Source organism: Myotis myotis, unplaced genomic scaffold (genome assembly GCF_014108235.1).
Source record: "Myotis myotis isolate mMyoMyo1 unplaced genomic scaffold, mMyoMyo1.p scaffold_m19_p_2, whole genome shotgun sequence".
Lineage (NCBI taxonomy): Eukaryota > Metazoa > Chordata > Mammalia > Chiroptera > Vespertilionidae > Myotis > Myotis myotis.
Window position 1 is genome coordinate 131,880,388 of NW_023416324.1, and position 288,358 is coordinate 132,168,745.

Genomic DNA, 288,358 nt, shown 5'->3' on the forward strand with positions numbered 1-288,358 from the left:
TAATGCTCTCCAGTTCCATCCATGACGTTGCAAATGGTAAGAGTTCCTTCCTTTTTAGAGCAGCATAGTATTCCATCGTGTAGATGTACCACAGTTTTCTAACCCATTCATCTACTGATGGGCACTTAGGCTGTTTCCAGATCTTAGCTATGGTGAATTGTGCTGCTATGAACATAGGGGTGCATATATCCTTTCTGATTTTTGTTTCTGGTTTCTTGGGATATATTCCTAGAAGTGGGATCACAGGGTCAAATGGGAGTTCCATTTGTAGTTTTTTAAGGAAACTCCATACTGTCTTCCATGGTGGCTGCACCAGTCTGCATTCCCACCAGCAGTGCACAAGTGTTCCTTTTTCTCCACGTCCTCTCCAGCACTTGCTGTTTGTTGATTTGTTGATGATAGCCATTCTGACAGGTGTGAGATGGTACCTCATTGTTGTTTTGATTTGCATCTCTCGGATGATTAGTGACTTTGAGCATGTTTTCATATGTCTCTTGGCTTTCTGAATGTCCTCTTTTGAAAGGTGTCTATTTAGGTCCTTTGCCCATTTTTTGATTGGATTGTTTATCTTCCTTTTGTTAAGTTGTATGAGTTGCCTATAAATTTTGGAGATTAGGCCCTTATCAGATATGACATTGGCATGTTTTCCCACACAGTGGGTTTTCTCATTGTTTTGTTGATAGTTTCTTTTGCTGTGCAGAAGCTTTTTATTTTGATGTAGTCCCATTTGTTCATTTTCTCTTTAGTTTCAAGTGCCCTAGGAGCTGTATCAGTGAAGAAATTGCTTCGGCATATGTCTGAGATTTTGTTGCCTTTGGATTCTTCTAGAATTTTTATGGTTTCCTGTCGTACATTTAAGTCCTTTATCCATTTTGAGTTTATTTTTGTGTATGGTGTAAGTTGGTGGTCTAGTTTCATTTTCTTGCATATATCCGTCCAATTTTCCCAAAACCATTTATTGAAGAGACTATCTTGGCTCCATTGTATGTTCTTGCCTCCTTTGTCAAATATTAATTGAGCATATTGGTTCGGGCCGATTTCTGGGCTCTCTATTCTATTCCATTGATCTATATGCCTATTCTTGTGCCAGTACCAGGCAGTTTTGAGAACAGTGGCTTTGTAATACAACTTGATATCTGGTATTGAGATCCCACCTACTTTGGTCTTTTTCAGGATTGCTGCAGCTATTCGGGGTCTTTTTTTATTCCAGATGAATTTTTGGAGAGTTCGTTCTAGATCTCTGAAGTATGCCGTTGGTATTTTAATGGGAAGTGCATTGAATTTATAGATTTCTTTGGGTAGTATGGACATTTTAATGATGTTGATTCTACCAATCCAAGAACACAGTATGTTCTTCCATCTGTTTATGTCTTCCTCTATATCTTTTTTCAACGTCCTGTAGTTTTCTGAGTAGAGGTCTTTTACCTCTTTAGTTAAGTTTATTCCTAGGTAGCTTAATTTTTTTGGTGCGATGGTAAACGGGATTGTTTTTATAATCTCTCTTTCTGAAAGTTCACAATTGGTGTATAGAAATGCCTCAGATTTCTTGGGGTTAATTTTGTATCCTGCTACATTGCCAAATTCACGTATTAAGTCTAGTAGCTTTTTGATGGAGTCTCTAGGGTTTTGTATGTATAATATCATGTCGTCTGCAAATAAGGACAGTTTTACTTCCTCTTTTCCAATTTGGATGCCTTTTATTTCTTCTTCTTGCCGAATTGCAATGGCTAACACTTCCAGTACTATGTTGAACAGGAGTGGTGAGAGGGGGCATCCCTGTCTTGTTCCTCTTCTTAGGGGAAATGGTGTTAGTTTTTGTCCATTGAGTATGATGTTGGCTGTGGGCCTGTCATATATGGCTTTTATTATGTTGAGGTATGATCCTTCTACTCCCGCCTTACTGAGAGTTTTTATCACAAATGGGTGTTGAATTTTGTCAAATGCTTTTTCTGCATCAATTGATATGACCATGTGGTTTTTTTCTTTCAATTTGTTTATGTGATGTATCACGTTTATTGATTTGTGGATATTGTACCATCCTTGCATCCCTGGGATAAATCCTACTTGGTCATGGTGTATGATCTTCCTGATGTACTGCTGGATCCGATTTGCTAAGATTTTGTTGAGGATTTTGGCATCTATGTTCATGAGGGATATTGGCCTGTAATTCTCTTTCATTGTGTTGTCTTTACCTGGTTTTGGTATTAGGGTGATGCTGGCTTCATAGAATGAGCTTGGAAGTGTTCCTTCCTCTTGAATTTTTTGTAGTAGTCTGAGGAGGATAGGTTTTAGTTCTTCCTTGAATGTTTGGTAAAACTCCCCTGTGAAGCCCTCTGGTCCTGGGCTTTTGTTTGATGGAAGCTTTTTGATGACTGCTTCAATTTCTTCCATAGTAATTGGCCTGTTGAGATTTTTAGATTCTTCCTGATTGAGTTTTGGAATGTTGTATTTTTCTAGGAATTTGTCCATTTCCTCCAGGTTGTCTAGTTTGTTGGAGTAGAGCTGTCCATAGTATTTTTTAACAATCATTTGTATTTCTGTGGGGTCTGTTGTTATTTCACCTCTATCGTTTCTGATTTTGTTTATTTGGGTCCTCTCTCTTTGCTTCTTGGTGAGTCTGGCTAGAGGTTTGTCAATCTTGTTTATCCTTTCAAAGAACCAGCTCTTGGTTTCATTGATTTTCTGTATTGTTTTTTTGGTCTCTATGTCATTTATTTCTGCTCTAATCTTTATTATCTCCTTCCTTCTGCTCACTCTGGGGTTTTCTTGTTGCTCTCTTTCTAATTCTTTGAGTTGTAGAGTTAGATGATTTACTACCATTTTTTCTTGTTTTTTGAGATAGGCCTGTAGAGCTATAAACTTCCCTCTCAGGACTGCTTTCATTGTGTCCCATAGGTTTTGGATTGTTGTGTTTTCATTGTCATTAATTTCCAGGATGTTTCGAATTTCTTCTTTGATTTCATTGGTAACCCAATCAATATTTAATAGCATGCTATTCAGCTTCCAGGTGTTTGAGTATTTTGGGTTGTTTTTATTGTAGTTTATTTCTAATATTATGCCATCGTGGTCTGCTAAGATGGTTTTTATGATTTCAATCTTCTTGAATTTGGGGATACTTTGCTTGTGACCCAATATATGGTCTATTTTTGAATATGTGTTATGAGCATTTGAGTAGAATGTATATTCCCTGGCTTTGGGGTGAAGTGTTCTGAAGATGTCTATTAAGTCCATCTGATCTAGTGAGTCATTTAGGATTGCTGTATCTTTGCTGATTGTTTGTCTAGAGGGCTTATCCAGTGTTGTCAGTGGTGTATTAAAGTCCACTACTATGATTGTATTGTTGTCGATCTCTCCTTTGATATCTTCCAGGAGTTTTTTTATGAATTTGGGTGCTCCTGCATTGGGTGCATATATGTTTACCAGGGTTATATCTTCTTGTTGTATTGACCCCTTTAGTATTATGAAGTGGCCTTCCTTATCTCTTGTTATGGCCTTCACTTTGAGGTCTATTTTGTCCGATATAAGTATTGCTACCCCAGCTTTCTTTTCCTTTCCATTTGCCTGAAAGATATTTTTCCATCCTTTCACTTTCAGTCTGTGTGAGTCCCTTCTAATGAGGTGGGTTTCTTGTAGACAGCAGATGTATGGGTCATGTTTTTTTATCCATTCAGCCATTCGATGTCTTTTGATTGGAGCATTTAGTCCGTTTACGTTTAAAGTTATTATTGAAAGGTACTTGTTTGTAGCCATTTCTGTTTTTGTGTGGCTGTTTTCTTTCTGAGCTTTTTATTTCTTATTTTTATACCAGTCCCTTTAGCATTCCTTGCATTGCTGGCTTGGTGGTGATAAACTCCTTTAGCCTTTTTTTGTCTGTGAAGCTTCTTATTTCCCCTTCAAGTTTGAATGATAGCCTTGCTGGATAGAGTATTCTTGGATTCAGTCCTTTGCTTTGCATCACTTTGTAAATTTCTGTCCATTCTTTTCTGGCCTGATGTGTTTCTGTTGAGAAATCATTTGACAATCTAATGGGAGATCCCTTGTATGTAACTTTCCGTCTCTCTCTTGCAGCCTGTAAGATTCTCTCTTTGTTTTGAACATTTGCCATGGTAATTATGATGTGTCTTGGTGTGGGTCTTTTCGGGTTCACCTTGTTTGGGACTCTCTGGGCTTGTGTGACTTTTTTCTTCCCCACCTCAGGGAAGTTTTCTGATATTATTTCTTCTAATAGGTTTTCTAATCCTTGTTCATCCTTCTGTTGTTCTGGTACCCCTATTATTCGTATGTTGTTTCGTTTCATGTTGTCCCAAAGCTCCCTTAGGCTCTCCTCCTGTCTTTTCATTTTTTTCTCCAATTGCAGTACATTTTGGGTGTGTTTTGCTTCCTTGTCTTCTAATTCACTAATTCGGTCCTCCGCTTCTCCTAGTCTACTGTCGATACTTTCAATGGAGTTTTTCATTGCAGCTATATCACTCTTCATTTCTTCTTGGGTCTTACTTAAGTTGTTGATTTTTTCATCTGTTTCTTCTAGCTTCTTCCATATGTTATCGATTTTTTCATCTGTTTCTTCTTGCTTCTTGCAGAGGTTGTCGATTTTTTCTTCCATCCGGTTTATGCACTCTATGACCCTTATTCTGAATTCTTTTTCTGTCATGTTGCATGCCTCTGTATTACTTAGCTGCTTTTCTGGAGAGTCCTCCTTCTCTTTCCTTTGGGGGTTTCTTTGTCTACCCATGTTTGATCTCACTGACATATCTAGACATTGAGTCGTTCAGTGGTTGCTCCCTTGGTGGCAGTGACTCCTTGGTCTGTGGTTGCTCTTCGGGCGGTTGCGGTAGCAGCTGCTCTTCAGTTGGCAGCAGCTCCTCTGGTGGGTGCTGTTCATAGCTGTGGTGGCTCTTCTGGCTGGTGGGGCGAGGTTTCACGTACAGCTGCTGTTCCTCAGCAGAGGGTGTGGTGCTCAGGAGGTTGCTGTTGCTTGGATCTGCTGCGTTGATTTAAAGGCACAAAATACAACACAACAAGGCACCACGTACCAGGCACTATACACAAATATATTCACGATATTAATAACCCCAAATAAAGGTGACCACCTGAATTAAGAGAATTAGGGGATAAGGAAGAAGGAAGAGAAAAAGATAAAAGAGAAAAAAGAAAAGAAAAGTAGGGACCAAAAAAAGGAGTGCAAAAATGAAATTGGGAAAAAGGAGGGGGGAAAATAAAAGCGAGAAAAGAACAGAAAAGAGAAAAAAAAGAGCGAAAAGAGAGAATGAAGTGGAAGAGGGGAAGAGACTTTTTTATATGAGGAGAATACTCCTATAGAACAGCCATTAATCCCAACAAATTCCAGCAACAGCTCCCTGGAGATGAATGCAAACTAGAAACAACCAATAATATAACGATGAAAATAGAATGGAGAACACTAATCCCAAAATAAAATAAAGAGAAAATAAAATGGCACTTTAAAAAAAATGGTAAAATGGTAGCAGTAATAATACTGGTTAAAAATAAGAAGGTAGTAATTAAAAGGGTAAAATCAGGTGATGGAAAAAAGAAGAAAAAAAAAGAAGAAGAAGAAAAGAAAAAAAAGAAGAAAAAAAAAAGAAAAAAAAATTGGTTTCTTAGTTAAAAGGTGAAAAAAGAAAAAAAAAAATTGCAGTAGTGAAGGTCCTTCAGTTCTTCTATTCTTCAGTGTGGCTCGCCTAAGACCTGCCAGGTATTCAGGAGAGTGTTGAGTTTCCCTGCGATACACTGTTCCTCTGTGTTGTAAACCACAGTCCTTATTTTAAAGCAAGCCGCATTTGTTTCCCAGACTGCCTTATTTTGTGTTTAGCAAAGAGTCAGTTTGTGGGTCAGCCTCTGGGTGGCAGTGTTCTGGGGTTGGCCTCTGAGGCTATAGGGCCTCTCTGTCCAGTGGAAGTTCACCTACCAGAGCTGGCTGCGTAATAGTTAGTTACTGGCGCTGTGTTGTTGCTGGGATTGAAAATCCCTCTATAGGCCAGACCCTGTTAACTCCCAGGGACTGATCAGGTTATTTTAATCCTTGATCTCATACAGGGTGGAATCTGGGTGTGGCTGTGCTCCTTGCCTGGGGGCTGGGGGGAGGAGTCTTACTCTCCGGAGAGAATGGCTGCCCCAGTCCTGGGCTCAGGGGTGTCTCAGCACTCAATTCGCTGCCACCTCTCCTGGCCCCCCTTCTCTCTTCAGTCTCTCCCCAGATTCCACTCCTCCGCACCCTCTCCCTCTCTTGAGCACAGGTGAGTGTCTGTATCCAAAATGTCCCATGAACAGGATTCAGTAAAAACAAACAAACAAACGCCGGCCGCGGAAACGGGAAAGGCTTGGTTTCTGTAAGCTTCTTCTCTTACCGGGACTTCATGGTCTGGTCAGCTCTTCAGGCTGCCCCCTTTAGGCTCAGTCCTCTGTGATTACAGAACCCAGCTCTCAATTCCCCCGGCGGTGCCAGGAATCCCATCCCGCGGTTCTCCTTTCCCCTGTCAGGGGCTGTGCCTGTCCCAAGGGACGCGGCTGTCTGCCATGCGGTCTCCCTCCGACTCTCCCATTTTTGCTAATTTTTTTGCGCAAATGGCAACGTTCAGTAAAATTACGATAACTTTAGTTTTACATTTTTTTTCAATGAAACTTTTTGTGATTTACTATAAAATGTATACTGAATTATTTTTCTTAAATTTTAAACAGACAAATACTGGAATTGTGTGAAGGGATAACTCTACACAGTTGAATAGATTACCGTTATACCTGGAAGTACATACATAATTCACCATTGTATGTGTTAGAGACCCAAATTTTCTCCTTTGGAATTCGTATATCTGCATGTTAGCATCCCTTTAGAGCAATAAAAAAGTATTAAAAAAAAGTATACATTACCCGCATTCTACCACTAGTCTATAAAAAACGTATTAATACGTGTCACGCACTCTACTACCAGTCAACATAAAACGTATAAATACGTTTCCCGCATACAATGTGTTAAATATGTTGTTACATGCAATAAACACCAATTATTCAAGAAAAATGATCTTACATATAATAATACATGCAATATACATTAATATTTCAAGAATAAAAGAATTTTAAGTATAATAATATTACCAAAACTGTACTAACATAGTATGATATCACAAAAGTTATAGGAAATGTAAAAAATCTGCAAATAACAGGATTACTTCTATTATATTCTAGAATACTTTCCCCCTCTGGCTCTATTTTTGTTCATCAGTTTATGTTGTTCACTAGAGGCCCGATGCATGAAATTCGAGCAAGGGGCTCTGCCCTCGCAGCCACAGCACCTGCCTCAGCCCTCACAGCCCCGGCTCATCTGGAAGGTCGTCCGGAAGGATGTCCAGAAGATCGTTATGTTCAGCTTTCCAGTCTAATTAGCATATTATGCTTTTATTATTATATTCGTGCACTGGTGGGGTCCCTCTGAGTGGCCTGTAGGGATTGGGCTGAAACCCACAGTCCAACACTGCCTGCAGCTCCTACCTGCTGCTCCCACTCATCCGGGCCCCACTGTGCCTGCTGCAGGCTCATGCCCGGTTAGTCCTGATCAGGAGAGGCTCGCACTGCAACAACAGTGCTCGCCAACCATGAGCCCTGCGTCTGGCACCTTCCCAAGGGGAGTTGCCTGGTGGATCAGACTGAAACTGGCTCTCTGACATCCCCCGAGGGGTCCCGAATAGAGAGTGGGCGCAGTCCAGGCTGAGGGACCCCACCGGTGCATGATTGGGCTGGGGAGGGACCGCGGGAGGGCTTCAGGGTGTGTCTGGCCCATCTCGCTCAGTCCTGATGGGCCAGACCCCAGCAGCAAGCTAACATACCAGTCAGAGCATCTGCCCCCTGGTAGTCAGTGAACGTCATAGCAAGCGATTGAGCAGCTTTAGCATATCATTAGCATCTTACGCTTTGATTGGTTGTTTGGTTGTTCTGCCGTTTGGTCCATTTGCATATTACCCTTTTATTATATAGGATTATATTCCACAAATGAGTGAGATCATATATTTATCTTTCTCTGACTGACTTGTTTCACTTAGCATGCTGCATTTAAAGTCTGTTTTGTCAGATATGAGTATTGCTACTCCCGTGTTTTTTTTTCTTTTCTATTTGCATGAAAAATTTTTTCCATCCCTTCACTTTCATCCTGTGTGTATCTTTTGTTTTTAGGTGGGTCTCTTGTAGACAGCAGATGGTTGGGTCATGTTTTTGTACCCATTCAGCTACCCTACACCTTTTGATTGGAGCATTTAATCCATTTACATTTAGGGTTATTATTGAGAGACTGGAGGCCCAATTCACAAAATTCATGCAAGAGCCTTGGCCCTGGTCCCCACCCACCGCTGCTGCAGCCAGGGGCCTCTGCTGCCTCTGCCTCAACCCCTGCCCGCTGTGGCTTTGTCCAGAAGGAAGGATGTCTGGTCTAATTAGCATATTATGCTTTTATTATTATAGATACTTATTTATAGCATTTTATTCTGTATGGTAGGTTTCTCTCTCTGTGTCTTCTTCTCAGCAATCCCTTACAGCATTCCCTTTAGCATTTCTTGTAATGCTGGCTTGGAGGAGATGAACTCCTTTAGCCTTTTTTTGTCTGGGAAGCTGTTTATTTGACCATCTATTTTGAATAATAGTCTTGCTGGATATATTAATCTTGGTCTCAGATCCTTGCTTTCCATTACCTTGAGTACTTCATGCCATTCCCTTCTGGCCTGTAGAGTTTCTGATGAGAAATCAGGTGTCAGCCTTATGGGGGCTCCTTTGTAGGTAACAGTTTTCTTTTCTCTTGCTGCCTTTAAGATTCTCCCTTTGTCTTTAATTTTTGGCATTTTAATTATGATGTGTCTGGGTGTGGGTCTATTTGGGTTCTTCTTGTTCGGGGTTCTCTGTGCCTCCTGAACTTGTGTGACTTTTTCCTTGACCAGGTTAGGGAAGTTTTCTACCATTATTTCTTCAAACACCTTCTCTGTTACCTTCTCCCTTTTTGCCTCTTCTGGAGTGTGTAAACCTGTTATTCTAATATTGTTACGTTTCACATTGTCCCACAGCTCCCTTAAGTTGTCCTCCTGTTTTTTAATTGTTTTTTTTTCTTTTTGGTTCTCTAATTGGGTGATATTTTCAACTCTGTCTTCTAATTCACTGGTTCGATCCTCAGCTTCCCCGAATCTGCTGTGTATTCCTTCCAATGTGTTCTTTATTTGTGTTATGTCATTCTTTATCTCAAACTGTTCTTTTTTCATAGTTACTATATCTTTTCTCATACTGTAGAGCATTTTCAACATCATTACTCTGAACTCTGTTTCAGATAAATTTCTTATCTCTGCTTCATTTATCTCTTCTTCTGGAAAATTCTCTAGTTCTTTCATTTGTGAGTTGTTTCTTTGTTTCCTCATTTTGGTTGTCTGTTTGGGTTTGTGATTATGTATTAGGTAGATTCTCTAATGTAAGGATTTAAAGAGATAACACATATAAACCAATTAGTGTGTATCAAATAGTAGTACTTAAGACATATTTACTATTACCACTCCTAGTATTTCTGACCAAATGAATATATCAATTGATTCCCTATGTGTGTGAGCTAAATTTGATAGGCCGATCATATTTCAAAGAGTCTCTTCCAGTCTAGCTTTCTATGGTTCTGTGGTTGGCAGTTAGACAGACATGAGCTGAGCAAGGAAGCTGGGCCAGGTACAGAAGGTCACCAGGGTAGAAAGCCCTGGGTGCTAGCAAAGCACAATTGTAGAGTGGGACCTCTACCCCGGGGTGATATTTCCTGCCCTAGCATATTACTGGTCATATGGTTTGGACTCCCTGACCTTTTCTCCCTCTATATAACATCTAGGCCTCAGTTGTATTTCAGCTCCAGGCTCAGAAATGTAGGAACACCAAACAAGTAATCCCACAACTCACCTCAGGACAAGCAGCATTGGGTAAAGACCCCCTACCCTGGTACTGACCAATCAATCAGTGGAGACCTAGACCCTAAAAGGACACACCTAGAAAACTACTAAATATTTTATTGAAATCTTCCCCTAGGACCTCCCCTAAAATCTCCACCCTTAAAACTTTTAGAACAGAGTACTCTTCTGAGAGCATACGGGTGACTTTCCCTTACCCTACCCCTACTTCTAGACAGTCACCTTTACCTTCCTCACTTCTAAGCTCCAAAGGACTTTCCTTTACCGCTATAACTTGTTTCCTAAGCCCATTTCTTCTAGAAATTACTTCTTCTACCTCTGTGGTTTTCCAAATAAATATTCTTTTAGAGTTTGAGTCCGGGTTCTGAATTATTTCCTAGCCAGGACCCAAGTACCAAGATTACTGAACCCAGGTTCAGTCTGATCCCATCAGCCTGACACCTGGTGCCCTTCCTCCCTCCCACAGTATTAAGGTTCTTGGACTCTAAGGTTGTGTGGCAAGATTCGGGAGAACCCATCCAGGACCGCCTTGCAGACCCAGACCAGTGCTCAGTACCAGCAGGGGCCCATTGTGCCCACTGGCTCCTTGCTTTGCATCAGGTGGACTTGGGTGAGTTTTTTCTTGGAATTCCCAACCTCCTTGTTTTAAGGTAAAAGGCTGGCTTTCTTTAAACTGTTTATAAGATCCTATAAGTAAAGCTAAAGGTTAAGGGTTGAGAAACACTAGGCTAAACTTAAGAACAGATAAGAACAGATAACTAAGGACCGGGTTGTGGGGGGGACGTGGCGGGGAAGAATGGTTGCTTTTTAACTTTGGCTTTTCAGTTGGAGTTGCTTTCTGAGTGTGTGAACAAAATCTTTTGCTGGATAAATGAGAACCTAAATTCATGTAGCTTCCAAGGTAAGGGACACCTGGCAGTTTCTAATCTTCCAGAGAGCAACAGGGTTTGCCTCAGGGCCTGAGGTGCTAGCTCTGTCTGACCAGTGATATGTTAGGGGAGGAAATGTCACCCTGGGGACAAGGTCTTATCCTACAATTGTGCTTTGCTAGGTTCCTAGGGCTTTCTGCCCTGCTCTGCTCACATCACATCTGTCTAACTGCCTACCACAGTTCTATGAGCCAACTGGATGAGGTTGAGGCTAGTCAGTTTTTTTGTTTTGTTTTGTTTAATCCTCACCCAAGGATATTTTCCCATTGCTGTTTTTCTTTTTTTCTTTTTAACAGAGTGGAAGGGAGGTGGGAGGGAGCAGAGAGAAAGAAACATCTATGTGAGAGAGAGACATCAATTGGTTGCTACCTGCGCAAGGCCTGGTGGGCTGGGAATCAAGCCTGCAATTGAGGTATGTAGCCTTGACTGGGAATCAAACCCAAGACCCTTTGGTAGACTCATGGGCCGACATTCTAACCACTGAACAAACACAGCCAAATAACCGTTTTTATAAGAACAAAAGAATTATAGATTTTTTTTACATTTCCCTCCTTTAAATTCTCTTCTTTTTTGCTGTCTGATTCAACCATGTCAGTCTATTCACCACTTTATTTTTAACCCCAAATTATTAAATTATAAATATACTAGAGGCCCGGTGCACAAAAATTTGTGCACTCGGGGGGGAGAGAGGGTCCCTCAGCCTGGCCTGTGCCCTCTCGCAGTCTGGGACCCCTTGGGAGATAACAACCTGCTGGCTTAGGCCTGCTCCCGGGTGGCAGAGGGCAGGCCCAATCCCTAGGTGCAGCCTCTGGTTGGGCTCAGAGCAGGGCTGATTGGGGAGTTGGGGCACTGCCCCCTGTCATGCACAGAGCAGGGCGGATCGGGAGGTTGCGATGCCACCCTCAGTCATGCTCAGGGTAGGGCTGATTGGGGGGTTGGGGCACCGTCCCGTCACACTCAAGGCAGGGTCGATGGGGAGGTTGTGACACCACCCCGTCACGCACAGAGCAAGGCCAATCAGGGGTTGGGGAGCTCCCCCCTGTCACTCACAGAGTAGGGCCGATAGGGGAGTTGGGGCACCGCCCCCTGTCACACACAGAGCAGGGCCGATCAGGGGGTTGGGCACCGCAGCCTGTCACACACAGAGCCGCAGGGCAATCAGGGGGTTGGGGAGCTCCCCCCTATCAGGCACAGAGCAGGGCTGATCAGGGGGTTGGGGCGCCTTCCCCTGTCATGAACAGAACAGGGCAGATAGGGAGGTTGTGGCCCCGCCCCCTGTCACACACAGAGCTGCAGGGTGATCTGGGGGTTTGGGCGCTGCCCCCTGTCACGCTGATCCCAGTGCTGGGAGGCCTCGCGTCTCCGCTGATCCCGGTGCTGGGAGGCATATTACCCTTTTTCTATATAGGATAGAGGCCTGGTGCACGGGTGGGGGCCAGCTGGTTTGCCCTGAAGGGTGTCCTGGATCAGGGTGGGGGTCCCGCTTGGGTGCCTGGCCAACCTGGATGAGGGGATGATGGCTATTTGCAGCTGGTCACACCCCCTTCAGGGTGGGGGTCCCCACTGGGGTGCCTGGCCAGTCTGGGTGAGGGGCTGAGGGCTGTTTTCAGGCTGGTGGGTGACTGAAGCTCCCAACCACTCCTTTTTTTCTTTCTTTTTTTATTCTGGGCCAGCTTTAGCTCTGAGGCTTGGCTCCAGCTCTGAGGCCTCTGCTGCTGAAAGCAGGCATCTGGTTTGTTTGGGTTCTATAATCAAAATACTGTTTCAACTCCAGCTCTGAGACCCTGGCAGGCTGAAAGCAGGTTTCTGGGGTTTTGTTTAGCTTCTATATTTGTAACAATGTTTCAAACTGCAAGCTCAGAGGCCGGCAGCGGCAGGCAGGGAAGGTTGGCTTCCTCCTCACTGAAGCAAGCAAGCCTCATGTTCGCTTCAAGCTGCCTGGCTGCCGGCCGCCATCTTGGCTGGCAGTTAATTTGCATATTGCCCTGATTAGCCAATGGGAAGGGTAGCGGAGGTATGGCTAATTACCATGTTTCTCTTTTATTAGATAGGATTCTAATCCCTGTGAATTTGTTTGGTGTGCTAGCAATCATATCATTAAACAAAATAACCTCTAAGTACTATGTTTATTTATTAAATGCACTTAGGCCACGGGTCTTTCTCATCTTGTGAGAAAGAATTAAGAGTAGAATATCAATTTTGAGATCCCAAAATTTCACAAGAAGGGAAAACCTCCAAAATTGTGATTCAACAGCATTCATAACAAATCACTTCCAATATAGACATTAAAGAAAAAAGGCTATAAAGAAAGGAAATGTTAGAGAAACAGAGAAGTGAATTACTGAAAGAAGAATTTTACTCTTCCAAAGACTTCAGCTGAAAGTAAATGGACTCTCTGTGCTGGTTAACCAGAAGGCACGCTGCAAAGGAAGGTAGCACAGATTTTTGATGATCTTCTTCACAAGGAGCAGGAAACCAATATCAGAATTGCTACTGACTGAATGACTGTATCTTCAGCATGTTTTGTGGTTATACATTACCTACAATGTTGATAACCTTAAATAGAGTAGTAGTTACAATTGTAATCTAATCTTTGATTGTAATAAAGTGTGCATGTGTTTAGGGTTTTTTTCCATTTAAATATTGTACTGTTGAGAATTATACTGTAGTTTGGCTTTTAGTATTAGCAAATCAAAGCTATATTAGCCCTTGTGTCTAGGCAGCCCATTAGACTTTTTAAAAAATCTTTATTGTTGAAAGTATTACATGTTACCTTTTTCCCCCAGTGACCACTTATAGCCTGCTCCCCTCCTCCACCTCCCCCCCCCCCCCCCACAGCCCACTCCAGGCCTTCACTGCTCTATTGTTTGTGTCCATGGGTTATGGATATATACATACAAGTTCTTTGCTTGATTTCTTCCTACCCGCCCATTCTTACCTTCCCTCTGAGATTCAACAGTCTGTTCCATGCTTCTGTGTCTCTGGATCTATTTTGTTCATCAGTTTATTTTATTCATTAGATTCCACATTTGAGTGAGATCATGTGATACTTGTCTTTCTCTGACTGGCTTATCCCACTTAGCGGCAGGTCCCTCCATGCTGTCTCAAAGGACAAGAGATCCTTCCTTTTTACTGCTACAGAGTATTCCGTGATATAAATGTACCACTGCTTTATATATATATATATATATATATATTTTATTGGTTTTCCACAGAGAGGAAGGGAGAGAGACAGAGAGTCAGAAACATCGATGAGAGAGAAACATCGATCAGCCGCCTCCTGCACATCCCCCACCGGGGATATGCCCGCAACTCATGTACATGCCCTTGACCGGAATCGCACCTGGGACCTCTCAGTCCGTAGGCCGACTCTCTATCCACTGAGCCAAATCGGTTTTGGCAACCACTGCTTTTTTATCCACTCGTCTACTGATGGGCACTTGGGCTGTTTCCAAATCTTAGATATTGTAAACAGTGCTGCTATGAATATAGGGGTGCATACATTCTTTCTGATTGGTGTTTTGGGTTTCTTAGAATATATTCCTAGAAGTGGGGTCAAATGGCAGTTTCTGTATTTAATTTTTTGAGGGAACTCCATACTGTTTTCCATAATGGCGGCACCAGTCTGCATTCCACCAGCAGTGTACTAGGGTTCTCTTTTCTCCACATCCTCCCAGTTCTTGTCATTTGTTGATTTGTTGATAGCCATACTAACACGTATGAAGTGATACCTCATTGTCATTTTAATTTGCATCTCTCTGATGATCAGTGAATTTGAGCATTTTTCCATGTTTCTTGGCCATCTGTATGTCCCTTTGGAAAAGTGTCTACTTAGGTCATTTGCCCATTTTTTGATTGGATTGTTTGTCTTCCCTTTGTTAAGTTGTATGAGTTCCTTATATATTTTGGATATTAACCCTTTGTCAGATGTATTATTGCCAAATATGTTCTCCCATACAGTAGGTTCCCTTTTCGTTTTGTTGATGGTTTCTTTTGATGTGGTTTTTGTTTCGATGTAGTCCCATTTGTTTATTTTCTCCTAGTTTCCTTTGCCTTAGGAGATGTATCTGTAAACATATTGCTATGAGAGATGTCTGAGATTTCTCTATCTATGGTTTCTTCTACGATTTTTATGGTTTCATGACTTACATTTAAATCTTTAATCCATTTTGAGTTTATTCTTGTGTGTGGTATAAGTTGGTGGTCTAGCTTCATTTTTTTGCATGTATCTGTCCAATTTTCCCAACCCCATTTATTTTAATTTGCATCTCTCTGATGATCAGTGACTTTGAATAGACTGTCTTGACTCTATTGTATGCTCTTGCTCCTTTGTCAAATATTAATTGAGTGTAATGGCTTGGGTCAATTTCCTGGGTCTCTGCTCTATTCCATTGATCTATATGCCTGTTCTTGTGCCGATACCAGGCTGTTTTGATTACAGTGGCTTTGAAGTGTAACTTGATGTCTGGTATTGTGATCCGTCCAACTTTGTTTTTCTTTCTCAGGATTGCTGCAGCTATTCGGAGTCTTTTTTGGTTCCATATATGTTTTTGGAGTATTTGTTCTAGATTTGTGAAATATGCTGTTGATATTTTAATAGGGATTGCATTGAATGCCCACTGGATGTTGACTCTCTATTTTTTAATTTGTATTTTACTGTCCTAGATCCATATTCTACCACCAGCACACATCATCCTTCTCACTACAACCAGATCATAGAGAAATGCTTGCTAAAAAATAAATGACAAAATTAATAAATAAATAATAAATGACAGCTAGTTTTTGATAGGTGCGTATTACACAGTAGTGATAGATACTGTTACGAGTCTGTCCTCTAAGGAACTTACTGTCTAGTTCAGTGGTCGGAAAACCACAGCTCGCAAGCCACATGTGGCTCTTTGGCCCCTTGAGTGTGGCTCTTCCACAAAATACCACGTGTGGGTGCACACATACAGTGCGATTGAAACTTCGTGGCCCATGCGCAGAAGTCGGTTTTTGGCCTGGGCGAGTCTATTTTGAAGAAGTGATGTTAGAAGAAGTGGGGGGTGTCCGTGGCCGGGCGATGGGAGACACAGCGCAGGCGGGCCGCGGGATATGCAGCCCGGGGGGTGGGGGGTGGGCGTGCGATTCATGCACAAGTTGAGGATGGGAGAGTTGGAAGGGGTCGACCTCAGCGAACGTACCTCAATCAGAATGGGGGTGTTTTTAGCAAAGACCAGCTTAGGAATACCCTAATTAAGTTAATAACAATGTACCTACCTATATAGTTTAAGTTTAAAAAATTTGGCTCTCAAAAGAAATTTCAATCGTTGTACTGTTGATATTTGGCTCTGCTGACTAATGAGTTTGCCGACCACTGGTCTAGTTTGAGGTATGATTAATGCTTATTTGTATTAAAGCACCAAGGACAATACAAAGAGTGTGTTATGGCCTAGGTTGATTTGGCTTAGTGGATAGAGCATCAGCCGGTGGACTGAAGAGTCCCAGGTTTGATACTGGTCAAGGGCACATGACCAGATTGTGGGCTCGATCTCCAGTAGGGGGTGTGTAGGAGGTAGCCAATCAATGATTCTCTCTCATCATTGATGTTTCTATCCCTCTCTCACTCTCCCTTCCTCTTTGAAATCAATAAAAATATATTTAAAAAACAAACAAATAAAAAGAAACAAAGAGTGTGTTATTATTATTATTCTAGTGTGCTATAGAACGAGGAAAAGTTAGGGCTGGCTTGGTATTTAAATTAGCTTTTAAAAATTATATGTTTTCATTGATTTTTTTTTTAAGAGAGAGAGGAAGGGAGAGGTAGAGAGAAGGAGATAGAAACAACAGTGAGAGAGAAATGTAGATCAACTGCCTCCTGCACTCCCCACCTGTACTGGGGGTCAAGCCCAAAACCTGGGCAATGGGATTTGAACCAGCGACCTATTGGTGCATGGTATGATGCTCAACCAACTGAGCCACACTGGCTGGGCTGAATTAACTTACTTTTGAAAGGGCAAGGTTCAGGGAATTTGTTTTGTTTGTGTGTGTGTGTATGTATATGTTTGTTTTTTGTTAATCCTCATCTGAGGATACTTTTCCATTAATTTTTTTAAAGAGAAGGAAAGACAGAGAGAAACATCAATGTGAGAGAAACACATGGATTGGTTTCTCATGTAGATCAGCTAAATGTAGATCAGCTGCCTCCTGCAACCAAGGTACGTGCCCTTGACTGGAATTGAACCAGGAACCCTTTGGTCCACAGACTGATGTTCTATCCACTGAGCAAAACCGGCTAGGGTAGACTTTGTTTATTTTTTATATGGTGATCCTGGTGTTTCACTTGATTTTAAACATATGATTTATAGTTATTTGTTTTTGTGTATTTGTTAATTATCTGGAGAACAATCTGACCTCTTGTGTTTCACATTTCACCTAAGTCACAAATAAAGGTGATGTTCTAAAAAAAAAAATATGTATATGACAGCAAAATTTTAAAAAACTTTTTAATACCACAAATGTGTATTACAGTGACAGCAATTCTAGCCAGTGCTGAAAAATTATGTATCCTGCCTATATTGTAACATCAAACTTTGAAAAATTATATACAGAAAATTTTCAGACTAAAATTAAATAACACATCTTTGGATAAAATTTTTGGATTTTTAATTTATCTCAGAATTAAAAATCTGAGATGGTGATATCTGGCTTTAGCTCAATATCAATAAAAACCTGGTCAATTTTATTTGGCCAAAATTTGGGTTTGATATGGTTCTAAATCTGCAACTAAATCCTATCAAATATGTAACTACTAATCTAATCCCATTCCCAGTCCTAATTTTAAAACCATTCCCAGTTTTAATTCTAGCCCCATTCCCTTACCCAGTTTTATATTTCTTCATATAATCTTACTAGAGGCCTGGTGCACAAAAATTTGTGCACTGGCAGGGGAGGGGGATGGGGGTGTCCCTCATCCCCACTTGTGCCCTCTCACAGTCTGGGACCCCTTGGGAGATAACCACTGCTGGTTTAGGCCCGTTCCCCTGGTGGCAGATGGCAGGCCCGATCCCTTGGTGCCTGCCCTGCCACCCCGGGTCGCGCACACGGCAGGGCCAATCTGGGGGTTGGGGATAGCTGCTGCCCTGCCCGGATGCCCCAGATCAGGTCAAACAAGACGCTCGCTGCCCCGGGTCGCAGATAGCAGGCCCGGATGGCGGCAGGACAGGTGGGATGGCACTGTCCCGCCCCACCACCCTGGGTCGCAAATAGCAGGCCCAGATGGCGGTGGGGCAGGCGGGATGGCACTGTCCCACCCTGCCTGCAGTATGCAAATTAGCCGCCATCTTTGTTGGAGGTTAATTTGCATATCACGATGATTAGCCTATGGGAGGCGTAGCGAAGGTACGGTCAATAACTATGTTTGTCTATTATTAGATAGGATGCTAATATATGGTCTAGTTTATTTATTATATTTATTACTGTCCTCTCATCCTTCCCACTACTAGATGTAGATCTTTGAGGATAGATTTTTTTTTTTGATAGAAATTTTTTTAAATGTTTTGTTCACAACTATATTCCTAGTGCCCAGAACAATGATTGGAACATAAATGTTCAACTAAATTCAATTTAATGGTGCAACTCTGGGAATATTTATGCCAAAATATCTACAAAGATCATTTCTAATGGATCATTTTTGTTTTGCTGATTTATATAGAATGGGGCAAAAGTAGGCTTACAGTTGTGAGTATGCAAAACACAGTTTATTCTTGTATTATTATTTAATTATTGTATTATTTTCCATATGAACAATGGTACATTTTATTTTTCTACAATAATCTTTTAATATTTACTGGTGAAAACAAACAACCAGGCTAAAGTGTTTAAGCCATAGGAAATAAGGATTAGTCTTGTTTTTTGTTTGTTTGTTTGTTTGTTTTCTATATGTTTGTTTGTGTGATTTTTGTGGTTTTATTTTAAGAATGTTACCTTGTGAAATGTTTACAAAATGAATCAAAGATGGGAAAGATTAGAAAGTAACATTTAGACAACAAATAAATGTTGTCAAGGATATGGAGAAAAGGGAACCCTTGTACACATTTGGTGGGAATGTAAATTGGTGAAGCCATATGGAAGACAGTATAGAGGTTCCCTGAAGAATTAAAATAGAATATGTATATATACTATATGTTTATAGTAGCATAAAATACTATATAAGTACTAAAATAGAGCTATATATACAGAACTACTATATGTATAGTACATATAGAAGTACTATATAGTCCAACAATCCCACTTGAGGTATAGAACCAAAGGAAATAAAATCACTATCGCAAAGAGATATCTGTGCTTCCACGTTCATCATATTTACAATAGCCAAGATATGAAAACCACCTAGGTATTCATCTATGGATGAATGAATAAGCCAATGTTATATATAAATATACTATGAATTATATATGTATCATATATAAGTATATTAAATATATATAATAGAATATTATTAAGCCTTACCCCGCTCCAAAAGAAAGAAAGAAAAACTGCTATTTGTGACAATATGGATGAAACTGGAGGGTAATATGCTAGTGAAATAAGCCAAACAGAGAAAGACAAATATTGCATGGTATCATTTATGTGGAATTAAAAAAAAAAATTTAAACCAAAACAGAGTAGAATGGTGGTTGCCAGAGGCTGAGGGATATGGGAAAGGGGGAGAGGTTGGCAAAACATATACATTTTCAATTGTAAGATGAATAAGTTCTCTTCCCATAAGCGGCCTGAGGTGACCTCTGAAAATGGTTTGCTATTCACTGAACCCAGGAAACCCCACAAAATCATGCAAAACAAGAGGTTCAAATTTTTGTGTTCTCTTAAAGAACCCTCGTGAAACTGCCCAGGCCATGAAGGGTATGCCGATCTGTAAAGCCACCAAGTATCTAGAGGATGTCATTTTACAGAAGCAATGTGTGCCATTCTGTCATTACAATGGTGGAGTTTGTCGGTGTGGTCAAGCCAAACAGTAGGCTGGACACAGGGTCGGTGGCCCCAAAAGAGTGCTTAATTACTAGTACTGCTGGACATGCTTAAAATTGCAGAGAGTAATGCTGAACTTAAAGGTTTAGATGTAGATTCTCTAGTCATTAAGCATATCCAGGTGAACAAAGCTCCTAAGACAGTGATGGCGAACCTTTTGAGCTCAGCGTGTCAGCATTTTGAAAAACCCTAATTTAACTCTGGTGCCGTGTCACATATAGAAATTTTTTGATATTTGAAACCATAGTAAAACAAAGACTTATATTTTTGATATTTATTTTATATATTTAAATGCCATTTAACAAAGAAAAATCAACCAAAAAAAATGAATTCGCGTGTCACAGGTTCGCCATCACTGTCCTAAGACATAGCACAGAGCGCATATGGGAGCTCTCCCTCCCACACTGAGGTGGTCCTCACTGAAAAAGATCAGATGGTTCCTAAACCAGAAGAGAAGATTGCACAGAAGAAAATGATACAACAGATGAAACAAAAACTTATGGCATGGGAGTAAATTGAGCATAAAATAAATGCTAATAAAAGTAAAAAACAAAAGAAAGATGACTAACTTCTAAGGATCTAATGTACAGCATGATGAGTATACTTATTTATACTGTATTGGAATATGCTAAAAGAATAGCTCTCTAATGTTCTTACTGAAAAAAAAGTGTTTATGTATTAATTAACTCAATTATGAGAATCATTCCTCAATGTATATATACATCATATCATTGTATTATACACTTTAAATGTATTATGATTTTGTTTATCAGCTGTACCTCAGTGAAGATGGAAAAAATAACAGAAACCAAATAATATCTAGGATTCTATTTCAACAATCTCTGGGAGATGAAATGAGATTCTTGACTAGAATGATGGCAGTAAGACTGTTTTCATCATTCAAAATGAAATGGATTATAATGTGATAAAACAGCAACAAAATTACAGTGGCTTAAGATAAGTGTTTATTTTTTCCCAATATATATTTTTATTGATTTCAAAGAAGAAGAGAGACGGAGACAGAGATAGAAACATCAATGATGAGAGAAAATCACTGATCAGCTGCCTCCTGTGTCCCACACTGGGGACCAAGCATGCAACCCGTGCATGTGCCCTTGACTGAAAATGAACCCAGGACCCTTCAGTCCCAGGCCCGTGCTCTATCCATGAGCCAAAACAGCTACGGCAAGTGTTTATTTCTTGCTCGTGGAAAGTCCACTGTAGGACTTTCCAAGCAGCTGCCCTCCATGTGTTGGCTCAGTATTCCATGCTGTTTTGATTTTATATTACTTCAAAGTTAACATAGGCTTCCACAATTAACATTGCAAGGGGAGAGAGAACATAGTGATTGTACATAAGCTTTTAAATGTTTTCACCAAGAAGTGACACAACTACTACCACACACATTTTACTGGAGGAAACAAATCCATGACTTTGAGAAGGTGGGGATAACTATTTCATGTGCTTGTGAGGAAAAGAGAACTAGAAATAGTGAGCACACTTATGCTTACCAAATCACTTACTATATTGAAAGCTAATAGTCAACTTAACTGGATGAAACTGGAGGGTAATATGCTAGTGACTGACAGACTGTATGTTGGCACTACAAATGTTTGTTACTGGATCACTATCAGAACTAGGAAAGCCATGAAGTAGAACTGGTTGAGAATATTTTTGGAAACAGGGTGTTGAGTATAGATCCAAATGCTCAAGTAACATCACATAATAAGGCCCTCAGGCACAAAAGTAATCACTGGATTCTCTAAGAGAACGTTTTCTTTAAAGGAAAGCAGAGAGTCTTAACCTGTGTGGCTCAGTGGGTTGAGCATCATTCCATGCACTGAGAGGTCACTGGTTCTATTCCCAGTCAGGACACATGTCTAGGTTGTGGGCTGGATCCCCAGTAGGCAGCTGATTGATGGTGCTCTCTTATGGATGCTTTTTTTCTCCCTCTCCCTCTCCCTTCCTCTCTCTCTCTCTAAAATCAATGAAAACATATTTTTTTTAAAAAGAAACAAAACAGAGGGATATGGTTGGATCTTGAGAATACACATAGGAAGCTGGAGAAGGAATGACCAGTGAGATGAGAAGAGAACCAGAATAGTGCATAATTGTGAAAAGATGAGGGAGGAAAGAGCTTTAGATGAGTTAACTGTATTAAAAGTATTAACTAATGTGAAAGAAAATGAGAACTGATTTGGTAAGGAAGACATAAATTATATAAAAATATGTTTTGAGTAGCTAGATGGGACAGAAGCCAAATCACAGTAAATTGATTAAAACAATTGAACAGCAAAATATAGTGCTTTGGGGTTTGTGAACCATTCGTTTAAGAAGTTGGGTTGTGAAATTAAAGAGTTAGAAGAACAGTAGTAACCTAGGTCATAGTTAAGGAGGAATTGTAGCCTTATCTTGCTCTGCTCTCTCACCCCCATCCCACCCTGGCAACTGTAGCCTAAGATCTAGGGGGAAAAATGAGGAGGAATATATTTAAAATGTTGGAGGAAGAAGAAATACTTGAAGGATGAGGATTTCAGAAAAGTGGAAAATTATGTTTTTCAAAGTCCCAGGAAAGTGGTTAACCTTGGAAAAGAGGAACTATAGATATCTTGAGTTATTAGAAATTAAGAAGAAACAGGAATAACAGAGAAGGAAGAAAATGTGTGGAAGGTGTCATTCAACTTTCTTCATTAGTACTGTATTCTAGAGGTATTTTAGTATATGGCAGAACAGTCTGGGCAGAGGCAGCACCTCTTACTGATGAGGAAGGGCAGGTTAAATTAGGGTAATCAGTAAAGGTCATACATCTATGAGTAATCGAAAAGGAAGTTGATGTTATGAAGGTAGGAGAGTGAGAATCTATCTCTCTATATAAGAGGCTAAGTGACTATCCAACCATCCGACCGGCTGGCCGGTGGGTATGATGCACACTGACCATCAGGGGGCAGACACTCAACGCAGGAGCTGCCAAGCTGCTGTACTTGGCAGCGGTGGTTCTCCGGTGATGCACCCCGAACCAGAGAGGAGGGAGCTCTCACACTCCGGGACACCTCGGGGGTTGTCGGAGAGCTGGTTCTGACCTAATCCCTGCAGGCCAGGCCGAGGGACCCCACCTGCTGGAGGGACCCCGCTCACTCTGCAGACACCCTTCCAGCCGCAGCACCACCCCAGGTGCAGCAGCCCGGGAGGGACCATGGGAGGTTGGCTCCAGGGTGTGTCTGGCCCATCTCGCCCAGTCCTGCCCTGCCAGCCACCTTCTAATGAATTTCCTTTCAATGTGCAGGAATCCGTGCACAGGGTCACTAGTGGTGAATAAGATCCTAGCTGTTTGAAAAGAGGTACGAGGATATGTGCCATTAATGTTTCTGAGACAGGTAACACCAACTTCAAAATCTGCTCTCATTTGTTACAAATAGCACTTGAGCTTTATTTCTCTCATTTCATCATCGTAGCAACCTTGCAAAGGAGGCATTATTATTCTCCTTTTATAGTTGGGGTACTTTGTTTCAGAGATAGTAAACTGTAAGTAATGTATATGAGTTTGAATTAGGATTACATAGTAAAGACAGAGAATAATTTAAAAACTCTTAATTCCAAACCACTATTTTCCCCTGGATACACTGGGTTTCCCAGGGCCCTCTCTCCTTTTACCAGGATTTGAAAATATATTAGTAGAAACTGAATGCATACACAGGCCCTTATACATTATGCATGATTTTTTCCTATAGGAATGCACTTGCCATTTCTTTTTCCAAGAATATTAAAAAAATATATCACATATCTCTTTAAATAATACAAAACAGGTTGCAAAAGAGCCAGTAGATCACCAACTCCATCTTTCAGAAACCAAATAGCTAGCAATCTATGTATCTAAAATACCTGGAAAGAACATACATCAAAATGTATGTTCTTTGGGTAGTGACATCTTATTTTCTAAATCTTATTCCTTTTTTAGTGGTTTTTATTTTTTTTTACATTTTCTACAATAAACATATATTTATTTAGTAATCGTACCACCCCACACAATAAATATACAATTCCATTTCACATTTATGTAACAAACAGCAATAACATTATACAAATGAACATGTCACTCTCATCTGAACTGTTGATATAATTAGGAAATGAGTTTTTCCCCTTGTCTTCGTAATAATTCCCCCAATGTGTTGTTTCTATAGTTGTGCAGAGCCTGCTATAATCCCAGTGGATCACTATCCCTGGTGCATAAAACAAAACAAAACACGCACAAGACCTGAGATCTTTGGATCTCAGCTGTGACTGGAGACAGAGGAGCAGCAGCACCCTCGGCGGTAACACACTTCTGCATGGATGTACAGGTAAACCTCGCCTGAGATTTGTCCGGGATCTTCCGATCATCGCTGGACGCTCCCGTTGCCTAGTAACGAGAATCATCTCCCCGGGACAACACCGCCTTCTTCTAGACCCCTCCCCCTTCTTCCTCCCACCTCTTGGGCAGAAACGGGGGGGCGGGAGGGGAGGAGAGCCGGGTCCTCCAGCCACTCAGAGGCCCCCGCCGCCGGCCCGCGAACGATGATTGGAGGGGCGTATGGGCGGTGCTTGGAAGGGCCCGCCACGCCGGGGAGGGACATCAGCGCGTCGACGCGGGGGTTTTCTCCGGTCGGCCCGCTACCCAGCTCGGGTCTGTGGATCTGCGCCTCTTCCTCCGCCGCCCCGGCCGGGAGCGCAGTCGTCGGCTCGCGGGCCGGCGCGATCGTACCGGCTTCTGCTCGGACTGACCGCCGCCCTCACCCCCCCCCCGCGCGCCCTCTCCTGCGAGGCTCACCGCGCCGAGGCTTTTCGTAGCGAAGGCGGTTCGGGACGCGGCCCGGGGCCACCAGGGGCCCATCCCCGCTCCAGGCTCGGATGGGAGGCGGAGGGAGGAGCCTGGGATGCTGAGGCTGATGGCCAATTGCTGCAGCTGGTTCAAGCGGCGGCAGGAGCCCGTCAGGTAGGCTGGGCCGCTGGCCCGCGCCTTCCCGGGGACCGGGGGCCGGGGCCGCCGCGCGCCGCGCCGAGCAGTTGGGCGGGGAGCCGCCCCCTCTCGGGGCCGGGCGAGCCGGTCCCAGGCCGCGGGGATGCTTTCGCTCCCGGTTTGATTGGTCCCCGGAGGGAAGGACGGAAGGATGCCGCCTTCTCGTCGAGCTGCGTTTAAGGCTTCAGCAAGAGCGCTTGTTGTTATAATTTAAATGGGTTCAAAACACTAAGAGTTGTGGATTTTGTACACGTGTGCATTAATCCTCTGAAGTTTTTGTAATGAGGATTTTCTTTTTTTAAGTAGAGAAGCATGGGATATTGTTTTCATAACATTCACACACCCCTTTCCAACAGTCACACACGTTTCGTTTGAGGACGTGGGCTTGAAATCTGGCTCCACTACTTCATAATTACAGTGTATGACTTTACAGGCTTTTGGCCCCACCTTCCTCATATATTTAATGAGGGGTGATAACATCTGTGCCTCAGGAGTGTTGTATTAAATGCGAGTAACTGATGGAAAGGGTTTTCTTAACTGTGGGGTCGCCTCAATTTTCATATGAAATCTAGTTAATCCTTTTCATTGAAAGAGTCTAATTCTTAACTTTTTATTTTGAAATTCCAGATATATGAGTATTCATTGCCCGATACTAGATATTCATTCATCCACTTCTCAACAAGTATTTGTTGAGAAAATATTATGTGCCAGAGGCACTGTACTAGGAAGGAGTCAGTGAAAATGATGTTTTTTTTTTTTTTTAATTGAGGGGCTCAACCTATAAAGAAAGCTTAAGTTTGTTACTCTTTATAAAAAATAACGACTTCTTACAGTTCTACTTTGGAATTAGGCCAAGGGTAAATTGTAGTAAATTTTTTTTTTAAACTTTTAAAAAAATATATATTTTATTGATTTTTTACAGAGAGGAAGGGAGAGGGATAGAGAGTTAGAAACGTCGGTGAGAGAGAAACACCAATCAGCTGCCTCCTGCACACCCCCTACAGAGGATGTGCCCGCAACCAAGGTACATGCCCTTGACCGGAATCGAACCTGGGACCCTTGAGTCCTCAGGCCGACGCTCTATCTACTGAGCCAAACTGGTCAGGGCTTGTGTTTTTTTTTTTTATTGCTTAAAGTATTACAAAGAGTATTACATATGTCTCCTTTTTTTTTCCCCGCCCTTGACAATCCCCTGGCCTCCCCTACCCCCCAATGTCTTATGTCCATTGGTTATGCTTATATGCATGCATACAGGTCCTTCGTTTGATCTCTTACCCTCCCCTCTTGCCCCCCAACCCTCCCCGGCCTTCCTGCTGTAGTTTGACAGTCTGTTGGAGGCAGCTCTGCCTCTGTATCTATTTTTGTTCATAAGTTTATAATGGTCTTTATTATCCAGAAATGAGTGAGATCATGTGATATTTTTCCTTCATTGACTGGCTTATTTCACTTAGCATAATGCTCTCCAGTTCCATCCATGCCGTTGCAAATGGTAAGAGTTCCTTTTTTTTTATAGCAGCATAGTATTCCATCGTGTAGATGTACCACAATTTTCTAATCCATTCATCTACAGATGGGCACTTAGGCTGTTTCCAGATCTTAGCTATGGTGAACTGTGCTGCTATGAACATAGGGTTTAACCTCCAACATTTATAGGGAACTCATACAACTCAACAAAAGGAAGATAAACAATCAAAAAATGCGCAAAGGACCTAAATAGACACCTTTTAAAAGAGGACATTCAGAAAGCCAAAAGACATATGAGAACATGCTCAAAGTTGCTAATCATGCGAGAGCTGCAAATCAAAACAACAACGAGGTACCATCTCACACCTGTCAGAATGGCTATCATCAACAATTCAACAAACGACAAGTGCTGGAGAGGATGTGGAGAAAAAGGAACACTTGTGCACTGCTGGTGGGAATGCAGACTGGTGCAGCCACTATGGAAGACAGTATGGAGTTTCCTCAAAAAACTAAAAATGGAACTCCCATTTGACCCTGTGATCCCACTTCTAGGAATATATCCCAAGAAACCAGAAACACCAGTCAGAAAGGATATGTGTGTTTTTTTTAATTAACATTTCAAGCATAGTGTTTGCAGTAAGGATGAGCTATCCTTTAAAGAGTAAATCTGAAAAGCTATACTTGTATATTATAAGGAAAAAGTGTATGTCTACATTTGGAAAAGAAATGTGCTCAAAACAAAACTTTTAAAATTATTCCCTTTTAATTGGATTTGAATGTTTTAAATATAAGTAATATGATTGATAGAGTCAAAGATGTGTTTGGGTGTATAGATTTCTTCTAATCATCTTATGTGCTGATAACAGAATCTCTACTGAGATTTGAGGATCACTCATAATAAATGGTCTCTTCTTCTTTTTTTTTTCTCCCTATTTCTGCTTTTTTTAAAATGTATTTTGTTTTTAGAAGAGGGCACAATACCATGTCTTCTTTTAACTAAGACACCCAAAAAGCTTGCACTCCAAAGGAGTTTTCAGTTTAATTCATCATTCTTTGTGTTTGCTTTTCTTAGCAGGTATAGTGTAACATCGGGGTTAATTGTTTAAAGAAAAGATAGAGTTCAGTGAAAGGAGAATGTATCTTTGTCTAAGTAGCATCTAGATCTGTGTTGTCCAGTAGAGTAGTGACTTGCTGCATGTGGCAGTTGAGCATTTGAAATGTGGCTAGTCCTAATACAGATGCAGAAGTATATAATATAATACAAAGTGGATTTAGAAGATTTATTATTCAAAAAGTAAAATAAGTAAATATCTTATGTCTTTTTTTTTCAGTGTGATTACATGTTGAAATAACTTTTGCATGTACAGGATTAAATGAATTATAGTAAAATGATTGCACCTTTTATTTTCACTTTTAAAATGCAGTTACTAGGAAATTTAAACTTACATATATGGTTTACAGCAGGGGTCCTCAAACTACGGCCCGCAGGCCACATGCAAGTACAAATATTGTATTTGTTCCGGTTTTGTTTTTTTACTTCAAAATAAGATATGTGTACTGTGCATAGGAATTTGTTCATAGGTTTTTTTTAAACTATAGTCCGGCCCTCCAACGGTCTGAGGGACAGTGAACAGGCCCCCTATTTAAAAAGTTTGAGGACCCCTGGTTTACAGTGTAATTCTATGGGAACTCCCTGATCTACATGGCCTAATGTAGAGGCATAGGTAAATACTAGTATCTCTCATTGTTGGATAGAGTTAACACCCAAAGGAATTAAAAACAAGTTAGATTACACCCATCTTTTAAGTATCATTGTTCAATGCCTACTTCCTAGTAGTGCCTAAATAAATATTTGCAAAATATTGTATGTATTTTGATCACTCCTTAGCAATAATCATCCTAATGTAAATAATATTGGCATATGTAGTTGCAGTTACTGGAATAAATGAGAGGTGAGCAAACTGATTTAAAGTATATATCAAATTTTTGCTTTTATGAGCTACTGTTTTGTGTTTTGAAGGTTTTTTGCTATGCTGCTCCTTATTGCGTTTTCTTTTCATGTTCATATTTTATGGAGCTGTGTTTACAGATGTGAGATGTATGAGAAGATGATGTTTATTAATACATTATGTTTTGAGGTTACTTTGCTGACTTACCTAATATATCCAGCACTTTTTGGGTTTACCCACCTGTCCTCACTTAGCTGCTTTCCCAGGGAGACATTATTGTAGAAAACTACAATAATCAGGGATTAGATGCAGTATTCGGAACCCGTGATAAGGACAAGGTAGGAGTCAGAGATCAATTGTTAAGACAGCAGTCTAGGTCAGGAGTGAGGACCAGGATGCCAGATAATTCAGGGACAATAGGCATGCTATTGTTAACCAACAGTCAGAATCTGAACTAGGCTTTCAATCTATGTAAATTAGTTTTGAATAGACTAATAGCTAGACCCATAGTTATATAAGTGTCGTGCTCCTATAGAAGCAGTGCAATATAGTGTTGGGTTTTTATTTTTATTTATTTTTTAAAATATGTTTTTATTGATTTTTAGAGAGAGATAGAAACATTGATGAGAGAGAAACATCATCGATCAGCTGCCTCCTGCATGCCCCATACTGGTGATCGAGCCCGCAAGCTGAGCATGTGCCTTGACTGGGAATCAAACTGGTGACCTTGGTTAATGGGTTGATGCTCAACCACTGAGTCACAACAGCCACGCAGTGTGGGTTTTTAAAAAAATAACTTTTATTTTGAGACCACAATATAGTGGTCAAAGCTAAGAAATTAACTTTGATACAATAATGCCCTTTTTTTAATCAGAGATCTATTCCAGGATTCCATATTGTTTTGCCATGTCTCTTTAGTCTCCCTCAATCTGTAGTAGTTCCTCAGTCTTTCCTTGTCTTTTATAACCTTGAGACTTTGAAGAGTATTTGTTAGTTGTTTTGTAGAACCCCACTTCAATGTGTTTGGTGTTGTGATTTGGTAAAGGTGTTGTTGCATTAGTTGGGCAGAGGGATACCACAAAGGTGAGGTATCCTTCTCAGTATATTACATCCAGGAGTGTGTGATGTTGATATGTCTTGTTACTGGTGATGTTAACCTAGTCCTAGATCACTTGGAATGGTGGTGTCAGCCCAGTTTCTCAGTATAGTGTTTTGAGTAAAACAGATTCAAGTTTGAATCCTAGGAGTTTTGGCCATTTTTTTTATGTGTCAAGTGTGGATAATTTCTGTCATGCAGCATTTTGAGAAAGAAAATTTACCCAAGTACTTATTGCTTTGCACGTAGTATTTACTCAGTAAATATCACCTATGATCCTAGGAGACAAGTGCTAATTAGTAAATTACCCTCCTCGATTCATTTTATACTTATCATTTTCTATGTTAGTGGAGGAAGGGTCCATTTTCTTTTCCCAGGCTAATTCTTATGCCTGTGCTCTTTATTTCATTTCTTCCCACTTCCTGGTGAACTTCAGTTGTTCAGCATTTGGCTAGAGATCAGTGATAGGACTTCTGGGATGCAAGAATCAATCTAAACTTTTATCCCAAAATTGATTATTCAATTTTATTATCCAAACTAAATAAGTCTTTCTGTTTTTCCCTCAGAGCTTCGCTTCTATTTCTTCTTTAGTACATGAACATGTTCAAGCTCCTCTTACTGTGGTTGTAGAACAGGAAGAGTTTGTTCAGTCGGCTCTAGCAAAGCCAAACACTAGACCTTGAGAATTGCAGTGGAGAAAGGCCAATTTATTGATGAATGGCACCATCCAGGAGAATGGGAAGCGAATGCTCAGAAGCTGGAACTCCTCTGTGGCGTGTAGGTTACAGATTATATAGGGCAAAATCTCAAGACATGGTGGATTAGGGGTTTTGGTTGAGCTGGGAGTTGATTGGTTGGAGGTGGAGTAAGGGTAGTGAATCATCTCTTCAGGTCGTGAGGACAGCTCTGCGGTCTTTTCCAGTGTCTCTCTGTCTGGTCTCATGGGAAAATAGCCAGTGGTGGTTCCACCTTAGGGCTCAGGAACTGACACCTAACTTGGGTCAAGATGTTGTGGTTAGCCCGTCAGAGGTCTAGATGTTGTGACCATTTGTCAGGTCTAGGCTACAGTCTTCCCCCTTGGGGTTGCTGATTATGTGGGGGAAAGCCTGGGTCTCTGAGGGGTATATATAGAGATAGATATGATTTCTAGAACTAGGATTTAAAACTAAATTTAATTAAAGTCATAAAGGAGCTTCCTTACCTAAAAAAAACAAAGCAAACTAAATGTTTCTTTTTGCTGCTGTAGCAAATTATATTAACTTAGTGATTTCAAGCAGCACAAATTTATTACCCCATAGTTTTGACTCCAGAAGCCTAAAATTGGTCAGCAGAGTTGCATACCTTCTGGAGGGTCTATGAGAGAATCTTTTTTTCTTTGTCTTTTCCACCAAAGGAAGAGGCTGTCTGCTATTTGGCCCATGCCCCTCCCTCTATCTTCAAAGCCAACAGCATAGCATGTTCTCCTCTGATCTTCTGTCTCTCCCTTATAAGGAATCTTGTGATTTCCTGGATACTCAAAGATATACTCCTCCTCCAAGAACCTTAATCATTTTGGCAAAATTCTTTTGCCATGTATGGTAACATATTCACAAGTTCCAGGGATTAGGATGTGGACATCTTTGGGGAACCATTATTCTGTGTCTACCATATTAAATAACCCTCTTTCCCTGCAGTCACTAACTACCCTTTCTCCTTCCCTTCACCCCAAACTCAACAGTTGGCAATGGCTTACAGGCACTTTCTCAACCAGCTCCCTCCCCTCTCATATATTCCTTAACATCTTTCATTAGAAGACTTCTGCCTAGACCAAGCATGTCACACTCGAGGGCCACAATGAATATTTTTGCAGCCCAGCCAATATAACGGTATGTACGAAATCTATAATAATAAAAGTGTAATATGCAAATCCACTGAACGGCTGAACAGCAGAACGACTGTCTGGATGACCTTCCAGACAAAGCCAGGGATACAAGGGCGGGCGAGGCAGCCGGGGCTCTGAAGGCCTACTCTTGCACGAATTTCGTGCATTGGGCCTCTAGTCTATATATATAAAAGCCTAATATGCAAAGTGTCCCCTTGGGAGTTCAATTGCTCACTATGATGTGCGCTGACCACCAGGGGGCAGCGTGGAATGAAGGGAGGCCCCGGCTGGCAGCCGCTAGGGACCCTACCCATGCATGAATTTCGTGCACTGGGCCTCTAGTGTTTTAATAAAAATTTTGTAACTTAACTTTTACAATATCCTTTATACATAATCCTATCTAATAATAGACAACCATGGTAATTAACCGTACCTCCAAAACACTTCCCATTGGCTAATCAGGGCGATATGCAAATTAACTGCCAATCAAGATGGCGGCCAGCAGCCAGGCAGCTGAAGTGAACAGGAGGCTTGCTTGCTCCAGTGAAGGAGGAAGCCAAGGTTCCCTGCTTGCCGCTGCTGGGCTCTGAGCTTGCACTCTAAGCAACTATGTTGCAATTATAGAAGCTAAACAAACCCCATGCTATCAGCCAGCTGGCCGAGCTGGAGTTGCAACAGTGTTTCAATTATAGAAGCCAAACAAACCCAGATACCTGCTTTCAGCAGCTGAGGTCTCAGAGCCGGAGCTGAGCCTCAGAGCTAAAGCTAGCTCTCAGCTCCAGTGACAGACATAGAAGGTAAATAAATCTCAGAATAAAAAAAATAAATAAAAAAAGGAGAGGTTGGGAGCTTCAGTCACCCGCCAGCCTGAAAACGGCCCTCAGCCCCTCACCCAGACTGGCCAGGCACCCCAGTGGGGACCCCCACCCTGAAGGGGGTGTGACCAGCTGCAAACAGCCATCATCCCCTCATCCAGGCTGGCCAGGCACCCAAGCGCGACCCCCACCCTGATCCAGGACACCCTTCAGGGCAAACCAGCCGGCCCCCACCCGTGCACCAGGCCTCTATCCTATATAGTAAAAGGGTAATATGCCTCCCAGCACCGGGATCAGCAGAGCAGCGAGGCCTCCCAGCACTGGGATCAGCGGAGCCACGAGGCCTCACTGCCCCGGCGTCAAGCGGAGCCGCGAGGCCTCCCAGCACTGGCATCAGCGGAGCCACAAGGCCTCCTGGCCCCTGGAGCAGTGTGACAGGGGCAGCGCCCAAACCCCCTGATCGCCCTGTTGCTCTGTGTGTGACAGGGGGTGGGGCCACAACCTCCCTATCCGCCCTTCTCTGTTCATGACAGGGGAAGATGCCCCAACCCCCTGATCGGCCCTGCTCTGTGCCTGATAGGGGGGAGCTCCCCAACCCCCTGATCGGCCCTGCTCTGTGTGTGACAGGGTGTGGCGCTCCAACCCCCCCATGGGCCCTGCTCTGTGTGTGACGGGGTGGAGCCGCAACCTCCCCTTCGGCCTTGCCCTGAGTGTGACGGGGGGAGTGCCCCAACCCCCTGATCGGCCCTACTCTGTGCGTGACACGGGGGAGCTCCCCAACCCCCTGATCGGCCCTGCTCTGTGCGTGACAGGGGGCAGCGCCCCAACCCCCTAATCAGCCCTGCTCTGTGCATGACAGGGGGTGGCACCGCAACCTCCCCATCGACCCTGCCTTGAGTGTGACAGGGGGCGGCGCCCCAACCCCCCAATCGGCCCTATCCTGAGTGTGACTGGGGATGACATCGCAACCTCCTGATCCGCCCTGCTCTGTGCATGACAGGGGGCGGCACCCGAACTCCCCAATCGGCCCTGCTCTGAGCCCGACCAGGGGCTGCATCTAGGGATTGGGCCTGCCCTGTACCACCTGGGAGCGGGCCTAAGCCAGCAGATCGTTATCTCCCAAGGGGTCCCAGACTGTGAGAGGGCACAAGTGGGGCTGAGGGACACCCCTGCCCCCCGCCAGTGCACAAATTTTTGTGCACCGGGCCTCTAGTTATTAATAACAAACTATGTTTGCTAATAACTGATTACTGCAATCGTGTTGCATTCATTTCCCTTATGTGCAGGCGCACCACTTCTCTTCACTAATACTAGCAGTGAATATTTTAGCAGCCAATTGGCAAGTCATTAGTCTTGTACTGACTTGTTTGGTGTGCACAATAGGAAATATTTCGCTTTTTGAGAACAAGAAAAATAGGTTTATTTGCATTATGCTTATTAATTTGTGTAGTTATTCAGTGTCTGGTAAGTTAATATTCAAGAAAAAATATCAGTTTTTATTAAAATGTTCCATTATTTTATGTTAATGATTACTCGTTTATTTCAGCCCTTTGTATTCAGCATGTCTCTATCAAAATAAACCTATTTTTCTATGAAATTGAAGCTTTTGTTTTTTTGCAACCCACATAAACTTAAACCTTATATATTTGGCCCATGTTAGCCTTTGAGTTTGACATGCTTGACATAGACCCTTCAATTCAGTTGTTTGTACTATATTAGATGCAGCCTGGTTATTATATCCAATGAATTATTTTCAATCTCTTGGCATCATCTATACTAATAAAAGGGTAAAATGCTAATTAGACCGGTTCGACCAGCCATCTTCGGGACATCTGACTTCCTTCCGGACAAAGCCGTGATGGTGGAGGCCAAGTCAGAGGCAGTTAGGAGTGATCAAGCCGGTGGAGGCGAGACCAGGTTGGCAGGGGAGAGCAATTGGGGGTGTGATCAGGCTGGCAGGGGAGGGCAGTTGGGGGAGAGATCAGGTTGGCAGGGGAGGGCAGTTGGGAGCAAGATCAGCCAGCAGGGGAGGGTGGTTAGGGGCAACCAGGCAGGCAGAGGCAGCTGGGGGCAAGACCAGGTTGGCAGGGGAGAGCAATTGGGGGTGAGATCAGGCAGGCAGGCAGAGGCAGTTAGGGGCAATCAGGCAGGCAGGTGAGCGGTTAAGAGCCAGCGGTCCCAGATTGCGAGAGGGATGTCCGACTGCAGGGATTGGGCCTAAATTGGCAGTCGTACATCCCCTAAGGGGTCCCTGGCAGCAGGTGCTAGCACTGGGCGGGATCGCTGTGTGCGGGAGCAAAGAATTTTTAGTAATCACCAGAGGCTTGCCCTGATGACAGCCACCAGCGCCCCATCTTGGTCTGGTGCCCCTGCTCACCTACTCCACCATCCCACCACGGCTGATGCCCGCCACGTTCCACATTCTGCCGCCTGCTGCTGACACCTGCCATGTTCTGCGCCCCTCCTGGTGGTCAGTCCATGTCATAGCGACCGGTTGTTTGGTTATTCCACAGTTCAGTATATTTGCATATTAGGGTGTCTATATGTATATGTATATGTATATGTATATGTATATGTATATGTATATGTATATGTATATATTCATATTCCAAAGGTTAAAGCAAAGAGAGAATCTTAAAAGCAGCAAGAGAAAAGCAGTTAGTTACCTATAAGGGAGTGCCCATCTGACTGTCAGCTGATTTCTCAACAGAAACTTTGCAAGCCAGAAGGGAGTGGAAAGAAATATTCAAAGTGATCAATAGCAAGAACCTACAGCCACTCTACCCAGCAAAGCTATAATTTAGAATTGAAGGTGAGATATAGAGCTTCACAGACAAGAAAAAACTAAAGGAGTTCATCAACACTAAATCAGTATTACATGAAATATTGAAGGGTATTCTTCAGGAAGAAGAGGAAAATAAGGAGAAGAAAAAACATGAACAATAAAATGGCAATAAATACATATCCATCAATGATTTAATCTAAAAATCAAAATAAATAAGGAATCTAGTGAACAAAATAAACTGATGAATAAAATAGATCCAAAGGCATGGAAACATGGAACAGACTGATGAATCTCAGAGGGCAGGGGGTGTGGGGGAGAAGAAGTTAACCAAAGAACATATGTACATATGCATTAACTATGAACACAAAAATTAGGAAGACCTGGGGCAGGGTGGGAACTTGCTGGAAGTGGGTATTACATTTGTAATACTCTCAACAATAAGTATTTAAATTTAAAAAACACAACTCCTTTTTTAAAATTCTCTGATTTTTCCCCCTGAATTTTTAAATCTTTGCTTTTCTGCCTTTTTCCTTTTCTGTGTCTACTTGCCAGTTAGCCTTTCTTCATCTGACTCCCAAGATTGCCCCAGGGTTTGTCTTCAACTATTTCTTCTACATATTCTCTCTTTGTGGTCAATCTCACCTAATATTGGGACTTCATCTACCACCTCAACATTCACTCCCAAGTACAAGTTTCCAGCACAAAGACTCATCTACCACTTGAAGACATACATATCCAGTTCACAGAACCCTCAATCCCACCACATCCAAATTGCGCTTAAGTCTCTGATTTCCATGACAAATTGCTTGTGCCTTTCTGTTACCCAAATCAGAGGCCAAGAGTAATCCTGGACACCCTTTTGTTTTATTCTCTTAAATCATCAAAATCCTTTGATTTCTACCTGTTTTTTTAACCACTTAATTATCTTGCACTCTTTTCAGCTTTGCCATACTCAATGCTCTATCCATTATTCCATTCTCTCCCAGATTTTTTTTTAAATATATTTTTTATTGATTTCAGATAGGAAGGGAGAGGGAGAGAGAGAAACATCAATGATGAGAGAGAATCATTGATTGGCTGCCTCCTTGCACACCCCACACTGGGGATCAAGCCTTCAGCCAGGGCATGTGCCCTGACCAGGAATTGAATTGTGACCTCCTGGTTCATAGGTTGATGCTCAACCACTGAGCTACGCCTGCTGGGCTCGCCCATTTCTTTGACAGACTTTCCATTATCCCCTTTTGATTAATCCTCCACACTGCTGTCAGTGGTCTTTTGTAGTATACAATGGATTTTAAGTCTTCAAAATCTTTCCTAATTGCCTTACGAATAGCATCTAATCTTATTACTTACAAGTTATTCATGATTTGTCCTGAACTGGCTAAGTCAGGGGTCCTCAAACTACGGCCCGCGGGCCACATGCAAATACAAATATTGTATTTGTTCCTGTTTTGTTTTTTTACTTCAAAATAAGATATGTGTAGTGTGCATAGGAATTTGTTCATAGTTTTTTTTTAAACTATAGTCTGGCCCTCCAACGGTCTGAGGGACAGTGAACTGGCCCCCTGTTTAAAAAGTTTGAGGACCCCTGGGCTAACTGGACTCTTCATAAGCCATTCTTTCTCCTGTTGTCATGCCAAATTTGGGATACTTAAGTTCTCTAGTTCCTCCTTTCCTCCAAATGCCTTTTCTTCTTTGGCTCTTCCTTATCATGCTTCAAATCTGAGCTGGGAGATTATTTTTTTCAGGAAACTGTCTTTGAATTCCAGCTACATTCTTCACACTTTCATTGTATTTGCCTAGCACCTTGTATTTGTCTCTAATAATTTAATCATTTATTGTAGTGAAATGTTTAATCTTTTCACTAGTTCTCCAAGATATCTTGTAGACAGGAACTATTGTTATTTTTCAAACATTTAAAAATAATTTATGTTTATTGCTATTTAAAAATGTATGTTTATTGGAGAACATTGAAGGCTCAGTTAAGCTAAAAGCGATATATTTAAGTTACCCATTAGCTCATGCCTCTAGAGATTACCATTTTTAGTATTTTAAGTGCAGAATTTCTTACAGACATGTAAATTTTAAAACAACAATGAAGTAATAGTGCTGTTTCATAGCTTTTTACTTTTTTATTTTTGCTTTAATGTATAATTCACATCTTTTTGCATCCTTACGTATTTTTTCCAACATAGTTTTTAATAGCAGCAGAGTAGTGTGTTGCATACATTCATTAAAATGTGTTTAATCATTCCTATCCTATCTAATAATAGACAAACATGGTAATTGACCATACCTTTGCTACGCCTCCCATTGGCTAATCAGCGAGATATGCAAATTAACTGCCAACAATGATGACGGTTAATTTGCATACGTAGGTGCGAAGCAGTGGAGTGAAGACTGAAGGCGGCTCTGGCCGGTGCAGCGAAGACTGAAGGCGGCTCTGGCCGGAGCGAAGGCCTGGGTCCCAGGTGCCGGAGGAAAACCGGTGCCAGCAGCCAGGGGAAGGGAAGGCCTATTGCGCGAATCTTTTCGTGCAACAGGCCTCTAGTTATTATATATTTAGAATGTTTAAAATATTTCACTATTTACCAACAATGCTTTGGGGAACATTTTTATATAAATATCTTTGAAAATTCCAGATCAAATAATATGAAAAAGTTTAAGGCATTTTATATATATTGTCAAATTGCTCTTCAGAAAAGCTTTTTTTTTAAAAAAAACTAATTTCTACTCCTACTAGCAGTGTTTAAGAGTGCCTTTTTTCCCCTTAAAAAGTAGGAGTTGTTTTGTTAAAGGAAAACACTATTTAGTTTTAGTTTTTTCTTTTTTAAAAAAATGTATATTTTTATTGATTTCAGAGAGGAATGGAGAGGGAGAGAGAGATAGAAATATCAGTGATGAAAGAGAATCATCAATCAGCTGCCTTTTTCGGGTCCCCTACTGGGGACCGAGCCTGCAACCTGGGCATGTGCCCTGATCCAGAATCGAAATGTGACCTCCAGGTTCATAGGTTGAAGCTCAACCACTGAGCCACGCCGGCTGGGCAGTTTTTATTTTCATGTCTACTGGTAAGATTAAACATTTTTCCTTGGACATTTGTATTGTCTGGGGAATTTCCTAATGATTCTCGTTGATGTTTTTCTATTTGGGCAGCTGCATTCATTTTCTTATTGAATTTTCTTAAAAAAAGATTTTGTTTATTACAGGAACTGTTTCTCTGTAGTATATGTTGAATATATTTTTCTTCTATTATGGTTTTAAATTTTTTGGTGGTTTTTGTGACTCACACAATTTTAAAATATTTTATTCAAATATATCATTCTTTCAGTGTAAAATTAGGAAGTTCATTACTACTCCAAGATTATATTCACTTATACTTTCTTCTAGTACACTTATGTTTTAACTTTTAACATTTAGATCTCTATTCAGATTTATTTTGTGTATCGGGAGCAGTCTTCATCTTGGGCTCAACACAAGGTCTGTTAAACCATGCTGCTCAGTAAATATCTGGGCCAGTAAATATCTGTAAGCAGGTCTTCATCCTTACATATTATCACCTACCTACTCTGAACTCCTATTTTTATATTAAGTAGCATCTAGTTGATGAAATAGTGCATATAAAGTAGGATAGAATATTCAACAGTTGAAAGATGATCTTCAAGATTTTTATCAGGAATTGGTAGCAGGATTTTGGGAGGGATTTAATTTTACCTGGGTCTTGAAGAAATCTGTGCGCCCTAAGCTTACTATGAGCATGATTTCAGGAATGGTCCCCTTATGAGAAGCAGAAAATTTAAGTGAATTCACAGTAATTTAAGTGAAAGAATGTTTACAGCAAGAATTTTATGTAATACTAGAGGCCCAGTGCATGAAACTTGTGCAAGGGGCTCAGCCCTCGCAGCCCTGGCATCGTCTGGACAATTGTCCGGACGGTTGTTCTGCTGTTTGGTCTAATTAGCATATTAGCTCTTTATTATATAGGATTATAATGTAAAAATAATAAGAGTATTTTTACCATCATTTAAACAAAAAGAGAAATATAGTAAGTACTCATGTGCTTATCACCCAAGTTTTAAGAATATTTACCTTTGCTCATGACATGTCATTTTTTTTTTCCTAAAGAAAAGGCAATAAATCCTTGAAGTTCCCTGCACTATATGCATCTCCTACCATTCCTCCCCACAGTTACTCACTCTCTGGACTTACTAGTTACTTGTCCACCTGTGTTTTTTGATGTCATATTTCAGACAAGCAAAGCTTTCCTTCAAATTTCTAAGTAAATTGCTGTTCACTGTGACCAAGTCTGAAGGAAGAGCCTCAGATGTCACAGTAAACAGTGTGCATTGACCAGTGTGGTGTCTGGGAAACATACAGTGTCATCCTTGCTGTGAATTTTTTTTCAGTGGGGGAACAGTTAGCACTCTAATAGCCATCTTTCTTGTTGTAAATAAATATAACTGTAAATCAATGCCATTTCTAGAAATAGCAAAGTTCCTAATTTTTTAAATTAAGCTGTACATACGGATTAGCAGGGATTATCTGATGTGTTGTATGCAGAACTGGAATATCCTACATTTCTTTTTATCCCCCTACAGCTTCTTGTTTATTCAGGGTAAGAATTTTAGAATTGCAGGGTATGTTAGGACCTAGAGATATCCTGATTCTATCCCTTTATATTTTAGAAATCAACTAACTGACACTAAAAATTTCACTTGACCAAGATTTAAAAGCATATGATCCCAAGTTTGATCCTCTTACTACTTATTAGTACTCCATGAGTTCAGATAGTGTTTTTGGTGTGCTATTGTCCTGGGCTGTACTATCTGAATTAAAATCTCAGAAAGTCATACACTTACACAATAAAATCACATCATAATTTTTTTCATTGTGTCATTTTCTTTGTGGTAGGGTTTTTTTTTGTTTTTTCTTCATTCTCTTAACTATCTGTTATAAAACAGTGTTTCCAAATCCCTTTCCATGTATGTGTTTATTACTTGTAAATTTAGAACCTGCTCCATATAGTTTTAAATAGACATCAGTTTTGATGTCTCAAATTTTGTTTTTTAATGAAATATTTTATTTTGATTTGTATAATATTTTTTAGAAATAGCTTTTATGTAATGACCTCCTTTGAAGTATTGTCTTCCTTAGAGTTGTAGATGTTCAAATGATTGCAGTAATGTCATTCAGAAAATATTCAAATTCAAGTGTTTTCTGAGTCTTAGTTAAAACTCCAATATTATGTTGCTTATATTTCTGGTATGCTACGTTGTACATTTTTATATAAAAAGAGACCATGAGATAAAATATATAAAACAGGCCTTTACTCTCTTAATCTCTACTTTCCTTTTTTTTACTGGAAGTTATTTCAGTTTTAAAAATGTTTTTAACTGTTAATTGAAATAAACACTATTAATTATTACCCCGAAACCATGAGCATGTAAACTTTTTCAGAAAACCTTAGTTGGTTTGATGTTAGAAGATATCTGATTTTAATTACATTCTTTAATACTGAACTTTTACCTTGAGGTAAAGAGTTTTATAAATTGTATATGTACCTTTTTGCTTAATGTTATATACTTTAATTTTGCTTAATTTTTACTCAGCAAATGGGGGAATGACATGGTATATTTATGTTTTTTCATTCAGTAAGGATGCCTCACACATTTGATCCTGGGGCTACAGAGTTGATGAAGAGATATTTTAGTAGAGGAGACTGTATGATAAGTTGCACGACAAAGTTAGGACCTATTTATTGTGGTCGCACAGATGGTCAGGAAGGACTGGGAGAATTCCTGGTCTTATAGGCCTGCTGGGGAGTGGCAGAAGAAGAGTCTACAGAGTTTGGTCTTGATTCTGTTTAAGGACTTTAAGCAGAAAAATACTATGACTTGATTTTCATCAACATCATGGGTAGCTTTTATTAACAGCATGCAATTTATGACTTTAGTTAATTTACCTATAACTAGGTAATATACCTATTACGTCCAGAAACTAGGTTATGATTCTGATAGGCCTAAATGTGGGGGAAAAATTATAAATTATCTTGATGGAAATGAGGCAGACTACCTGAATACCTGATGTACTAGTATATCTATGTGTATATCTAATCTAATAAAAGAGAAACATGCAAATTGACCGCACCTCCTCTACGCCCCAAGCCACGCCCACCAGCCAGTCAGAGCGACTATATACAAATTAACCCAACCAAGATGGCGGCCGGCAGCCACAGAGCTGGAGCAAGCAAGGAGACTTGGTTGCCCGAATGATGGAGGAAGCCAAGCTTCCCACCTGCCCTGGCCGGCTGTGACCTCCGCTAAAGGCAACAAAGTTTCAATTATAGAAGATAAATAAATCCCAGATACCTGCTTTCAGCCAGCCTCCACTGGGAGCTTGGGTGGCTGGGGGCCGTGGCCAGCCTGCAAACAGCCATCAGCCCCTCACCCAGGATGGCCACACCCTCATGGGGTGAGGGTTCCCGCTGGGGGGCTTGGGCAGCTTGCAAACAGCCATCAGCCCCTCACCCAGGCTGGCCAGGCACCCCAGCAGGGACCCCCACACTGAAGGGGCTGTGGCCAGCCTGCAAACAGCCATCAGCCACTTGCCCAGGCTGGCCAGGCACCCCAGCAGGACCCCCCTCCCTGAAGGGGGTGTGGCCAGCCTGAAAATGGCCCTCAGCCCCTCACTCAGGCTGGCCAGGCACTCCAGTGGGGACCCCCACCCTGAAGGGGGTGTGGCCAGTCTGAAAATGGCCCTCAGCCCCTCACCCAGGCTGGCCAGGCACCCCAGCAGGACCCTCACCCTGATCTGGGACACCCTTCAGGGCAAACCAGCCAGCCCTCACCCATGCACCAGGCCTCTATCCTATATAATAAAAGGATAATATGCAAATTGACCCTAACAGCAGAACGACTGGGAATGACTGGTCACTATGACACACACTAACCACCAGGGGGCAGATGCTCAATGCAGGAGCTGCCCCCTGGTGGTCCGTGAGCTCCCACAGGGGGAGCTCTGCTCAGCCACAAGCCAGGCTGACAGCTGACAGCACAGCGGTGGTGGTGGGATCCTCTCCCGCCTCCTCAGCAGTGCTAAGGATGTCCGACTGCAGCTTAGCCCTGCTCCCCGCTGGCAAGTGGACATCCCCCAAAGGCTCCCGGGCTGCCAGAGGGATGTCTGACTGCCAGTTGAGGCCCAGTCCCCGGGGAGCGTGCCTAAGCCAGCAGGTGGACATCCCCTTAGGGGTCCCAGACTGCGAGAGGGCACAGGCTGGGCTGAGGGACCCCCCAAGTGCACAAATTTTTGTGTACTGGGCCTCTAGTATATATATGAATATGAGTAAATCTTATGGTTCAAGTTATCAAAATGGTTCAAGTTATCCTTTAAAATAATAATAATTATTGTTTTTACAAACCATTGTATTTAAACTTCACATGGAAACTGCTGTTGATTAACTTCTTATTATCACTGGAACTGATACTGGATCTGTTGAGCTGGAATTCTTCCCAGGGTCGTGTCTCATGGAATCGAGGAATGAAGCCATAGACCAGAGGAGTTCAAGCAAGGCAGGAGTTTATTACAGGCAAACACAGACTCCCCACTCAGGGAGGGAACCCAAATGGTTTGCCACCAAAGCATTCTGCTCTTCTCCTTATATCTGCTAAAGGTCCGCTCTTTGTCTATCTGTGCTGCTCTGTGATTTGTTCCTGGCCTTTTTACAATATTTTATTTTGCACTTGCAAGAAAAACATCCTGTGTTTCTGCTATCCTGTTTTTTCTGCAAAACATTTTGTAGTTTTAGCTAGCTCCATGATTTCTCCTTCTTCCACTCCTTACACTGTTTACCTAATTCTGCTTTAACTCATTTCATAACCTTGGGTAACTTGTACCTCTTCCACTTGCAGGGACAATATGAAGATAAATGACAGGGTAAAATAGCTTTGGACTGTCAAGACATGCTATATAAATTCAAAGCATTGGTTATTGCAGGGTTTGGGAAAAACCGAAAGCATTTATTTCTGAGGCACTTAATTTGGAACAACTACTAAAAACAACTACTAAAACATACATTTTACAAAACTTTGCACTCTTTGATAGTGTTCATTTTTTACCTTCTGGAAACTGCTCGTGCTGCCATGTCTTTGGTCTGCTCATTTCTTTCTCATCACAATTTTAAGCATTTCTTCAAAGATTCTCAGAGTTCCATGTTCCCCTGTCCACGGCGCCTCTTTCTCCTGTGCTCTCTCTGGCTCTTTTGTCATAGTTTCAACTACCACGGATATGTCTCATAAACCCAGTCCAAATATCTCCTCCAGCTTCAGACTTCAGTGTCAGACAAGTACCACTCTTAACATGTGCAAAACTGAACCCCTTAATCCTCCTCCTTACCTGGTCCCTGCCCATCTCTCTGGTCTCATCTCGTGGACTCCCTGTCTTGAATTTGATACTGTAATAAGAGTAGCTGTTGGTTGAGCACTTACTATGTGCCACAAGCACTATGCACCTTACTTGCATTGTCTTATTTAATTTTGGATTGGATATTGTTATTATCCTCATTTTACTGATGAAATGCTGAGAAATTAAATAATGTGTCCCAGGCTTGGAAGTGGCAAATCTAGGATTTGAACACAGATCTTACACCAGGTTTATGGCTATATATGAGTGCCTACAATCCCTTTTATGTTACTTACTATACAAATGTAATGCATGTCTTACAATACCAGAGTTCTTTCCATATCAGCCTTTATAGTTTGGTTATATAATTAAACATCAGGAATAACTGTACTGAGTGAATTGGTCACTTCCAACTTCTGTAAAGGTTAGATTATTTACTATTTGAGGATACTGGATATATATATATGTACATATATATATGTACATATAAATATATGTAATTTATTACATATATAAATATATAAATATAAATTACATATATATATATATAAATATATGTAATTTATTTATTTATTTATTTCAGAGGGAAAGGGAGATAGAAATATCAGTGATGAGAGAGAATCATTGATTGGCTGCCTCCTGCATGCCCCCCACTGGGGATTGAGCCCACAACCTGGGCATGTGCCTTGACCAGGAATTGAAATGTGACTTCTTGGTTCATAGGTCGATGCTCAACCACTGAGCGACATGGGCCAGGCAATATTGATTTCTTAAGTAGCAGATGTCAAGTTCCCTTTAGACTCAATACATGGTTGTACTGACTTGTGATTATGTATGAGTCTTAACGAGTATGTTCTCCTTTTGTTTAAGGCTGCTGTACTGAAGTGTGTTCTTAACTCCTGGGTTCAGCAACTCAACACGCTGCCAATTCGCACCTCCTTGATGTGGTGTCTCCTTAGACAGTGTTCTCAGTCTGGAATCGCTTCCTCCTTTTTTCTGCTTTCACATTCCCATTGCTTGGCAGACTCCTCCAGTTTAAGAACATAGCTGAGGCATCACTTTGTGAAAGAAGCTTCCCTGATTTTTTTTATGTTTCTAGGCTGGATAAAGTCCCCTTGCTCTGTTTTCCTTTACCATCTTGTGTATAGCGATGAGCTTTTTAAACTGTTATCATGTCACAATCTACCAATATTTGTTTACATTTTAGTCACTCTCAGAGGATGAGCACTCTGGCATAGGGAATATGTCTCAGGCATTTTTGTGTCCACAGTGTTTAGTGTCTGATGTACTTTTTCATAAATTACTGTCTGACTAAATGACTAAATGATTGATTTATTAGTAGGCAACTTTTCTAAATACTGTAAATCTAAGAACACTGTATGTTACTTTTTTTCAATTGAAGGACTAATGTATTTGATCAATAATCACAAGATTAACAGGCATAGACAATCTTTCTTCTTATTGTTGGTCATAGACCACCACAGCCAAACTGTTTCCAGTCAGTGATAATTTACTATATTTTAAAAAACTATAGTGGCATGTACGTTTTAATATGTATTAGATTGTAACATCTTCATTATATAAAGAGTTAAATAGAATTTTGAGTGTTAGGTAAATGTTAACCTTGTAAACTCATTCTATTATGAATGTACAAATTTAATGTTTTGTTAGGAATGTCGGAATTCACAGTGTGATTTTTATTTGTACTGCTAATGTTATAATTATTCATTAAGGCTTTAATTACCCCAAATATTTAATTAAATCCATGTTTTCAAGTATATGGCTTAATGATCTTCAAAATTAACTAATTTGCAAGGTTAGTCAAAGTAAATAGAAATCCAGAGAGAGGCTTATTTTGTGCTCGTCTCAGCATGATTACAATATTCCAAGTGATTTTCATGTTTGAAGAATTCTTTTTATTTGAATCTAATATCCTGTTTAAAAATTATATGAATACTAGAGGCCCAGTGCACAAATTTTTGTGCACTCGGGGGTGTCCCTCAGCCCGGCCTATGCCTTCTTGCAGTCTGGGACCCCTCGGAGGATGTCCACCTGCTGGATTAGGCCCGCTCCCTGGGGAATTGGGCCTAAGCTGGAAGTCAGACATCACTCTGGCAGCCCGGGAGCCCTTGGGGGATGTCCACTTGCCAGTGGGGAGCAGGCCTAAGCTGCAGTCGGACATCCTTAGCGCTGCTGAGGAGGCGGGAGAGGCTTCCACCACCACCCCACCGCTGTGCTGGCAGCCATCAGCCTGGCTTGTGGCTGAGCAGAGCTCCCCCTGTGGGAGCTCACGGACCACCAGGGGGCAGCTCCTGTATTGAGCATCTGCCCTCTGGTGGTTAGTGTGTGTCATAGTGACCAGTCATTCCCAGTCATTCTGCTGTTAGGGTCAGTTTGCGTATTACCCTTTTATTATATAGGATAGAGGCCTGGTGCACGGGTGGGGGCCAGCTGGTTTGCCCTGAAGGGTGTCCCGAATCAGGGTGGGGACCCCACTGGGGTGCCTGGCCAGCCTGGGTGAGGGGCTGATGGGTGTTTGCAGGCTGGTCACACACCCCTTTCAGGGTGGGGGTCCCCACTGGGGTGCCTGGCCAGTCTGGGTGAGGGGCTGAGGGCCGTTTTCAGGCTGGCCAAGCCCCCGCCAGCAACGGAAGCTCCCAGCCTCTCGTTTTTTTCATTTTTTTTATTCTGGGATTTGGTTACCTTCTATAATTGAAACTTTGTTGCCTTGAGAGGAGCTCAGAGCTGGCCAGGGCAGGCAGGAGGGAAGCCTCCTGCTCGCTTCAGCTCCGTGGCCACAGCTGGCTGAAAGCATGTATCTGGGGTTTATTTGCCTTCTATAATTGAAACTTTGTTGCTTTGAGTGGAACTCAGAGTCACCTTGGCAAGCAGGAAGCTTGGCTTCCTCCATCATTGGGGCAATGAAGCCTCCAGCTCACTCCAGCTCCGTGGCTGCTGGCTGCCATCTTGGTTGGGTTAATTTGCATATAGTCACTCTGATTGGCTGGTGGGCGTGGCTTAAGGTGTAGCAAAGGTACGGTCAATTTGCATGTTTGTCTTTTATTAGTGTAGATATGCATAACCCATGGACATAGACAATCAACAATTGTGTGATGAAGGCCTGAGAGCGGGGCGGGAGTAGGATAAAGGGGGTCAACGGGGTGGGGGGGGGGCAGGGGAAGAGGGACATCTGTAATACCTTCAACAATGAAGATACATTTTAAAAAATATATTTTGATTTCAGAGAGGAAGGAAGAGGGAGAGAGAGAACTATCAATGATGAGAGAGAAGCATTGATTGGCTGCCTCTTGCACACCCCCTACTGGGGATATGCCCGCAACTAAGGTACATGCCCTTGACTGGAATTGAACCTGGGACCCTTCAGTCCTTATGCCGATGCTCTATCCACTGAGCCAAACCGGCTAGGGCAAGATACATTTTTAAATAATGAAAACATTTAAGGTAAAAGCTAACATTTTTGGTAGCTAGCTTTAAGAACAATGTGTAATAGTAATAATTTGGAATATTTTTACAAAAATATTTTCAGAGAGTGAGGAAGAGGGAGGGAGGGAGAGAAAGATCTTGATGTGTGAGAGAAACATGTATTAGCTGCCTCCTGCATGTCCCCCCTGGGGACTGAGTCTGCAACTTAGGCATGTGTCCTGTCCAGGAATTGAACCATTGATCTTTTTGGTACATGGGATGACACTCAACCAACTAAGCCACACCAGCCAGGGCTGGAAGTTTTTTAAAAAACTGAAATATTAACAAGGATGGAGTTGGGTAGGTGGACATTAGATGCTACCCATTTAAGAGAATGAGGGGCCATTTTCCTTAGAAAGTAATTTAAGATGTTTTACTTTGTCTTATAAGGGATTTGAAAGGTTTTATGATGTTTCTAGGAACTGCTGACCCAGCTGCTGCATATTTGTAGTGTGGTCTTCCTTGACTTCCAGAATAGGCACAGTTGCCTGTTATCTCTTCCTGTGGCTGCCTGTGCTTTCCCTCGACAACAGTCATCACGCATAATTACCTCTCCATCGCCTATTTTCTTGCTAGGCTCTATGGTTTATGAGGGCTGGGGATTGTGGATGTTTATTTGCTATTTTATAATAGGTGCTTAATCAATATTTATAGAATAAGTGGTGCAAACAAGCAGTGAATGGTGATTTGTTCCCAAAAGTAATTTTTTTGGCTCATGGTGATGTTAGTAGTACTGTAGATCTTGAACTGAATTATAAATTAGTAAAGAACAATTGAATTAACTTTAATATAATTTTAGTCTAATTCATTGTATATGTAGTGTCTTGAATTTTCTAAAATATTGCTTAAAATGCTACATTATTTACCTTTTTTAGTATAGTCATTTACTATATTTTGTTTAGGAAAGTATTTTGCATTTAAATCTCATTCCTTAGTATTTAGTAGTTACAACTTCTTCAAACAAAATAATAAATTATACTCTAAATACCTCACAGCTTTCTCAAGAAATAAACTGATATTTTTCAAAATTGATAATGCAGGTAAAATTTTCACATGGATAGTAGTACCTACATACTATCTCAGCTCCTTAAATTCATAATCTGCTGTTGATCTCTTTGGCTTTCTCTCTGATCCCGGTGATGGCTGACTGGGCATGTTGTATGGGGATGCTGCTAGTTGTGGCTTGCTTTGTTCTTTCACTGACTCAAGCATAGACATCCTTCCAGTTATTCCCCATCGCGGGTAGGGATGATTGAAACATTTGGAAAAGACTAAGGCTTCAGGATAACAAAGGAAATTAACATGGAGAGTACATTAATTTCACTCACAAAAGCCGAAGTCCTCACCATAGTGTATAAGGTCCTGCATGATCTTGCCTTTGATGTGTTTCTGATCTGCCCTTCCCTGCCCCTTTCTCACTGTTGTTGTTGTTTTTTTTTTTAACCCACATTGGAGAATATGCTTTTATTGATTTTAGAGAGAGGAAGGGAGAGAGAAAGAGAGGAGAGAGAGCGAGAGAGAGAAACAAACATCAATTGGTTGCCTTCCATATGGGCCCTGACTAGAGATGGAACCTGCAACATGGATATGTGCCCTCATCGAGAATTGAACCTGCCACCTTTTAGTGCACCGGGTGACTCTCTAACCAACTAAGCCATCGGGCCAGGGCTCTCACTGAGTTCTACCACAGTGGCTTCCTTGCTGATACTGGAACATGCCAGCATGTCCCCACTTCAGTGCCTTTGGTCCAGCTGTTCTCTTTTGCCCCAGATGACTAACTCCCTCCTTCAAGGCCTTGCTCAGGCTTTACCTTTTCAATCAGACCCACCCTGGTCACCCTATATAAAACTGCAGCCCACCTCCTATCCCCACTACTGCTCCCTTTATCCTGCTCCGTTCTTTTTCCTATAGTACTTAGTCACTTTCCAACATACTATATAACTCATAATTTACTTATTTTATTTTTTGTTAATCCTCACCTGAGGATACTTTTTCCATTAATTTTCAGAGAGTGGAAGGGAGGGAGGAACAGAGAGAGAGAGAAAGAGAAACATCGATGTGAGAGCAACACATTGACTGGTTGCCTCCCATAGCCTTGTGCTTTTTTTTTTTTTTTTACTATATTTGTATTGATTTCTGAGAGGAAGGGAGAGGGAGAGAGAGAGAAACATAAATGATGAGAATCATTGATTGGCTGCCTCTGGCATCTTCCTCCCCCCCCCCCCACCCCCCCGGGATCAAGTCCGCAAACCGGGCATGTGCCCTTGACCAGAATCGAACCCAGAACCCTTCAGTCCACAGGCCAACACTCTATCCATTGAGCCAAACTGGCTAGGGTGCCTTGTGGTTTTAACCCAGCAGCTAGCTGTGTTATGCTGTGCCTTTCTCTCTGTATTCTCAAATCCATGCTGTTAATGGACAGTCTCATCTCATATTGTGTAGTAGTGTAGCCTAGAACAGAAATGAGTTTTAGTGGTGGACTGAATTGTCATGTTAATAGGACCAGTATAATAGGTTTGTTCCTTTGTACCTGTCCCAGGTTAAAGAATTTTCTAGGATTTAGGTGAATTAATTTGGTTTTGGTTCTTGTTAAACCTATTCATTGTCTTACGTCTTCCAACTCTGGGCTTATGACTTTTCAGCTGTAAAATTGAACTAGACTGTATTTTTTTTCTGATTCTGTGAAGTTTAGCTATATCACCAGATACATTTTAAGCTTTGTAATTGTAGTGCTCTTTGAAAATATGTTAGCACTTAATAATCATGTGACTATACTATATGTAAGATGTGTACTTGGTAAGGTGCTACATATTTCTAAAAACAGAGTTTAGCACACAAGTAGTGCCTAGAATATAACAATAATTCTTTTCTTATGTAATTACATAAGAAAAACAGATTTCTGATAATCCTTAGAATTCAATTAACTAGAACATTTCATCTTTAGTCATGATATATAACTCAAGTCAGAATCCATCTCCCTCCCTCCATTTTTCTCTTTTCTTTTCCTTATTTTTTCTCTATCCTTTGGGTTTCTATTGTACAATCCACCCCCCCCCCTTTTTTTTTCTTAGAGAATGAAAGGATAATAATTTAAAGGTATTCTTCATGAATTTTGCTTTTTAGTCTACATTTACTCATCATTTTACCCTTAATATCTAGCTGATTGTCTTGTATAGCAGATCCTCCTAAATGTTGCTTGGATGAATGTATTTGCTTTTATTTTTTCTAGTATTGAATTAACTCAAAGTAATTTTAAAATTTTTGTTCTTTTAAGAAAGGTGACTCTTGTGATGGTGGGACTTGATAATGCTGGTAAAACGGCAACGGCAAAAGGAATCCAAGGAGGTAAGCAGGAAATATTTATTACTAAATTATTCCGATTTATTTATCTATTTACATTCTCTATTACATATTCCTTGAGTACAGGTAGTGTGCACTCCGTTATTTTATATTCTCACTGTACTATGGCTAATGTGGTGAATAGACTCCGCCTTCATAATACCAGCCTGTTTTCATGTTTCATATTTGAATAAATGCAAAGATGCAGAGGCTCCTTGAGGTCTTTTATCAGCTAATAGGGATTACATTGGTCTTCTAGCCCATAGGAAGGAAAAGTAAAGAAGCTACATGCCCCTGTTTTTAAGGATACCCACCTTCTACTTATACCTTCTTGGCCAGAATTTAGTCACAAGGCTACACTAAATGAAAGGGAGGTAGAAATATCATTAGCCAGCACAACTGTCTGCATCTTTTGATGTTTTCAATAGGATATGTAAGTTTTAGAATTATTTTGAAGACTAGGGTCCCATTGCATGAATTTGTGCACCTTGAAAGGAACTGTGGGCCGCCAGGCTGCGGTGGGCACAGGGGTGGGTCTTGGCCCATCCTCTGCACCCTCGCCTGGCCCCTCCTGCCGTGGCCTCTGGTCCCCTGTCTGCCCGCAGCCCTACTCCCGCTGCTGCCGCTCCCACGTGCTGACCGTGCCGGCTCTGCTCGCACCCACTGATGGCGCACAGTGATTGGTGTTGGTGCCAGCAGTGGGTGTGAGCGGGGCCGGCCCTGTCAGTGGGTGCGAGCGGTGGCTGCTGCCCCAGTCGCCCCTGAGGAGCAGGGGGAGGTGGAGAGGTCCTGAGGAGCACTTGGGGCCGGCAGTTGCCGCTCGCACCTGCTGACAACACTGAGCGATCGGGGCCGGCACCAGCAGCGGGTATGAGCAGCGGCTCTGGCAGCGGGTGCAAGCAAGGCTGGCACCAGCAGTAGGTGTGGGTGCCGGGCAGAACTGCAGTGTGTGGGAGCAAAGAATATTTAGTAACAGTCAGAGACTCGCCCCGATGACAGCGACCAGTGCCCCGCCTTGGTCTGACGCCCCTGCTCACCTGATCCACCATCCCGCTATGGCCAATGCCTGCCATGTTCCACACTCTGCCATCTGCTGCCGACGCTCACCATGTTCTGCACATGCTCCTCCTAGTGGTCAGCACACATCATAGCAACCGGTTCGGTCTATTTGCATATTAGGGTTTTATATATAGATAGGACCTCTGTATTGTTAAAGGGTTTTATGCCATTTATATTATAACTTATTGGATGTATTTATTTAGTCTTAATTCAGCGCTTTGTATTACAACCTATATATATAAAAGGCTAATATGCAAACTCAAGAGTTCGACCAGGAGTTCGATTGCTCACTATGAGATGTGCTGACCACCAGGGGTTGGTGGGGTGCTGAGGGAGTGAGGGAAGGAGGAGGCGGGGAGGCAAGGAGGTGGGGAGGCGGGGAACCTGATGGGCCCTGATCACCACCCAGGCCTAGGGACCCTACCCATGCATGGATTTCATGCACTGGGCCTCTAGTATAGAAATAACTGTGCTAGGGAGTTTTTTGTGTACCTAGGAGATATAGCACCAGCCAGGTGTCTGAAGGGAATGAAGTGGGAGAAAACCTAACATATATTTGTTTCTGAAAATGGATGTTTCAAGAAGATACCATGTATACAGACAGTCAGGGAGCTTTTATTTATGCAAGTTTATAAAAGAAAATTAACATTTTGCAAAGCTTGCTATTGGAGAAAAATACTTTGTCACCCCAAATTTTACTATGTGATATTAGATGTAAATGGCATATTGTCTGTGGATTCTTCTAAAGCAGCGGTTCTCAACCTGTGGGTCGCGACCCCTTTGGGAGTCAAACGACCCTTTCACAGGGGTCGCCTAAGACCATCAGAAAACACATATATAATTACATATTGTTTTTGTGATTAATCACTATGCTTTAATTATGTTCAATTTGTAACAATGAAATTGAGGGTTACCACAACATGAGGCACTGTATTAAAAGGTTGTGGCATTAGGAAGGTTGAGAACCACTGTTCTAAAGCTATGGTACCTTCATGCTATCTCCTAGATATTATAGAGCACTCGCTGTCATCATCTAAACCAGGCTTGGCAAACTTCTGCGGAGCCAGATAGTAAATCTTTTAGCCTTTGAGGATCATATGCTCTCCTCCAACCATACAATTCTAACATACTAGTATGAAAGCCATCCATACACAGTGTGTAAACAAATGAGCATGATCATGTTCTAATGAAACTTTATTTGGTGTGTTATGAAATTTTCTTTTTTTGCAATTATTTTAAGATGTAAAACACATTCTTAGCCTGAGAACTCAAAAACTGCAGTCATAAGAGCAGAAAATGAGAGAGGATTTACACATTCTTTGCAGTAGGCGCTCAATGAAAAAGTCAATGGCAGGCATTTGGTGCCTTTGGAAAATTAGAGATAAAATTACACAGGCTCCTATATTTCAGAATCAAAGATTCTTGCAGCAAAATCTGTGATGATCAACACCTGTTAAAAACAAACAAATAAACGAAAAGTTGGCAAGCTGTAGCTGGTTGGCTCAGTTGGGGTGTCATCCCATGCACCAGGTTGGGACATGTGCCGGAGGAAACCTATTGGTGTCAGTCCCACATCCATGTTTCTCTCTCCCTCCTCCTCCTCCCCCCTTTTCCTCCTCTTTCCTTTCCCCTCTCCTTTCCCCTCTCCTTTCCCCTCTCCTTTCCCCTCTCCCTCTAAAATCAGTAAAAGCATATCCTCAGATGAGGATTAAAAAAAACAGCAGCATTGGTGAGTCAGATTTGGCTTTCCAGTCATGACTCCTTTATCTAAACATCTTCCCTTCTATTCTTTCAAAGTCTTAACATTGAAGGGAACAGATTCTAGGAATCTGCTCATCAGATCATCTAATTTGTTATGTGTACCTAGAGTATCCTCTTTCCATTAGACAAGGGGTAGGGAACTTCAGGCCTGCGGACCATATAAGGCCCACAAAATCGTTTGGTCTGGCCCTTCCAAGGCATTAGCTGTGAGTTAATTAAATGTTTGATCAAATGCTGGCTAATTTTTTTTTAATATATTTTATTGATTTTTTACAGAGAGGAAGGGAGAGGGATAGAGAGTTAGAAATATCGATGAGAGAGAAACATTGATCAGCTGCCTCCTGCACACTCCCCACTGGGGATGTGCCCGCAACCAAGGTATATGCCCTTGACCGGAATCGAACCTGGGACCCTTGAGTCCGCAGGCTGACGCTCTATCCACTGAGCCAAATCGGTTAGGGCTGCTGGCTAATTTTTAAGTTGATAATTTTGTAAGGCCCACAAATGGTGTTATAAATAGCTAAATGGCCCGTGGCAGAAAAAAGGTTTCCTCCCCTGTGGACCTTCCTCTTCTGATTTCCACCTTCATGTACCCATTAGTTTCTTTATCAGAGTTAGAAAATGTTCAAGGTGTCCAGTGAACACATAGTCAAAACTACCTTTAACTTTGGCTCTGATTTTGTTCTTCACTTCATATTTACTCTTCAGCACACTCCAGAGACTAATTTTTTTCTTTTTTAAAGATTCCAGTTATATAGAAGTACTTTAACTTTTTCAAATGAGCCTTTAAGATAGAATAGCTACTTACCTCTGTTATCATGAGTAGAACTATTTCCTCTGTTTTGGTCTACTCTTACCTTTACTAAACTTGCTTGAATCACTACTTAATTGCCTTTTTGTTTATGTATCTCTCCACCTCTCCAAACTGTAAATTCCCAAAGGATAGTTTTATTTGTTTTACAGTTTAGGTCACATCTTAAGTGTTGCAGCCAATATTCTTAAAACATTTTACTCATGACTTCTCTTCCGCTTATTTCTGGCTCTTCTCTGTTTGTTTCTTTGTTTTTGATATTTGCTTGTTTCTTTTGAGATATATCTCCTTCCTCTTTAACTGTATTGCCATTGTCTAAATCCAGACCTACAGTGTCTTTCATCTATAGCATTACTATAGCCTCCTAAACTAAGAGTACTTTCCCTATCTTGAGCTTAATTTCTCTCTTTTTTTAAAAAAGTCTTCATTGTTGAAAGTATTACATATGTCCCCTTTTTCCTCCCATTGACCCCTTCCAGACCGCCCTCCACCCCAGGCCTTCACCACCCTATTGTCTGTGTCCATGGGTTATGCATCAACTTCTCTTCTTCAGGGGTGTCAAAATGTTTGTATTAATTGGGTATAGATGTGGTTGTTCTAACAGAGACCTAAAATACCAGTGACTTTAAAAATAGAAGTGTATTTCTCTCTCATAACAATGCAGCCAAAAGCAGTCTATGGCTGGTATAGTAGCTTCATGGTGTTAGGGACTCAAGTTCCCTCTCTTGTTTGCCATTACAAGTATTCTCTCTTGCCTATGTGGTCCACGGTGGCTCATGACCCTAATGCATTTCAACTGGAAGGAAGAGATAAAGGGCAAGGGGAGGCCATCCTCCTTTCCTTTAAGTGCGGGATCAGAGGACACCACCTGCCGTTGACTGGAATCAGTGGTGTTCTGGGTCTGGCTCCTGCTTATTGCCTCTTACCAGTTAAGAAGAGCCAAATGTGCACATTTCTTTTCCAACTCTGTGTTCAGGTATCTCATGTTGGTAGTTTGAAATTGTCCGTAGTGGGAGTATTTTCACCATGGACATGGTAAACACTACCTATCAGAGTTCCACTGACCCAATTAAACGTCTAACAATATGCCACCAGCACACTACCTAGAACCTGCTCTCTCAGCCACACCTGACTGCTGTAGAGACTAGGGCCTGCAGTCTTTATCCTAAAAAGCCATGTGCTCAGATAAAATAATCCAGGATTCTCTATCCAATGCTGTTTCCTAAAATTTCCTAAACAACTATCGGTATTTTGGGTGGGAAAATTGTTTGTGTAAATTGGTCCCTACGATTGTTGGATATTAATACATATTCATTATATTATAGTTATTTGTTTATATATGTTTCCTCCTATTTTTCTTATGTAATAGCGTTTTAAGATCAGAAAATTGGGCCTTATTAATCTTTAGATATCTAGTACCTTACACAGTGCATAGCACATAACAGATGTTTAATAAATAGTTATTGATTATGTATTTTCATTTTATCTTAGACTCTATAGATTTGTTTTCTGAACACATACTGTATGAAATCCTCAGGGTTGGGAACCATATGTTTTTTTTATCCCTGATTCTTGTATGATGCCAATATATAATAGGCCCTCAATAAATGATTATAAGCATGGGTGGGTGGGTAAATATATGGAAGGAAAAAGAAGAATAGACATAAAGATAGCAGCTTCAGCTATCTTAGCAGTCTGGTGTTATGGATTGAGCCACTATATGCTTTGTGCTGAATGCTAAGACTACAGAGATAGGTCCCAGGTATTAGGAAGGTATAGACTATTGTGAAAACCAGCAAGAAGAAATTTTATGATGCTGAAAGTAGGAAGGAATTGTCAGAGAAAGATTTAGGGGAAGATTGTAACCTGAATATTTAGTCTAGAATCTTGAAACACAGAATCATGCATAGGGACCAGAGGAAAGAATAGAGAAGAAGGGTAGGACATTCGGCGTATCAAAATAAGCAGGCTTTTAAAGTCCTGTGTTTGAACTGGGGGTGGGGCTGGCCAGGGAGTGGTCAATGGGGGAAAAAGGAGACATATGTAATACTATATGTAATACTTTTAAAAATAAAGAATTAAAAAAAAAATAAAGTCCTGTATTTGAGTTCTGGCTCTGCCTACCATGTGACCTTGAAAAAATTACTTAATCTTGATTGGGTTCCTGCAAATGTGGCCATCATTTTATCTGTGTTTACATTGGTTTCCTGTCTAGAATGTTCTTCTCCCTTTTTTGTTATAATTTTGTAGCTTTTCAGACTTCATTTCCTTTCCTTTCTGAAGCCTTTCTAGACCATAACTCACCCCTCTTTTTATCCCTTTCCCCTTGAATGCCCTCTGTTTTAGTTTGGGCTGCTGTAATAGAATGCCATAAACAATGCTCACTGTCTTATTAGTTGGATTGCTATAACAGAATGCCATAGACTGTGGCTTCAGAAACAGTTATTTCTCACGATTCCCGGCACTGGAAGTCTGCAATCATGGTGCCAGCATGGTCGGATTCCTGGTGTTTCCCTCTTCCTGGTTTACGGACAACCATCTTCTCATTGTGTCCTCAGGTGGAAGAAGGAAAGAAGGGAACAAGCTCTCTGTGTCCTTCAGAAGGACACTAGTCTCATCATGGGTGCTTCACCCTCATGACTTCACCTAAACCTAATTACCTCCCAAAGGTCCACCTTCAGATAGCATCACATTTGGGGTGGGGTTTAACATAGAGTTTTGTGGGGACACAGACATGCAGTCCATAACCCCTTCACAGTCTAATGTATTGGTTCTTATGCTAAAATCGTGCTAATATGCTGTCTCTGTATTGAACTGTGTATTCTTGGAGGATAGCAACCCTATCTGATTTACCTGTACATCCTGCTGCCTAACAAATCCTGGTACAGTAGGTGCTCTGTACATTTTAGTTCCCTTGTCCCTACTCCAGCATAGTTACTTGTTCTCACTGATAATGCCCTGAGGATAGCTCTCAAATCCTACTCAGAGACCAGCTGCCTATTTTAACTGTGGAAAGCAGTTCTGGCCTGGACTAGATTTCACATTTTTAAATGTCTAGTGTAATCCTGTTTTTAGAATATCTGGCTGCTTATACTGCTTCTAAACTTGCCTTTTTTTCCTTCTAAATAAGGAAGTCTTACAAAAAATGTGACCTGTAACTTCTTTAGGAAGCTGTGTAAAGTGCCCTAGAGTGCTTAGTGGAAGTCTGTCTATCAGTCACACCTAAGCTTAGCAGCAGAAGCCTTTCAAAGTTATCTTTGTAATGCACATGCTGAGGGGGCGGGGTAAGACCCTTTAAACCAGGGTTATTCATTAGAGCTTTCTGCAATGAGGGGTATGTTCTAGATTGGCTGTATCCAGTAAGGTGGGCAACTAGCCACATATGGTTTTTGAGCACTTGAAATGTAGCTAATACAGCTGAGGAACTGAATTTTTTATTTTATTTTATTTTATTTTATTGGTTTAAAATTAAAAAGCCCCATGTAATTTTCAGCCCTGCAACTATAAACAAAGCCTAATAGAATAATATTGGTTGTGGATTCCAGTGGTGGAGAGAGAATGGAAGAAACAGACATAAAGTTTAAACTTTTCTCCATAACAATTGAGACACAGGTCCTATTACTCTTTCATAATCTGTCTTTTTATTTTCATTTCTCTTTGAAAAGTGGCTATCACTCGTATTTCCAGTCAATTCTGGAGACTTTTGCAAAGATGAATCTTAATAAATCACACTCTAGTTACCTTAGTTATATTATTGGTCTGCTCAAATATCTTCTGTGGCTCACAATTCTCTCTCTTCAGAATTCTCTTCAGTCTGCATTAACAATCTTAAGGGTTTGCTCCAACCACAGTGTTCAACTTGTCCATACTTCTTGCCTTTACCATTTCTGTTACTTAGATCACTTTTCTGTCTAAATCCTTCCTGGCTTTAAGGTTTAAATCCCAGCTTCTAGTTTGTCTTTCTTGAACCTTAGTGATCTTTTAAATCTCTTAATGTCATTACCAATCCTTAGTAGTTATAATCATATACTTCTAGTACCATCTTGGTCATATACAGAAGTAAAAAAATTCAATTATAAATTTACAAGAACATCCAAAACATGTAGAAATAATGAAATCTACTTTTTATATTGATAAGCTGCCCTCACAAGTCTTATTAATTCTAAGTATAGCTTGAATTCAGTTAATTAAAAAAGAGTGGTCCTTAGCTTCTGCCATTCTTTGGTTCTTTTAAACTGTTCTCTAAATGTTCAGATTTAAAAAAAATAACTGTGTAGATGTTGTTATGGTTCCTGGAGCTGTCTGTGGTGTTGAAAGATTGAAATTTTTATTGTTTGTAACTCGGAGAGTAAATATCTTAAAGGCAAAAATTCATTTATTCATTCATTCTACAGATACTTATTAAGTACTTGTTATACAGTAGGGATGATTCTAGGAGCTAGGTATATATTAATAAAAGCAAATGAATAAAGACAGACAGAAACTCTTATCTGCATGGAGAGTGAATTCTAGTTGGGTATTTTATATTATCCACCCTTCCCCCAGACCAGTATGCTTAGATGTAATGCTCATTGTGTAAGGAAATAATAAACATTCTATTCCAACATTCCATTCCATTGTACGTTATTTAAGTTGTGAAGTTAAATTGTTATTAATTTAAAGTCTAAAGATTTTTTATTTCATATCATTCAAAACAGAATATCCTGAAGACGTAGCTCCTACTGTTGGATTTTCCAAAATTGACCTTAGACAAGGGAAGTTTGAAATCACCATCTTTGACTTGGGAGGTGGAAAAAGAATTCGGGGAATCTGGAAGAATTACTATGCTGAGTCCTATGGGGTAATATTTGTCGTGGATTCCAGTGATGAAGAGAGAATGGAAGAGACAAAAGAGACAATGTCAGAAGTGCTAAGACATCCTAGGATATCGGGAAAGCCTATATTGGTGTAAGTAATGTTAGTGTCATTGCAAATGTACCTGCAGCAGCATTAGCCAATAAAGAAATTTACCTAAGTTAGAAAATACTGAATAAGCTGAAATAGTCACACCCTAGTATAATAAAATGTTTTTTAGTTACCTGGGAGCTCTTAATCTACTGAGGCCTTGTTATAATGCTATCCATAGGGATTAAGGGTTGAGGCTATGTTATGAAAAAGCCTTATAATTATAGCTCCTGAGTATTCAAAGATAAATTCTTTGTGTTATTTGATAATTTACTTTTATCAAATTTTACATTTTGAAATGGTTTATTCACAGAGTTCCAGAAAGTTTTTCAAATTTTTCCTTCTTTAATAACTAATTTGCCTTTGTCCTTTTTTTCTTGAAGAATATTCTTGTTTCAAAGTTATTTAAATGGTTTATTCTTCTTATGCCACCTTGATTTCTCAACTTTCCTTCTATATTTCAAAATTAAACATTTGATCTGTCACTTAGTCATGTGCTTATATCATTTTGTCCAGCTGCCTAAATTTTTTAAAAAAGCTGACAAGACTTTTGCATTATTTGTTCTCATAGCATTTCTGCATAGTAAACACTAGAGGGTGCCATAACTCCAAGACATAGTAAAGTAGTTTAAATTGCTCTTATATTTGAAGTTGAATGTGTGCCCTTCCCTTCTTGTGCATTTGCCCTCATTCTTGTTCATTACTAACGATTAAAAAAACCAGACAAACGTGGTTAAATGAGAAATTGTGAGCATGGTTTCTCAGTGTCCTCAACCACAAATGAATATCTTGAAATAAGACAATTTGGAAGCTCTAATTACAAAAAGTGAAACTTTATTGCATCATTTACTGGTAAAGCTTATATTGTTTAATTTTTATACATTTAATTAATTAGAGATATTATTTTATTAATACGATCCTCACCTTTTTGAATCTACAGAAAACTTTAATAGATATATATAAGAAGAATGAACTTTATTGAACCCCATAGGCTAAATTCGTCTCTACAAATGTTTAAGCGGAAAATCAGAAACTTCTAAAGTAGAAAATAGTAATGACTGATATTCATTTGTAAAGTAATTTCATGTGATTGTTTAAATCTAATAGTTATTTAATTTATTCTTTCATGCATTATTCATTTATGCATATGTTAATTCAACAAATATTTATTGAGTATTGATTATGTGCTAGTAGTGTTCTGGTGCTGCCGACACGTTTGGGAACAAAAACAATAAAAATCCATGTATGACTTTAGGAACTTAGATTCTAGGGGGTGAAACACTGAATAAAATAAATAAATTATGTCACATATTAGGTGATAAGTGCATTGAAAACAAAGCAGGTAAAACAATATTGGGAATCCTGTGGTGGTGGTGGTGACAGGGACACATCCTATCTAATAATAGACAAATAGGGTAATTAACCGTACCTCTGACACACTTCCCATTGGCTAATCAGGGCGATATGCAAATTAACTGCCAACCAAGATGGCGGCTAATTTGCATACTGCAGGCAGGGAGGGCCAGCTTGAGCTGCCATCCAGCCCCAACACCAGCCAGGACCCCTGTGTGAGGCCCTGGGTGGGCGGGGTCCTCCGCAGCTGCAGTGTTCAGACCCAGGCCCCCAGCCTGCCCTGGGCTTCACTCAAGGAGGGGCTGGGGGCCTGGGGTTTACTAAACTTTACTGGAGCTGCTCCCCACACCCCCAGCCCCTGCCCCAGAACCACACTGCCCGCAGCAAGGCGCCAGGCAGCGTCCTGACAGGTGGGTGGCAGGAGAGCTGAGTAGAGCGGGGGCTGCAGGGAGCCACGGAAGGGCTGGGCCGCGGGAGCCAAGCTCCCGGGGGTCTGAGGAGAGCCTGAAGGTAGAGGAACCTTTGGCAAAGTGGCTGCCAGGAGCCCGGCCATGGGGTCTGCAGGCACGTGCACAGGTCTCCGCCTGATGGGGGATCCTGGGCAAGCGCCATGGCTTCGGGGAAGCGGCTGGCCAGGAAGCGCAGCCCAAGGGGCGCAGAGCGGCGCCAAGATGGGGTGCACTGGGGGGGGGAGGCTCAGGCCTGGGCAGGGTGCTGGCAGGGGGATATGTGCCTCGCCTGGGGAGAGTGAGGTTCTGTATTGGCCCCAATAGGTGGGAAATAAGAGGCGATGACTGCAGGCATGGAAGGACACCCGGGTGGAGGGATGCAGACTTGCAGCCCTGAGGCAGGGGTGGAGGGGCGGCGCCACCTCAGTGGAGGAGCGCCGCACTGCTGGGTACCCCACTGCGGCTTGGTGAAGCTCCTGGCGCTGACCGGGCCTCCCCGCGGCCTGCACTCCTGCTCCCGCCTTGGCCCCAAAACAAGCCTGCGCCCGCCCCGCCCCCAGTTCTCTCCCCACCCCATGGGGGTGCACACCACCTGCTCCCCAGAGGGGGGGCAGTAAAGAATGGGGTGGGGGCGGGGGAGAGGAAAGAATGTGGAGCATCCATGATGAAGAGGTGCTGGAGAATGAGGCTTGGAAGCCTCCTGGGGAGGTTCGTTCTGTTTGCCCTGTGGCTCTCCCTTAGGAAAGGTGGAGAGCATGGCTGTGAGGGCTCCCTGCGCCAGGAGTCCAGTTCCATAGCCAACTGGAATTGGCCTCAGTTTCCTGATCTGTAAAATGGATTAAGCCTGTCCCAGTGCCTTCACTGAGCTTTGAGGGCCAATTGAGATACTATATAAAGAAAATGAGGGAAGACATGAAAAAGAAAAGGAAGGGCAGGCAACACAAAAGAAAGATTGGAAGGAACCTGTAAACCTATTGTCACTTAAATAGGGAATAGCGTCAACAGTATTGTAATGATGGTATGAAGCCAGGTGGATACTGGAAATATCAGGGAACACTTTGTAAAGTATATGATTGTCTAACCACTATTCTGTAACTAATAAACCTGAAACTAATACAAAATAATATTGAATGTAAAGAAATGAAAATAGGAGTGAAATTTTTCTAAATTTCAAAGTTTAAATAAAGGCTGTAAAGGAAGGAAGGGGGAGAATAAAAATAGTGTTTTTCATTTTACCACTTTATTGTCTTTTCAGTATATGAAAAAGGCAGTTGTCTTTATATGGTGCTTTTATGCTTTTCTAAGTCATTATCTCATTTGATGTTCAGGGCAATTTAAAGACAAGATAATTATTCCCTCCACTATTCAAAGAAAGGAAATCTTGGTGCCTGGCCCCAATGATTCAATCGTCAATCCCTTATTTTAAAGCTGGGTTAGTGAAATTTTTCTGTGAAGGGTCATATTTATACTAATAAAAGCTTTGGGGTTGATCTGGCCAGCAGGGGAGGGCAGTTGGGGATGATCAGGCCGGCAGGGTAGAGTAGTTAGGCATCAATCAGACCGGCAGGGGAGCTGTTAGGGGGTGGTGAGGCTGGCAGGCTGAAGCAGTTAGGGGCAATCAGGCAGGCACGGAGGTGAGTGGTTAGGAGACAGCGGTCCAGGATTGTGAAAGGGATGTCCAACTGCTGGGATAGGCCCGATCCTGGCAGTCAGACATCCCGGGATCAGGCCTAAACCAGCAATCGACATCCCCCAAAGGGTCTGAGATTGGAGAGGGTGCAGGCTGGGCTGAGGGACACCCTCCTCCCGTGCACAAATTTCATGCACTGGGCCACTAGTTATTCTTATAATCAGGATAAACATAGTAGATGTTATTGAGAGTATGACACTTGAGATGAAAGCCAGTCACACAGATGGAAGTGGAAAAGTCCCTAGGCAGGAGCATGCAATTCATAAGTGACTACAGTGATTACTGAGTAATCAAATGACTGCCGGCAATTCCATCACCTCTCTCAGCTGTGAATTTCTAGACTAGAAAGAGAAGACCCACAGCTAGGGTGATTGCTTCACCATTCCAATTTTATAGTCAATGAGATCTCACAAAGACATGAAAATTAATTATAGGTGGTATAACGTGTTATGAAATATGGTTTGCCATTTGGTTTGACCAATTTTTCTCAAGGGAGTTTTACAACCATAGGATTTTTATTAAGAAGGTAAACTGCTTTCGAAATGAATGTGCTTCAAAAATATACAGAATGTACAAAAAAGTATATTTTTAATAAATATAAAAGATTCAGGGGAGGAGTTGTTTTTTTTTAAATGATTGACTTACCATGCAGAGCGAACCACTTCTATTTTGATGAATTCCTGTGCATATTTTTGTAAAAATATAATGTATGCAGTGACCACACAATATATACAATTTTGTATCCTATTCTTTCTTATGTTTATATTCCTCTTGACTATCTCCCCAAGCCCCATATTTGAGAGTTCTCCTGCTACTTCTTCCTCTTGATGTTACTGACTGAATATTATTCATATCCCTCCTACTTTCAATTCCCTTTGTTGTTACCGTCTTTCATCCCTTCATCACTTCCTCCATGTCACTGAGAGCAGTGGCTTCCTAACAAGTTTCTCTCCCTGCCAGCAGACTCGCCTGTTCTCCAATCTCCTCTGTGTTTCTAGCAGGAGCTCTTTTATTTGATGTTTTTAAAATTATAAAGCCGGTGCATGCTTTAGATTCTTTAACAAGTGATATAAAGCAAGTGATATAAGGAACATGAGCTTTCTTTTTTAAAATGCAAATTTGATCATTTTGCCACTCCTCTGCTTACAGACCTTCAGGTTGCCTGATTCATAGGGTCATGCAGCTTGTAAATTCCGCTTTTTAACTGATATAACTCTAGCACCTAATAGTTGTAGCCTTGGAAGGTGTGGTGGATAATAAGTGGGAAGGGCCTCCAGCTGAATCCGACTAAGCTCAGTGCTAAGGGCTGGTAGGTTATGGAGAAGTATGGGGAGGGCACCTGACTTAGGAGGCAGTCTACAGTGCTCCTTGTTGCACACAGCTGCTTCCTTTCTGCCCACAGACATTTGGACCTCTCAACTGCAAAATCCAATTACAGCATTTGATTTCTTCTGTTCACCCCTTGTCTGAGCCTACACTAGTTTACTAGTAGGTCCCACAAAGCCTCTTAGAGCTCACTTAAACACCTAGATAATTTTCTTTTCCCACCCTGTTATGAGCACATAGAGAACAACCACAGACCTCAAGAAGAGCCAGTCATTCAACAGAAGAAAAATAAACCTGAAGAATGAGAATCTTGTCTATAATCATAAAATTACAAATCGATAGAGCCAGATTCCTTCATATTGTGGGAAGCAGGGTAGATGACCACAGAGGCCCTGGACAATCTACCTCTGCCTACCTTGCTCATGCACATGAATCTGACAGCAATTGTCATTGCAAATGAAGCCTCAGCCAAATTTCACTTTATGTCATAGGCTTGAGGGTTCTCCTGAAAGATCAAAATCATACAATATCACTAGGCTTCTGCGTTTTATTAGCCCTGAAGTTCTGTTCCGCAGATAGTGGTTGAATACCTCTTCTATAATAAAAGCAGCTGTAAAGTGTTGTAATTATGCATTTGTATTCCACCATATATAGTAACATGAACCATATTGTAGTTATCCCAAGAATCCATTTCAGTAAAAAGGTAAAAGTGATTTGTATTCCTTCTAAAGAGAGCAGAAATAGATGCCATGCAAACATTCTGTTCTGTAATTAACCTGTTTATTTTCCGAGAAAGTCTTTTTCTCTCATGTTTATATAGAGATGAACTTTAGCCTATATTCTGATTTATTATGGTGTGAATTATGTTATATACCCTCGTGCCTATTTATAACTTAATTTTAAACCTAAAACTTGGTTATCTTGACATAAAGAAAACATTTCCAAGAAAAAGTAAATAACTTTTGCAATTTTAAAAAGTACTAAAATCAAGCAGTAATTCCAAATTTGAAGCTCAACATCCACCATAAAAAGTTTCCATTTGTTAATGATCCATGGAAAGAACTGAGCTGGGAGCTATTTTAAACATCTCGGCCTATTGAATTTTCAGAAGCCCAAGGTTACACTGATGTTATAAGAAGGCACGTGCTCTTTCTACATCTCCTCTCTCTTGTGTAGTCTTGAAAGTAAGCCTCTGAGAAACAGTAAATTACCCTCCCTTTTTATGGCCGAATCTCCTAATATTTATTATTGGAATAACGCTGGAGATCCAGTTAAAATTTCCTCCCAGGATAATAACAATTCTACCTGTGTTAGCACATTTGAACTCTTGGAATGGCGCCACTGTCTCATTACATACTGCCTGCTTTTCTGTGGAGTCATATGACCTAACTTAAGTTTTGGCCAAATCTCACAAATTGGATGCTTTACAACAAAAGTGATGAATATAGAGGGATTTCACTAGGGAAGAAAACATAATATCTCTGACATGCTCTTACTAAATATTATGAACATTTCAATAAAAAAAGACTTTTTTTCCAACATTTAAAATTCATTTATTAAATCCCCTTGTTCTCATTCAGGAGATATCAGAAGGGCCTGGGTACTTGTTCTGGAAGCAGATGGATGACACAGCATCAATATCTAAAAAAGAGATTTTTGATTTAGAGGTCTGTGCACCTGGGTGGCCTACCGGACCCTGTGAAGTCACATACACAATTCTAAGTGCATGGACATTTTTCTTGGGAGCAGAATGTAGCTCTCATCAAACACTGAAAGGAGTTTATGACCAAAAAGCTTAAAAACTATGAGAGTGAGCTTCCATATTAGATGACACAGTAACTAAACTTTTATTATTACCTTTTCCAATATGGGATTTTCATCTCTGACCTTTATATGCCTACTTGACTCACCTTCTTTCTAGATAATATTAACAGGCAAATATTACTTTGCAAGTTTTGGGTTTTTTTTAAAAAAAAAATCATATTCTTTATCCTATGTATCCAGAAGAAGTTAACTAGGTTATGATTTTACTAATACTCTCATTAGTACTTTTACTAAGTTAGACCTTTAAATAATAACTAGAAGGACCTGGGTCCTTTATAGAGTGCTGGAGACCCAGAGGTATGCAAGTATGGATTACCTATGTCACTGATTCACTTCACCCTCAGATCTAGTGTTGAGTCCCCTAATTTTACTATTGTTACCATCTGAAACCCCTACTCACTAGATTTATAGGGTCCATTGACTTAAGATTTCTCTTATTTCAGTGAAACTTTACCAAGCTTTCATGTTCATAAATCTTATTTATGCTGTTGATTCACCTCCACACTTTTTTGCTGAGGGCTTCCTTTGTCTCTTAGGGCATCCAACTTCACTCTGGCAGCTGTAGTTCACACCAAAGCTTCTCAGTTCCTTGATGTCCTAGGTAATTTATGCACAAGCAACCTGCATAGGTGCCCATCCTTCCCCACCCACATCCCAACACATTCTATTTAAAGACAAAATAACAAAGAAAAGCTTGTTCGTAGGGTTGTTAGGCAGCAAGATGTTGTTCAGTGAATGCCTGCTTCAATATCAGACCAGGCCCCTAAACTTGAGAGGGTAGGGCCAGGAATACATCTGTTTTTCTTTCACATGTTTTCCCCAGATAATTCAGGTACACAGCAAAAACTGAGAACTCCTGGGATATGGGGAAGTGTGGGCTTTGGAGTCAGTCCTTTGATAGCTTACTTAATCTTTCTGAGCTTCTGTGTCTTCACTTGTAAATAAGGTTTTTAATGCCTGTGTCGTCATGCAAATTCCAAATACTGTGCTTAAAGCTCGTAGTGCAGTATTTTATTAGTGTTCTATAAATGTGATAGTGGATATGAATAATTACTATTGATGATATGTTGTGTCCAAATGGAGTTGAATTAGGAGATCCAGTTTGGCACTGTCTCATCATATGAATTTAGGCAACATGAAGCTTTTGATTAGAGGAGACAGTAGAGTTTAGTGGGTAAGAATATGAGCCCAAGTACTCATAATATTTTTATTTTTAATATGGCATACTTTCAGAACTAGTAGTTTACTAATATTTTGTGCCTCCAATGATTAAGAATTTTTTTCCATTAAGGTATTGATTTGAAGGAAAAATTACTATTAGTGCCTATTAAATATGTGAATAAAATATACAAAATGTTCAGCAACTAATTAGTTAAATATCATGTTATTTTTGTTGCTTAAGTTAGGATGATATTATGGTTTTAAAATATAGCAAAGTTGTATGTGATTACATTGCTGTGAAAATTTCTGTGCTGAAGTCTTGCTTTGAAATGCGAAGTATAGCTATAAGTGCTGTTAGAAAATTATTATTTTATAAATCCATCTGGATATAATTATGCTAATGAACATTACATAGTACTTAATATTCTCTGTTTTCATGATAAAAAAATTAGGAACAGTTGTTAACAAATATGGGTAAGGCACTAGATAAAAGGATAGAGCACAGCTTTGGAAGGGGCAGAAGAAATATGTCTGCTACCTCTCATTACCTGGAGAGTTCATCATCAGTTCTACATTTTTCTTTATTATAATGTTCCTGAAACATTTGAAGCTGGCATATGTGAAACATCTTTTTCTTCAGTAATAGTTGATAATTGACAGAGTGGAAAGCTCTTCAATTTCTTTATATTTTATAAATTAAAAATTATAGTGTTAGGAGGTATGTGTATGTATATTTCTGTTCTCTCTTAATCCCACTGTGCTTTCAGTTAATAATTTTGCCTCATGCTTCCTTGAGGAAATAGAAACTGTCATTTATAAGAATTCTCAGTTCCCACACCAAATTTGCTCAACTATCCGGTTTCATTCCTAGTCCTCTCCTTTCTTCCTGTAATATGGAAGAATTATTTCTGCTCCTATCCTAGGCCAGCTTCTCCATTGGTACTCCAGATCCCACCCCTCTCTACTCCTCCATGTTCTCTCTTCCCTTTGTTATTTCAGGACTTTCTCTCTGGATTATTCCCAATAGCAGAATGTGCTCTCATGTTTCTTAGCTTTAATTATTACAGAGTCCTGACTCCACATCCCTCCCCAGCTCTTGACTCCTTTTTATAGTCGTCTATTCAAACTTCTGGAAAGAATTGTCTGTAGTGGCCATTGTAGTTCTTCATATCATATTCTTTCCTCAATATACTCCACTTGTGCTTCCATCCCCAAAATTGCTTGAAACTGCCCTTGTTGGATTCAGCAAAATATCCCCATGTTACCAAATCCCCTGTCACTTTGCCATTCTTGTTTATCACTTGGCCAAACTATAAAATTGACAGTTTCCTCAACTTGGTTCCTCTTAAACACACTTCTTTTGCATTTTGTAGCACATTTCTTGGTTTCTACATTATTGATGGTTTCTTCTCAGTAACTCCTTTTATGCTTTAAATACCCCAGGCTCCTTTCTGGGCCTCCAGTATTTTATATACTTTTTAGATGACTTCATCCTAAAGTCAGCTGATCTTAAATACCATTTATTTGCTCAAATAACCCAAATCTATACTTTCAGCCCTGACATTTCCCAAGAGTTGCTACTGATTTAACTACTATCTTAGAAACCTCCACTTGGACATTGTATTATCATCACAGATTCCCTTGTTCAAACCTTCATTTCTGTCTTTTCCCATCTCAATAAATGGCAATATCATCTAATCAGTACCCTGTAGTTTCTACCTCTTAAATCTATCACAGTTTAGTCTATTTTTTTTTTTTAAATCACCACTGTATAGTATATAGTAGTTAATAGCTGATTCTGGAATCATACTGCCTGAGTTCAAATCCTGATTCTCCACATACAGTTTCTGTGACTTGGGACAGGTCACTTAACCTCACTGTATATCTCAGTGTTCTTGTTGGTAAACTTGTGAAATTATTAGAACTATGCTGGAACATAGCAAGTACTTTATTCATCTTGAGTATGAGTACTGCTTCTACCACCATCACCACCTCCATTCCCATCCTAGTATAAGCCTCTATCATCTCTTATGAGGACTACTTCATTAACCTTCCAATTGTTTTCTATACCTATATTCCTATTTTCCACTCACCTCCCCCAAATCCATTCTAACCCACTCTGCATTCAATAGAATGACTTTTCTCAGATATAGATTATATAACATTCCCAGGCCAAAAAAATAATCTGCGGGCTTTTCATTGATTATACGTGCTGTAATTTTCAGACTTATGTGACTCTTAACTGTAGCCCCTGCTGATCTTTCTTAACTTCATTGTTCCCTTACTGCTCTTTTAGCCACTGTGATATAGCTGTACTATTCATTTTTCTTTGACCAGAGTAAATTACCCTCCTCAGGGTCTTTCTACTGTTTGTATCCTATGCCTGGAAGATACCCTCCCTTGTCCTCATCATTGAGATTTTCACTTAATATTACCTTTCTTACCGCCCAACCCAAAGATGCCACTCTGGTAGTGATAGTCTCTAACTCACCATACTCTTATTTTAAGTTTACCAAGACAGCATGATCTGATATTTGTATTTGTTTGTTATCTGTTTTCTCCACTAGAGTGTGAATTACAGATTTCTATGCCTTTGTGAGTTCCAGTTATATCCCTAGCCCCTAGTGTAGTGTCTGGCTTTACAAAAAAGTGATGGAGAAACTTTTGAGAATACCTTTATTTTTTACTTCATTTCCCAACCTTCCTGCTCTGTATGTTACACGGTGTCCCGAATGAACCCAAGTTCAGGGAAACAGTGCCTTAATTGCCTTCGTAGGCTTTAAACTAGATTCAGCTCCTAGTTACCAACTAGAGTCTTCATCAAGTACATGGCTGGATTTTATCAAGATTTAGTTGACCACTGAATTATCTGCAATATCTGAACATAAAAGATTTGATACAGCTGCCGTTAAATTTGCTTGAATATAGTATCCTTTGAGGTCTTATTTTATACAATTCTTACCTACAAAAATATTCTCAAATGAACAAAAAGAATGTTTAACTAGTTGTCACTTACTGACGTTCATCTCCTAAAGACATTGGAAATTACAAAAACATATGGTAGAGATTGATACCTGATTAGAAACAAGATCATTCACCTCACTTTCAACAGCTAAGCATAATGTTTTTAGTTTAGTAAATGAAGACGTTTTATGTCACTGGCTTTGGAAGTGTATGCAGTTCTAGTGGGTAAGGACCAAAGGAGGAAATTATAACAATAATAAGAAAGTATGTGAATGAATCTGTGAAATGAAGAAAAACAAGATACTGAAATACAGGGCATCCTTCATTCTAAAGCTGAAGAGTTTTCTAAAACAGGTTCTTTATTTTGAGCCACAGCATGGACAACACCAACAACACAGTGCCCTGCAAAGATTTCTTTTTTTATATTTCACAGCTAGGCCAAATTTCTCTTTAGTAGTGTTAACATACTCTTTTGTACCATTCACTGTCATTTCAATATTGTTGATGCTTTCTCCTTGTTCTTCTACTAAAAGAGATATATGAATGAAAAGCTCCCTTAAATCCTTCATTTGATTCTCCAAATTAACAAGTTCCTTGTGTCTCTGTTCTATCTCTGAGAGTTGTGCTTTAGTGATATTGATTTCTGTAAGCAAGCTTTCATTGAAAACTTCCCATTTTCCTTGATGAAGCATATCATTTATTTCTTCTTCGGGCACTTGCTTTCCAGCAACTTCAAGCTGACGGAAAATAAATGTCTTGCACTTCTCTTGTTTTGCTGCTATTGTGTCATTGTATATCAGCATGGTTTGCTGAAAGTGGTGGAACATTGCGGCATGCTGAGATTTAAGTATCCTTGTGACCACTGATGATGGACCAGTTTCAGCCTCTGATTTTTTTGCTTCTTTTACCAAATCATCCAAACCTCTCTTGATGTGTTCTGCTTGGATTTTAATCTCTTTTGTAATGCCCGACTCTCTCTTAAGGAGACTAAATCTTCTCATTGAAGCCAACAGACTTTTCTGTTGCTGCCCAAATTTTTGAACATCGTCTGTCAAACTGTCAATACTCTCCTGAAGTTTTTGGATCTCATGTAGGTGTCTCTCGGCTACAGGCTCTCTTTCATAAATAACAGCTTGCTGCAGAATCCTTCCTTGTTCCTCTGCTTCTGTAGTTGACACATGCCTGTCTCTAGAGAGTTCGAGTTCCTTTGTTCTTTGCTTTAGTTCTTGAAGTCGATCCTTCATCTTCCCTTTATTCCTAGGAAGCAAAAGTGGTTGAGTTGAACAAAGAAAAGGTGGGCATTTCCCCATGGATCAGTTGGCTTCACAAAGCTATATCTATCTCCCAGAGAAATCCTCCTAGTTTTCTGAAAAGAGGTTAAAAAATTAGAAAAATCAGTAAGAATTTCCTCATAAGCATCAATAAAATAGTGATGTAAAATAATGTCTAAATTACTTTGCATGATTGTGGGGCTACTATGAGTCTATTCAGTCGTGTGAAGTAGCGGAGAAAGTAGTGACAGAGCTATACAACTGCCCCCAAATAATTTTAAATAAGTTCTTTTTTATTGATTTTTAGTGAGAGAGAAAGGGAGAGGAAGAGAGATAGAAACATAGATCAGCTGCCTCCTGCACACCCTCTATTGGGGATGAGCTTGCAATTGGGGCATGTGCCCTGACTGGGAATAGAACTGGTGACCTCTTGATGCTTGCATTGATGCTCAGCCACTGAGCCACACTGGCTGGGCTGCCCCAAAATAATATTTTGTGTCATGATGCTGTCACATAATAATAGATTTTTTTTTTTTTTGATATGGGAAGATATGTCCTAGAATGGAAGATTTTACTTGACCGTATCTTTAACTTTTAAAGTGGAAAGGGCACCTGGATGTGCCCTTATTACTAAAGCTACTGTTCTGGGTTAATTTGGTCCATGTACTCATTTTGCTAAATATACTTGATTTAATTAAACCAGTATAGTGACAGGGAAGATTTCATATGAGAGCTTTAAGCAATATAGATAATGTTAAATTTATCTTAAAATAACTGAGGCTTCCAGAGTAATGCACTATTTGATATAGTTTTGTTCTCTTATCCATTGCATACATATGGAAACCCAGTCTTGGTCTGATTTTGCTGATTTCTCAATTGTAGCATTATTCTGCAAAGATATCCAGACTGTCTTAGTACAAAATTTACATTAAGAAAATTTTTACAAACATGAGAATATCCTATCTAATAAAAGAGAAACATGGTAATTAGCGTACAACCGCTATCCTTCCCATTGGCTAATCAGCGAGATATGCAAATTAACTGCCAGCCAAGATGGCAGCCGGCAGCCAGGCAGCTGGAAGCGAACATGAGGCTTGCTTGCTTCAGTGACGGAGGACTCCAACGTTCCCCACCTGCCTTGCCGGCCTCTGAGCCTGCAGTTTGAAACATTGTAACAAATATAGAAGCTAAACAAAACCCCAGAAACCTGCTTTCAGCTGGCCGGGATCTCAGAGCTGGAGTTATACATTGTTTTGATTATAGAACCCAAACAAATCAGATACCTGCTTTCAGCAGCAGAGGCCTCAGAGCTGGAGCCAGAGCTAAAGCTGACCTAGAATAAAAAAAAAAAGAAAAAAAGGAGCAGTTGGGAGCTTCAGTCACCCGCCAGCCTGAAAACAGCCCTCAGCCCCTCACCCAGACTGGCCAGGCACCCCAGTGGGGACCCCCAACCTGAAGGGTGTGTGACCAGCTGCAAACAGCCATCATCCCCTAATCCAGGCTGGCTAGGCACCCCAGTGGGGACCCCCACCCTGCAGGGTGTGTAACCAGCTGCAAACAGCCATCATCCCCTCATCCAGGCTGGCCAGGCACCCCAGTGGGGACCCCCACCCTGATCTAGGACACCCTTCAGGGCAAACCAGCCAGCCCCACCCATGCACCAGGCCTCTATCCTATATAGTAAAAGGGTAATATGCCTCCCAGCACCGGGATCAGTGGAGCTGAGAGGCCTCCCCGCAACGGGATCAGCGTGACAGGGGGCAGCGCCCAAACCCCCTGATCGCCCTGCGGCTCTGTTTGTGACAGGGGGTGGGGCCACAACCTCCCTATCTGCCCTGCTCTGTTCGTAACAGGGGAAGGCGCCCCAACCCCCTGATTGGCCCTGCTCTGTGTGTGACAGGGTGCAGCGCCCCAACACCCCACCACGGGCCCTGCTCTGTGTGTGACAGGGTAGAGCCATAACCTCCCCATCGGCCGTGCCCTGAGTATGAGAGTAGCAGCACCCCAACCCCATGATCGGCCCTGCTCTGTGGGTGATAGAGGGTGGCGCCCCAACCCCCCCCCCCCATGGGCCCTGCTCTGTGTGTGATGGGGTAGAGCCATAACCTCCCCATCGGCCCTGCCCTGAGTGTGACAGTGGCGGCGCCCCAACCCCCTGATCCGCCCTGCTCTGTGTGTGACAGGGGGCGGTGCCCCAACTCCCCTATCGGCCCTACTCTGTGAGTGACAGGGGGGAGCTCCTCAACCCCCTGATGGGCCCTGCTCTGTGCATGACAGGGGGGAGCTCCCCAACCCCCTGATGGGCCCTGCTCTGTGCATGACAGGGTACGGAGCCCCAACCCCCCTGATGGGCCCTGCTCTGTGCGTGACGGGGTGGTGCCGCAACCTCTCCATCGACCCTGCCTTGAATGTGACAGGGGGCGGTGCCCCAACCCCCAATTTGGCCCTACCCTGAGCGTGACTGAGGGTGGCATTGCAACCTCCCAATCCGCCCTGCTCTGTGCATGACAGGGGGCAGCGCCCCAACTCCCCAATCAGCCCTTCTCTGAGCCCGACCAGGGGCTGCACCTAGGGATTGGGCCTGCCCGTTGCCACCCAGGAGCAGGCCTAAGCCAGCAGGGCGTTATCTCCCGAGGGGTCCCAGACTGCGAGAGGGCACCGGCCAGGTTGACGGACCCCCCCTTCCCCCCCGAGTGCACAAATTTTTGTGCACCGGGCCTCTAGTCCTATATAATAAAAGCCTAATATGCTAAGTGTCCAGTTGTCCGTTTGGCTGTTCAACCAATCAACGCATAATATGCTAATGATATGCTAAGGCAGCTCAACTGCTTGCTATGACATGCCATGACCACCAGGGGGCAGACAGTCGACCAGTTGACATGATGTGCACTGACCACCAGGGGGCAGACGCTCCTACTGGTAGGTTAGCCTGCTGCTGGGGTCTGGCCGATCGGGACTGAGCAAGATGGGCAAGACGGGCAAGACAAGCCCTGGAGCCCTCCCACGGCTCTTTCCCGGTTGTCCAACCTCCCGCATCCTTCCCTGGCCCCGATTGTGCACCGATTGTGCACTGGTGGGGTCCCTCTGCCTGGCCTGCACCCTCTTGCAATCCGGGACCCCTTGGGGAATGTCAGAGAGCCAGTCCTGGCCTGATGACAGAATGACCGGTCGCTATGACATGCACTGACCACCAGGGGACAGATGCTCAAAGCAGGAGCTGCCCCCTGGTGGTCAGTGCGCTCCCACAGGGGGAGTGCCACTCAGCCAGAACCGCTGAGCCTGGCTCACGACTGGCGAGCACAGCGGCGGTGGCGGGAGCCTCTCCTGCCTCCGTGGGCAGTCGGACATCCCTCGAGGGCTCCCAGACTGCAAATTTCGTGCAGGGCCTCTAGTATTAATATAAATTATTATTTTAGGGGCACTGATAATATTGACATTGTGTTGGTAGTTATCCATAGGATTAAGTTGATGTGCATAATTTATATGTAATGATATATATCTATATCTATATCTATATCTAGAGATATATCTGAAATGAAGTGAATAAAAAGCAATCTTTGTTAATAAAATATTTAATTTTTATAGAGCATCTTGACTTTAGAAAGGCATTTAATAATACCTTTCATCATATTTTTGCAGCTAAGAAGAAGCTGTTAAGGGAGCTACAAATAGCTCTTTGAACTACACATTGAATTAATATCAATCACAAGAAAAGAACTCTAATGTTATGCTGTTATGCTATGGGACTCAGTTTTAATATATTTATGCAAATATTTTTTAAATATATTTTTTATTGCTTTCAGAGAGGAAGGGAGAGGGAGAGAGAGATAGAAACATCAATGATGAGAGAGAATCATTGATTGGCTGCCTGCTGTACACTCCCTACTAGGGACTGAGCCTGCAACCTGAGCATGTGCCCTTGATGGGAATTGAACCTGAGACCCTTCAGTCTGTAGGATGACACTCTATCCACTGAGCCAAACTGGCTGGGGCTATTTATGCAAATATTTTATCAGTGATTTAGATGTTCTTATAAAGGCATGCTTATCAAATATGTTGATGGCGCAGAATTTGGAGGGGTCTTTATTATGTGGAAGTACAGAGTTGGGATTCAAAGATTAAAATAACATGGAACACTATACTAAAAGTTACAACAATGTGTTTAATCAGGGTAGATATAAAATGTTCACCAGTTGTTTAGAAAACAAATTCACATCTACAAAATGGAAGGCCCTTGCATTCATAGCAGGGCTTATGAAATTACTGGAGATTTTAGTTAGATAGAAGCTTTCTATCAGAACTATCAGAATAGTCATTTTGCTCTCATGAGTAATAGTGCTAAGAAAGGTATTTGTTCCACTGACTCTGTTAGTCAAAGCAAATGGGAGAGGGATTGTGTTAAGTTCTGAATGTGGTATTTTGTGACGAAAATTCATAAATTAGAAATTTCCAAACTGTCATGGAAAGGATGAGATTGGAAGACCATACGTAATATATGGAGAATTATTCAAAGGAATGGAAATATTTGTCCTGCAAAAGAGAGGATATGGGCAATATCTACAATTGTTTTCTAAAATGTGTAAGACTGGATATGTAAAAGGAATTCGACTTACTTGGCCTAACTCCAAAGGTGGAAATTATATGGAGAGAGGTTTGATCTGGTATAAAGAAGACTCTTCACGCAAGCAGAACTGTCCTGAGTTGGAATGAACTGCTTCATGAGATAATAAGCTTGTCATCACTGGAGATGTTCAAGATGTTCTTCAATGATGACCCAGTTGAGGATGTAGAAACGATGCCTGCATTGCATAAAAAGTTAAACCAATGTCCTGATAATATTCCTTTGTTTTTAAAGGACTGACATTTTAACAATTAATTACTATGGCTTACTATATGCAAAGTTTTAAGTGCTGTATTGTATTTTCAATAATACCTGTCCTTGAATAATTTACTATCCAAGGGGAGATGGACAATATACAATTAAAAATGAAACTATCACATTGATGTTTCTCTCTCTCTGTCACTTCCCCTCCAAACAAAATAATCCAGTCAGAGAAAGACAAATATCATGATCTCACTCATATATGGAATCTAATGAACAAAATAAACTGATGAACAAAATAGATCCAGAGACATAGAAGCATGGAACAAGCTATTGAATCTCAGAGGGAAGGCAGGGGTGGAATTAACCAAAGGACTTATATGTACACATGCATAACCCATGGACACAGACAATAGTGTGGTGAAGGCCTGGGGCAGGCCGGGCGGACAGGGAGTCGGGGCAGGCTAGAAGAGGTTAAAGGGGAAAAAAGGGAACATCTGTAATACATTCAACAATAAAAATAAATTTTAAAAAATAACTGTAAAAGAAAAAATAGAAAATAAATTTCTTGAAACCGTTAAAAGAAATGAAACTACACCACCAACTTACACCATACACAAGAATAAGCTCAAAATAGATAAATGACTTAAATGCAAATCGTGAAGCCATAAAAAATCCTGGAAGAAAACATAGGCAATAAAATCTCAGACATCTCTCATAGCAGAATTTTCACTGATACATCTCCTAGGCCAATGGTCGGCAAACTCATTAGTCAACAGAGCCAAATATCAACAGTACAATGATTGAAATTTCTTTTGAGAGCCAGTTTTTTAAACTTAAACTATATAGGTAGGTACATTGTTATTAACTTAATTAGGGTACTCCTAAGGCTTAGGAAGAGCCACACTCAAGGGGCCAAAGAGCCGCATGTGGCTCGCGTGCCGCAGTTTGCTAACCATGGTCCTAGGCCAAGAGAAATAAAGGACAAAATAAACAAATGGGACTACATCTAACTAAAAAACTTCTGCACAGCAAAAGAAACCATCATCAAAATGAAAAGGGATCCCACTATGAGAGAACATATTTGCTAATGATATATCTGGTAAGGGATTAATTTCCAAAATATATAATGCAACTCAACAAAAGGACAATCCAATAAAAAATGGGCAAAGGAGCCCTAACCGGTTTGGCTCAGTGGATAGAGCAAAGGCCTTTGGAAAGAAGGGTCCCAGGTTTGATTCCGGTCAAGGGCATGTACCTCAGTTGCAGGCACATCCCCAGTAGAGGGTGTACAGGAGGCAGCTGATTGATGTTTCTCTCTCGTCGATGTTTCTAGCTCTCTATCCCTCTCCCTTCCTCTCTGTAAAAAATCAATAAAATATAATTTTTTAAAAATGGGCAAAGGACCTGAATAGACACTTCTCCACATAGGACAGACAGATGGCAAATAGACATAAAAAAATGCTTAATTTCACTAATCATCGGAGAGATGAAAATTAAAAATCACAATGAGGTATTGCCTCATGCCTGCCAGAATGGCTACCATCAGTCACCAAACAACAAGTGCTGGTGAGGATGTGGAGAAAAGGGAACCCTAGTACACTGCTGGTGGGAATGCAGGCTGGTGCAACCATTAAGGAAAACAGGATGGAGTTTCCTCAAAATATTAAAAATGGAACTGTGTTTTGACCCAGTGATCCTACTTCTGGGAATATATCTTAAGCATCCAGATACACCAATCAGAAAGAATATATACATTCCTGTATTCGTAGCAGCATTATTTATATAGCTAAGATCTGAAAATAGCCAAAATGCCCATCAGCAGATGAATGGATTAAAAAACTGTGGCACATCTACACAATGGGATACTATGTTGCTGTAATAAAGAAAGGACTCTTACAATTTGCAACAGTATGGATGGGCGTGGAGAGCATTATGCTAAGCAAAATAAGCCAGTTGTAGAAAGATCCAGAGACATGGAAGCATCGAATACCATCAAACCTCAGAAGGAAGCAGGGGAGGGGACAGGAGGGGTAGGAGATCAACCGAAGGACTTGTATGCATGCATAGAAGCATAACCAATGGACACAGACACTAGGGGGTGAGGGCCTGTGCTGGGAGGCCGGAGTGGGCTGGGAGAGGTCAATAGGGGAAAAAGGAAACATATGTAAAACTTTCAACAATTAAAGAATTTTTTAAAAAAGCTGTGGTACATTTACACAATGGACAACTATGCAGGTGTAAAAAAGAAGGGTCTGTTACCCTTTGAGACAGTATGGATGGACCTGGAGATTATGCTAAGCAAAATAAGCCAGTCAGAGAAAGATAAATGCCACATGAACTCACTTATATGTGGAATCTAATGAACAAAATAAACTAACGAACAAAATAGGTCCAGAGACATGGAAGCATGGAACAGATTGACAGATCTCAGAGGGAAGGGTGGGGGCTTTAAGAGATTAACCAAATAATTTATATGCATATATGCATAACCCATGGACACAGACAATAGTCTGTGAAGGCCTGTGGTGGAGTGGGGGCTGGGTGGGAGGGAGTAAGGGGGGGGCGTGGAGGACATCTGTAAGACAGTCAACAATAAAAAGATAAATTTAAAAAATTAAAAAATTTAAAATATATTTTAAAAAAGTGTTTTTTAAGATATCATGTCACTTTTGAAATAGCCATAGCTTTTCCTTTTTTAAATTGTTGCTTTTTAAATTTTTTTATTTTTCCTGCCACCATTTATCCTCTCTATGCCCTCTTCTACCTCCACCCATCCCCTCCCCTCTTGCAATCACCACACTATTGTCCTTATCCATGAGTTCTCTCTTTTTATTTTTTATTTGTTCAATCTTCCATCCCCCACCCACACCCACATCCAGCTGTTTGCCTGCTTTCTATGAGTCTGTCTCTATTTTGCTTGGTAGTTCAGTTTGTTCAATAAATTCCACATATGAGTGAAATCATGTGGTACTTACAAGTGTCTTTCTCTGACTGGCTTATTTCAATTAACATAATGTTCTCCAGGTTCAGACATAATGTTACAAAGGGTAAATTTTCTTCCTTTTTATGGCAGAGTAGTAATCCATTGAGTAAACGTACCACAGTTTTTTTTTATCTACTCATCTACTGATGGACACTTGGGCTACTTCCAAATCTTGTCTATTGTAAATGACATTGCAATGAACATAGGGGTACTACATATATTCTTTCAAATTAGTGTAAGTGGAATCGTTGACAGTTTTTGTTTGTTTGTTTGTTTTTGGTTAAGTCCATACTGCTTTTCATGTGGCTGCACCAATCTGCATCAAAGGAAACCATGAACAAAATGAAAAGACAACCCACTGAATGGTAGAACATATTTGCCAATGATAGATCTGATAAGGGGTTAATATCCAAAATTTATAAAGAACTTATAAAACTCAACACGCACAAAAAAAACCCAATCCAATTTAAAAAATAGGCAAAAGACCTGAAATAGATACCTCTCCAAAGAGGACGTATGGATGGCCAATAGACATATCAAAAGCTGCTCAAGGTCACTAATCAGAAAAATGTAAATTAAAACTATAATGAGGAATCAGCTCATACCTGTCAGAATGGCTATCATCAATAAATCAGTAAACAACAAGTGTTGGTGAGGATGTGGAGAAAAGGGAACCCTGGTGTACTATTGGTGGGAATACAAATTGTCTCCCTTTTTTAAAAATATTTTTTTATTGATTTCAGAGAGGAAGGGAGAGGGAGAGAAACATCAATGATGAGAGAGAATCATTGATTGGCTGCCTCCTGCACGCCCCCTAGTGGGAATCGAGCTCGCAACCTGGGCATGTGCCCTTGACCGGAATCGAACCTGGGACCCTTCAGTCCACAGGCTGACGCTCTATCCACTGAGCCAAACCAGCAAGGGCCAAATTGTCTCTTTTTAAATGCTTTTCGTTTTCATCAAGTTATTACATATACACAGCTTAAGAAGTCAAATCGTTTCAATGCTTATAACGATATATAGCCAACCTCTGCCTGCCCCATAACACCTCATTTTCAGTTCCCAGTTCCCAAAGGGAGTCATTGTCAGGTCCATAGATACAAGTTGCTTTTAAACTCCCTATTTCTTGGTCATCTGCTTATGTAGGTATCCCTGCTTTTTTAGATTTAAAAATTATTCTGAATATCTGTTGTGAAAGATGTGGACTTAACCTTTTTTTATACCCCATCATCTCCTCAATTTTTACCTCAATATAGTTATATCACAGTTTTGGGTTAATCAGTGTTCTGCATTTATAACCAAATATCATACACATTAGAGTCACCTAAGGTACTATATACTTTCTTTCTCAAATAAGTTTTTTGTTTGTTTCTAGGCCATTTCTGTGGCTAGAGCTAAGAGATTTACACTTTTTATTTTAGGAAAGCTTTTCATTGACGTACTTTCACATACACAGAAAGTGCCTAAAACAAAATGTGTAATTTGATGATTTTTCACAAAGTGAACATACCCATATAATCATCACAATGATCAAGAACCATTTAACTTTTTAATTTTTCTTGAAATTATTAATTACCTGTTTTTCAGTTGCTTCACTTTCTACATATACATCACTAATTCCTTCCAAAACTCTTAAGTTGAGCTGAAAATATCCTCTTAATACATTTACTAGTAAATATAGTAGGTATTGTGTTTTTTCCTTTCATTGTAGTATTTCATCTTTTGAGACTTCTTCCCCAGATCCCTCTATCTTGACCTGATTTACCACATAGCTGTTGTGTGGGAATTTTTTTTTTCTCCTTTCTAGTATGTCTCCTGCCATATACTTCCTTTTAAAATGTAAATGTGCTAACAACTTCTATTTTTGAAAATATTTTATTCTATTTTTACACCTGAATGATATGTTTCCTGTGGATATCATTCTTACTTAAAAATAATACATTCCTTTAGCATTTTGAAAATTTTGCTGTTTTTCTCTAACTTCTTTTGTTGCCCTTGAGAAATCTGCCATCTGATTCCTGATATTTTGTGTAAAATCTGAGATTTAAAAAAAAAAAATTTCCTTTCATGAAACTTTTGTCCTTTTCTCTTTATTTCTGGTGTTCTAAAATTTCACAATAAGAAGCCCAGGGCATGTCCTTATGCAGAATTTGCTAGACACTTAGTAGCTTTCTCAATCTGAAAATTCATGTGTTTAGGATTTTCTTGGGGGGCACAGATCTTAATTTTTTAAAGAACTTCAGCTTCTCCATTTTCTTTGTATACTTTTTCTTTGAAGTTCCCCTTATTTGGATGGTGACTTCCTTAACTACCTTAAATATTTCTAGTGTCTGCAGGGTAAAGTTTCTTGTCAGAGGCCACACAACTAAAAAGTGGCAGAGCCTACATTCAGATATAAATCTGCCTGACTTTTTCTTTTTTCCTAATCCATAGTGATGGATTATCCTAGTGAAACATACAAATGAAGTTGATCTGTATCAAATATTCTTATAAACTAGAAGCCCAGTGTGCGAAATCATACGGCCCTGGCCACCCACATGCAACTCGCAGTGCACGCAGCCCTGCCCACCTGTGTGTGCCTCGCCGAACGTGAAGCCTCCTGGTGATCGGTCTTTGGTCGTTACAGTGTCACAACCTCTGGGTTTTTATTATGAAGATAGTATGTTTAAAAGGAAAAAATTCTTATAGAAGGTAATATAGCATATCAGATCCAAAATAATTATGTTGTTTGCAGCTTTATTAGGATCTTTAATCAGACCAAACTAAACACTTTACAGTTGAGAAAAGGAAAAGGAATTAGTACTGATCTCATAGACCTAGGTCACAGGAAGTCTCTAAGAAATTTTTGAATTCTATCCTTGACATCATGTAGAAACTGTGATTGTTATAATTTCTTCTGCCTTAGCTCATAGTCATAGACTGAGATAACATAGATGGAAGTGAAGTATACTTCATTACTATTTACATACAGAGATTTCTGTTTCCTATTCTTTTTAAAAAATATATTTGTACTAGAGGCCTGGTGCACGAAAATTCGTGCACTCTGGGGGAATCCTTCAGCCCGACCTGCACCCTCTCGCAGTCTGGGATCCCTCGGGGATGTCCACCTGCTGGCTTAGGCCTATTCCCCAGGGGATCGGGCCTAAGCTGGAAGTCAGACATCCCTCTGGCAGCCCGGGAGCCCTCAGGGGATGTCTGACTGACAGCTTAGGCCCACTCTCTGCGGGGAGTGGCCCTAAGCCGCAGACAGACATCCTTAGCTCTGAGGAGGAGGTGGGAGAGGCTCCTGCCACCACCACTGCACTTGCAGCCATCAGCTCGGCTTGTGGCTGAGCAGAGCTCCCCCTGTGGGAGTGCATTGACCACCAGCGGGCAGCTTTTGCATTGAGTGCCCTCTGGTGGTCAGAGCACATCATAGTGACTGGTTGTTCCTGGTCGTTCTGCTGTTAGGGTCAATTTGCATATTACCCGTATATAGGATTGATTTCAGAGAGGAAGGGAGAGGGAGAGAGAGATAGAAACGTCTATGATGAGAGAGAATCATTGATTGCTTCCTCCTGCACATCCCACACTGGGGATCAAGTGCCCTGATCAGGAATCAAACTGTGACCTCCTGGTTCATAGGTCAACACTCAACCATTGGGCCATACTAGCCGAGCCTGTTTCCTACACTTGTACTAACCTGGAACTATGAATTCTTATAGCTTCAAAGTATATAGCAGATATGCTGTTTGTGCACTGTTGTTGTTTTTTAAATGGTCTTGTGATACTGATAATATGGGAAAAAGAAAAGAGTAACAGTATTGGAGACTCCAATGAGCTATGAGGGGGATGTAAACAAAACATTCTGATTTTTTATTTATGAGAATCAACTTCTATCTAAGATGTTTATATAACTGCTAAGAAGCATCTAGCAACCTTTCAATTTCTCAAAAACTACAAGGTCTCCAACTTTCTCTTTGGTAGTATGACTTAGAACAAATCCTGAAACAACCCGCTGTAACATTTTTATGGCTGGATAGGTCTTCCTTTTTTAAAAAAATTAGAAATAAGTGACCAATTCCATCAAAAGCCTATTTTTCCAAAGCATCATAGATTAAATTTTTTGCTTTTAAGAACTAAAATATTTCAAATTGATATTGTAGCACAGTATACCTTTACAAAATACTTCAGGAAGGTGAATGTTACTGTCACTGATTGTGGAAACCAAGATTTTTGACTCTGACCCTTGTAAAGGTTGTCTTTCCCTGGGTTCCTGTCTATGGAAGAACAGTTTCCTGAAAGAGTACCTACCATACTTTCATATTTGAATAAAAGTTACTTTGAGGAACTCTTCAAAATATATTGATATGTATTTTGTATTCATTAATCTTAATAATTTGACTAGGAAAAAAACCAAGTAAATATGCTGAATCTTTTTTTTATATGAATCTCTATATGTTACTGATACTATAGGAAAAACATTTCCTTTTAGGGCTTTATATCATGGCATGCATAATATAGTGATGTTTATATAAAATTAACTATAAAGTTTATATACTGTGTTCATCTTGGTTTATGGGTCCCATGTCTTCATTTATTTCCTTTGAATAGTTAAAGGGTATTTATGTTAAAGTTCCTTTACATTATTAGGTTATTTTGATCTCTGAGGAATAAATATCTTTGTTGTAGTCATGAACTGTTTCTCTTGGTGGTGGACAAGTGGACTTAGTGAAGCTTGTCAGTAGTTTATCTTCAGTGGGGAATTATATTATACAAGAATGCCTGCAGTGCCCTGCATGTGGATACAGTCTTATCCAATTTTGGAGCCCCATGGAGTAACCCAGGCAGTATAAATATGGGCCTAATTTTATAGCCTGAGTGGATCCCTCACTTCTTGTTGTAATCCTGGACAAGCCAACAGAGATTTTTCTATCTCTGTATATAGACTGTGTTCTATTTTTTCTGGTTGATGCTTCATCTAGGAAGCTCAGTTTTAGTTCCCTATTATGCAAAAAAACCTAAAACTCAGCTTTTAGTAGCTCATGGAGTTGCTTTAATTGCTGTTCTCTGCTTTGGTTATGATTATGTTCCCTCCTTATCTCTGGTAGTTGGAAATTTCTTTACTTCAAATATGATATGTAGTTTTAAAATTTGTCTTTTCTTTTCTCAAGATCATATCAAACACTTCTGTATGTAGAAGAGGGAAGAATTTCTGTTCTGTTCATCTCGACTGAAGGTCATAATGATTATCTTTGTTGTTGTTGTTAATCCTTACCCAAGGATATTTTTGCATTGATTTTTAGGGAGAGTGGAATAGAGAGGGAAAGACAGAAAGAAACATCGATGAGACATTAATTGGTTGCCTCCTGCATAAGCCCCGACCAGGGCTGGGGCCAGGGAGGAAACTGCAACCAAGGTACATGCCCTTGAGCAGAATTGAACCCAGATCCTTTGATCCGCAGGCTGATGCTCCACCCACTGAGCCAAACTGTCCAGAGCCATAATGATTCTCTTTACAGAGCTAACAATTCAGAATGTTCCTCAAATCCTTGTTCATTTCTGCAGAAATCGACTTAATGTAGGTACTCAAGTGCACTTAACATGCTGTATGCAAATTGTACTTTCTAGTAGTTACATACTTATAACTACATGTATAACTATTTGCAATTTAATTGCTTAATTTAAAATATATCTTTATAAAATAGAATATTAGGCAAAGTGAGACATGTAATCATATTAGAATTTAAAAGGTAGAAGAGACAAAGTTTATGAACATAAAATATTAAGCTCACAGTTATCATTTAATTGCTTAGGCTAGGTGAAATAGATGAGACTACCATTTTACACAATCTTTACTATACCTTAAATTTATTTTCTTAATGTTGGAAGAGTTCTATTCAAATATGAATCATATTTCAGCATGTTTAACTTAATACATTACTGTTTTGAATTCTACTGTCAATAATTGACTATATTTTTTAGGTTAAACATATTTGCAAAAAGAAAGAATATTAATTTTTAAACATGCTAATCAACTTTGACAGTTTGTTTTGGGAAATAGAAAAGTAAACTTATATGACTCAACTAAAAGTTTCTCCACCCTAATGCAGACAGAGAACATTTCCAGGAATAGGAATATAAATGAAAATTATCTAGTGCTTTAAGAAATATACCCTGGGATAGATACATTATAGATTTATAGATTTTTAAAGGTATTTTCTTTTTATAGTTACTATATTGATTAAATAAAATATTTCAAGACATGTAATCAGAACCAGTTGTTACCTAACATAAAATGGGGCATTTTATTTTATGTTTGGCTTCTGTGAATGAAACCCGCTTGCAGAATTTCCCTAGTTCCAGGTGAAAGGAGCTGATGTTATTGGGATGGTCACCACTTTGGCTACTTAAATGGGGAAAGGAACAACTTATTGCAAGTTGTAAATAATTTCTCAGAGTTTGAATTACATGATGTTTTTGTAATGCAGTCCTTCAGAGCCTTTTTATTTTACTTTTTATTTAGTTTAAGTAAGTTAATTGTTAACTGACTTGTTTAAATATTAAGACTCTTACCTGATGAAAGTATGCTGTACATACATACTTTGGTAACAATTATAAAATAACTTTGAAGAAATATAAGAAAATAAAGTGTGTTTTGGTTAAGCCTCTCTATATATATTGCTTTATTTTGAAAGTGTTAGACATCATATATATGTAGCAATTAAATGATTCTGAATTAAAAATGTAAAACTGTCAAATCAAGTATAATATATTAAGTTTTACAATTACATACTTTTCATATACTAGCTAAAACATTTTAAAAGTTAATACTTTGATATTTCACAGTGGTCCTTTTACAAGATTATGTTCTAATTTCCTCAGATTAACTTTACAATATTCTGGGAAACAACAATGAATAAATTAATTAAGACCTTCTACAAAATTATGTTAACTTTTTAAAGGTTATACATTTGTGTCAAATTTAGGCATAAGCTTCTTTTCAGAATTCAATGGTAAGTGTTCTGTAAAGCAAGCACAGTATGACTAATTTATAACCAGTCTATAAAAGAAAGAATTTTAAGTTTGTTTTTATAGGATCCGAATTTCCATTGTTTCCAAAATGAGAAGCTCCTTTTTAAAGGACTTAAAAGAAGAAGTTGATTTTTACTATGGTCGTCTATTTCTGAGACCTCTAAACCAAGATCAATTTATTAGCAATATATATGAGCAGATCAGCTGCTGGTAGCCTGGTCCAAATCTGAACAAAACAAGTGATTTTAATTATCTATTGAGCTATTTTTAAATGCCACAAATTTCAGCTACGGGTGTCTCACATTAAAAAACACAGAAAAGAGTGGTTTATTACCTTTGTCTTGTTCCTTTTGTTGCTTTTCCACCTGCGGTGTTGGAGTCCTGCCTGTGAGAGGAAAACCTATCATCCGTAACGTTTTGATCAAATTATTTGTCTCTATCTTATAGTTCACAGGCAATTTCTGTACATTTTCATATCATTAACTTAATTGAAAGCCAAATTATGAAGCCAAATAAGTTAGAGATAAAGTTGTCCTTTTGCTGAGAAGAACAAATTGCTTACTTCACACCTGGAGAATCCGGTTCTGCCAGTTAACCGCCCATTCTTTAGATTAAAGGAAGATCATTTTCATTGGAGCGGGTTGGTAACAGGAAGTCCTTGTTAAACTGCCTACATAGAGTATTTGGCACCGGCTCTGTAATTCCATTTCTATATTACATATAAAATGCATTAGTTAATAAAAAGGGGGTTGTAATTAAACAAAGGTTTCTTTGGGTTTTTTTAGGTATCAAAACTTGCTAAAATATACAGAATTCAGAATAAATAGGAATGGAAAGAAGCGTGGTGTAAAAGCTTTTTGTTCCATTTACTTTAAAATGATTGAATTCTATTCTATTTTAGGAAATCCCAAGGGCTTCACTCATAAAATCATTGGTTTTCAGAATGACAACTGCCAGAAAAGAACTTCTGTCTTTAAACCTTCCACCCCACTTTTCTTGTTATTGTACCTGGTATTTTTATTTTAAAATAAGTTTCCTCCAGAGTTTTCAATATAGAAAAACTAAAGTTGGGCCACAATGTTATGCAGTTTATTTTATCAATATAGCAATTCAAAATTAATTTTTACCAGAGTGAAACATTTATTTGAAAAATTAGAAATGAAATGTCTCTAACATGAGTAAATTTCCTTAACGTCCCTTTTTTTCTGCATGATTTTTGTGATTTGAGGGTAAGAGGAGGGACACTGGTATAATTTCTATCAAAGTGACAATTGCCTTTATTCTTTGATTTAGTATCCCTACTTCCTGGAATCTGTTCCCAGAATAAGAAATAACTCGTTCCCACAGTTATTCTTCACAGCACTCCTTGTGGAAACAAAACACTGGAAACAACCCAAAAGTTCCTTCCGAGTGGGCCTGGATGAATAACCGATAAAACAGCCTACGAGCATTTTGCTCATTTATAAAGACTGTAATAATATAGAAAATGTCTTTACATTACTTCAGGGTACTTTTAAGATTTCCTGTTTAAAAAAAACAGAAGGTGATACACAAGAGTATATATAACATTCTAGTTTTGGGGAAAGAAAGGGAGTGTGGAGACACACATACACAAACATCTCCCAATCAGTCTATAGCAGTGAATATCTGTAGGACCCAAATTGTGACCTTTATCATTTTCCACAAACACATGTTTATATTTTCAAAAAGAAATAATGGGGGGGGTGATGGTGAACTAAAAAGGAATGAAAAGGGTTACTTATAGGAGAATGGATGGAATAGAAAGAAGAAAAGGGACCGAGTTGGGTAATACTTTTGGTTGTACTTCTTTTATAATTTTGACTTTGGAACCACATAAATGTTTTAAAAATTCAATCTTAAAATAAAAAATAAAACTAAAAAGCAAAAGCAGCCTGAAAAAGCGAACCTAGCTATATATCTAGATGGTGTCGTAACCAGAGAGGGATTATTTAATTAATTTCAAAGTCAGTATTTTGACTGTGCCTTTCTTGTGGAATATATTTTAGAGGCAAGAATAATCACGAAGAGATTTTAACCTACATTTAGTAATCTTATTTTTAATAATATTGGCATTGTTATCGGAGAAATGTGTGGATAGTCTTTCTCCATAGTGGGAGTGGGGTTCTTGGAGTGCTGCTGCTGGAATAAGCATTTCCGGAGGCACTCACAGGAGGATGAGATGTGGTAGAAAGCTTTATTTGCGTGGAATTATACCCCTCTGTTTCCAAAGTCCCATTTCCCTTAATCCAGTCCTGGATAATGTGCAGCTGAGGATTTAGTAGAGCTAGAAGCAAAGCCAGTGGCCAGAGTTTCTGTTCCATGTTGGAGCTGGGTCTGGTTTTGCATGAGGCTAGTTGCAGTCCAATAGTCCACTGTGTGTGTGGTCCACCTGGCCATGGACCATGTGGGCAAATGCAGGAGCATGAGAGTCCTGCAAGCCAGGAGCAGGAACCAAGAAGCAAGAGAGCAAACTCCTTTGCTTAGGAGTTTAGATATCTCAAATCTTCCTATACTTGCAGTGGTCACACTGGCCACTGACCTGTCCCCAGGTGTGACTGACAGGCAAGTAAGTCCCTTCCCTATTTACCCAGACTTTATTGGGCATGCCTCTAGTATTTGGCCTTTCCTTTGCCCCTTTCCAGTTACTCATAAGAGTATATTACAACTAGTTAATAACAACGATATTGTTATTCTTGTGTTGAAATTTATATATATTGTAGGACTAGAGGCCCGGTGCATGAAATTCATGCACAGGAGCCGGTCCCCTCAGCCCAGCCTGCACCCTCTCCAATCCGGGATCCTTCGGGGGATGTCTGACTGCTGGTTTAGGCCTGATCCCGGGGATCCGGCTTAAACCGGCAGTCGGACATCCCTCTTAGAATCCTGGACCACTGGCTCCTAATTGCTCACCTGCCTGCCTGCCTGGTTGCCCCTAACTGCCCCTGCCGCTGTCCTGGTCACCCCAACTGCCCCCCCTCCACTAGCCTAGTCCCTCACTGCCCCCCCTGCCAGCCAGGTTGCCCCCAACTGCCCCCTCATGCTGGCTTGGTCACTCCTAACTGCCCCCCTATTGGCCTGGTCACCCCCAACTGCCCCCCTCTGCTGGCCTGGTTGCCCCTAATTGCCCCTGCTGCCGGCCTGGTTTCCCCTAATTGCCCCTGCTGCCAGCCTGGTTGCCCCTCACTGCCCCCCCTGCCAGCCTAATCACCCCCAACTGACCCCTTGCTGGCCTGGTCACCCTCAACTGAACCCTCCCCCTGCCAGCCTGGTCACCTCTTACTGCCCCCCTGCTGGCCTGGTCACCCCCCTCTGCCAGCCTGACTGCCCCTAACTGCCCCCCCTGCTGGCCTGGTTGCTCCCAACTACCCCCCTCTGCCAGTCTGGTTGCCCCTAACTTCCCCCCCTGCTGGCCTGGTTGCCCCCTACTGCCCCCCCTGCTGGCCTGGTCACCCCCAACTGTCCCCACTTCTGGCCTGGCTGCCCCTCACGGCCCCCCAATGACCTGGTCGCCCCATGCAGCCTGCTTGCTCAGTTGTTTGGTTGTCCCTCACTAACCCCTCTGCCGGCCTGGTCATAGGCAGCCATCTTGTGAGGGTGTGATGGTCAATTTGCATATTACTGCTTTATTATATAGGATAAAGCAAGTAGTCAATGTCAGCGTTATTAAGAACTATAGTTTTCAGCATAAGAAAAAAGTGATACAATTTAAGAAGTTAAGTAGAATGTGGTAATATTTGATTAAAAATGGGAAAATTAATATTGGCTCATGATTTAAATTTTTCTTTCTTAAAAAAACTACACCCCTCCCCTCAGTTTTGTCCACTGAAAAGGTCTAGGAAACAATGGCAAGTCAATAGCAATAAAAGTTCATAGCACCCAGATTGTGGTCTTTAAAATATCAGTCCTCACTGAAAGGAACAAGGGCTCCTTAGGAAGATGGATGATTCCAGGTATGAAATATTGTTTCTTACAAAAAAGCAAGAAGATATCAAAGACTCTGGAAGTTGTACAGGAAGAACACAGAAGCCAACACCATGGGGACTCTCACTGACCAAATTGTGTAATTTTGAGCCTCAAAAATAACCCCCCTCCCACCACTCAATCTTCAGTATGGGCAGTGTGAGAGGCAGCTGATCAATGTTTCGCTCTCACATCAGTGTTTCTTCTTCTCTCCCTCCCGTTTCATCTCTTTCTCAAAATATCAATGAAAAAAATCTTTAAAAAGTAACTACAATAGAGTGAAACATGTATTTTAAAAATCTATTTCATAATTGTGTGCCCCACAAACCAAAGAAAGCAACTTGATCACGTTTGGAAGTTGATAGAGCATCAGTTTATTATTATGAAAATTAGGAAATGAAGCCAAAGGATCACAGGTTTACCTCGACTTTTCTCTAAATTGCATTTAAGTAAGAGTAAGCAGGTAGTTGATGAAAGCTTACTTTTTAGCAAAAATTCGGCCAGTAAATGCAAAAGGAATATAGAAATAGAAAAGTCATATTTTATAAGCTCTTACAAAATAATGGAATTTAGCAAAGGTCATCAGTGGATACTAAATTCATTAGATGGAACTATTTTGGCTGAATCAGGCTGACTTCAGCTGAATCCAGTGATCCATCTTACATCACTAAATGGTACAACCAGAGGCCTTCAAAGTAACCAGCACCATGTGGATAATTTTTAAAATATATATATATATATATATATATATATATATATATATATGGTTGATTTCAAAGAGGAAGGAAGAGGGAGAGAGAGGTAGAAACATCAATGATGAGAGAGAATCATTGATCGGTTGCCTCCTCCACAACCCCAGCCAGCAAACCAGGCATGTGCCCTGACTGGGAATTGAACCTTGACCTCCTGGTTCATAGGTTGACGTTCAACCACTGAGCCATGCCAGCCGGGCCATGTGGATAATTTTTAAAAATAGGTGATAAGGGTTCATTAGATTTATTGTTCTATATAATCATTAAATAATATATTTTCACCTGAAATACCTATCAAACCCTAACCTAGACAGCGTGTTATTAAACTGTTTGACCTCTGCCATCTGATAGCAAATTGTGTTATTTTGTGATAACTCTTTTTTTTTTTTAAGAACTTGTTTTGGTCTGGCTGGCATGGCTCAGTGGTTGATTGTCAACCTATGAACCAGGAGGTCACAGTTTGATTTCCAGTAAGGGCACATGCTCGGGTTGCAGGCTCGATCCCCTGTTTGGGAAGAGCAGGATGCAGCGGATCAGTGATTCTCTCTCATCATTGATGTTTCTCTTTCTCCCTTCCTCTCTGAAATCAATAATAATAATAAATTATATATATATACATATATGTATATGTATATATATATAAAGAACTTTTGATGTTTTTCACTTTGTTGTTTCCCAGTTTGTTTCTAATTGAATATAATGTTCTTTATGTGCAGTGCTATGCAAAGTAAATGAGACAGAAGTGGCTCCACCTCTCCAGTAAATTGCATGATTTATGTGGGCACATTCACACACTGGAAATACAGATGAGCTCAAATATTACAAGCTCAGAATGAACATTTGAGTATTTAAAACAAGACTATTTCGTATTTTCAGAAGATAAGGACATAAGATAAGCGTATTTGCATCATGGTGCATTATTTTAAGACGATAAAGACATAATGTGAAAATTAGAATTGACCGCTGAGGGGTACGAAACTAGTCTCTTTCTATCTCGTTGGCCTATTGACGTATTGCTTGTTTTCTTAACCTACCTGACTTCTCTCTCTTAGGTCAATTCTCACGAACTTATTTTAGGAAAAAATGGTGAAATAGATTCTGTAGTACTCTCTTAAACCAGTATATTCTGTAGTCAATAGGTTTAAAACTTTGGGATGAGAACATGGTGAAAGTATTTTTGAGTGGCTGTCTGATTATACATTTGCTATAAAAACACTTTATTTAATAATCTCTATAGGTTGGCAAATAAACAAGACAAGGAAGGGGCTTTAGGAGAAGCTGATGTGATTGAATGTCTGTCTCTGGAAAAAATGGTCAATGAACACAAGTGCCTATGTCAGATAGTAAGTGTTGGGGTTTGTTTTCCTTTTTTCCCTGTGAAATATGTTCAGTAGAACTTAGTTTTTGTAAAGGTGAAAGGCAATTAGGTGGCATACAGCTAACAAAATAATGTGTTAGTGTTTTAAAAGAACTTTTTTTTTTTTTTTACCCAGGAAATCACATTCTCACTGTTTTGTTGCTATTATTTTATATTGTAATATTTGTTTTCTACGTAGTTGTTATTGACTTCCATAAACTGTCTTTTGAGATTTCAAAGACTCTAGATTTGCTTTTTGTTTAAGATATTGCTGACAGGACTTGTAAGCTATACAAACACGTCTTGCTATAATTCTTAAAAAATATATTTTTATTGATTTCAGAGAGGAAGGGAGAGGGAGAGAGAAGAAACATCAATGATGAGAGAGAATTACTGATTGGCTGCCTCCTGCTTGCCTGCTGTTGGGGATTGAGCCCACAACATGGGCATGTGTCCTGACCGGGAATCAACGAACCGTGACCACCTGACTCACAGGTTGATGCTCAACCACTGAGCCATGCCAGCCAGGCAAATTTTGTAAATGGTAAAGAAAACATATAAATATCAAATTTAAACATATGAGAGGTTTGCAATGAGTTTTGAAAAATCTTATCAGGAGAGTTATATAATCTTAAGAAAGATGGGCAGAAGATTTAAGTATTAATTCTGGCTTCAGAAGATGGACATTAAGACTGTCAATCTTAAAAGATGTTTACTGCTATAAATTCCTTAAGGACTGGAAGTTTGATTTTGTCTTCCAGTGAGTTTGTTTTAATTGGCACTGTTGACTTCCTGTGTTATAGTATCTCTCATAGCTTACAGATATTGTACTTGAAATATTTCAGCTCCTATGTACTAATGCTAGTGGTCATTGCAGTGGTATGTTTTGTGAGTTAAATAAGCAGGTGCTTTATATCATTAATTTAATGGGTTAATTTTAATTTACCAATAATTACACTTAATGGTTTTTGAGTAGATTTTTGTGGAGAACTTTTAGTTTTACTGTTTAAGCCAAATAAATTGGTGTTTTTCAGGAACCTTGTTCAGCAATCTTGGGATCTGGAAAGAAAATTGACAAGTCCATTAAAAAAGGCCTTTATTGGCTGCTAGATATCATTGCAAGAGACTTTGATGCCTTAAATGAACGCATCCAAAAGGACACAACAGAGCAACGTGCTCTTGAGGAACAAGAGAAACGAGAAAGGGCTGAACGAGTGCGAAAATTACGAGAGGAAAGGTAAGTAGATTAATTTTGTACCACCGTGCATTTAAAACATAAAAAAGAAAACAAACAATAAAACCACCACAATTTTAGGAATAATTTATTAGTTCTGTCTATTCAGTTTCTTTTTTGTATCTGAAGGAAGACACTATACAAATTTTCTGTTTTTATGGATCTTTCTCTACACAAGTTTGGGTGACAGGATTCTACTTTTCCTGGTGGTATTATGGTAGTTAAATTTATTCCTTATGTGTTTATTATTTCTAAGAGATTTAAAATTTCTATCTCTTATGAGTACCTTTATTGCAGTGGTTTTCGATCAGTATGCTGATTTTGCTTCCCAGAGGTCATTTGGCAGTGTCTAGAGACATTTTTACTTGTCACAGCTGGGGATAAGGTGGAGTGCTACTGGCATCTAGTGGGTAGAGGCCAGGAAGCTGCTCAACAGCTAGTGCTGCACAGGACAGTCCCCTACAACAGAGAATTATTGAGTCCACTGTCCATTATTGAGAAATGCTTCTCTGGTCTCAGCAAAGACAGAAGGCAAGCTGATAGTGGATCAATCAACTGAAACAAAATCTGATCTTCAACACTAGTTTTCTCACAAAATAAACTAAATTATACTGTCTCAGGTTTTTTAAATATATTTTTCAAATTTTTTTCAAAGGGACCTTTCAAACTAAATTTAGTGAACTTTGAATTAAAAAACAATGATTTCATAAATTCTGCCACAGAATCATCAGTACAGGAGCTGCCCCCTGGTGGTCAGTGCACTCCCACAGGGGGAGCTCTGCTCAGCCACAAGCCAGGCTGCCGGCTGCCAACACAGTGGTGGTGGCGGGAGTCTCTCCCGCCTCCTCAGCAGCGCTAAGGATGTCCGACTGCGGCTTAGGCCTGCTCCCCGCTGGCAAGTGGACATCCCCCGAGGGCTCCTGGGCTGCCAAAGGGATGTCTGACTGCCAGCTTAGGCCCAATTCCCCAGGGAGCGGGCCTAAGCCAGCAGGTGGACATCCCCCGAGGGGTCTCAGACTGCAAGAGGGCACAGGCCAGGCTGAGGGACAAATTTTTATGCACTGGGCCTCTAGTTTCTAATAATCTTAATGCTGTGAAAAAGTACTCATATTTGATTAAAAGTTAAATTTAGTACTTTATCCCACGATTTCTCTTTCTTTTCTCAACTAGATAGTTGCATAATAGGGAAGGGGAGAAATCAAAAGATATTTAAGTGAGCTCTTGCAAGATCTAAAGTTGTCTCCCATCTAACTAAGAAATATTGGCCTTCCATGTCCTCTAACATACTTGCAACCTAGTAGACATGAACCCACTAAACTGCCCTTGGTGGTGCCTTGGTGAGGTATTCTCTTACTCTGAAAGGACATCCTCTGATTACAGGTATCTTTCATTTAATTTATAGGTAGGACTTAAAGGAAAGAAATACTTGTAGCGATAACTCCCCATCGCCAAGTGCTCAATAATATGAGCAGATCATTAATCTAGGATCTCTCTTGATACTGATATGAGGTTTTAGTTCATGTGAGAAATTTGGTATTCTATCCTACTGTACATTTTCATGATATAAAGCTCAGTAAACCAATCGTTCATGTAAGTCTACCTTTTGTATACTTATAAAAATAAAATATATGGCCATACTTTTCTGAAGACTCCTTTGCTTTTTTTTCCATTAAGAAAACAAACAAAGAGAACAAAAAATAATGAGTTGGATAAAAGAAATCTGATATTAGTCATTTCCCCCGTCTCACACCCCCTCTCCAAGTTCTTACCTTTTCCATAAAGATGTTCTAGGTCATGTGATGGCAGGCTTTTCTAATACCCATTCCCCTTTCCTCCTTTCTCCCAGCCATGCTACGTGTGGTCTAAGACCTCTCCCGTTGAGCACAGTCTCCATAATTAAAAGTAAATTGGCATTTAGAGAGGAGTTATTAAAAAAAACAACCTTTTTACTTCATTAAATCCAATCTAATAGATTCAGATATTTTTGAAAAACTGTAAAAAAAATTATTCTTGGTATCTGAAAATAGTATTATAATGCTAAATACCTGAAACTGCTTACTAATAAATTAGTAATATTAATAACATTTACTGTCCTATAAGTATGTTCATATACAGTGTGCTTTCACATATATTGCTTTAGCTGAAACAACCCTATGAAGTAGATATTTTTATCCACATGGGAAAACTGTCATTCAAAGATCCAGGTACATGTCCAAGGTCAAAGAGGTCATAAATTTCAGCCCTCTAAATCTTGGCTTGCTAGGTTCAGAATGAAAGGATAGATCTTTCCATCAGAGGACATAATTAATAAACGTCATAGTAATGAACATTCACATTGCTGTACTATACCTGCAGCCCAGTTGCAGATCTACACTAGTTACCAGCTAATTGTTTTATAACTTAATTACTCTTCATGTATGGGGTAATATTAACTAAAAGTCACAGAGATAGTAAATGTTTCAGTAGTAACAAGTATGGAATTACTTAATATAAGTGATATAGTGCAACTTATCTTTATGGCCTCTTCTATTATGCAAAGCAGCAGTCATTACCTAGTTCATATATGATAAGTAATTTGACACAGCCCTTCAGAAGAGGGTTAACAAGAGGACTCATTTATCTGTTAACATCAATGAAGAGGACAGCATTGGTTTGGGATGGTAATTAATAAATTGCTAAATACAATAAATAGCACATAGGATAATTAATGTGCACTGTTGACATTAAGAAATCAGTCTTAGGGAATGTTATTTTTGTCATTTCTGTCTTTTAAAAATTCAAATGAATAATCTTTACACAGGGGTAGAGGCCTGTAAACTGCATAAGGATTTCTGAAAATCAGTAATTTAAAGCCATATCCAGATGTTTAAATTACTAAATTTAATAGACTTAAACCTATTGCAAGTGTTCTTAAACATGGCTCAGCATTTTCTCAGGAATTACAATTTTTTCCCTCAAACAATAGAGAACAGAGAGAGCGAGAGCAGGCTGACCTCGATGGAACCAGTGGTCTGGCTGAGGTGGATCCAGAGCCAATTATTGTGAATCCTTTCCAGCCGATAGCAACTGTAATCGTTGAGGTATGGATAGTGGCACATGTGATTTTTATATCGTAAGTTTTAAAGTTGGCAGGGAATTGAGAAAGCAGGTAGGGAGGTAGAAATAACTGTTTTATCAGAGACCAATTATTTCTAAAAAAATTAAGTGGGAGAGACAGGTTAAGGTTTGCTGCTTTTTCATCCTCTTCAAATTTATCTTTGGATCTAGTATAAACAGGAAAGGTGACTTCAGAATTAACTGAGAATGAAAATGAAGATTAAATGTAGCAACTGTAATAGTTACTGTTCTGATAAATCGTTTTTTTGGCATTTATTTCAGATAATAGTAATATATTTACTCTTATTTATATTGTCTCTTTGTCCCTGTATTGCTGTTACTGTCATCTCTTTACAGTAATGTTTAGATGCATAAATGAATTTCTACTTGTTTACCCAGGATACTTAAGAGTGTTTGAAATGATCATAAATTCTATATGTAAATATGATTTATTTTTATTTTAATTATGAGAAATTTTACCAAAATTAATTTGTAGATTATAATCATGAAGAAGTTAAGTGTGTGTGTGTGTGTGTGTGTGTGTGTGTATGTCTGTATTTGTGTCTTTGTTTTCATTTTCGACAGAGACTTTGTGTTAGACCTACTTTATTTAATTGCCCTGCTTCAGCAGCCAGGCCTCCTCAGAGGCAGAGCTTCCTCAACTTCCCCTCCACTCACCAGAGCTTAATGTGGCAGTTGGTTTGTTGGTCCCACTGCCTGCATGTTCTCCATTCCTCTTCCCCTGTCACTGCCTCCTTCCACGCAGGTGCTCATCTGGAAAGGTGGATGATTGTTTCTTCCTGGGGCTGCTGCTGAGGAGGGAGGCAGCTCCACAGGTAAGAAGATGATTGGATAATTTTGGTATTGCTTTATTTTGCAAATTAATTGACAATATGAACTATTTGTACTTAAGTTGCTTAGGTACCAGAAGGTTAATGGTACTTAGTTTTTTTTATTAATCCCGTTGCATTTAACTGTGTGCTTTTCTAAGTACAGTAAAGTTGTCTTAATAACTTAAGCTCTCCTTTTGTCTCCATCCTATTAAATATTATTTTTGTCAAGTTGTCTTTTATGCTCTTTAAAAATATTGATGAAGAAGAGAGAAATCAAGTTTGACTTTTAACTTTGAAACATTTATTGTGTGTGTAATAAAGCTCACCTTGTAAATGATGACCAATTTTATAATACCACTAGAGGCCCAATGCACGAAATTCATGCAAGGGGCTCGGCCCTGACAGCTGCAGTGGCTTGCCTCAGCCCTCCCAGCCACTGATTCGTCCGGAAGGTCATCCAGAAGGTCGTTCGGTCTAATTACCATATTACGCTTTTATTGTTATACATCAGTGGTTCTCAACCTTCTGGCCCTTTAAATATAGTTCCTCATGTTGTGACCCAACTATAAAATTATTTTCGTTGTTACTTCATAACTGTAATGTTGCTACTGTTATGAATCATAATGTAAACATCTGATATGCAGGATGGTCTTAGGCGATCCCTGTGAAAGGGTCGTTCGACCACCAAAGGGGTCGCAACCCACAGGTTGAGAACCGCTGTTATACATGGTTACTTAGAAACGGCCTTAGTACTTCTACCGACATTGTATTTTTCACTGATTAAAGATGTAAACAATATCTTATATTGAAAATCCCTGAATTAATTAGTGGCATGGGGAACGTGCACTTACTATGCTGTTAAGCTACAATAATTTTAAGAAGATGATCAGTAAATATATGAAACAAATGAAAACCAATTACTTGTAGTCTATTTTATACCAAGTGTATTTTCTTTTTTTCCCCCCCACACAATTTCAAAATGTGGCATTTTAGAGAAGCACCTCACATTCCTTTTATTTTTATTTTTTTTTACCACAAATAATACAACTGGTGAGGTATTGGTTCTAGAACAGAGAGATTAATGGAACATTGATAAACATTCAATAATCATAATTATGACTGACCCATTTTGTATAAGATAAAGGTGACATTTCAAATGTGGAAGAAGAGGATATTGAGACCACTGAATAATCATTTTGAAAAATGTAAAATTAGTAACACTGTATATACCAAATTAAACCCCAGAAGACTTAAAGGTATTTTTAAAAAGTAAGCCTTAAAAATACTAGCACATAATATAAACATTTGTATATATGTGGAGGAGGAAAAACTTTCAAAGCAGGACAATCAAACCACAAGTCAAGAAATAAAAATAGATAGATCTTATTATATTCAATTTTTTTAGGAGCTTTTCTACAAATTTACAGGCAATGACCAAACCCTAATGAAAAATATTTGAGACACATAGGACAAAAAAAAAAACCCTTAAAAATTACTATGAAAATAATGATAATCAAATAGAAAAGTGGATATTGGGTTACCATGGGTAATTCCATAAAGAAAAAGAAATATGGCAATAACAGTATTTAATAGTTCACCTTCAAAGTGATAAACAGTATTGAAATCAGTATGTTAATCCCACACTAAGGTAAAAACATTACTAACATTTATTAGTTTCAACCTTTTGCCTAGAATGTAAATTGACTTCAGTTTTTCTGAAGTGAAATTTGTAGTGTGTCACATTTTAAAAAATGTGCTTACCCATTACCAACAATTCTAGTGTTAGGAATTTATTCTAAATAACTAATTCAATAGTTGTGTTTTTTGAATAGTGAAAATTGAAAGTAACCTCTTAGCTCATTGATTATGAATTGGTAAAATAAGTTATGGTATAACCATTCAAAATGATAATGTAATTGGTGAAAGTAATCATAGCTAACATATATGTCAATTACATAGCTAACATTTTATGAGGTGTCAGGCACTATTCTAAGAAAAATATATATATTCTTAATTTAAAACTTTAGTTCTTTTTTGTTTAAAAACAAATAATAAATATGTATATATTAAGAGAAATAATCTATCACATTTGTGTATGTTTGTGGGTGGTGTATGTCTGTACGTGTGCGGTTAGGCAAAGAGAAACATCTCTTAGTGATTATACACCAACTAGTGGTCATCTCTAGATTATGGAATTACTGGTAGTAGTTGTTTCATTCCTTTATACAATCTTTTTTCTGAATGTTTGGCAATTAGTATGTTTCAGTGATGTTTTTAACAAATAGTTTTTAATGGAAATATCACAGTTCCCTGAAGGTACAGAAAGCTCTTGGATTACTTCATTTTTCCCTTAAAATTATCTTAGATACAACTGTTATATTAAAGATGATATATTTCATTTTTGTTAGAATGAAAAAAAACTTGAAAGAGAGAAAAAGAGGCAAAATGTGGAGAAAGACTGTGATGCTTGCCCCCTGAGAAATAAAATGGAGCGTGAGCAAATGGAAACACAGAGCCAGATCAGTGACAGTAGCCAGAAAAGCAATGAGTTTGCAACCATAGAAAATTATAATGAAGCATTAACACAGCAGTTGGAGAATGAAGAGACAGACCAGCCATCATCAGAATCAGGTAAATCTGGTTATTAAATAAAAAAGATATACATATATAACTTAATTATACTTCTTTCACCTGCCATTATTTTCACACAAAAATTTTTTTTTTATCTGCAAATGCAGTATTTATCATGGTTTTCTCATGGTTTTTACTCATTAGTTAGTTTGCTAACTTATGTTTTTATTTATGATGTCTTAAAATGTACTCTTTTGTAACTTGAATTTCAGCAGAAATTTTTAATTTTACTTTCATAAATTTGGAATATAGCATAGCTCAGGAATCCTTGGAATGTATTAAATACCTTTAAGCCTTTTTGAAGTTTTTCTTGTTTCTTTTTAAGACTGATAATGCTATAATCAGCCTCACTTTATTTATTGACATGCTATTTCTGTAGGATGCAAACATAATTAGTTGAACATTCTAAAAGTCTTATCACATAGTCATTTTCCTCTTATTTTAATATCAAAAAATTTCAATTCATAATTATTTTTCTTTTTCTCAGTAGTTATGTAATTTAACACGAAATTCATGTCTTTTGGTATCATAAAGACACAGCCTATGTCTGGAATCAGACAACCTGGGGTAGAACCCTGACTTTTCCATCTACTAGACCAGTGGTCAGCAAACTCATTAGTCAACAGAGCCAAATATCAACAGTACAACGATTGAAATTTCTTTTGAGAGCCAAATTTTTTAAACTTAAACTATGTAGGTAGGTACAATGTTATTAACTTAATTAGGGTACTCCTAAGGCTTAGGAAGAGCCACACTCAAGGGGCCAAAGAGCCGCATGTGGCTCGCGAGCCACAGTTTGCCGACCACGGTACTAGACACATGCTATGTTATATGATGTTCTTCAATCTTCCTCATCTCTCAAATGGAAATAAGCATCATTTTTAGAGGGATTTTAAGGATTACTTATAGTAAGAATAACTCTACAATGTTCGAGCATGGGCCTGACACATGGGAGCTACCTAATTAATTAGTTCCTTGCCATTCCTCGTTAGCGGTATGGTTCCATTATATATGAGAATTTTTATGTAGTTTCAAAAAGTTTATAAAAATAAGATTTCAATCTTGAGGTATAGATTAGCTAACATGGATATTTTGCTATATAGCAATAATTAGATTTGAAAGTTATACTTTTTGTAAGTTTGCAAGTATTATAAAAGTAAATATATTACTCATAATTCTGAGGTTCTTGAATATTTTCAGTTGAAATTTCTCATGAAAAATTATTTTTTAAAGTGTCTATAGACGGTTATGGCATTTAAAATCATACATCTTGTCTGTGGCTGTGCTGAGACCCCACCTCGGATCATGTGGTCTATCTTGCATACTCTTTCATGACCCAAACTGCTGTCCATCCTAAAGTACCGTATCATTATGGAGGCTCTCGTTCCTTTCTTCTAGCTCTAAAGCTTGCAGCTCTAATTATAGAAAGATGTCTTTGTTTCTATCTGGAGTCAATGTGTCAAATTACACTAACTGATTTAGAAAATATGTTTCTAAATATTGTTGTATTTCTCATTGCTTTGTAGGTTTTGTAGATGTTGACTACAAAATGTATACACACACTTTGAGTAGTTATAAAGGCAGTGTTTATTAAAATACATTTCATTTTCAAAATTGAGCTATCAGCTGTTACAGTGTGTATACATTTTAAAAAGTAATTTCTTAAGTAATAGATAATTCCCATGTTAGAAAATATATAGTATATAAAGTAAGTTTGGGATTGTCAATGAAAATATTTCGGTAACTTTAATGTTTGTTTATTTAACGACTATGCCATCTTGACTTACATTGTTAAAGTCTACATGTTAACAGCATACACGTCCTTAAAATGTAATTACACTGTAATTATTTTTTTTCAAAGAACAAAAGTTCAGTTCTGCAAAGTCTAATGTGGGTTTTGATTATATATATATTTGGGCATACCTTATTTGGGGGTTATTTTAATGGGTAATGTGTTTAGGTTTGATTGGGGTCTTTTTCACATTTCAAAGAATTATTTTGGACTATTTATACCTAGAATATATTATATGAACTTTCTTTGTATTCCGAATAACTTCTTTTAGAACTTAGAATACAGGCTTTTGTTATTTGTATCATATTCATTAATTATTTAATAAGGAAACATTAATAGCTTAATTTTTAGTAAAAGCAAGTTCATATTTCATTACTAGTAATAATTTCAAGGTTGAATTGAAGGTATATTTCTATGGTAATAATATCAATATTCTAGTTTTGTTCTTAATTTTTATTATAGAAGTTTAATTTTCCCAATTCCATGTTTCAATTCTGTAGATAACAGTAAAAAGAAAACTAAGAAACTAAGAATAAAAAGAAGTCACCGTGTAGAACCTGTGAATACAGATGACTCTGCTCCTAAGAGCCCAGTACCACCCCCGCCGCCCCCTCCTGGTGAGTAATTTAATATCGATACTGAATTTATAAATACTGCTTTAAACAATGAAGAAAAAGGAAGAAATTGTGTAGTTTTTATTCAGTATATTCATTATCTTGTAAATTTGTGAAAAGTTAGAGTTCTTTGCTCTCTTTTGTTCATATTTTATCAACATAAGTTACCTATTGCTTTTTTAACAATAAAAAATGTAAAGTTTTGTAAAAAAAATAAGTAAAAATTAATTAAAAAATCTTACGCAGGCACTTCCTAGAATGGATTCAATCTAATTTAAAATATCAGTGCACAGATGCTAAAAGGAATTTAAGCTTATTGAATGGATGGCTAATATGAGCTTTTAAAAAATTGCATCTTTCATCCTGAAAGTAAACACTTGAAACCAACATATGTGAATTTTTCAATTATATTTTCAATTTACATACTGACCTTCTAAGTTTGTTATGAGAATTAAATGGAATACTGCAGGTAAAGTCCTGGGACTTATTAGCTGCATAATATTTGTAATTTTTCAGCACTAGACACAGAACCTCATATACTATAGGTGCTTAATAAATATCTAAACATATATGTTTATAGTGTCCTTTTAGCTCAGCCAGAAGGCTTTATATGGTAACATTTTCCTTTGAGAATTATTTGAAGACTCATTTCTAGTATTCCATTTAATAAGTAAACATTTCTTATAGCTTCTGGTAGCGGTTACAACAATAGCCTAAGGTTATTTATGGTAGTAGTGAAGATGATTATATTTTTAACTGAAGGCAAATAAAAATTTAAAGCAAATGTTATCAGCCTACAATGATATTTTAAAATAGAAGTAATTTAAAATGGGATTATGGCTATTCAGTACTGTGTCATTCAGTATATATGAATTGACATTAAATGTTACATACATTCCTGTCTAGGGAGGGATCCTCTCAACCAACCTAAAGATACATTATTTAACAGTGTTTTAAATGTTTTTCTTTTTCTTTAGTTGGCTGGGGAACCCCCAAAGTCACTAGACTTCCAAAACTTGAGCCTCTTGGTGAAACACGTCATAATGGTAATGCAAAAGGATCAGTTTTCAAATATCTGTACATATTACATTCACTTTTCTTTACCTCATTACTTCAGCAAACTTTTATTTTTGGAAGCCTTTCAAATCCACAACCATCCTTTTTCATTATACATCTTCTTTTTCTATTTAATTTTTTTATTCTTAATGCCCCTTTGCCTCTAAGTAATTTGAATTGATGTTTACCTTAGAATACAGAGATAAAAATGTTTATCCATTATTTATTTATGTAAATAGTAATGGATAGGGAAAAGCTTTACAGCAATTTAAATTAAATAGACATTAAAATTATAGTGCTTACAAACTGCATTGTCTTATATGTATGTACTCAGTATACTGAATGATGTCATATAATTGTTCTTCCTCTGCTTCTAATAAGACACCAACCTGCTGAATATTAAAATGAAGTAAAAAGATCAACACAGTTGTAGAATCAGACTAATCAAAGTATACCAAATAAACTTCAGCTAACTAGAAAGTTACGAGGGCTTTATTGCCTCAAGAAAGTAATTTTCTTTAGATGAAATTGACATAAGGTATAATCTAGCCAGCATATGGCATTAGAACTCCACAACTGGAAAACTAGAGAAAGGGCCTTTGGGAGTAAAGGACTGCCTTGTACCAGGCAGAATTTCTGATTTTAGACCATCAGCCCAAATTCTTTCAAAGATACATTTCTGGAATGCAAAAAGGATAATATATGTATATTATAGCTCAATAGATTTCTCCATCAATAACATCCAATTTGCTTTTTTATTTGTATTTATGCTTTTATTTTTTTATTTTTTTTATTAAGTTATTACATATGTGTCCTCATACCCACGATACCCCCTATCCTCCCCCCCCCCACTCATGCCCTCACCCCCCTGTTGTCTGTGTCCATTAGTTAGGCCTATATGCTTGCATATAAGTCCTTTGGTTGATCTCTCTCCCTTACTCCCACTCTCTTCTACATTCCCTATGAGGTTTGATGGTCTGATTGATGCTTCTCTGTCTCTGGATCTGTTTTTGTTCATCAGTTTATGTTGTTCATTATATTCCACAAATGAGTGAGATCATGTGGTATTTATCTTTCTCTGACTGGCTTATTTCACTTAGCATAATGCTCTCCAGTTCCATCCATTCTGCTGCAAATTGTAAGAACTCCTTCTTTTTTACCGCAGCATAGTATTCCATTGTGTAGATGCACCACAGTTTTTTAATCCACTCATCTGCTGATGGGCACTTAGGCTGTTTCCAAATCTTAGCTATGGTATATTGTGCTGCTATGAACATAAGGGTGTATATATATCCTTTCTAATTGGTGTTTCTAGTTTCTTTTTTTTTTTTTTATGGAATTCAAACTTTATTTGTAGGTAGTAGAGAACCAGTGAAAAAATTTTGAGTATCTTATTTTTTTAAGTATCTCATTATTTATTTTAAAGTAGTAACTCCATTCCTAATGTAGAGACAGTGCTAGCAAAATGGAATTTTTATTTTTACGTTCTTTTTTTTTAATTTTGTTTTATTGCTTAAAGTATTACAAAGAGTATTACATATGTCTCCTTTTTTTACCCCCTTGACCTTCCCCTGTCCTCCCCTACCCCCCAGTGTCTTGTGTCCATTGGTTATGCTTATATGCATGCATACAAGTCCTTCGGTTGATCTCTTACCCTCCCCCTGCAACCCTCCCCGGCCTTCCTGCTGTAGTTTGACAGTCTGTTCCATGCTGCTCTGCCTCTGTATTTTTGCTCATCAGTTTATAATGGTCTTTATTATCCATAAATGAGTAAGATCATGTGGTATTTTTCTTTCATTGACTGGCTTATTTCACTTAGCATAATGCTCTCCAGTTCCATCCATGCTGTTGCAAATGGTAAGAATTCCTTCTTTTTTACAGCAGCGTAGTATTCCAATGTGTAGATGTATCACAGTTTTCTAATCCATTCATCTGCTGATGGGCACTTAGGCTGTTTCCAAATCTTAGCTATGGTAAATTGTGCTGCTATGAACATAGGGGTGCATATATCCTTTCTGATTGGTGTTTCTGGTTTCTTGGGATATATTCCTAGAAGTGGGATCACTGGGTCAAATGGGAGTTCCATTTTTAGTTTTTTGAGGAAACTCCATTCTGTTCTCCACAGTGGCTGTACCAGTCTGCATTCCCACCAGCAGTGCACGAGTGTTCCTTTTTCTCTGCAACCTCGTCAGCACTTGTCATTTGTTGATTTGTTGATGATAGCCATTCTGACAGGTGTGAGATGATACCTCATTGTCATTTTGATTTGCATCTCTCAGATGATTAGTGACTTTGAACATGTTTTCATATGTCTTTTGGCCTTTCTTCTGTCTTCTTTTGAAAAGTATCTATTTAGGTCTTTTGCCTATTTTTTGATTGGGTTGTTTATCTTCCTCTTGTTAAGTTGTATGAGTTCCCTGTAAATGTTGGAGATTAAACCCTTATCGGTGATAACATTTGCAAATATGTTCTCCCATGCAGTGGGGCTTCTTGTTGTTTTGTTGATGGTTTCCTTTGCTGTGCAAAAGCTGTTTATTTGATGTAGTCCCATTTGCTTATTTTCTCTTTAGTTTCCATTGTCCTAGGAACAGTATCAGTGAAGAAATTGCTTCGGCATGTGTCTAAGATTTTGCTGCCTATGGATTCCTCTAGTATTTTCATGGTTTCCCATCTTATGTTTAAGTCCTTTATCCATTTTGAGTTTATTTTTGTGTATGGTGTAAGTTGGTGGTCTAGTTTCATTTTTTTGCATGTATCTGTCCAATTTTCCCAACACCATTTATTGAAGAGGCTGTCTTGACTCCATTGTATGTTCATGCAATTTGCTTTTTGATGACTCTGTTTACCTAATCTAGAGTTTGGTTTCCTACAGAGACCCATCTATTAGAAAAAAAAAAAAGTCAGAATTGTAATCTTTAAAAAAGCTTTATTTTACTATATAATTTGAAATTGTATAAAATACTTTTATTCAAAGAGTATATAAATATAAATGTGCTCTTTGCTTTCTTTTTAGAATACTATAGGTCAGTAATGAAATATTTCTTTAAAATATTTATTTTCATTTCTAAAAACAGAAAAGTTTGGCCCTGGCCAGTAGCACAGTTGGTTAGAGCATGATCCTGATGTGCTAAATTTATGGGTTCAATCTCCTGTCAGGGCACATACAAGAAGTAACCAATGAATACATAAAGAAGTGGAACAACAAATTGATGTTTCTCTTTCACTCTCTCTCAAAATCAATAAAATAAATAAATACAGACAGAAAAGTTTGTCCTTAGGCTATATCAGAATTACAGTGAAATCACATCTGTTTGGTTGACTGACTTTACATCACAATGCTTTTATTGACTATGATAGGTTAGTTCCTATTTTATTATACTCTGAAATTATGTAAATTAAAATATGTTCTAATGTGAATGTGTAATTGGAAACAAAAATATAATGTATACATTAGGTACAACTTTTTATTAAATGAAGTAGAGATTAATTTATAATCCAGAGTTAAGAATTTACTCTATGGTTGTCTTTTAAATTTATTCAAGTTTTCTTTGAGTTTGATTGTGATTTTCTCCCATTGCTTCATCTGTCAAGTCAGATCTCTTTTTATTTTTTAAGGTATTAGTTGGCAAATGATGAATTGTGTCCGAAATATTTATTTACCATAACTGTTTGGTATTTTTATTATTCCTCCTCTACATAGATTTTTATGGGAAGCCACTGCCTCCGCTGGCGGTGCGACAGAGACCAAACGGTGATGCTCATGACATGATCTCATAACCAAGTTGCATGGATGAGCTGCCTTAATATCAGCAAGATGACCTAGAAGACCTTCTTTCTCAAAAAAGAAAAACCCTGTACATTGATGGCTGGGGCAAGATTACCATAGCAATTCAGCAAGGAGATTGATAACCAAAGATCTCACTGATCTGATAATTACTTATTCATGTTGTTCATGGTTTAATAAAAAAAAAAGGAAGCAAAAAGACCAGCAGATGGGATGAGCATTATGTATCAAATTAGCAGGAGTTAGTATTGACTCTGGTTTATACATCCCCACTCTTGGGCATATTCCTGAAGGAAAACCTTTCAGAAAAAGCCAGTGGACTTTGCACACTTTCATTACTATTTGTTTAATAGTCTTTATTTCTGTACCGTAAACCTTTTTTGTAAGATACATGTGCATGGAAGAGGAACTCTTGGGAATTTATAACCTAAATTTTTAACTTTTTATATTTTTCTAAAACTTTTGTTTAAGAATTTTATTACTATGATATTGACAGTATACTTTTCTATAGATGCTTTGTTTAAATTGTATCTGGAAAATAGAGTTGGTATACTGGACAAACATTAACTATACAAACGATATATTTATATGTTTTGAGGTATGTTTTATAATAGTATTGTTCTTGAAGTATACATACTAATTTGACCTAATTTTAAAATAATACTTTTTAAAAATAGATTCTCAGATCTCTATTCTAACAAATTATATTACTTGAAAGCACTACCCAAGCAGAAAGTTCAATTTTTTGTTGTTGTTTTCTTTGATGATGATCCTAATAAAAGAGACTTGAAAAATGAAATAAAAAGGTTATGTGAGATATTATTAAAAGTCCCAATAAGCCCCTCTTTAAAAGGTAAAACCCTTCAGAGATCATTTCTCCTTGTCACTCCTTTGTCTATCAGCAGCTACAATGACTCGTAGGTTATTGTAATTCTTTAGTGCCTTGAAATTAAAGGCAAAAAGACCGAAAAGCTATTGAAGTTTCAGAAACTTGTGTTTCATAACAGGGATATACTTGGGTACTAAAGCAAGAATGAAGAAACAATTCCAAAATAATTTTTATAAATAATTCCAAAATAATTTCTCATTTTAAAATAATAGCATTTCTCTTGCACAGAAGAATGGCATCTATAGGATTCTTTATTTGTCTGGCTTTTAGATGTATGTTTTGAAGAGTAGATTCATAATGTTGCATTTAATTGAAAGCACATATTTCTGTCACGGTAAAAATACTACAAACGGTATGATTCCTATATAACCTTGTCAAAATTGGTTAACTTGGTAACTTGTACTGACAATAATATGAGAAGTATGTTGAAGGCAGTTTAGTGTGATTATTTGAAAGTTTTACTTGAGAGCATCACCATTTATTTGCATTTTAAACTTCCTGAACTTTCATTAATCAGGTCACTTATTACTCGAGTCAGCTTTTTTGAGTTTTGTACATGGAACCCACCTAGCATTCTACTTCAGACATAAAATTCGTAACAACCTAAATGTGATAGGCAGCTGAAATGTAAGGAAAATCAACACAAGGAGACAGATATAAATTTTGAACTGGATTTTAGAGAAAAAACTCATTTGTATATCTTTTTGGTTTCTTTTGTAACATTTACATTTCTTCATTTAAAAAAAAAACTAAACTCATACTTTTGCCATCTTTTTAAAATTCATCTAATTTGAGAATAAATGTTTTTTTTTAAATTTGTGGTTACTGTACTATACAATAATCACTGAGCCCATTTAATTAAAATAATTTTGAAATTAAATAATGAAGCAGAATTCATGTTTTATATATCTCAAAAATTAATTTGTATTCTTAAAGGATTCTAAAAATACTTTAAAAGAAGTTTTGTAAATCCAGGTGGCTTTTAACAGTTAAATGTCTATTTTGTTATATGCTGCATTTTTATTAACATATCATAAATTATGGCAATTTCAACAATAAACATAATTTATATTAGTATGCTGTTTTTTCTTATCATTTGATAAATTTAAATTATTTCTTTGAGATAATAAAATAATAGAAAGCTTTTAAAATATAATTGTTGAAAGACATTTTAGTCAATAGATTAAAATAATTTTTTGCTATTTTACATGGAAAAAATTTGCAAAAGGTTTCATATATGTGGGAAATAATTTAAAGACAGTTAAAAATCATCTTATGATTCTCTATGATTTGATGTCTGTCATTTGTTAAGTTAAAGCTACTGACCAAAAGATATGTTTTTACTTATATGAAAAATAATTCTATATGCCTTTATATGTAAAATGCATAAATAACATGTACAATCCTATATAATAAAACCCTAATAAGCAAATTGACTGAATGGCAGAACGGCTGTCGGAATGATCAGTCACTATGACTTGCACTGACCACCAGGGGGCAGATGCTCAACACAGGAGCTGCCCCCTGGTGGTCAGTGTGCTCCCACAGGGGGAGCACCGCTCAGCCAGAAGCCAGGCTCACGGCTGGAGAGCTCAGTGGCAGGGGCAGGAGCCTCTCCCGCCTCTGCTGCAGGTGAGAGGTAAGGAGCGAGGGGTCCCGGACTGCAAGAGCCCCAGACTGCGAGAGGGCACAGGCTCGGCTGAGGGACACCCCCCACTCCAGTGCAGGAATTTCATACGCCAGGCCTCTAGTATTGTGTATAATTGATTTCAATTATAAAACGGTATGGAAACAACATTAGAGAGAAGTGTTGCAAAATGCTAATAGTATCTGTTTTAGAGTTATTGGTTGTGTTTTTTCCTCAAATTTTCAAACTAATTTTTATAATTTTGCTTACTTTTATAATAGGAAAGAAAATTTGAAATTTTTATGCAAGTTTAAAATTAAATACTCGTTGAAGTGTCATATGAAGGACTATATAGAATTCACTTAATATGTAAAACTTCCTGTCAGTAACTCAGAGACATTCAACTGTAGAATATGCCAGTCAGTATATTTGCAGTTGATTTCTTACTAAGTGTTCTTTTACTAAGACAATATTTTAGTTTACTTGGTTCTATATGCCAAGCTATTTATATTATTCAATTTCTCCCATTCCACACTAAAGAAACCAATGCTTCCAGGTAGCAAAAATTTATCAAAACTGAAACTGAAGCTGTAACTTATAAATTGCAATACCTTTTGCTATAAGTTTTTCTATAAGAGGAGTTTATGTTGCAAATCAAATTCTGTTAATAATGACTATTTAATTTACCAAGAAATAGAGTCCAAAAAAAGAAAAAATATATATAGTCCAGCTCATCCAAAGAACAAAAAATTCAGATATTTCAAAATGCATATTAAAATGTATAAATTCACAAAATAGTGATAATCCTATAGCTTTGTGGAAACAGAAGACTAAAAGCCCTCTTTTGAGAAAAAAAATAGGAAATCATAAATGAATTTCCTTTAATAAGGGGATTAGCTTATAATTAAAGGAAAATCAGGACAAAAATCATTTGCATGTTTAGAACCTGAGTTGTAAATTTCTTCTGTGTGCTGATGAGGAAACAGAATATGTGAGTTAGGGAATGAACCAGTGGTCTTCAAATTTTATAATAATGCATCCCTTTCAGTAGCATTTTGAGTAGACCGGGTGACTTAAATAACTGCAATTTATTTTCTCATAATTCTGAAGTCTGAAATGCCAGGTCAAGGCGTAGGGATGGTTTCTTCTGGAACCTCTCTTCCTTGGCTCACAGATGGCCGCCCCCCTGTGTCTTCACATGGCCTTGTCTCTGAGTAGGTTCTCCCCTCGTGTCCAAATTTCCTCTTTTTATAAGGACTCTAGTCAGATCCACCCTAACGACCCCCTTTTAACTTAATCGACTCTGGAAAGACACTTTTCCAAATATGTCACATCCTGAGGGACTGGGAGTTAAGGGCTTCAACATACGAATTTTGAGGGGATACGTTTCAGCCCGTAATCGTTATATGCGGTGGTCTATTGCATTTCATACATATATCCCCCAAAACATTTTTTAAAGATTAGATAAAATTAAAATACAAGTTATTACATTTACTTCCCACTCTCAGTGGGTTGTCTGCTGGGATTTGTACACATGGCGTTGGAAGCCTAAATTGAGAGCCTCAGCTAACTAGCTGCTCACCTGAAGTCCAAGTCCAAGTGCCTGTAACTAGCGTGGTTCTCCTGCTTTGATGGCAGGTGTCTCCTGTGTTTTTCTGCCATCTTAATGTTCTTTTTAAAAAAAATATTTTTATTTGTTTCAGAGAGGAAGGAAGAGGGAGAGAGAGAGATAGAAACATCCATGATGAGAGAGAATCATGGATCGGCTGCCTCCTGCAAGTTCCCCACTGGGGATCGAGCTCACAACCCGGGCATGTGCCCTGAACCGGAATCGAACCTGGGACCTTTCAGTTCTCAGGCTGACGCTCTATCCACTGAGCCAAACCGGCCAGGCTTAATGTTCTCTTAATGTCAGATTGTTTTATTATAAAGTCTATCTTTACTTTTTGACACATAAACCTCTATATAAACATGAAGTTTTTGGAGAGATGTCTTATGTAAATATGAATATCCATAAACAGTATAGGAGAGAGTCTATGATGTATACTTATTCTGAAACATTTCTTAGATAAATGACTTAACAATAAAATTGCTTAAGATTGTAAAAAAATACTTTTCTGCTTAGTAGTAACTTATTAAGATGCTGTATTCTAGAAAGTGAATATGCTTTGTAGTTTAAGCATATTCACAGTGCTCATTTCACTTCTTAATACCATATATTTTTTCACGACCAAATCTAAATTTATATTTAGATTCCTGGAGAACTTGTTTAAATAAATAAATTAAGTTTCAAATCACATTAGTGGTAATAACATTTACCTGTTTACATGGTCCTAAGATTTGCACCTATAGCCTACACACCTACACTGATACTTTGAGTGTCAGGGTCTCAAAATCATGATGCTCATTAAATACCAGGGATCACATTAAGCACTGGTTTTCTCTGTTAGGCTGCTGATTGCTGTTACAAGGGAGCAGCTGAAAAGTAGCATTTAAAGAACAAACTGCAGCCCCTCACCTGAGAGCCGGTAACACCGCCCCTAGCACAGGGGAGGGGGCCGGTGTGTGGGTCGTTCTGAACTTCAGGCATTTGGTATCAGAACGTGATAATCATAAAAATCATGATAGTGAAAATAATGCACAGCAGCAGCTAACATTCGAGCGTTCACTGACTCCTAGCCTTTGCGCTAAACGCTCTACTTGTTTATTTTAATCAATTCGATCATGTAACCCTCATTAAAAGAAAAAGATTACCCCATGGGCCATCTCTAGGAAATGTGACATTTCTCTTTCACCTTATCCATCCTTTTATCCTGAGTTCTGCGTATCTGGGCTAAAGGAGACGAAATGAGATTTGGTAGATTGATTCGGCAACTAGCTTCGCCTCTGAGAACATTTAAAAACAATTTTTACGGAGCCCCAAGAGCACAAAAAATGCCGGCTCAGCGCGCGGCCGGAGTTCTAAGGCGGGTCCGCCCAGGGGCCCCGCCCAGGGGCCCCGGCCACGCCCCCAGGGGTAGGCTCCGCCTCCTCCAGCCGCGGATGGAAGGAACTCCGCGAGTGCCTCTCGCGGGACCTACACCACTTTGGCGAGATTTCGATAACGCTGGCAAAGCAGTATCTCGCGAGAAGGTGAAAGTACGTCTAGGAAGGGAATTCCGGCGAAACGCCGAAGCCGGGCGCTTTTGGTTCCCTGGTGCTTTAGATGTCGGACGGTGGAGACCTCTTGTTTGGCATCGCCTGGCGGGATGATGTTGGCCCGGGTGAGGGTCGGGCCGGACGCTTATGGAAGGGCCTGGGCGGGGCCGGAGGGCGCTGGGACTCGGGAACTGGGGGGATCCCCGGGTTTCTCTGGTTTCACTGTCCAGAAGGCTAGCTCGTGAGCGCTGCCCGTGGTGTTCGTCCAAGACGCACCTCCGCCGCAGGTAACCTGTGCACCCCGCGCGCGGGCTGCAGGACCTGCGCCGTCGGCTGAGCTGGATGGCGGCTCCTCGGGGGCGGGCGCCCTCCGGCCCGCTCAGCCTGGGAGCGCCGAGAGTGCCGGTTCCTTAGTCGTCCCTCCGTAAGCCTTTCCTGGACGCGTAAATGAAACAGAATTGCAAGGAAGTCTCCGAGGAAACCAGTGACTTTTCTTCTAAATGAACTTTATTTCGGAATAACTACATTTACCAAAAAGTTCCAAAGATAATACAGACTTCCCATATGCGTTTCACCCAGTCCCCCCTAATGTTAACATCTAAAATGATTACCTCCGTTGGCTTCCTGCGTTCACAGCGCTAGACTCTGCTTTTGCCATTGCTGTACATCGGAGCCATAGTCGACTGGAGAGACACTTTTTAAAAGCAGTAGGCCGAGCACGGTAGTACAGTTTGCTCGTGTGTGAGGTACTGCTCCCAGTGCAAGAACTGGTAATTATCTGAAGTGCCCTTAAGAAAAAAGACTGCTAATCTGGAAGTTCAGTAAATTTGTAGTATCAAAGGTGTGTCAGCAACTTTTTCTTATCATCATAGCTGACAGCAAAACCAGAGGGGAAGCTTGCCAAACAGCTCTGCAAAGTGGTCCTGGACCATTTTGACACACAGTATTCCAGAGAACTTGGAGAGGCCTGGAGCGCAGCAAGGTTGGTCAAATTCACTCTGAATTATTCAGTTCTTTGCCAGAGAGTAAGAAAGGAGCCGTCGAGGGGAGGGGAGGGCGCTGTGAGGGTTGAAAGAGCGGGGTCTAACCTTGGCGCGATGCCTCCCGAGGCTGCAGAAGGGAAGAGCCAGGAGGAGGAGGAGAAGTCATAGGGACACAGGCAGGGAGGTAGAAGCTGCAGTGACAGCAAACACAAGTTGTTACGCCCTTGCCTTCAACAGTTGCTTTGATCTTTGACACAGGCATGCCCACCAATTTGACAAAATTAGCTATACTGTAACAGAAATCCCTTTTAAGCTTTTGAGGATGTTTGACCTGTTTCTGAAATCCAGAAGATAATACAGCACATCTTTAAAGCCAGCACTGCTTTATCTTCGTTAAAGTTGTTATTTTTTGTTTTTTTTGGCAATCTTATTTCTTCCCTCCGTATGGCAGCGATGTTTTGAACACACACGGGAGCTTGCGCACACATATAAGACACAGATTCCTTAAATGTATCATAGAAAACAGGTAAGCATTGAACCCCTAGAAGTAAGTGAGGGAAGTCTGATGTGTGTGTTTAGTGAGTTTTTCCTTTTTCGGAATGTTACTCTCTGGGCTCTTCACACTGAGCCCTTCGCTTACTGTGCCCTGTGGGATGCAAAGAGCAAGACAGTCCCTGTGTTCACTGCGCTTTTAGTCTGTGGTCGCGGGGGGGAGGGGCATGGTTGAAGCTATGTAAACCTCTAAGTCCGTAAGTGTCCTGATAGAAATAGGCAGAGTACCTGGGCTTATCTGACGGTGCCAGCAAAGGCCTGAGGAGCAGTCAGGTCTTGTGACTTATATACAGCAGGTCCTTGGGTTACGTCGGAGATCCATTCCTAAGGCGCAACGTAATGCGATTTTCGCCGTAAGTCGGAACCCACCTACATACGCACCTGCGTCACTCACATGGAGCACATACGCAGCAGTAATGAGTGAAACCGTAAAAAAAATTTAAAAGAAAGATAATTCCTGACCTTTACTTGTGGTAAATAAATAATAAAAAGCATAAAGCACGTATGTACATACGTCAAAATGATGGAACTTTTTTTATATAAATAAATGGGAGATGGCGACGTAACCACGAAACGACGTACGTCGAGTCCGACATAATCCGAGGACTGTCTGTAGTTACCTTGGCAAAAGGAGCCAGACATTTTAGACGGAGGGAAGAGAGCATTGCTTGTGAAGTTAGGGACAAAAACCTGGTGCATTCTGCTCAGGGAAGAAAAGTGACGCAGCTATAGATAATATCTGGAACTTGATCAGATGGCTGTCTTAGTCATCTCTTCTTGGGTCAACTCAATAGCAGTTCCTTCTATACAAAGGAAGTTTAAAGCACTTTTTAAAACAAAGAGATTCAGTCTGAGGTGATTGTGAGATAATTTTAGGACAAATTAAGCAGGTTTTATAACTTGTAAATACTGTGATATGAAAATGTACTTTATTTTTGTGCTTTTTATTTCAAAACTAGTTTTTAAAATAGGTATTTTCTGTCATAGAGAATAAATGAGCAAGAATGGATAGTGAAGTGAACAGTAAATTCATGAGGTTTTCAGTATGCAATGTATTGAACCAAGTAACCAAACTCCTGTTGCATGCTTATTACGTGCTGCCCAACACTAACTGTGATCCTCAGAATGAACTTAGGAGCTTTGTTTCCCATTTTTCAGCCTGAGGAAACTGGATGGAATTTAAGTAACTTTCCTAAGTTCATCCACCTAGTAAGTGGCAGAGCTGAGATTTGTGTCCAGGCTCTGACTCAGGAACTCCCACTGCCAACTTCTATTCTGTATGCTTCTCATACCTGTGATGTAATTATACATACATGGATGGTTTTTTAAAAACCACAGGTTTCAGGAGGTATATTGTCTGCAGACTTTATAGTAATCTGGCTGCCCATACCCTGTAATGAGTTATTTTTGTATTTAATATGCTCAGACAAATTTATAAAGTATTACTTGACCCTAAACAAAATGAGCAGTGAACCTCAAATCCATTTAATTAGCTGTGCCTTCTGCTTCATCTACCTTTTTGTTGGGTTTTCATGGTAATTTAAGTTTTGCATAACCATGTGCTAAATTTGCCATAGGCAAAATAAAGGCTTTCTCAGTTTAGAAAGTAGTCTGAGCATGAAAAATAGCATGGGGGAAGAAAAAAATATTTCTGTTTTTTGATGGTTTATTTGCAAGACATAATGTTGTGTACAATCTAGTTTGCAGTCTACATCCAGGAAAAGGCGAGGGTATTTTAGTCCTACCTAGAAAGTAATTTGCTCAGTATTTTCAGTTTCCTGTGGTAGAGGAGAAGATTTAGTATTTATTTTAATTTTATTGTTTTGTAATGAACACTCTTGCACAGTCACCTTCTGAGCAACTCTATCAGTTGGAGTTTACCCTGGTTCTGTTTTTGCTCTACCTGTTGCCTGCATGTTCTCCTTCAGTGAGGCCCCTCATGGCATGTCTATAAACTTCCCTCACTATGCCGTCATTTCAAGCTATCCAGTCCTTCCCAGGCTTCAGTCCGATACTTCTAGGTGTTTTCTGGTAACTTTATTTAGTTCTATGCCAAGCAAACTCAAAAGCATATTATTATTTTTCCTTTCCAATTCTATTTTGTATTTGCTACTTGCATACTTTATCTCAGCTGAAGGCAACCCATCCATCTAGTTTCCTCTCTTTTCCACACCTTCACTGCCTTTGCAGTAAAGAATGACCTTTACTCAAAAACAGGTCTGGCATTTTCCCTCAGGTCCTTAGAGGTGGTCTCAGTCCTTGCCATACCCTGCCTAAGAGTGTCTGTTTTCCTGGGGGCTTAAGTCACACAGTAAAGTCTAACAATATGATTTATGGTGAGGGCTCTGGGCCACAACATCAGCTTGGCCTGTGACCTTTGATCTCCAACCTCTTGAGGGGCCAGCGATCGGCCACATAAGGCTGTCTATCATTTTTGTATGGCTGAGGCAAAATAAAATGTAGACACTGAGCCTCCATAGTTGGCAGTACTCCTATGTGAATTATCACACATTGTGGCAAGGAAGTTATCCTTACTCATGTTTCACTGGAGAGGACACCTGGAAGCTTCATGCTTTGAAATTTTCTGCCCTCTGCATCATGCATCTCTTACCTTGACTGATTTTAATCCATATCTTTTTGCTGTTATAAACCATAACCATAAGCGTGAGTATAACAGTGAGTTCTGTGTGTCCTCCTAGCTAATAAGTAAACCTGAAAGTGGTCATGGGGACCCTGATCCTATAGTTGGTGTCAGAGCTTAGGGTGGTCTTGGATATTCCCCTAGGCACTACCACATACCACTGCCCTGCCCCCATCCAAGTCTAAATGCCCACCAAATACTTTTGTTCTACCTGAGAAATTTCTTAATTTAGATCTCACTTTGTCTCTGCTGTTACTGCTTACTTAGGTCTTCATCATTTCTTACCTGGCATATTACAACAGCCCCCAGCATCGTCTGCCACTTGTAGTATTCATTTGCTTGCTTATTTTAGCAAGTACTACATGCCAAGCAATATCCTAATCACTTTATAAATAGTAATATAATCCTTTGTACAAAATTCTGAGGTAGTTATTATTATTTTCATTTTACAGATAGGAAAGCTGAGGCACACAGAGCTTAAGTAACTTGCCCAATGATATACAGCTCACATTTGGAAGAGCTTTGGGAGCTGTTTCTTAATGGCCCATACTCCATTGTGTCACTACTAGAGTACAGCCTCCTTTGCTCCTCTGCTGTTTGCATTGTTAAGACTAAATATTTATCATGACTAGACAGAGTCCTTTATCCTTTAGGTCCTTTTCCCTCTGCCAGGAATGAGCTCCCTTCTTCCTCTGTACAGTGGTTAAAGTGTGGGTTCAAATTTCACTTCTGCATATTACAGCATATGACTTAGCTAAGAGACTTAACATCTCTGTGCCTCACCATTCTTCTCTGTAAAATGGGAAAAAATAGTACCTATTTCATATAGTTATTTGGGAAGGTAAAATGAAATATATATCTACACTAATAAAAGACAAACATGCAAATTGACCATACCTTTGCTACACCTTGAGCCACGCCCACCAGCCAATCAGAGCAGCTATATGCAAATTAACCCAACCAGATGGCGAACGGCAGCCACAGACCTGGAGTAAGCAGGAGGCTTGGTTGCCCCAATGATGGAGGAAGCCAAGCTTTCCGCCTGCCGCGGCCCGGCTCTGAGCTCCACTCAAAGCAACAAAGTTTTAATTATAGAAGGTAAATAAACCCCCAGATACCTGCTTTCAGCCAGCAGTGGCCACAGAGCTGGAGCGAGCTAGAGTGGGTTGCCCCTGGCGATGGAGAAAGCCAAGCTTCCCTCCCACCTGCCCTGGCCGTCTCTGAGCTCCTCTCAAGGCTACAAAGTTTCAATTATAGAAGGTAAATAAATCCCAGAATAAAAAAGGAAAAAAGGAGAGGCTGAGAGCTTCCGTCGCCGGGGGGATTTCCAGCCTGAAAACGGCCCTCAGCCCCTCACCCAGACTGGCCAGGCACCCCAGTGGGGACTCCCCACCCTAAAGGGGTTGTGGCCAGCCTGAAAACAGCCATCAGCCCCTCACTCAGGCTAGCCAAACCTCCATGGGGTGAGGGTCCCTACTGGGAGGGGGGCTTGACCAGCCTGCAAACAGCCATCAGCCCCTCACCCAGGCTGGCCAGGCACCCCAGTGGGGACCCCCACCCTGAAGGGGGTGTGACGCTACAAACAGCCATCAGCCCCTCACCCAGGCTGGCCAGTCATCCCAGTGGGGACCCCCATCCTGAAGGGGGTGTGGCCAGCCTGCAAACACCCATCAGCCCCTCACCCAGGCTGGCCAGGCACCCCAGCAGGACCCCCACCCTGATCCGGGACACCCTTAGGGCAAACCAGCCGGTCACCACCAGTGCACCAGGCCTCTATCCTATATAATAAAAGGGTAATATGCAAATTGACCCTAACAGCAGAACAACTAGGAATGACTGGTCACTATGACACACACTGACCACCAGGGGGCAGACGCTCAATGCAGGAGCTGCCCCTTGGTGGTCAGTGCACTCTCACAGGGGGGAGCTCTGCTCAGCCACAAGCCAGGCTGACTGCTGTCAGTACAGCGGTGGTGGTGGGAGCCTCTCCCGCCTCTTCAGCAGCGCTAAGGATGTCTGACTGCAGCTTAGGCCTGCTCCCAGCTGGCAAGTGGACATCCCCAGAGGGCTGCTAGGCTGCCAGAGGGATGTCTGACTGCCAGCTTGGGTCCGGTCCCTCAGGGAGTGGGCCCAAGCCAGCAGGTGGACATCCTCTGAGGGGTCCCAGACTGCAAGAGGGCATAGGCCGGGCTGAGGGATCCCCCTGAGTGCACAAATTTTTGTGCACCGGGCCTCTAGTATATATGTGTATGTATGTGTGTATGTATGTGTATATCTATCCTATCTAATAAAAGAGAAACATGCAAATTGACCATAACCCCGACACCCTTCCCATTGGCTAATCAGCAGGATATGCAAATTAACTTCCAACCAAGATGGCGGCCGGCAGCCACGCAGCTGAAGCAAACAGGAGGCTTGCTTGCTCCAGTGATGGAAGAAGCCAACATTCCCAGCCTGCTGCTGCCGGCCTCTGAGCTGCATTCTAAGAAACAGTGTTGTAATTATAGAAGCTAAACAAGCTCCAGAGACCTGCTTTCAGCCAGCTTCGGCCTCAGAGCTTAGAGCTACAGTGATGGCAACAGATTTTCAATTATAGAATACAAACCAACCTAGAAACCTGCTTTCAGCCAGGTTCGGCCTCAGAGCTTAGAGCTGCTGTAATGGCAACAGAGTTTCAATTACAGAAGCCAAACAGACCCAGAAACCTGCTTTCAGTCCTCAGAGCTGGAGCCGGCTCTCAGCTCCAGTGACAGCTATCGAAGGTAAATAAATCCCAGGATAAAAAAAAAAGAAAAAAAGGAGAGGCTGGGAGTTTAAGTTGCCCTCCAGCCTGAAAACGGCTCTCAGGCCATCAACCCGTCATCCAGGCTGGCCAGGCACCCAAGTGGGACCCCCACCCTGATCTGGGACACTTTCAGGGCAAACCAGCCGGCCCCACCCGTGCACCAGGCCTCTATCCTATACTACAGGCAGGGCGGGACAGCGTGAGCTGCCATCCGGGCCCCATGTGCAGCCCTGGGCAGCGGGGCATAAGCTCCGCCCCCAGCCAGGACCCCTGTGTGCCACCTGAGCCCCCAGCCGGGACCCCCATGCCGCCTAAGCCCCGCACTGCTAAGTCCCGCCCCCAGCTGGGACCCTATGACTATTGGAGAGCAGGAAAGTGCCTCTGGGCCCTGGGTCGCTGTGGTGATCCGGCCATCGGTGTTATGCCCAGATTTCAAGATCCCCCAAGACAGACCACTAGGGAGCCGAGTCCGATGCAAAAGCATAGAGTCTTTTATTCAAGCCCGGGACTTGGTCCCCCCCTCCCCCTGCCTCCATTACTGGATGCAAGAGAGAGCCCCAAGTCCCAAGGGAACAAAGAATTTATAGGGCTTGGGGTTGGGGCGTGGTGGCACACTCTGACCACTGATTTGGCTGATTCCGGTTGGTTGAGTGAGGGCCAGGGGCTGGTGACGCAAGGGCAGGGTGCAGCTAGGGTCTGGTTACACAAAGACAGGGGGGTGGCTAGCATACTCTTGGCCTTGGGCTAGTTTCCCCCGCTTTCCCATTGGCTGAGATAAGGGCAGGCTGAGTCACTGATACATTCTGCGGCTTTTTCTTGGAAGAGGGGTTAAGGACACAGCTATCAGGCCTGTTCTGTCCTTTCATCGGTAAGTAAAAAAGTGCGGCCTGTAGGCAGCCCCCAGCTGCGCCTGATCCGGGAGCAGGAAAGAAAGCCTGGCCTGAGGGCAGCCCCCAGCTGGGCCTGATCCGGGAGCAGGAAAGCAAGCCTGGCCTGCGGGCAGCCCCAAACTTTGCCTGCTCTCCAGTTGCCATGGTGATCCGGGAGCAGGAAAGCAAGCCTGGCCTGAGGGCAGCCCCAAGCTGGACCTGATCCGGGAGCAGGAAAGCAAGCCTGGCCTGCAGGCAGCCCCAAACTTTCCCTGCTCCCGGGTCGCCATGGTGATCCGGGAGCAGGAAAGCAAGCCTGGCCTGTGGGCAGCCCCAAGCTGGGCCTGCTCCCTGGTTGCCATGGAGACCTGGGAGTGGGAAAGCCCGGGCTGTGGGCAGTCCCCAGCTGGGCCTGCTCCCTGGTTGCCATGGCGATCCGGGAACAGGAAAGCCCGGCTTGCAAGCAGCACCCCCATCCTGGCCACAGCTCAAGGGAGAGTACAACATGCAGTGGAGGCCAGGAGCCTGAGAGGTTAACACAGAGGGGCTCCTGCTCCAAGCCTCCATGGTGTGGTGGGGGGCAGGCCCCCAGCAGACACACACACACACACACACACACACACGGGACGCCTGCTCTGAGCCTCCGCTGCCAGACTGTGGCCATCAGTAGGACATCCACTGAGGGCTCCCGGACTGTGAGAGGGGCAGGATGGACTGAGGGAACCCCACCCCTCAGTGCACGAATTTCGTGCACCAGGCCTCTAGTATATATATAAAATTCTAAGCCATATATATATATGGCTTAGAATAGTATTTGACATATGATATACCCTTGATATATGTTAGTGTTCTTTTTATTATTGTTACTGTGATTATAACCAGTTCTCCATCAAGCTGTCTCATATACCCTTGGCAAAATTACTTGTGCCCTTTGTGTTTCCATTGCAATTTATTGACACAACTGTTGTAGTTCTTTCAAGATTGAATTGTCATAATTTAGTAACTTGCTGTCTCTTCCCTGCCAAGGGAGGGTCTTTAAGAACCAATACCTTAAGATTTGGGCAGGTCATCTACTTTTTCACAATTTAGGCAGTGTTTTTTATATACCAGGCATTTTGCTAAGCACTGGGGATACAATGATGGATTATATATTCTGCCCTCAAATATATATGAGGGGAGGATTAATTGAAAATGTTACAAACTTTCGGAATTTTGTGGGCACTTTGTAGAAAGCTTCGGGGGTGGGGCAGGGAAACCTCTGTTAAGCCTGGCCTGTCTGTAAATATTTTTATTTGGATACTGTCTTCACTAACCCAGCATTCACATAGTTCACATTTAGAGGGGAAACTATTATATAACCAGATTGCATTACCAGAATCTGAAGGGGGAGGTAGTTGGGGGAAGCAGAAATGACTAGCGGCTTGGTTTCTGTTTTGTCCTTATGTTGGCTCTATGTACATTTTCAACATTAATCCGTGCAAATCTCTGGGAGATAGTAACTTTCAGCCCCTCTTAGTCAGAGGTTAGAAAAATTGCCAGGTGTCTCAGTTTATGGCCCGTCAAGACCTGTGACTCGAAAGTCTCTGCCTTTTCTTCTACCTAATGTACTGCTGTGAGAGGTCTGTAGTCCAGTCTTGGGAGTATACCCACCTTTTCCTCACAGATGCGACTCCTTGTGTGCAGTGTTTTCACGCTTGCCACCAGAAACAAACCTTCACTCAGGACTTCTTATCTGAGGTGCTGTGGTAACAAATATGGACATAGATTGCCCTTGTATGAGAGACAAGGAGGAAACAGTGCCAAGAAAGAGTAGAAGGAAATTCTCATCATTAGAATTTTTGAAGAATAAAAATGAAATGGCGGGAAAACATACTTAGGTGTACTTGTTATTCTTCATTTCTAAACCAGACTTTAAAAGTGAGGGAATAAGCGCCCTCTCGTGGAAACAAAAGGAATTTTTTGAAAAATTGTTTTTCTTTTTAAATTTAAAATGTATTTTTTAATTAAATAAAAATATGAAATTATGATTTTATTTAACCTTTTACTCTTAGAATTAACATTTTGGTACAGTTTTAGAAAGCAGCCAAAGTTCTACAAATGCTGGGTACATTTTTGCTGAATTTCAGGTTTATTTCCATCTCAGTTATATTTTTATAAGATTACTCCTAACAATATATATTTAATATATCTTTAAAATGTATCCAATCAATTTCTTTGTGGGTAAAATTTGGCATAGATATTTTGTGGCATACCTACATTTTTGACAAGACATATAGGTTTTTCTTTAAGAAACTCTCAATAGTTATGTTTTAGGTTTTATGACCTTGAACATTTCTTACATATGTATCATTCATTACAGTTTACAAAACCTGCTGTTTTAACAGTTTACCTACTTTATGTCAGTTGATCCTTACAATAGTTCTGTGACTTAGACAAAGCATGGCTAGTTCTGAATTCCATGAACATATTCCTGTTTCTTTTTTAACTTGCTCTTTAAATGGCCAGATGCAGTGCATTCAGGTGGCTATTGAGAGTATGAAATTCCAAAGAAGTTGTCAGGGCGCCATGCAAGATCATTGATCAAGTGGCATAGTGAGAGCAACACCGATGGACAGTGAGGCATGCAACCAGGGTTTCAATCAGTCTTGGTCTTTTCATCACCTGGATGAAGACACTGGACCTATCACCAGACTTTTCTGGGTCTCAATAAATCATATCTGAAAATGAGTTGGAAGGGAAGAGATGAAATCATCTCCAATTTCCCCTCTAGTTCAGATTTCTGAGATTTGATTTGAACTTGAAAGTAAATGAATAAGAATAAACACAACCGTTAGAGGAACCTTCTAGAAGATTTTCATGAAGCATGAAGATTGTAAGACCTTGTGACACCTGTGAAGTGCATTTGGACTTGTCATACTAGGCATTCTGCAAATGCAACATCTCTTCATAGGAAATGTCCCGAAACCCAGTTTCATATCAACATTGGCCCTTTTTGATATATGTGACCTGAAGTGTACTTTGATAAGGCAGTTGTATCATTTAAGTGAACTGCTTCTATTAGGAATTTTTTATTTTCCTTAATTATAATAAATAATGTTTTCTTCTAACAACTTTTTTTTTTTCTTTCCTAGTTCCCATTGACCCCCTCCTCCCTACACCCACCCCTCCCAAGCCTTCATCACACTACTGTCTGTGTCCATGGGCTCTGCATATATGCATACAATTTCCCCGTTAATCTCTCTCCTCCCAGACCCCCATAGAAACTCATCAGTCTGATTCATGGTTCTATGTCTCTGGATCTATTTTGTTCATCAGTTTATTTTGTTCATTAGATTCCACATATGAGTGAGATAATGTGGTACTTATCTTTCTCTGACTGGCTTATTTCGCCTAACATAATATTCTCCAGGTCTATCCATGCTGCTGCAGATGGTAAGAGTTCCTTCTTTTACTACTGCATAGTATTCCATTGTGTCTTCTTAAAATTTTTTACTGATTTTAGAGAAAGGAAGGGAGAGAGGGAGAAACATCGATTGGTTGCCTCCTGTACAAGCCCGGACCAGGGACTGAACCAGCAACCTGGGTATGTACCCTGATGGGGTGTACAGGACAATGCTCCAACCAATGGAGCCACACCAGCCAGGGCAGGGATTTCTTTTTTTAACCATGAAAATTGAATTGGTTTTGTAATCTAGAGGGTGATACCAATTGTGCTTAGCAATTTTTAGATAAAACATTCTAGATAAAATGTTCTCATATAGGAAGCTACAATGGATAATAGAAGAGTAAAAGAATAAAGTCACAGAAAAATTGAATGAAAATCATGTTATTAAATGACAAACATTGTGCAAATAATACACTATGCAATTTTTTTAAGGAATATGTAGGCCCAATCAAATTATAACAGTCAACTTTCATACCCTCAACTGCCACATAATTTTTCAGAAAATTACTCTGCTGTCTATGTGCCTAAGGGGTAATATTCTTTCCCAGCCTGTCCTTATATAATTGTCTTTCTCCTTCTTTACAAAGATCAACTCTTCTGCATTGCATTCCTCTGAGTGTCAGAACCTCTACAGGCCAGTCTACTGGAATGTCATTGTAAGGGTTTAGAAACTAAGTGACTTATGACTAAAGTTCTTTGACCGGTCAGGTAGGTTCCCTCTCAGCTAACAGGTCATTTAAAATATTTTTAAAGACCTTTTTAAAAATAATTTATTTTTATTGATTTCAGAGAGGAAGGGAGAGGGAGAGAGAGATAGAAACACCAGTGATGAGACAGAATCATTGATTGGCTACCTCCTGCACGCCCCCTACTGGGGATCGAGCCCGCAACCCAGGCATGTGCCCTTGGCTGGAATCGAACCTGGGACCCTTCAGTCCACAGGCCGACACTATCCACTGAGCCAAACCGGCTAGGGTTAAAATATTTTTGATGATAATAAGTTATTTGGGAATATAACTTGGAAAAAATTTCAACAAAAGGGAGACATTGCTATAACAAATGTATTTAATTCTCACCCACTTATTTAAGTGAGGCTCTTTCTCGGCCCTTATAAAATCACAAAATAGAGCTAAAGTTGATGTTGAATATCTGAATCATAGCACCAGGTATATTTATCCCTGGATATATGAAAAAACAAACACTAATTTCATTAAGAGATCGTTTTCTATCAGTCTTTCCTTTTTATGTTGAATAATTATCAAATTTGTGATGTTATTTTGATAACTAGTGTTAATAATTATATTTATAACTGAATCCAGAAGTTACCATTTTAACATTTAGAGATTTAAGGCCACAGTGAAAGCAAATTTAGTATATACATATGTGTGTGTGTGTGTATGTGTGTGTGTCAAAGAAGTATAGGATAGTAAAAAAAGATAAAAAGCACAGTAATATTTTAGGATAAAGTTATATAGGAAAATAGAATGTAAGTAAAAGAGAAAAAGGAACAGTGTAAAATTTTCATCTGTTCAAGAATAGTCCATGAAGTTTAAATGGACAATAATGGGTTTCAAAATCACTCTGATATTTAGGTTCTATGGGATACACTTGAAAAAGTAATATAACATTTTAAATGTCAGTTTTTTTACAGTATACTAGAAATCACATTCTTGAACATATGAAGATTTTGATGTCAACTGAAAATGTACCAGAGGGTACATCGTTGTTATTACAATGATATCAGTGAATATCCTAGCAAAATAGTTGGCAGCCACTGACGTTTTGGGTCCCAGTTCTGCTGGCTACTGGTGTACTTGAACTTCTGGCTTTGGAGATCAGTAAGTGTGTGGAGCAGCTTCACTCTCCTCCTCGTGGATCTTGGGAGGAGGCCTGGAGTATGGCACCTGGCCAGCGTTGTCTTGACTCTTCTAATGTGCACTCACTCTGCTATCTGTTGGATTGCTAGCCCACCCATCAGAGCTTTAGACTTGAGTAGCCTCTTTCCTGCCAGCCCCAGGTTGTTATCCCACCAGTTCAAGCACTGGAGGGTGTGTGCCTGTCTGAATTGGGGGGAGGGGAGTTCACCTGCAGGGAGTGGGTGGGGGTGTGTGTGTGAAGGGGTAGCTGAGACCCACATTAATACGCCAGTTTGCTTTCTCAGGGCTAGGAAGCACCAACCTGAGCAGCCTGAGCAATATTTTCACTGAGTTGGTCCTGTTGCAGCATGTGTCAAGTTCTTCCCTTTTCTTAGAGACAATAGCAGGAAGGTGGGGCCACAGGCACTAGGTCAGTGATGGCGAACCTATGACACGCGTGTCAGAGGTGACACACGAACTCATTTTTTTTGGTTGATTTTTCTTTGTTAAATGGCATTTAAATATATAAAATAAATATCAAAAATATAAGTCTTTGTTTTACTGTGGCTGCAAATATCAAAAAATTTCTATATGTGACATGGCACCAGAGTTAAGTTAGGGTTTTTCAAAATGCTGACACGCCGAGCTCAAAAGGTTCACCATCACTGCACTAGGTGAAGGTTAGAGTAAAAGTTCTCTGTTCCTTTCTGTTGTGTACATTAGTGCTACAGTACCAGAGTCTCACACCCTGTTAAGTTTTGAAGCCAGCCAGATTTTGAATTAGGTACTTTTTAATAGCAATGTGTCCTTGGGTAAGATGTCTAATTTCTAAAAGCTTCAGTTACCTAACCACAGTTGTGATGGTTAAATGAGGTAAGCATGCAGAATGCACATTGTAATCATCTGACCAGTAATTTTAATTATCCTATATAATAAAAGAGAAACATGCAAATTAACCATCCTTCTGCTACGCTCATGCCCACAAGCCAGTCTGGAGTGAGTATGCAGATTAACTCAACTAAGATGGCGGTGGCCACAGAGCAGGAGGCTTGGGTTGCCCCCGGCAATGGAGGAAGCCAAGCTTCCCACCTGCCCTGGCCAGCCCTGAGCTCCGCTCAAGGCTACAAAGTTTTAATTATAGAAGGTAAATCCCAGAAAAAAAAGAAAAAAAGGAGAGGCTGGGCGCTTAGGTCGCCGGGGGGCGTGGCCAACCTGGAAAGGGCCATCAGCCCCTCACCCAGGCTGGCCAGGCACCCCAGTGGGACCCCCACCATGATCTGGGACAACCTGTGCACCAGGCCTCTATCCTATATAATAAAAGGGTAATACGCAAACTGACCCTAACAGCAGAACGACTGGGAATGACTGGTCACTATGACACACACTGACCACCAGGGGCAGATGCTCAATGCAGGAGCTGCCCCCTGGTGGTCAGTGTGCTCCCACAGGGGGAGCTCTGCTCAGCCACAAGCCAGGCTGACGGCTGCCAGCACAGCGGTGGTGGCGGGAGCCTCTCAGTAAGGATGTCTGACTGCAGCTTAAGCCTGCTCCCCGCTGGTAAGTGGACATCCCCCGAGGGCTCCCGGGCTGCCAGAGTGATGTCTGACTGCCAGCTTGAATCGGGCCTAAACCAGCAGGTGGACATCCCCGGAAGGGTCCCAGACTGCGAGAGGGCACAGGCGGGGCTGAGGGACTCCCCTGAGTGCACAAATTTTTGTGCACCGGGCCTCTAGTTATTAATATAATCTGGGTGAGGTGGATTGGGTAGGTAGAAAGCCTTCCCTGAAGAAATAAAGCCTGAATTGCCCTCCAGTAGAGAGTAGGAGAGCCAGCCAGGCTACAAGTGGGTGAAAGAGGAGAGTTCATTCTAGGCAGAGGGAACACTTTATATTGAACCTGGTAAAGATTGAAGAAAACTTGGTACAGGAAATTCTAGAACTTCAGTAGGGCTGGGTGTGAGTTAGGAGGGATCAGAAAATGTATTTGTTCTAAGTAGGGCTTTATTTTGATGGTGTTGTTAAAGAATGAGAGATACTTTCAGAAGATTCTTGCCTTCCTCTGCCATAAGCACTTGTTCTTGAGTCTAACAGGCTTCCCCCCTAAACTCTTCGAGTGACTTCCCATCACTTATAACATACAGTTTTAAAACTTTATCATATTATATTTCACCCATATAATTGTCTCTCACAAGTCACAATGGACTGCTTTTAATTCCCAAAATGCACTCACTGTCCTTCGTAACCTCGTGCCTGGACATGTGCCGCTGCCTTCACCCTGGAATTTCCTTTCTCACTGCGTCCTATGGCAAATTCCTCCTCATCCTTCAAGATAGTGGATGATGTACAAAAATCGGTTGTGTTCCTAAGCTAACAGTTCTTTTATACAATAAGGCTAAAAGGAACTGTGTGAGATTAATAACCTTTACTAAGGGATCTGGAAGAAAGGTGAATAAATACTGTGGTTAGGTTTGGAAGTACTGAATACAATAAAGGTGTTAATTCTCCCCAAATTTAGTGTATTTAATATAATTCTAATCAAAGTTACTATCTAGCTGCACAGATGTTTTATAATTATTTTAAACTTACTACCTGATTCTAAAGTTCATCTGAAAGAATAAACATAAAGTAGATTTGGAAATTATGAAAAAAAAAAAAAGAACGGAGATTTGCCCCGTCAGATATTAACCAATTGGAAGTTTTCTACCCTTATCAGTTAAGGGTGGACACGTGATGTAAGCCAAGCCACTCCAATCTGTATTAATTACGTTTCTAGTCATTATTTCCCTGTTACTACATGACTCAGAACCTTGGGTAGATTTTTACCGTTTGCAGAGTTAAGATCAGGATGGACTGACATAAGATTTACGTTAGTGGCATTCACGGATTTCCCTTTGAGGCTCATTTTAATGCAGTGGTCTCCAGAGTGGTCTTGTGATTGCAGTATCAGTATCCTATGAGACCCAACTAGAAATACAAATTCTCAGGCCCCACATACTACCTACTGGATCAGAAACTCTGGCATTAGCGCCCAGCAGTCTTTTACGGACACTGGATGCATGCTAAAGTTTGTGAAGCACATTATTAAAGAAAGGGTTTGTCATCCTCTAGAATGCTGAAACAGATGCACGGGGCTCATATGATGCACCATCATAATAAAAAGGAGAAAGCAGACTTACAAATAAGCTCCTGATGGAAATTCACGTGGCACACTTCAAGTCACAGGTGTTACATTTCAATTCAGCCATTCCTCACATGGACACCTCCAGGGTGAGCAGCAGCTGGAATTTATTTAATTGACGATGGTTAATGAGGCTGCCAAATAACTCAGCTAGAAAGGTCAGCTCATAGATCAATTAAATATTTCCTGGTGTATCATCTGCCAGTTGATGAGAACCTGTGATTGTCAAGAGACCTAACTGTTGGACTAAATAAAACATTAGGAAGTTAAATTTGCTGCGGGAAGGAGTGAGAGCCTGCACCATCCATAAGAGATTTTTCAGCCATCCACTGATCACTTCATTAACTCTGTTACTGTACAGTTCACTGTAGTTAGCTTTCCATACTCTTATCTTCATAAGGAAAATTTTAACACATAATTTAAACATCCTTTAATGATAGTAATTTTCCTTCTGATATTAATAGTCTCAGGTTTTAAATTTTGTCTCTAAGAAAAACACTTCCTTGTGCAAAGAATGATTGACTAGAATCTATTTTGATGGATTTAGAGATATGTAAAGGCAGTCCATGGTTTTTTGTGTGTTTTTTTTGGCAAGATATTCTGCAGGGAGGGACTAAGCTGAGGCAAGTGAGGCATTCCTCAACATTGCAGAATTTTAAGGGCACCTAACATTTATTTATCTATAATCAACATAAATAATATTTTAATGGCCAAAATTGATATAAAAAGCAAAGATGAACAAAATGTCGAAGATTGAAATAAAGACAGGATTATAAGTGCTGGGTAGAGTCATATCGGAGCCTGAGTCAAAAGGAAAGTCAGTAATCTTGGCTCTGAAAATCTCAGGTAAGTAAAATGTAAAACTAGGACCACAGTTCCTAGATTAGTAATATAAAATTGTATTAGTGTTTATAATAATATTCTTTTGTTTTTGTATTTCTAGGGATATACTAACATCTCCGTCATGCTGGCAACATGCTGTTCTTCTTAACCGATTCAATTACCCTTTTGAACTGGAAAAGGATTTACATTTCAAGGGCTATCACACACTCTTTCAAGGATCTTTACCCTATTATCCTAAATCATTGAAGTGTTATCTTAGCAGAATTCCCCACCGGATACCTTCAGAAAGACACCAAATTGGAAACCTAAAAAAATACTATCTCCTGAATGCTGCCTCTCTCCTCCCAGTACTGGCTCTTGAATTAAGGGACGGAGAGAAGGTTCTGGACCTGTGTGCTGCTCCTGGAGGCAAATCAATCGCTCTGCTGCAGTGTGCTTGTCCAGGTAGTGTGCTTTTCTTTCAGTTATCAACCACTTTTCAGTGTCCATCTGTACCAGGTGCTTTTAAAATATCTGGGGGAGAAACGTAAGATTGAGTTTGCAGACTTTGAAAGCATGAAACCAGGACAATATGGAGAGAATGGAAATTTTAGCTGAGGAAATCAGTGTAAATAATATTTTCCCCCAATTACTTAATTCTAGCAGGTAATTGGGAACAAAATTACATTTTGGGAATGAAAATCTATCAGATAATATGCATTCTGATAGACCAATAACAAAGATTTTTAAAATTTTATTACATTCATACTTAAGAGTCGTATTGACTTCCTTGTAATACTACTATGAAGTAGAAATATATACATTTAGGATCATTTTTTTATATCATTGGACCATAAGGTTCGATGGCAGTTCTGTCCAGTCCTATATAATAAAAGCCCAGGGACCAAATGGTAGAACCATCAGAACGACCGGTCAACCAGTCGGGCAGACGATCAACGCCGGAGCTGCCCCCTGGTGGTCAGTGCAGTACCACAGCTGACCGGGATGAGCAGCTGCTCCTGCTGCGAACCCCGGGCCGACAGGAACCTGGGCTGTGATCATCGTCTTCTTACCCCAGGCTCCTCCTTGCTCCCTGATGCCTCCTCCAGACACCCACAGGCTGTGCAGTGCTGCCGCCAGGCTCACAGTGCTGACCCTGGAAGCTGGGAGGTGGGTTTGTGGCTGCCCCGGGACTGAGAGCTACTCCGCCGCCTCTCAGTGCTATTGTCCTGGGGCCTGGCCTCGATCGGGTCCCCTGGAGAGGCAAGTGCTCTGGCTCCATGGAAGATTCCAGACCAGGGAGCAGCCGCTCAGATGGCGGGTCCACAGCCACTCAGCTGACCAGGATGAGCGCTCCCACAGAGGGCCAGTCCCTGCAGGCCACACCCCCACCAGTGCACAAATCCCATCTCCAGGCCTCTAGTAGAAATATAAAGTGACATCTATCTATCTATCTATCTATCTATCTATCTATCTATCTATCTATATCCTATCTAATAAAAGAGAAACATGGTAATTAGCGTACGACCGCTACCCTTCCCATTGGCTAATCAGGGCAATATGCAAATTAACTGCCAGCCAAGATGGTGGCCGGCAGCCCGGCAGCTGGAAGCGAACATGAGGCTTGCTTGCTTCAGTGACGGAGGAAACCAACGTTCCCCGCCTGCCTTGCCGGCCTCTGAGCCTGCAGTTTGAAACATTGTAATAAATATAGAAGCTAAACAAAAGCCCAGAAACCTGCTTTCAGCAGCCGGGATCTCAGAGCTGGAGTTATACATTGTTTTGATTATAGAACCCAAACAAATTAGATACCTGCTTTCAGCAGCAGAGGCCTTAGAGCTGGAGCCAGAGCTAAAGCTGGCCCAGAATAAAAACAAAAAGAAAAAAAGGAGCAGTTGGGAGCTTCAGTCACCCGCCAGCCTGAAAACAGCCCTCAGCCCCTCACCAGACTGGCCAGGCACCCCAGTGGGGACCCCCACCCTGAAGGGTGTGTGACCAGCTGCAAACAGCCATCATCCCCTCATCCAGGCTGGCCAGGCACCCCAGTGGGGACCCCCACCCTGGTCCAGGACACCCTTCAGGGCAAACTGGCCAGCCCCACCCATGCACCAGGCCTCTATCCTATATAGTAAAAGGGTAATATGCCTCCCAGCACTGGGATCAGCGGAGCCGAGAGGCCTCCTGGCACCGGGATCAGCGTGACAGGGGGCAGCGCCCAAACCCCCTGATCGCCCTGTGGCTCTGTGTGTGACAGGGGGCGGGGCCACAACCTCCCTATCTGCCCTGCTCTGTTTGTGACGGGGGAAGGCGCCCCAACCTCCTGATCAGCCCTGCTCTGTGCCTGATAGGGGGAGCTCCCCAACCCCCTGATCGCCCTGCGGCTCTGTGTGTGACAGGGTGCGGCGCCCCAACCCCCTGATTGGCCCTGCTCTGTGTGTGACAGGGTGTGGCGCCCCAACTCCCCCCTCCCCCTCCCACAGGCCCTGCTCTGTGTGTGATAGGGTAAAGCCATAACCTCCCCATCGGCCCTGCCCTGAGTGTGAGAGTGGCGGCCCCCCAACCCCCTGATCGGCCCTGCTCTGTGGGTGATAGAGGGCGGCGCCCCCAGCCCCCCCACGGGCCCTGCTCTGTGTGTGATGGGGTAGAGCCATAACCTCCCCATCGGCCCTGCCCTGAGTGTGAGAGTGGCGGCGCCCCAATCCCCTGATCGGCCCTGCTCTGTGGGTGATAGAGGGCGGCGCCCCAACCCCCTGATCGGTCCTGCTCTGTGTATGACAGGGGGCGGTGCCCCAACTCCCCTATCAGCCCTACTCTGTGAGTGACAGGGGGGAGCTCCTCAACCTCCTGATGGGCCCTGCTCTGTGAGTGACAGCGGGTGGCGCCACAACCTCCCCATCGACCCTGCCTTGAGTGTGACGGGGCGGTGCCCCAACCCCCCAATCGGCCCTACCCTGAGCGTGACTGAGGGTGGCATCGCAACCTCCTGATCCGCCCTGCTCTGTGCATGACAGGGGTCGGCGCCCCAACTCCCTAATCAGCCCTGCTCTGAGCCCGACCAGGGGCTGCACCTAGGGATTGGGCCTGCCCTCTGCCACCCGGGAGCAGGCCTAAGCCAGCAGGTCGTTATCTCCCAAGGGGTCCCAGACTGCGAGAGGGCACAGGCCGGGCTGAGGGACCCCCCTCCCCCCCGAGTGCACAAATTTTTGTGCACCGGGCCTCTAGTATATATATAAAACCCTACTATGCAGATAGACCGAACAGCAGAACAACCGAACAACCGGTTGCTATGATGTGCACTGACCAACATGGGGCGTGCGTGGAACATGGCAGACATCGGCAGCAGGTGGCAGAGTGTGAAACATGGCGGGCGTCGGCTACGGTGGGATGGTGGAGCAGGTGACCATGGCAGGGGGAGCCTCTGGTGGTTACTGAAAATTCTTTGCACCCGTGTGCCGCGGTCCTGCCCAGCGCTCGCACCTGTTGCCAGCTCCGGCCCCGCTCGCACCCACTGCCGGTGCTGGAGCCGGTCCCAATCGCTCCACACCATCAGCGGGTATGAGCGGCGGCTTCTGGTTCTGATTGCTCCTGTTTTCTTCTCCACCTCCCTCTGCTTCTGAGGGGTGATTGGGGCAGCAGCTGCCGCTCGCACCTGCTGACATTACTGGCCCTGCTCGCACCCGCTGCTGGCGCCGGCCCCAATCACTCTTCGCTGTCAGCGGGTGCGAGTGGGGCCAGTGCCATCAGTGTGTAGGAGTGGAGGCGGGAGAGGGGCTGCTGGCAGACAGGGGACCAAGGGATGTGGCGGGTGGGGCTGGGCGGGGGCATGGAGGATGGGCCGAGACCTGCCCCTGTGCCCACCTTATCCTCAAGGCCCACAGTTCCTTTAAAGGTGCACTAATTCATGCACTGGGCCCCTAGTTTACATATAATTTAAAACTTGAGTATTCTTTTTGAGGGCTAAACAAATAGTTTTATGTTTTTTCCCAGTTAATAATTGTGAGAAACGCTCACTTTTGCAAATTCAAATAATGGACTCAAAGACAGAGGAATGGCGAAAACAAGACTTTTAATGCGGTCTTGCAAGATCAGTTGTCTGGTTGAACAGGCACACACTTGGAGCGGTGATCACAGGCTTTTTATTCCTAGTGTGTGAGAGTCCCTCCCCCAGTTCCTCATTGGTTGAGTACTATGGGGTTAACAGTTTTCTCCATACATTGCCTAGGTCTATTGTCTCCCATTGGATTATTTAAAAATAAATGAGTTGAGGCCTTTTCTAGTTATCTCCACCTCCCTTTGTTTAGCTGTGGCAAGTCTTCTTTGAAAATGTGCTACTGGTCACATATACAGTTTTTTGTTCTTATACCCTCTCCCCTCCTCCCTACATCCTTTTTGTTCTGGGAAACTTCAGTAACCAACTGGCCACATGCTGTTAGTTTTCTCTAAAAGTGGTCCATGCTGAAGATGGATCACAGAGGCCTATTTCCTACAATAATCAAATTAACAAAGACAGATTAACAGGAGAAAAGGTCCGAAGTTTATTACAGATGTACATGCCAGGGGTTGTCATGAAATATGACCCCAATACATTGGGCTGTTGAAGTTTATATGTCTTTGTGGACAAAGGAGAAAGGGGGTAGGAGTCTGAGATCTCACAGCTAGTTGAGGAAGAGCAGAACAAGCTTCGTCAGTGCATTTTAAAAAATACATTTTTATTGATTTCAGAAAGAAAGGGAGAGGAATAGAGAGATAGAAACATCAATGATGAGACAGAATCATTGATTGGCTGCCTCCTGCACACCCCATACTGGGGATCGAACCTGCAATGAGGGCATGTGCCTTGACTGGGAATGGAACTGTGACTCCTGGTTCATAGGTTGTTTCTCAACCACTGAGCCATGCTGACCAGGCTGTAGGCACATTCTTACTAGGCAACCCAGAATCGGTGGGACTCAAGGAGTAATCTAGTTACCAGGCCCCCGCTTGGAGCCCTCCTATCCATCATACTTAATTCAAATTAGGGCAAGATGAGTAAGCTAAGATTTCTTTCCTACAGCAAGTCTTTCCATCTGAATTTTATGCACAGGAAAAGGGGAGAATCAAGTTGTTATTGTGCTGGGGGTGGAGTCCTTACAGTATCTTAAGAAAAAGAATTTTCTGAGATTCGCACAGGAGGATAAGTGATTTTCATTTGTATAGACTTTCATCTCTGTGTTTCAAACATCCCATTTCCCTTAATCCAGTCCTGGAAGAAGTGTAGTTGGGGATTTGGTAGAGCTAAAGAGAAAGCCAGTGTGCAGAGTTTCCATTCCATATTGCAGCTGGGTCCAGTTCAGCATCAGGCTAGTTGCAGTTCATTAGTCCATTGTGTGTGGGATCCACATGGCCGTGGGCCCCAAAGGAGAATGCCAGGAAGCAGGAGCCAGAGCCCTGCAAGCCAGGAATCAGCCAAGAGGAACCAAGAGAGCAAACTCCTTTGCTTTGGGGATTAAATATCCCAAATTTTGAGCTTTTGCTGTGGCCATGCCCATTCTGGCCAATGACCTGTTCCCAGGTATGATTGACAGACAAATACCTTCCCTATTTCACCCATACTTTACTGGGCATGCGTCTATTCTCCCCTTGTCCAGTCCCTTCCCCCAGCAATCTGTGGGGGATAGACTGGTGATTCCTTGGGGAGTGTTAAACTGCAGCTCCCTGGCAAATCTGCACAAATGGCACACCTATAATATTTGGCCTTTCTTTTGCTCCTTTCCTGTTATTAATAACTAGGTTGATTACAACGGTACCAAAATGTCCTTTCTGAATACTAAAGTCAGTATCCCAAAAGTCAGCTCTAGGGTTGCAAAACTTTGGTCCCTTTCATCTCATTAAAAAGGTAGAAAGAAACAGATGAAGTTAATTTTTATAATACATTGTAATCCAGTACATCCAAAATTTCATTTCAACATGAAATTAGAATAAAAATTTTAATGAGATATTTTGCATTCTTATTTTCTTAGAAAATTTCCAAAATTAGTGTGTATTTTATACTTACAGCTCATTTCATTTGAACCAGCCCACAAGTGGGACAATGCAATTCTAAAAGATTTAAAGTTCTTTTGAAGTGAATTGTCATTTACCATTATTCCTAGTACAAAAATGATGAAATGTATATAATGTATATTTTCATAAATATTTGTTAAAAGTAATTAGTCAACATTCATCATCATTTTTTTTAATGAGACCATGGGACTTAAAAAAATTACTTATAGCTAGATGAGATGGGGTTTAGCATTAATTCTATCTCTTTTGTTTGTTTGATGGTTTTGTTTTTATAAGTGCAAATGCTATTGTTCACATAGGTAAGAAGATGGAAGTAGTGGGAACTGTGTTATATAGTAGGTTGACTAGTTTTTTAAGTTCCTGAATTATAACCCACATCACACAGTTATCTTTCATCAAGCTTTATTTTAATTATCAGCTAGGTGAGCACTCTCTAGGTTCCCTTTTTATTTTGTTGAAGGCAAAGTATTGGAACCATCTCAGTTACAAAAGGCTGTGACTGTCACCTCATTCACTTTCTCAGCCAAGGCTCCAATGTGTTGAACTTTGGTGCTTTGGAGGTTTCTACGCCCTGGCACAGTTTTCAGTAATAAGCTTCTGGATGGGTAGGAAGTTGGCTCCCCATATGTAAAGTTGGTGAAGGTGCCCTGACTCAAGCCTTCTCCTCCTTTAGGAAGTTGATCTGAAAATTGATTCTTACGAAACTGTCCACGCCCATATACAGTGGGGCCTTGACTTACGAGTTTAATTCGTTCCGTGACGGAGCTCGTAACTCAAATTACTCGTATGTCAAATCAGTTTTCACCATTACAATGAATTGAAATGCCATTAATCCGTTTCGGACATCCAAAAAACACCGCAATTGTTTTGTTAAATGTTTTTAAATAAGAAAAATGTATTTAAAAATAATGAATACTGTATAAAAACACAATACTGAACAATAGAATGTAGTGCAATAAACTTGTTTTATTAAGTTTAATGTACAGCATTTACCTTGGAGATCAAACGACTTAAAGATGCTGATGGAGTTGGAGGAGAAAGGCTGAACTGAATAACTGAATCTTATTTGCTGATTTTTGCCCTTTTCGCCACGCTTTCATCACTTTTATCTACAGGAGTTTTCGATAAAAACCTGTCCAATGAGCTCTGTTCCATCCTCCCTTTCAGAATATTTCTGAAATGAGTTAGGCAAGTGTCATTAAATAGCTCCATCACACGCCCAGTTGCAATTTTTTCTGGGTGTTTCTTTTGAATAAAGTCTGAAAGTTTCTCCCACATTCCCAACATTTCCTTTATCTCACTTACAGAGATAACTTCCTCCTCCTCCTCCTCCGTGTCATCTATTTCCTGCAAAACCTCCGTGTGCTGCTGCGTCTGTAGCTCCTTTAGCTCCTGCGCTGTCAGTTCCTCGGAGTGCTCCTCGATGAGCTCGTTGATGTCACCTTCCTTTATATCCGCCGCTGCCTCACCATCTCTGACAGCGGAGTGAGTGCCGGTCCTCTTTTTAAAGTTTCGAACCAGCCCCGACTGGCTTTAAACGGCTCGCCCGATGCCTCGTCCATTGAAGTGCCTGGGGTCTGCTGCAGCAAATCAGTGTAAATAGCTCGTGCCTTCTCGCAGATTAGAGCCTTCGTCACGGTATCTCCTGCGAGCTGCTTCTCTGTTAACCACACCATTACCAGCTTCTCCATATTTTCACGGATAGATGTCCGCTGTTTAGAAATTATTTTAACGCCCTTGGCTGGAGTTGTAGCCTGTGTCGACTCCTTCTGCTTCAGTATGGTGCAGATCGTAGAAGTGCTACGCTCGTACTGCTTCGCCAAGTCGATTACATGCACACCTTGGTCATGTTTTTCAATAATTTCTTTCTTTAATTCAGTGCACATCATCCGCTTCTTCTCAGCACTGTCCTTCGCACTTACTTTCTTCAGATCCATGGTTGAAAAAACGAAGTTTTGCAAAATAACTGCAATCACAAATGCGAGCACAACACTGATGCTTCAACTAAGAGCTAACCGCTTAAAGTGAACGAGTGAGACACGTGATGCTGGGCTGATGTTGTGGCGTTCACTGTGACGTTTGCTGCGCCAACTAGCGGTGGGGTATCTGAAGCTGGCTCGTAACCCGAATTTTAGCTTGCAACTCAAAGCAAAAAATCGGCCGAGAGACGGCTTATATCTCGAAAAACTCGTTAGTCGGGACACTCGTAAGTCAAGGCCCCACTGTATCCCTTAGAACATTGTGTGTATCCCCGGGCCATGCGTATCCCAGTTTGAAGACTGCTCATTTATATCTCCATTTGAGAGCATTCCCTGTTGAAACAGATTACATTTTTATGAGAACCAGGAATCCAGTTGTACTAAGCTTTGGTACAAATATATAGTTAACAGTATATTTAAGAGCAAACATCCTGTGTGTTTCAGAATGGTGATTAAAACTCTGATATTACAGCTTGCTGTATTTTTATGTAAGAAATAACAAAAGATTATTTTGTAATAATTTAAGCTGAAGTTTTATGGAATCGTGTCATAAGGAGTACTGGGCTTTACTTTCACTCTGTACTCTTTGACAGTATTCTTATTTTGGCTGTTATATCAGTTTTGAAAATAGAATTTTTAGTATTGCAAAAGGTGGAAAAGAAATGTCAATTTTTGGTATCATTTTAAAGAGAGGGTGTTTTAATCTTAAATTATCTTTATTAGTAGGCTGTAAATATTTTACATGCTTATGGTAGGGAAGATGATTTGAAGGTGATTGAGGAATCCTAAGACAAATTAATATATTCTAGGACTTTGAAGTGGAGAAGAATCTTCTGTTCTTACATCAAGGGTAATGAACTACAGGCAGTGGTCCAAGTAAAGTAGCTTTTCATCTAAGTAGGACTAATGATAATGGTTTACTAAGAAGTACAGATGTCTTCATGCTGATGCTCAAAGCCCAAATTAGGTTAGCTACAGTGCTTGAATTTGGAATGCAGAAGCAATGCTAATCAAAGCTTTTATAAGCAAAATTTAAAGTGATGGCTTGGCTAAATGTGCACTTATACACCAAATTTCTTTGCATCACTGCTGAACTTTATTCTGGGCCAAGAGGCTTACAACTTTGAAGGATTAAATAGCTCATATTTGAGGTTGGTTAAAAAAAATTATTCTACTTCTCTGTTGGTCTAGCTACTCCCACTTGTAAGCACAGTGACAGACTATCCATTGGTTTTGTTGTTGTTGTTGTTGTTGTTGTTTGTTTGTTTTGGTCAACACAGTCTGTGATAAGTCCTGGTGTTTATAGAAAAAGAGCAAACAGTTCAGATTCAAAATAGGAAAACAATAATATATGAAGAATGACTTACCTTGGCAGAGTGGCTTGATCAGTTTCATGCTGTATCTCTCCAGGCATGAAATTCTCTTTGTTGTTAGTGATACATTTTTGACATCAGGTTAATCTTTGGTGATAGAGAAGATTAAAAAGATTCCTTTCTTTACTGTGAATTGCTCTTGGCTTCCTTCATACCCTATAGGTCAGTGATGGCGAACCTTTTGAGCTCGGCGTGCCAGCATTTTGAAAAACCCTAACTTAACTCTGGTGCCGTGTCACATATAGAAATTCTTTGATATTTGCAACTATAGTAAAACAAAGATTTATATTTTTCATATTTATTTTATATATTTAAATGCCATTTAACAAAGAAAAATCAACCAAAAAAATGAGTTCGCGTGTCACCTCTGACATGTGTGTCATAGGTTCGCCAACACTGCTATAGGTGCTATTTCTCCCCTTTTCTCCTACTAACTCCTTTCCGTTCTTCAGGTTTTTACTCAAGAATCCACTTCCCTAAATTCCCTGCATTAGTTGCATCTTCTTTGTGGGATAATAAAAATAAAAAACAACTTGGAACACTCAGTATGTGCCAAGGACTAAATTAACCACATTGCATAAATCTGTGTTTTTCAAACATTTTTAGTAGTCTCTGCTTCCAGCATTTTAGATTGAATTTCTTTATAAACATCTTTCTGAAGTCCTAGGGCTCTGAGGAACACAGTACATATGATCTCATTTAATGCTGCAACTCATTATTTGGGCATTGTCCCCATTTTAAACAAAACAAAAAGAAGTTGCCTAAATTGCCCTAGGTGAGTGGCAAGTTTTCACTAAAATATTAGCTGTTGCTTCTGTTCTACATTCTCTCAGTGTTACTCAGCTGCTGTCTTGTCCAACATCCTCCATTAGCCAGCTCCTGGAAGTTTACCTTTGTGTCTGTAACAACTAGCACTGTTCCCGGTCCATAACAGGTGATTAATAAACCAGAACCTTAGGGTATTTATACTCTCAAATGTATTTTAAAATTCATTATTACCATTTTGTATTTCTGTGTAAATTTGTTACATTGTTTCCAGATAGCTTTTTCAGCATGTTTACTATATGGACAGTATCATTATTACAATTTTTTCATAGAAAAGGACATATAAAACAATCATATTAGGAAATACCATACTGTTTTCCACAGTGGTTACTCCAGTCTGTATTCTCACAAATAGTGCATGAGAGTTCCCTTTTCTCCACATCCTTGCCAAAACTTGTTGTTTGTTAATTTTATTGGTGATAGCCATTCTGACAGGTGTGAGGTGATATCTCATTGTGGTTTTAATTTGCATTTTTCTGATGATTAGTGATGTTGAGCATCTTTTCATATGTCTATTGGCCATCTGTATGTCTTCGTTGGAGAAGTGTCTACTCAGGTCCTTTGCCAATATTTTAATTGGATTGTTTGGGGATTTTTGGTGTTGAGTTTTAAAAGTTATTTATAAGTTTGAATATTAATCCCTTATCAAAAGTATCAGGAATTATGTTCTCTCATTCTGTGGGTTATATTTTCATTTTGTTGATGTCCATTGCTGTGCAAAGACTTTTTAGTTTGATTTAGTCCATTTTGTTTATTTTTCTTTTGTTTCCCTTGCCCAAGGAGATACATCAGAAAAAATATTGCTATGAGAGATGTCTGAAGTTTTACTGCCTATATTTTCTTGTAGGATTTTTATGGTTTCAAGTCTAATATTAACTTTTTTAATCCATTTTGAGTTTATTCTTGTATATCATTTAAAAAGGTGATCTATTTTCATTTTTTTGCATGTATCTGTTCAGTTTTCCCAACACCATTTTTTGAATGAACTATCTTTACCCCATTGTATGTTCTGGCCTCCTTTGTCAAATATTAATCCCAGGGATCGGGCCTAAACCGGCAGTAGGACATCCCTCTCACAATCCTGGACCGCTGGCTCCTAATCGTTCACCTGCCTGCCTGCCTGGTCACCCCTAACTGCCCTCCCCTGCAGTCCTGATCCCCCCCCAACTGCCCTCCCCTGCTGGCCTGGTCACCCCTAACTGCCCTCCTCTGCAGGCCTGGTCCCCCCAACTGCCCTCTCCTGCTGGCCCGATTGCCCACAACTGCCCTCCCCTGCAGGCCATCTTGTGGTGACCATCTTGGACCACATGGGGGCTGCCATCTTGTGCGAGGGTGTGACGATCAAATTGCATATTACACATTTATTATACAGGATGTCACCCCAATAAATTCAACTAGACAAACAAAGAAATAATCACATTATGACTTATGGCTCCAAGGAATAATTAGAACAAAAAATAAGCAGAATTATTTTTTTTCTAAATTATGTGTACCAAAATAAATTAATGAGTGAAACTTTTTTTTAAGTTCCTTTTCATGGACCAAAGGCTGGCATATATAAATGCCTTAATGACTCTTTCAGGAATTTGTTAAATTCACCTCTCCCCTTCTACTTAGATGAAAGCATCAATATTTTGTTTAGTTTTTGACAATCTCAGCATGAAATTTATCTCAGTGTAATAAGACTTAATATTTATATGAAACCTGGGTTGTGATGCCGTATAGTGCATATTTTTAAAAGTTTAACCAACCTAAGACTATTTAAAATTAAATTCTCTAAGCAAAACAGTAATTTATGATAAAATTAGATTTCAACTGGGAGCTGTTTTAAAGCACTGAATTGAGAATCCTTACTAACACTATAATTTAATGAAAAACTACCTGATTTTCAGTTGTAGTAAATATTCTATTATGTTTAAGTATTTTTATTATAATGGCATGTTTCAAATAAACTCAACCACATTTAGTGAGTACATATTTTGTGAAAGGCATTGGATGGTAGGTGTAGAGCAGTGAGGGATATAGAAATTACTAAGACTTCTGTTTCCTGAGATATGGCAGACTAGGTACCATAACCAACCCTCCTGCTGAAAACAATCAAAAAGGGTAGGTAGGGTATAATATTAAAGAATGACATTATTATTAAATGTATTAATCATTTCCAAATACTCAATGGCCAAAATCTAAGAGATAGGAGGAACCTAGAAGGTACATTGAGCATTGAAGGTGGCTTTTGACTTTCTTGAGTGCATTTACTTAATCTTAAAAAACTTACATGTTGATTATTACTTCATGAAAATGCAGGAATAGAAGACAAAGCCAGAAACTGCCCAAGTAGAACATCTACTAGATTAAGTTACATAAAAGTGCTGTTCTCTCTATGTCAGGTAAACTAGGAAGAAATTGTCCTTTCCAAGGGACTGTTCAACTTTGGTGGTGGGAGAGGGCGGGAAATACCCTCTGAAATTTTGGAACCACAATTAAGGCAATGTACACCATTATAGTGAAGTCACAGAACACTGAAACTGCAAAGATCTTAATTGAAGCCAGGGAGGACATTTTACCTGCAATGGAACAACAGTTAGACTGAGAGTTGACCTTGAGAGTAACAACGGAAACCCCACATTCAGAGGAATGATGATTTCAATGGGCTAAGAAAAGATGACTGTGATTCCTGAAGTATAGTCACCTAAAAATCTTGGAGGAGCAAAAGTGAAATCCCCCCCCCCCCCCCTTTTTAAGACAAAAAGAAAGAGATAAGAGTTTGCCACCAACAATTCTGAAGGATATGCTTCAGGAAAAACAAAAACTCTATCCTAGTTGAAAGATAGAAGATACCAAAAAATAAAGATTTTTCCACCTGGGAAAATCTAACAGGCATTGGCTATAGAAGCCAATGATAATGTTTTGTGCAGTTAAAAATGTAAGCCAAATAAAACCCACATATATAATAACAGTGGCATCTAATTGGGTAAGGATTCTTACAAGATTCTTGTAAGAATCTTTTAGGAAGACTTGTAAAACTTTACTTAATTTAGACTTTTCTTTTACATATCCATGTTAAAACCTTAAGGGTTACTATTAAAAGACTAGAAATAGACTATGAAATCTGTAAACCATAAAATGGAGAAATAGAATTGAAGATAATTAAGACATGTTTGTTTGTTTTTTCCCTTTGCTGCTCTTGGTACCTACTAAGCAGTGGCGGAGACAGGGAGTAACTTCGGGGGCTCTCTTTGCCCCAGTTTATGAACCACACAGATTTGCTTGGCTTGGTGTTTCTTCCCACCCCTCACCTCAAAGCTTGAGTTGCTTTGATTTATTTCCAGACTGGAGGAACCTAGCCAAGGCTTATGGCCTTCCTGCAGGTGTCTGCTGCCAATGCTACCACTGCCACTAACCGAGGAGCCTCTGGAAGGGGGCCAGCTGACAAGCAGAGATGACCACGCCTGAGTGCTTGCAATACCTCGCCTTGGCACTCTCTGGCTTCCTTAGCATTTGCCTGGAAGGGCCAGGTAACACAGACCCGCTGTGTGTGGGAGTTACCAACACTTGGAATGAACATTAACCAAGGAAAGGCGGGAGACAGGAAGAAACTAGCAGATTGTTCTTTGTCTTTTCTTCCAAGGCTCAGTAATTCCAGACATATCCTGAGAGACTGAGCTAAGCTGTAGCCAGCTTGGTTACAGACCTTCTTACATTAGTGCTCCCTCCTTGAATGACTTACTTCCTTTTTTTCTCTCACTCATGCTTTCCTGGGATTGCACCCTTTTGATAACATAAACATTTGTCTTAAGCTGTGTTCTAGTGATGCCAGGCTAAGACACAACTTTGAGACACCTCTCCATAAGCTTCATTAGCAAATCCTCCAGAAACCATTCAAAATAAACATGAAAACTAAATAATAAAAATATCCTACCGGTGCATATGCAGCTCTAAGTTGATTTTCTACCTCTTCCTCCCTTTAACAAAATTGATGCCATCTCCTGAGCTATTGCCATATAGAAATTTGGAGTCCTGGTAGTAGAAAAGATAAGCAATACACTTGAACACCTCTCATCTGAGATAAAAATATGGTAAGTTCTATAGTAGAGGCACAAAATATGTTTGAGAAACGGACTAGTCAGCCAGGTTTGATGGAGTACAGAGTATGTTGGTGAATAGTGAGAGGTTAAAATGGAAAGGTTGTCTTGAGGTTTCAATATTACAGACCTTGAATTGAAGGCTAGGTACCTGAATTTTATTTAGTTGATGATGGGAAGTCAATTAAAAGTTTTTTAACAATAGAGTGACAATCAGAAGAAGACAACACATGTTATAAATATATAGAGATGTATATACATATACACACGTTTGTACATACATGTATGTATTTGAGACAAGGGTTTACAAAAATGTATCCCCCTCTGCATTAGAGTTTCAACTTCAATTAGTTCTCTTACTTTGCTTCCCTGGTAACCTGGCAGAGATTTTCACTATGTTTCTAGGCAGCATTGCTTCTGATAAAAATGACCAGATTGGTAAAATGCATGTGCACTGGGAGAAAGAATAAATAAACCTTAAGTGCAGTGATTCTTAACTTAGCATGTCCCTTGTGGGGGCCCTGGAAGCTATGCCTGTGGAGTTGTTAGACGAGGTATGGGCACCTGTGGGATGTGGGGCTTTTAAGCCAGGACAGCTCCACCTGCCCAATGTGAGTCTCATCCTGAATGGACCATCAGAAGGCCTTCCATGAAAGAGCAGTGTCTCACCCTGCCCTCTTGGTAAGCTGGTTCCTGTCCTGTGTAGGTTGGTGACAAATGTGATCTGCTTGAATGTTTAGTTAAATCAGATGAAAATCAAATGGTGAAAAGACCACTTTAAATAAGATCAAAATTATAAAAGTGATATGACTGACCATAAGAATATTGTGAAATATATATTAAAAAAGATACTTCAAATGAATTCAGAAGACAATTTAGGAAACATTTACAAATCAGATGGAAGATAAAGGGTTAATAACTATAATATATGTCTTGTTAATGAGAAAAATATAAATAATACAATAGAAAAAAGGGGGGGGGGCAAAGGCTAAGAATAGGCACTTGACAGAAAAGCAAAACCAAATGGTGAATAGACAAATGGAAAGATGCTCAGTTGTTAAGAGGTCAAGGATTACACCACAACATCGCATCCCATGTCAGGCTAATAACACTTCTTGTGGGAATTTGGTGGAGGGCCATGGTAGTAGTATTTACTAAAATTAATAATTTCCCTACTCAAACCTATCCATTCCTCTGGTACTACCACCTAATAGTAAAACCACATTATGAAAATAAACAAGGATGTTTATTGAATGTTGTTATTACTGACAACAATGTGAATGCCCAATAGTTGGTAATAGTTGAATAAAGGATGGAGTGGTTGGGCAGTTGGTGGAAGGGGTAGATGAAGAATGACATGAAAAAAATGATACCACAAAAGATAATCCTATTTGTGTAAATTTTTGTGCTGGTATATGTATAAAGAGATACAGTATGCTTATTTATCAAAATATTAAATGGCAGTTATCTGAAGACAAAGTTTCAGGTAATTTTTAATGTGTTTTCTTCATACTTTTATGAATTTTTTAAAAAAATACTTGTATTTAAATATATATTATATAATTATATTACACATAACTTATAGCACAATGAAAATATATATATTCAAATAAAGGAAAATCAAAACATGGACTTTATTAGGGAGAGAGGCATTTGCTAAGTGCCTTCTGTAAAGTAGTTTTCCCTTATCCACATTTTCTCTCTCTGTGGTTTCAGTTGCCCAAGGTTAACCATGATCTCAGAATATTAAATGGAAAATTCAAGAAATCAGCAGGGAGTTCTAAATTGTGCTCCATTCTGAGTAGCATAATGAAATCTTGCACTGCCCTGCTCCATCCTGCCCCAGATGTGAATCATCCCTTTGTTTGGCTTAACCATGCTCTCTCTCTACCCCACCCACTGAAGTCTCACAGCTCATAACGTGGGCCCATCTCTTTCTAACCAGAGTGATAATTGCATTTTACATGCTTTTCCCACATACCACACATCTTCCTTTATTTAGCATGAAGCTGTTCTGTCCTGGAAGGAGCTCTGTATATGTAATAGAATATGTCATTTACTCTTAACAGCTTTAAGGGAGAATTGAGGTGTTTGTTGTATATTACAGGTTTTTACTTCCAAAATTAAGTTTGAATGAGTAAATATTGAGAGTTCCTGAGAAGCTGTATAAAAGCAAAACTATTAATGTTTTATGTAGTGTGTGTGAGTTTCTGTTGTTTTTTTTTTTTTTAAGAATAATAATAATATTTACCTTTGAGCCCTATTTCTGCATAAATATAATACATTTATTTCTGTTTAAATTTAGTCAACCAAAAGTAGAAGTTTAACAATTCCACTGCATTCATTTTAAAACTTTAAAATTCTTTATCTTTAGGTTATCTTCATTGTAATGAATATGATAGTCTGAGATTGAGGTGGCTGAGGCAGACGTTAGAATCTTTCATCCCGGAGCCTTTGGAAAATGTAATTAAAGTGTCTGAATTGGATGGCAGAGAAATGGGAGATGCCCAGCCTGAAAAGTTTGACAAGGTACTTTATTACATTGTGACAAACGGATGGACGCCCAGGGATACCACTGTTGTGTTGTGTTGTTTTGTTTTGTTTTCCATCTGTTTCCAGACAGAGCCTGATACATTCTTTTTAAATATATTTTATTGATTTTTTACAGAGAGGAAGGGAGAGGGTTAGAGAGTTAGAAACATCGATGGAAGAGAACCATCGATCAGCCGCCTCCCGCACATCTCTCACTGGGGATGTGCCCCCAACCCAGGCACATGCCCCCAACTGGAATCTAACCGGGGACCCTTCAGTCCGCAGGCCAACGCTCTATCCACTGAGCCAAACCGGTTTTTTTAGTACCCTGGGAAATTCTGATAAGTGAACTTGGAAGTAGTTTTCATTTGATGGTCAGCATGGTTCAAAGGAAGCGGTAACATTGGGATTGGAGATTATAGAATGTTTTTTCTTTCCAGTTATTTCAAAGATATTTAGGAAAAGATCAGATATTACTTGTATCAGTACACAAACATGTGCATTGTATTGTTCTAATTTGGTAACATTTCATATCAGAATATGATAGTTGAAGAAAAAGAACATTTCAGTAAACTGAAATTGAAATATTAGTTACTAAAAATAAATGCTGAGAATGCAGAAATATAATATCTGTTTAAAATGAGTCACTTTAATAAAATCTTTTGCTGTAGTTGTCAAGTATATGAAATATTAGTGAACATTAGTAGAGTTTTAGTCCTCCCCCATTCATATTCTTTCCCTCTCTCTCTCTCTCTCTCTCTCTCTCTCTCTCCCTCTCTCTTTCCCCTCCAAAAATTCAAACACTGAAAGTGCACAGGAAATTTGTTGAAAGTATTAGTAAAGAAATGTCATAAAGAAGAATTATCATGGCGTATTTTTGGCTTTAAAAGAAATGTCTTTATTTGCTATTTTTGGTCATGTTTTACATAGCTTCCCTATATACTTTGTGTCTGAGGATGTATTTTCAGCACATATTTGCATTATGTATTCTCTTTTTCCCTAGGTGTTAGTTGATGCTCCATGTTCAAATGATCGAAGTTGGTTGTTCTCTTCTGATTCTCAGAAGGCAGCCTGTAGGATAAGCCAAAGGAGAAAGTTGCCGATTCTACAGATAGAACTCTTAAGGTAAGGGCTGTTAATGCAAACTTTTATTTTGGTTCTAATGTAATTTAAATAAATGTGACAAAACATGACACAAGGATGTCCCCAAATAGAAGGTTTCCTATGTAGATGTCCAAAGACTGCACCCAGATAATTCTCAATCTTATTCCTCCAAAAGCTACACCCAGAAAATTCTCAATCTTATTCCTGGAAAGGCTGCACCCAGAAAATTCTTAATCTTATTCCTCCAAAGACTGCACCCTCTTAATTCTCCATTTTATTTCTCCAAAGATTGTACCCACGTAATTCTCAATCTTATTCCTCCAAAGGCTGCATCCTCATAATTCTCAATCTTACCCCTTTAGAGGCTGCACCCAGGTAATTATCAATCTTATTCCTCCAAAGACTACACCCAGGTAATTCTCAATCTCTTCCCTTTCAGTTCTCATGCTGGAATGTTCCTTCTGCCCCTGCCCTGATAATGAAGTACTGTATTACTGTGCATTGTCTTTTAAAAGGCACTAGTGATTTTACTGTGGTTTAAAATTGTTTTCTTATTGGGACCATCCCAAACCTAGGTTTCATCACCTTATTCTTTCATCAGGATTTGAACCAGAATGCAACTTTGGATCCTATGTTTTCCTTCTATTTATATTCTTAATTTGCTTTTAATTAGCTTATCCCATACATTTTGGGTTTCCTTAGGCAACTAATGTTAGTTAGAGCTCTTTTCTATTTATCAGATGGCTTCAACTGATATAAGACACTGTCTCCCAAATTTGGGTCTAAGCTCAGCTATTTCTCCTTTGTCTCAGAACTTTATATTCAGTATTCTGCCAGAGATGTCTATTTGGAAGTCACTCAGATATACAGAAACTCAATTTGTCAAGAGAGAACTCATAATTTCTAGTGAACTTCTGCCCCACCCATTAACAAAACAGAAAACAAAATAGAAATCCCACCAACCTGTCTCTTTTCCTCTCTTCTATCCTATATAATAAAAGCCTAATATGCAAAGTGTCTGGTCGTCCAGTCATCTATTCAACCAATCTAAGCATAATATGCTAGTGATATGCTAAGGCTGCTCAACCGCTCACTATGACGTGCACTGACCACCAGGGGGCAGACAGTCGACTGGTTGACCATAGCTATGACATGCACTGACTACCAGGGGGCAGACGCTCTGACCAGTAGGTTAGCTTGCTGCTGGGGTCCGGCTGATTGGGACTGAACGAGACAGGCCAGACATGCTCTGGAGCCTTCCTGCAGTCCCTCCCTGGCTGGCCAACCTCTCGCATCCCTCCCCGGTCCTGATGGTGCACTGGTGGGGTCCCTTGGCCTGGCCTGCACCCTCTCACAATCCAGGCTAAGGGACCTCGCTCCCTGAGTGCACGAATTTCGTGCAACAGGCCTCTAGTACAGTGATGGCGAACCTTTTGAGCTCAGTGTGTCAGCATTTTGAAAAACCCTAACTTAACTCTGGTGCCGTGTCACATATAGAAATTCTTTGATATTTGCAACCATAGTAAAACAAAGACTTATATTTTTGATATTTATTGTATATATTTAAATGCCATTTAACAAAGAAAAATCAACCAAAAAAATGAGTTCGTGTGTCACCTCTGACACACGTGTCATAGATTCGCCATCACTGCTCTAGTATCTCAATAATTGCCATGCCTACCACCTTGCATTTGCCCAAGTCAAAGTTCATCTCCAACTCCCCTTTCTCATATGCAATCTATCACTATGATATTTTAGTTGTATCTGTATATTTCTCAAGCCCATCTAACTCTTTTCATCCTTATTAGCCTAATCTAAGCTACCAGCATCTGTCCTCTAAATTATTGCAACTGGCTCCTAACTGTCCTGAATATCTCCAGGTGTGAGCTCTACTTCACTCACCATGATAAAGCCAAATCTGATCTGAAATGTAGATCTGATCTTGTTATTTTTCTTTTTGAAATTCTGCAGTAATTCCCCATTGCCATACGATGTCAAGTTCTTTAGTATGATATTGAAGTCCTTTTTGGATATGGTTCATTCTTATTTCACTTACCTCATGTTTCAGGACTCCATTGCATTGTGTTCCAACTGTGCAGCTCCTCACACTCACTTTACAGTATCTCATTTCTGAGGCATTTCCTGTTCCTTTTGCTTAAAAGTTCTTCTAACTCATTCTCTCCTTTCTCTTGATTAACTCTACTGGTTCTTACCTGACTCCCTAGGACTGAGATTGATATCCCCCTTCTGTCTTTCACTTTACTTAAAAATGTATTGATTGTTAGTTCCTCTGCTTGACATTTGCCCAGTACTCGTCTCTCTCCTCAACATGACCGTAAGCCCCATGGGAGCAGGGATTGTCTAATGGTTTTTATTCCCATTATATGATTTGTTTCTTGGAATGTAGAAGGGGGGGGGTCAATAAATAATTTTTTAAAAACACGAAATTATAAGGGCTGAGTATTTAGAATTCACATCTGTAATTAAATTTAGAGCAAAGTTAATCTGACAAAAATAATGATATGATCATTATCGTGCTGTATGGTAATTAGGCTTAAATGTAAAGCAATTCACATAATTTATTTTTATTAGTATTGCTTTTACTTAAAAGCAATAGTTTAGTTTAGGTTTTCCCCATGTAAATACATTTCCCCTTAACGTCATATAACATTTCAATCATCACAAAGACCCTGCATTTACATAAAGCTCCTATAGGCACCTTCTTATGTCCTAACAACTGGGGCTCTTTTTCAGTGGCCTCTCCTCTCTTCCATCATCTTACTCCCGCAAGCACCACATCACTTTAGTAGCGTATCCACAGGGCACAAAATTGACATCTCAGTCACAATGGTTGTAGGTGTTCATGCAGTCATATGTGATGGGGAAAGACCATCATACCAGCCATCGCCCATTCTTTTCCTTGAGCAGTTAAACTATATTCCTTGACTCTGCTGCTTGGTCTGTGTGAGGTTTTGGAGCCACTTGAAGCAGCTGAAATTCTTGAACCCCTTGGCTGTGTGATTATAATGATAAAGGGGATGGTGGGGATATCCCAGCTATAGGCACAGAAAATGGTTCTAAGTCTCTGAAATCTACAAGTCTGGGGATTAAAAAGATAATGGGACAAAAATAATTCCAGCCACAATCTCTCTTATTTCCTGACTCCAAAAAATGAAGAAAGGCTATAGTATTTTTCTCATCAGGGATGAATAGATCACTGTATCACATACAAAAAAGTTTCTCTTTCTTTTGGATTGATAGTGGATCCTCATTTGTATTTGCAAAGAACAATTAGAAAGCTAGCAAGTAAATACTGCCTAACCTGGTATTGTTGACAAGATGGCACTCAGAGGGAGAAAAGGAATAGAAAGGATATGTGAGAAACAAATAAGGAAAACTTGTAATATATATATATATATATATATATATATATATATTATTGATTTCAGAGAGGAAGGGAAAGGGAGAGAGAGAAACATCAATGATAAGAGATTGGCTGCCTCCTGCATCATCTCCAACTGACTGGGCCATGACCTCCTGGTTCATAGCTTGAAGCTCAACCACTGGTCAGGCAGGAAGACTTCTTGATTGGCCTAGACTTGTGTCTGCTTTCGTTTGCTGACAGATGTATTCAAAGGTACTTGATGCTCTCTATGGCTATATAGTCATTTACCTTATCAGAAACCATTCATATTTATAGTAAATAGGCAGCCTGCATAGTATTCAGAATTTTAGCTTATGAAAACACTATATTCTACAACCAAATATTAATCTTGTACAAATTTTTATGAATGTGATACTTAAATGAAAAAAGACACTTTATTTATTAGAAGTTTCTTGATATTAAATTTTTTAGAAGGACTAATATTAATGGATATGGTATAGTAAAATATATGTAATAGTCTTTCAAAAATTCTTTAAAAAATTAATGAATGTATATAATCATGAAAATAATCTAACCTGGTATTTTAACATGAAAAGCATACTGGAAGGCACAGTGATGACAAGAGAAAGATCTCAAAGCAGATGAGCTCATTGTATACTTATTAAGGACTCTCTGATTTGTCCACACAGAATTAGAAAAGTTAGAATCTTCTATTTACTTGATAAAACATGAAAAGTTACATACAACTTCTCTCAAACATCTGTCCCCCCAAATCATTTTCAGAAGATGAGAATGTGGGAAGGGGATATAAGGAATAATTGAAGAGAAGCCAATTCTAATTATAGAGTGCCAATTGAAAGTATACATTTATTATTATTATCTCTCAAAATAATTTCTGAGACCATTTCTATTACATAATATACATGTACATACTACATAATCAGATTGTCTGCCTCATTTTTAATTTAAATATATTAAGAAAAACAGTGGGGAAATATGCTAAAAATGATTTATATGTAGTCTTTTTAGAAAGTGACCATGTTTTCTGTGCAAGAGAAATTTACATGATTTTTAGGTGGGAAAGTATGAATTGAAGAGTATGATTTATAACAAAAATATAGGTATCTTATTGCAGTAATGTTTCATGTCATCCATTTCCTCAGAGGAAGTCAGTCACATTTAAAATACTGACCCCTTTGGGTTTTCTTTTCTCATCAGTTGACAAGTAAAATCCAGTTTGTGAACTCATTGAAAAAGGAAGCTTAGATTATTTTGTAACATTTTGAAAATTCGTATAAATCATCTGTACAACAGTCCTTAAAAAGTGGTTCTTTGACAGTGAAAATTGTATTTCAAAAGAAACATTGAAAAAAACAGCACCAGCATTGTATCTGTTATGCTCTTGAGCTAAGAGATACCTAATGACTGTGGAGCATGGGCCTTCATCATTCATCAACACAGCACCCAAAATGTTGATGTGTTCATAGTGGAAAAATAATCTTTAGACATATAATTATACTAGTGGCCCGGTGCATGAAATTTATGCACTTTAAAAGGTAATTAATTAGAGGAAATATTTTAATATTGCTATTTGCCCTTTCTCTATAATAGAAGTGTCAGAGATGAAAGAAAATTAGTAAAATGTATATGAAAATCTTCTTCCTGTCAGAGTCTGGGGCACGCCGTGGGACCCAGAGTCAAGTCCTCGCCCACCTACACACACCTCGAAATTGCGCGAGACCCAGACCCAGCCAGCCCCACCCCCATTGGGCTAGATCCAGACCTGGCCGGCCCCACCCCCATCAAGCCCCGCTGGGCAGAGGGTGCACCCTCAGGTCCCCCAGCCCGGCTCTGGGAGGGGGGCACAGCCTCAGATCCCCCATCAAGCCCTGTCAAGTGGGGGAGCACAGCCTCAGGGCCCCTGTCAAGCCCCACCAGGTGGGGGGCGCGCAGCCTCAGATTCTCTGTCAAGCCCTGCCGGGCGGGGGCGGGGGGGGCGCAGCTTCAGGTCCCCTGGAGCACACTGGGCAGGGTGCGCAGCCTCAGGTCCCCGGGCCAGGGTGGGGCACACAGCCTGAGGTCCCCTGTCAAGCCCCGCAGGGTGGGGGGCAGGGCCTGAGGTCCTCTGGCCCGGCGCCAGGACAGAGGTCACTGCCTGAGGTCGCCCGGCCCAGCACTGGGGCAAGGGGTATGGCCTGAGGTCCCCTGACCCCGGTCTGGGTGCGGGGGCGCACCTTGAGGTCTCCCGTTAAGCCCCGCCGGGCAGGGGGCGTAGCCTCAGGTCCCCCCTCAAGACCCGCCAGGTGAGGGGGTAGTGGCCTGATGTCCCCCATCCTGGCACTGGGGCGGTGGCATGGCCTGAGGTCCCCCAGGTTGGGGGCACACTTTGAGGTCCCCCGTCAAGCCCAGCCGGGCAGGGGGTGCATCCTCAGGGCCCCTTCCCTGGCCCAGTGCCTACCGATCGCTCATTATGGCTCATTACGGGAACCCTGCCTCCACTGTGGGCACAGCCATCTTGTGACGGTGTGAGGGTTAATTTGCATATTCCGTCTTTATTATATAGGATTAGAATGGAATAGTCCCACCACTATTTCAGATATGTATATATTTTCTTTTTAAAGTTAACTAATTCAGTTAACTTTGCATGCTATCATCATATGCTTAGTCTTATGTTTGAAATCTCTAAGACAAAGGCAAGCCACTGTTAATACTACTACTACTACTGTTGTTGTTAACTACTAATTTTCTTTTTCTTCCTCCTCCTTTTTCTTCTGTTTTCTTTAAGTTAGGTGTCAGGAGTCAGAGAGTCTGAAATTAAAAGTCTGTAATTTGTTGGGGCAAAGTTCATGCTTCTTTTCAGTAAGAGTATACAGATCACAATATTCCACATTAAGTGAAATTATAAAAGATTGAGAAGACATCCATAGCTATAACGTGTAGCTATTGTATTTTCTGTCATAAAATTATGTGTCAAATGTAGATTAACAGTATGACATACAATATTTAAAATAATTTATCAGCTTTATTGATTTATCCAACATTTATTCAGTATCTACTTTGTATTAGGAATGTTACTAGGAACTGAAGATACTAAAATATATAGGAAATGATCCTTGTTCTCAAGGTCTGCAGGGCAATTATCATAAACGTAATAAGAATGTAATAATAGAAGGAATAGTTAGGGTGCAGAGGGAGCAAGAGGGGGGACACCTAACTTTGCTGAGGATAAGGATATGGTATGGGCCTAAGAAGGTCTATTTTACCAAACAAGAAACAGGTAAATATTTAAACTGAAAATATATTTTCTAATTTTTTTTTAATCATAAAAGTAATATAGTCTCATAAAGCCGTTGGAACATACAAAAAATATAAAGAATAATATAAACCATCTATTGAAAGAAACTGTTATTTTACTGACATTTCCTTTGACTGCATATAGTATTTATAAAATAGAAATTATAGTGATACACAATTTGATATCTTTTTCTACTTAATTTATTAGGAAAATTTAATTATTAAGTAGTCCTTGAAATCATACTTATGAAATGGCATCATATGAAATCCATTCATTCACTTATTCAGGTAGGACTATGAAAGACTGCTTTTTCTAATTGATTAAGAAATAATTACAAAACATATCTTAATGGAGATTAAAACATGAGGTTTTTTTAATGATCCAAGCAAGAGCCTGATAACTTTTTGGGGAAGGAGTTAGCAGGTGGCCTGTGATCATTTCTCTTTTGATTTCCCAGGAGACACTCTCATGGAAAGAAAGTAGGTAGGTAACCCAGTTAAACATGTTGATAACTGACCTCTTTGGTAAATAAACTAATGAACTTTACTAAGAGGGAAACTCTAAGAGGAAACCTCTTGCTTATGGCTTACTTTGAGGAGGATGTCCTTGGTTAGGACTGCCTGTGATAAACACATCTTAGAATCTATACATTTATGAGGCATGGCTTCTTGGAGAGAACTGTTCAACTCTTGAGATGTGACAAGCTAAATGCTTACCATGTGTGAGTTGATCAGTGAATTTTGCTTAGAGAGCTCATCTATTATTACTGACTAGAAAACATTCTGAGCTAGAAACAGGATTTAGGAAGCTGCATTGAATGTCCCTGCTTCTCTTATGCCACTTGGTTGCTTGTATACTTGAGATTATTAGTTAAGCGTGATAGTAGGTAAGATCTCTGGTTCATGAGAATCTGATTTGACAATCTAATCCTTTGTTTTAGCTCACCCCTAAATCTCAGCTAGGTACCTCTAATGAAGCTAAATTGAAAACATCATTTGGATCAGAGTCCCAAGTGCAAACCTCTTATTCCAGCCCCACATCTAAATCTTGGAACTCAATCATCTCATCCAGCCAGCTGCTAGGAACATGATTATATCCTGTTCATGGAATCATGATTGAGAGGATGAAGGGATAGGACCTGTTGTACCAGAGCTCAGGTAGGTCCAAGAAAACAAGAGGTCATTAACGCTAATGAATAGTGACTTGATCCATTTGATCTCCATCCACTAATCAGATAATAACAATGGATACCATTCATTGACTACATTAGCTACTTCTTTCCTCTGGCAACAACCACACTGTGAGGGCACAGGCCGGGCTGAGGGACCTGTCCCATCCCCTAGTGCACGAATTTTGTGCACTGGGCCTCTAGTGTTGAATAATATTGGTGAGAGTGGACATCCTTGTCTTGTTCCTGATCTTAGAGGAAAAGCTTTCAGTTTATCATCATTAAGTATAATATTAGCTGGCCTTTATTATTCCTTCTATTCCTATTTTACTGAATGTTTTAATTATAAATGGATGTTGTATCTTATCAAATAATTTTTCTGCATCTACTGATAAGATCATGTGAGATATCTATATATATAAAAGCCAGTGACTGGAATGCTGGAATGACTGGAACGACCAGTTGCTATGATGGCCACCATGGCCAGCAAACTGCCAGATCGAGGGGGGTGGGGACAGCCAGCCAACCTCCTGTGGACCCTCCCCTTGGCTGGCCCTGGCCCTGATCGTCCTCTCCCATCCCAATTGAGGGTGGATGGCCGGCCAACCCCCCCATGGCACCTCCCCGTGGCCGGCCCTGCCCCTGATTGCCCCCCCCCCCACCCCAATCAGGGGCAGGGCCTGCAGGCCAACTGTGGCCCCTCCCCCCAGCCAGCCCTGCCCCCAATAGGCCCCCACCACCCCAATCGGCCCGTGTCTCTCCCCCCCCCCCCCCCCCAGCCAACTCTGCCTCCTACTAGCCCTCCACTCTAATCAGGGGCAGGGCCGACTGGCCAACCACCCATGGCCTCTCCCCAAGGCCGCTGGCCCCCAATCGCCCCCCCTCCACCCCATTTGGGAGTTGGGCTGGCCGGCCAACCTCCCATGGCCCCTTGCCCGGCCGCTGACCCCCAATTGGCCCCCCACCCAATTTGGGCATGGGCTGGCTGGCCTGCCACCCACAGCCCCTCCCCACGGCTGGCCCCACCCTCAATCAGCCCCCCCAACCCCAATCGGGGGCGGGGTCTGCCGGCCAGTTGCCCATAGCCCCTCCCCACAGCCAGCCTGGCCCTGATCGGGCCCCTATCAGGGCAGGCTGGCCAGCCAACCTCCTGCTGTCTACTCCTCCCGACAGGCCCAGCCCCGATCTGCCCCAATTGGGGCTGGGCCAGCTGGACCCCACCCATGCACGAATTTATGCCCTGGGCCTCTAGTTTGTGTGTGTGTGTGTGTGTATATATATATTTTTTTCTTCTTACTGATTTCATAGAGGAAGGGAGAGGGAGAGAATCATTGATGAGAGAGAATCATTGATCAGCTACCTCCTCCACGCCCCCTACTGGGAATCAAGTCTACAACCCAGGCATGTGCCGTGACTTCGAATTGAACCGTGACCTTCTGGTTCATAAACTGATGCTCAACCACTGAGCCACACCAGCTGGGCCCTCTGCATCAGTTCTTAATTCCTATTTTAGATATCACTAATTCTTTCCTCTATCTCGCTGGTTCTGTTTTTTATCCTCAGTATTTTACTCTTAATCTCCTTAATTGCATGCTTCATTTTCAGGATTTCTTATTGCTTCTTTTTTAGTTTCATTCTCCTAGAACCTAAAAGGGTCCCCGATTGGAGAGGGTGCAGGCTGGGCTGAGAGAAACCCCCTCCACGCACTAATTTTGTGCACCGGGCCTCTAGTGTGATATAAATGACAGAGAATTCAAGATTGCAGTTCTGAAAATATTCAATGAGATGCAAGAATACTTACAGGCAATTCAGTGCACTCAGAAAATCAATCAATGAACAACACAAGTACTTTACCTAGGTCCTAGAAGTTCTGAGGTCTTTGGCCTTGCTCTGAAGTTACTGGCTGCCCAAGTTATCACTCGAGGTGGTGAATTTTTCTACATTGTCTTGGTCTTTTTCTGGATCATTTTTATTCAGTTCCTCATTTGGCCTGTGATAATGGCCACATATTGTTGGTTTTATAGCTTTTGTAGGTTTTCTTGAAGGGGTAGGAATTTTTGGAAAGGCTCCTTTCCTTGAACTCCCTTAAAGACATCTTTTCACCCCCATAGATATCTTTAGTACCTGGAAGGACAACAGAGTGAGTGCAGAAGGACATTGCTTTGTGGGGAAATGGCTGGGATGAAAGGGAAAAAAGTCTTCATGAGAAAAAGTATGGGTTGAGGATGGAATCTTCCAGGCAAGACCAGGGAGTCTTGGGGATATGCCACTAAAGAGGAGGAGAAGAAGTTTGGGTGTGGTCCTTTCATCCTTGACACTGGACCTAGGTTAACAGGGCTTCTTCCTCTTTTACCTTCTTTTGGTGAATGGGGTTGGTTGTTACATAACTGTGCTAGGAGTTTGTGGTTTCCTGGTCATCTTCACCATGTCAAAATTTCCAAGGGCCCTACCCAGGCCTCCTGAACATATGCTTTTCTCTAGGACAATGAGGGGCCACACCCCCTAGGCTTTAATTAATCAGGAAGCCTCTCCTCCAGCTAATGGTAGCTCTGGGAGAGAAACTTAGACATCATACAGCACCATTCTGACACTTCCATGGGGAGGGGTGAGGAGGCCGAGATGCTTTGGTAAGAGAAAGGGGGCATTTCTTTTGCACTCCTAAGCCTTCTCAAACCTATTGACCCTATGTTCAATTCTGATGGGTCACATGGTAGGGAGATGATGCTTCCTCCAAACTTTTCCCTAGGACACCCATTTAGTGGCTCATTGTTCTTTCTCATCCTTCACCATTAGCTCATTTTCATAAGATTTACCTAAGATCTTTTCTAGGTAATGTGACTGTCTCTGTGGAGATGTGAATCATCCTGCTTCTCTAGTACAGGTTGCTCTTATGCACCTTGAAAACCATTCACTTCTTGGCTACGACCAGAGAAATTTACCATCTCACCCCCCTTTTTCCACTGTCCATATGGCTCTCCCAACTTTCTGTTTTCAAGGTTGAAATCATTGCCTTTAGGCTGTCCTTAATGAATAGAGTTGCTCAACTGGTTATCTTAGCTTTGTTTAAAATCTTGGGGGTGATCATAGTAGATATGGTATCTAGATTTGGGGTTTAACAGTATAAGGTGAATGAGGCAGGAATTTAAAATTCCCGAAGTTGGGCTTCCTGTTTGTATGTTGAAAACCGCACCTTCGGCCGCCCCACCTCCTCAGGGAACTTGTGCAGTCAGACCCCTGGTCTGAGGATTGCAGACTCAGGCTCATAGAGGACAGGAGGCCCAGGCCCTGTCAAGTGTGGATCAGAGACAGGGCTAAAGGACCCTACGGAATCCATCTCAGCCCCTGCCATCAGGCTTGGTACCGGATGTGACCTACACTGACTTCCTGCGGAGGACTCAGGGCAGTGAGGCCCTGATCTGAGGAGTCCAGCCTTGTGTCAACAGAGGGAGGATCCTGGGACCTGCCAGGGCTCAAGGTGAGGAACATGAGGGAGGAGGGAGGGAGCCTGGACCCTAGAACAGACGCATCCTACCCAGGGTGAGATGATGACAACAGGCAATATCTTTTCTTTTTTTTTTTTTTTTTTTTTTTAAGGGACCTGTGGTTTAATCCTGGTCCACTGGTTCCAAAAGAGAACAGAGAGATGAGAAGTAGATGCAAAAGCCAAGTCAGTACCTTAGCATGTTATGGACTGCACTCGGGGAGGGATTTGCCCCAGGAAAGTCTGTGCGTCCCTCAGGAGAGAAAGAAGCAACAGGGCTGCCTACAGGGCAGTCTAGGGCTCCCCTGTGGTGCGAGCTCCTGGAGCAGGTCAGCCGCCTTCTGTCTGCTTCCTGGGGTGCAGCCTGGGTGCTCGGCGCTGGTGCAGGTGGCTTGGTTACAACACGGCACCAGGAGCCCGTCTCCCTCCGTCCCTTCTGGTGCCCTTCTGGCGCTGGCACCTCCTGGCTGGTTCAGGAGCCACAGGGCCGTGCGGTCCGGTGCCTGGGCCTCCCCCTGAGGTGACTGCGGGTCTGGGTCCCGTTCCTGGCCCCTCTCAGCTCCGGGAACCTCCGCGTCCCGGGGGCCAGGCTGGGGCAGCCGCCCCGAGGGCCCCGCAGCTCCGCTCCAGGAACCAGAGGCGGGGTCGCAGGAGGGGCGGCTCAGTGCAGGGAAGTTGTCCATGGCCCAGGCCCAGGCCTGTTGGCGGTGCAGGCCCGGGGGCGGGCTGGGCTCCGGGCACACACACTGCCTCCAAGACGGTCTTCCAAGGTGGATGGCTGCGCTTCCATGGCTTCAGCCTCCTGAGCGGCGGAGAGGTGAGGTGGGTGCAGGGGAGGAGGGAATCGACAACAGGCGGTTCCTGCATCTGGGTCTCAGAGGCTCGGGGCTTTGGTACAGGGAGCGGGACCTCAGGTACGCAGAGGACCGGCCCAGGTCCTGCCAGAGGCAAGGCGAGGACCCCAGGAAACACTAATGGGACTCCGGAGCCACAACAGAGGGGACCCCACCAAGGCCACCTCCCCTGTAAGCCCTGGGAGTTCCCGGGGTGGGATGACCACACGCAGTGTTTTCTGACTTCCACAGACGGGTCTGAGAGATCCTGGGAACATGGTATCAGGAAAAGGGCCTCTGGTCCACAGAAGGGAGGGCCCAGGTCCTGCTGGAGTCAACCTCCCAGCAGAGGCCAGGTCCTTAGGCCTCCATCCGGCTCAGGCTGGAGGCTAAGGACCTCGCAGCGCCCGCCCTTCCCCCACCCCTCCTCGTTTGGTCATCCCTCCAGTCGTGATGGCCCCTAGGCTATTATTAGTATAGATATCTCCATGTGTTCCAGCCTGCTTTCTGGGGATTTTTCATTTTCTTTCTGGTCATCGTCATTACTGTGGCTCTTCATGGTATTTACTGTCCTCTGATTTTGCATTTATCTTTAAAGAGATCTATCTACTATTTCCCAGTAGATGGTGCTGAATCACAAGATTTTTACCTATGTGGTCTCCCAGTCTTGAACCTCCATGGCTTCCATAAGACAGTACAGCCATGCTCCTTGGAGGTGGGGTTTGTTTCACCCTCATGTTAATGGCAACCCCTGACCTCCATGGAGTTCTGCCCCTAGCTACCCTCCTGGGGATCAGTTGCAGAGAGAAACAGCTGTTCCATTGTAACAGCTCTTAGTTTACAGATAACATGCTCCTGGACTACAATGGCAAAGGGAGGCGAGTTTGGGAGCCCAAGCAAAGGCAGGTCTCTGTGGTTCCATTTCTTTGTCTGAGACACCACCGCCCAGCCCGACAGTGGGGAGCTGCACAGCAGAAGCCCATGCTCTGTCAGGCATCTGCTGTCTCAGACATTGTTCACTCTCCCACTTGCCACTCACCCTGCTAGGCTGCCCCTGCCCTCCCTTCTGCAACTCTCTGTTCTACTATGGGCTTTCTCCCCTCTCCCAGCTGAGCCAGGAGCTCCCAGCTGCAGGGCTGTGTCTGTGGGGCCGTCTGCACTTTCCTCCCTTCTCATCTGTCAGCCTTTAGATGTTTAACTGCCCAGGTCTATCAGGCGTGCATCTGTGTTGAGCGGGGATTTCTTTGTTGAATTATAGATGGTTAACTTGTTGAAATGTCAGGGGAAAAGGAAAAGTTGCATCCTTGGAACAGCCATTCCTCTGACGTCTTGAGGAAATTAACTGTTGTGAAGATGCATTAAACTAGAGATCTCCAAGTAGAAACTGATTTTAAATATGCAAAAACTTGTCATTTTTAATCTGTATCAGGAGTATCTAGTGTCATTATTCTGTTCTACCAGTACTGTATAAAGATACCCTTCTTCAAGATAAAAACTTATTGCTAGTGGAGAAGGATAATTACAGCATTGTTTTCACTTCTTAGGTTGACAAAGGCATAGCTGCTGGGTATGGTATCTCTGAAAATTGCAAGCGAAGTCATGTTTCTCTTAAATTTACAGAACTTCTTCGAGAATAAACATTTCGGTATCTAGAAATTTTTTTTCCCTTTTTAAAAATGGAAATAAATATAAATCATTTCTTAATGCATATGTTAACGTGAAGAAACATTCAAACCTGTAAAGGATTTGTGTGAGTTTATTTGCTCCAAACTGTTGACAGTTGCTTGGAAGTAGAATATCAATGGATTAAGATAATGCTCCCTGGTATCTGGAATTTTAATAACTTATTGTGAGCACAGTAAAGAGTACCCTCAGGGCTTGTAAAATATGTTTAAAACACGGGGCCCAGCCAGTGTTGCTCAGTGGTTGAGTGTCAACCCATTCACCAGGAGGTCACTGGTTCGATTCCTGGTCAGGGCACATGCGCGGGTTGCAGGAGTCAGCCATTCGGTGTTTCTTTCGCATTGATGCTTCTATCTCTCCCTCTCCCTTCCTCTCTCTCTAAAATCAATAAAGAAAATATATTAAAAAACAAACAACAACACAAAAAAACGATGCTAGCACTAGGTAACTATCAACCCAGAAATACAGTCTGTTTTACATACTTATCATACCTGAAACTTAATTTTAAATCTGCATTTAATTGATAGATTGTACATGAACTTCTGCTTTTCACCTTAATGTTTTCTTTGGTTTTAGTGTATAATAGTGGTAGGAATTTTTTATTTGCTTTCTTGCCCAGACTGCTGTTTAACAGCAGAAATAGTAACTGATACAAATGTATCAAATGAGTGAAATGATGAGAAACAAGCAGTGGAAAAATGAAAACTGCTGAAAAGGAGCAAAGATAGAAAAATTGGAAAGGAATACTAGAAGCCAACAATATAACATAGAAAAAATATATGGAATGGTAAGAAAAAGTAAATGAAACAAAAATCTCTGAAATGCTGAGAGGGAAAAAAGATATGAAATGTAGAGTAATAAACATTTAGGGTGGGGTGAGGCAAAAAAGGAACAACTTAGAGATAAAAGCTTTGTGGAGTTCATAATAATTGGTTAAAGGTGTGGTTTTACCATTTATTAAGTTATCTTGTAGTAATTAAAATATATCTATTGGGCCCTAGCCAATTTGGCTCAGTGAATAGAGTGTCAACCCACAGACTGAATGGTCCTGGGTTTGATTCCAGTCAAGGGATACGTATCTTGGTTGCAGGCTCAATCCTCTGCCCTGATTGGAGCATGTGTGGGAGGCAACCAATCAATGTGTCTCTCTCATATCGATGTTTCTTTCTCTCTGTCTCCCTCCTTTCCACTCTCTCTAAAAATCAATGGAAAAATATATCCTTGGTGATGATTAACAACACACACACACACACACACACACACACACACACATACACGTATATGTAGGTACATCAAATTAGTCTAATATTTTTTTTAAAGACTAGATTTATTTTCTTTCTTTTAAATAAGATTGTTCGCTCCCTACGCTAACATCTGCTCTGTTAGATTTCCTTTGTTTCCAGAAAGGTAGTGTCATGGGGATAACTTTCGTTTTTAAATATGTCTTGATGGAATTTTTGATATCTAAAAAGTATTCTGGTACAAATTTCAATGTAGTGGTGGAGCATTCCCCCCAACACCCCCAAGCAATTTCCTTCAACACCAGCTGAGTGTCCTACAGTTTAACTATCTACCAAGGGGTAGTCTCAGATATCCACAGGTTAAGGACTCAAGTCAGTCCCACCAGATTACCACCACCCCACTTCAGATGCCAATTGCAAATTCAGGTTGTCACCTGAATTTCTAACCTGTCAACTGTAAATCAGAAGTTCCCAACACCTCCTCCTTGGGTTTGGTTAATTTGCTAGAGCAGCAAAGATCACAGGGCTTAGAAACACAACTTACCTACATTTACCAGTCTGTTAAAGGGTATAATAAAGGTTACAGATAACATCCAAATGGAAGAGAGGCATAAGGTAACGTACATGAGAAGCGGCACAGAGCTTCCATGCCCTCTCTGGGTATGGCACTTTCCCAGCACCACCACCTGGTCCACAGCCTAGAAGCTGTCTAACCCTTACCCTTTATGTTTTTTTATGAAGGCTTCATTACATAGTATGGCTGATTAAATCATTGGCCATTAGCACTTGATTCAACCTCCAGCCCCTTTTCCCTCCCCAGAGGTCAAAGGATTGATCTGAAAGTCCTCTAGTCCTGTGGTTATTTCCCCTGGCAGCTAGCCCCCAAACTTAGGTCCCCTCCCAGAGTCACTTTGCTAGCATAACAGAAGACAATTTTGTTGCTCTCATCATTTAGGAAATCCCATGGTTTTAGGAGCTGTGTGCAGAAAAGGGGATGAAGACCAAATATATATTTCATATTATAAATTACAGTATCATAGTACCACCTATCTCAGTTTAAAAGTAGTGGCCATAGTTTTCATAGAGTCCATTTCACTTTCTGAAAGTTACCAAACTTTTCAATTCAATCAGAAATGCGACCATAATGGCTAAGTACTAACCTTCATTAGCAGATTATTTTACTTCTGTAGGAATTTATCTATGTCCCCTATTGGCAAGAGGAAAAAAAGTCTTTCTCACTTTTATAAATTACTTGTTGACAAAATTTTTAATTTTCTTTTTTCCTAATAAAGCCTCTGGCTTCTATAATTTTTATGTGTTCTAAAATTAAGAGTTGTAGGTTGTGTGAGTTGTTCCCTATTCAGAATCTGTGAGTGTTAGATGCTTGCTATATTGCCAGTGGAAATGGTGTCCTTTCACGGGGTAAGAGAAAAGCATTTTGGGAGACCCATGCATGGTTGTGGTTTCATGGTAGGAATTTTTGCGGTGGAAATAGAAGAATGCCCCCAGATTCCCGACGTCCCATTTTTGTCAGCAGTGGGAATGGCACCAGGTGTTAGAGCTGTGGGATCAGACCAGACCTGGGTTCAGCAACCTCTGACTTGAGTTCTGGCTAGGAAAGAATTCAGAGCCATGAATCAAACTGTAAGATGACATTTATTTAGAAAATTGCTGAGGTAGTAAAAGTAATTCCTAGAAGAAATAGACTGAGAAATAGGTTATAGAGGCAAAGGAAGGGCCCTTGGAGCTTAGAAGTGAGAAAGGTAAAGGTGTTGTTCCTGGGGGGATGGAAAAGTGGAGGGAGAAGGGAAAGGCAGAGGCCTGCTCCCAGAAGGGAGAGCAGTCTGGGTCCTCTGTCCTAAGGGTGTTAAAGGTGGAGTTTTAGGGGAGGTCACAGGGGAAGATCTCAGAGGAATATTAAGCAGCTTTCCATGTGTGTCCTTTCAAGGTCTAAGTCTCCACTGATTGACTGGTTGGTTCCAGAGCAGGGGTCATTATTCAGTGCAGCTTGACCTGAGGTGGTGTTGATTATCTGGCTTTGCAGCTTTTCTGGGCCTGGAGATGAAATACAACTGAGGCCTGGATGTTATCTCTAGGGGAGAAAGGTCGAAGTCTAAAGTCTATGAGCAGTGTTATGCTAGGAGAGGAAAGGTTGCCCTTGGGATGAGATCCTACCCTACAGTTGTCTGCTGCGAGGCACCTGAGGCTTTCCTCCCTGGTCCATCTGTGCCTTGTCCATCGCCCTTGCCTTGCTCATGTGTGTCTAATTGCTTACCACAGTATCTCCGTATGTCCCTCCGTATGGAAAAAGTATAGTTCTGTCTTCATCAAGTCCAGTACAAAGGCCTAGATCGAAAAATTCTATGCCATTGGCTCAGTCCTATCCAGTGCTTGTCACTGTTCAGCTCTCACAGTCTGGATTCCCGGCTGCACTCCGTCTGGCTGTGCCTGGGCCCACATTTGGAACCCTTGAGGCCAGGTTGCAGACCCCGCGCAGCTACTAGTGCCCACATGGCTGCTATGGAGAGAGAATGCACAAATGAGGCAAGTGCATGTTGCCAGGCAAGAGGGAGTGAGAGCTGTTTGTTAAGCTTGGGTTATATTATCTCGGGCTTGAAAAAGACCAGGCACTTCTTCAAACTAACCAGTCATCTTCCCAAGCTTTCTCAGGCTGGTACTGGACCCTCCCCCTAACCCGTTTTCTAGATCTTCCGGGGTTCTGTGTCCCTTATCCAACCTATTCTTTTTTCAGGCTAAAATGACAGGTCTCTGGTCATCAACTTGGCTCCTATTGCACATGTGTCATAGCAGAAGCACCTTCCATGTGCCACCGTGGCTTTTACTAGCCTTGTACCCAGCAGAGGAATTTCCCCTTTATTGTTTTAATCCTTCCCCCACTCCTCCACCCCCATAATCTGTGAGGAATGAGCATTTGTACCCTGGGGAGATTGGAAAGCTGGTCTTTTCTCCCTACACAGGGAGGGAGGGGTGTTAATCCCCTTGTCAGAGAAATGCTGAGATCCTCTGGGGTGCCTATGAATGCTGCAACTTCCTAGGAAAGCAGGCTCATGCTTCCTAGTTTGTTAGGCTTGATGTCTGATTCCCTTTACTCCCTTCCTTTATTAATACCCAGCTACCTATGCTAAAAGATATATCCCTTTGTTTTACACTGAAAAATTCTCTGCCTGATCTGCCTCTTAAAATAGCACTCATTCATTTACTTGTTTAATAAACCTATTTTGGGAACATTCTTTCTAGTCATGTTATATATAAAACAAAATGAATATAATATAAACCCTGTTTTCAAGAAGCTAAAAATGTCTTGCTTGGGAAAAACTGAAAAGGGAAGAATTCTATGGGGAATCAGGGAAGGTTTCAGAGTCTATGTGAGCTTTGAAGTGGGTCTAGACCAGCCGTGGGCAAACTACGGCCCGCGGGCCGGATCCTGCCCGTTTGAAATGAATAAAACTAAAAAAAAAAAGACCGTACCCTTTTATGTAATGATGTTTACTTTGAATTTATATTAGTTCACACAAACACTCCATCCATGCTTTTGTTCCGGCCCTCCGGTCCAGTTTAAGAAGCCATTGTGGCCCTCGAGTCAAAAAGTTTGCTACCCCGGGTCTAGACGAAGAATAAAAGTTTGCCTAGTCAAAAGGAAACTGAAAAATAATTATGTAAGCATTACAACTTGCTAAGCATCAAGAAAGATGAGGCAAAGAATGAATTTTAATTCCTTGACTTGATAATTAATTATACAACTGTGTCTGTCTTACTCTACATGGGGCAGGGTATTACTGGCTGTCAGGGTTTGGTCAGAGAGGAATCCCTGCAAACGATGTAAGCAATTTCTTATAGGAATTAGATCTTAATCATGGGAGCTGGTTAAGCAGTCTATAGAAATTGTGTGTAATTGTTCCCTACTCCTGGTGTGGGGCTCTAAGTTAGCAGGGTCAGTGGCCAGCACTTGAAGTGGAGGGGAGGACAAAGGCACACTAGAACCCAGGAGGAGAAAGAGGAACCAGGCCTTTCTATCGTGGGTATTGAGAAATTTTAATACTTTTCCTCCTGCCTTCTGAGTTCTGTGACTGGGCTAATACTCAAATTTAATAGAGAGAGTAACAGGGAAAAAAAATCAAAGTTCTAATACATGTGCATGGGGCATCCCATAAAAATTTCAAAGACGGTGATAGGAGATTTTTAGACAAAGAAGAAATGGGGGGGAGGGTGTTAGATATAAGAGGATAAACGATTTACAAGTGATGAGGAAGAGGGAACATGTATGGCAGGAACTTGCTAGGCAGCTCAGAAACAATGGGACTCATGGGGTATCTAGCTGACAAGCTTGGAGTCGTTCTGCGATGGCGAAGTTTCTTAAGGTGATTAAACCAAGGCCCCCCACCCCACCCACAAGTTGAGCCAGTGGATCTGTAAAAACATGTGGGTACACTAAGCTACATATTCATTTCAAGGAATGTTGACAGTTACATAGGCATATGTAACCCATGGCCCCATCAAGTATAGGACATTTCATCACCCCAGAAAGACTCCTAGCGCTCTTTCAGAATCCAGTCACACCACTCACCAGAGGCAACCATCGCTCTGATTTCTTTCACTGAAGAACAACTTTGTCTGTTCTCAAACTACATAAGAGTGCAGTCAAACTTGTATTCTTTTATCTGGGGTTTTCCCCTCAGCATAAAGTTTTTGAGGTTTATCATATTGTGTGTATCAGAAGTTTGTTCGATTTTATTAGGTGAGGTAAGAAAACAACATCTTTGCTTTTGAACTGAATCCTCTTGTCCACACAAGAACATTTACTCAGAAGTGCTTGGGCCACCATCTCATCTCTGTAAGAGCTGCCTCCTCAGGGATACCTTTTCATCACTGCTTCACTTTGGGGCACAGAACCTGTTGACTTTTCCAATCCCACAAGGCCCAAATTACTGAATTTGTAGTTGACTTAGATTATAATCCACAGGCTATATTCCTTCCATCTCTGCTTCCACATTCCCAAGATATTTCCTGAGCCTTCTCTTGTTAACACATACTAGCATTTTGAGATTTTCTTCTAGTCATCCTAGAGTTATATAAGCTTTGTTTAGCATGTGATCTATTGTTTAGTTGTGATCTGCCTTAGCAAGATATCATAAATAGTGATTTTATCAAATGTTTTTCCATGGCTGTATTAGTATTCTCTAGAGAAACAGAACAAAAGGGTGTGTGTGTGAGTGTGTGTGTGAGTGTGTGAGTGTGTGTGTAAAGGGATTTTTAAAAAGAATTGGCTCACATGATTATGGAGACTGACAAGTTTAAAATCTGCAGGGTGGGCCAGTAGTCTTCAGATGCAGAGAAGAGTCTATGTTGTGGGTCAAGTCCGAAGGCTTTCTGCTGGCAGAATTCCCTCCTGTTCAGAGGAGGTCAGTCAGCCTTTTCTTTTCAGACCTTCCCCTGACTGGATGAGGCCCACCCACATCGTGGAGGGAAATCTGCTTTACTCAAAGTCCACCAATTTAGGAGTCAGTCATATCTGAAAATACCTTCACAGAAACATCCATAATAATGTTTAACCAAACATCTGGGCACCGTAGCCCAGCCAGGTTGACATATAAAATTAGTAATCACTCGCTTTCTAGCTGTAGTATATGTTTGACTTTGTCTCGTATTGCCTGCTTACATAATAAGCCAGTTCTGCATTTAATTAATTAATTAATTAATTAGATACATTTTTATTGATTTCAGAGAGGAAGGGGGTGAGAGAAAAATCAGTGATGAGAGAGAATCATTGATCAGCTGCCTCCTGCACACCCCCTACCAGGGATTGAGCCGCTGGGCGCCAGTTCTTCCTTTTATATCCTGCTGAAGCAATTCCACATTTGGTGCCAATTTCAGTATCAGTTAATTTTTTTTTTCCTAATATAACACACAGAGAAAGCGATAGGCAGAGAAAGACACAGAGAGACTCAAAACAATAGTGACTTAAGTAAAAGTCTGAGCAGGTTTCTCAGGGTTGCTCTGGTGATCAGTTGATTGCCAGACTCCACAATTATCAGGGATTCAGGCCCCATCTGTCTTCTACCTCATGGTCCAGGGTTGCTATTCCAGCTTTTGCTATTTAACTTGCATTCCAAAAGGGCATACTGCACATTATTTTCACTCACATTTCATGGGTCAGACTTAGTCATATGACTACCTTTAGTGAAAGGCAGTTTAGGAAATTAGCCTTAGCTATGCCAATTAAAAATCTCATTACTACTAAAGAAAAATGAGAACAGATATTGAAGAACAATTAGAAGTATCTGTCACAAGTTGGAAATTCCTTGATCAGAGAACACTGAAAATTAATAAGAAAACCAATTTGAAAGAAGTAGATGACAAAGGTCTCATGTGGACAGATTTGTTGCAATATATTTTCAGTGGAGAATTAATTAAATTTGGTAATTGATTGGCTCTGGAGTGGGAGGGAAAAGAACGTGTCAAGGATAACTATGGTTAAGCGCATGCTATGTACAGCTCTAGTGTCCAGATTTGAGTCCTGGTTTGGACACTTACTGAGTCGACTTGTACAAGTTGCTTAATTGTCTTACCTGGGTTTTCTTACCTGCAAAGTGAGACTGATAATTCATGTCTCAAAACTTAATTGAAAGATTGAATGAAATAATACGTAAAGCATCTAAGTTTAGGAAAATAGATAAAGCAAGGATAAAGTTATAGGGAAAGCAGATATTTAAGGGATAGGAAGAAAAGAAAAGGTACAGAAGGAGGCCACAAGAAAACTTCAGAAAAGTGAGAGATGGACAAAGAAAGAGTCACATCCAGGAAGCCAAAGTGGTATAAAGTTTTGAAGGGAAGAATCCAATAGTATAGTTATAGTAAGATGAGGGCTGAAAATAAGCCTTTTAACTTAGGTTGGTTTTGTACTGATTTTATCAACAAGTTTCTGAGGAAAACATATCTACCTTTTAGAGTTATAGGAACAAAATTTGGTTCAATGAATTACCAGATTATTTGGAATTTAGAATAATTACCAAATTACTCCAGATTATTTGGAATGTTAATGAAGTAACTACCTTTGAGTTTCTAACTTAAATCTAATTTATTAAAATTCTTTAAAAATATGATTTAGATGACAGTCTATAATGAAAAGGCTCAAATTATGTCTCAGCTTGAGTTATTTACTTTCATTTATCTCATCATAAATTCTGTGCAATAGTACTATAATAGGTGAAGGTTGTATGCTTTATAAAAGAAGCAGGTAGCCCAGCTTCTCAGGGTATAGCTTCAGACCTTTTAATTCTTAGTTCTTTATATTAAAAGTGCCTAAAAGTACATAGTTATTCTTTACCTTCAGTGAGTATTTGGGACAGTTGGGAAGATAAAACGTATGCATGTAGCGTCCTCTGTCTTATTGCCCCAGATTCCATCTTATTTTAGCAGTGGTAATATTTGCTTCAGGGTATGTAGCACTGGGAAAGTTGGTAGTCCATTTCCTGGTATTAGATTAGGTTGGCAGTCTTTGTGCTAAATTAATTGGCTGTGTAACTTCAGACAAGTCACTGAGTCTTTGTGACTCTCCATTTGATAAGTTGGGTCAGACTCTTCACCCTGCGCACCTCATAAGGTTTTATTAAGACTCCATGTGTGAAGTACTCTTTAAATTAAGCACCAAATAAACATAAGGTAACATTCTTAATTAGGTTGATCACTTGTCCCTCACTCGATAACATCAGCATCTCATTTTATTCCTGGACCAAATCCACATTCCCATTGATTCAGGAATATTCTATTCTATTCTATTCTATTCTATTCTATTCTATTCTATTCTATTCTATTCTAGATATTCTATTCTATTCTATTCTATTTTGAAAATAATAATTTCCTCATGAAAGAATGTGGGCAGTGTCCTCTGTAAGCATTTCACCTTCTTAGTTTTGGATTTAGTTAAATTGTCAGTTAAGAAACAAAGACTGCCAGGAGCTTTCATATATTTTTTTTTCATTTTATTAATTATAAAACTGTTTTCCTCATAAGTTGTAAGTGACCTTATAAAGTAGCTTTATATAGAATCTGAAATATCAATTGAATATTAAATGGTTACAAAGAACCAATTGCAGGATTGATGCTCCTATGACTTTAAATTTTTTAAATTACTACAATCATACTTGGTTTTAAAAAAAGTTTAGTGCCAGAGTTTCTAAGATAAGGGGGACAAGGACAGGCTTGCTAATTAATATTGTGCCCTAACCGGTTTGGCTTAGTGAATAGAGCGTCGGCCTGCGGACTGAAGGGTCCCAGGTTTGATTCTGGTCAAGGGCATGTACCTTGGTTGTGGTCACATCTCCAGTAGGGGGTGTGCAGGAGGCAGCTGATCGATGTTTCTCTCTCATTGATGTTTCTAACTCTTTATCCCTCTCCCTTCCTCTCTGTAAAAAATCAATAAAACATATTTTTAAAAAATATTGTGACCATAAGGAACCTTTAATTCTATTTCACTTGATTGCTTCCCCATATTTACATCTGAAAGAGTGGTAGCTGTTGCCCTGATGCTTTAATTATAATAGAAAAGTCAAGAAGAAAGAGAAAGAATAAGCATATTAATTGCAGTAATGTTTAGCTGTAATCTTAAAATTTTTGAGAGTATAGGCATGTATGATTGTTTTACTTCTGCATCACAAATTATAGGAGAGACTAGTTGTAGCTTGAAACGTGTTACAAGGAAGACATAAAAAGAAGTTAATATATCTCCTGATGATAAATCATGAGGAATTAATGAAAAGGGGGAAAGTTACTTTCTGCTTCGGACAAAAGATGGCACTATTGCTGTGCTGATTATTTTCTTCTGCAATTTGGGCTCAGTCTTTTTAAATGCAGAAAACAGTAAAATTTAGTGATCTAATTTATACTGACCCTCCCAATAGAATGCCAGATTTCTAATCAAGGACCTGAAGAATGGACCAGAAAAGTGGAATTTACATTTTAAAAATTGTTAGCTTGTTTTAATAGCTAAGTATAAAAATAACATTCTCTGAGACTCAGAGATTTGCCATAGGAACAACAGGACACCCTACCTCATGTTTTCAGTTATCATTAAGTTTGAAATACCCTCCCTCTGGAACTTGGATAATTGTCAGGGTTCCAAGATATTTTAGTTTTTTGTTTGTTTAGTTTTTCAAGGTCATTGAATTTAATGCTTTCATTAGGATAATACTTATTTTCTTCAAGGTATTAAAATTAGGTAATTATTTTTCTTTTATTTTCCTGGGTCATTATATTTTACTTACTTGATAGTTGGAAAGCTACATGGACTATAAATCTGGAAATATAACAGTAGTCTCTCTTCTGCTGGGAAAGCAGCACTTTCTCATGTTGTTTCTAAGCCAGTATTTTAAATGACTCTTGAGACTTAGTTCTCTATTTTTTTCTAAGCAGATCTTTCAAGGATGGAGAAATTTAGTGAAAGCACTGAACAAAAAGACAAAATGAATTCCTGAAAAAAATGGCTTTATTATTGATTGTACAAACTGTTCTTTAAAAAATAACAAACATATTGCCTAGCCAGTGTGGTTCAGTGGTTGAGTGTGGACCTATGAACCAGGAGGTCACAGTTCCATTCCCAGTCAGGGCACATGCCCAGGTTGTGTGCTCTATCCCCAGTAGGGGGCATGCAGGGGACAGCCGATCAATCTCTCATTTCCCCCCTCCCTTCCTCCCTGAAATCAATTAAAAATATATTGAAAAATAATAACAAACATACAAATTAAAACACTTTTTTGTGGAGTAGGGTTGGAGGAGGCTGCAGAGGAAGCCTTGATGCATTGAGAGAACACAAAACAATCCAGTTTCCTTCTTACTTTGTGCTAGAATAAAGAGAACACTGATGGATTCCTGCATCTAGACTGCAGATTTGCCTATCCGATGCTTTTAAAGTTAACATTTAAATAGTTAACTTTTAAAAGGTAATTAAATTGAGCTTTCATCATATAACTATGTGGCTAGTTTATTATATTGATAGAGTATATCATATATTTATAACTCATTTGAATCTAAAATACAAGTACAAAATCTTATTCTAAACCTTTGAGGCCAGATGTGTTTCAGAATTCCAAATTTCTTTTATTTATAAAAAGGTAATGATGTACATATTTGGCATATCACATCACCAGCTTCCCCAGTAGTTTCTAGGACAGCAAGCACCCTGAAATAAAAAATAAATATGTTTTCAGCAAAATGTATGAAGAGTTATACCACAGGAGGTAAGGCTCAGAGCAGGGCTGATTGGGGAGTTGGGGCGCCGCACCCTGTCATGCACAGAGCAGGGTGATCGGGAGGTTGTGATGCCACCCTCAGTCATGCTCAGGGTAGGGCTGATTGGGGGGTTGGGGCACCGTCCTCTGTCACACTCAAGGCAGGGTCGATGGGGAGATTGCGGCGCCACCTCCTGTCATGCACAGAGCAGGGCCAATCAGGGGGTTGGGGCACTGCCCCCTGTCACTCACAGAGCAGGGCCCTTCAGGGGGATTGGGGCTCTGTACCCTGTCACGCACAGAGCAGGGCCAATCAGGGGGTTGGGCCGCTGCCCCCTGTCACGCACAGAGCAGGGCCCATCAGGGGGTTGGGGCGCCACCCTCTATCACGCACAGAGCAGGGCCGATCAGGGGGTTGGGGCGCCACCACTCTCACACTCAGGGCAGGGCCGAGGGGGAGGTTATGGCTCTACCCCTTTACAGAGCAGGGCCTGTGGGGGGGCCGGGGTTGGGGCGCCGCACCCTGTCACACACAGAGCAGGGCCGATCAGGGGGTTGGGGCACCGCACCCTGTCACACACAGAGCCGCAGGGCGATCAGGGGGTTGGGGAGCTCCCCCCTATCAGGCACAGAGCAGGGCTGATCAGGGGGTTCGGGCGCCTTCCCCTGTCACGAACAGAGCAGGGTGGATAGGGAGGTTGTGGCCCTGCCCCCTGTCACACACAGAGCTGCAGGGCAATCAGGGGGTTTGGGCGCTGCCCCCTGTCACGCTGATCCCGGTGCTGGGAGGCATATTACCCTTTTACTATATAGGATAGAGGCCTGATGCACGGGTGGGTGCCGGCTGGTTTGCCCTGAAAGGTGTCCTGGATCAGGGTGGGGGTCCCCACTGGGGTGCCTGGCCAGCCTGGGTGAGGGGATGATGGCTGTTTGCAGCTGGTCACACACCCTTCAGGGTGGGGGTCCCCACTGGGGTGCCTGGCCAGTCTGGGTGAGGGGCTGAGGGCTGTTTTCAGGCTGGTGGGTGATTGAAACTCCCAACCGCTCCTTTTTTTCTCCTTTTTTTTTTTTTATTCTGGGCCAGCTTTAGCTTTGATGCTTGGCTCCAGCTCTTAGGCCTCTGCTGCTGAAAGTAGGTTTCTGGCCTTTGCTTACAATGTTGTGATCCTGCTGGCTGAAGCCAGGCAGACTAAAGCAGGTTTCTGGGGTTTTATTTAGCTTCTATATTTGTTACATAGTTGCTTAGAGTTGCAGCTCAGAGGCCTGCAGCGGCAGGCGGGGAACGTTGGAGTCCTCCGTCACTGAAGCAAGCAATCCTCATGTTAGTTTCAAGCTGCCTGGCTGCCAGCCGCCATCTTGGCTGGCAGTTAATTTGCATATTGCCCTGTTTAGCCAATGGGAAGGGTAGTGGTCGTACGCTAATTACCATGTCTCTCTTTTATTAGATAGGATTATTAATCAGGGTCAGTTTTATTTCCTGCAACAGTGTTGTGAGATAGAATCTTATTTCTTATTTCAAGTAGGGCTAAGTCTAATCACTTACATAAGAGGCTTCTGAGGGGAACATATATGTTTCAGGAAAATGAGTGAAGGATTGTATTATGTGGCAAGTCTGCTTCCCCCAGCCCTGTATTTACAGTTGGACATTGTGTATTGAATTTTACATAATATTTTAAAACCTAAGATGATGCTACTAGTTCCCATTTCTGTTTAAAGTATTAGGTTTGCCTTCTCCCTAATCTGATCAGAATAATACTTTTGGTTCATCTATTGTAGTTAGTCATGACATTTTTTGTATGATTACAAAGCTCTGCTGACCATCACTCATAATTCAATGGTAAATAATTCCAATCATAATACAACTTGTTATTTAGTAATTTCATGCAATATAGTTAGTGGTGTAGCACAGGTGAAAAATAATCCATTACTCAGGATCTTCTTAAGCCATAAAACTTACAGCCATTAAGAAATCAGGGGGCACGGCTCATTTGGAGATTGGCAGAAGATAGCATTATGCCAAAATGGATGTTGCTTAGTTGTTTGGTTTTTCTTCCTCTTATTTAAAAACAAACAAACATAAGAATAACTTTGCATGGCACAGAAATTGACACAAACATTGAGAACTCTCTGCCTTCTTTGCTATCAGAACCCAGATCCAACATGTCTTATTTTTCTTCTGTGATCCGGACTTACCTTTTTAAATGGTCATTACCACAACTTTGCCAGTGTATTAGTGCTACTCCAGTCTCTCTAACGTCTAAATGTTTTTTTCACCTTCCAGAATTTTTAATTTCTTACTGGGCTTGTTAAGAACTACTAAGTAGTATCTTTCTTCCATTTTTATAATTTCTCTCCAGAGCAACACAATCTTTCTCACACCCTACTGCCTGTCTTGCAAATACATATACAGTCTTCTTTTTATGATTTGGATGAAACCTGTAATAACAGTTACTAGAATCTGATGGACTGTTTCAAAACATGTGTGAATTGTTATGGGAACAGATGATTTATCCTAGGCACTACTGTAGTGGGCAAAATACTATATATTTAGGTATTTATATTTTAGGCATGTGTTAATTTTCATTTAATATATTGTAAAACACATACTACATTTATCTCCTTTTTTTTGTAAGAGAACATTTATTGGATAAATTATAGAAGTAGAAAAATTACTTCCTAGAAGAAATGGGCTTAGGAAAGAGCCATTATGGAGGTAAAGGAAGGGCCCTTGGAGCTTGGAAGTGAGGAAGCTAATGGTAAGAGGCCTTGGGGGTGGGGGAGAGGAAGGGTAGGAAAAGACAGGGGCATGCTCCCAGGAGTTAGAGCGCACTGGGTCCTCCTTCCTAAGGGTTTAAGGGTGGAGATTCTAGGGGAGGTCCTAGGGAAGATCTCAATAGAATATTCAGCAGTTTTTCATGTGTGTCCTTTCAGTTGTGGTCTCCATTGATGGATTGGCATTTCAGTGCAGCTGGTCTTTCTATCATCAGCAGTTTTTCTATCATTTGATTTTTATTGAAATACCAAAAGTATTGGTTTTAAATCATTTGATTGTAGAGTGGTTAATACTCTAGTCTTAATTAAAATTGAGTACTTAGTGCCATTTATGCATCAAAAGCAAAGGAATTCTTATGTGTATTTATAAATGCTAATGTAGAGATAGATTTACACTTTCTGCAGAACCAGTGTAACCTCAGTATGAGCTGGTTCAATTCATGAGAAAAATGCCTTCTATGGCATAACATATTTCTTAGTATAGAAAAGTCTTGGTTATATGAATCCTGGAAGTGATTTTTTCCCCCCACATTGCCTATTTTCCTTGATCTTTGAATACAAATTATGGTATTTTTAAAATGTATAACTACTACCAGCAAAAGAATAGAAATGGTATTTAAAGAACAGTCATGAACAGCAAAACAGCAACAACCATTTGACAGGAATTCCTAACATTTGCCCTAGGGCAGGGGTGGGCAACCCCTGGCACACGTGCCAAACATGGCACGCCAGTAACTTTTGCTGGCATGCGAAACCCTCTCTTATAATCTTCCATTTACATTTTTTTCTTAATATCGACTTTTTTATTTTTCAGATAAATTCAGTGTAGGTGCATCTTAGATAAATAAATAATTTTACATAAAAAGTTATCTTAAAGACCATAGACATGGATTGACGAGAGAGGGGAAGAGCAATTTCTATGCCTCTGCCTTAACTCTCCTTGCCTTCCTAGATCCGACCAGTGTTTTGGTTTCATCCACATACACTTGTGAATCTTTGTTCTCAGTGATGAATTTTGTTAAGTCTCGTAATAGGAGTAGCCTGACGGATGAAAGTAGTAGCTCGTGCATATCTCTGAAGGTCACGAACTATAAACCTGATGTAAAATCTCTGTCATCAGTGATGCAGCAGCAAAAGTCCCACTGATAATATCAAACAGAGTCATAAAGTTTTCTGTCGGACTATCAGTGTACATGTATACATTAAAAAATAAATCTATTTTTCATCATCATATACTATACTGTGTTTTTGTTGCTCAAATGAATTTTATTATTTCTTCAAAGTTCTTCACATACGTACACTGTAAGAGATATCAAGTAGGCGTAACATGTTCTCAAAAAATTAGGGTTGGCACGCAGAAGAATTTTGACTCAGAGATTTTACTGGTTTTGGCATGCACTCACAAAAAGGTTGCCCACCCCTGTCGTAGGGTGTTGAGATTAACCCAATTTATAAAAAAGCCTTTCCTTGTTTAGAAATTAATGAGACCAGTTAAGTTATACCAACCTAATTTTAGAAAGATAAATTATGAATGTTGGAATGAAAACAAAGCAGAAGAATTAGCCAACATTGGCAACATTATAGAAATTAATTTAAATTTGCATCAAGCCAGAAACTTATTGTTTGTGAATGATGAGGCTTCTGTATACTTTTGTACAACTGTAATGAGAAAGAATTATACTTACTTGATTAAGGACTGGCTTTGCTAATTGTGAAAGTAGGATAAAAAAAGTCTTTTTACTATAAGTTTCAGATATCTGTATTCATATCTGCCTATATCCCTTGCACAATACTCTAACTTTTTAAAAGAAAGTCTTTTGTCCATTGCTGTAGTCAGTTGAAAGTGATCCAAACTGAGTGTAGCTGTAACTTATACAATTGTAGCAAAATATACTGATGCCTTAGTATATTATTATTTAAAAAAACCCACCACATCACCGAGTGTGTATGTGTTTCTTATTGCTGCTATAACAAATTACCACAATTTTAATGGCTTAAAATAATACATATGTATTATCTTATACTTCTAGAGGTCAAAACTTTAAAATCAAGGTGTGACAGAGCTGTGTTCCTTCTGGAAGCTGTAGGGGATGCAATATACAGAATGTTTGTGTCCTCCCCAGATTTATATGTGGAACTCTAATCCCGAAGGTGATGGTATTAGTTAATGGGGACTTTGGGAGGTGATCAGGTTATGAAGGTGGAGCCCTCATGAGTGGGATTAGTGCCCTTATAAAAGAGACCAGAGAGAGCTCCCTCTCCCCTTCACCATGTGAGGACAGGTCTCCACCAGATATCAAACCTACCAGGACCTTGATCTTGGACTTTCCAACCTCCAGAACTGTGAGGAGTAGATGTTTATTGTTTAAACCACCTAGTCTATGGTGTCTTTGTTATAGTAGCCTGAACTGACCACACAGGTAAAGTCAGTTGATAATCATTTCCTTACCTTTTCCAACTTCTAGCAACAGCCTGCACTCTTTGGCTACTGGCCTTTAGCCAGCAATCCTGCCATTCCATCCTTAGCACCAGTTATCGCCTTTCTTTCTCTGACTTTCTTACTTCTCTTTTCCATTTGTAAATATTTTTGTGAAAACGTTAGGCCCACTCAGATAATCCAGAATCTTTCTATCTTAAGAGCCTTAATTTTATCACATCTGCAAATGTCCTTCTGCCATGTAGATCTTTACTGTTAAATCTCAATTATTGGGGATGCGCTCTAATTGTTTAAATATAGTTGTGAGACATGGAGCTGACTGGACTCAAATCCAGTAGAGGTTGTGGAACATGATTTTTTTTTAAGTTACTGATTAGTAATTGCTCTGGGGTTATCACTATAGCATCAAGATTAAAACTTTTTTAGTTTTATGTTTCAGTAGATCACCTTGCCTCTCACTCTACTCTTCTTATTGAGGCTATCATGAACTTTCTTTAAGAAAAAAATGTGGTTTTTTGTTTTGTTTTGTTTTTATTTGAGAGAGATAGAAACATCAACATCAATGGGCTGCCTCCAGGGATGGAACTCGCAACCTGGGCATGTGCCCCGACGGGGAACCGAACTGGCAACCTCCTGGTGCATGGGTTGAAGTTCAGCCACTAAGCCACACCAGCCAGCCTATCATGAACTTTTGTTACCTTAAAACATCCTGGTTTCCTATCCATGCTCCCATCCTGTTTTTCATGAAGAGTTGAACCCTATCTTTTCAAAAACTAACTTCTCCATTTGTAGTCTGAAACTTGGGACTGCTCTTCTCTTGGATCTACATTTACAAATATTTGTAAGTCTTCTCTTTCAAACAAACAGACAGACAGATAAATCTTTCTTCCTATCTTTTCCCTGAAGCTACTCTTTCATCTAGTGAAGTCTTAATTTCTTTTTTAATTTCTGCCTCCCTTTAAATAGGCATTCTCTCAGGGTCTGTCTTTAGTCCACTTTTGTTTTTCTTGCTCTTTTCCTGGGAAATCTTACTTATTCCCATGACTTCATCTGTCACTGAGCCCTAATCTCTTTACTGAAGGTCAGCTGCTCTGTTCCACCTACCCATACATACCACTCAATATAGTCAAAGATAAACCTATTTTTTCATCATGTTCTACCCCCATCCTCTTATCCTTAAAAGATCAACAGCCAACAAATCAAATACACTCTGTCTTTCCCATGTTGATTAATTTGATTACCATTTTCCTAGTCACCTAGTTAGAGAGAAATAGTTGTGTGGCTAGAAAACATCCAGAGTTATTGCAGTCTGAGTCAAGATTGCAAAAAAGTTTCAAGTATGTAAGTTTCCTTGCCCTCAAATGCCGTAGCTTGTTTTTAATGTACCTAACCAATCTAATGCATTTTCCTGATTACATGCAGGTCTGCAATTAAGGCGTTGCGTCCTGGAGGGTTACTTGTGTACTCTACATGCACACTTTCCAAAGCAGAAAATCAGGATGTGATCAGTGAAATTTTAAATTCCTGCAGTAATATCATGCCTGTGAACATAGAGGAAATGGCAAGGACTTGCTCCCAAGACTTCGCATTTGTGCCCACTGGCCAGGAGTGTGGACTTTTGGTGATTCCAGAAAAGGGCAAAGCGTGGGGCCCAATGTACGTAGCCAAACTGAAAAAATCGTGGACTGTATGAACTTGGTGATGTGCACTTTGGAAACTGTGTCCGTGTACTATTGTATTTATTTTTTCTGGGCTTTCTACATGTGAACATTTAAATAATTATGGAGTCAGTTTCCCTGGATCTGTTTTGGAATCCAGGATGCTAGTTTTGGATGCTAGTTAATACTCTAGCATCTCAGAGTTTAGGCTTGAGAATTTTACAGGTGTATACTTTTCCTAGAAATACATCTACAGCAGTGATTTAAGGTGGTGCAGATGGTGTTTGTTCTGTATAATAAAATTGCTGTCTTTTACTTGGCATTTTGTAGTTAAATTAATCTACATGGTTTTGTGCATAGGATGTTTGGAAGTACATCCTATCCATGAGGTTGGTACTTTGAACCTTTAAAAATGCACATTTGCTGGCCCTCTTAGGATTTGTCTCCTTATCAAATATACAGATTCTTTGAGAGTTTTCCTCCCCCTTTTTCTTAAGAACTGATTGGTATTCTGAGACTAACTTCTTAAGCAGCTCTATTTCTAGTTCTAGCAAAATATGTTTCCTACTTGCTAAGTTGTTTTTTGTTAAGGACTGTCTTCTGTTTACTGCAAAGGTCAGTGACTCTACTGACATCAGCTTTATTTCTGCACGATTTTTGTATTCACAAATACAAATTGAAAGGGGGAATTATGTTGAAAGGCCATTAGAAGAGCAGATTCACATGCACATGTTTGACATTTGACATTCAGCTAGTAGAATAATGGAGTCTATCCAGCAGACTATAAAGCAAGTGCTTGAAACAAAACCAGAATGATTAATAACTGCAATAACTGGAACTATATTCGGAGAGTTTTGTTACATAATTGCAGTTATAATGAGCACCACAGAATCTGATTATCTTAGAGTTGCAATCTGGAGGGGCTTTTTATTTCACTCTGTTATGAAATGTTATGTGAGAGTATGATGTCACATGTTAATGCACAAGAGGGAGATGCCTAATGAGAGTGGATTATATTATTACTAAAACCCAATACATTTACTAAGTGGCTCTCCCTGTTTACATATATCTTGGGAATGTTGTACACATTTCTGTATATGTACTTAGAGTTTTAGTTTCAGGGTGGATCATGTGTTTTCTCTAGAAATTGCTTCACTTAGAGTCCAAACATATTTTTCCAACTGTTAAGAAAAAGTATGCACACTTCAAAAGATTATATCATTTTGGAAATAAGCATTTAAAAAAAAAACTCTGACTATTCTATATAATAAAAGCCTAATATGCAAATTGTCCCCTTGACTGAGAGTTAGCCCGGAGTTCAACCCAGAGTTCGACCAGGGGGCGGGGCTGGCCAGCCAATTGAGGGAAGGCCCTGGCTGGTAGCAGTGGCAGGCAGCTAGGGGCAGGAGAAGGGAGGCCCCGGCCGGCTTCCGGAAGCTGCTAGGGACCCTACTCATGCACGAATTTCATGCACTGGGCCTCTAGTATAAATATAAAATTCTGCTGAAGTTGAAGCTTTTTGGATTGTTTATTCTATTCTGTGCGTATAAATAGACTATTTACCTATTAGCTTTTTTTGTTTTGCAAGCATATATAACTGGGTTACTGAAACTGGGAAGTCTGAGGAAGAATGTTTATTTTATACCTTCATTCCATTAACCTTTTTATTTTTTTAGAATGCTTCATGAATTTGCATGTCATCCTTGCACAGGGGCCATGCTAATCTTCTCTGTATCATTCCAATTTTAGTATATGTGCTGCTGAAGCGAGCACAACCATTTTTTTCTTTATATCTAATCAATATATTTAAAGAAAAGCTGGATCTCTTAGACTCAATCAGATATACCGGGATAATAAAGAAGATTAATGATAATGGAAAAAGGTATTTGTTTGTATGTGTGTGCTCATTAATTTTTTTCAATATGAAATCCTGCCTTTAGATACTGTAGGTTTAAGAAGTGCATTCATTCTGAGTAGGTTAATCACAAAGTAAATTCTCACAGTGCACTTCATTGAATGTCATTATTTCCCCAACACAATGCCATGAAGCCTGTTCTGAGTACTCAGTGTGCCACTGGATTAGACCTTCCTATGAGTACTTTAAAAATGCAACTATATATGTGTATAAAATATCTCACTTTATTATTAACAATCATTATAATGAAACAGCTGACATTTATCTATTGACCATTAAATATTTGATTGTTATATATACATATAACTTTAAAAAAAGATAGATAGCTTTTTTGATCTTTTAAACAGTTTCAGGAGTGAGTATTGTAACTACCTTTTGTAGATGAGAAAACCAAGCTCAGTACTATACTTGGGTCCAAGATTAAAACTAGCTCCAAAGGCCAGGCCCTTGTCCCTCTCTGCACTATGCTGTCTCTCAGGATATCCTATATAATAAAAGGCCAGGGACCATAAGCAGAACGACCTGAAGGACCGCTCGACCAGTCGCCATGAGGTGCATTGACCACCTCTCAGTCCCTCCCCTCCCCCACCTCCCCCATCCTCCCACCTCTGCCTGCAGGCAAAGGAGGAACCATGGGGAAGTGGGTGGCGGCGGGGTGGGACTGGGGACTGGCTAGCGGGCAGAACAGCTGACCTCCCCCTGGCCTGTAGGCTCCAATAGATCAGTGATGGTGAACTGGGGAACCGGGGTGGGTGGTGGGAGGACCAGGCTGGCTGTGAGGCAGTTGGGATCCCCAGCTCATCCCCAGCTGCTCGGGGGCTCAGGCCAGCGGAAAAGCAGGCACTGGCGACTTCACCTCCATGCCTGTGCGCTGGGCTGGCTGCTGATGGAATGCGCTGCCCGCTTTGGGCTGCTCACATGGGCGCTGCTGCTGCTGCTGCTGCTGCTGCTGGGGCTTGCAGCGCTGACAGAAGCTGCGGGGCACACCTGCGACCTACCTGCCCCGGGGGAGGAGGCAGCATTCGGCTTGGGGACTGGCGAACGGGCAGAAGATGGCCCTGATCGCAGGCTAGGCCTAGGGACCCTACCCACATGATTTTTTTTCTTTTTTCTTTTTTTATTATTATTATTAGTTAACGTATTACAAATGTGTCCTCATCCCCCCCATTAACCCCCCACCTCCCCCGCCCCCCCCCCCCCTCATGCTCCCATCCCCCTGTTGTCCATGTCCATTGGTTTGGCTTATATACATGTATACAAGTCCTTCGGTTGATCTCTTCCCCTCTGAAGATTTGGATTCTCAAAATCTGGGATGTTCGTTCACTCAAACCCCCTGGTCCCCCTAATAATCTCCAGAAGTTTGTACAGCAAGAAACAGTGTTACTGCAAGCCAGGATGATGTACAATGGATGAGCCAGAGATCCCAGCCTGAGGAACTGCCCTGCCTGAGCTAGGGACTCCTACCCACACGATTTTGTGCTCAGGGCCTCTAGTAGGTTATAAGAACCCTCAGGGTCACCCGCTGGCTTTACCCTTATTCTCCATTGCTCAGTTTTCTACAGCAATTCCCTATCCACAGGGCATCTAGGGTGAGTCAATATTTGGGTTTTTTTTTTACCCCAAATATTTTAGGGTGTGTTCTAAAGAAGTACTTCTTGTGATTGTCATACCCAGAAATATCCCAAGGACATACTCTGTGCCTTCCTTTTCTTTGCAGATGCTGAACTGAAGAATAGAAATTTGGAGCAGCCTTGCAATGTCAATTGAAAAGCAAGGAGTAATTGATACTACTTTCAGTGGCATTGAGTTACTTTCAAAATAGCTTTATAAAAATTTAGGTTGCTTACCAACACATTAACTTCTCTCTGCCATCAGCACACTGAACAGCCACTAGTTTCAGAAATAGACTATGAATAAATGTAATGCATTTAAATGGTGTGTACTGAATTTTTAAAGCATCAGATACTATCTGTGGTTTGGAATCAAGGCAGTCTGCAGTCCTTTTATCCAATTATATATATCCATCTAGCCTTATGCTCAAGATTGCATGTTATCCCCTCAGCAGTATTGTGAAAAATATCCTTTTATACAGGATGAGTAGACATAAAATAATAGAGACCAGACCACTGGCTATGCAACTAAATAAAATTGTTGCAAATCTAATAGGCCCTTATCCAACTAGGCTGTATCTTGGGAGATAAGCATCAGATAATCTGCATAGGCTAATGTAACTCATCTGGAATACAAAGAAGAAATTGGAACCAATAGCAACACTTTTATTAGATACCTGGAAGTCTTTTGATGCAATTGAATGGGCTACTTGTATTATATGCTAGGTAAATTTGACTTTGGGGACAAATAGAACAGCACATTTTACTTTCAACCCATTTATATGGTTCACATAAATGGTTTATAGTCTCTCTTTCCTTGCCTTATTGTTGCATTGTGGAGGGAAGAAAGGATGGTGCCCATGATTGATGGAATTCTGGCTGACATTGAGCTATAATATCACCCAGGTCCCATGGGTATCTGAAGGGTATTCAGATGAAAGTTCATAAGTTAACTAATATCTGCTGATAATCTACTTTTTGTTCCAAAAGCCCTAACAACATCTGTCCTGAAAACATTAAAAGTAATATCATAATTTGAAGTGGCTTCAGGCTTCAAAGTCATTGAGTGTGAATCAGAAATACTGTTTTTACAAGGGGATGTTTTCATATTTTTCTACCCAGTAGAGGAATTGCTAGATTATATGTTAGTTATACTTTTAATTTTTAAAGGAACTTTCATACTGTTTTCCATAGTGGCTGTATCAATTTACATTTTTATACCTGAAATTTATATGTTATTAACCAGTTACTTCAATAAATTGATAGAATAGTTTCTATTCATATTATTGTATGACATTTAAAATAAAAAAAGAATTGATTTGGGATTCTCACTAGGAAAACAATAGAGTAAAAAAAATGTAAAATTGATCTGTAATTCAGTAGTAAGGTTTTTAAGAAATAGGTTTCATTAAATCTAGGGAGGAAGAAAGCCTAGAGTGTATACTTCTTAATTTATTTATTTTTTAAAACCTTTATTGTTGAAAGTATTACATATGCCTTCTGTTTCCTCCATGTACCCGTTCTAGCCCACCTCCGCCCCCCGCACCAGATCTTCACCATCCCATTGTCTGTGTCCATGCTTTATGCATATAAGTTCACTGGTTGATTTCCCCCGACCTACCCACTCACACCTCGTCCCCTTCCTCCTCCCCCCACCTTCCCTCTGAGACTAGAGTATATACCTCCTTAAAATTTAATTAGCTCAATCAAATATTAACTCCATACCTTTCTGTAACTTTTCATAAATGAATTTCCTCAATCATGTGAGACCATACAGTCATGTTGAAATTGTGCGAAAGCATATGCTACCTTAGGAAAAGGACTATTTTCCTCCCTGGAAGCTATTTGATGGAATACGTTATGATTCAATTAAGCTTGCTATGGCTTGTCAAAAGGAATTTTCTGCTGTATATTGCTGTGGAAGAGCCCATTATTCACAAATAACTATTCAACCTAGCAGATTCAACAAAGACTAAAAATGTATTGCCTATTGAAAAATAAGAAACAGGACTATAGCACACAGCTATTCCCTAGTTCTTAAAAAAAAGTAGGAGTAAAAGTACACATATTAACAAGAATGAATAAATTTAAGAGGGATTAGCATTGGTGACAGGGGAAAAGAGGGACTGAGCTTATTCCAGTTTATAATTAAGTTATAGAGAGATTCCTCATTTACTCACCTAAACAAGATGTTAACAACTTTCCAAAATGGTAAACCTTTCTCCCCTTCTTATTTCACAGCAATACACTGGCTTGAGGGGTAGAAGAATTTGTGCTCACTCATGATTTGTTAGTAGGAAGGATTACTGTCTGTTTGTAGCTCAGAGCTGGCAACTCTTAAGAAAAGGAAAGTGGGGATGTGGTAGTGGCAAGTAGCATGATGCTACTGGAAATTGTTTTGGGTGATGTGTGATATTTTTAGCCATGAATAGCCAACATAAAAAGCTATACCACATTTCTACATTGATAGACATCCGTCTTGACTTAATCATAAAAAATTTATGTGTAAGTCTTAAATTATAACAAGTGTGTTTAATAAATTCAACAATACACAAACTACCTATGCTCTTTAATAAAAATATTTCTTTTTTCATATATTCTGGTACAGATAATCTCTGTTACATTTTCCTTATGAAGCTATAGCTATGCCCATAGATGCATTATTAGCTATCTAGTTAACCTGACCACATAGAGTTAACTCAGCAGGCTTCTTTTCCATCCCACAGTATTGAGTTGGCTGAAGCAACTTGATAGTTTCAGAAGAGGTAATTTTTTTTTAACCAAGAGAGTGGTTCTGAAGAGGCTTAAGTGGGATCTGAAATATCACTTTGGGGTAGGGTCTGGAATGAGTCAGTCAAACATGCTTCAGAAGTGAAGGACACTATGATAGGCCTGGAGGGTTTAATATACACAGGAAGCACATTACAACTCCCAACAAGGTTTATGTGTTCATCTACCTGGTCACACACACTATATTCACTGAGGATGTCAGTGTACTCTAGCTCATATCTTCTCCATTGCAACTCCTGCCACAGGCTGAATTGAACATCTCTATGAAAAACTTGTCCAATATCCTGCCTTCCTGATTCCTCCTCAGTGGCTCTTGTCTCCATTGTCTTCAGCAACTCACACTCCTAGGTATTCCTTAGAACTTGGCATCGTCTGGAGCCACACTCTCAATTGACCTTCCTACATGTTGGAAATTTTTTTATCTGCCCTGTCCAGTATGGTAGCTATTGCAAGTCTATTGAGCACTTGAGGAAAATAATTGTAATTTTAATTATTTTTAATGTAAATAGCCATATGTCGCTAGTGACCTTCATACTGGATAGCACAGATCTAAAATTTCTCCACTTAGGAAAATTTAATCTCAGTACCTTCTGTTCTTCCATCTCTCTTATTCTCATTAAAAACTGCAATCCAATTTCCTTGACACCTGTTGTTTTTAAACCTTCATTCCCTAAGACTATAGTTTCCTCCCCTGGTCTCCTTCCCTTATTGATTCTGGATGCTATGGTTGATTCCCTAAAGTAATTTCTCACAGTACTTTCATCTCCTTCATGCTCTTATACTCTACTGCATCTGATATTTAAACTTTCATCTCTAGATCGGTCCAATAGTCCATGTTTCTACTGACATATCTAGATAGTTGAGCATTGTTTAGAAAAGAAAATCATAGAGCAGTACAGATTGATGGCGCTGAAAATTTACACACCTGGGCAGATTGATTTCACTACAAATTCATGTTCACCTGCCTCCTATGACTTTTACACTGCCCAGTAACTTTGGCTCTTCTTTGGCCAGCTTCCTTTTCCATTCTCATTAGTGGATTGTCCAAACTTCCACTATTCTCTGTAACTCTCTTATATAAACACTCTCCTCTTTTCTCTCAGAAGATACCCCTGCCTCCTAGTTTCTTCTGAAAATGGTGGTCATCAGAGTGAATGTCCGTAATCATTCCTGATGCATACACCTTATATTTGGAAGCACCACCATCTATCTGACCCCACAAGTTAGTAAACAGGAAGTCGTGTGTAGTTTTTATGTATCTCTTTCTCACTCTCACTTCTAAATAATAATCAAATCTTACCTTTTATATTGTTCTCTTGTTGTTTACTACTATTGGCATTGCCTTAGTTAAGACCATCTAGCCTATTAAATTTTCTTTTTTTTTCCATTTATTTTTTATTTTTCCCCCATTTATTTTATTTTATTTTATTTTTTTAATTAAATCTTTATTGTTCAGACTATTACATTTGTTCCTCTTTTTTCCCCCCATAACTCCCCTCCTCCCAGTTCCCGCCCCACCCTCCGCCCTCACTCCCCACCCACTGTCCTCATCCATAGGTGCACGATTTTTGTCCAGTCTCTTTCCGCATCTCCCACACCCCTTTCCCCCCCAAGAATAGTCAGTCCATTCCCTTTCTATGTCCCTGATTCTATTATGATCACCAGATTATTTGTTCACTTGATTCTTAGATTCACTTGTTGATAGATGCATGTTTGTTGTTCATAATTTGTATCTTTACCTTTTTCTTCTTCTTCCTCTTCTTAAAGGATACCTTTCAGCATTTCATATAATGCTGGTTTGGCGGTGATGAACTCCTTTAGCTTTATCTGTGAAGCTCTTTATCTGACCTTCAGTTCTGAATGATAGCTTTGCTGGATAAAGTAATCTTGGTTGTAGGTTCTTGGTATTGATCACTTTGAATATTTCTTGCCATTCCCTTCTGGCCTGCAAAGTTTCTGTTGAGAAATCAGATGACAGTCGTATGGATATTCCCTTGTAGGTAACTGAGTTTCTTTCTCTTGCTGCTTTTAGGATTTTCTCTTTGTCTTTTGCTCTTGGCATTTTAATTATGATGTGTCTTGGTGTGGTCCTCTTTGGATTCCTTTTGTTTGGGGTTCTCTGTGCTTCCTGGACCTGTAAGTCTATTTCTTTCACCAGGTGGGGGAAGTTTTCTGTCATTATTTCTTCAAATAGGTTTTCAATATCTTGCTCTCTCTCATCTTCTGGCACCCCTATAATTCTGATGTTGGTACGCTTGAAGCTGTCCCAGAGGCTCCTTACACTATCTTCGTATTTTCGGATTCTTTTTTCATTTTGCTTTTCTGGTTGGGTGTTTTTTGCTTCTTTGCATTTTGAATCTTTGACTTGATTCTTGCGCTCCTCTGGTCTGCTGTTGGGTGTCTGTACAATATTCTTTATTTCAGTCAGTGTATGCTTAATTTCTAGTTGGTTCTTTATCACAATATCGAGGGTCTCATTAGATTTCTTGAGAATCTCACTACACTTATCGGCGGTCTCACCAGTCTTTTCGAGGGCCTTACTAAGTTTATCGGCAGCTTCTAGACAGTTCTTGAGAGACCTTAAAAGTGTGGTTTTGAGCTCTATATCTTCCATTTCTGACATTTGCGTCCTGTTTCTTTGTCTCCACATTTTTGTATCTTTTCTTGGTGCACCCCCTAGTGGTCTTTGTGCGCAGTCTTGTTGTAGTTAAGCCTTGATTGTTGTTGGCAATACTGGGGGTGATTTGACCTCCAGGCTAACTGGCTATGAGAGTTAGCTGTGTCTGCAGTGGGAGAGCTTCTGTGCTGGATCTCAGGGCGGTGCTAATCTAGTGTTTGCCTGAGGCTATCCGGCAAATGGCTCTGCGTAGGGGCTTGGGCGGGGCAGGTCCCCGGGGATCTACAGGGCGGGCCGGATCAAGCAGTTATGGCTGCTCTCAGTTCCGTCCCTAGGGGCTCTGCCTCTCAGAGTCCCAGCAACCGCTGCAAACCTCGGAGAGAAAGCTGCCTTCGAGTTCCGACTGAAGTTCCGACTTCGAGTTCCGACTGAAGCCAGACAGTCCCACTTCTTCCATTTGAGTCTGGGTCCCTAGAGACTCGCCCGGATCTGGAGCTCAGAGTCTGAAATTCCCTCCCAATTGAAAACAACAACCGCGCCCTCCGCCGCCAGCCCGCTCCGCGCGCACTCCGAACCTGAGTATTTCACTTCAGCACTGCGCCTCCTCTGAGTCTGGGTATGATATTCTATTTCCTCCTAGTTGTAGAATTTCCACTCAGCCACCCTTCCTGTGGTTCTGGATGATGTCCGTTCCGTCTTTTAGGTGTACCCTTGAATTGGTTGTTCGAGGCAGCAATCTCCGGCGTTAACCTATGCCGCCATCTTGGTTTCTCTAGCCTATTAAATTTTCTTCCCAATTCATCTTCCCACCTGCTACCTCACACCTCACAGTCCACACTGCTTGTTGCTGCAGAAGGGCTCATCCCACAACAAAATCCTAATATGTCATTACCTGCTCAGAATTCTTTAATGGTTCCCTGTTACCTACAGGATGAAATCTGAACCCTTAGAACCCGTAGCATTTCATATTAGGTCCTCTAACTTTGAGATTTGTATCTCTCTTGCACACTCTTATTCTCTTACACACACACACACACACACACACACACACACACCTGAATCCTCTTTAACTTAATAAACCAGTAGTGAAGCCCTGCTGAGATCAGGTTCCAGACAGAATCTGGGACAGATTGAGTTGTGTGGCTCTAGGACAGAGGAAATATTTCCCTTGCACACCTGACCAGTACAAAACCCTCCCTTCATCTGGCCAAATCTTGGTCTGTTTGGGCCTTATAAACTCTGTTGGCTTCAGCCTGATGAATCCTTGAGATACCCACCCCACCAAAAAGCTGTGCAAACAACCAGAAGGCGGCCTGGGGTATTTGCTGAGTGGCCTCAGACCCAGCACTGGCACTGAATTTGAACCTATATCAATCTAGTGAACACCACTGGCCTCCCCTGGTGACGCACTGAGAATGTACTTCATTCAAGTTGAGAACTGCCTGAGGCTCTTTCAGTGACTGAGCCTAACAAGCATCTGGCAGGCAGAGGCCATGTGGTGTGTCTTGGTGCTTTTTCTGACCATCCCCTGGGCCTGGTGCTGGTGAAAGCTGGCCTTGGTATGCAATTTGGTCCTTCCCTCACACATCCAGGTTCAGGAGAGGCTGCCACAAACTGTGGATGGTTTTGTAGTTCCAAACAGGTTGGGTCTGACATTGCCCTACAGCAGAGTCTTTACCAAGAGGCACCAAAACCAACATGCCCAGGAGCCAGCTTCAGACAACATCAGAGTAGGCTCCAATTACCTTCGCACGCAGCATATCTAAAGGAAGATCTTAACAGGCACAAAACCCCGCTGAGGCAAATTTCCGCTTAGTGTGGTCAGCACTTTTGGAATAGCTCGTACATTGTGGTCAGGGTTGAGCCTTACAGTTAGCCAGTTAGACAGATTGTATCGGCTGTGCACTACTGTCACCAGAAAAACATTGTACACAGGGACCTGAGGGCCGAGAACCTCTGAGGGTCGACCCCACACATGAACGTGCCAAGAGCAATCAAGACTCACTTGCAACAGGAGAGCCCACATAACCCAGACAAGGGACATTCCTGATGCACCCAGCCCAGGTAATCAAAGAGAATGCATCACTGCTTCCCATAGGAAACCTGCTACCAAGGCCACCCTACCAAGACTGGGAGTCATAGCAGATATAATTAATACATAGAAACACACACAAAGAGGCAACCAAAATGGGGAGACAGAGGAAAATGCCCCAATGAAAGAACAGGAGAAATCTCCAGAAAAAGAGCTAAATGAAACAGGCAAACAATTTATCAGATAAATAGTTTTAAAAAATAGTTATAAGGATGCTCAAGGAACTTAGTGAGAACTACAACAGTATGAAAAGGACATAGAAACCATGAAAAAGAACATTCAGAAATAGAGAATACAATATCTGAAATGAAGAATAAACTAGAAGGAATAAATAGTAAGTTGAATGAAACAAAGGATTGAATCAGTGATTAGGAAGACAAGGTAGCAGAAAACACCCAATCAGAGCAGTAGAAAGAAAAATGTATTTAAAAAAATGAGGCCAAGGCTGATGTGGCTCAGTTGGAGCATTCTCCCATACACTAAAAGTTTGCAGGTTCTATTTCCAGTCAAGGCACATATCTAAGTTGTGGGTTTGATCCCAAAGGGGCATGTATGGGAGGCCCCTGATCAATGTTTCTCTCTCTCTCTCTCTCTCTCTCTCTCTCTCTCTCTCTCTCTCTCTCTCTCCCTCTTCCCCTCTTTCTCTCTAAAAAAAGGTAGTTTAAGGGACCTTTGGGAAAACATCCACATCATAGGGTTATTATAAGGAGAAGAGGGAGAAAAAGAGATTGAGAACCTATTTGAAGAAATAATGACTGAAAATTTCTGTAACCTGGTGGAAGGAAAAAGAAACACAAGTACAAGAAGTGCAGAGTCCCAAACAAGAGGAGCCCAAAGAGGCCCACACCAAGATACATCATAATTAAAATGACAAAGATTAAAGAGAAAGATAGAATCTTAAAAGCAGCAAGAGAAAGACAGTTAATTACCTACAAGGAAGCTTCCATAAGACCATCAGCTGATTTCTCAACAGAAAGATTTCAGGCCAGAAGGGATTGACATGAAATATTTAAAGTGATGAAAAGCAAGGACCTACAACCAAGACTACTTTATCCAGCAAGGCTATCATTTAAATTTGAAGGAGAAATAAAGAGCTTCTCAGACACGAAAAAGATAAAGGAACTTGTTACCATCAACCAACCCAGTACAACAAGAAAATGTTAAAGGATCTTTTAGAAGTAAGAAGGAGGAGGAGGAGGAGGAGGAGCAGGAGAAGGAGGAGAAGGAAGGGGACATAGTTAAAAGTAAAATGGCAATGAATACCTACCTATCAATTATCACATTAAATGTAAATAGCTTCAATGTTCCAATCAAAAGACATAAGGTAGCTGAATGAATAAGAAAACAAGACCCACATATATACTATCTGCAAGAGACCCACCTCAGAACGAAAGATACACACAGACTAAAAAGTAAATGGATGGAAAAAGCTATTTCATGCAAATAGAGAGGAAATGGAAAGGAGAAAAAAAAGCTGGGGTCGTATTACATATATCTGACAAAATAGACTTTAAAAGAAAAGCTATGGTAAGAGAAAAAGAAGGACACTACATAATGATAAAGGGAGCAATCCAGTAAGAAGATATAACCCTTGTAAACACTTACGTACCCAACATAGGAGCACCAACATATGTAAAGCAAATCTTGATGGTCATAAAAGAAGAGATTGACAGTAATACAGTCACACTAGGAGATTTTCACACTCCATTGACATCAATGGATAGATCGTCCAGACAGAAATCAACAAGGAAACAGCAGCTTTAAATGACACACTAGGTCAGATGGATTTCATTGAAATCTTCAAAGTATCTCCCCTCAAAGCAGCAGAATATGCATTCTTTTCACGTGCACATAGAACATTCTCAAAGATAGACCATATGTTAGGATATTAAACAAGTCTCAGTAAATTTTAAAAGACTAAAATTATATCAGGTATCTTCTCTGACCATAATGGTATGAAACTAGAAATCAACCACAAGAAAAAAAAATATATACAAAGACATGGAGGCTAAATAACATGTTACTAAACAATTAATGGATTAACAATCAGATTAAGGAAGAAATCAAAAGTTACCTTGAAACAAATGAAAATGAGAACAGAGTTCAAAATCTATGGTACACAGCAAAAGCAGTCCTAAGAGGGAAATTCTTAGTGTTATTAGGCTTATCTCAAGAAACAAGAAAAATCTCAAATAAATAATCTAATTTTATACTTAAAAGAACTAGAAACAAAACAACAAATCCCAAAGCGAGTAGAAGAAAGAAAATACTAAAGACCAGAGCATAAATAAGTGAAATAGAGTCTTAAAAAAACAATAAAAAAGATTAATGAAACCAAGAGCTTGTTCTTTGAAAAGATAAACAAGATTGAACAGCCTTCAGCTGAGTTATCAGAGAAAGAGGGGGTGGGGGAGGAAAAGAGAGAGAGAACCCAAATAAATAAAATCAGAGATGAAAAAGGAGAAGTAACAACTGGCACCAAAGTTATATGAGAACTTTAAGAAAGTATTATGAACAACTATGCCAACAAATTGGACAATCTGAAAGAAATGGATACATTTCTAGAAACATACAATCATCCAAAGCTGATTAGGATAATCATAAAATCTGAAAGGACAGATCACAAGTAGTGAAATTGAAGCAGTAATAAAACAACAATAACAACAACAACAAACAAACAAAAAGTCATGTACCAGATGGCTTCACAGGTGAATTTTACCAAACATTCAAAGAAGAGCTAATACCTATCATTCTCAAACTATTTTAAAAATTTTAAGAGGAGGGAAGACTCCCAAACTCATTCCATGAGGCCAACATTATACTAATTGCAAAACCAGGTAACGACACTATAAAGAAGGAAAATTATAGGCCAATATCCCTGATGAACATAGATCTTAAAATCCTCAACAAAATATTAGCAAACCTGATTCAGCAGTACATTAAAAAGATCAAACACATACTCAAGTGGAATTTATACTTGGGGTGCAAGGTTGGTACAATATCCTCAAGTCAATAAACATGATACACTGCATAAACAAATACAATATATAAATCCATGATCATATCTATAGATGTGGAAAAAGCATTTAATAAAATCCAGCACCCATTTATGATGAAAACTCTCAGCAAAGTAGGAACAAAGGAAGCATACCTCAACATAATAAAGGCCATTTATGACAAACCTGCAGGCAAGATCATACTTAGTGATTAAAACCACTTCCCTTAACCTTGGGAACAAGACAGGGTGTCCACTTTCACTACTCTTATTCAACATAGTACTAGAAATTCTAGCCACAGCATTCAGACAACAAGAAGGTATAAAAGGTATTCTAGTTGGAAAAAAAGAAGTAAAACTGTAATTTTTTGCAGATGACATGATACTATCCTATCTAATAAAACAGAAAAATGGTAATTGGCGTATGACCGCTACCCTTCCCATTGGCTAATCAGCGAGATATGCAAATTAACTGACAGCCAAGATGGTGGCCGGCAGCCAGGAAGCTGGAACTAACATGAGGCTTGCTTGCTTTAGTGACGGAGGAAGCCAAAGCTTCCCCGCCTGCCTTGCTGGCCTCTCAGCTGCACTCTAAGCAACTATGTTACAAAAATAGAAGCTAAACAAAACCCCGGGCTTCAGCCAGCAGGACCGCAACATTGTTTCAAATACAGAAGGGTAAACAAAGGCCAGAAACCTGCTTTCAGTAATGGAAGTCTCATAGCTGAAGCCGAGCATCAGAGCTAAATCTGGCCCAGAATGAAAAAAAAAAGGAAAAAAGGACAGGTTGGGAGCTTCAGTCACCCGTCAGCCTGAAAACGGCCCTCAGCCCCTCACCCAGGCTGGCCAGGCACCCCAGTGGGGACCCCCACCCTGAAGGATGTGTGACCAGCTGCAAACAGCCATCATCCCCTCACCCAGGCTGGCCAGGCACCCCAGTGGGGACCCCCACCCTGTCCAGGACACCCTTCATGGCAAACCAGCCGACCCCCACCCTTGCACCAGGCTTCTACCCTATATAGTAAAAGGGTAATATGCCTCCCAGCACTGGGATCAGAGGAGCCGCAAGGCCTCCTGGCACCGGGATCAGCATGACAGGGGGCAGCGACCAAACCCCCCTGATCGGCCCTGCTCTGTGTGTGACAAGGTGCAGTGCCCCAATCCCCCCCCCCCCACCCCCCACGGGCCCTGCTCTGTGTGTGACAGGGTAGAGCCATAACCTCCCCACCGGCCCTGCCCTGAGTGTGACAGTGGCGGCGCCCCAACCCCCTGATCCTCCCTGCTCTGTGTGTAACAGGGGGCGGTGCCCCAACTCCCCTATCGGCCCTACTCTGTGAGTGACAGGGGGGAGCTCCTCAACCCCCTGATCAGCCCTGCTCTGTGCGTGACAGGGGGGAGCTCCCCAACCCCCTGATCGACCCTGCTCTGTGTGTGACAGCGGGGGGCACCCCAACTCCCCAATCGGCCCTGCTCTGAGCCTGACCAGGGGCTGCACCTAGGGATTGGGCCTGCCTTCTGCCACCCGGGAGCGGGCCTAAGCCAGCAGAGTGTTATCTCCCAAGGGGTCCCAGACTGCGAGAGGGCACAGGCCAGGCTGAGGGACCCCCTTCCCCCCCCCCCCCCGAGTGCACAAATTTTTGTGCACCGGGCCTCTAGTACTAGTATAAAGAGAACCCTATGGATTCCACTAAAAAAACTACTACAACTGATAAATGAATTCAGTAAAGTAGTAGGATACAAAATAAATATTCAGAAATCAGTTTTATTTTTATACACCAATACTCAACTATCAGAAAGGGAAACTAAGTAAACAATACCCTTTACAATTGCATCAAAATATTTTTAAAAACTAGGAATAAATTTAATCAAAGATGTAAGAGACCTGTACTTGGAAAATAATAAGACACCCAAAAAGCAATTGAAGAAGATACAAATAAGTAGAAGTCTATATCATATTCATGGACAGGAAGAATTGACATCATTAAAATGTTCATACTACCCCTTTCGGCGCGGCGCGGGGGAGCGTCAAGATCAGGCCGCTGGGCTGCAGGCCACCTGCGGCGCTGCGGGATGTAGCACGGGGTCCGTGGCCCCAGCTGAGCCCGTCCCCCGGCGTGTCTGCTCCCTGGGGCTGAGACACCCAGCCTGTCCCCAAGCTGAAGCTTCAGGGTCCTGAGGCACCAGCTAGATGTCTTCTCACAAAGGACCGGTGGTGGCACAGGGCAATGGGGCTCCTGCCAGTAACAGGGAGACTGACATGGTGAAGCTGGCGGAACTGGGACCCCTGCTGGAAGAGAAGGGCAAACGCGGGACTGCTGACCGGCCAAAGCTGAAGAAGAGCAAGCATGCCCAGTGCCCCAAGAGGAGGAGGAGGAGGAAGGGGAGGAGGAGGAAGAGGGGGAAGAGATGAGGGTCCTGACACTTCCCCTGCAAGCACACCATGCCATGGAGAAGGTGGAGGAGTTCGTGTATAAGGTCTGGGAGGGCCGCTGGAGGGTCATCCCATACAGTGTGCTCCCTGACTGGCTGAAAGACAGCGATTACCTGCTCCACGGCCACAGGCCGCCCATGCCCTCCTTCCCGGCTTGCCTCCGGAGCATCTTCCGCATCCACACAGAGACCGGCAATATCTGGACCCATCTGCTTGGTTTTGTGCTGTTTCTGTTCCTGGGAATCTTGACCCTGCTGAGACCAAACATGTACTTCATGGCGCCCCTGCAGGAGAAGGTGGTGTTCGGCATGTTCTTCCTGGGAGCTGTGCTCTGCCTCAGCTTCTCCTGGCTCTTTCACACCGTCTACTGTCACTCAGAGAAAGTCTCTCGGACTTTTTCCAAACTGGACTATTCAGGGATTGCCCTGCTGATTATGGGGAGCTTTGTCCCCTGGCTCTATTACTCCTTCTGCTGCTCCCCACAGCCACGGCTCATCTACCTCTCCATCATCTGTGTCCTGGGCATTTCCGCCATCATTGTGGCACAGTGGGACCGGTTTGCCTCTCCTAAGCACCGGCAGACAAGAGCAGGGTGTTCCTGGGCCTGGGTCTGAGCGGCGTCGCGCCCACCATGCACTTTACCATCGCCGAGGGCTTTGTCAAGGCCACCACCGTGGGCCAGATGGGCTGGTTCTTCCCCATGGCCGTGATGTACATCACCGGGGCTGGCCTCTATGCTGCTCGAATTCCTGAGCGCTTCTTTCCTGGGAAGTTTGACATATGGTTCCGGTCGCATCCGATTTTTCATGTCCTGGTGGTGGCAGCAGCCTTCGCCCACTTCTATGGGGTCTCCAACCTTCAGCAATTCCGCTACGGCTTGGAAGGCGGCTGTACCGATGACTCTCTTCTCTGAGCCTCCCACTCGAGGCTGGAGGGGAACTTCCCAAGTGCTTTCTTTCAAAAATAACGTCCTTGCTGAAGTGAAAGGAAGCGTCTGAGTTGTCTGTTTCTAAAAGAAACCTCTTAGAGAATTCAGTGCCAGAATCCACTGGCCACGGCTCTCCTCAGCAAGGCAGCTCTGTCCCCTTGGCACAGAGCGCCCTGAAGCTCATGTTGAGATTTTATCCCTCCTCCAACCATTTTGGGGAAAATGATGGACTAGAACTCTACAGAAATTCTATTTCTGGAAGAAAATGTCCCTCCCTTACCCCTGTCCTTACTTTGTAACCTGGCTTGGAACAGGCCATCCATTTTGTAGTACACTTTTCAGAAACGATCGTAGCGCTTCCGTCTCTGGGGCCTGGATCTGCTGACAGCAGGAAGAAGGCACCAACTTTGAGGCAGCAGCTAATCATGGAAGTGTGTCCAGGCTTCAGATAACTTGAGTTTTAATTTTTTTTCTTGGCAGAGTAATGTAAAATTAAAATGGGGAGAGATAGTTAATATTTAATACTAAGCTTTAAAAAGAAATTTGCTATCATTGCTGTGTATCCTGATGCAAAGGCTATGATGATAATAAAAGGAAGTGCAGAAGACAATTAGCATTCAAAAAAAAAATAAAATGTTCATACTACCCAAACAATCTATATATTCAATGCAACTCTTACCAAGATACCAATGGCATAGAACTAGAACAAATATACCAAAAATTTGTGTGGAACCACAGAAGACACCAAATAGCTACACCAACCTTGGGAAAGACCAAAGTTGAGGGAATCATGCTACTTAATATCAAATTATACTGGTAGCACAAGGTCACAGTAATTAAAAGAGCATGATACTGGCATAACCCTAGACATATAGATCAATGGAACAGAATAGACAGCCCAGAAATAAACCCATGCCTTTATGGTCAAATAATATTTGACAAAGGAAGCAAGACATACAATGGATAGTCTATTCAATAAATGGTGTTGGGAAAACTGGACAGATACATGCAAAAAAATGAAAATACATGTATACAAGAATAAACTAAAATGGATTAAAAACTTAAATGTTAGACTTGACATCATAAAAATCTTAGAAGAAAACATAGGCAGTGCAATCTTGGACATTTTTCATAACAATATATCTTCTGATATATCTTTCTGGAAAGGACAACAAAAGAAAAAATAAACAAATGGGATTATATCAAACTAAAATGTTCTTGCACTACAAAGGAAACCATCAACAAAATAAGACAACCCACTGAATGGGAGAACATATTTGCCACTGATATATCTTAAAGGGGTTAATTTCCAAACTTTATAAAGAACTTCTACATCTCAACACCAAAAAACAAAACAAAACAAAACAAAAAACCCAAACAATAAAATTAAAATATGGGGGAAGGACCTGAATAGACACTTCTCCAAAGAGGACATTCAGGTGTCCAATAGACGTATGAAAAGATGCTCAAGGTCACTAACTATCAGAGAAATGAAAATTAAAAGTACAGTGAGATAACACTTGTTTGTTGATTTCTTGATGATAGCCTGTCAGAATGGCTATCATCAAGAAATTAACAGACAACAAGTGTTGTCGAGGATGTGGAGAAAAGGGAACCCTTGTGCACTGTTGATGGGAACACATTTTGGTGCAGCCATCATGGAAAGCAGTATGAAGTTACCTCAAAAAATTAAAGATGGACCAGCTGATGTGGCTCAGTGGTTGAGCATCGACGCAGGAACCAAGTGGTCACTGGTTTAATTCCCAGTTAGGGCACATGCCCAAGTTGCGGGCTTAATCCCATGTGAGGGAGTGCAGCCAATTGATATTTCTCTATCATTAATATTTCTATCTCTCTATCCTTCTCCCTTCCTCTCTCTTTAAAAAATCAACCAAAACATTTAAAAAATTAAAAATGGAACTTCCTTATGTCCCAGTGATTCCTAAACACTAATTAGAAAGAATATATTTACCCCTATGTTCATAGAAGTGTTATTTACAATAGTCAAGATTTGGAAGCAACCCAAGTGCCCATCAGTAGATGAGAAGATAAAAAAGCTGTGATCCATGTACACAATGGAGTACTACTTGGCCGAAAAAAGATGGAAATCTTATTATTTGCGACAGCATCGAGGGACCTGGAGAGTATTATACTAAGTGAAATTAGCCAGATAGAGAAAGGTAAGTACCATATGACTTCACTTATATGTGGAATCTAATGAACAAAATAAACTAACAAACAAAGTGGGGATAGACTCATAGATAGACAAGACCGAGAGCTGTAATAGGGGTGGGGTTTGGGGCTAAGTGAGAAGGGTTAATGGATTAAGCAAAGGAAAAAAAGGAAAACTCATGGACACTCTCAACAGTATGGTAATTACCAGATGGGAAGGGTTATGGGGAGAGGTAAAAGTGGAAAAAGGGGGGAGATAGTAATGGAAAGAGATTTGACTTATGGTGGTGAACACACAATACAATATACAAATAATGTATTATAGAACTGTTTACCTGAAACCTAATTTCATTAACTAATGCCACCTCAATAAATTCAATAACAAAAAAAGAGAAATTAAAAAACAAACAAAGTGTCCCAAACTTATTGTTTGGGATACTGTTTAAGTAAAGGGCCACATTTTTCACTCTATAATTAGCTAGAGTTCTACTAGAGAATCTGATGTTATTTTTTATCTAATTGTTCTAGATATTTAAAAGTATAGTCTTGTTGTTACTTACCCCTATGTGAAAAAGGTATTCTGTACTGCTTAGTTTTTCCATAGAAATTTGAAATAAAAGTGAAACTATTTTCAAAAGCTTGTGCATTGGACTGAGAGTTGTAAATTAATAGAGAATCCACTATATTATGGGCATGCTTAGTCATGCATACAGTGTGGGAAAATTTCAAAATGAAATAGGTTCACTAATAAGGTTGGAATGCCAATGGATAAATTCATAATTGTCTTCTGGAGGATACTTCAGACGCACAAGGAATATCAAGGGCAGAACAGCAGACAAGAATGCCTTAAAATAGAAAAAGAAATTGTACTTCACCACATCAAGGACAGTCAAAAATAGATTATTAAAGCAGACTTGCAGAAACTATAAAAAAATCTTATTCTATATAAACTTATCAGTTACTCCAGAGTTTTTTTCCCTCTTTTTGAAATGTGAAAATTAATATGACTCAGAAATACTTGTACCTTCAACTTGATCTATGACATTAAATTAGTCTTGGACTTTCTAAACCTTGGTTGCCTAATTTTTTAAGTAAAAAGTTATTTTTAAGAAAATTGAGTATATTTTGAGACATTACTCTATTTCAGGCATTGTTTTAAGTATTTATATATTTGTTATTTTATGTACTCCAATTTTTTTTTTTTCTAAAAGTTCTCTAACTGTAACTGAGATTCAGGTAAAGGGCTAACTCTGTTTACAAAAGTCAAGAAGGAAAATAGACAGTAGTGGAGAACCAAAGCAGACCTAAGAGGAATTGATAAATAGAAGAGTAAGTCTGAGTAGGCAATGGGGCTGATTAGGGAGAAGCAGACAGAAGGGCCTGGTTGGAGAGGACAGCTGCCCGATTTAGTTCACGTTCTTGGCAATTAACATTCATTTTGCTAAACTGGCATTCCTATTAAGCCAACGTGCCAGCAAGCCTGGTTGCTTCTGTTTATTTTTTGCAGAAAACCAGTCTTTGTTTCCAAGCATGAAGTTTTTCACTCTTATGTCCCTCACACTTTGGTAATATAGGTCCCCCTTATTAAAAGCAAATAGTCTCTGAGGCCTCAGTGTTTTACCAAGTATTTAAAATAGAATGGTATGTTAAGTTCTGTATGTGTATAGTTTTATACAACTCTAAAGCCCACAAAACCTTATAAGGTTTTTAAAAGTTGAAATTAACAGCATTAATTTAACAGCTCCGATGATACTGTCCTGTTGAAACTCTAGCACCACTTGAAATCCAAGCATGGTACTTAATATGTAGGGCTTTGAAGTTGAGCCTGTCTCAGCTACCATGCATCATATAATCTCTCACTTCTTTCACCAGTTTTCTCTTTTTGGACTGTAGAAGAAAAACCCTTCATTTTTGTGGTGTCCTATTTTGTCTCCAACTTTTCCTGAGTACAGAATTTATATATTAAGAACACTTTTGGGGTTTTTAAATTATTATGTAACAGATATTAAAATAGTACTGCTTGATTTAACTAGATGATAACAGAAACATCTTTAGGACTGTAATATTATTGTAATCATCTAGATGATGCAGAGTATGCCTACATTTTACTTTTTAAATTTAGAATAGCTTTAAATGGAATGTAAAATTACCCAAATTCTTATAGGGAGCTCAGTTACTTGAGGATTATCTGAGAACCATCAAGTCCATGAGCTTCGGTATGAGAAACATTTCTCTGGTTTTTATGAACACTCCTGAATAGGAAAATGTGGAGTCTACTCTGACAAGTATGTCTCAGAGGGTTTGCCAGGAGAAAGAAAGCACAGGAAAGTCATAATTTGAATAAAAGAAAAAACATATTTTGTACACAGCCTTTCCTTACGAAAGTTTCTTTCCAAGCCAGGGACGTTTTTTTCTTGCTAATGGAAAAGGTGGTCATGTAATTTATTGTCCAACCAGGATATGTTTGAGAGTGGAAGGGCAAGCTATTAATAATGGACAACCAGCCCTAACTGGTTTGGCTCAGTGGATAGAGCGTCGGCCTGTGGACTGAAGGGTCCCAGGTTTGATTCCAGTCAAGGGTATGTTCCTTGGTTGTGGGCGCATCCCCAGTAGGGCGTGTGCAGGAGGCAGCTGATCGATGTTTCTCTCTCATGATGTTTCTAAATCTCTATCCCTCTCCCTTCCTCTCTGTAAAAAAAAATCAATAAAATGTATTAAAAAAATAATGGACAACCAGTGTAACTAGGACTATCATGGGCACACAGATCACGTGGTCTTCCCAAATGAGCATGGGGCAAGGTGAGGGTGGGCACTCATTCATTTGAATAGATCAATAGCTCTCGTGCTTCCTGAGAAGGGCTGGTGTCCTCCCTGCACACTTTCCTACAGCCCCCTTTTGGCAGAAATAAGATGCTCCCCCATCTGAGCACAAATAAAAGTCTCTAATTACAAAATGACTTCTTTTCCACTTCTCTGCCTGAAATCTAAAGCATGAGGATCTCCTTTTAATCAACAGCTCAGATGCAGCACTCCGAGCACTCGCTAATGACTTTCCTCTGATGTTATTTTTTTTAAGGAGCTTTGACAAGATCCCAGCTGAGATCATTGATAGTCAAGATGAATGACAGTGGCTTTCAAACTTTTGTAAAACTATGTGAATCACATTTGCCAAATGACACACACGTGCAAACCCATAGACATACAGAAATTTCTACTCCACAATATCCTTAAACTTAAGAGGTACCTGCCCATATAAAATTTATTTTAAAAAATGGTGTGACTCATTCAGTTGAATTCATGACCCACTAATGGTTTGTGGTTTGCAGTTTGAGAACACTACTAACCAGCCATTCCCTTCTGTATGAAGTGAAGTAAAAGGGTACATAACTGTACTATGTTAATTGATTTCCATGTGTCCTTACAGAACTTCAATTTACTCTTTTGTTCTTGGTTTAAGTAAGAGTCACTTTCAAAACATAAAAAAAAAAAAAACACCTTCTATAAGACATGGTGCATTATGTCATTCAAAGTCCTCCCCATATAAAGACCCTTATTATGAATTTCTGTTAGATTTCAATGAATGTTTTTAGGTTAGGAAACCTATGTAAATTAAGATTTTTTTTTTCTCATTTTGCTTGGGTGGCGAGTAACATAGCTAAATACTATCATCAGTTGCAGCAGATATTTTTATCTCCCTTCACATACCCCATTCTCTACATGGCTTTTATTCTCCCTTTATCCTCCTTTTTTGATAAAATGATCATATTGTGGAAGATGTACTGGCTAAGGGAATATGTACCAGAGTGAAACGGCTGAGTTTGTGATGTCAGGCAAATTACTTAACCTCTTTGTATCTTAATTTTCTCACCAGTAAAATTAGGATAATAATATCTATATAATGTAAGTTTTTGTTATAGCTAAATGAGATAATACTTTTAAATTCTTAGAATATTGCTTAGCCTATAGTAAGGGGAAAATGATGAGGCAATTACCAGTGCCATCTTTAGAAGCAAATATACAATTAGTTAAGGATTCCTTATTTCCCAGGGTTACAGAATCAGGCAAGTCCCATAAGCACCTGAGTGAGCATGTGTGTCCTGCATCTCATTTTATAAATGTTCCTTTGTCAAATGAATTAGCAGATGAATGTTTTGTCTTGGAATCTTGAGGCTGGGTAATTCCACCCTACCTCTTACTCCTTCATGATATTTATGTCTGAGTTTATTTTCCCATCAGTATGCAAGAAGTTTGAGGGTCAGGGACTATCTTATTAATTTTTGGATTCCCCTGGCACTTCATTCAGTGTTTTCCTATAGTAGGCATTTCATTAATCTTTAATAAAACTAATTAATTAAACAGGTTCCTTTCAATGTCAATAAAGCAAAAACAATCTCAGTAAAAAGGAGTGAAAATCCCCACAGAGTTTGATGAAAGCACAGAGAATTTGATATTCAGAACATTAGCTGAGCCCATGAGACCAAAGGAGAATGCTCAACTTTCCTATCAGCCATGTTTAAGAACATGGGCTTTGTTAGTACATCTGGATATAAAATCCTTTCTCCATCACTTCATAGTTATGCAAACTTGGGCAAGTTATATAACTCCTTTAAATGTCAGATCCTTTACCTCTACACTAAGGACAGTTAAAAGATCATGAATTTAAAGTGCTGAGCACAATGTCTTATATATAGAAAACAGGTGTATTAAGTTTTCTTTTACTGTGTCACAAATTATTGCAAACTTAGCAGCTTAAAAAAAAACAAAAATTTATTATCACAGTTTTCATAAGTCAAAAGTTAAGCATATTTTCATTGGGCCCTCTGTATATGGTTTCAAATGGCTAAAATGAAGTATAAGCCATGTCTAGAGATTTGACTAGGGAGAGATGTCTCTCTAAGCTCCCTTAGTTTATTGGTGTAATTTTTATGCTAGCTGTTGGCTCAAACCACTCTCAGCAGCTAGAAGTCACTGATAGATTCTTGCCACATGGCCCCCTCCATAGGCCCTCTCACTCTATGAATTTTTTAAAAATAATTCTTTATTGTTGAAAGTATTACATATGTCACATTCCCCCCCCCCCCCCATTGACCTCCTCCAGTCCTCCCTGCACCCTCCCCCACCCAGGCCTTCAGCACCCTATTGTCTGTGTCCTTGGGTTATGCATATATGCATACAAGCTCTTTGGATGACCCACCCGCCCTCCCCCTGCCTTCCCTCTGAGATTCTGCACTCTGTTCCATGCTTCCATGTCTCTGGATCCACTCTGTTCATCAGTTTATTTATTTATTTATTTATTTATTTATTTATTTTAATATATTTTATTGATTTTTTACAGAGAAGTGAGAGGGACAGAGAGTTAGAAACATCGATGAGAGAGATCGGTCAGCTGCCTCCTGCATACCCCCCACTGGGGATGTGCCCACAATCAAGGTACATGCCCTTGACAGGAATTGAACCTGGGGCCCTTGAGTCCGCAGGCCGAAGCTCTATCCACTGAGCCAAACCGGTTCGGCATCAGTTTATTTTGTTACTTAGATTCCACACATCTCACTCTATGAATTTTTTAATCCCTTCCTTCAGGAAAGCTTCCCGGTCCCTGCAAGTACTCACTTGACTAGGTCAGACCTACCTAGCATAATCTCCCTTCTGATGAACTCAGAGTCACTTATCAGTAAACCAATCATGGGAGGAATATTCCATCATAGTCTCAGTTGTTTTTTTTTTTTTTTTTTTTTTACAGAGAGGAAGGGAGAGAGATAGAGAGTTAGAAACATCGATGAGAGAGAAACATCGATCAGCTGCCTCCTGCACATCTCCCACTGGGGATGTGCCCGCAACCCAGGTACATGCCCTTGACCGGAATTGAACCTGGGACCTTTCAGTCCGCAGGCCGACGCTCTATCCACTGAGCCAAACCGGTTTCGGCCATAGTCTCAGTTTTGTCTCACATTCAAGAAGAGGAAATTATATAAGGGTGTGGGTCATAGGAGGTGGTAATCTTAGAATTCTGCCTAACACAAGAAGTAATTTCAGATCCTCTCTGAACAAGCATTTAAGTTTTGGGAAACAAGTGACTAAAAAGAGAGAATCACATTTGATTCCACCATTCCACACTCAGTGAGAGTTTATTTTTTTTTTTTATTTTTTTTTATTTTTATTTTTTTTTATTGCTTAAAGTATTACAAAGGGTATTACATATGTGTCCATTTTATCCCCCCGCCCTAGACAGTCCCCTAGCCTCCCCTATCCCCCAATGTCTTATGTCCACTGGTTATGCTTCTATGCATGCATACAAGTCCTTTAGTTGATCTCTTACCCCCCTACCTCCTGCCCCGCAACCCTCCCCGGCCTTCCTGCTGCAGTTTGACAATCTGTTTGAGGCAGCTCTGCCTCTGTATCTATTATTGTTCAAAAGTTTATAATGGTCTCTATTATCCATGAATGAGTGAGATCATGTGGTATTTTTCCTTCATTGACTGGCTTATTTCACTTAGCATAATGCTCTCCAGTTCCATCCATGACGTTGCAAATGGTAAGAGTTCCTTCCTTTTTAGAGCAGCATAGTATTCCATCGTGTAGATGTACCACAGTTTTCTAATCCATTCATCTACTGATGGGCACTTAGGCTGTTTCCAGATCTTAGCTATTGTGAATTGTGCTGCTATGAACATAGGGGTGCATATATCCTTTCTGATTGGTGTTTCTGGTTTCTTGGGATATATTCCTAGAAGTGGGATCACAGGGTCAAATGGGAGTTCCATTTTCAGTTTTTTAAGGAAACTCCATACTGTCTTCCATAGTGGCTGCACCAGTCTGCATTCCCACCAGCAGTGCACAAGTGTTCCTTTTTCTCCACATCCTCTCCAGCACTTGTCATTTGTTGATTTGTTGATGATAGCCAGTCTGACAGGTGTGAGATGGTACCTCATTGTTGTTTTGATTTGCATCTCTCGGATGATTAGTGACTTTGAGCATGTTTTCATATGTCTCTTGGCTTTCTGAATGTCCTCTTTTGAAAGGTGTCTATTTAGGTCCTTTGCCCATTTTTTGATTGGATTGTTTATCTTCCTTTTGTTAAGTTGTATGAGTTCCCTATAAATTTTGGAGATTAGGCCCTTATCGGATATGACATTGGCAAATATGTTTTCCCACACAGTGGGTTTTCTCGTTGTTTTGTTGATGGTTTCTTTTGCTGTGCAGAAGCTTTTTATTTTGATGTAGTCCCATTTGTTCATTTTCTCTTTAGTTTCAAGTGCCCTAGGAGCTGTATCAGTGAAGAAATTGCTTCGGCATATGTCTGAGATTTTGTTGCCTTTGGATTCTTCTAGAATTTTTATAGTTTCATGTCGTACATTTAAGTCCTTTATCCATTTTGAGTTTATTTTTGTGTATGGTGTAAGTTGGTGGTCTAGTTTCATTTTCTTGCATATATCTGTCCAATTTTCCCAGCACCATTTATTGAAGAGACTATCTTGGCTCCATTGTATGTTCTTGCCTCCTTTGTCAGATATTAATTGAGCATATTGGTTCGGGCCGATTTCTGGGCTCTCTATTCTATTCCATTGATCTATATGCCTATTCTTGTGCCAGTACCAGGCAGTTTTGAGAACAGTGGCTTTGTAATACATCTTGATATCTGGTATTGAGATCCCACCTACTTTGGTCTTTTTCAGGATTGCTGCAGCTATTCGAGGTCTTTTTTTATTCCAGATGAATTTTTGGAGAGTTCGTTCTAGATCTCTGAAGTATGCCGTTGGTATTTTAATGGGAAGTGCGTTGAATTTATAGATTGCTTTGGGTAGTATGGACATTTTAATGATGTTGATTCTACCAATCCATGAACACGGTATGTTCTTCCATCTGTTTATGTCTTCCTCTATATCTTTTTTCAACGTCCTGTAGTTTTCTGAGTAGAGGTCTTTTACCTCTTTAGTTAAGTTTATTCCTAGGTAGCTTAATTTTTTTGGTGCGATGGTAAATGGGATTGTTTTTATAATCTCTCTTTCTGAAAGTTCACTATTGGTGTATAGAAATGCCTCGGATTTCTTGGGGTTAATTTTGTATCCTGCTACATTGCCAAATTCATGTATTAAGTCCAGTAGCTTTTTGATGGAGTCTCTAGGGTTTTGTATGTATAATATCATGTCGTCTGCAAATAAGGACAGTTTTACTTCCTCTTTTCCAATTTGGATGCCTTTTATTTCTTCTTCTTGCCGAATTGCAATGGCTAACACTTCCAGTACTATGTTGAACAGGAGTGGTGAGAGGGGGCATCCCTGTCTTGTTCCTGTTCTTAGGGGAAATGGTGTTAGTTTTTGTCCATTGAGTATGATGTTGGCTGTGGGCCTGTCATATATGGCTTTTATTATGTTGAGGTATGATCCTTCTACTCCCACCTTGCTGAGAGCTTTTATCAAAAATGGGTGTTGAATTTTGTCAAATGCTTTTTCTGCATCAATTGATATGACCATGTGGTTTTTTTCTTTCAATTTGTTTATGTGATGTATCACGTTTATTGATTTGCGGATATTGTACCATCCTTGCAGCCCTGGGATAAATCCTACTTGGTCATGGTGTATGATCTTTCTGATGTACTGCTGGATCCGATTTGCTAAGATTTTGTTGAGGATTTTGGCATCTATGTTCATGAGGGATATTGGCCTGTAATTCTCTTTCATTGTGTTGTCTTTACCTGGTTTTGGTATTAGGGTGATGCTGGCTTCATAGAATGAGCTTGGAAGTGTTCCTTCCTCTTGAATTTTTTGTAGTAGTCTGAGGAGGATAGGTTTTAGTTCTTCCTTGAATGTTTGGTAAAACTCCCCTGTGAAGCCGTCTGGTCCTGGGCTTTTGTTTGCTGGAAGCTTTTTGATGACTGCTTCAATTTCTTCCATAGTTATTGGCCTGTTGAGATTTTTAGATTCTTCCTGATTGAGTTTTGGAATGTTGTATTTTTCTAGGAATTTGTCCATTTCCTCCAGGTTGTCTAGTTTGTTGGAGTAGAGCCGTCCATAGTATTTTTTAACAATCATTTGTATTTCTGTGGGGTCTGTTGTTATTTCGCCTCTATCGTTTCTGATTTTGTTTATTTGGGTCCTCTCTCTTTGCTTCTTGGTGAGTCTGGCTAGAGGTTTGTCAATCTTGTTTATCCTTTCAAAGAACCAGCTCTTGGTTTCATTGATTTTCTGTATTGTTTTTTTGGTCTCTATGTCATTTATTTCTGCTCTAATCTTTATTATCTCCTTCCTTCTGCTCACTCTGGGGTTTTCTTGTTGCTCTCTTTCTAATTCTTTGAGTTGTAGAGTTAGATGATTTACTACCATTTTTTCTTGTTTGTTGAGATAGGCCTGTAGAGCTATAAACTTCCCTCTCAGGACTGCTTTCATTGTGTCCCATAGGTTTTGGATTGTTGTGTTTTCATTGTCATTAGTTTCCAGGATGTTTCGAATTTCTTCTTTGATTTCATTGGTAACCCAATCAATATTTAATAGCATGCTATTCAGCTTCCAGGTGTTTGAGTGTTTTGGGTTGTTTTTATTGTAGTTTATTTCTAATATTATGCCATCGTGGTCTGCGAAGACGCTTTTTATGATTTCAATTTTCTTGAATTTGGGGATACTTTGCTTGTGACCCAATATGTGGTCTATTTTTGAATATGTCCTATGAGCATTTGAGTAGAATGTATATTCCCTGGCTTTCGGGTGAAGTGTTCTGAAGATGTCTATTAAGTCCATCTGATCTAGTGAGTCATTTAGGATTGCTGTATCTTTGCTGATTATTTGTCTAGAGGACTTATCCAGTGCTGTCAGTGGTGTATTAAAGTCCCCTACTATGATTGTATTGTTGTCGATGTCTCCTTTGATATCTTCCAGGAGTTTTTTTATGAATTTGGGTGCTCCTGCATTGGGTGCATATATGTTTACCAGGGTTATATCTTCTTGTTGTATTGATCCCTTTAGTATTATGAAGTGGCCTTCCTTATCTCTTGTTATGGCCTTCACTTTGAGGTCTATTTTGTCCGATATAAGTATTGCTACCCCAGCTTTCTTTTCCTTTCCATTTGCCTGAAAGATATTTTTCCATCTTTTCACTTTCAGTCTGTGTGAGTCCCTTCTAATGAGGTGGGTTTCTTGTAGACAGCAGATGTATGGGTCATGTTTTTTTATCCATTCAGCCACTCGATGTCTTTTGTTTGGAGCATTTAGTCCGTTTACATTTAAAGTTATTATTGAAAGGTACTTGTTTGTAGGCATTTCTGTTTTTGTGTGGCTGTTTTCTTTCTGAGCTTTTTATTTCTTATTTTTATACCAGTCCCTTTAGCATTCCTTGCATTGCTGGCTTGGTGGTGATAAACTCCCTTAGCCTTTTTTTGTCTGTGAAGCTTCTTATTTCCCCTTCAAGTTTGAATGATAGCCTTGCTGGATAGAGTATTCTTGGATTCAGTCCTTTGCTTTGCATCACTTTGTAAATTTCCATCCATTCTTTTCTGGCCTGATGTGTTTCTGTTGAGAAATCATTTGACAATCTAATGGGAGATCCCTTGTATGTAACTTTCCGTCTCTCTCTTGCAGCCTGTAAGATTCTCTCTTTGTCCTGAACATTTGCCATGGTAATTATGATGTGTCTTGGTGTGGGTCTTTTTGGGTTCACCTTGTTTGGGACTCTCTGGGCTTGTGTGACTTTTTTCTTCCCCACCTCAGGGAAGTTTTCTGATATTATTTCTTCTAATAGGTTTTCTAATCCTTGTTCATCCTTCTGTTGTTCTGGTACCCCTATTATTCGTATGTTGTTTCGTTTCATGTTGTCCCAAAGCTCCCTTAGGCTCTCCTCCTGTCTTTTCATTTTTTTCTCCAATTGCAGTACATTTTGGGTGTGTTTTGCTTCCTTGTCTTCTAAATCACTAATTCGGTCCTCCGCTTCTCCTAGTCTACTGTTGATACTTTCAATGGAGTTTTTCATTGCAGCTATATCACTCTTCATATCTTCTTGGGTCTTACTTAAGTTGTTGATTTTTTCATCTGTTTCTTCTAGCTTCTTCCATATGTTATCGATTTTTTCATCTGTTTCTTCTAGCTTCTTCCATATGTTATCGATTTTTTCATCTGTTTCTTCTTGCTTCTTGCTGAGGTTGTCGATTTTTTCCTCCATCCGGTTTATGCACTCTAGGACCCTTATTCTGAATTCTTTTTCTGTCATGTTGCATGCCTCTGTATTACTTAGCTGCTTTTCTGGAGAGTCCTCCTTCTCTTTCCTTTGGGGGTTTCTTTGTCTACCCATGTTTGATCTCACTGACATATCTAGACGTTGAGTCGTTCAGTGGCTGCTCCCTTGGTGGCAGTGACTCCTTGGTCTGCGGTTCCTCTTCGGGCGGTTGCGGTAGCAGCTGCTCTTCAGTTGGCAGCAACTCCTCTGGTGGGTGCTGTTCACAGCTGTGGTGGCTCTTCTGGCTGGTGGGGCGAGGTTTCACGTACAGCTGCTGTTCCTCAGCAGAGGGTGTGGTGCTCAGGAGGTTGCTGTTGCTTGGATCGGCTGTGTTGATTTAAAGGCACAAAATACAACACAACAAGGCACCACGTACCAGGCACTATACACAAATATATTCACGATATTAATAACCCCAAATAAAGGTGACCACCTGAATTAAGAGAATTAGGGGATAAGGAAGAAGGAAGAGAAAAAGAGAAAAGAGAAAAAAGAAAAGAAAATTAGGGACCAAAAAAATGAGTGCAAAAATGAAAGTGGGAAAAAGGAGGGGGGAAAGTAAAAGCGAGAAAAGAAAGGAAAAGAAAAAAAAAGAGCGAAAAGAGAGAATGAAGTGGAAGAGGGGAAGAGACTTTTTATATGAGGAGAATGCTCCTATAGAACAGCCATTAATCCCAACAAATTCCAGCAACAGCTCCCTGGAGATAAATGCAAACTAGAAACAACCAATAATATAACGATGAAAATAGAATGGAGAACACTAATCCCAAAATAAAATAAAGAGAAAATAAAATGGCACTTTAAAAAAAATGGTAAAATGGTAGCAGTAATAATACTGGTTAAAAATAAGAAGGTAGTAATTAAAAGGGTAAAATCAGGTGATGGAAAAAAGAAGAAAAAAAAAAAGAAGAAGAGGAAAAGAAAAAAAAAAGAAAAAAAAAGAAAAAAAATTGGTTTCTTAGTTAAAAGGTGAAAAAAGAAAAAAAAATATTGCAGTAGTGAAGGTCCTTCGGTTCTTCTATTCTTCAGTGTGGCTTGCCTTAGACCTGCCAGGTATTCAGGAGAGTGTTGAGTTTCCCTGCGATACACTGTTCCTCTGTGTTGTAAACCACAGTCCTTATTTTAAAGCAAGCTGCATTTGTTTCCCAGACTGCCTTATTTTGTGTTTAGCAAAGAGTCAGTTTGTGGGTCAGCCTCTGGGTGGCAGTGTTCTGGGGTTGGCCTCTGAGGCTACAGGGCCTCTCTGTCCAGTGGAAGTTCACTGCCCAGAGCTGGCTGCGTAAGAGTTACCAGTGCTGTGTTGTTGCTGGGATTGAAAATCCCTCTATAGGCCAGACCCTGTTAACTCCCAGGGACTGATCAGGTTATTTTAATCCTTGATCTCCTACAGGGTGGAATCTGGGTGTGGCTGTGCTCCTTGCCTGGGGGCTGGGGGGAGGAGTCTCACTCTCCGGAGAGAATGGCTGCCTCAGACGTGGGCTCAGGGGTGTCTCAGCACTCAATTCGCTGCCACCTCTCCCGGCCCCCCTTCTCTCCTCAGTCTCTCCGCAGATTCCACTCCTCCGCACACTCTCCCTCTCTTCAGCACAGGTGAGTGTCTGTATCCGAAATGTCCCATGAACAGGGTTCAGTGAAAACAAACAAACAAACGCCGGCCGCGGAAACGGGGAAGGCTTGGTTTCTGTAAGCTTCTTCTCTTACCGGGACTGCATGGTCTGGTCAGCTCTTCAGGCTGCCCCCTTTAGGCTCAGTCCTCTGTGATCACAGACCGAGCTCTCAATTCCCCCGGCGGCGCCAGGAATCCTGCGGTTCTCCTTTCCCCTGTTAGGGGCTGTGCCTGTCCCAAGGGACGCGGCTGTCTGCCACGCGGTCTCCCTCCGACTCTCTGGGCTCAGAGGTCTGGCAAACTTTCCTGCCCAAATCCCTGGTTTTTTTACCTTTCCAGGGGAGTTCTGCTCTTCCCGGCTGTAAACTGTCTCGCCAGCTGAGGAATTTCGCCAATTCGGGGTGGATGTTACTAGTTTCAGTTGCTCACTCCATTTGCTCAGGGACACGACCTGGGACGCGTCTGCCTATACCGCCGCCATCTTCCTAGAGTCCAGTGAGAGTTTATACTGTAGTGAGTGTAAGATGAGAGGCTTATGGTTGATGTACTCTCACTGTAGGTCTTTGTTACTGTAAACATCTTGCCACTCTGAGTATGAGTCTACTATTTATATACACATATTAATTAGATAACATGGCCCTTAACTATTTAATCTAGTGAGCTAAATTGAAGAACCAGCATTTTTTTTTCTAAGTTTGGAGGAAAAGCTGGATATATTACATTTATTGGCAGCTTGTAGATCCCCAATATAGCAGTTTCCTAAGAGATTTTTAAATTTTTTCAATATTTTATATGCTATTTACATTTAATACTCTGTTTCTAGACCCAAAATTTAATAAAGAAACCACCTTACTATATTATTCCTATTACAATTATTATCATCTAGGACACCTTGAGATAACCAGTGAGAGAAATATGATTGAAATGGTAAAGAGTTATGAAGATATTGGTTCTCTCTCTTTTTAAAATCTGTACTGTACCAAGTTGTTTAGACAGAAAATTTGTTAAAACTTTCAGTTGAGTTATAGTCAACATTGTAGGAAGTACAAATTATGCAATTACCTTTATTATCAATAAATTTTCAATCCAGTTGTAAAGGTAAGATACAAATGTGCAGAGTTAAGTGTCTGTAGAAGGCAGTATATAATTATAAGCCAAATGAATAGAGAGTGTTAAATGATGGAATTATAGTCTAGAGATGTCAAAGATAGCTGTGGGAAGTAAGGACCACAGCTAAACTACAGAGATGGGTAGGGTGTCGCCAGATGGAGAAAATAGAAGGGGATATTCCAGGAGGTTGGGGTAACATGAGCAGATGGCACACAGTGAAATATATTGATGGCAGTCTAGCTGCAGTCCACAGTTCAACTAAATGAATGGGAAGAGATAAAATAGAAAATGTAGGTATTATTTGAATCCTCAAATATGAATCCAAGGATTTTGGACTTAATTCAATAGTCAATGGCAATCCTTTGGCCTTTTTTCCGAAGAGGGATGCCACACAGAGTAATATTGAATAAGTATTCTTAGATAAAAAGAATGAATATATACTAAAAGTATTATTTCAAGGAGAGTAATAGTTGGGGGAAGGTTGAATTGGAGGAAAGAGAATATTGCTCTGGTCTATATAACACTATGGATCTGAGACATGGCCTATGGAGTAATAGGATCTGACTTAGGTCATATCATAGCAATGGTACTTCAAAAGGAGGTATAGAAGGAAAGGAATAATTAATAGGATTTGAAGACTAATTAGGTATGGGGAAGGAAGAAAGAAGAGAACTAAAGATGACTGGGTTTCCAACCTGGCTATTAAGAAATGATGGTAATACTTTATAGTTTTCCTGCGTATAAAATAAGGTAATGAGAGTATTTAACTCATAGTAAGCACACATTTGTATTATTATTATTATTATGTATATAAAATGTCTAGCACAGTGCTTGAATGCTTGTTGGCTTCTAGTAAAATAATTTTAAAATTGTTATGACCATATTCTTTAATTCACAATTCCCAAACCATTAAGCTCTGAAAATATACTTTTGATCAACTGTCTTGAAATCTTTTAGTAGCATGACCTTTCCTGAACTGAGGAATTTTTTTATTTTATTTACTGTGTAGATAACAATATGTTTTACTCCCTGAATATTAATATGTTTAGGGTAAGAGAAGATATTTGCTTCAACTTCATCACCTCGATTTGTCTGTTTTCCTGACTCAACTCCTTAGCATCTTTGTAAATACATAGCCCTCATCTTGTTATGTAGCTCAGCCAAAGGAACAAATTTGAGTACTGATTGAGATATTCCTAAGCATTTTTTAAAAATACTTGGTATATGTAACACATTACTTTCCTAATGTTTGAAAATATCTAATTTCAAATCATATACAGCTTAACGGTTTTAGATATAGGATAGTGAACCTGTATTATTGTTGATGCAAAAACTAAAATAGAACTACTTTGAGGGGACAAAGAGTTCATTTTGGATATCTTGGGTCTGAGGGTGGATTCTCACATGCAAGTGAAACTATTTTTCGGGCAATTGGAAATACCTGACTGCGATTTCAGATAAGCAAATGACTATCCTATCTAATAAAAGAGAAACAATGTAATTGGCGTACGACCGCTACCCTTCCCATTGGCTAATCAGGGCAATATGCAAATTAACTGCCAGCCAAGATGGCGGCCAGCAGCCAGGCAGCTTGAAACTAACATGAGGCTTGCTTGCTTCAGTGACGGAGGACTCCAACGTTCCCTGCCTGCCGCTGTAGGCCTCTAAGCTGCAACTCTAAGCAACTATGTAACAAACATAGAAGCTAAACAAAACCCCAGAAACCTGCTGGGCTTCAGCCAGCAGGATCGCAACATTGTAAGCAAAGGCCAGAAACCTACTTTCAGCAGCAGAGGCCTAAGAGCTGGAGCCAAGCCTCAAAGCTAAAGCTGGTCCAGAATAAAAAAAAAAAAAAGAAAAAAAGGAGCGGTTGGGAGTTTCAGTCACCCCCAGCCTGAAAACAGCCCTCAACTCCTCACCCAGACTGGCCAGGCACCCCAGTGGGGACCCCCACCCTGAAGGGTGTGTGACCAGCTGCAAACAGCCATCATCCCCTCACCCAGACTGGCCAGGCACCCCAGTGGGGACCCCCACCCTGAAGGATGTGTGACCAGCTGCAAACAGCCATCATCCCCTCACCCAGGCTGGCGAGGCACCCCAGTGGGGACCCCCACCCTGATCCCGAACACCCTTCAGGGCAAACCAGCTGGCACCCACCCATGCACCAGGCCTCTATCCTATATAGTAAAAGGGTAATATGCCTCCCAGCACCGGGATCAGCGGGGAGCCGCGAGGCCTCCAGGCACCGGGATCAGTGTGACAGGGGGCAGCGCCCAAACCCCCTGATTGCCCTGCGGCTCTGTGTGTGATGGGATGCGGCGCCCCAAACCCCTGATCGGCCCTGCTCTGTGTGTGACAGGGTGCGGCGCGCCAACCCCCGCCCTCCCCCCCATGGGCCCTGCTCCGTGTGTGACGGGGTAGAGCCATAACCTCCCCATGGGCCCTGCCCTGAGTGTGAGGGTGGCGGCACCCCAACCCCCTGATCGGCCCTGCTCTGTGGGTGATAGAGGGCGGCGCCCCAACCCCCTGATGGGCCCTGCTCTGTGCGTGACAGGGGGAAATGTCCCAACCCCCTGATTGGCCCTGCTCTGTGCGTGACAGGGGGTGGCGCCACAACCTCCCCATCGACCCTGCCTTGAGTGTGACAGGGGATGGTGCCCCAACCCCCCAATCGGCCCTACCCTGAGCATGACTTAGGGTGGAATCACAACCTCCCGATCACCCTCCTCTGTGTATGATGGGGGCGGCGCACCAACTCCCCAATCGGCCCTGCTCTGAGCCCGACCAGGGACTGCACCTAGGGATTGGGCCTGCCCTCTGCCACCCGGGAGCAGGCCTAAGCCAGCAGGTCGTTATCTCCCGAGGGGTCCCAGACTGCAAGAGGGCACAGGCAGGGCTGAGGGACCCCCCCCCCCCCCGAGTGCACAAATTTTTGTGCACCGGGCCTGTAGTGTGTATATATATATATATATATATATATATATATATATATATATATATATATACTGTACCCAGCCACGCATTGCTGTGACTCAGTCTGGTTAAATGGAAAAGAAAGAAAAGAGAAAGCACACATTTCTGATACATTTAATTTCACCACGCCTGTGGGTATACAACATTTTGTGTTGTTCCATTGTCTGTGCAGATCTAGAGATTGTCTGGTTTGCTGACTCTAGAACACACAACATATAATTGTCCATGTGAGAAGCAATCCGCGTCTAGATCTAAACCGTACAATTTTAAAGATTGGCCCTGAGCTTTGTTGATGGTGATTGCAAACGCCAATCGAATTGGGAATTGAAATCTCTTAAATTGAAATGGCATATCCGTTGGAATCATAGGAATGCGAGGAATGAGGACATCTTCACCTTTGAAAGGTCCTATCAAGATTGTTTCTTCTACGACATTGCTCGTTAATTTTTTTACTGCAAGCCGCATGCCATTGCAAAGCTTTGGCTGGTTGGTATTTCGCAACATGATAATTGGCACGCCGATTTTCAATTGCAGTACATGCGGTGGCATCCCTGGCAGATCGAGTTAATTCAAAAATTCTGTTGGATAATTAACTGCTTCATCTGCTTCCACAACAGTGTCGACGGACTTGTATGTGACTGCTTCGCTTTGAATGTTAGCCTGAATATTGTTAAGTTCGTAGACGTCTTTGTTCTTGGCCGCAAGAATAGCTCGTTCACTCAGCCAATCGTGATTCTTATAATTGGTTTGAATATTGGGAAACACTTTTTCAACCAATTCTTCTTTTGACATCACTAAATTGCAGAAGTTATGAGGCAATGAAATTCGTCCTGAGGTCAGATCAACCGGCACCTTTCCGTTCCCAATTTCCAGCAATTGATGTGAGAATATCTCAGCTGACGGATCGTTTTGCAGCTGGACACGCATATTTGTAGTTAATTTTATCTACAATTTATAATTGTAAACAGAAACTTTGAAATGGAATCATAAAATATTTAGTATAGCGTGTGTTGCTTTTATGTCCAACAGATGGCGCTGTTTTTCAAAAAAGCATGTTTTTACCTGTCACAGGTGTGACATCTATATAATAGTAGGTATACAGGTATATAAAAACACGTGTGTATTTGAATGCAACGTCGTATCAAAATTTCAAAGCAATTGGTGAAGAACTTTCAGAGATTTAAGATTTTGAACAAACGAACATTTACATTTTTATTTATGTAGATATATGAAATTGTAAACCACTAGTAAGAATGGAATCTCCTGGAAAGACTTTGGGGAGAGGGAGAAAAGCAGTGAGGTGACTACTAAAGCGTGGCGTCTGCATGCCATCCTCAGATGAGAAACCCTAGCTGAGCTGTCACAGTGCCAATGCTTAGTCAGAGCTCAGTCATAGGAATAGTTTGAGATGGAAGCAGGATGGTTCCATAGTTGCCAGGGAAGAACTAATTGTACAGAGGAGCTATTGACCACCAGCGTCAAGTGCTATAAAGAGCTCACAGGAAAGCACAGTAACAACAGCCGCTTGGATTTGGTAATTTTGAGGTTCAGAGATGGTGACTGTGTATGCTGAGCTGTTAACAGAGAAGTGAGAACAGAAGGCTTGAGGATTTAAGAGTGGAAGAGCAGTGGCCTATCTGGATTTTATTACCTTTTTTTTTTTTTTTAAAGAACAGTTTATTGATTTTCAGAGAGGAAAGGAAAAGAAAGACATATTGATATGAGAGCAGAACATCAATGGGCTGCCTCCTGCATGCCCCCCACTGGGGATCAAGCCTGCAATCTGGGCATGTATCCTTGACTGTGAATCCAACTAGAAACCCCTCCAATCAACTGATTTCAACCTGCCAGGGCTGGATTTTATTACCTTTTGATTATACGCATTACTAGTTGATTCAGGAACGCAAGATATAAAGAATCATAGAACTTCATAGCCAAATCTTATATATTATATCTTGGTTTGCAGTTAAGGATGCTGATATACCCAAATTGGTTAAGATTCTGATAATGGTGAATTAGTGGTAGAGTTAAGACTACAATATGAACATTGAGTTTCCCAGTTTAATGCTGTTTCTGCATGTCATAGGTGTCGAAGCAAGAGATTCAGAAGGGGACCCCCTCATACAGAAGCAAGTACTCCTCCACCAACAAGCTCAAGTATAAAAGAGCAATATATATTGCCTATATGTATGTATATATTGTATGTAGGAATAAACATTATCGCCATTCTTTTTCCCCCATCAAAGTTGATAATTTAATTCTTGAATATGATAAAATACTTTCATTATCCTCTCACCAAATTATTACTTTATGAGGAATTATAATATTACACATTCATATATTATAACTTCCAGTGAACTCATTGAGCAGTTCCTTTGTATCAATATCAATGACAGGGGACCAGCCTCTCTGTCCATAGACTCTTTCAGTAATTTCATTTTTCTTAGGCTTAATCTCTGTAATTTTCAGAATCCCAGCAGCTTGAGAGGAGTGCCACAGGATAGTGAGCTCCTTAAAGGAAGGTATTTTATCTTACTTAGTTTTTATCTAGAATGATGGAACGTAGTATGCATTCAATAAATGCTAGTTGAGTCTAGCCGGTGTGGCTCAGTGGTTGAGCACCAACCTATGAACCAGGGAGTCACAGTTAGATTTCCAGTCAGGTTACATGCCCAGGTTGCAGGCTCCATCTCCAGTGGGGGCGTGCAGGAGGCAGCTGATCAATGATTCTCTCTCATCATTGATGTTTCTATCTCTCCCTACCTCTTCTTTCCTCTCTGAAATCAATACAAATATATTTAAAAAATTAAAAAGTAAATGCTAGTTAAATAAATGAGGGAATGAGGGAGTGAGTGAATAAATGAGTGAAGGAAGGAAGGAATGCAATGTTCAATAAACCTCATCGCAGAACAGTTGTGAGAAAAGGTATTTGGCACAACCTTCACGTAGCTTGTGCCTGCTTTTCTGATTCAACTCCAGTAGAAATAGCCCTCAGCATGTTTGTAAATACAATAGTAGCTTCCCATCAAAGGAACAAACCCAAACTGTCCCTCAGAATTATTAACAGATTTTACTTCTGTGGGTGTCAATAACCTTTACTAAAGATTTGGGACTTAGAAAGGAGGTGACAGAGGAATGCATTGAGCCTGTCTCTCTAACATTCTTGTAATGTATTTTTTTGCCACTCTGTCTCCTTTTTGGCTGTTTTTTCTGAAATGCAGCCAAGAGGGCAAAAAGATGTACCAGAATGTCCGACCTTATGTGAAGGTCTCCGTCAAAAATGGCTTATCAATACTTAAGCAAATTCCCAAATGTAGAGCACAAATCTGCCTTATTTCAAGAAATGGTCAAAGTACTAATCATATATTTCACTCTGCACTATAAGAATATTTTATTTCCTGAGTGTGATGTGTCTCTACTCATAGCATCTAATGTCACAAATTTCAAGTGCTGCCAGATCAAAATACCTCAAAGGCCTAATGACTCCCAAGAGTCTCACCATAAGCTGCTATTGCTAAGCAAATGCCCGGGCTCTGCTCAGGGAGCCATGCATTATGCTGGCAGGCTGCCTCGCTGGTGAGTACCTTGGAACAAAAACCTGTCAACAGTAGAACACTCTTTCTCCTTAAAGCCCTTTATTTTCTCCCAACCCCCCTCCCCCATTACATAAACCTGTATTTCTAAAACAGCAATTACAAAGTACCTAGTCATTTTGTCAGGATTTCTAGATAAATTAGCTTCAACAGCTACCCTAGTGGAAATGTACCTCCTTGCCTTCTCTGTCAGCCTACCCTGAGAACATTCTGGCTTAATTCCTATCTTTAACAAGTGCAAGAAGACAGTCTTTTACATCTCCGTGCGCAACATATTTACATATTCAGAGCTCAGCTTGGCAAACCGGAGATAAGAGTATGTGGAATAAACATTATCTCCATTCTTTTTCCCCCTCAAAGTTGAGAGTTTAATTCTTGAATATGATCAGAGCTGAACATTGGTAAAAGGGAGATGACAACAGTGATGTGACAGGTGTCAAAACTTGTGTTGATTGCCGAGGCCTCTGCCTGCCCTGGGCATCCTCAGGCTCTCAAAGGCTTGTCTGGTGTTTCGCTTCTTCCCCTTTCCTCCCCCGGACTGGCTTCTCTGGGCCTGGCAGGGGCAGAGGCAAGCATTCCACCACTCACACTGCTGGGTTTAATAATTTAATATGCATGGTGGGTAGGAATTAAAATTAAAATGAGTTCTTTTTAAAGCAAAAATGTCACCGTTCTCTTTCAAAGATGAGAACCTGAGTAATGACTCTCAAGAGAAGAGATTGGTATCAAATTCCGAGGCTGAGCTTAGTGGCTTTATGATTTATGTATAGGAATACATAGTTGTTTTTTTTTCTTTTTTACAAAGAGCAAGATGAGGTTTCAGTTGTATTTATTCAGCAAGTTACTGTTGGCTTCATTTGCCTTTAAGCCATTAGCATACATTTGGTATGCCATGTACAGTTATTCAATACCATGCAGCAAGGGCATGGACTTGGACGGGTGCTTGGCCACTGGACCATTGCAGGAAGTCTCCAAAGAATCCCATGGGATGGGAGCTGCCTCTATGTTGTGAGGAATACTCTAGACCACTCATTTTATCCTAGGGGCATGATTTCTTTAGCTGTCACCTGTCTCTCCCCCTTTTCTATTAAAGCTACAAAAAATGGTCCTTACCTCTAGAAAGTGGAAAATGACATAAGGATCACCAGCCCTTCACAATTCTTTGGCAATACACATGTAGGTCTTCTCTATCTCTGTCTCCGGTATAGCATGCTGTTTTAGCAGTCAAGCTATTTGTGTATAAAAAATAAGAATTATAAATTGTCTAGTCCAACTTCACTAAGGAATAATCATGAGTATGAGCACATAATGGAATTTTCTAACGGGCTATTAAGGATTAATTGTATTCTGTGTACTTGTCAACAGAGTTGGTTAAGTGAGAGCCATTTGATCCAAATTCATAGTCATGGGATTAAGGACATGCTACTTCCAAATACTGACCTATTGGCATATTGAATATCTTAAACTGGAGGAATTTGAGGATCAGCAGGTGACCTCCCTCTTCTCCCACAAGCAGGTCATAAGACCCTGTGTGAGAGATGCCCTCCCTATACCCAAAGGAAAGGGTCCTTTCTCTGGAGGGTCTCAGAGAAGCATCTAAAGGAGCGGGAGCTGCTGTTTCCCTCAGTTGTATCCTTAGCTTATATCCTTTTATCCTATCACATTTCCCCACAACTTTCCACTCTTCCTCAAACCTACTATAAAGACACTCAAGGTTAATTATTTCTTCAGGTCTTCATTTTCGTATGAAGGCTTCCATGTCATGTAAATACATTTGTTGAATTTCTCCTGCTATTCTTTGTCCGTTTAATTTGTGGGCCCAGCCAGGGACCCTAAGAGGGTTGAGGAAAAGTTTTCCTCCGCTACGCTAGCCACTGCTGCCATGTTGAATGCAGGTTCTTCTAGGGTGATCCTCACTTTCCTATTGGCACATGAAGGAAAGTCCCGAAGCTCCATGTGTGCAGAGCAATCTCTGTGTTCTGTTACTTGTACTTTCCATGACATGTATAGCTCCTTCAGTAGAGAGCAAGAGAGACAGGAGGTTCTCAGTCATGTTTAGCTTTATGCCTCATGAAGCTTAAGAAATCTTGTTTGAGATGTTAAGAAGAGATTAGCACAGACACTACATGCCATACTGCAGTTATAAATTTTAGGTTTGTGGTCCCTTCTTGAGTCCCACATTTAGAATCCCACACGATGCCTTTGTACATTCAGGAAGAAGAGATATGCCTTATGGGAAGCACACCATAAGTCTTCGAAGAGTCAGGTGCCTAGTAAGCCATTTGGCTTCTGAATAGTTGTTTTTCTCTTTTGTGTAATATAGATGCTAATTCTGCCTTAAAGGTGACTACATGGCCTACAAGTTGGAGACCTCCAGATAGGACGAAGCTACCAGTCCACCACCCTTTCTTTTGGCTGGGCCTTATTCACAGTGATCGTACTACACTGGATAATTGCTGGTTGCCACACACAGTGTCCAGATCCACGGCCTCTGTGTGCTATTCCTAATGTGTCCAGTCTAACAGCTACTCTCATTGGTGTTCTGAGGCCCAACACCACGTGAAGTATGTGTTTCAGGTTCTATAAGCTACTGCTTTAGTTAGTGTTTTAAGTTATTTTCCTCAGTATATATAAACTTGAAGTTTTTTTCTCTCAGACTCAGAGGTAGGCTTATGTGTTATTTAGCCCTGCACCAGCCTCTACTCAAGTCCAACATTACAGATCCCCCTTATGCTGTGCACCTTCCTTTTCTTTCACTTATCATTAACATACCGCATAATTCGTTAGTTTTTATTGCTCCTTTCTCCACTATAATAGATGCTTTACTAGGGCAGGATCTTCATCTGTTCTGTTCACTGATGTACCTCAAGCAAACAGAAGAGTTCCCAGCACGTAGCAGTATTTGTTGAGAAAGATTAGAATATGTTATATTTTAGGAACCTGGGAAATGGTAAGTTATATAGTTCTTCAAGAGTACAGTTCACTCAGGAACTTTCTCCAGGCACTGGAAAATGATCAGAGTGTCACATTGCATACCCAGCTTCTTCTTCTGTAGTCTGAGGCAAAAGGGAGTGTCACTCATTTCGGCTGGGTTCTGTGTGAGCTCTTGAATCCTGGAATCTGCGCCATCAATATTGTTGTCATCGCCGAGTCTTCAAGATGGCTCTTATGATTCTTGCCTCCTGGAATTCACACTCTTTTGTAGTTTTCTTCATGTTGAATCAGGATGACCTGTGCAACCAAGTGGGATATTGTGGAAATTATTACCTGAGGCTAGGTCATAAAAGACACTGCAGCTTCAGGCTTTCTCTCTAGGATCATTTGCTTTTGGGGGAAGCCAGGTGTCATGTCATGAGGTCATTAAAATAATACTCTGGAGAGATTCACAGGGCAAGCAATGAGTCCTCCTGACAACAGCCCTGTGAATACACCAGCTTGGGAGTGCATCTTTCAGCCCCAGTCAAGCCTTCAGATGACTGTAGCCCTGGACAACATTTTGTCTACACTGTCACGGAAGACCATGAAGCAGAACCATCCAGCTAAGCTGCTCCCAACTCCTGACCCATAGGAACTATGAGATAAAAAGGTTTTCATTGTTTTAAGCTGTTAAGTTTTGAAGTAATTCGTTACATAGCAGTAGTTAATGAATATAATAATCGCTGCACTTCTTGAATGCCTTCCATGTACAAGCAAGGCTTTAATTCTCATACTAATTCTCTGAATTGGCAGCATTATTCTCATTAAATGATGAGAAAATGGAAGCCTAGAAAGGTCTTCTCACACATCTAGTGGTGGAAGAGTTAGAATTTTATCACAGACTTTATTTTTAACCACTATGCTGTCCTAAGTAGTACAAGGCTCTTGCTGATAGTGTCTGAACATGGTACCTGGGAAATTGGCAACCACAAACCACTTTCATTATGTTTCTTTTAAGGCACAAGGTGAGAGCATCTAGGTACTTTGAGTTTCAGGAATTGTCCAAAGCTTCCCACAGTCCCCTAAGATCAATACATAGGTTCTCAAAAATAACAATCCTTATCTCATGCTAAGTTATTAATTAGCTAGTCAGCTAGCTGGGTCCCAATGGAACAAAACACAAGAGAGGGAAGTTTGGATGGTAGAAAGAGATCAGGGAAAATTACATTGAGAGAAGAGAGAGAGACACAGGAATCATGATTTTAAAATGTGAAATATAATCTGTCATTTTACAAATTCTCCATCAAGTATGGCCTTCCAAGAAAGATACAATTCTTCAAAGCAAGTGGCACATATTTCTCCCAGTTTTTCTTGGTTTGCTACCCAACTATTTGATCCTAGAAATGTTTATATGCAGTAGTGGAGGGGCGAACATAAGAAACACATAAGAACATAGAAAACCTCTGACCTGAACTTTACATCTACCCCTCTCCTCCAGTATTTTATAATGCTTCTCTATCAGTCTTAAATATGATTAAATGTAATTAAAGCAATTCTCCCAGTGGTACTCCACCAAAGCAATATAGATATATAATCTGAGTGTTTAAACACTTATGTGAGATTTAGACACAAAACTTATGTCTGTGAAAGAGGTACAAAGTTAAGATCTAACTAATGAGTGCTTAAAGGTGACAGTCTAATTTTGCCATATGTATAAACCAACTCATTGCCATTTTTGTGCTTAGTACTTCTATTGTCCTTTGTGTTTTAAATTCATTTGCTGACTTATTTCCTGTACCAGTTTTCTATAGTCAGCATCCTTCAAAATTGGCTTAGAATTTTGCTACAGAAAATGCTGAAAATTCCCTTGCTGACTGAGTATGGCATGTACCCCATATACCATGTTTATATTTCTTTTCTTTTTGAACAATGCTTATTATAAGCATGAGATTACAATGGATCTGGGAAAACTCTCTAGGAATGAACAAATGGTTTTTATGGAATGAATATTAGTCTATTTTCTATGAGAACTAACACTATGTAAGACCTGGAACCTAATTCCAAAATACAGGGACATACGTGTAGAGAAGAGTAGGTTGGGTGGCAGCACAAATTACCAAATGGGAGATAAATTCAGCAAGAAACTTAATGAACCACAGGGTGTTGTGGCAGCCAACAAACCCAATGGGTATTAACAGAAGAATGCTATCTAGAATGAGAAAGGGGATAGCATACTCTGCTCAGACAGTTGTTGGAATATTGCATTATATTTTGAATAGCAAATTGTTAAAAGAATAGAAACAAAGCTATTCTCAGAAAAGAACATTCAAAATGTTAGGATATTTAAAAATCTATGTCATATGAGAAACATATTCAAATATTTAGTAAACTCAATGGACTTAAGATTTGTATTTTTAGTTAAATTTCAAAATATGGACCTAGACCCAATGCATAGAAGAAAATAGACTGAATCAAAAGAAATAAAAAGATAATTGGCTGCTTCAGGAGCCGTGTGTTTACAATTCCTGAAGGTGCTCCAATAAAGAAAACTACTTGAGAGAGAATGCACATAGATGCCACATCTTTTAATATAGTACAAAGTTGCTTCATTCACTTCTATGTTTTTACTATGTTTTGACCAATCAATGTCCAGGATTTGGATCAGATTAGCATATCCCCACTGCTTTGGAAGCAGGTTGGCACAGCAGAAGCATGGAGGAGGGCTGGTTGTTGATATTTCACTTCACACTCTACCCTCTCACCTTCCCCCCCACCCCCCATACACACTATACAATTTATCTTCCCTAAGAGAGAAACTTTCTGGAAAACTGTTTGGCAATAAATAATAGGAACTTTAAAGGCGCTCTCATCATTTATTCTAACAATTTCTAGGATATGAAAGACATAAATACATATTGTGAGAAAACTTTACATACAGAAATGCTTGTCACCGCATCCTATCTAATAAAAGAGAAACATGGTAATTGGCGTACGACCGCTACCCTTCCCATTGGCTAAACAGGGCAATATGCAAATTAACTGCCAGCCAACATGGCGGCCAGCAGCCAGGCAGCTTGAAACTAACATGAGGCTTGCTTGCTTCAGTGACGGAGGACTCCAACGTTCCCCACCTGCCGCTGCAGGCCTCTGAGCTGCAACTCTAAGCAACTATGTAATAAATATAGAAGCTAAACAAAACCCCAGAAACGAGCTTTAGTCCACCGGGCTTCAGCCAGCAGGATTGCAACATTGTAAGCAAAGGCCAGAAACCTACTTTCAGCAGCAGAGGCCTAAGAGCTGGAGCCAAGCCTCAAAGCTAAAGCTGGCCCAGAATAAAAAAGAAAAAAAAGAAAAAAAGGAGTAGTTGGGAGCTTCAGTCACCCCCAGCCTGAAAATAGCCCTCAGCCCCTCACCCAGACTGGCCAGGCACCGCAGTGGGGACCCCCACCCTGAAGGGTGTGTGACCAGCTGCAAACAGCCATCATCCCCTCACCCAGACTGGCCAGGCATCCCAGTGGGGACCCCCACCCTGATCCAGGACACCCTTCAGGGCAAACCAGCCAGCGCCCCAACCCCCTGATGGGCCCTGCTCTGTGCATGACAGGGGGCAGCACCCAACCCCCTGATTGGCACTGCTCTGTGCGTGACAGGGTACAGAGCCACAACCCCCCTGATCGGCCCTGCTCCGTGAGTGACAGGGGGCAGTGCCCCAACTCCCTGATTGGCCCTGCTCTGTGTGTGACAGGGGGTGGTGCCGCAACCTCCCCATCGACCCTGTCTTGAGTGTGACAGGGGATGGTTCCCCAACCCCCCAATCGGCCCTACCCTGAGCGTGACTGAGGGTGGCATCACAACCTCCCAATCGCCCTGCTCTGTGCATGACAGGGGGCGGTGCCCCAACTCCCCAATTGGCCCTGCTCTGAGCCCGACCAGGGGCTGCACCTAGGGATTGGGCCTGCCCTCTGCCACCCGGGAGCAGGCCTAAGCCAGCAGGTCGTTATCTCCTGAGGGGTCCCAGACTGCGAGAGGGCATAGGCCGGGCTGAGGGACCCCACTCCTCCCCCGAGTGCACAAATTTTTGTGCACCGGGCCTCTAGTCCTTTATAATAAAAGCCTAATATGCAAATTGTCCCCTCAGGTGGTTGTTTGACCAGGAGTTCGACCACTCGCTATGACGTGCGCTGACCACCAGGGGGTGGCGCGGAACATGGCAGGCGTTGGCGACATGGCGCTGGCAGCAGGCTACAGTGGAGGCGCTGCTGGCCCTGATGGGCTCTGAGAGCGGGACTTCAGCGGAATGGTGGAGCAGGTGAGCAGGCAGCATCAGGCCAAGGTGGGTGCGAATGGGGGCCAGTGGGGGCCTGATCACCCAGCCGATAGCCCCAAAGATGGTGACCAGCAGTGGCCGGCTCCCAGGCACTGAAGGAGCCAGGCAGGGGGCCCAGCCCTGACCGATTGCCCCATAGGCAGGATGGTGGAGCAGGTGAGGGGGCAGTGCCTGGCCCAGACAGGGTGCCAGGAGGGGCTGCAGGTATGCGAGGCTGGGGGCATGACCTGGGGCTATGAGCCTAGGGGCACAAGCTGGGGCTCAAACCCCACAGGCCACCCCAAGGGACCCCACCCGTGCACAAATTCGTGCACTGGGCCTCTAGTTATTTATAATAGTAAAAAAGAGGAAAGAACCCTTTTCATTTAGCAAATATTTACTGAACATGTGCTCTGTAACAGATTTTCTTTTAGGAGTTTGGGGCATATCAGTGAGCAAAATCATTTCCCTGATCTCAGGGAATTTATGGACCAGTGAAGAAGACAAAGTAAATATAATAAATTAATATTTATAATTAATATTTATAGAATATGAGGGCTTTAGGGAACATAAATTAGAGCAAAGTATTGCAGGCTGGGATTGGTGGCTGCAAAATGGCCAGGGTGGGTCTCACAGAGAAGGCAGTATGATAAAAAATTGAGTGATGGTGTTAGCTATGCAAAAATCTGAAGGGAAATAGTAATATGTAAACTGATAGGAATGATTCAGTAGAAAGTGAAAAACTGATGAAATTGGATTTCTTTTATTAATGTAGAAAAAGTTAACAATATACTATTTAGAGAAACAAGCAGGATATGAACTCTGTATTCACTATTACAGTTTTTATTATGTGTGTACACATATATTTATTTATCCAACAAATATTTATTAAGCACCTATTTATTTATTTTATTTATATTTATCTAGCACTTATATTCCAGGGACTATTCAAAGCATGTCCAAATATTAATGTCACTGAATCTTTGTAGCTTTGTAATGAAGTAGGAGCTATTTTGACCTTATGAGTAGGAAAGACATTAATTACCTAAGGTCACATGGTCAGTACAATCAGAACATGGTTTTGCTTTAAGTCTGTGTTCTTTTTTTTAAATTAAATCTTTATTGTTCAGATTTTTACAATTGTTCCTCTTTTTTCCCCCCATAGCTCCCCTCCACCTGGTTCCCACACCCCCCCCGCCCCTCTCCACTGTCCTCATCCATAGGTGCACGATTATTGTCCAGTCTCTTCCTGCATTCCCCACACCCCTTTCCCCCCCAAGAATAGTCAGTCCACTCCCTTTCTATGCCCCTGATTCTATTATAATCACCAGTTTATTCTGTTCATCAGATTACTTATTCACTTGATTTTTAGATTCACTTGTTGATAGATGTGTATTTGTTGTTCATAATTTGTATCTTTATCTTTTTCTTCTTCCTTTTCTTAAAGGATACCTTTCAGCATTTCAAATAATACTGGTTTGGTGGTGATGAGCTCCTTTAGCTTTTCCTTATCTGTGAAGCTCTTTATCTGACCTTCAATTCTGAATGATAGCTTTGCTGGATAAAGTAATCTTGGTTGTAGGTTCTTGGCATTCATCACTTTGAATATTTCTTGCCACTCCCTTCTGGCCTGCAAAGTTTCTGTTGAGAAATTAGCTGACAGTCCTATGGGTACTCCCTTGTAGGTAACTGACTGTCTTTCTCTTGCTGCTTTTAAGATTCCCTCTTTGTCTTTTACTCTTGGCATTTTAATTATGATGTGTCTTGGTGTGGTCCTCTTTGGATTCCTTTTGTTTGGGGTTCTCTGCACTTCCTGGACTTGTAAGTCTATTTCTTTCACCAGGTAGGGGAAGTTTTCTGTCATCATTTCTTCAAATAGGTTTTCAATATCTTGCTCTCTCTCTTCTTCTCGCACCCCTATAATTCGGGTGTTGGTGTGCTTGAAGCTGTCCCAGAGGCTCCTTACGCTATCTTTGTATTTTTGGATTCTTTTCTCATTTTGCTTTTCCAGTTGGGTGTTTTTTGCTTCTTTGTATTTCAAATCTTTGACTTGATTCTTGCGATCCTCTAGTCTGCTGTTGAAACTCTGCATAATATCCTTTATTTCAGTCAGTGTATGCTTAATTTCTAGTTGGTCCTTTTTCATAACCTCGAGGATCTCACTAGATTTCTTGAGGGTCTCACTACATTTATTGGCGGTCTCACCAGACTTTTTGAGGGTCTTACTAAATTTATCGGTGGTTTCTAGAAAGTTCTTGAAAAACCTTAAAATTGTGGTTTTGAACTCTATTTCTAGTATTTTGCTTTCCTCCATTTCTGTCATTTGTGACCTGTTTCTTTGTCTCTGCATTTTTTATGCTTCCCTGTGTTGGTAGAGTGGCTTTGTGTGCTAGTGTCCTATAGGGACCAGTGGCTCAGCCTCCCCTATTACCTGAGGTGGACATTCTTGGTGCACCCCTTTGTTAGCTTTGTGCACAGTCTTGTTGTAGTTAAGCCTTGATTGTTGTAGGTATCACTGGGAGGAATTGACCTCCAGGCCAATTGTCTGTGAGAATCAGCTGTGTCTACAGTGGGAGAACTTCTGTGCTGAAGACACCCTTATGGGGTAAGACTTGCTTCATTGGGGCTTTGGTGCTCACTGAGTCTGCCCCCTGAGTGTGTCCCTTATGGATATGAGAAGTTGTAATCTGAATGGTCCCACGCTGACCACTGGGTACACTGGCTCTTGGATCTAAGGAGGTGCTAATTTAGCCTCTTCCTGAGGCTACCCAGCAGGAGCTACGAAGAGATCTGCAGATTCCCCTTCCTTGTTTGGGGTTTGGAGGTGCCCAAATGAGGCCCAGCTGTGAAGCAATGCAAGCTTCTGTGGAGCCTTGGGCCTTCTCTTGGAAGTTCTGGGTCTGTCTGGCCCAGCTGCAATTTGTTAGGTAATTTTCAGATTGCAAAAGGCCAGGGCATTCATATGCAAAAGCCTGTGCTGCAGCTTGGGTGGGGTGAGGTCTCAGGGGATCAACAGGGTGGAGCAAACAGCTATGGCTGATCCTCAGCCCTGCCCTAAGGGGCCCCAACTCTCAGTGTCCTGGTAATTGCTGCAAGCACCTCTGAGGGAAAGCCGCCCTCGAGTTCCGAGTTCTGCCCGCTGCCAGACCGTCCAGTCTCTCCCCATACAATTCTGGGTCCCCAGAAACTTCCCGGAACTGGAGTTCAGAGCAGTCGGGAGCTTGAGACTCCCTCCCTATTGAAACCGTGTCCTCAGTTGCCAGCCCTTTCCACGTGCATCTCTGTACCTCTGCACTTTACTTCCGCACCTCCTCTGAGTCTCAGTGTGCTTTTCTCTTTCCTTCTAGTTGTAGAATTTCCATTCAGCCAGCCTTCCTGTGGTTCTGGGTGATGTCTGTTTTGTCTTTTAGTTGTATTTGTGAATTTGTTGTGGGAGGCAGCCATTTCCAGTATTTACCTGTGCCGCCATCTTGGTTTCTTGCCTAAGTCTGTATTCTTAATCCACATAGGCTCTTCCTTTTCTTTGCTAGGTACTGTTGGGCATGTGGAGGAAGCAAAACACACAAATGTGTGCCTAGAAAAAGTTAACATATGTCAAATGTTAATATCATTTTTACAGATCATACTTATTATTTGGCATACATTTGTGCATTTTCCAATAGTATAAAAGACATTTAAAATTATAACTAGAATACTACATATTTTTAATTGTACAGTACCTTTACAGTGTGTATAATAATCTAAATGTATAAAACCCTAATATGCAAATAGACCAAAAAGCAGAACAACCAACCAAATAACCAGTTGCTATAATGTGTGCTGACCACCAGGGGGTGTGCACAGAACATGGCAGGTGTCGGCTACGGTGGGATGGGGGAGCAGGTGAACAGGGGCGCCAGACCAAGGCGGGGCTCCGGTCACTGTCATCAGTGCTCACACCTGCTGTTGGCACCCAGCGCCAGCCCCAATTGCTCAGCACCATCAGCAGGTGCGAGTGGAGCCGGTGCTGTCAGTGCATAGGAGTGGTGGTGGCAGAAGTAGGGCGGCAGAGAGGGGCTGGGGGTCACAGTGGGAGGGGCTGGGTGGGGGTGCGAAGGATGGGCTGAGACCCGCACCTGTGCCCACCACAGCCTCATGGCCCACAATTCCTTTCAAGGTGCACGGATTCATGCCCTGAGCCCCTAGTAACAGCATAAACAGTTGCTAAGCGATATAAGCTAGTTGGAGAAAGATAAATATCACATGATCTCACTCATATGTGGGATATAATGATCAACATAATTTGATGAACAAAAATAGATCCAGAGATCTGGCAGGGGAGGTAGGGGGGAGGTTAGAGAGCAACCAAAGGACTTGTATGCATGCATATTAGCATAACCAATGGACACAGACATTGGGGCGGTGGGGGACTTGTCCAGGGTGGGAATGGCTGGTGGAGGGGGTTCAACTGGGGAAAAAGGAGACATATGTAATACTTTAGATAATAAATTAAAAAAGGAAAAACAACAACAAAACAGTTAAAGCTTGAAGGAAGAGCTCGAACAAGGCTTTCATCTCTTATTTTAGGTCAGGATTTTTTTTCCTTAGCTGTTCCTGGTGCATAGCGTATTCCACATAATATGATGGAAAGCCCACTCTACTGGAAGCCAAGGTTGGGACCTACTTCTGACACTGGGACACTCTACACTTTCAAACAAGTCACTGAACCAGTCTGGGCTTTGGTTTACTCTTTTATAAAATTAGAGAATTGGACTATTTGATACCTGGTACTTTCCAGTTATGACTTTTCATGATTACATGTATTACACTAAATTAAAGGCAAATGGTTCTGAGGTAACACTAGAATACTAGTTTATTGCTTGCAAAATAAATTAAGTGACATGTAGAAAAAATTCTTGATGCCTGTGTTTTTAATTCATTTTATTGATGTAGTCAAGTTATAAAGGTATTATTTTGTAGATTAAAAGTAGTTAAATATTATCACATTTATAAGGTTTAACTTAATACATGAAAAGACAATAATAATAAGTACTTTATTAAGTTTAAAATTACCATAACATGCATAGCAACACTTGAGGTTCAAATAATTAGAACATTCTACAGTATAGACTGACCAACTTTGGAGTCAGACGTTTGCTTTTGGAATCAGAATAAGAGAACAGACTACATCTCTAAGAAGGGAGGGGAGTTGCAAGGCTGGGAGAAACACTGAAGGGATTAAACTAAAAAACTCCCCAAACTCAGAATACAGTATGGTGATTACCAGAGGAAAAGGGGGGGGGGGGTGGTAGAAGATGGTAAAGGGGGATAAATGGTGACAGAAGTAGACTTGACTTGGGGTGGTAAACCACACAATACAATATACAGGTAATGTATTATAGAATTGTACAATTGAAATGTATGTATTATTAACCAATGTCACCCAAATAAATTCAATAAAAAAATAAAACAAAAATAAAATAGATTATCCAAAGAATCAAGCTAATGACATCAGAATACCATAGTCTGAAATACCAGTGTCTGTGTACCTACCTGGAGATTCAAAATCTGTTGCCTGTAGCCTCCATATGCCACCTTCGTCCAACCTCGCCAGTGAGACAAGGACTCCTTGAAGGCAGTTGAAGTGTTGAGTGTTTTTTTGCTAAAATTAAACTCTGCCAAGACTGAGTCCCTGTTCCTTCCTTTTTCTTTGCTTCCTGGCTGGCCACAAACTCCTGTCCCTAGAGGACTGGCTCCTTTGAGTGACTTTGCACATCTATATCCTTATCCAGGTACAGTTTAACACTCTAAAGGCTTTTTCATTTTACGAAGTTCCTAGATTTTTGTTGGGGTCCAACCCCAACAGTTCTAGGAATTCCCAAAGGTGTGGACAGAGTCGGCGAAGAATGAATGACATGGAGACAGTGTTCTGTTGATCATCATAGCTAGGTTCTTTTTTTATTGTCCTGTTACATCTATATTTATACCATTTGATCCTATAAGCATGCCTCTATAATCACATCATGGTATGTTTTGGGTAACGTTCTACAGTTCCTTGTTTCTTATCTGACCTTTGCCAAAAATTCTGTCTCTATCTAGTTCTGTTGATTTTAATCTTGTGTAGGTTAATCTCTGTTTCCATTATAAGGCTATTCCAAGGTCGCTGCTCTACTAATAGGTTACAAGGAAGTGACTGAAGGAGATTATCCTACCCAGTAAGTGTTATGTCCTCCCAGCCTCGCTGCTTGCCTTCCCTGGGACTGCCCTGTGTCGGTGGATCTCCAGGGGTATAGGCTTTGGTGCTTTCCTTGGTGGGCAGACCCCTGGGGATGTGGGGCCAACAAGTCCCAAATTTATTGCCAACAGTCTTAGTCCAAGTTCCTCATGAGTCCTTTCTCGGGGAGGTGGCCCTGGCTAGAACACATAGCGCTAAGAAGGGGAGCAAACATATTAAGAACAGTATGCCAGGTCCCTTGAAACATAAGCTGTGCAGATGTTTCTTCCCTGCAGCGACTGTGTCAAGCAGCAAGGGTGGACCGGCTTCCGGCAAATTCCCCCATTTTTATTTTTTAAATGACAGCGCGTGTAAATCAGTGGCCACCTCTCGGATTGGGTTGTTTAAGACTCGGAAGACCTGTTTGTGACTTTGCTAACAGGTCAGTCCGAGGCTTAACCCTATATCGGCTCCCCACAGGTTTTGAAAAAGGGGACCATTCACTATAACCCCAAGTACTAGTGGCACAGTTTGCTCCTTTGTGTGACATGATACTATTGGGCTAGAAGAAGCCACTTTTCCTCAAAATTCCAGGCTGAGTAGTTACCTGTGAAGCCACTAGAGCACCCAGGCACCTCCAGAAAGCTGTTACTACTGACTTTGCTATCCAAGAAAAGAAGCATCAAATGCACCCACAAATCAGCCTTGTAATTCACAGATGGGATGATTAACAATGTGCACCACCTGGCAGCTGCTGCTTTTTGACTAATTTGTCTTGCTAACTAGGCTCAGTTACGGTCTATGCTGCTGAAGAAATGCATGTGCTGTCAACGTGTATATGTAACCAATTTTAAGGTTGCACAACCTTGAAATCATTATTGTAAAAGTTGTCTTTCTCTAAGTTTTTTTTTTTAAACATTTTTATTGACTTTTTGAGAGAGAAAGAGAGAGAGGGGAAGAGGGAGAGAGAAAGAGAAGCATTGATCTGAGAGTGGAACATTGATTGGCTGCATCCTGCACACCCCCTTCTGGGGACCAAGCCTGAAACCCAGGCAAGTGCCCTGAACAAGAATTGAACCTGAGACCTTTCTGTGCACAGAACGATGCCCAACGAACTGAGCCACAATGACCAGGGCTCGCTCTTTAAGTTTTGACTCCTCAGTCCTAGATGTTGCTTTACTTTCATGAATATGTCCTCAGTTTTCATCTATCCTACAGTGACAGGGAACTTTTAGAGAATTTTTCTTTTAATCTGTATGGAAATATCTATATGGCACTGAAATTGTAAGCACTGGAAAATTATAAAAGCCCCCAAATTCTGAAAATTCAACAAAACTAGTATGCCTGCTATTGTCTATTTTATAGTTTTAAACTCTTCATTTTATGTGAATTCTGTGGACTCCCTAAGGTGGCCAGTTCATCTAACATTATTCTATGGCACTAATATTCTGAAGATAGCTATCATTAATCTTTTGTTTCTTCCTGCTCAATATCCTCTTTATTTTAACTAGAAAAGGGCAAATTATATCATTCCCTGGTATACAGTTGCCATGGAGTTGATTACATACAGTTTCAATAACTTTCTCATTATACCTAGACCTCGCACTCTTTATGAGAGATTATCTCCCCCATTGACAGATTGTCAGACCTTTTTAAGTTATAAGAGACAGATACTCAACTCAAACCAGCCTAAGCAAAACAATGCACTTTATTGATTAAGCACCTGGTAGAAAGAAAAGAAAGTGGTACCAAGTATGACCAGATCCAGGATACAAATGGCATTTTCAGGTCTTTTTCTCTATACTACTCAGCTCTACCTCTTTTTTGTGTGTCAGCTGCAATCTCTCCTATTGCCCTTCCAGCTCTCTTCTGCTGGCACCACCCCCCACTTCCCCAGCCTCTAGAATACCAGCTTATCATCTTCAAAGAGAGCCAAGACTTTCCCCCCAGTTTCCATTTGAAATGCCAGGAAGAGTCTCTGTTGGATCTTTGCTTGGTCGCTCACCCTCCAGTGAAGGAGTCACAGAGGCCAGGATGGTGCGATGAGCTCCCATGGCCAATCCTTGTTCATTCTTTTGGCAGGGGATGGGGGACTGGGCAGTATTTGTCAACAGAAAAGGAGGGACGGGATGCTTGCATATTATGCCGACAAACGCAGTAGGCACCATGGTTTACTTCACTAAGAGTAAATGCATTTGCAATATTATATTTAACTTTTTATTATGGTAGCCAAATATCCTGGATTTTCTGGAACAATCCTGATTTAAATATTCTGTGCCGCTGCGTGACCATGTGTTCAAAGTTTTGCATTGGAAAATTTAATCATTCTAGTTTGAGGCTCATTCTAGTGATTGGCTCTCACAAAAACATTTTAATAGCTTCTATATGACAATTTACATATGTTTTTAAAAGCTTTAATTAAAATGTTTTAGACTCTAAATTCAAGGGAAATATGATCAGCAATGGGTGGTAAAGAAAGTAGTAAAGACCTTTACGGAAGAAAAAAGTTGTTTGAGGTTTTGGGTAAACCTTCAAACCTTGCCAGCACATATCCTCCCTGCCACATAGAAACTCATGTCACACTCAACACTGACATTTAGGCTACTGTTCTCCTGGCACTTTCCACAAGCTCATCAATTATGCTTTGAAATTTTACTTTGCAAACGATTGCTTTTTAATGAGCGAGCTCATTATTTTGCATCAGAAGCACTTTACTGCCAAGTGTTACCATTTCGTAGGGGTAGGCAGACTTTAATTTTAAGTGATGGCTCAAGGTTCCAATCTGCTGTCCTTTCCCTTTCTGCCAAAACAAACATTTCTCCCCACCAGGCATACACGTTCAACTCATGGAACTTGAAGCCAGCTCTCAGGAGTCTACAATTTAATCGATCCCATCTTTGCTAACAGATGCCACGCTGGCACCGGGGGCACAGGTTGAACTCTAGGGATTTGCAACACGAAGAGCAAGTGTGAAAACTACAAGCATTCAAAAGACACTCATTTTATTTTATTTTATTTTATTTTTTTATGAGTATTGTTTTTTTTTATTATTATTATTAGTTAAGGTATTACAAATGTGTCCTCATCCCCCCCATTAACCCCCAACCTCCCCCCCACACACACTCATGCTCCCATCCCCCTGTTGTCCATGTCCATTGGTATGGCTTATACACATGTATACAAGTCCTTCGGTTGATCTCTTCCCCTTACCCCCGCCCTCCCTTACTTTCCTTCTGGGGATTGATAGCCTGATTGCTGTTTCTCAGTCTTTGAGTCTGTCCCTTTTCATCAGACACTCATTTTATTAATTCTCCAGACCTAGACACAAAAATGGAAGCACAAACCCCTTCCTCATTACCTCTCTCAAGTGACTGCTCCTTTATTGAAACATAATGCTCTTTTTAATAAGCTCCCAAATGAGCACAGCAACCAGAGGAGAGCAGAGAAACTGCAAGAGGCCATAAAAATGAAATATCATAAAATGCCACCAAAAGCTTCTGGACCCAAGGGACTTTCCCGAAGGTCACTGTCCACCGTCCTGCTGCAATACATGCACTGTGGGGGCTAGAGGGAGGACCACCAGGCAGCTAGGAGTAAGACACAGACAGTTGTGTGCCTTTCAGCACAAGTTACTCAGAGGTGCTGCCAGTGTGGCTGTTTAAAAGCAACACTGTGGTTTGGAAAGAGAATTTAAAGTACAAGAATAGTTTGCCATCGTAAAGTCATAAAATGGACAAAGTACAATGGAGGCTTTTAGGAGCCATGAGAGAGGCTGGGTGGGCAGCGTTCTGATTTAAACTCCTGCTAAGGACTGCCTGCTTTTTCCTTCCTCTCTTTCATTTCTTGATGATAGAACAGAAAGCACTCCATGGTATGCAAGTGACACCTCATTTTATGCCTCCAAGTGCTTTATTTGCCTCACCATTTTTCCAGCAATTTAAATAAATCACAGAGATAGAATTAGATTTTCCTGAAGAGCTAGAGAAAGGCAGTGAGAGGCTGAGTCACCGCTAATTTCTACTGAGCGGACAGGAATTTCACTCCCTCCACTTAGGGGATACTCCTGCAGTTGGAGAGTAATGCCTGGCATCTTATCAGCCTACTTACTAGAAAGGCTGCTTAAACTCCTAATGCATCTCTGAAACGTTTCTAATGAATGATAGGGGTGGGGCGGGGGAGATGAAGTGTCCTCATGTTTATTCATTTCCTAGTTATAACGCTGGCTGATGGGCTGAAAGATTGAGCACTTAAATAATTAACTCATTTACAATGTGAATTATATGTGTGATTTGCCTGACATGCTACCTGTGATGTGGAGCACACACTGAAACCTCTCCACATGGCAGTAGAGGTAGGGACGGGGCAGGTTATGTTAGGTCTGCTTCATCTGAGAAGGAACATTAATGGGAACAGAGGAGCAGAGGATCAGATGCTCGGTTTTCTTCCTCCAGAACAGGGATTGGGGATCTTTTTCTGTAAAGGGCAAGACAGTAAATATTTCCAGCTCTGCAAGCCATATGGTCTCTGTCGCATCTACTCAACGCTGCCAGGGTGGCATAAAAGCAGCCATAGACAGTCCACACAGGAAAGAATGTGGTTGTGCTACAAAAAAGCATAATCTATTGGCATTAAGATGTGAATTTCATATAATTTTGGAGTGTCACAAAATAGTCTTCTTTTGACATCTTCAACCACTAAAAATGTAGAATACATTCTTCCCTCACAAGCAAGGCCAAAACAGTTAGTGGACCTGTGGGTAGGAGTTTGTGATCCAATTCTAAAAGACCAAATAGAAGTTTCTCCATTTAGTTACAGAATGACTGGGTCCAGGGCTGAGGTAGGACAGAGTTATATGTAGAATGTTAGATTGAAATGGCCACTAGAGGTTGCCTAGTCCAATATCCTCCCTTCAGGATCACCCCTAGTATTTCTAGCTCACTATTAAGTATGGGAGGATATCTATGTAATTTTACAATACAAAGAGGGGCATATCCATAGCAACTTTACTTGGTTTAGGATCTGCTTCTTAGCTTTGCAAGTCCAAGTACTCATATCAGTGCTTTAGATTTTATTACACCAGGTAAGGCTGGCTTATGGTAACTCAGGATATTAACCTTTTAAAAGCCTTTTCCTCCTTTGCAATCTTATTAAGCTCAATGATCTGTTTTCAGAATAATTTTTTAAAGCCATAAAATAAAATACATTTGCTAGTGATTATTTGTAATAAAAATTATGTTAAAATACAGTTATAAAACTTTATGCTATGGTAATCTATGTCTCTTTATCAACTCAATAAATAACAAGTTCTGGTGAAGTAGTGATGAATATAAATTGTATCTTGCAAATATTTCATGTAGCAATGTGATATGAAAAGATCTGTGATTTGTTTTGGAAATAAAACCTAAGGTACTGTTAAGATCTCATACAATAATGAAATCTATAAGCCGCAATGCTAATGTAGTAATTTTTACAGAGGAATAGATATGTCAAGCAACCAGATCTTCATTTCGTTTTTACTGTATTGTTCCTTCTATAGAATAAATTCATACGTTAAAGTGCAGGAGGTTTGCTTTATGAGCAAGATGTTGGGCAAAGGTGCTTGTGATTCAAAGAACCTGATTCCTCCATCTCCACAGGTGGATATTCATGGCCACAGGAAGGTCTGTCTGGATTTTATGGGTGTCCTTCTCCTTGACAGTACCTGGATAGATACTGCCAGTACTGGTCACAGTGTCAGCTTTGTCTGTTTCCTTTGAAACAACTATTCTGAATGATATACTCTTTCTTTACACAATAGGTTTTCCTCTGGCTCACATACATCCATAGCAAGCCTACCAGTAATTTCTGGAATCCTTCTGCAGGTGCCTTACAAGAACATTTCCTGTATTATATTGCAAAAATGGCCATGAATACACACACACACACACACACACACACACACACACACACACACACACACAACCTCTATATATGCCCCCATTAGCATCATGTCCCCCACCCCCATCCTCACACATCACTTCTCAGCTTGGCAGTGTGATTTGCTTTGGCCGATGGGACATGAGCAAAATAACACAAACTTGGCCTGAAAAAGCACTTGCACTCTGGGGATTGCTCCTATACTCTTCTTATAAATGGAAAAGAGAAAGGTTTTAAGCCAGGACTTGCCTGCTGGATGATGGAAGACACATGGCCCAGTACAGTGAGACTATCCAAAATCATGCAGCTCCTGTCCAAACCACACATGAGTGAGCTGAAGGGGTATTGGTTGAGTTTATCCCAAATCAGTAGAACCTGTCAGCTGATGCGTAGATTCTTGAGTGGTAATGCGTTTGTTGTTTTAAGCCTCTATGTTTTATGATGATTTGTTCTGCAGCCAAAGCTAACTGCTTACAATATCATTCCCTTTACCCTCTCCTACTTTATTCCTTTCCAGTGATATTGTCCTCAAAATTTATGAAGACACCATGATGCTTTGAAGGCACTCTGCTGACGTACAACATTCCCAGAGAAGTTGCCTCACGCATCCCAAGTCTCACACAGACAATATGTGCAAATAACCCACTGGTTTGATTTCAAAATGCATCTGGCCCTAGCCAATTTGGCTCAGTGGATAGAGCACCAGCCTGTGGACTGAAGGGTCCCGGGTTCGATTCTGGTGAAGGGTACATGTCCGGGTTGCAGGCTGGATCCTCAGTGTGGAGTGTGTAGGAGACAGCCTATCAATGATTCTCTTTCATCATTGATGTTTTTCTCTCTCCCTCTCCCTTCCTCTCTCTCTAAAAACCAATAAACATTAAAAAAGAAGAAGAATGCTATCTTAAAGTTAAAAAAAGACAACAAAAAACCAAAATGCATCTGTTCTGTAGGAGCAAAGATTGTGATAGTTTAATAAACTCCTGTAAGGGCATTTGAAGGCAAGGCTTTACACAAAGGAATAAACTGCTACTGCTAGAATTTTAAGAATCAGTTGAGATATTTATGGGCAAATGGGTTTCCTAACACACCTTAAAAATTAAAAAAATGCACTTATTGAGCTTGTACTGTGTCCACAGCCAGAGGCAGGACTAGGTTGAAGCCAGTAGGGTTCCTAGGACACAAAATTTAAGAAGTCATCTACTGTTAGGGTCAGACAAGTGCAAAGAGTAAATGTCTTGGCTTTTCAGATGCCGCCACCCTGGAGCTGCCGAGACCAGCCATGGTGAACCCCACTGTGTTCTTTGACATCGCCATCAATGGCGAGCCCTTGGGCCTCATCTCCTTTGAGCTGTTTGCAAAGTTCCAAAGACAGCAGAAAACTTCCATGCTCTGAGCACTGGGGAGAAAGGATTTGGTTATAGAGGTTCCTGTTTCATAGAATTATTCTGGTATTGATGTGCCAGGATGGTGACTTCACACGCCATAATGGCACAGGTGGCAAGTCCGTCTATGGGGAGACATTTGAGAACGAGAACTTCATCCTGAAACATACAGGTCCTGGCATCTTGTCCATGGCAAATGCTGGATATAACACAAACAGTTCCCAGTTTTTCATCTGCACTGCCAAGCCCGAGGGGTTGGATGGCAAGTGGGTGGTCTTCTGTCAGGTGAGAGGGGGCATGGATGTAGTGGTAGCCACAGAGCGCTTTGGGTCCAGGAATAGCAAGACCAGCAAGAACACCATTGCTGACTGTGGACAACTCTTATAAGTTTGAATTGTGTTTTATCTTCACTACCAGACCATTCCTTCTGTAACTCAGGAGAGGACCCCCTCACCCCCATTAGCTTGAAATCTATAATAATAAAAGCGTAATATGCAAATCTACCGAAGGACCGAACAGCAGAATGCCTGTCTGGACTACCTTCCAGACGACCACGCTATGACATGCACTGGAGCCAAGGCGGGTATGATGCGATTGGTCAGGGGGGCCCTGCCATCGCCCCATAATTGCCCCAAAGAGGGAGGCCCAGGCTACTCAGCCATGGCACTGTGGCAGGTGGGTGAGGCCTCTCTCTGTGGAGCCATCAATTGCAGAGCTCCAGCCTGGTGGGCAGGGCCTCCCTCTGTTGGGTGATGATTGATAGGGAACTTCACGATCTATCCCCCCCAAGGAGGGAGGCCCAGGCTAGCAGGCTGCGGTGGGTGGGCGGGTCCTCCCTCTGTACAGGGATGGATTGTGGAGCCCCAGCTGGGTAGCCTGGGCCTCCCTCTTTGGGGCAGTTGATCACAGGGCTCCCCATTGATCACAGGGCTCCCCATCAGTCGCCTAGCAGAGGAAGGCCGAGGCTACCTGGCTGGTGGCACAACGGCAGGTGGATGGGGCCTCCCTCTGTCATTGATCGATCTGGGGGCCCCGTGATCGATTGCCCCACTGGCTAGCGACACTGTGGTGGGTGCCAGAGGCTGACCAGTGATCACCCCACAGAGGGAGGCCCAGGCCAGCCATGATCGCACCCCATGCCTGTCACCCGCAGAGGGAGGCGACCGGTGGTGGGGAGGGTGGGCAGCACTGCATAGATGGAAAACAGTGGCAGTGCAGGGGCAGGGCCAGCTGCCTGCAGCTGGGGGAAGGAAAGTCCCGATAGGTCCTGATCCCTGGCCAGGCTTAGGGACCATACCCCAGGGGTCCCGGATTGCAGGAGGGCTGAGGGTCATCTCCCCAGTGCACGAATTTCATGCACTGGGCCTCTAGTGTTCTATAATGTTTGTGCTCTTGCCCCAGTTCATTGGGTTCCATAATTTCCCTACCCTTCCCAGTCTAGCTGAATTGCAGAATTAAGTTTATGATTATGAAATAAAAACTAAGTAACAACAAAAAGAGTAAATGTCGCCTTAAATTTTGTGCCTCAGGAGCTCTAATCTCGGCTCTGATCCACTGCATTATGCCGGGGAATAGTACTTAACCAATATTTGCTATGACTGTGGCAAGACACTGTAGGTTGCAACTCTAACAGCCACTTCTTTTTGTCAAGCTGATACAGACTGAGTTTTATTCAGGTGCCTCCACAGAGTTCTGTGTTCAGGAATGAGCTTCTGTCCTCCTCTACAGGGTGTGTCATGATCTTTGAGTCAGGATAAGTCTAAGGCAAGCATGGTGCCCGGCCTCTTGCCAGTGATTGGTTGCCATGAGTATGTGATCCAGTCCTGGTGAGTGGGACCTGGAGGAATTCTGCTGGGGTGCTCCTGGGAAAAGTGTCCTTCCTAACAAAAAGGAATACACAGGGAGGAAGCTCTGTTCTTTGCTAAACATGGTCTTGTTGGTAAATGATGCCTAGCTCTGCCACAGCTGTTTTATCTGTGAGGCATGGATGGCTGACATGCATGACATGGCAGATTAGTGCAATGCCAAGCACCTGGGTCCTTAGTGACAAGGCTGCCCCACCGAATTAACCACAAATGAATGCTACTTCTGGATTCTAAAATATGAGATAAAGTTTGAAGCCATTTTTAGTGAATTTTCTGTTAATTAGCTGAAAGTATATTTGATGCAATCAAATGTCCTGAATTTGTAGAGTTTTTTTTCTATGGAGGAGACTGCCATTCCCTTAATGCTTTAATTAAACAGCACACAAAATATCTCCTTTCTTTTCTAGCATGGTTAAAGAAACAAACAGCTTTGGAGACCTGAGATCTTATTAATCTACCTAATTTAATTTATGGAGTGAGCTGCATAGCTACGGGCTTGGTATTAATGAATGCAGAAAGGAACCTGCAACCTTTTGTTATAGAGATGTTGTCTCAGGACACAGGGGTGAGAAACACAAGCACTAATGAGCAGATTACCTCGGTCTTATAGTATAGGGACAAGAGGAGCGGCATAGAAAAGTGGCAGAGAAAAAGGAGACTCACTTGTACTTAATCCACCGAGATACACATCAGTAATGATTTAGAAATGCCGGCTAAGTAGCTATTGGGTGGCTATTTAGCTATAGAAATAAGTAAAGATATGTCTTGCTCCGGGAGACTGTATCTTTAAAAGAAATGAGAGACAAGAGAAGAAAACTGATATAACTGTACATGTTTTACAATCTAGGTTTCTCTTCACAGCTCTACCTCATCTCTGCACTGGGAGTATGAAACCAGAAAGGAGTTACTTGGGGAGGGAAATTGGATGAGGGAATAAAAACTCAAAAAAATATGAAAGCAGAAAAACAAACATGAAATGCACTATGAAGAAGAGATGAGAGCTTAGAATTAAAGAGAGGACAGGAAGGGAAAGACAATGCTTATTGTCTACCTACCACATTCCACACTCTTTAACCTGCTTTCTTGTTTAATTTTCATGCCAATCTAAAAAAAGGAAATATTTTTACCTTTATTTATATTTCCATATTCCGGTGGTAGATTTGGGATACAAATCTAAGTTCACTGTGTCACCTCGCCACTAATAAAAAGTCCTTGAGTTTACAAAATGGGCTGCAAAGTCTGTAATATGGGAGGAAAAAATATGTTACTAAATAAAACCTATATCCAGAATCCTTCATGTTGTGAGTGAAATGCAAGACCAAATGAGCTGACTGATCTGGGGTGGTGGGTGAGGCAGAGGTGGCAGAGGGACGTGTCTGGCATGAAGCAAGGAAGATGGAAAGGTGGGTGTCTGGGACATGCAGTTAGACTTGAATGTGGTCTTGAGCAATCCAATTCTGTTGGAAGGGATTCTGTGATGAGATTGGGAGACAAAAACAGAACAGGCTACAAGGTATGGGAATATGGTTGGCAACCCCATTGTCTTCAGTATCTGAAGCTGTCCCACATGGTCAGTAGAAACAGGTTGAGAGAAGTAACTGACTGCGGTGTCCTATGAGGCACCACAGTTTTCACCTGCCACGCAATCCTACTGGAGTCTCTTGGTCCCTACTCAAAGACTAGCTTCCTAGCCACTCTGGAGAGGCTTCCCAGGAGGGAATATATTCCAAGTGCAAAGGGAATATGCCTCCAGCTGGATTCTCTGGATATGTTCTTCTTGGGGCCAGTGCCAGGAAGAATTGCCGTAAGCTACTGGACAGGAGGAAGATAGTCATCACAAGGAACCTCCGAACATCAGTCTTAGTGGCCTCTATCTGCCAGACCACTTACTTGAATGTTTCTCAGACACCTTACTTTCAACATGTACCAAATTGAACTCGCTTCCTTTCCCCTTGCCCTGCTCTTTCTTGTCTCCCTAACCATAGGTAAGAACATCAAGGCACACATGCCAGAAACCATGTGTCCTCCTGGACTCCCCCCCTCTCCTCCTCGGATACATCATGGCCTCCTCCAAGCTTACCTCCTTAAACGCTCTCTCATCTATGAACTCCTTTCATGCACACTTAGTATCTTGCATGAGTTCCTCACCATATCTCATCTGGACCTTAGAGTCCTTCTCATCCAGTCCCTTTTAAATTCACCCACCACACTGCCCAGGGAACTTTCTACCACTCACTCCTGCCTGATTGGTTCCTTGTGAGCTACAGAATCAAGTACCTGAGTCTCTCCAATAACTGGCCATAAATACTTCTTAATCCTTCTCTCTTTCTACTATGTGCTTTGAAATGTATTATTTCACAGTACCAAACAACTTGCAGTTTTCAGAACATATTATACTGACTCATGCCTTAGGTCTTTGTTTGTGCCTAGCTGCCTTTCTAAACTTTTACTACCTTGCTAACTCTTTAGTCATCCTATCCAGTACATTAGTCATCTTCTTCAGGAATCCTGAATCAAAGATGAGGCTTAATACTGCCCACCCTCCCACCCACTTCCCTTCTGTGCTCTAAAATAGAGTCCTCATTATATCTCTAATTTAACATATTGAAGCTATCTGTTTTTGTGTCTGCATCCCTGAGAAGATTATAGAATTCTGGATGGCAGGGCGTGGGACTTTCTTAGCTTTGTATCCTCAAGGGCCTAAAAAAACTAACACATAGTAGGCAGATAGTCTTTATTAATCCAAATTACTAGTAAAATGTTTGCACTGGCCAAAGCTGGCTCTTCACATTGACCATACATGCTGTGCACACACTCCATAAACATACCTTGAGCTGGAGGGATGCCCCTAGGCTGGTATGCTGTCCAATTAACAATCCTCAACTTCTTAGTGTTTTAAAAGAAGCAGACAGAAGTGTTCTTTTTGCAAATAACTTTAAAATTGTGCAAACAAGATTTGGGGAACTGATGTTTAAATCATTACAAGAAAATATTCTGCAGTTATTTCTTTGCTAAATTATCATCTGCAAATTGAACTCAAACATGGACCTCCAGGGAACATCATTTTCAGGTTACTCTGTATCTCCTTGTTTTTCACCTTGTTCACCTCTAAACGCTAGTTTGCGCCTTACCACATTAAGTATGGAGTCCCTGGGCTAGGCTTGAGGTCTTTAATAACTGGGAAATTTTTTTCCTGAATGAATTTACATCATTTAGGCCTGTTGATAGGGCACAAGGGCCCCTGGGATTGAGTTTTAAGAGCTACAAAGTGGATGACTTACAGCCATCATGCTTTCCTTGATATCAAGGACAGTTGAAAAAAAATGATGTTTTTCTCTTGCAAAAATAGACTTTTTGCAAACTATGATATTGGAGGAAATGAATTTTGTACAGTTTATGCTGCAGGCATAGGTATAAGGTGTTTTTCCCCCACTTTGTTTAGAAAGATTGTCTTTTTGCTGATCTACATGTACACTTTCAATTGGTTTCTTAATAGGTGTGAAATTATAACAAATATGATTATACACTCAGAGCAGTGAATGCCCCGAGTATGTGTGGACCCAATAAGTATTGGTTGTTGACAGTGTCCAGGGTTTCACCCACCTCATCACAGCGGGCGGAGAAGCACTGGAGATGGAAGACCTCAGTGCTCGCCCAGGCTCTGTAGCTAATAAGCTTTGTGCTCTTAGGAAAGCCAGCTGTATTCTGTGCACCTTAGTTTTCTCATCGGTAAAATACAGGGATTGAACTTTATGGCCTCAAAGTTATAAAATTTTACATTTGGTATTAAAATATTAAAAGTTTTAATGCTTGAGTGCTGGATTTTTAAAAATCACGTTTACCTTCTTTCTTTTATTTTTCTGTGTGCTCTAATTTTTCTCAGTATTTCACTGGCTTTTCTTGTTTGTTGTTTTAGGAAGCAAAAAAATGGTATATGGAATGATGTTGCTTTAATGAAAAAATTTAAATAGCGTTATTATACACGCCATGATACCAATATATAAATGATCTCACTTATGATCGCATCTGCACTGAGGGTCGGAGATTAGTGTCCTCTTTTGATAAGGAATCTAAGGCACAGAGAGATGAAATAACGTTCCCGAGGAAACTAGTGAACCAGGACACTGTGCTCTACTTACAAATTCCTTACAGGCCATGCTGTTTCTGTTTAAAACTTTTTAAGAAAATGGCAGTTTCTTGTACGTATTTTTAACTAAAAATATAAGGAACTTGGGAATAAAAAGGACTGGTCTAAAGAAGTTAACTGGATTATTAAGGAAAATACAAGAATAGGCTGCGATAAAAGCACTGTAGGGTGTTTTCTGTTTTCTAGTGGTTGAATTTTAAAAATTGACCAGTGTCATAGGTAGCTGAAAACACTTTTGCCAACTCTGGTAAAATCTCCATCTCCTGGCTGAGCTTTCAAATCAAGTTGTGTAGGCAGGTCTCATCCTTAGTGATGTATGCTGTGCTTTCTATGAGCCAGCGATTCGCCATCAATCCAGCTTTTCTGCTAGCTGTTACCCGGCATCAGTGACAGATTTCAAGTGAAACTACAGACTTGGCCTCCTACCAATTCACACTGCCTGACTTTAATTGCTTCTTAATCCTTTCATTAATCTCTTGTTGATCCTCTAACACAGTCTGCACAAGAGCTTTCCAAACCTTCACTCCCAATTCAGGGGCCCATCCTTGCCTCTCATTTTGAAGTGGACAACTTCTCTTCTTTATCAAGAAGTTAGAGATTATATGTGAGCGTTAAAAAAATATCCTCTCCTCTCTCCACGTTCTTTTGTCTTTGTCTTTTTCTTTTTTTAACAGTCTGAGAGTAAAAGTATCTTTCTTCAAGGCCAACACTTTCACTTAAGCTCCAGGTGCCATGCCTTCCTCACTTCTTCCTTCAGCATCATTAGTACTTATTCAACTTCATTCCTTCTTTCGACTTCCACCATCTTGAAATATGGTTTCCTTAATCCTCATTCTGTATCACCCAAGTTCCATTAAACAGTTCTTCTTTCCTTAACTTCCAAAAATTATTGTTTATTTATAGTCAGTATCTCCAAATTTGCACCATCCATCCTCTCTCTCAGTTCCTTACAATATTGTTTCTGAAGTTTCATAGTCTAGAGAAGCTGCTCTCAAGAGGCCCAGTGACACTTTCCATCTTCTTATGACATACTAGAGCCCCGGTGCATGAAATTTGTGCACGGGTAGGGTCCCTAGGCCTGACCAGTGATCAGGGCCAATCTGTGGGGCAACCGGCGGGGCCATCAGGGGTCCCCCCCCACTGGCATCCGCCTTGGCTGGCCTGGGGCCTATGGGCTGAGGGCAGCTCCTGCATTGAGCGTCTGCCCCCTGGTGGTCAGTGCACGTCATAGTGACCAGTCATTCTTCTGTTCAATCAATTTGCATATTAGGCTCTTATTATATAGGATAATGGCCTTTCATAATTCTTCTTTTTGACATCTCTTAAGCACTTTACTTGGTTTTCAATTCTCTTCTTCATGAATTCTTTTCCTCATTTCCTAGATTTTCTCATGACTCCTGGCTTCCCCATAGCTCTTCTTTCCAACCTCTCTGTGTTCTTCTGTTATATGACATTTCATTTAATAATGAGTCACACTCAAATATTGGATAACAAATGGATAACAAACTTCTAAGTTTTAAGCATAAGATATTTAGATATTTTTTTTTTTTAGTTTCAGTCTTGTAAATTCATTCCATCTAAAATTAATTTTCTTTCCCTCTCCCAGTATTCCCCCTCATGCTTTGAATGATAAAAATAGCACCATCAGCACCCATTTATCCAAGTTTCTCTTCACCCAAATCCAAGCAACTACCGCCTGTCTGATTGTACTAGCTGTTTATGTTGCATAACAAATGACCACAAATTTAGCCACTTAAGACAATATACATTTGTCATCTCACATTTTCTCTGGGTCAGGATTTCCAGGCATGACTAACAGGGTCCTCAGTTTGGGGTCTCATAAGGTTAAAGTAAAGATACTGGCTGGGAGTGAGGGTGCATCTGAAGGCTCATCTGGGAAAGGGTCTACATCTAAGCCCCCACAGACAGGTTGTTGGTAGAAATTGTTTCTTTCTTTCTTCCTTCCTTCTTTCCTTCCTTTCTCTCTCTCTCTCTCTCTCTCTCTCTCTCTCTCTCTCTCTCTCTCTCTCTCTCTCTCTCTCTCTCTCTCTCTTCCTTCCTTCCTTCCTTCCTTCCTTCCTTCCTTCCTTCCTTCCTTCCTTCCTTCCTTCCTTCCTTCCTTTTGCTTTAGAATATCTGGTGGCTTGTTTCCTCAGAGCCAGTGCAAGAGTAAATTTGCCAGAAGATCAATTGCCTACCTGTGTGTCTTTCTATTATTCTATCAGAATCAAGAAAGTGACATTCAATCATGCTTACCATATTTTTTTGATTAGAGGCAAGTCATAGGTCCTGCCCAAACTCAAAGAATATGGATTATACAGGTAATAACACCAGAGAGTTACCTTAGAATTTTGTCTCCCACACTATATTTCTTACAGGACTCAGGCAAGGGAAAGAAGTGCCTTTTATCTTTGCGATAGAAACAATTTTGGAGCTAAATGGATAAGCATACAAAATTTAAAAAGAGGCTTTAGTTTACTATTGGGATCCCAGAGAGGGAATAAAGTTGGTTTAGAAAAACAGTTAAGACAGAAGAATAGAAGGTAAGAATGGGTCAAAGAGGAGCTGCTATAAACATTTTCCCCAAATGGTCTAATTCAGCACTTAAACTACCTGTGGCGAGGGACCAGGATTTTTTGTTTTGTTTATTTGTTTGTTTTTAAATACAACCCATTACAGACCAATGCTTTTGTAAAAGTACAAAGAGAATAAATTACTAGAAAAATGTAATTTAAACAGGAAAACAAAAACATAGAATACTAGATCAATTTCTTTATGTTAGGTAAAACAAACAAAATTACTCTGTTAAATTGCTACAAAAATTTCAAAATGCTTATTTTTATATCTATACTTATCTCATTGAGAACAGATGACAGTTTGAGGACCAACCAGCATTGTGTGCAGTCCACACTTTGAACAGATTGGATTTAAATTCTTCCAGGTATATATTAATTCCCTTTTCTGCATTTAAGTCCAGGTCTCTTTACTACGCTTCTTTTGTTCATTCACAAATGAATTATTGAGCACTGATTGCTGTTCAGGCACCACACAGGACTAGACAAAAGTCTGGATAAGTGGATGGTTTCTCTTGCAGATCTTTACTTCAGTATTCAAATGATCTCAAACACAACATGTCAAAGAATGAACTTACTATCTCCCCTCGAGCCTGCTACCCCGCCTCTATCTTTTAGTTTCATGATTGACCTTTCTACTCACAAGTTGCCCAAATCAGAATTTTATTTACCTACTCTTTACGGCCTCATATTTCCTTTCCAAAATAGCAAATTTATCTATATACATCCATCTTCAGTCCTAGTACGGTCATCAGGCACCCACCATTTCTCACTGGGAGCACTGAGGCAGTTTTCTGAATGTGCTCCTTGACATCATTATTGCTTCTCTCCACCCAACCCCGATGGTACATTTGGAAGATCTTTCTAAACTCCAATCCTCACTATGGAAACATTTTGTTTAAAAAACCTTGGAGGTTCCTCATGAAACTGAAAATTTATTGATATCTCCAAGGTCTTTTATGGACTAATCCCTGGTTACTTCTTCTCTTGCCTCACTTCCTCTTGGGAGCTTTACTTCAGCCAGACTGAATTATTTGCAATTTCCAAATGCATGCCCTCTCTTGCCTCAGCTCTTTGTGTTCATTGATTCTCCCCTACACATCCTTCACCTGGTCCTTTATGTGGGTATTTCCTTTGGCTTCAACAACAGGTCACCTTTTCCCAGGAAAATGCTTCTGCTGCATCCCCATTTTCTGCCTACATTTCCCTTCATCATGGCACTGTCAAATTGAGTTGTAATACAAAGAAGCCATGGCTAGAATGTTTGCATCATTAGACTGTGAATACTTGAGGTTGGAAACTCTATCACATTTTCATTATTTTTTGAAGTGGATAGATGAAGGGATTCTAGAGAATGGGTTGTTACACATATTTGGGGGGCAAGTGCAGCCCATTAAATGGGGCCAAATGGATCTGTCCTTCCTCTTCTGTTCTTGCTGTCACCACTCCAATTTAAAATCTCATTATAGGGCACCTGGAATATCACTACAGCATTCTATTTTCCTCTTGGACTCTACTCAGTTCCTCGGAATCCATTTAAATGCCTTTTTCCAAGGCTTTAACTCTGCATTCAGAGATAATCAAATAAATATTTGCAGAAATGCATTTGTTTTATCAACAACAACAAAACTTTTTTGAGCACATACTCTGTGCCAGTCGCTCTTTTTTTATGCTTGGGCTCCATCAGTGAAGAAAATAGAAAAAAAATACATGTTTTTGTAGAACGTACATTTTTTTTTTTACTACATTTCTGTTCATGAAATTTCATTTATTTTATTTTTAACATTGAAACATATAGACAACTCAAATTACAGAGATGCAGTCACATACTTCTGGTAGAGAAAGCCATGGCTCCCCATGCATTTACAAGTGCTATATCCACTATCCCATATCAGTTATGTATCATCCTAACAATACATTATTCCATGCAATAAACTATCTCAAGCCCAGGGGCTCCAAAGAATAAACTTGTGTTATTGCTTATAAGCCTGCGAGTCATCTGGACAGTTCTGCCGATCTGTACCAGGCTCAGCGGATCTCAGCTGGGCTAGCTCACATGTCTGTGGAAATCTGGCAGATCTGGAGGCTGCCTCATCTAGAGTAGCCTAACTCATATCTGTCTGGGTGCTGGTTGCTGATTAGCGTGATGGAGGTGACCGGGCCAGGTGTATCTCACCATCTAGCCATCTAGCTTGGTCTTGTCCACCTACTGTTGGGAAGGTTCCAAGGGAGAGAAGAGTAATCTAAGCCTCTTGAAACCCAAGCTCAGAACTGGCACATGGGACTCTTCTGGCACTTTCTGTTTTCCAAAGCAAGTTAAAAGGCTAGTCCAGATTTAAGGGGCAGGGAAATGGATTTTACCTTTGGAAGGGAGGAGTGGACCACACTGCAAAGGGCATGAATAGAAGGTGAGGAATTGAGGGCATTTTGGCAATCTACCACAATTTCTTTCTTTACAGATTCAGTATCTGATAGAATGCTTACACAAAATTTCTTGCTTGCCAAACATTTCACACAATTGTCTTATTTCTGTATGTTTCATAACTTACTGTGATACATAAAACTAAAATGTGAACCCTTAGGTTTTGTGAGCTCCTTGAGGACAAGGAACATACCTAACTCGTCTCCTCCTCTTCCATGGCACATTGCACAGAACAGACTCTCAGAATAATTGCTGAATCAATTATAGGAATCTGCAATAAAGAGCACAGGGAGTGCTGTACTGAGACATTCTTCCACAACCACATGGCTTTAAAGGAGCATGGACATACTGCAAACTCAAAGTGCTTTCCTATTATTATTTGGATAGTTGAAATACTTCCCTATTTATTGAGGAAAACTGAAGCACATTAAACTTGACTTAGTAACAGTCATCTGGTGCTTCTGAGAAGAGATAGGATTGATTTCTTCAGATAGTTAAAATGCTGGCTAAGAACAACAACAAAACAACTAGGAGGGGAAGCAAAAGGGCCGGAAGTTCTGCCTTGAGCCACAGCGAAGTTAAAATTGGTCGAGCCAAAGCCATACAGACTTGTGCTCGGAGAACAGGAGAGGTGCGGTTAAAAAACACTTCCCCTAGTTGAACCAAGGTAATGATGTTAATAAAGGATAAAGCAAGCCTTTTACAACAAGCATTTAAATTATTCTCATGAGGACCTAACTATCTGGAGATAAGTTCCAGGTAAAATACAGTTAAATTATAAAGACAAGAGATCCTCACTCATAGAATTTGAGAGACATGTTTCTGCTAGAAATTTTGATATTAATAAAGGAGTTATTTTACTCATTTTCTCATATATATATATATATAATGCGCTGAGATAAGATTTTAAAAATATAGAAAGAGGAAAGCTTCTTAACTGTAAATAGTTGCCTTTTGCATTTTTAAATGTGAATCTGTCAATTTTTAAAAGTTAGAAGAAAATGAGATAGATGTATGTTTTAAAAAAGTGAACAAACAAGAAAAACAAACAAAAACTCATAGACACAGACAACAGTATGTGGTTACCAGAGGGAAGGGGGTAATTATGGGGAAAGGAGATCAAATATATGGTAATGGAAGAGTCATCTGTGAGTCATCTGGACAATTCTTCTGATGTGACTTTGGGTGGTGGGCACACAAGGCAAGTACCGATGATGTATCATAGAAATGTACACTTGAAACTTATATGATCTTAATAACCAACTAGAGGCCCAGTGCACAAAATTTGTGCACTGGGGGAGTGTCCCTCAGTCCAGCCTGCACCCTCTCCAATCTGGGACCCCTTGGGGTATGTCCAACTGCTGTTTTAGGCCCGATCGGGCCTAAACCGGCAGGGATCGGGCCTAATCCCTGCAGGGATCGGGCCTAAACCAGCAGTCGGACATCCCTCTCACAATCCTGGATTGCTGGCTCCCAACCACTAGCCTGCCTGCCTGCCTGATTGCCCCTAACTGCTTCTGCCTGCCAGCCTGACCACTCCCTAGCCATTCTCCTGCTGGCCTGGTCATCCCTAACTGCCCTCCCCTGCCAGCCTTGTCACCCACAACTGCCCTCCCTTGCCAGCCACCTTGTGGTGGCCATCTTGTGACCACATGGGGGCAGCCATCTTCATGTGAGGGCATGATGGTCAATTTGCATATTACCTCTTTATTATATAGGATGTCACCCCAATAAATTTAATAAAAGATAAAGTTGCTTTAAATACTGCAAAAACACCAGAAAAAAAAGTGACTTTATAAAAATTGGAAATATGAGCAATTTTAATTTATTAAAGAATATTCTGTTTTCTTTAGAATAAGCTGCATTTTTCTCATGTTATTTACGTTACAAAGGAAGTCTATGATTGTTTAAGTTAAATTCTAATTTTAAGACTTTGTTTTAAATGAAACCAACATCAAAGTATACTCAAAGAGGAGAATAGAATCTCTATCATGGGTAGTATAGTATAAGTATTACAGAGTATTAATTTAATCACAATGATCTGTAACAAATGAAACAGAGTGATGATATTCATGTAAACTACTGTATTCTTTTTAATAACATGGGCAGTCAGGTTTAGGTCTTATAACTACAAATTTGTGTTTTGCTCAAGCTACCCATGTCTTACTATATTAGCAAACACTATTCAGGAGAACAGTGGATCATGTAAATACCTTTAATATTATTCATGAGTTTTACTCCCACAGTGGGTTGGAAACCTGCTACAGATATTCTCTTATGAATGACCTTATTTAACTTCTGATATTGCATTTCTGAAGTTTTTCATTTTTTTAAAGAGGCTCTGATTTTCCTGCCTGCTGCAAATGAAGTTCTTTTGTTTCTATCTTTTGCTCCAGTTTTCTTAACAATGCTTCTCCTCTTTACATTCCTATTTTTAAAAAATTTATTCTTACAGACCTCTTGGCACCTATTCATATCGGTAGTCAGGATTGCAGGCTAAAGTTTAGCTTTAGAAAAAACACAAATTTTGATGTGTGTGTGTGTGTGTATGTGTGTGTGTGTGTGTTTGTAATTGATCTGTAATTTATGGCTAATTCCCTGTGTCACCCCAGGCAGAAATGAGACTATTCAATACTTGTGTTACAGGACAGCTTTGCTAAGCAATACTGTTCATATCACATAATATCTTTGGGTATATTATGACTTCAGGAGAATGAAAAAAATATACATCATCAAAAACTAGACAAAAATACTTTTGTACTTCATATATTAACATATTTTCTAGTCCCTATAAAAAATTTGTCCACTTTAGTAAAAATAATATTGAGTTAAGCTGAGCATCCTTAGGAAGTGAGGTCAGGAATTGCTGTAAAGATTTTTCAAACAAAAATTAATGAAGTTTATTTCCCTTTATGGTTTAGTTATCCACAGTCACATTCACTCATGCCATTTATTCATTCATTTATTCAATACATATTTCTTGATCAGTGACAAGTTCCAAGTATTGGGGGTTGAGCAGTGAAGAAAAAAATGTTCCTGATCTCTTGGAGTTTATATATTTAGTTGGGAAAGACAGAGAAGAAATAGGTAGAAAATTAATCAGGTGCTTCTAAATGCTGAAAAGTAAATCAGGAAAAAGTTACTGCCCACATGTGGGATTTCAGATAGTTCAGTGGCATCATCCCCAACAGGTGATATTTGTTGAGAGCCCTGCATGGAGTAAATGAGTGATTGGTGCGTTAAAGGAGGGAAGGCCAGTTTGGCTTGAGAGAATGAGAGTGGGAGGTAAGGTAGGATAGGTAGGCATGGTGTAGACCCTGCACAGGGCAGTGGGAACCAATCATGCTTAGCCCTCTGAGCCATGGAAAAGGTTTAGAATTTCACTAAGTACATGTGAAGTCATGGGAAGATTTTTGAGTAGAGGAAAGATAAGCTCTGCAATGAATTTTTAATTAAATTTTTTTTTTTTTTTTTTTTTTTTTTTTTTTTTTTTTTTTTTTTTTTTTTTTTTTACCATTTCTCTCTGTATGGTTCAGTAGTGTCAACTATGCCCACAGTGTGCAACAGGTCTCAAACACTTTTTCATTGGTTAACTGAAACTCTATATTCATTGAACAATGACTTCCCCTTTTCCCCTCCTACCAATACCTGTAAATCACCATTCTGCTTTCTCTTTTTATGAGTGTGATTACTTAGCTACCTCATCTAAGTGAAAAAATACAGTGTTTGTCATCTTGTGACTGGCTTATTTCAATTTGACATGATTTTTATATTTTGACTTTATTATATTATCTCTATGTTATGGCTTCTGTGTGAAGGGGTTATAGACTAAGAGAGCGGCAAAGGTGGGATCACATATGAAGATTTTGAGGCTATTGCAGTGGTCTAAGCAAGACATGATGTTATTTTTAGACATGTCATGTGAGAGAAAGAGGATATAAATATAGAGTGAACTTTCTGAAAAATTTAACCATCAGTCCTGGAGGGTAATATTTGTAAAATATCCTCAATGCTGTGTGGCTTCCATAATAACATGAGGATGCTGAAGCAGCCTATTTGATAGCTCAGGGTTATTTATTATTTTGAACTCAGTCTTTCTATTTGTTTTAAACCCAGGTGTGGATGGTATGAAACCTATGTGACAAGAGGGTATGGAAATTCCGGCTGGACTGGGTGATAGTGAACATTTGCAGGTAGAGGAAAAGAATGTCTGGTTTTGACAGCAAGTTGGCACCACCCCACAAAATATTTTGGTATATTAACTAGATATTGCTATATTATACACTGCTTTCTCTGTACTCCTTATAAAGTCTATTCAGTATTATCTGAGTGTGAAATGAGCTGGTTGAAACTTGAGACCCAGTCAAGCTAGAGAATGTGGGAGAAGCAGAAGGGAAGACTCCTACTTTCCTCTTGGATTTTTAGCTTACTATTGGAGACAAAAGCAAACATAATTCTATAGGCAGAATATTTTTAGCTAAATATGTAGGAATACAAAACATAGCCATTGAGGAATATCTCTAAGTGTTTAAAAGTTATTGGTTATTGCAATAAATGCAACGAAAAACCAATTATACACAGCCTAAATTTTCTTAACAATCTGGGTACCTGTGGCATGCCACATTCCTTATGAGACCACTAGAGGCCCAGTGCAGGAATTTTGTGCACGGGTAGAGTCCCTAGGCTTGGCCAGTGATCAGTGCCAATTGGGGCCTTCCAGCTGCCAGCTGGGGCCTCCCTTCCCTGGCTGCTGGCTGCTGGCTGCTGGCTGCTGGCTGGGGCCTCCCTTCATTCCGCACCACCTCCCTGGTGGTCAGCGCACATCATAGCAAGCGATCAAACTCCAGTCTCCTGGTGGAACTCCCAAGGGGACAATTTGCCTCTTAGGCATATATATATATGATGTAAAGAAGGGACACTGGTCTCCTAGGCTGTACCTCTCTTCTTGTATAATCATGTCTTGTATTTTCTTGATGATAAGAAAGGAGACAGTGTGTGTTGGGGAACTGTGTCCTGGCTGTGTGTAAATTTTTTTTTTTTTTACCATTCTTAAAGCATGCTAGGCAGAATCTTGTAAATAGCTGAAAAGCATGCAATTCAGTTCCACTTTGCTGAACTCAATTGCTAGGATTGACAGCATGCCTTTAACAGATTCCTTCAGTAGATAATTAGACCAGTTTAAAGCAAGCACTGCATGAATTAACATTTGCACTTGGGTATGAGTATTCAGGGCTACATGGCTTTCTGTGGTGCAAGGTGTTTCCCTAGGATTTGCAGGAGTGTCTGTTAGGTGCTTGTAATGTATTGATTAGTACAGAATGGCACCAATGAGAGGGTGTGGGAACATCCCTGGAGTCAGAGATGATATGCTTACTGGTGAACTTAAGCTTTTCCTGTAAACTCTAACCCAGACAACAGATTGCCTTCTTTGACTAGTCATATGTTTCAGTTTTGATACGTATTTTACTTTAAATTGCTATGCAGAAAACTACTAAGTTTCCTGGCCCTTCCTGGAATTACACCATCTGTTATTTTCTCCAATCTCTGAGATTTTTCATCTGTAAAATTAACCCAAAAGATCAGATGCTCTAGATGTTATATGCTCTAGATGTTATTCAAATAATTGAATAAATAAATAAACAAAAGATTCATCAGGCCATTGAAACTTGCCTTTTATGCTAATAAAAATTGCTTTGGCACAGCTTCTTAGCACATCAAATGTTGACTCAAAATTTTATTTGCATTTAGTTGGGAATTTCAAACAATGTTATGCTATTTACACAATCATCTCTGAGAAAATAAAAACTTCAATGTGCATACTTGTATGATAAACTCAGGGCATTTGGAAATGGAGGAAAGGATTGAGTGCTGAGAATAAATCAAGTTAATATCTCTATATGGTGGTTCACAGCAAAAGTAAATTGTAATTATTTTCCAAAAACTGAAAAGAGGTTGTATAGTGTGATGGTTAAGAGCATGAACTCTAGAACTAGAACACCTCAGCATGAATCCAGCTCCACCAGCTAGTTTATTAGTTGTGTGACCTTGAGTAAGTGATCTAAACTTGCAGCTCTCTATTCTGTAATAGTATGATCAAAGCAGTTTCCACCTTGTAGGGTTGTGAGGATTAGGGAGTTTAATATAAGTAAAGCACTTAGAACAGCGACTAGTACTAAGTAAGCACTGTGTGTTTGCTAAATAAACAACTCATATTTGCTCATTAATGTACATATAGTATAGACACTTTGAAATGAACTCTTCTAAAATATCTAAAACATTGAATTTAAAATTTAAAATATTTCAACTTCTTACTTATAAGAGGTAACAACTATTCTCTGTGGACTAAACTTTGGGTCTCCCTTTTCACAACTGCAAGCCCCTGGGCCTCCCCTGCTCCTCCCCTCCACCCAACACTTCAGATGCATTTTGATGGTTAATGTCAGGTCTGCCGCACAGGTGGCGTTTCATGGTCTGGAAAAAATCCAATGACTTTAAGTGTTCCCTCACCATCATTTTTAGCGTTCCGATCTTACATTTTTGTAATGTAGCAAGGATGGATGTATAGATTGTGTATAAACACCAGCTTCCAATCTGTGTGTTATCCAACCCAGGGTATTAGGGCAGTTGGGTCAAAATAATAGTAAGAATCCTAAGAAGCCTCTGCCTGCTCTAATTAAAATTGCCCCCAGGCCTGAATCTCAGCAGAAGACCCAAGCTGCTGTCAATAAAAGTAAAAGGGAAAGTAGAACTCCTCTCTGGAAATGTAAGTGGATTCTCTACCCAGCAGAATTGAAGAGTTGTATTATTCCTGCGGTAATTTAGGAATAGCCTGAAGGCTACCTGCTCTTTCTTTATGAGCTTTCTAGGTGTTAAGTAAATAAAAGTTACTTAAATTGAGTTGGTGAGAGATCTCAGCTCGCAGAGTTCTAATGAACAGTGCCTGCCAAGCTGAGCACAGCTGTCCTGCCTCTTACACATTCTAATGGCAGAATTCTCACCTTTGAATTTCTGCTTTAGCTCAGGCAGGGACATGGGAGCTGGATGAGGCTACGTTCCCAATATGTCTAAGAGAATTGAAGGATGCTTTCTGACCAATACAAATTACATTAAACAGAGTTTATCTGTGGCTTTTAAAATTGGGATTCATCACATATAGTATAATCATGCCTTTTTTCCTTTTAATAGTGTGAGCAATGAATGCTAATGTCTTGTATTTGTTAGAAAGTCATTCATTTTAGTCACTATACTGCATGTTGCTAAATCTAAAACTTCTGATGCTCAGTGAATATAAGGCCATACTATTCTAGTATTTGTTCATTTGGAGAGATTTCTGTCAGAGGATTAAAATAATTGATTTGATATAAGAAGTGCTCCAGTTGAGATGAGTGCTGAATAAATGACATGGGTTATTCCAACGGTTTTCTGTGAGGAAGACAGGAACCCCCTGTGTGTGTGAGGGAGGGTGAGGGTGGAGGAACACTTTGGACTTCATCTTAGATAGAAGATAACCACCCTATGTGCATTGGTGCATAGGGTTCTGGAAGATGCTGTTTGTTAAAGCATGGTTAAAACTGATTTCCCACAGTATCCTATCTAATAAAAGAGAAACATGGTAATTGGCATATGACCACTACCCTTCCCATTGGCTAATCAGCGAGATATGCAAATTAACTGCCAGCCAAGATGGCGGCCGGCAGCCAGGCAGCTGGAAGCTAACATGAGGCTTGCTTGCTTCAGTGATGGAGGACTCCAACGTTCCCCACCTGCCTTGCCGGCCTCTGAGCTTGCAGTTTTAGAAACATTGTAACAAATATAGAAGCTAAACAAAACCCCAGAAACCTGCTTTCAGCGAGCCGGGATCTCAGAGCTGGAGTTATACATTGTTTCGATTATAGAACCGAAACAAACCAGATACCTACTTTCAGGAGCGGAGGCCTCAGAGCTGGAGCCAGAGCTAAAGCTGGCCCAGAATAAAAAAAAGAAAAAAAGAAAAAAAGGAGCAGTTGGGAGCTTCAGTCACCTGTGAGCCTGAAAACAGCCCTCAGCCCCTCACCCAGACTGGCCAGGCACCCCAGTGGGGACCCCCACCCTGAAGGGTGTGTGACCAGCTGCAAACAGCCATCATCCCCTCACCCAGGCTGGTCAGGCACCCCAGTAGGGACCCCCACCCTGGTCCAGGACACCCTTCAGGGCAAACTAGCCAGCCCCACCCACGAACCAGGCCTCTACCCTATATAGTAAAAGGGTAAGATGCCTCCCAGCACCGGAATCAGCAGAGCCGCGAGGCCTCCTGGCACAGGGATCAGCGTGACAGGGGGCAGCGCCCAAACTCCCTGATCGCCCTGTGGCTCTGTGTGTGACAGGGGGCAGGGCCACAACCTCCCTATCCGCCCTGCTCTGTTTGTGACAGGGGAAGGTGCCCCAACCTCCTGATCAGGCCTGCTCTGTGCCTGATAGGGGGAGCTCCCCAACCCTCTGATCGCCCTGAGGCTCTGTGTGTGACAGGGTGAGGCGCCCCACCCCCCGTCCCCCCACGGGCCCTGCTCTGTGTGTGACAGGGTAGAGCCATAACCTCCCCATTGGCCCTGCCCTGAGTGTGAGAGTGGCGGCGCCCCAACCCCCTGATCAGCCCTGCTCTGTGGGTGATAGAGGGTGGTGCCCCAACCCCCTGATCCGCCATGCTCTGTGTGTGACAGGGGGCAGTGTCCCAACTCCCCTATCGGCCCTACTCTGTGAGTGACGGGGGGAGCTCCTCAACCCCTGATGGGCCCTGCTCTGTGCGTGACAGGGGGGAGCTCCCCAACCCCCTGATGGGTCCTGCTCTGTGCGTGACAGGGGGCAGCGCCCCAACCCCCTGATCGGCCCTGCTCTGTGCGTGACAGGGGGTGGCGCCGCAACCTCCCCATCAACCCTGCCTTGAGTGTGACAGGGGGCGGTGCCCCAACCCCCCAATAGGCCCTACCCTGAGTGTGACTGAGGGTGGCATTGCAACCTCCCGATCCGCCCTGCTCTGTGAATGACGGGGCGGCGCCCCAACTCCCCAATCGGCCCTGCTCTGAGCCCGACCAGGGGCTGCACCAAGGGATTGGGCCTGCCCTCTGCCACCCGGGAGCAGGCCTAAGCCAGCAGGGCGTTATCTCCCGAGGGGTCCCAGACTCCGAGAGGGCACAGGCCAGGCTGAGGAACCCCCCCTTCCCCCCCGAGTGCACAAATTTTTGTGCACCTGGCCTCTAGTCCTATATAATAAAAGCCTAATATGCTAAGTGTCTGACTGTTCATCTGACCATTCTACCAGTCGCTATCATGTGCACTGACCACCAGGGGGTAGACAATTTGACCAGTAGGTTAGCTTGCTGCTGGGGTCTGGCCAATCAGGACTGAGTGAGATAGGCTGGACATGCCCTGGAGCCCTCCCGTGGTCCCTTCCTGGTCCAATCGTGCAACGGTGGGGTCCCTTGGCCTGGCCTGTGCCCTTTCGCAATCTGGATCCCTTGGGGGAGGTCAGAAAGCAGGTTTTGGTCCAATCTCCACAGGCCAGGTCGAGTGACCCCACCAGTGCACAAATCCGTGCACCAGGCCTCTAGTAGATAAATAAGAATGAAGATCTGCTTTTCAAACAATTATTAGATTAGATGATAATGCCAGTATAACTTCTGCTCCTAAATTTTCCTCTTTAGGCTTTTATGTACAAACAGAAAAAGAAAAAAGACATTTCTCTCTCCCAAGTGTAAGCAAGGATTTTCCTAGTTTCTTTTCTGACTTTAATTTTCCATTTTGTAAAGCAAAGTTGTGAGACAAAACAGCAAGATTAGCTTCCTATGAATTTTGAGAATTTCCTATAAGAATTGGGTCACAGCATATATTTTTAGAAAAGGTTTTGATAAGAAGAAAAAGGGGAGAAGGCTGAAAAAATTTTGTGTTGCTCTGCCTACTTCATTCAAATGCCAAGAGTGATCACTTCTGCAGGAAACATAACTGAAGTTATACATGTTAGCAAGATACTGCGTTGGGTGTTACAAGAGGGTAATTCTCTTTTCAAAATTGTGACTTTATGATTAAAATGCAACATTAAAAAAAATCTGAAAATGTAGTCAACAAAGGGAACCTAAACAGTTGGAGCAAATGAAGTCACCTAATTATTCTAACAAAAAATGTGTTTTCTCCTGCTGCTCATTTTATTAACACTAAGTGTGAGAACAGCTATTATAATTGACAGCTAAGTCTATTACTTAAGATGTTGCCTTTCACAAGGGTGTGTGGGAAGTGAGTTATGCATTAGAAGTTGTCACTATTGTTCTTAAGTGCATTTGCCTGATGTAAAGCATTGCTTTCTTAGCTTTCATTGTGCCTTTTTATTTTTCTTTGTCTGTTTCTCAAGGTGCATATCATTAGTAAGTTAAAGTTGTTTTTTAATTTAAGGCAAAAGTGTGTAGCTTATAATGTTTTTTTCCCAAAACCCATTTGAAAAGTTTTATGTCTCAAACTTTGAGAGAAGTGTTACAGAGTATGAATGACCCCTGAGTTGAAAATTATGTGAAAACTAGAGGCCCGTTGCACAAAGAGATTCATGCAATAGGCCTTCCTTTCCCCTAGCTGCCAGCACCGGTTTTCCTCTGGCACCCGGGACCCAGGCCTTCGCTTTGGCTGGAGCCTTCAGTCTTCGCAGCTCTGGCCAGAGCCTTCAGTTTTCGCTCTGCCACTTCGCCCCTACATATGCAAATTAACCGCCATATTTGTTGGGTTAATTTGCATACTCTCCTGATTGGCTGGTGAGCATAGCAGAGGGATGGTTAATTTACATGTTTGTCTATTATTAGGTAAGACTAGAGGCCAGATGCATGAAATTCATGCAAGTGTAGGAAACTAGGATTTTCCTAGTTTCTTTTCTGACTTTAATTTTCCATTTTGTAAAGCAAAGTTGTGAGACAAAACAGCAAGATTAGCTTCCTATGAATTTTGAGACTTTCCTATAAGAATTGGGTCACAGCATATATTTTTAGAAAAGGTTTTGATAAGAAGAAAAAGGGGAGAAGGCTGAAAAAATTTTGTGTTGCTCTGCCTACTTCATTCAAATGCCAAGAGTGATTCCTTCCCCCGGCAGCCATCACCGGCTCCCCTCTGGCACCTGGGACCTGGGCTTTCCTCGCAGAGGGAGGCCCTGCTGACCAGCCGCAGCCTGCCGGTCGGTGGCCTGGGCCTCCCTCTGCAGGGAGATCATGGGGCAATGGCCTGGCCCCTGACCAATTGCATCGCACCCGCCTTGGCTGGCCTGGTGCCAGTGGGTGTCATAGTGTGGTCATCCGGCAGGTTGCTCAGAAGGTTGTTTGGTCTAATTAGCATATTACGCTTTTATTATTATAGATGTTACAAATTAATATCGTTCCTACTTTACTCCTTAATTGCTTTCTGTGTTAACAATAAATGATATATATGTTGAACCAGGTATTTCTTCCATACCTGAGACATTGCATTACATGGAACTCAGCAAGGTCATGTATCACTAACATGGTAGCCAGTTGGGAATCTGGTGAATAATCTGAATGAGAAAAGAACATGGTGTTCGACAAATCTACCTGCATATCTCAGGTCGTCAAAGTTATCTAGGTAACCTTGGTCAAGATACTTGACCTTCATGAACTTCAATGACCTTATCTGTAACATGGAGATAATATGTACCTATTACTAAGGTCATTAATAAAAACCGAATGGAATACCTTATGCCAAGGTACTGCACAGCGACTGGTCCATTATCGGTATTCCACAAAATGTAGTTAGTTTTTCCTTTCCTCCCAAGAAAAGGAATTTGAACAAAGCTGGTACTGGTATTAGTACTTTTGCTTTTCTAACTTTTATTTTCATTAATTAGAATGTTTAAAATAGTTTCTCTCGTTTTTTCCTGTGGTAAAATATAACCATTATAAATGGATGGTAATTTTACTATATTGTGGGTAGGAATACATATTGGTTCAAACTTTAGGATGATGCTTTGGCAAGAGACTTAAAATCTGCATCCTCTTCAACCTCCTTATCCTAAAGAATTAATCACAGAAGTGCATACATGTTTATGTAACATATTTATAACATTGAGAAATTGGAAGCAAATTAATGTATTTTTAGGGGATTGGTTAAAAAACATTTAAGGCATGCCCAAATTGGAATATTTTGAAGCCATTAAAAATAATGTTGCATGAACACAGACAGTAGGGGGGTGAGGATATGTGCTGGGTGTGGGGGCGGCTGGGGAGAGGTCAATGGGGGGAAAAGGAAGACTTATGTAATACTTTAAACAATAAAGAATTTAAAAAAATGTTGCAGAGACTCGTACATTTATATGGACAGATGATCATTATGTATTATTAAGCAAAGAAATATATAACTACTCAGAGGGAAGGTGGGAAGAGATCAACCAAAAAACTTACATGCATATATGCATAACCCATGGACACAGACAATAGGGTGGTGGAGGCCTGGCGGGCAGGGCAAGCTATAAAAGGTTAATGGGAGGAAAAAGGGGGACATAGGTAATACTTTCAACAATAAAGATTAAAAAAATAAAGACAAATATTAAGAATTAAAATAAACAAATAAAATAAATACATAACTAAACTATATTAGTCAAGTTAAAAGTATTTTCACAATTTAATATGTACATGCTAATATTCTCAGTTGATGTCTCTAGATGGTAGGATTGCTCTCTATTTGTATATTTTGGCATTATTTGACTTTAAAAACACAAGCAGGTTGCTTGTGTTTGCTTATTTGGAAAACTGTCCATTATTTTTAAAATTATTTCTTAATATATAAACTTACTAAGGTAGCACATGCTACTTGAAAATTCCAACAATATAAAATGCATCAAGTAAGAAATGAGAGTTAATCTTACCTTCCCTATGCATTTAATTTATAAACAATGAAAAACAAAACATATTTTCCATTAATAAAATAATCAGAGCCTTACTAATTAAAAAGCAGCAAGAACAGAGCACAGTATAGCAAGTCTCCTCCTAGATGGTTTGGTGGACAAAGCCAAGATATTTGAGAACCGTGACTGTCATTGTTAACTTGTTCCTCTGTGATATTTACCGTTGTAACCTCATGTGAGGCTTTAAATGAATTCAGAATAAAAGACCTGTTGCGTTGGCAAACAGGAGCCTTTTCTAATATTCAGAACACATCTGCCCTCCCAATGTGTGAAATTGCACTGACAAGATTCTACTGGAAGCTTGCTGTGCCACAGTGAACTGAAAAGGATGCCAATCGACCTTGATCAGACCAAAATGAGAGGTGCTACATGGGAAGGGTCTGCAGGAGATCTGGCTAAACACAGCAAGGGTAATCGCACCTGGCTTAAGTATCCATAATCACAATGATGGTTTGCTTCCTATTAATTGACACCGAACTGTCTGAAAGGTGTCTGTTATATAATCCCTGGGAAGAGAAAATGCTTCCAGTACGCTTGTTAGGGGGCAATGTTCACTTTTCTTCTTTAATTACATTAAGCATAAAAAGATCTCAAGGGATTTTAATCATTAGAAACAGAAAATGACCCTTCTTAGCAGCTGTGAGAAGTAAGGCAGCAGTCAGAAATGTCATCACTAGTTTACTGGCGCAGGATGTTATCACTACGGTAAATGGCATTTTCCACTACGTATCCTACTCATTAGGTTTCACTCTCTTTGAGCCACCTTTCATTTGAGGAACAGAAGAAACCTGTAGTCTTTCTAGGAAGCGGCTTAACAAGAATGCAGCACCAGGGGCCTTCCAGACCTTACTGTGGGTGAGGACGAGGGGACTGCTGATGTCAGCCAGGCTTGGGATATGCCTCCCCACCTTGCACAAGCCCCTACACCTCTGAATTCAGCTTCCACGTCTGTGAAACATGGAGAATTTATTTGTTGCTGTCACATTTATTGAAACCCTACTGTATACCAGGCACTCCACTAACTTAAGAGAAGGAAACAAATGCAATGATGCAGTTTTATCCTTAAGACATGTTACTGAGCCAGAAGGCAGCACGAGGCAGAGGGCATGGGGATCATTCATTTAATTTCTTAGTTCATCATTGGGGTTGTGATTGGGAAGGACTCAAGTACTTAAAACATCAGTATTATAAACCTTTCTATTCCCTTCCAATGGAAGCTGTAAAATAAACCAAGACAGCATGCTGTAGGCCAGTGATGGCGAACCTTTTGAGCTCGGCGTGTCAGCATTTTGAAAAACCCTAACTTAACTCTGGTGCCGTGTCACATATAGAAATTTTTTGATATTTGCAATCATAGTAAAACAAAGACTTATATTTTTGATATTAATTTTATATATTTAAATGGCATTTAACAAAGAAAAATCAACCAAAAAAATGAGTTCGTGTGTCACCTCTGACACGCGTGTCATAGGTTCGCCATCACTGCTGTAGGCACTCCTTTGTTCAAATACTAGTAAAAGGGCTTCTTGTGAATTTTGTGATGTACCCTGCATGCTTTGAGGCTGTAATTGAAACCTTAGGAAATGATTTACTAGCAAAATTAACTGTCCATAAACTCATAAATAGTAACACTCACTCTGCCATATTATCCATTTTTCTTGTTGCAAAAATGTATCTGTTATATCTGTTACATAGGTTAAAGTCAAAGAACATCAAACATAGCAATGAAAATAAAGTTCAGTTACTTATCTAGAAGGCTTTCCTAATATATACTTTTCCAAAATTAGAAGATATATTAGTCTTGGTCTTTTATGAATTTAAATTTTTATCTAGATATGACATTAGATCCCACCTGGGAGTCATTGCACTGCAACGCAAGGCCCCAGAGAAGCGAGAGTCAAACTATTAAAGAAGCAAATAGTTTAATAGTTTAGGGTGCTTTTTTTTCCTTTAGCCCTAGAACTGAAAGCTGATAACATGACATTTACTTTTTGGTGCTTTATGAAATGCAAAGTCAAATATAATTGGAATGAAATTGTGTAAAACCTCAGAAATGAAGGAAACCATCTCCTTCCTTCTCAGGCCTCGCTCTGTAGGGAATGAGATCTGTGCGGGTTGTGACAATAGCATTTGAGGACGTTGTTGACTTTCCACCTTTTCATTCGGTTCAAGGAAGATAGAAGATTTTCAGCTTTGAAATACCTATAAGCCAGCCGATGAGAGTGAGTAATAGCACAAGAATAGGAGGAGGAGAGAAGCTAATCAAGAGGTTCAGGAGTTTTTCTTGAACGCATTTCTCCTGGGACTATGGCTGCCTCTCCTGTTCCTCTCGCGGCATGCTATCCGTGGACGCTCCTGCAGCAAAACTGTTCGCCTGCCATCGCCCCTCCTGCAGCAGTTCCGCCATCAAACACAAGGCGCAAAGTTCCTGCACATTAATTTAGACTCTCACCTAGGAATGATGTTTAATTTCTCAGTTCAGGATGAAAGGCTAGCCTTTCATTTACTACGATGAGTTATAAACTTACAGATGGCAACTCTGCATAATTTCAATTCCTGAGTGAAGTCTCACCTAATGACTAGAGAACCAAATACAATCTTGTGTTTGGTATACTCAGTGTCTGTCAGGCTTCCTCTCTTACTGAACAGTGAAAGATGATGCCTGGAGGCATTCTTTCATTTTCATGATTTGGGGATTCGTGGCTATGTATTTTTCTTACAAATTTATGTCCTGATGTTCGATACTGTTTTTAATTTTTTTGTTAAAATCATATTATTACAAAATCTCTTCTATTCTACCTATAAAATTCAAGAACAATCCCTTGTCCATGCCAAGGATAGGCGATAATGAGAGAAAACATATTTTTAAAATTGTTCAATTTTATCAAATTTCTTCATAATTCAGAAATATTTCGAAGAATGTTATATAAAATATAACACTTTTGTTCTACTTGCTTAAAAAAAAGCCCTGGCCAATGTGGCTTAGTTGGTTGAGCATTATCCCGTGCACTGAGAGGTCACAGGTTTTATTCCCAGTCAGGGCACATGCCCAGGTTGCAGGCTTACTTCCCAGTAGATGTACAGGAGACAACCCATCAATGTTTCTCTCTGTCTCCCTTCCTTTCCCTCTCTCTCTCTCTCTCTCTCTCTCTGTCAAAAAAAGTCAATTAAAAAAACATATTTAAGCCTGACTGGTATGGCTCACTGGTTGAGCATTGATTGAACTATGAATCAGGAACTATGAATCAGGAGGTTACAGTTTGATTCCCGGTCAGGGCACATGCCTGGGTTGTGGTCTGGATCCCCAGTATGAGGCGTGCAGGAGAATGATTCTCATCATTGATGTTTCTATCTCTCTCTCCCTCTCCTGTCTCTAAAACCAATAAAAATATATTAAAAACATTTAAATGAAATAAAACTTTGCAGATTAAGCTGAAACTACCCTAGGTACCGTACTATCCCCAATCTAATAACCTCCCTCTCCTGAGATGAACCCAAGTTAGTATTTATCATTTCTCTGCAAGTTTTTACATAATAACTAAAACTTCACATATTCACAAACAATAGGGAGCACTGTTCTGCAGATTTTATAGCTTTAAATACATATTCTTATACTATATACACCTTTCAATTACTCATTCCCCCTTCCCCCAACTCAACTCTGGTTTTGAGATTGGCCCATGATGAGGCATTGAATTCTAATTTAATAATTTTAGCAGTTGTACAGTGTTTCATTGAATGAATATATAACAATTTACTTTATCATTTCTTGCTGGTGGACACTTAAATTAAACTATGTTGTAACAATAATTTTTTGTATGTACTTTTTTATTCACAAGGGAAAAACTATCTCTAGGAATGGCTGAGTGTTTTCCTCTTAACTTTACAAGATATTGCTAAATAGCTCTTTATCCTGGATGTGCCAATTATTCTCCCATCATTGGAGAGAAGATTTGTATTTCTCCATACCCACACCAAATATTAGTAATTTTAGAGTTTTATTTTTTTAATTTTTTTATTGATTAAATTATTACATATGTGTCCTTATCCCCACATTACCCCCCCATGTCTCCCACTCATGCCCTCACCCCCCTGTTGTCTGGTCCATTGGTTAGGCCTATATGAATGCTTATAAGTCCTTTGGTTGATCTCTCCCCCTCACCCCCACCCTCCCCTACCTTCCCTCTGAAGTTTGACAGTCTGATCGATGCTTGAGTTTTAAAAATTTTCTGAACTGATGGATGTGAAATGATATCTCACTGAGGTTTTAACTTGTATTTTCCTGATTACTAGTGAGGTTATGCATCTGTTTTATTTCTATTTGGGTTTCCTCTTTTGTGAATGCCTATTCATTTCCTTTACTACTTTTCTATTGAATTGTTTGTACTTCTTTTATAGTTGTTCTGGAAATGAATAAGTTACAAATATCTTCTCCCAGAATGAAGTTCCTAATTTTAATGTAATCAGGTAATTAATATTTTCATTTTTGGTTGGCACCTCTTGTACCTTGCTTATGAAGTATTTCCATAAGCCTGGCCATCATGACATATGAATCAGGAAGTCATAGTTGGATTCCTGGGTGGGGCACGTGCCCAGGTTGTGGGCTTGATCCCCTGTGTGGGTTGTGCAGGAGGCAGCCAATCACTGGTTCTCTCTCATCATTGATATTTCTATCTCTCTCTCTTCCTCTCCCTGCCTCTCTGAAATCAATACAAAATATATTTAAAAAAGTATTTCCATAAAATGCCACATTCACCCATTTTTTAATTTAAATTTTTAAAAATTTCCAAATTAACCACTTTTTTTTTAGAGCAGTTTTAGGTTCACAGAAAAATTGAGTGGGAAGTACCCTGAGTTCTCATATATTTCTTGTCCCCACAATCTACATCCTGCACTAGAGTGTTGCTTTTTATTACAATTGCTTAACCTACATTATCACGTTGTTGTTACCCAAAGCCCTTAGTCTACATTAGGGTTACTCTTCTTAGTGTACATTCTATGGGTTTTAACAAACATACAATGTCACGTATTCATCATTGTACTATCATACAGAATAATTTCACTGCCTTAAAAATCCTCTGTGCTTTGCCTATTCATCCCTTGCTCTACCCTAACCCTGAAAACCACTGGTCTTTTTACTGTCTCTGTAGTTTTATCTTTTCCAAAAGATCATACAATTAGAATCATTCAGTATGTAGCCTTTTCAGGTTGGCTTCTTTTACTTAGTAAATGCATTTACGTTTCCTCCATGTATTTTCATGTCTTGATAGCTCATTTCTTTTAAGCTCTGAATAATATTTCATTGTCTGGATGTACCACAGTTTACCCATTCACCAACTGAACGACACATCTTAGTTACTTCCAAGTTTTGACAATCTATCAATATATATAAAGAGCCAGGGGCTGTCACATCTGAAACAACCGAATGGATGACCAAACAGGCTGAGTGGGGTGACCAGGTCAGCAGGGGGGTTAGTGAGGGATGACCAAACGACTGAATAGCAGGCTGTGTGGGGTGACCAGGCTGGCAGGGGGGTTAATGAGGGACCACCAAACGACTGAGCAGCAGGCTGCATGGTGCAACTAGGCTGGCAGGGGGTGCAGTTGGTGGCAACCAGCCTGGAAGGGGGGGTAATGAGGGGTGATCAGGTCAGCAGGCAGAGGCGGTTAGGGGTGATCAGGCTAGCAGGGGGATCACTTAGGGGCTATCAGAAAGGCAGGCAGGTGAGCAGTTAGGAGCCAGCAGTCCTGGATTGTGAGAGGGATGTCCAACTGCCTGTTTAGCCAGCAGTCGGACATTCCCTAAGGGGTCCTGGATTGGAGAGGGTGCAGGCTGGGCTGAGGGGACCCTCACCCCCATGCATGAATTTTGTGCACCGACCCCTAGTATATATATATATACAAAAACCTAAGTGACCATTATGACTGAACAACCAGTCACTATGACGCACACTGACCACCAAGGGGAAGACGCTCAATGCAGGAGCTGCCCCCTGGTGATGAGTGCCTTCCCACAGCCAACCTCCTATGGCCCTCCCCCTGGCCAGCCCCATCAGGCTGGCCAGGTTGAGGGACCCAGCCATGTACAAATTCATGCACTGGGCCTCTAGTTGTGAATAAATATGAATAGAGCTGCTATAAACATCCACATGCACATTTTTGTGTGAACATAAGTTTTCAATTAATTTGGGTAGATAGCAGGGAATGTGATTGCTGGGTCATATGGTAAAAGAATATTTACTTTTCTGAGAGCCCACCAAGCCACCTTTCAAAGTGACTATAGCATTTTACATTCCTATCAGCAATGAATGATTTCCAGTTGCTCCACATCCTCACCAGCATTTGTGTTGTCAATGTTTTGTATTTTGGCCATTCTAATATTTGAGTAGTGGGATCTCATTGCTGTTTTAATTTGCAATTGCCTAATGACATATGATGTTAAACATATTTCCATGTGCTTACTTGCCATCTGTATATCTTCTTTTGTGAGGTGTCTGTTGAGATATTTTGCCCATTTTTAAAGTAGGGTTGTCTATTTTCTTATTGTTGATTTTTAAGAGTTCTTTGTGTACTTTGGATAATATTCTTTTATCAAATATGTCTTTTGCAAATATTTTATCCCATATGTGGCTCAGTCTTTTCATTCTCTTGACATTATTTTTCACAAAGTATAACTTTCTAATTTTAATGAAGTCCAGCTTATCAAGTCTTTCATTCATGGATCAAGACTTTGGTATTTTATCTAAAATGCCATCACCATACCCGAGGTCATCTAGATTTTTTTCTATGTTATTTTATAAGAGTTATAATTTTGTGTTTTAAATTTAGCACTATGATCTATATTGTGCTAACATTGAAGGGTATAAGGTCTGTATCTATATCTATCTATCTATCTATCTATCTATCTATCTATCTATCTATCTATCTATCTATCTATATTGCATATGGATGTCTAATTGCTCCAGCACCATATGTTACAAGTACAATCTTTGCGCCATTTTATGTCTTTCCTCCTTTATCAAAGATCAGTCGACTGTATGCATGTGGATCTATTTCCAGACTCTCTATTCTGTTCCACTGATTTGTCTATTATTTCAATAATATCACATTGTCTTGATTACTGTAGCTTAATAATAAGTCTTAATGTCCAATAATATATGTCCTCCAACTTTGTTCTTCAGTAATGAGTTGGCTTTTCTAGGACTTTTTCCACTCCATATACACTTTAGGATCCTTTTATTTATATCAATAAAATGACTTGCTGATGTTTTGATTTGGATTATATTAAATCTTTGGATGAAGTGGGAAGAAATGACAAGTTGACAATATTGAGTCTTCCTATTCATGAATAAGAAATATCTCTCCATTTATTTACTTCTTCTTTGAGAGTTTTCATCAGAGTTTTGTAGTTTTCCTCACAAATATCTTGTAAATATTTTATTTTATTTATATGTAAATATTTTTTGAGTGCTAAAGTAAATGATAATGTACTTTCAATTTAAAATTCTGCTTGTTCTTTGCTGGTATATAGAAAAGTGATTCAGTTTTGTACATTAATATTGTATCCTGCAAGCTTGCTATAATCACTTATTATTTCCAAGAAGTTGGGTGTGGTTTTTTTAAATAATATTTTTGTAATTTTGGGAGGAATGTCTACATAGACCATCATGGCATCTGCAAACAAAGATAGCTTTATTTCTTCTTCCATATATGATTCTCTTTTATTTCTTTTTCTCATCTTATTATATTATCATGAGACATAATAAAAAATGTTATGGATTGTAGTGATTTATTTTACAACAATATATAACCACAACTCAAAGGTATTGTTTACTGAAGTTTATGGGGATGGGGGATATAGATGTACTTATTTAAATTGGCTTTCATTTGAAATCTTACACTTGCTAAAGTTGCAAAAATAGCACAAAGAGCTCTTATATGCCATTAACCCAGCTTCTCCTAATGGCAACATCTTGCATAATCACAGCAAAATTAATGACATCAGAAATGAACATTTATACAATAATATCGTTAACTAACCTAGAGACTCTGAATTTTTCCAGTTGAACAATTAGTGCCGCTTTTCTAGTCCAAGATTCAATCCAGAACCCCACTTTGCCTCCAGTTATTATATTTTGTTAACCTTCTCAAACCTATTATAATTCCCCAGTCTTTGTTTGTCTCTTACGACCTTGACATTTTGAAGAGCATGAACCAGTTATTTTGTAGAATGTCACAGTTTGGGTTTATCTGATGTTTCCTCATGATTAAGTTCAAGTTATGCATTTTTTTGGCAAGAATATCAAGGAAGTACCATCTCAGTATATTGTATCAGGTACAGCATTAAGATATGTCTTAATTCATTGTGTCTTATTATGCAATTTTAACTTTTGTCACTTGGTTAAGGTGATATCTACCAGTTTTCTCTATTGTAAGGTTATTGTTTTATTTGTAATTGTGGAGGGTTAAAAAAATCCTTCCACCTTCTAGTTGGACTAATAATCAAACTAACAGAGACAGATTAAAAGAAAAAAATTAATAAACAAATGCCCATTTGGGGGGAGCTATAAGAATGTGACCAACACTCATTGGAAAGTTGAGACTTATATGCTATTGTGGACAAAGGAGAAAAAGGGTTAAGGGTTTTGGATTTTGAAAGGGAAAAAAAGGCAATTCATATGTAGCTGAAAAGAGCAGAACACATATAGCAAACAAATTCCTGTTTGGTAACCTAGAAACAATGGAACGCCTGAGAGAAATCTAGCTAACAGCCTCCTGCTCGGACCCTTCTTATCTAATGCTAAGTGAATATAAGATTCCCTTCCTGGAACTGAATTTTCCATCTTAAATCTCACACAGAAAAGGGGGGAAGTTCAAAGGTTTTTTTTTTTTTTCCATTTTCTTTAATAACCAAGTTTAAATCAACATCCCAAAAGGCACATTTTTGGAGTGGCAAAACGTTGATTTTCTTCATAATTAATAAGTACCTGGTAAGGTGATATTTTGAAACTATGCTAATATCCTGTTTCTTATAATATGTTTATCTACCAATTTTAGCATCCATCTGTTACTCTTTTCAGCAATAATTATTACTGAGGTGTTTGCCCAATGATGATTTTCTATTTTCATAGTTTCTCTACACATATTAATTAGAATTTGACTATAACAAAAGCTGTCCCTTTTCCTTCTTTCCTTTAGTTATTTATTCAATTATTTTTTTTTTTTATCATGGTGCACTATGGGTTATATAATACTAGAGGCCTGGTGCACGAATTCATGCACAGGTGGGGTCCCTTGAGGTGGCCTGCAGAGATTGGGCCCCAGCTTGCACCCTCAGCCTCATAGCCCCAGCTCACGCCCCCAGGCTCCCAGCCCCGCAGCCCCGTCTGGCACCCTGCCTTGGCCTGGCGCCACCTGCTCACCTGCTCCACCATCCTGCTGTGGTCCTGGCTCTCATTGGGGCTCATCGGGGCTGGCAGTGCCTCTGCCAGCACCGCATCGCCAATGCCCGCCATGTTTTGCACTGCCTTCTGGTGGTTAGCACACATCATAGCGAGCTATTAAACTCCCGCTCTCCCAGTTCAACTGGTGGTCGAACCACCTGCCAGAGGGGATAATTTGCATATTAGGCTTTTATTATATAGGATGTCATTGTATAATCCATAGTTCACCATGATATAAAAAATACAATATGTCATTTATTTCATTGTTTAAATTGGTCCAGATTTGCCTATTGAAATTATTCAAGTTGTGCGTCATTGTACTTCCATCATTTTCTAACATTCCCTTTCTTTCTGGCACCACAAGATATTTCAGGATTGTCTGATATTTCCCCTACCTTAGTCCTGGTATCCACCATTCCTCCAGGAGCCCTAGTTCTTTTCATTGGATGAAAGTATTTAGAAACTAAAATCTAGAAACTAAAATCTGGAAACTAGGTATTCTCATTACTACTGGAACAGTATTGCTGGGACAGAGCTGGGATATACATGCATATAAACTAACCTATGCATACAGATGTATCTGTATTTATTTCTATAACTATCTATTGGTGGCAAATCAGCACCAGGTGTTAGACCAGTGGAGTCAGACCAGACATTAGTTCAGCAACTTCAGTGCTTGAGTTCTGGCTGAGAAAGAATTCAGATCTAAGACTCACACTATAAGAGAAAGTTTATTTAGAAAGTCACAAAGGTAGAAGAAGTGAGCCATAGAAGAAATGGGCTCAGGAAACAACTTATAGAGGCAAAAGAATGGCCCTTGGAGCTTAGGAGGAAGAAAGAGGCAAGTAAAATGTGTCTGGGAGCAGGGGGTGCTTAAAGGCACTGGTGTGTTCCATAGACATTCCACCTGGCCTATCATCCTTGCTCTGCTCATGTCTGTCTAACTGCCCACCACGTGTCTAGTCATATTTCTATTAAAAACTGATATAGAAACTTCTTATTTTAATTCACCACCATAGATTTTGTTCTAGCCTTCTTTATTTATAATTCATTTCTCTATGAGAAAATGCACTCTCATTTCTATAATACTAGAGGTCTAGTGCACGAAAATTCGTGCACTGGGTGGGGGGGTCCCTCAGCCTGGCCTGCTCCCTCTCACAGTCTGGGAGCCCTCAGGGGATGTCCTACTGATGGCTTCGGCCCACTCCCCATGGGCTCCCACAGTCTGGCCTCCCTATGTGGGAGGTGACTGGGCTGATCAGGGGAAGGCACCGCCCCCATCACCCCATTGCTGCTGCCACTGCCAGCCGCTGGGGCTCACAGCTGCTTGAGACCCCGGCTTCCTGAGCCCGGGCCTCGCAGCTGCTGTGGCTTTGTCCAGATGGACATCCGGATGGATGTCCGGAAGACATCTGCTCTAATTAGCATATTACCCTTTTATTAGTATAGATCTTTACATATGGAAATTGACTTTTGATAGTTACCAAAGAGTTACTCTCCTCTTGTAGCCCCCTTGTCTCTACTTCTACCTTCAACTTTCCTTGCATTTTAGATCTTATAAATAAGTCTGTCAAGAGACAAATGGATATTCCAGCTTTGTAGAATTATGCAATTAAACAGTGCACAGGAGATCAGGGTTAGTAAGCAAACACAGACATTTAATTAATGTTTTTAAGTAATTCCATTTTACTAGGCTAATGTCATACTAGTTTAAGAAAATCGATCATTTGATGGATTTGTTGAGTACAATGCTAACACCCCTTCATCAGGACTTACAATAAAAATAGCAAACTGAGAGTGAATATATCCAGTTATATATGTCAGACATGTTATAGCAACTGAAAACAAACAAAATTAATATTATGCATTATTTTAATTTTGTAAAGGATGTTGGAACACTCTTCCTGTGAATGATGCCATACAAAACTAGTTTTCACTGTTGTGGTTACATAGTGACAGGAATAAATGAATATCAATTAGGTACTTGTTTTTAATTTATTTTAAGCTTAAAATGTTAGCTATCTCATTTGAATAATATATGTACCTATTTTAACTAATAGGCTTATTTTTTCAGCTACTTAGTTTAGAAATGATACTTTTAGCTTTGATGCATGTTTGGATTTGCAAATTTGTTACCCAGTTTATTTTTTTAGAAATGTATTTCTAAATATCCATAACTTTAAAAGTAAAGTACTACTGTTATGTTCATGAAAACCCTTATCAGTGAGTTGAATATCTTCCATAATTAAAAAAAAAAAAAATAGAAACACCAGTTGCCATGGCAAGTGTGAGTTTTAGGCTCAATATTCATGTGAGGGTTGTCTTCAGAACTGTCTTCAAATGAATAAAAATTTAATGTTGAACACATTGTACCAACTTTTTCCTGATATGCACAAAAGAGGCTGAGACTTAAATCAGGGTAAGGAATTGAAATTTAATCCTCAGGTGCTATTTTATAGTGAAGGCTGTTAAATTCTCTGATATGATTTTGCGGGCAAGGATTTAGAATTTATTCTTCCAGGGTCTTTATAAACAAATACATTAATAACTTCAGGTTAGTTTATGTGATATCTCACCTTAATGTAGAGACATAGACTTATGAGCTTCCAAAGGCCCCACCCTGTGTTAGGTAGGAAACTAGACATGAGCAGCTAGGATGGGGCGGGTTCAGAATGAGCTGGTTTTTGGCGCAAGCACAGAGGAAAATACATGACCTCAATGTGACCTTACTAGGGCCCTGGATGAATTATAATAAAACTAGAGGTCCAGTGCACAGATTCGTGTATTGGGGGGGTTCCCTCAGCCTGGCCTACGCCCTCTCACAATCCGGGACCCCCCGGGGAATGTCCGACTGTCCTGGCCTGCAGGGATTGGGCATAAACCAGCAGACAGACATCCTCCGAGGGATGTAGCAGTGCTCCAAGTGGCAGGCAGGTGGCCAGGGAGGAACCTGAGTTGGGGCTGGGTGCTGCGCCGCTCACTGCTCCTGCTCATCCCGGCCCGCTGTGTCTGCCACAGAGTTGGGAGAGGCTCCTACTGCCGCAGCTGCGCTCACCAGCCATGAGCCCGGCTTCTGGCTGAGCAGCAATCCCCCTGTGGGAGTGCACTGACCACCAGCGGGCAGCTCCTGCATTGAGTGTCTGTCCCCTGGTGGTCAGTGCGCATCATAGCCACTGGTTGACCCGTCATTCGGCTGTAATGGTCGCTTAGGCTTTTATGTATATAGATTTGTATTGTAGTTTTGACCCTCCCCCCTGTGGGTTTTTCTGTATGCATTATGGGTAAGGACATGCACAGAAGAAATATAGTTATATAACCCTTTTCTGTCAGTCATACCTGGATGCAAATAAAAGTCTCCACCCAGAAAACCCCTATTTAAACCACATAACCGAGGGAGTTTGGGGCCATTTTCTCTCTTGAATGGCCTGCTCCTTGCTCCTTGTATTTTCAACAAATCCTGCTTTGCTTTACTTTTGTTTTCATTGGCCTTAAATTATTTTCTGCATTGACGAGAACTGAGGTCCCAGCCAGTAACCCTAGCTGCTAACACTAACATTAAGATTCTGAGAATAACATTTGCACTTAGAATTTACATTGAAATGGCATCAAGAAGCCTGTTTGGTTTAACTTGTCCACAGAGACGTGACATTTATAGAAATGATGTGCAAGAGCTCAAATGCACACACCCACACATTAGTAAGTTTGGGACCAGAGTGCCCTCTGGTATGGCGGAATAACAAACAGTAACAGTAAGATCTTTTGTGTAGTGTAGTACATAATTAGGATTTTTTTTGCGGGGGGGGGGGGGCGGTGGTGGTGTGTATTTCATTAACCATTATAACAACTCTGTGAAACAGAAAACATACTATTACTACTGTGCTTTCAGGGAAACAGAGGAATTGATTTTAGTGTACCTGCCTAAGGTCAAGAAGCAGAGTTGAGACTTGAACACTTATATTTTGACATAAGCCATTGCTCTTTCCAGTTACCTATTGCCTTTCGTGTGAGAATACTTGAAATGAAATGTAAACACCAAACATAGGTGATGATTCCATGTGTTTGGACTCAGACAAAGATGCACTTGTTGGGAGGAAAGGGCATGGAGTTTCAGAGGCTGAATTTAGATCAGCACTTTTTGGTGTTTCTGAAGAACACTGTTCAATGAGATGAAGGTAAGCATTGCATTGTATTAGCTATGGTTTGATTCAGCCTTGAGTAACAGAAGATAAAACACACCAAAATAACAGTGCCTTATGCAAGATTGAAGATTAACTCTCTCTCAGTTGAAGGAGTCTGGAGGTAGGCACTGTGTGCCAGGTGGTGACTCCACAATGATCAAGGAGCCAGGTTCCTGCTCTCTTGTCTCTTGTGAGCTTCCTACAGACTCAAATGCTAAGGCTCTAGCCATCACACTGCATCCCAGCAAGCCAAAAGGAAGAAGGGAGGTGATGCCAACAAAGGAGTGTTCCTTTCTTTTAGAGCTGTTTCCAGGTTGTCATGCATATAATTTCCACTTACATCTCATTGATCAGAACTTGGTTACACGGCCAGGACTAGCAGCAAAGGGAGCTGGAAGTAAAGCCATTTGGCTAAGCAGCAATGAGCCCAGCTAAAACTAGTATTCTACTAGAAAGGAAGAAGGTACTAGTATAGATGGCTATGGCAAGTGATGCTATCAGTGAATGCTCCATATGCCTGTAAAAGTAGTCTCTGTTTAAAATAATGTTTTTGTGGTCAAATAAGTCTCAGAAATGCCGAGTTAAATAAATTTGTGTAGATCTCTTTAACACCAGGCTTCTCAAAGATACAAATGTGTGTTGTGACAAGCTGAGTGCAATATAACATTCAAAGTTCTCATGCTTGTTTGACCACAGAACTCTCGACTCAAGGAGCATCCTTTGGAATTAATAGTCCACAAAATGTACTTTGGGGAAATACTGCTGTACACTGTTGAATCCAGGATGTACGATTCCTGTCTGTTCCCTGCTGCCAGCATGAGCTGAACGAAGCCCTGTGCCTCCCGACTTACTTCACTTGGTTTTGTTCTATGTGTAAGTCAGTCAGTGATACAGTGAAGCAGGATAAAGAGCATGACTGTGGAGCAGTTTGCAAATACAAAGGATTATGGAAATGCCAAGCAATTGGATATTAAAGAGGAAATTCTTAAATTTCTGTCTAAAAAATGTTGAGCAATTTTCAGGTAGATAATCTCGTGCCCTCGAACACCTCTGTTAAGAGAGAGAATGGTTTGGAGTAACACAACAGCCATAGCTACCACTGCCGAGCACACAGGGGCTCTTTGGTGCTGCGGCTAGGCTGCCCGCCCTGGACCGTGGCCCTGGACCAGGCGCGGCAAGTGCATCCTGAAATGTACCCTGACCACCGTGCTGCCTGTGCCTAGGTTGTTCGTTCACCCAAGCTTTTACATGACTGTTTACACCACTGTCGCTCTCCTCTAATTCTCAGCTCCTCTTCCTTAGTCCTCATTTTCTGCACATGATCCACTCCTACCTCACTGTGCACCCAGAAGCACTCGGAGAGAACTTCCAAGACTCCCCCTCAGCCTCCTGCCCAGCAGCCCTTGTACCTGCGTACTTCACTTTCCTACCCGCTACACAGAAATGGCACAGCTCTCATCCGAATGTCAATTCTTTCCCTTGGGCACTCGTTTTCGTCCCTTCTGCCAAGTCAAGGGCATTACCCCGTCATTCTTTCCTCTATTTCCTACATCACCGATTTGTTTCCTTTCTGCTAGGCTACTTTCATTCGTACACAAACCTGCTTTTCTCTCATATTAAAAAACGAGAAAAGGGTGGCGGCGGCGGGAGGTAGGAAGGTAGGTGGGCCGGGTCACGCCGCTCCGGTCCGGCCTTGCCTCCCTGTCCGGTTCCGCCGCGGGCCCACGATGCCGCAGTTCCAGACCTGGGAGGCGTTCAGTCGCGCGGCCCAGAAGCTCTACCTCGCCGACCCCATGAGGGCACGTGTGGTTCTCAAATAAAGGCATTCTGATGGGAGTTTGTGTATTAAAGTAACAGATGATTTAGTTTGTCTGGTGTACAGAACAGACCAAGCTCAAGATGTAAAGAAGATTGAGAAATTCCACAGTCAACTGATGCGACTTATGGTAGCCAAGGAATCCCGCAGTGTTGCCATGGAAACGGACTAACTGGTTTGAGATGAAGACTGCTTGCCATGCTCTTAGGAAGTAAATCTCTTTTGAATTTGAGGCAGTGTTGGGACAGAAAATTCTTACTGTAACTATTCAGAAGCCAAGAGACCATTGTTTTGTACTTTGCTTCTTATGTTTACTCTAGAGAGCGAAGAATGCAAATGCTTTCAGTTAGAAAGCCTTTATTTATTTTTGGAAATGGAACAAGAAATGTGTCTATCTTGGAAACTTTCTGCAGATTATTTGATGCTGGGGAAAAATATGTAATTATTTCTTTCAGTAAGTTTGTAGCAATAATTTGAAAATGAGATATCAGGAAAAGCCTATTCTTCCTTAAGTTTAGTTTATTTGTCTTTAAAAAAAATTAAATGTAACCATTTTGCTGGGTTGATCATTTCTTTTGGGGCATAACATTTGTGCAGTTGATGACCAACAAATATAAAATACGGTAACTAGAATTAACTGTGCACATACTGATTATGTACAGTATAGTGAGTCTCAATTGTATCTAAAAGTAATTATGAAAACAAGTATGCTTTATCTTGAACTTTGCAAATTTAAACTATTTTTTCATATAAGGGATTATTAGTATTAATAAGCTTGTTGAGCAAACTTTGAATCTAGTTCTCAGTGCTTAAAACACATGAACAGAATGGTCACTGATAGACGGAAGCCACCACATTACAGGGCATTTGTCACAGATTTCCCATGTGGACTTGCTCAGAAGGGCTAAGGATTATGCGAACTGTTACGTTATTTAACATAACTGTTGTCATGTTAAATCTTTGCGTACCTCATACCTCTTCGATACCCCCGCCCATTCCTCTCATTACTGAACCAAGGGGTTAAACACGACCATCACAACTGTTAGGTTTCCATTAAGCCAGAAGAATATTATATTTAAAAAAAAAGCAACAACAAAAAAAAAACGAGAAAAAAGAAATCTTTTCTCTTGACTCTATTTTTCTGCTCTAATTTGTAATAAACTCGTTGCTCTCTCCCAAGTTTTCTCCTCCCTTCACTTTTACCATCTCCAGTCAGGGTTTTGCCCCATCACTGCTCTGAAACTGCTCCTGTCTGGGTCCGCAGTGATGGTCCCGTTGCTAAAGCCCATGGCCCGTTCTCAGGCCGCATCCTTCGTGCTCAGTTAGCAGCATTGGGCGCAGGAGGTCACCCTCCTCGCCCACTTTTTAAATTTGGCTTCCAGGACATTGCTGTCTCCTGGCGTCCTTCCTACCCTACTGGGCATTTTTCTGATTGGAAAATGCAGCACATTAGTCATTCAAAACCCAAAATGCAGTCTCATTTTGGGGAAATTTCTAGAAGATTCCAAAAGTGAAAATGAGTGATTCAGAGCAGGTTACTTGGATTCTCTGAGTTAGTTTCTTCAGAGATAATGTGGAATGCTTTGGACTGCATGACCTTGAAGTTATCTTACACTGATTCTTGGAAAGCATTATATGATTTAAAATATACCAGGTAAAGAGTCAAAAGCCCAACGTTTTAGGTTACAATCCATTTTAACAATGTTGGGACCTTAGGTTAACCTCATAGCTTTTCTGAGCGCTAATCATCTCATCAGTTACATGGGAAATAAATATTTCCTGCCTTTCTATAACAAATGGTTATAAATATCAAAACAAATGAAAATTTGCATATGAATGTATATCAAGAATGCTGAAATGCTATGTGTTAAGGAAGGGAACAAATACTTCAAGTCTTAGAATCAAAGAGGCAAATTCAAAACACAGATTCTAAATTTGTACTAGACAATTATTTTTAATATTTTTTATTGATTTCAGAGAGGAAGGGGGAGGGAGAGAGAGAGAGAGAAACATCAATGATGAGAGAGAACCATTGACTGGCTGCCTCCTGCATGCCCCACACTGGGGATTGAGCCCGCAACCCAGGCATATACCCTTACCGGGGAATCAAATCTTGACCTCCTGGTTCATAGGTCGACACTCAACCACTGAGCCAAGCTTGCCAGGTTACAGATTTTATTATGTGACATTCATTCCCTCCACCAGTCTTTCCCATCACAGAAGATGGCAGCCTCATCTTTCCTGTTGCCCAGGTCAGCCCAGCCTGGGAGGATACATTTATTTTCTGTTGCTCTGACAGCCAACCCAATCAGAAGATACTTTCATTTTTACCTTCAAAATCCGCCTGTAGTCCCATCACTGCTTACCACTTTTACCACAGCTTGCTACCATCTTTCTGGTATGTGCCACCATCCTGTTTCACCAGGATTGCTACAATAGCTCCTGGGTTCTGGCTTTTGTCCTTACCCCATGTAGTCACTCTCTATGCATTAGCCACACTGGTCCTGTTACAACACTTTAGACATGATGTCACCTATCTGCTCAAAACCCTCCACAGGCTTTGCATTTTACTCTGAGTCAAAGGCACATCCTCACAATGGCCTAAAAAGCACACCCCATGCTTTGTCACTGCTCTGAACCCATCTCCCACTGACCTTTACACAGTCTGTTTCTTCTGCCAGAAACTCTCTTGTCTCAAATTTCTACATGATTAATTCCCTCCCTTTCAAAGTTTTTGCTCAAATGTCATTTTCTCAATAAGGCCTCCCTATTTAAAGTTGCAATCCATTCTGCCAATCCCTCTCCCTGGTTTCTATTTTTCTACATCACAATCACCTGCTACCATGCCATATCATATACATATTTGTTATATGTATTTTTTATTGTCTATCTGTCCTTTCCAGTTCGCTAACACAGGGACTTTTTTTTCTCTTTTTCTCTAATGTATCTCAAGCACACAAGAGAGTGCCTAGTACACAGTAGGTGTTCAGTATTTCTTAAGTATTAAATGATCGAATTCTGAAGACAGCACTGCGAAATGGGCATTATATCTGTTTTTGCAGCTACATAAACTGAGGTGTGGAGACCAAAGTTCTCTAGCACCACACAGTGAGGAAACCGCATGGTTGGAGTGAGGCCACGATCTCTGCCTTGTACCACTGCAGTTACTCACCTCCTATGACGGCTCCTATGTCCAAAGCCAGAGGATGAGCATGTTTCAAGAGGAGGGGATTGTCAATGGGCTGAGAAGCTTTCAGACAACCAGAAAGAAGGAAGATTGAGAACAAGGCTATAGTTCCCTGTCTCTGGGTGATAGTGACCTTTGCAGAAGTTATTCAGTAAGTAGTACTGGAGCCAAAGTCAGAGAGCAGTGGCCGAGGGAGTGGAATTGAAAGTAAATAAGAGAAGGGTGAGTAATTACTACTCTTTGCAAACTGTGGGGATGAAAAGGAGGAAAGGCTATAGTTACATGGAAAGGAAAAGTTGCGTTTTGTTTGTTTGCTTTTAGGATAAGTTGAACATATTTATTAGAAGAAGGAAAGGAGGCAAAGACAGGTTAAAATATAGGTCTGAGGATAGAGGTAAACAGAATGAAGTGCTTTCTGGGAACGCAGTGAATAAATTTGTGCATCAACAGTCATGGAATATCCTGGCCAGTTGTTTTGTTGAACTGTGAGGCATATGGTCTGTGGTCAAGCATGGGTTAAAGTCTCCCTCCACTATACTTTTCCTTTTCCCTTGGAAGGAACTGTTCTTATTTTCCTTAGTATTTTTTCCTATAAGTTACCATTTTCCTAACCTCCTACCTCAGTTCTAAATAACACTGTCTCCTCACTTCTGATCTGATCTCACTTGCATCGTTACTGATTTCGTTTTTCCCCCTCCCATCTCAATGGAAAGACATCCCTATTTTCCCCCAAGTTCAAACTGTAAGGCTAGAATAACTTTTTTCTCATTCAGAAACTCTACTCACCAAGTGCTTTATCTATACTTATAAATAAGATCTCCTATACATAGAATATTCCCTCTGGATATCACTTTCTTGAGCTTCCAAAGAAAATGTAATGATTTCCTTTATATAAGTATCAGAGGCCCAGTGCACAAATTTTTGTGCACTCAGGGGGAAGGGGGGGTCCCTCAGCCCGGCCTGTGCCCTCTCGCAGTCTGGGACCCCTCGGGAGATAATGACCTGCTGGCTTAGGCCTGCTCCCGGGTGGCAGAGGGCAGGCCCAATCCCTAGGTGCAGCCCCTGGTCGGGCTCAGAGCAGGGCCGATTGGGGAGTTGGGGCGCCACCCATGTCATGCACAGAGCAGGGCGGATCGGGAGGTTGTGATGCCACCCTCAGTCAGGCTCAGGATAGGGCTGATTGGGGGGTTGGGGCACCACCCCCTGTCACACTCAAGGCAGGGTCGATGGGGAGGTTGTGGCGCCACCCTCTGTCACACACAGAGCAGGGCCAATCAGGGGGTTGGGGCGCTCCCCCCTGTCACTCACAGAGCAGGGCCCATCAGGGGGATTGGGGCTCCGTACCCTGTCACTCACAGAGCAGGGTCGATCAGGGTGTTGGGGAGCTCCCCCCTGTCATGCACAGAGCAGGGCCGATCAGGGGGTTGGGGCACTCCCCCCGTCACTCACAGAGCAGGGCCCATCAGGGGGATTGGGGCTCTGTACCCTGTCACGCACAGAGCAGGGTCGATCAGGGTGTTGGGGAGCTCCCCCTTGTCACTCACAGAGCAGGGCCCATCAGGGGGATTGGGGCTCCGTACCCTGTCACGCACAGAGCAGGGTCGATCAGGGTGTTGGGGAGCTCCCCCCTGTCACGCACAAGGAGGGCCGATTAGGGAGTTGGGGAGCTCCCCCGTCACTCACAGAGTAGGACCGATAGGGGAGTTGGGGCACCGCCCCGTCACACACAGAGCAGGGCAGATCAGGGGGTTGGGGTGCCACACCCTGTCACACTCAGGGCAGGGCCGATGGGGAGGTTATGGCTCTACCCTGTCACACACGGAGCAGGGCCCGTGGGGGGCGGTTGGGGCATCACCCTCTATCACCCACAGAGCAGGGCTGATCATGGGGTTGGGGTGCCTCCACTGTCACACTCAGGGCAGGGCCGATGGGGAGGTTATGGCTCTACCCCGTCACACACAGAGCAGGGCCCGTGGGGGGAGGGGGGGGCGCTGCACCCTGTCACACACAGAGCAGGGCTGATCAGGGGGTTGGGGCACCGCACCCTGTCACACACAGGTTGGGGAGCTCCTCCCTATCAGGCATAGAGCAAGGCTGATCAGGAGGTTGGGGCACCTTCCCCTGTCATGAACAGAGCAGGGCTGATAGGGAGGTTGTGGCCCCACCCCCTGTTACACACAGAGCCGATCCCGGTGCCAGGAGGCCTCACAGCTCCGCTGATCCCGGTGCTGGGAGGCATATTACCCTTTTACTATATAGGATAGAGGCCTGGTGCACGGGTGGGGGCTGGCTGGTTTGCCCTGAAGGGTGTCCTGGATCAGGGTGCGGGTCCCCACTGGGGTGCCTGACCAGCCTGGGTGAGGGGATGATGGCTGTTTGCAGCTGGTCACACACCCTTCAGGGTGGGGGTCCCCACTGGAGTGCCTGGCCAGTCTGGGTGAAAGGCTAAGGGCTGTTTTCAGGCTGGCGGGTGACAGAAACTCCCAACCGCTCCTTTTTTTCTTTTTTTTTTTTATATTCTGGGCCAGCTTTAGCTCTGAGGCTCCAGCTCTTAGGCTTCCGCTGCTGAAAGCAGGTATCTGGTTTGTTTTGGTTCTATAATCGAAACAATGTATAACTCCAGCTCTGAGATCCCGGCTCGCTGAAAGCAGGTTTCTGGGGTTTTGTTTAGCTTCTATATTTGTTACAATGTTTCAAACTGCAGGCTCAGAGGCCAGCAAGGGAGGCGGGGAACCGGGGAATGTTGGTTTCGTCCTGTCACTGAAGCAAGCAAGCCTCATGTTAGTTTAAAGCTGCTTGGCTGCCAGCCGCCATCTTGGCTGGCAATTAATTTGCATATCGCCCTGATTAGCCAATGGGAAGGGTAGCGGTCGTACGCTAATTACCATGTTTCTCTTTTATTAGATAGGATATATTTAACTTCTACTACACTGGGCATTGTGTTTAACTTTGGGAAATCCTAAAATGAATAACTTCATGCATATAGATGGAGGGAGACAGATGATAAAAAAATGATATTACCATGTATTAAGTGTAGCAATGCAGATTTTTTTCACTTAAATAAACATCTATAGTATGCTCGTTCCATAATTTGCTTTTGAGTGACATAGATTTCCTTTGTTCTCCTAAGCTCACTTGACTTGGGTTTCTGTGGCTTGGAGAAAGGATTATTAATTAATAGGCTCAAGTTATCAAACTCAGCAGGTGGCAGGGAAGGCTTCCAGGAAAGCTCTGTGGAAGAAGTAATGTGTGAAGTGAGGCAGAAGTAAGAGAATAAGAGTCAGGCTCTAGCCCGAGGAAGTGAGGGGAGAAATGTGAGGGTGAGGAGGCAGTCAGGATGGAGGGGATAGCAGAGGTTCTGAAGGAACACAGTTCTGTAGGAAAACGTCAGACAGCGTTTCAGGAGAGAGAAAGTACAAGGCAGGGAGCACTAGGTGAAAGATAGGAGAAATGTCCAGGACCAGAGCCTGGAGGATCCCAATGGGCCATGCGAATGGCTTTGAGCATTGTTAGGCAGTGGGCGTCAAGCCAGGGAGTGACAGGGGCAAGTTTGTGGGTCTGTAGAGGATGGATATAGGGAACAAGTCTTGAAGCATAACACCTTCAACATTAAACCTGTTTTCTGGTTGCCACCTCCCCTAAACTTCCTGTTGCTTCAGTTTTTTTTTCTATTTAAGTAAGAGTGCATTTGTGACTTGCTGCTGCTTGAAGATGGTGACCTTCATTCTTCCTTCCCCTCAACATCTCACATAGTATTTTAAATAATATTCATAATATTTTTCTGTAATTAAAAGAGGAGAACAAAACTGGGGATGAAAGGAAAGGCTAAAAAGAAAAGTGAAACAGGAGGGAGGGCATTTGTCCCCCTCCAGTTCCCTGAGGTTGTCCCTCTCTTGAGAGTGAAAGACAACATAACCAGAGTGATGGCCTCAGAGTAGAAGACCTTTTATCCAGGAAATTAGGGGCCAGTAGTTGTTTAATCAAAAGGTTTTATTAAGTATGGAATAATCATCTTAAAAGATACATCTTTAATTCATTTTAGCATAAATAAATATGTGAATAAAAATGATTTGCCAATCTTTTATATTATTTTATTTTTTTAGATTTATCTTTATTGTTGAAAGTATTACAGATGTCTCCCCTTTCCCCCTTTAATCCCCTGTTACCCTCCCCCCTCACCCCCCAGACCTGCTGTGATTTGTCAGTCTTTTGATTTAGGATCAGTATCTAATTAGCTCACTGATTAGAATTCTTTTTCTTTTCTTTAAAGCTCAGCTTCAATTTGTCACATTTTTAAAGTTTATTTAAACTGATGTATAGTTGAATTACTTGTGAAACAATGAGTTTAGAATTCTTCTAGATTTTCTTCAATCTTTTACAGTTGCTTCCCATAGGCCTCACTGGACAGCAGTATTTGGAGCAACTTCTCTTTGGAGGGCAGTGGGTGCAGTGATCAAAGGGCAGTGTGAGGGATCTTTGTGGTGACGGGAATGTTCTTTGATTTGGTTGCTTTAGCATCAGTATCCTGGATGTGATATTATTCTGTAGTTTTTGAAGATGTCACCACTGGGGAAGATTGTTAAAGGGTGCATTGGATCTTTCTATTATTTTTTTTAATTTATTGATTTTAGAGAGGAAGAGGGAAATGGAGGGATGGATAGATGATAGATAGATAGATAGATAGATAGATAGATAGATAGATAGATAGATAGATAGAAACATTGATTTGTTGTTCCACTTACTTATGCATTCACTGGTTGATTCTTATATGTGCCCTGACCAGGGACCGAACCCTCAACCTTGACGTATCTGGATGATGCTCTAACCACTGGGAAGCTACCAGGGCCTTTCTATTATTTTTTTATATATATATAATTGCATGTGAGGTTACAATTATCTTAAAATAAAAAGTTTAATTAAAATATTTATTGAGCACCTGTTATGTGGCAAAAACTATTATAGACACAGAAGGTATTGCAGTAAATGAAACATAAAAATTTTTGTACTCAGAACATACATTCTAACGTAGGAGAAATTCTTGTGGGTGAGCCCACTTTTCCCAGTGTTCTGCCTTGGCATCGAATGCAGTGGCATTCTGGAGACTGCCGACATGGAAGCCTTAGATATAGTGTCATTGGTTTGGCCTTTGAAAAAGCATGTTCTTATGGCAGAGGGGGAAGCTATTCCAAGTTTCTTTGCAGACAGCTCATGTGGGTTAGTGGGAGCCCAAGCAAGTCCTCTCTAGAAGACTGGAGATACAGCATAATGATGGTAACTGACTTACCGTCTGTGGTTACATTTAAAAAAAAACTTTGAGGAGGAAGCTGAGGATCTACTGTTATCAGATGGAAGGCTACTCATTTGGGCTATATTTTCTGTCTTGTTTGAAAGCATCACCATCTACTTTGTCCCTTAAGCAGAGAAATCTTAATGTGCTACTTGTCTGTCCTATCTCCCTTACACTCTATAAATCTAATCTGTATACCCAGGACCTCCTCCTCCTTCACTTTTCCTCTGCCCATCTTCTCT

General features: G+C 40.9%; 3 protein-coding genes, 1 non-coding gene and 3 pseudogenes across 12 annotated transcripts; 5 read left to right on the forward strand and 2 right to left on the reverse strand.

Annotated features, from left to right (window-relative positions):
- The first annotated feature begins 24,645 nt into the window (after positions 1-24,645).
- ARL13B (ADP ribosylation factor like GTPase 13B) lies at positions 24,646-108,479 on the forward strand. The gene is made up of 10 exons (XM_036350920.1): positions 24,646-24,836; positions 49,985-50,055; positions 58,378-58,627; positions 91,455-91,560; positions 92,609-92,811; positions 95,774-95,888; positions 99,146-99,368; positions 101,661-101,777; positions 102,752-102,820; positions 106,531-108,479. Exons 1-10 carry the CDS (start codon positions 24,778-24,780, stop codon positions 106,605-106,607), a joined length of 1,290 nt encoding a protein of 429 aa, XP_036206813.1. The 5' UTR covers positions 24,646-24,777; the 3' UTR covers positions 106,608-108,479.
- STX19 (syntaxin 19) lies at positions 68,188-86,087 on the reverse strand. 3 transcript variants are annotated; one of them, XM_036350917.1, is made up of 4 exons: positions 85,819-86,087; positions 75,276-75,461; positions 71,946-71,995; positions 68,188-70,757 (listed from the first exon to the last, which is right to left on the reverse strand). In XM_036350917.1, exon 4 carries the CDS (start codon positions 70,699-70,701, stop codon positions 69,751-69,753), a length of 951 nt encoding a protein of 316 aa, XP_036206810.1. In that variant the 5' UTR covers positions 70,702-70,757; positions 71,946-71,995; positions 75,276-75,461; positions 85,819-86,087; the 3' UTR covers positions 68,188-69,750. The 3 variants fall into 3 exon arrangements, with proteins under 3 accessions (XP_036206810.1, XP_036206811.1, XP_036206812.1); XM_036350918.1 differs by having other exon boundaries at positions 68,188-70,648; positions 85,819-86,086; XM_036350919.1 differs by lacking the exon at positions 71,946-71,995 and having other exon boundaries at positions 68,188-70,648.
- Positions 108,480-112,241: 3,762 nt separating the features above from the next.
- NSUN3 (NOP2/Sun RNA methyltransferase 3) lies at positions 112,242-218,243 on the forward strand. Of its 7 annotated transcripts, XM_036350331.1 has the most exons (8): positions 112,242-112,393; positions 113,141-113,250; positions 113,703-113,777; positions 129,520-129,863; positions 146,074-146,228; positions 147,235-147,356; positions 179,297-179,530; positions 218,057-218,243. In XM_036350331.1, the coding sequence occupies exons 1-8, from the start codon at positions 112,379-112,381 to the stop codon at positions 218,226-218,228; spliced, it is 1,227 nt and encodes a 408-aa protein (XP_036206224.1). In that variant the 5' UTR covers positions 112,242-112,378; the 3' UTR covers positions 218,229-218,243. The 7 variants fall into 7 exon arrangements, with proteins under 7 accessions (XP_036206224.1, XP_036206228.1, XP_036206225.1 ...); XM_036350335.1 differs by lacking the exon at positions 179,297-179,530; XM_036350332.1 differs by lacking the exon at positions 113,703-113,777.
- On the reverse strand, positions 181,199-181,305 carry LOC118677814. The gene has a single exon (XR_004974540.1). It is a non-coding gene; the product is annotated as a U6 spliceosomal RNA (small nuclear RNA).
- Positions 195,666-196,937, forward strand: LOC118676433 (annotated as a pseudogene).
- A 21,930-nt stretch (positions 218,244-240,173) lies between the features above and the next one.
- Positions 240,174-240,844, forward strand: LOC118676570 (annotated as a pseudogene).
- Positions 240,845-279,482: 38,638 nt separating this feature from the next.
- LOC118677348 lies at positions 279,483-280,206 on the forward strand (annotated as a pseudogene).
- Positions 280,207-288,358: the final 8,152 nt, after the last annotated feature.

Excerpts from the sequence above, each read along its gene's own strand:
- ARL13B (XM_036350920.1), top strand. The coding sequence starts at position 24,778 with ATGCTGAGGCTGATGGCCAATTGCTGCAGCTGGTTCAAGCGGCGGCAG. Across the intron at positions 58,628-91,454 it reads TCGGGAAAGCCTATATTGGT|GTTGGCAAATAAACAAGACA; the intron begins GTAAGTAATGTT and ends TAATCTCTATAG. Across the intron at positions 95,889-99,145 it reads TAGCAACTGTAATCGTTGAG|AATGAAAAAAAACTTGAAAG; the intron begins GTATGGATAGTG and ends CATTTTTGTTAG.
- STX19 (XM_036350917.1), bottom strand. The coding sequence starts at position 70,701 with ATGGGGAAATGCCCACCTTTTCTTTGTTCAACTCAACCACTTTTGCTT.
- NSUN3 (XM_036350331.1), top strand. Across the intron at positions 113,251-113,702 it reads GAGGCCTGGAGCGCAGCAAG|CGATGTTTTGAACACACACG; the intron begins GTTGGTCAAATT and ends TCCGTATGGCAG. Across the intron at positions 179,531-218,056 it reads GGCAAAGCGTGGGGCCCAAT|GTGTCGAAGCAAGAGATTCA; the intron begins GTACGTAGCCAA and ends TGCATGTCATAG.